The 243,793-nt window shown below is 37.7% G+C and overlaps 1 protein-coding gene across 4 annotated transcripts; it reads right to left on the bottom strand.

Annotated features, from left to right (window-relative positions):
• Nucleotides 1–4,036: 4,036 nt before the first annotated feature.
• tcf4 (transcription factor 4) lies at nt 4,037–187,648 on the bottom strand. Of its 4 annotated transcripts, none has more exons than XM_086096542.1 (21): nt 187,043–187,648; nt 186,841–186,932; nt 186,521–186,559; nt 184,309–184,381; nt 136,081–136,136; nt 134,470–134,545; nt 102,654–102,712; nt 89,032–89,158; nt 87,753–87,802; nt 40,636–40,741; nt 39,715–39,863; nt 39,333–39,483; nt 32,996–33,066; nt 32,761–32,839; nt 28,100–28,179; nt 27,628–27,837; nt 18,791–18,923; nt 15,671–15,824; nt 13,027–13,256; nt 11,453–11,628; nt 4,037–9,255 (listed from the first exon to the last, which is right to left on the bottom strand). In XM_086096542.1, the coding sequence occupies exons 2-20, from the start codon at nt 186,910–186,912 to the stop codon at nt 11,483–11,485; spliced, it is 2,061 nt and encodes a 686-aa protein (XP_085952668.1). In that variant the 5' UTR covers nt 186,913–186,932; nt 187,043–187,648; the 3' UTR covers nt 4,037–9,255; nt 11,453–11,482. The 4 variants fall into 4 exon arrangements, with proteins under 4 accessions (XP_085952668.1, XP_085952667.1, XP_085952669.1 ...); XM_086096541.1 differs by having other exon boundaries at nt 11,487–11,628; nt 187,043–187,647; XM_086096543.1 differs by lacking the exons at nt 32,761–32,839; nt 32,996–33,066 and having other exon boundaries at nt 11,487–11,628; nt 187,043–187,647.
• Between the last annotated feature and the right edge of the window lie 56,145 nt (nt 187,649–243,793).

The raw sequence follows: 243,793 nt of genomic DNA, 5'->3' as shown, positions 1-243,793 counted from the left end.
TCAGTCGTAGAAAAGATATGTTCTGTTACAGTAAACTGGCCTATACAAAAAGGGAAGTTGTCACATTTGAGTTGCACTCCCCAGTTCGGCATGGCTGGAGCTCGTCATCAGCAAAGCGTTCAGGAGTCATCTATTGTAAAAACTCAAGTCACCTCAACTGGCTGCTCTCCATGTGGACGAGAAGGATCCGACTTTGGCCCACCATGATGATCCTAAACATCCTCATCTGCAGGGGACACATTATGGAACCATCTTATACTGAGAAGCCCCTGTAACTTCTAATATGTTCAGTGTATTGAATGGCTAGTAAAGTGAAAATTCCTACAGATCAATTAAAAAATCATTAACAACTCATAAAGATAAGGGGACCACATTTAACTTAATATTTATGTGTTCTTCTTTCTAGTTTTACAGCATGTGTTGAGCAATTGATATTTTGTAACCAGTATAAGACAATAAAAGTGTGTCCTGTCGCATGCATCAAGACAGAACATACTGTAATTTAACCATGGTTGTTATGCCATAAAGCATTTCTTGCACAATAATCAATGGATGTGGAGTCTCACGTTGTACAAACTCCGGTCCTGGAGGGCCGCAGTCCTGCAGGTTTTGGATGATTCCGTTCTCCAACACAGCTGATAAATGATCAGCTTATCAGCAAGCTCTGCATAAGCCTGATAACGATCCTGCTGATTGGAATCAGCTTGTGTTAGAAGGGGGAACCTCCAAAACCTGCAGCACAGCGGCCCTCGAGGACTGGAGTTTGACACCTATGTTCTAGTTGAATATGTGTGAAATGTTGCCCACTTGGCATCCATTGCCGCTTGGTCATTCTGGAAGGGGTAATTCTCCGCATTCTACTATTTTCTAAATAGTAGAATGGCCGTCTTACCGCTTATTGAAAAGTATTTTAACTTTGGATTGTTGCAATTTGATTTGCGAGGATAATTTTGATTTGAAAAAGCGATTTAATGTCATTTGACTAAGAAAACAAACTGCCTGCAGAGGCAATTGCTATATGAACAGAAATTGGATTTATTTGGTCGAAAATTTGATGAATGTCCTTACAAACAGCCAAGAGGCACTTGTACATTATTACATTATTAAAAATTAAAGAATCAAAATCACTTTTGTACACAAGTAGTTCTTAGGTCATCTGAATATTGTACATCATGCTAATAATGTAATAACTGTTCCGTAGAAAATTTAAATATGCGACTTGAGAGCTAAAATATGTCAGAAGACTAGCATATGGCTCGTTAGCTAGCACGGCGCTGTGGTGGTTTGATCTCAAGTTGAGTTAGCCTGCTAGCCAGTCTACACTCTATTACAGTTTTTCTCCATAGGTTTGGCACATTTCTTGAAACGGAGATGACATTTTCAAAACTGCAAGCTCATTTGGCCAAACAGACTTACATTTATGCCTATAACTAAAATTATATCTAGCGCACAGCGTAAATGAAGAACCACTACTGTACTACTACTGTAACACTTTCACTACACAGTAAATTCTGCTGAGTAAATTTGACTCTAGAGTGGGACCAAATAGACTCAGTTTTAGAGTAATATTTACACTTGGAAGAGAGTAAAATAAGGAATTGAAAAAAAAAGAAGAAGAATAAAAGTCACTCAAGAGTTGAGGAACGAACTCACGACCTTCAGCTTGGGAGACAGCCGATCGACGCCCTGAGCCACGCAGCTCCTGCTGTGTGCTAGTATATCACTTGTTTTTCACATTAGACTGAAAAACAACTAATCCAGTTCGATCAGCGAGATCGATTCATTTGGAAAAGGTGCTAAATGTGATGCAGATTGTGCTAACTGTGGGCAAAATGTACACAACCATTTGCACAGATCCACAGAGGCAATTGAGACATGTACAAAGACAAGGCAATTTGATGAAAGCAATGAGAAATGCCATTGAGTTGAGACCAATTGTAAGGTAGTTTTGGGATTTGTCCATGGTATTTTGAAAATATCATTTCAGTTTCAAGAAATGTGCCAAACCTTTAGAGAAAAACATTTAAATATTTTATAGAAACAGTAAGAACATTTTCATCAATAATTTCAGAGATTTGGGCAATTAGAGTGATGTTTTGCCTATTTGTATGTTTTTAACCCGTAGGTTTGCCCTCCTGTTACTCAGATTACTGGTTAGACATCACCCCGAGGAGGGTGGAGGGGGCTTTATGCCATTTATATGGATAATGATGCGAGCTGGTTAATGCCTAAAATATGTAGAACACAAAATAATATGTTTTATGACAGCCAGAATCGATTCTTACCACTTAGGAAGTGCTCACTGCAAAGCATTGTGGTCTTGGTTAGCCTCCATTTTGAACTATTCGTTTTCACTCTTTCACTGGGTTTACGCTTTTTGTCCGACATTCAGGGTCCATGGAAAAGATGGGGAATAATAACTTAGTTTTCATCATGTTATGGTTGGAACATCCAACCACACAACTTTTAGGCATGATTTTCTGAGAGCTTTGTATGCTCGTCACAGGCAAAACAATATAATACGCTGTTTGTTTTCACCAAGTAAGGCGCGTTGCGTTGCGGGTAGTATCAGAAATGCCTGGATGTTCGGAATTCTTCATAGGGTTGACTATTTCCTTTCCCGGTTGGGGGGTTTAGATCAGCTATGTCACTAATCTTTGTCAACTGTGTGCTTGGCTTATTTGATTCTTTTGTGGTTAAGGGCAATACAAATAAACTTGACTTGAGACAATCTGATATGTTTTGGGATCCTTTAAGAATGTACTGTAGCATGATCCAAACCAAAACAAACACTCAATCCATATGTTATTGAAATATGAAATGACAGCGGTGGATTTATTACTACGACACACGCACGCTACTGAATACGATCGGACTAGTGTTAATAAAGTTGTTGGATGGTGGTGTTGAATTTCTATTGAGGGGATGGCAGCTGAACCCTAAAGGAAACCACAGCTAAGCTAATGTAATGTTGTTGCAATGTTTATAGTGTATAAAAGTAAAAATATACCAGAATCTAATAAACCCTAGATTTTTTTTTCTGTTTTCTATCTTCAGTTACTATGAAGGCAGAAAAAGATACTCAAGACTTAATAGTTTGCATGTCATTTTTGTATGCTTTTAGATTATAAATTTTTTTCCATAGAAAAATGCATTTAAAAACGTAATTTGCATGGACCACTTTTAAAATGTGTGATCCACATATTACCATTTCTTATTTAAATGTTACTATAAATCATAATTAGTGGTGACAACAAAGGACAATTGTGGAGATTTTTGAATTCAACTCATTATTGCAGTAAAACTGGTACAGAGTAACAGATTACAAAGCTCTTGGCACAGTCACGGAAAAAGAGAAATGAGATGAGTATGTACAACAAGGAGGGAGAAGAAATAAAAACACATTGGCTAACAGGGTAACATAAAATGACGATAATGTGAAAGGATATGATCATAAAACAAATAGAAAACATGAAATTAAATGTTGCAAAAATAACATTACTTAAAAACACATTTATTTTACACTGACAGATTCAACCCTAGCGTTCAATCTAGGTCCGATTTAAAGCAGCATGGCCTTTTGACACAAAAGTCAATTGTAATGGCAAACATTGAAAACAAACTGAAACTGCCTTACACAACATCTGAAATATTTTTGGGGAAATAGCTGATACGATTGTTTGCTGACAATTTCTTCATTTGTATAAGAAAACTCCAATGCTATTATTATTATTTTTTTTTACAAAACTTGATTACGAATCGTGTTCTGCAGGACGTTCATTTACTTCTTGAAGAAATAAATGCACAGGAGTCAGAGCAGGCCCATAGCCACAAGAGTCATTTCAATATGTGGACTTTCTTTGGGTATATCTGGTAACATTTTGTCTCAACTTCAAGTAAATTAACATCAATTTCATTCAGTACACAGTCAAGGTTCTGCTGTGTCAAATATGTCAGTGGATAATCCAATTTTATAATGCGAATTTTTGCCCCCAACAACAGAACCGCGTACAACTGACAATGGAGAGTTGGCAAGTGGCTGTTGTAACCAGACAAATACTATTTTATTAAAAACAGCTTCATCATCAACATCATCATCATCATCGTCATCATCGTCACATCTCACAGGCAAGTCCTCACCCCACTGAAACCTCACAGAATTTGATTTGTGACTATTTACATGTATCTGCAAAAAATACAATTACAATGGACATATTATGAGGCATGGGGATTTGGACAAATACCAAACTGTATATCTGTTTTCATCTTATCAGCATCTGTCCTATGACTTTAAAAAAAAAAGTTTGGGAATTTCAGTTTTTTACAATGAATTCAATATGACATTTTTTTTTTTAAACATACACACTTTTTGAAATTAACCCCCGGAAAAAGAAGGAAAAAAAAAAACAATTTCTAAGAACACAAATAACAACATCTACATGTAAAAATATAACTTTTACATACACAATTTCAAAATATGGGTTCGGTTTGCCGTTTTGTTGCATACAATTTACAATGTCTGTGTGTCACTGCTATGATGGGTAGCAGTGAGTGTAGCTGTTGGACCTCCGGTGCCATTTTGTCCTGTGCGGGGCGCCATATTAGTCAGAGGCAGAGGTTGTCATGGCAACATAAGAAGAAATAACAAGAGTTCATTGATGATTTGTAACACTGGGGGCCTGACAGTTCAGTCTTTGGAAAATGAATTCCGCCCCAAGCAAACACTCTTTTGCAACAGAAAAAAACACAAAAAAATGGAAAATGTCACCCTCCTTATATATTGTATATATTTTTTGTACATTTATATATAAATTGATCTATTCAAATAGATTATTTTCCAGTTTCCGTGCCTTGCTGTTGATTGAGTCGGATTTTACCTTGCCAAAATTGACAAAACACTAATGATAGCAAATGGTGTTGATTTTTTATTTTTATTTCTATTTTCTTACATTTTCTGTAATAGACATGTAAACCAGAACATACAAATAAAAATGAACAAGAAAATTATTTTCCTTAAAAAAAATGAGAGGAGAAAAAAGCGCTTTACAACATACAACCACACACGTTGTACTGGAGACTACATTGGCTCAAGGAAAAGCCCATCAAATATTGATAAAAAGCTGATCAGCTATATTACAAGAAGAGACGCGTTCACCATGAGAATTGGGCTGGAATCGGGATAATGGATGTCTTCCAAGGGGCAGGGAGAACTGGGGCGAGGGTTTTGCTAAATCAAGTGTCAGAACACGCTCTAGTTACACATAATCATACAGTACATCAAATACACTTTATTTTTGTGGCTTTTTTTTAATCCAAAAAAATACTTTTTTTAATTTATTTTTTTCAAACTTTTTTTTAGTTTTTTTTAAATTCCCAGGTCTGGTACAAAAACCTGACTGCATAGAACCTAATGACCAACCACAAGTTTCCCTAAGCTTGCATCCTATGAAAGACCAGGTTCTCCTCTGGCAACTCCGATGATATGAACTCTAAAAAGGCACATTGGTAGAAGTGTGAATGTTCAAATTGCATCTCTGGGACCACTCTGGGGGTTAGGGCGGCGGCGGCGGGGTAGATCTCAATCTCCGGGCTCGTAAGGCTTGGATCAGCAGAAAGGACAGCACTGAGATTGAGAATCAAACATATTGGCTTTCAAAGATTTAAAACTGATGAAGGTGAAAGAGTTTTTGATTTGAAACAATATTGTAGTTAGCCTTGTCTATTACAAGAGGGTTGATCTCTGTTTGACATTCACTGCAACCTGATGCCATCAGGCACAGGCCATAAGTTTTTTTTTTTTTTTTTTAATGTAGTACAGTATTTCATAGTGATACTTCAAATCACTGCTCAGACAATGTTGATGAGTCTACGTGAAAGGAAATCACAGGACATGTCCGTATAAGAGTTTGACTGAAAAGTACAGTGGGCCCCAAACAGTTTGATGGTCTGAACTAAAAATATGGTCCAAAAATGGAAATGGAATCTAGAACCCGGGTGAGAACTGGAAACAGATGAAGAGACAACACCCTTTCCAGTTTGTATTTCAAAGAGGCAAAAGGTAATGATGATCAAACTACTGCCAATCAACCACAATCAAAAGCAAATGTGTCAAATCCAGGTGCAGAAAGTAAAAACGCTGCCACAGTTTGGCTTCAGCCACAGGTGCTTCTTAGGTTCTTACTTTCTGGACCTGCATTTGGCACCTCTGATCAAAAGCGGATGAACATCATCAAGTCAAAACGCCTTCAAAATCTGAAACAAAGCCAGGGTTGGATTTGAACATCGAAGGTCCACTGTATTGACCGACTGCACCTTCCTCAGTGGACTTCAGTGTGGCTCATGGGCAAACAATAGCAGATGTGCGGACAGATACGGCAACTGTGGATTGCACCCAATTTGAGATTGTTCTTTTCTGATGGGAATGCTTGACCAGAGATGAAACTAGCACCCAAAGATCTATAGACCAAAATACCATCAGGAGAAAAACCAAACATGAAGGTGATGCCAACTTAATAGCTACACAGTAAATTTTACTCTTAAGTTTAGAGTTGAAACTGGGTCTATTTGTTCCCACTCTAAATAGAGTAAAAATTACACTTGGAAGAGAGTAAAAATAAAATAAAATAACACGAGGGTTTAGGAACAAACTCACAACTCTCAGTTTGAGAGACTGACACTCTACCACCTGAGCAATGCCACTCCTACCGTTTGCTTATATCTAAGAGGAGACCAAAAACATTGAGCTGTGTGGCTCAGGGAGTAGATTGGCTGTCTCCTAACCTGAAGTTGTGGGTTTGTTCCTCAACCCTTGAGTGACTTTTTATCTCTACTCCCTTATACATTTGACTCTATTTAGAGTGGGACCAAATAGACTCAGTTTAGAGTAAAATTTACACTACAGAATTTACTGAGTACACTAACTAAACCAGAAAAAACTTTCAAATAAAACCCCCACTAATTTGAGGTTCTTGGAAATGTGAGAGGGTTTAGTTTTTGATGAGTGTTGGTTTCTATTATGAAGCAATCAACAAGGCATTGGAATTTATTCCCTCATGCTGTAGTCCCTAACTGATGATTGTTCGTTTGTCTCCATATGATCTGATATTCTCTTTGTCCATTGACACTCTTATGGAAGTTGGTCCATTTGACTCCTAGTCTGACTTCCTCAGCACTCCCTTGACTGGTGAATTTGTGGAATGTGCAGAATGCGTAATAAGATACATTTCAATACTCAGCCATATTCCATCTTGTTTTTTTCATCCTATTGCCCTTTTTTAATGCAAAGATATGCAGAAAGTTTTCAAAGAGGCCAGCTTTTGCATTCGCAAATATTGTTTTGTCTTTTTCCCCCCGCAATTTCCCAACTCCCAGTGATTGAAATACGCCAGCCAATCAGTAAATTTATTCATTTGCGTTCAAGTGCCCATTAGGTTTGAACGATGCCGTATTAAGACCACATGTATAAATATATACGTATTTTTTAGAGGGTGGGGGCAAAATTCAGAGAAAAAAATGAAATGGCAAGTTTGAGACTTTATAAAGTGGCAGATTTGTGAGATTTTTTTAAATTGCTTTAGCAGAGATGAACCATATCATGTTAAGCATTTGCACTTTGGAGCGTTGGGTACTGCCAGCGGTGAAGACGCCTCGCTTTGCGAAGGTACACAGTCTGAGGATCAAGCATTTAAGTTCATTTGTTAAAATGTATATTTACTTGTACATTTATGTTTCCAGAATTATATATTTACACATTCATACATTTTGGTATTTTTTTTTTAAAAATAAGTAGCTAAATTGATGTGTCGAATCTGCTGCTCTCCATCATTCACTTGCATTTACCTAAAGTATGCTAGCTTCTTATTGGTTAGTGTTAGTCAGCTGATAGGAGATCAGGAAGTATTGTCGCTCTAACTGCCGTTTAAATCCAGAATAAATTCGTCTCCATCCTGCCTTTTCATTTTATTAAAAGTGTCCCACTAACCACCAACGGATCCTCACATTAGACTATAGCTACGCTATATGTATTTGTTTTTTTCTCTCGTAAATTTGCCTTTTTTATTTTATTTAAATTTCCAAATTTGCCTTTATAAACTGCCAAATGTACATGTTTTTTTTCTTTCGTAAATTTGCAATTTTATAAATTCGCAAATTTGCCACTTTATAAAGTGGCAAATGTGCAAGTTTTTTTCTTGGAATATTACTCCCTCTAAAAATATATACATGGCCCTAATACACCGTCGTAGGTCTGCACTGGTTTTTACAGTATAATCTGGCTTTCCAATTTTGGCAATCTGGTTATTCTGATATGCTGACCAATACGGGGTTTACGCCGCCTCTCACCCAAAGTCAGCTGGAAGAGCATCATCCACAACCATCATGAGAATAAGCGCTATAGGAAAAGGATGGATGGTTATGATATGGTTATTTGCATGAAACATTTGTGAACATCGAGAGGGGAGGTTTCTTTTTAACGTCTTTTAGGTTAAAAAGTATTTTTACCATTGCCATCGCAAAGATTTTAGAATCCTAAAAAATGCCTTCTTTTTTTTTGTAGCCATACTTAATCTGTAAGAGTGTTTGTTTTATTTTGTTTGCGTTGTTTCTCCTTGTGAATCCGTCTGACTGTTTGACTGTTTTGCATCCAAGAGGACGTCAGGCACAGCTTCATCCACAGTGTGGCATTAGTTTGCCGTTCAGTCAGACACATGCTGAGGCTCTAAAAAATCTCTTCAAATACTTGATATGTTTCGTTTGCCTCCCCTACTCTCTATGCTCCTCACCGTATAAGTCCAGTTGTTTTTTGATATATTTATACATATACAGTACTACACATATCTTATTTACTGTAGAAGCCCAATGTTCTTAAAAGTGGGAATGGTGACAGTTGTAAAAGTAGAAGAATTTCTTAAATGATTGGTCAATCCATTGTTTTGTTTTCCCTTTGCAGTAACTTCATGACAAAATCTCCCTCAAAGTAGCCACGTTGCATCGGCCATTGGGCGTCTCCGCATTGTAGGAGTTCACAAAATCAACCCGCGACTGTGCACTTTGTTTTCTTGATAGAAGAAGGAGGCAAAGGTGAGGAGGAGGATTAGAAGACATGGGAGGAAACACTGAGGCCGATGTGATTGGTCCGGAGAATCTTGATTGGTCTGGCCGAAGCAACAGCGGGTTTGATTGACTTTCGGGCTGTCGTGGAAACACTGTCAGAGGAAGTGGTCACTCATCATTTTAATGAACTCTGGCACCTTGGACCTGGAGAGAGAGAAAGAAATACATACATACACACATCATCAAGAATGGAATTGGCAGTAAAGCCATTTGTTTTAATGAATAACAGCACTGTGTATTTGAAAAAATATATAAATATACAATATATATATATATGTAATAATAATATAAATAATAATAATAATGTATATTGTATATATATTTATATATACAATATACATTTATGTTTTTTTTAAATTCTAAAAGACTTTGCTGTTTCTGCTGTTTGAGTGTAAAAAAACAAAAACAAAAATTCTTACATGAGTTATGTTTTAATGTATGTGCATGTGTTTTATAGATTATTTATTGCAACTGTAAAAATGCTGCTTTTTAATATCCATCAGAAGATGACTAAAGTAATTGATTGATTGATTATACACTAATATTATTATTATTATTATTTTATACATGTTTATAAATATTTCAATGAAATTCTCTATTAAAAATATATATGGAGTGATCATCTCTCAAATATGTACGTTTGTGTATATATTAGGGGTGTCAGGCAATACATTTTTTAAATCGTAATTAATCACATGACTTCAATAGTTAACTCGCGATTAATTGCAAATGTTATATCTGATCTAAATGCACAAAAATGTACAATAAAATAGTTTTAAAAAATTAAAGTTTTCATACTCTTGTTAACATAAAAGTGGAAAAAATGTTAAACTAATAGAAATATGGCTGCATTTTTTTAGTCATTGATACATAATAATTCCTAAAATTGAGTTAAAATTAAAACGATGTACCATAAAAAAAAATATGTGTGTGAATATTGATTTGTGTTGAGGTAATTTTTCCGCCACTAGATGGCATAATTTCATTTGTAAAACGTTGGTAACAGCCCAGTGCATTTTCTTTTCATAGTAAGAGCTATATAATCTATAACATGAAGCAACTTGTGAAATTCTGCACATTTTTAAAATTGACCCCAGGCTCCACAAATTTTGACGTAGATGTGTCTGCTGCGTTGCGACTGGAATTTACCCAGGCGGTCATTAATCACGCGTAATATATATATATATATATATATATATATATATATATATATTCATATATATATATATTTATATATATATATACATATATATATATATTTATATATATATATACATATATATATATATTTATATATATATATACATATATATATATATATTTATATATATAGTGGCGTTAAAGGAACTTTAAATGAACTCAAAATAATGTAATCATTTTGACACCCCTAGTATATATGTTTATGTTTATGTACAGTATATGACATCAGAACATTGTATGTTATTGCTGTCATAGACTGAAGACTCCCTGTATCTGTTATGTGGGTGTGTTGGACAAATCAACTTTTTATTGGACAGGAAAAATATTTTTGCATTTACTTTGATTCATTAATGTAAGATTGAATACATATTTGTATGCATTTTAGTATGTGTTTGCTTCATATTACTCTATGGGGAGTGTTGTCCTCAGCAATATACAACTGGTGATTCTTGAAAGCTAAGACTTATTACCACTGATCGTACTTCTCAAGTGATCTCTCCACCTAATTTATGTGAATGTGTACTCTTTTTTTGATTATTGTAGTTGCAAATGTGTTGCACAGCCAAGAACAGAACTACAAATACAAAGTTTTTCTATAAAAAAAAAAAAGTAATAATAATGACAGAACATAAAGTCACACATCAAAATCACACTTACTGCCAATCTGTTGTTACAATGTACCCAAACTAGACCGAAACGAAACCTTGTCTGGTTTCTTTTGTCCAGCTGTTGTATCATCAGCTCTGTACACATTTACTTGTCAGGAACTGAACAACAAAAGTTAATTCAACCAAAAGGTGAAAATTTGGAGAATGGGCTTTGGACTGTTTGAATTTCATGCCATTTTCAAGACTGCTTTGGATAAGGAGATGGCATCATACTATAATTAGAAATTATAGTTACTATTAGAAATGTTCAATAATAGCATCTCTTGCTCACGTTTTTATTTATTTATTTGTTTTATTTATATCAAAACTACAAGCTGTTTAAAAGTCCAAAGACAAATATAAATATATATATAATATATATAATATATATATATAAATATATATAAATTATAATGTTTTTTAAATCAAGTATTCAATTTGGCTTTGAGTTAAAGGTACAACAGCAGATTAGTGAATAAGTGAAATCTTCTGACCATTTATTGAGGAGAAGATGTTGCTGCATTTTACATTTGTCCCAATGGGTTTGACCCATCGCCCATGGCGGCATGGTGTGCTGCAGCTAGCGAGAGGGGAGTCCCGTCCGATGCCACAGTGACCTTCTCCTCCTCGCGGCGCTTCAGGCAGGCCGCTTTCGGGTTCAAGTTTCTCTCTGTAAAGGACACAGAAACTGTCAGATGGATTACTTATGCTAAAACAATCACCTCCTGCCAGGAATTATCATATCAGTGGTGACCTTGAAGCCAAGAAGGAGAAACCTTGGCAAAAGGTGGCATTGCTGCCCTCTCCTGGCACACTGTGTATTACCAGCCCATATGTCATTGAGCTCTTCATCAGACACAGTATACTATGTAAATGGACTATGTACTGAAAAGCAGAATCTCCAAGTTACTTACTACCTTTGTGGCTAGGTTGGAATTATTTTATTTTTGCCCTTTTTTTTCCCTTTCCTTGAAAAAAATAATCCTTGGCAGATTTAATTGGGGGGAAAAATCCCTGGCAAATTTTGTAAAATATGAAAAAATAGCTCACAAAGAATTTACTGTTAAAAAAAAGCCTGATAAATGAATAAATGCACATCTCTATACACATGTCCATTCCAATAATTGTATTTATTTATTTCATTTAAAAAAAAAAAACGTTTTAATTAAATTTTTAATTTTAATTTTAATTTTAATTTTTTTTATTTTTTTTTATTACAGTATTTGAAATCAAAAAGCGAAACTCACACTGTTAAGTATGAGTTGTCAACTTGTCATCAGCTGGTCACCTTCAAGGACCACATTAGTAACCCTCAGGTCTGTTCTAAAAATAGCTAATTTAGTGTTAGTGGCTAGTGGAAATGGAATTGTGATTTCCTGGGAATGTTGCCAAAGTGACCAATTGAAAATGAAAAAATTAACAGAGATTTATAGAAAAAAGTGTTGCATATTGATATGTATTTTCCCCTAACTTGTTAAATTATTATTGCTAGTTACATGATCACTCTCACAGATGAACATTTATCTTTTTTTCTCACTTGCAGTTTTATTGATTTTCAAATAGTTGCACACCAACACAAACCTGTGAACCGTAACCAAACAGAAGCGATCAAAAAAGAAAGAACAAATATCAATCATTATTAATAATAAGATATACTGTAATGAAAGGTAATTGGTAGAAATGTGTTCAGTGTTCATCATATTCAAAAAGGTGTGCGACCCCTCCTGTGTACTCTATAGATTTACTACAGAATGAAATATTAATGGATTTTATTTTCTGTTATGTTAATGATTATAATTGACATTTAATGCAACCAAAAAAAATCACTATCCTGAAATTTTTGAATATTACCTATGAGTTGCCTATATGAAAAGTATCCTGTCTGCCAATGGCTCAAAATACTTTGTCAATGTGTGAGCTAATTAAATAAGGTTATTTTAAGAATGATGACTATAGCATTATTCCTTTATTATAAACAAAACGAATGAGAAAATAGTAAATACATTTGTTGTTACATTTGTAAATTAGTGTATATATTATGTGGTTGATTTTTGTGTATCCCACTGACCTCGGACTTGTTGCTCAAGACTGAGGATGACTGCAACGGCCTGGTGAAGGATTAGTAACTTGGTCTGCGGCTTATCGCTCTTTAAGTGCAACTGGACCATCCTGCCGAGCTCCTTGAACGCCTCGTTGATGTCGCGTACTCGCAAGCGCTCTCGCGCGTTGTTGGCCATTCTCCGTTCTCGCTCGCGCTCCATCTTCTGCTCTGGTGACAGGTCCTCGTCATCGTTGTTGCTATGGTGGCCAGTGGTGTTGGTGAGAAGGAGGTGGGGGTGCGGGAGTAAGATTTGAGGATGGAAGTTCAGTTTAAAGGTTTAAAGGTCATTTCTTTTCACTCAACAGTGAAGAGAAAATAGAGGTTGTGAAATCATCAGTATCATGACCGCCACCATCATGTACAAGTCTCTGGGTCGGGGATCCAAATGGTTCTGATTTCATTTTACCTCCAGGAGAAAAAAAATCACATTGAACACTTTATTACTGGAGGAGTGAAGGCTGCTGAGCTGCATCCAGGGTAGGAAACTGATATGGTGATATTGATTGTGATCCATCCATCTATTATCTGATATTATTGATAAATTAAAATACTACATTTGTTATCTAGTGCTATTCAAATAATTGGTGGTGAATTTCCGTGAAGTAGAGGTACCGTATTTTCACGACTATAAGGCACACTTCAAAGTCTTAAATTTTCTCAAAAATCGACGGTGCGCCTAATAGTGGTCTTGTGCGTGGTCCAAGGTCCAAAATCTGACTGACTGTGTGGGAGGACTTCCCGCGACACATTGCTTATATACAAGAAAGGCGGATCTGACTGAGGGCAGACATGAGAGCATGGAAGAGTCAACTTAGTTCTCCAGCCCCTCCTCCCAGCTTTACCAAGACTGTGAGGCAGCACCGTGCAAGTTACGCCACAATTTGTCAAAGGATCCTAAATGCTTGGGCGAAACGCAAAAGCCGGTATCATTTCCGAGGACAGGACGAGACTGACTCTAACAGTGAGACGGAGCCTGGCATGTTTGATGGAGAACTTGTCCAATTGTTTGTTTCGGATACAGACGATCATGAGGACTATGAGGGATTTGTGGATTAGGATTGATCAAAAGCAATGTGAATACAATGTTATATACTTCAAGTACAACTGAACTCACTGTTTTCATTGTTACTTCAACCAAACTCAGGTCTGCGGGGTAACGAGAAAAAAAATTGCTTATGTTGGGACAACTGACTTGCTAATAAGAATTAAAAGAAGATAAAAATCAAAAATATTAAAAAACGTATGCTATGCTTCTTTAACAATTTATTTGACATTTTGTTAATTTTTTTTTATAGATTGTGTTAAATGTAGTGCTTTTAGAATGGATTAATCTATTGATTAGTCAATCGATTAATCGACAAATCAGATTCATTTAAATTTTGCATTAAAGTGTACTGTATTACAAAAATGTTTCCCCCCAGATTACTGTTTATTAGCCAGTGATGGGTGTTTATTTTGTACTTTGCATTTGTATAGTGAAAAAATAACAATAATAAAAAAATAAAAAATAGGGATTGATGTTACCAGTTCGGGCATTGTTTTCTAAAGTAAAAACAGAATTTGCAAATGTCTTATTTTGATTAAAGACAGAAGATAATGAGTCTTCTTTAATGAAGGACTACAGAAATCAGTGAACAATTACTGTTGATATGCTAAAATCGGAGGATTTGGACAATTTTAAATAAAAAAATGGCTCGATTGAAACGATTACTCAATTATTAAAGTAGTTGTTGATTAATTTGATAATCGATTACTTGTCGATTAATGGATTCATTTCGACAGCTCTAGTTGAATGAAGGAAAACCCCGTTTTTATTTACGGTAGTCAAATATTACAAAGCTAGCAGCATAAATAAATAATTTAATGGAGTAATCACCAGGTAAATCTTGCAATGTATGAGTTATGGACCAAAATAAAAATCCACTATGGAGTGAATCCACAATATGTGAACCTCAAAGTAGCAAAGAAACACTGTATTGTACTTCGGATGGATTCATTATAAAAGTATTCAGTGGAGCACCTCGAATTGCGATCAAACATCGTTTGGTGCTGATTTCCAATGCCCTGAATGCAACGTAAGCACTTCTTTGAGAAAATTGATGGTGGGTTCTACTCTGCTGTGTGAGAAACAGTTAAAACCAGGCTCAAGACCATGGAGAGACCGACGGGATCAAACAAGAGCTTCTTGTCCACCGGAAAGCTCTGTTTTGTCTCAACAGTGCTGCTGTGCGTGGCTGCCAAAAGCACTGGCTTAACTCAAATCAATTAGCAGCGGCCATGTTTCCAAAAACAGAGCTGCCCGGTGGTTTTCGAGCAAAATGCCTCAGTATTAGCGCATTTATTTAGCTGCTTCTCATCACACTTGGTCACTTCATCAAAAGTCTGAAGGCTGGGTCCCAAAACCACTCACTAATCCAAGCCCTTCCTTGTTCAAGTCTTCTCTGAAAACCATATCACGTTTTCAGAAAATACATTACAAATATTTTACAAAAAAAGACATTTGCTAAATAATAGCGATTGTCCACTCAGGAGGTGATTTGGGAAACCAGCCTAATGAGAGTTTTGATAGAAGCGAACGTCTAAGAGGTTGGCGGGTTACCTAGATCTTGACCTATCAATTCCTTTGAGATCCTTGCTGTCAATGTCTTCGTTCTTGGGGTCCAAAGGCTTGGAGTCCTGCAAGAGGTTCTCATCGCCCTCATCCTCGGACTTGATCTCTGAGCTGATGGAGGAGGTGCTCTGGCCCTGAAGGCCTCCGGATAGAGCTGCACAAAAAAACAAAAAAACAAAAAACAAAGAGATCTTCCAATGAAAGGAATATAGAAAATGCCATACTGCCAAAAATAAATACATAAATAAATAAAATGCAGGAAAATACAGTTTGTAATAAGTCTTACTAAAAATGTTTTTATCATGTCAATCTACTTGTTTATGTTACAAAGTCATTTTCATAGATCAGGGTTTTTCCTGGCTCCAATTGAGGCAAAGGTGGTACCATCCTGACATAATGGGCGACGACCGATACCAGGTATCGGTGCCAATACAGTCTTATTTGAAGGTATTGGCACTCGCGGCGGTGACCGATACCATTATCGGCCGCCCTCCTGCAGCCGTTTTACGATCAGGAACTAGAAATTTGAAATTATATGAATTGCCATTAATTTCATGCAATGTTAAGGACAAGTTATATATTGGGGTATAAACGTGAGGTCTTTCTTTAAAATCATCTGTCATTTTTGGGTGGGGAATTTTATTTACTGGTGGTATCGGTATCTGGTATCAGTATCGGTGACTACTAAAGGGTTGAGTATCGGTCGGAAAAAAAGTGGTATCGAACCTTGACCATGCGCCATGACGTGCATGTATTCTGTAAATTAACTGACTCACGTTCATTTTTTTGCAGCCAACATATAATACTTCCATGTTACAATCATAATAGTAATAATAATAATAATAATTATAATAAGAATATGACTATTATCAGGTTAAAGCATTCATTCATTAAAACGGTTCTGCCGTAACATTTCACAAGTGGGAAGTATTGGCCACTGTTTTTTCCAGGATTCAAACGATGAATTTCCGTTGCATGATATGGCGATGTTCTAAAGCATAGCCTATCAAATGCACATAATCTTTGATATAAAGATGGAAAATTTATTCAAATCGATTCAAGAATTGCGCACTGTAATATTGCAATATATTGCCGAATCGATTTTGTTAAACACCCCTAGTGGATAGTTAATGTTGATGTACTGAAATCAGAGGATTTGGACAATTTTAAATTACAAAATGGCTCCAAACGATTACTCAATTATTAAAATAGTTGTCGATTAATTTGATAATCGATTACTTGTTGATTAATCGATGAATTTTGACAGCTCTATCACACACTATGATTTCTGATAGATTCGTATGATCTGAAACAGCCAAAGAAAGTTGGGATTTTTAAAGACACTAGAATTCAAATGAAAACGGCCATTACAGCAACTAACTAAAGTTTTATGTCGGGATGAAGTGGAAAATGTTGAACAAAAGGAGAGTATTGTGAAAGCCACAGTGCAATTTGATTGCATGCAAGCTGTAGTGCAAATGTAAATGCTGCTCTTGCCTCCTGTCAGTCTCTCTCAGTAGAACAGTTAAGTCTTTATTTGACGTCTGTATGGATCGGTAACTGGGCGGCTGCCAAATTCTCTGTCAACACAGAACACTCTCCTCTGTTCCCACACATACACCACCAACTGTCGGCCATTTTGAATCGCCGTCTGCCTGACTGGAGGCATTTTGTGTTCACTTTTGAGTGACAGCCTGTGTTTGGCTCGCATGTGGCCGTCAGTACAATTACTGTTAGTTTGTGGACAAATAGATGCATTTCAATGAGTTGAATGTGAAAGTGACTTTGTGCTGTCTGAATGTTTGAATGAACCCAGACATGGGAGGAGACTCGACACATTTGTCAATTTGGGGATGTGTGTTACATTTAATGAATGTTTTTTTTTGTTTCTGTTCTTGTCACAACTTTCTCATTTTCACTGGTTTTATATTATTGTCAAGAATTATGTGTAGACGTTTTTTTGATGATTGACATTTATAGTCCGTGCTTGAATGATTGTTAACAAAAAAAACTATATTATGTTGATAAAAACTTAAAAGAAATTGAAATTGTTACTGCTTTTTGTTTTTAATGGACCACTTGTCCTGCAAAACCCTAAACAAAAGCGCTCTTTGAATAGAAAATATATCCGAGCTGAAGTATCAATCAATAACAAAAGTCTTATTCATTTATATACATTTTGCATTAAATACTACATTTGAGTAAATCAACTATTTACATATGGAAATAATGTAAATAGTTAATTAGATTATCCAACCATTAATTTTGTCCTCTTTAGGACCACCTATCCCAGCTGACTTTGGGTGAGAGGCGGGGCACATCCTGGACTGGTCACCAGCCAATCACAATGTATTATCTCATGTAAAATAAATCAAATATAATAGACACATTATTAATCAGTGATTTTGAATTGATGCCTGCCGGAAGATGTCATAGTCCCTTTTTTTCCACAGCCTTGAACACCTCCATTACATCGTGTGTGTGTGTGTGTGTGTGTGTGTTAAAATGAGGCGCAATGTCTCTTTTTTTTCTGCTTGAGTGTGTGTTTCACTCTCTCTCACCTCATTACACACTTGGCTGTGGTTGCTGCTTGCTGAACTTTGCTGCCAGCAAACTCATTTGCAGCCTTTAAAAAGAGCTCAGAGCTAATTTGTTTCACATTGCGCTCATATACACTTCCCTCCTCCATATTCATAGCGTATATTTATTTAGTGTTTTAGTACTCAGTAAATGTGAGCTTTGCCAGCTGAGCTCTGACTTCACGTGTGTGTCTACTTTTGCCTGAAATGACCTAATCGCAAAGTCAGTTTTTATGTTTCTTCATGATTTATGAATGACTTATTCACCTCCACCCTGCAACCACAGAAATGCATAATATATACATTAATACAGTCTTTTTCCAATTTGAAGTTTAAGTATTTTTTAATTGACTTTCACAATTTTATTTTATTTTTCATTGTCATGGTCATTCATTGGACTTTTCACAATTATTTTATGGGCTATTGTTAATTTTGTAGTGTGCTGTTAAGATATCCTTTAAGAACACAAACAAACACATTTTCGGTACAGCAACACAAACGTTAATTAATTAGTATTCCCTTACAGGATGATGGTACTTACCACGGTAAGGGTCGGGTTGGCTGAGGTCTGGCGAGGTGGCGGACTGAGCAGGCAGCTGAGGCACCTGACCCGCCGCCATGGAGTGTCCGCCACGTAAAGCGCCCATACTGCCGTCTTCTCTGTGGGAGCTCACCTGGGAGACAAAGAGAAGGGAAATATGACGCTGCTGCTTGGCCAGATGAGAAATACGATTTTTAAAATAGTGATTTGTATTGGTTTTGTAAGTCTCACAAATAGATTGTATTGTATAGCTTGGTGAGTGCATTTTACTCATGGCAACACATTTTATTTTATGTATAGATAACATAATACTTAACCTCAGCCTCACTAGTTTACTTAACTTACTGGTGAATAAATAGTACGAGTAAGTTGTAAGTTTGCTTTGTGTTTAGGAATTTGCACATATTGGTAAGAGCTTAAAAATCTGCTTCGGTTCTTTGATTCCCAAGAGTTGCAGTTCCGTCTTTGGCCTATTGAGGGCATCATCTACCTTTCTAAGAGCTCAAACTTAAAAGGCGTGTTACTGTCCCATCGAATCTGCCCGTCATGACATGTATGTTTTGGACTTGTGTGTGTGGTCTCTTTTTGTGTTTGCAGGGGCATACAGTGAGTGGGGTGCATGTGTGTGCGTGTGTGTGCGTGTGTGTATGTGTGCGCACGCGTGCTTGGATGAATCCTATCCATCTGTCGGACACGCACGCACACGGCAACACAACAACTGACAATTATCTTAATGCCCATATGTTTGATTGTGGGATTTCTAATTCCCAGGGCAGCAAGCAGCTTCCAGCGGGGACTCACTGTTTTGGCAAGAGATCTGAGTTTGTGTGCGCACGCGCATGTGTGTAGTATGATGCCAGCTTCCCTGTCGGCATCTTTAAGAATGGTCTTACATCCTATGCTTTTAAAGATCTTTGTTGTACTTTCAGATCAACAAAAGAATTAAGAGTCATGAAGCATGGTGTACAGGACTGTAATGTATGCAGACGGCAGCTTGTCAGTGTCAGTTGTCGCTGATCTAGGCGTTGCAGAATTAAAGTATTTAAAACATACACAGTATGTATATGTATTTTTTATATGAGCAGGATAAATATTGTTAAGATGATGAGTTGTTTTCTGTCGAATGTGTTGTCTGAATTGTGACTTGTTTCCAATTAAACGTCAATTTACACTTGCTGTTTGCTGGAATTATTGAAAGTTAACATAGTTCTTTTTTTTTTCATATTTAAAAAAAATAAAAAAAGAACAGATCATAATTTCACTGAAATTCAAACACCGCATACAATAAATTCTCATCAAAACTAGTAGATTTTACTCTATTTAGAGTGGGACCAAATAGACTCCGTTTTAGAGTAATATTTACACTTGGAAGAGAGTAAAATAAATAATTGGAAAAATAAAAGTCACTCAAGGGTTGAGGAACGAACTCACGACCTTCAGCTTAGGAGACAGCCAATCTACTCCCTGAGCCACGCAGCTCCTGCTGTGTGTTAGTATATCGCTCATGTCAGCTGGAAACTTCCTAACTCCAAGAGACCATAAACATCGTTTTTGGTCTCATCTATGATATAAGCAAACAGTAGGAGGGGCATAAATTAGGTGGTAGAGTGTCAGTTTCCCAAGCTGAAGGTCGTGACTTTGTTCCTCAAATTTACGCTACAGAATTTACTGTGTATTTTTAACCAATTTAATTGCTAGTCAATCTGGTTATACTATGTTTTTACTTTAGTTAATGCAAAATGCTATTTTGATTGACAGTTCATCAGCGCTAAACAAGCGAGTGTACTCAAAATGATCCAATCTTTTTTGCTCAGTCCTGGCAGCTATTAGAAACTGGCTGTGCTGTTTGCCCTGCATTGTAACATGCAACTGTGTGTTTGACATACACACACATGACCCAAACAATGAGGTAGATGCCACGGACTTCCGGGTTTTACACATCATTGCCGTTTCCGGCCACTGTTGGCCGCGTTCCAACACTCGCACCCCCACCCCTGCGCCCCCCAACCGCGCCTCTCACTCATCGGCGGGAGGGCGTTTCGGCTATTTGAAATGCTTCAGACACTGAGACAGACACTACACACTCGGAAGCCTCGGGAACGCGCAACCGAGGGGCACAAAGGCGTAAGCGCAAGTACTGGGACGCGGCCCACACGTCGCAAACCGGAAACAAATACAAAGTTGATGGGTGAAAACCCGGAAGTCAAAACTCCCGCCTCCGTGGCATATGGTCCATTGTCTTGCTGACTGGACTAAGAAAAAAAATAACACCGGGACACCGGGACGTCAGGATGGTATTGTGTAAAAGTGGACTCAGGCCACGTCTTAAAACCCTCAATTAAACTTTGTAAAAATTGACATGAAAGCTGAATGCAAGGCTTTGCAGTGCACATCACCAGAGCAGAGTTTCACGTTTGACATCTCATCCTTCCTCTGCAATTTTAAAGGAAAGTTTGCTAGCTGTGGTTGATAGCTGTCGCTAATACTGCAACTTTTGGTGTGGTTATGCAATAGTGTGGTTTATTGTCGTCTTTGGGTTCATGTTTATATGCTCCAATAATAATAATAATAATAATAATAATAATAATAATAATAATAATAATAATAATAATAATAATAATAATAATAATAATAATAATAATTGAGCCAGACCCTTGCAGAATTATTGCAGAGGATAGGCTACCTTACAAAAATTCCCCCAAACATATTCATTTGCTGTGACTAATTTAGTGGCCAGCAGTTGAAGCCTAAAGGGGTTGCTGCAGATGTTATCCCAAGGGCAGACTTGGCTCATTGGGCAAACCAGCCACTGAGCGTAAAGAATGGAGTGGTGAAGGAGAAAATCAGATCATTTTGGGGGACATTTTTAAATAATTACAATATTAACACAAATATTCTTGCTATTTTCACCACGCAGACAGCAAGCAGAGCAGTTGCAACAGTATGCAACATCATGAATATATTTGTTTTTTGACATTAAGGCAGACGGTGTTTGAGGTTTTTGTTGGTGCATTGGTAGCATTGTAACCCAAGTGTGAATAAAGTTGTGCTGAATACAAATCCTGTCTGTTTGTTAATCCCGCAGGCTAACAACAACGTCTTGCCAACCACATGCCTACGTCCCCTCTCGCTGCATGCACAAAATGTTTCGTGTCACAAAATGTCGGCCCATGCGTCACTTGGCATGATGAGCATCATTCGTCGTTGCCGTATATTGTCCTCCATCTGTCCGTCCATACATCTGTGTGCTCCCTAATGTATGATTTGCCACTCCTCCTTCTCTCTGACTTTTCTTCCCTCAATCTCTGTCTTTCATCATTGCCTGGATTCCCAAATGTAAAATGGCAGCAGCGAGGAGAAAGAGAGGGTGGCGTACATTTTTAATGGAGGGCTTTTATATTTTAACGAGCCTTCCTTCTCTCTTCCTTAATTTAGTTCAATGAGGAAGGGAAGACGAGGAGACAGACGGCAGTGAAGAATATAAATAAATTACACAAACTGATCTGCTGCTTGAGTGGCGTGCACTGTTGCCGTGAATTGGAGCCACACCCTCAAACCTCATCATTCACCAGGTTCAAGGAAGATGATAATGATAATCCTGCAGAATGCAGATATCATTCAAACTTTTGTTAGCAACTCTTTTTTTTATCAGTGTCATTTAAGGAATTATTGCTTTTGTTGAAAAAAATATATATATTTATTATTATTTCCTTTAATTAATCAAGAGGCCACTCAGAGTGTGGTTGCGGGTTGCATGTGTCATCCGTGATCTAAAGTCTGATGAGTTTATGTATTAGCATTTTACATTAACTTCTCATTTACCATTACATTTACATTGAAATAAAATTGATAGTTTAATAGCTTTTATGATTATTCGGCATGAGCATAGTAATCAATCAAATGCTCATTCAGATTTTGCGTGGAATTGGTTGTTGAATAATCACATCTCAACATTAGAACTGAGGCAAAATGAAGTGCTGTTGAATCGAGATCAACAAGTTTACTGTCTAAAACGGTCAGTTAACTGTTATCTATCATATTAAAACATATATATTTAAACAAATATATTTTTCTTTATTATCACTTCAATGTTTTTGTCGATCACAGGTATTAAATCAAATGCCCATCCCCAATATTTTTGGTTAATATATCGGAAAACCTTACCAGGAAGATTTAAAACAAACAAACAAAAACATACTTGAGCAGTCACACATTGCAGAAATAAAAGCCGTCAGTGAATATTATATTAAATTTTTAATTATTATTATTATTATTATTATTTACAAATACATGTAAACTGTAGAACAATATAAATTGAAGGAAAGCACCTGCTAATGCTATATCTGCATGCAAACACATGCATACGTTTTATACAGTGTATAATATAATCACATATTGTTTACTTTTCTCACAAGCCTTTCTCATTTTTCACTTTTTCTTTGGGCACATATTGTATTACAAAATTATAGAGGTTGTTTAAGCTCTTTAATGTAATGATGTCACGGACTATAAAATCAAAAAGTCAAGTGACTAACACTTTCTTTTGTTTATAAATATTCATTACATACAAATACAAAGGGGCAATATTACCATACCACAGAGATGTGTACATTTACATGCAATGTTGTAGCAAAGTATTTCTATAAATTCAGTATTCAACTATCAAATGGATGTCAATGGTAGAAATAAGGTCTAAGAAAAAGCACAGTTGTACTCTGGATGAAGACAGATTTTATTTTGCATTTCATTTGCAAGCACAAATACTGAACCATAGGCGCATATAGCCCATTTTAGGGGTGTTGAATAGAATAGAATTACAATAGAATACAATTTATTGCCATTTGTACAGATTAAAAAAACGGGCTGAGAAAATAATTGATTAATATATTTTAGAATATCAAATAAAACGCTGGAGACACACAGATTTCTGACCCCAGTGTCACAACATCCCTGATTTAAAGGCCAAAAAAGAGTGAAATTCAAATTATGCCTCTAACCATGCACAAGACTTGTGAGTGCTGTTGTCTTTTACTTCTAGTAAATCTCGCAAGACTTTGAGCAAAGTACAACTTTTTAGCTTATTCTGTTTTTTGTTTTGTTTTTTTGGGCCGTGCTTGAAAAAGAATGTCGAGAAAAAGAGATGGGTATACAATAAATTAGTTATTCTAACTTCAGACTTTTGTCAGTGAGACCGAGCAGCCAACCTGTACATTTATGGGTGTTGGCTAGGTTTTAAGCTATGCTAATTATGAACATCTCACATGTGCTTTCAATCAGAATGAGATAAGAGCACATGTGGAAGCAATCATGCAGTTTAACAACGTGTCAAAAGACCAATGCATTCTTTAGTACCTTTAAGAATACATTTAAAGCAGTGAAGGAAGAACGGTGGTCATAATATTGTTCACATTACGCTGTAATTGGTCATAGGAATAATATTTTATTAATTAATATTGCATTTTGCTTTTCTATTGTTGGTTTGAAAAAGTTACAGCATTTTAAAATGGATGACAACAAACCAAATCTATGAGTAGTGTACTGTATATGTATGTCTAATGCAGTCTAATGTGTATGTACGCATGTAAGTTGAGTTCATGGCTAAGTATTTCTCTCTCTCTCTCCATTTCTCCTTCTCTCTCACCCACATCCGTCTGCCACCTGTTTTCCCAGAGTTATGACCTCAGTCTGCAGGCGTCTCTCCCAAACAAAGCCAAACTACATACAGCTGTGTGTGTGGGGGTGTGTGTGCGTGTGTGTGTACGTGTACGTGGGTGCATGTGAGTAAGGGAAAGAGAAAATAAAAAAAAATGGTGCCTTGAGATATGAGTTTAATTCATTCCGTGACAATGCTCAAAATCCAAAAAATCTTGTCTCTCAAATAATCTTTTCCCAATGAAACAAATGGAAATGCAATTATTCCATTCCAGCCTTCCCCCAGAATACCAATAAAAATTGTTGCAATTGTTATTTTAATGAGGGGAAAAAAGCATTCATTTAGCATATAGTTCTATACTATAGAAAAATGGAGTTTGAGTTAAATGAAATAAAAATAAACAGTTTTTCTCCCATTAAATCGATTAGTTGGCCACCTGGGGGCAGTATAAGACACAAATGGATATAATGGACATTGAGATGTCTCAGCTCCTCAGATCATCAGTTCAGCACTAATTGTTGTTCTTGGGAGAGGATTAAGAATATATGACTATAATTACTGTTGTATTGTGTTATGTGGTGACATCAGGTTCGTATTGAGCAGGTGCATCCAACCCGTCCGTTTACACTGCAGCCACATTGAAAAACATCCCACAGATTTGTATCCACATTTGGGAAGAAAAACTTCAACCTGATGATATCAGATATTACTTTTTGAAAATAACTTGTTTGTTTTTTCTTCTCCATTAAGTAGCACTACACATCATGTGATTCAGTTCCTGCGATTATGTTTGAATGAAGCAGGGAAAAGCAGTAAAAGGTAATCACGGCCGCATCCTGTCCCGACTCCAACAATGCGACTCACCGAGCGCTGACATAACACGCAATGACGTGTTCGGCAAAACCACACCCACTGTGAGAAGATTATCATGCGCAGACATCTGTGATGAGGAAACCAGGTGTTTGGGTGAGTCTCAAGCCAGAGATTTGTGCATCCTCATCATTTTAAAGCTGAACACATCTCTTTAACATTATGTGCACAACAGAAGCAATATGCTTACTAGTTGGAATAAAGACAGAGGTGACAAGAAAATGTGTTTGTCTGAGACAAAGATGCAGTACTGAGACCCAGGTGACACGCACACACAAGCACGCACGCACGCACGCACGCACACGCCTCTACAGCAGGTGTTCTCCATTAAGAGAAAACACTTGCAAGTAAATACTACCGCCTAGACCAGTGGGAGTGCGACAAAGCTGCTGAACTACTCCAGTGCATAGTGTTGCTAACGTCGCCGCAAGTTGAGCGTGTATTACAATATAGCATCAGTACCTCTGCCAAAGCTGAAAGACAAATTCCTCTATCATGTGGGCCTGCATTTCTTCTGCTCACCATCACCAGCTTTTGTGGAAATGTGTTGAGTTGTACATCATTACAAGCAAAATCAACAGCGGAGTGTTTGTGTTAACTCAAATGGACAGAAAGTTTTAGATAATAAGCACAGTAAGGAGGAGCACTGTGATATTGAAAATGTGTTTTATGTTTGAGGCTTGGACATTTCATTTCATCACAGTGATGTCTGCTATGACAGTTCAACTTTAGTTTGGCTACAATTGTCTAATTGTAGGGATGGGCAAGTGCCGATACGAGCTATTGGTATTGAGCCGATACCTGGCCTTATTTCAAAGTATCAAATTCACGAGGGCATCGTGAAGTAGAAATTACAATAATAGAAAAAAGCCATTAATTTCAAGCAATTTTAAGCAAAAATGCTACATTGGGACATATACCGTAAAATCCAGTGAATAAGACATTATTTTTTCTCATGTAAAATAAATAATACTATATATATATATATATATATATAAATTAAGTAGGCCTACCAGTGGTGAGGCCAACTTTGCAAATGCAGTTATACTTTAATATTGGTGCTTTGGTCGCTTTTATGTTGAAGTTATTCGCGGCAGCGTTTCGCGGCGTGACCGCTGACTTGGCTTTTTTTAGTCACTCTGGTTGCGGTGTCTTGCAAACTTTTGCCACCCACAGTCAACAAAACAACGTTTTCCTGAAATCAAGTTCCAAGACGCCAAAAAAAACTATTTATTTATGCTAACATTGTACTATACAGCGGCTGTTGACAGCATTAGCATCTCCAGCGTTGCAGCTAGTTGTTAGCTAGCCTTTAATGAAGCAAGAGAGCGATTCCCGAGAGATTACTTTTAATAGACAAACTCCGTTTACTCAATTTAACAGACAAACTCTGCCCGACACAGTTGCCGTTCCTACTGATCACTTTTTAATAAACCAGGCTTACTCAAATGTGCTGTTTAAGCCGGCAAAATCGCTACAGATGTCCTTTCATTACATCAACCAAAATCTATGGGGAGAGATTTATCTAAAATATCAGGGGGAAAAAATCTGAAAAATTAGGCAATATTAGCAGTAAACAACAAGCTTGTTTCACTTTTATTAGAAAATAAATGACAAGCCTTTTTGATATCCCTCAATGATCAATCAACTGTCAAAAAAACAAATCAATACATAACTGAAAAAGCTATAACCAATTCAAAGAAAATGTATGAAATTTTCTGATTCAGCAGCCCAGAATTACTCAAATAATTAAAATGTCCTTGGCACTACAAATAAATAAATACTTAACTAAGTAAATAAATAAATAAATGTTGGGCAGTATAATAAAGGATGCCAGCAAATCAGGGGACCGTCTTAATAATGTGTACAGAGAAAACAACAACCATTTAATGGTGATTTTTGGGGTGCGTATTATACATCGGATTTTATGGTAGGTCTTTCCTGTTATTGATTTTGTGGGAAATGTTTTAAAATGATTAGCGGTGTTTGCACTTGCTAACGGTATCAGTGACTACTCAATAGTTGAATACTCGTACTGGTATTGGTCTGAAAAAAAAAAAGTGGTATCGCAATGTGCACAAACAAAAATAGATCAACTTGCCCTGAATGAACATGTTCGGGCATCTGAGAGTGTTTATGCGTTTCGTAATGTTCCTCTCCTCCAAACCCTCCCACATCTCCTTATGTCACCCAGCTGTTTACTGTTTCAAGTCGACATAAAAGACAAAACTTGTACCCATGTTTTCTAGTCGAAAGTGAACTATTCGCCATCTTTGCACGTGATCAATATATAAAAAATATCATCGGGTCCTACCATGAGTGAGTGTCTGTTGCCTGGCAGCAGTCCAGTCCCGTAGCCGCTTCCCAGAGAGCCCATAGAGCCGTTGTGTGTGTGTGCAGCCCCAATTAGGTTGTGCATGTCACTGTGCCCGCTGGTCATGGCTGTTGATGGGCCGACAGCGTGGCTTCGCAGCACATGGATGGCATCGTCCAAACGCTCCAAACGGTCCTCGATGCGACTTTGCTGCAGGTTAACAACATAAGATGGGGGTTAGAAACCTTAAACATATACAGCTCTGTTTACCGAGGGACACTTTTCTCAACAATTTTCAAGTTATTAAGCTATTGTTAGCTTTGAGACCTTTTCCTATTCTCAGAATTGTGATGGGTGAAAAAGTTTCACTGTTGGAAGGCAAAGCTGCGAAAATACAATCAAGTGTGAAGTCAGACTCTTAAGAAACACCTCATATATACTTTAGACACTGTGGAGGTGTGGGTGTGCGTACCAGCGAGTGCAGTGGAGCCTCATAGTTTGGCGACGATGCTCCCTGTCCGCCATTCCTGGACCAGACAGCTGAACTGGCGGCTGGGAGAGAGAACCAGACATTATGAGGAGGGGAGGCCATCACAGCATCAAAATAAGGATTCACACGGAGATAATTGCAGTTAACTTCACAGTTTCATAATGCAGATGAGATATCATAGATACGGTATATACTAGCTAAAAATAATTAGCTGCATGACACTACGACAGAAGGATAATTATACAAAGAAGGCCAGGAGGACCATTCGTGGTTGTCAGTAAAATGTTGATCATATGTTTTGTTTGTTTGTATAGAACAAAGCGCTATGGGCATCATGTATTTCACGACTTGGCAGTGATCAGTTGGGGTTAAATTAATAGCTTGTATTACAAAATCATGAAGAGAAAAACATCACATTTTATGTAAGACCTTTTCTCGCCACAATAAAATAAAATAAATTAAATACCGTTGAAGAAGAAGAAGAAGAAAAAGAAGAACAGTACAAAGAAAAAGCTAGCAAAAATAGCATGTCATCTGCATTCAGTGATTTTAGTTGCTCAACTGACTAAGACTATTGACATGTTCATGTTTCTCAATGAGAATCATTGGTAGCTACTCAATATGCTCTAAAACATTTGAACATTGAAGATGTTTAACACACAAGCTCAGACTCCACTGGCTTACTCTCATTACTGTATTTTCTTTTCACATGGCAGCACATTTTTACGACAATTGTTGACAGTGTTGCAAGAATATAGTTTCTTCTTCTCATTCGGTGTCCAGCTCATTAGCCATTAGCCTTTTTATTTTTATTATTTTGTTTTTTTTAGGTATGGCCATTTAGACACTTACTGTCATGTTGATGTTAACTATAGTAGACACTACAATGTATAATAATTGACTGGTGAGCATTCATTTTGCTTTGATAGTAAACTAACGCCATTTTTTAAACATGTCCATCCAAGGGTGACCAGACGGTCACATTTAAACAGGTCAGTCCAGTTTTGAGCTTTGCGTCCCAGCCCCATTGTTTTATCCCACAATTATGCAGGTCCCATCCTGGCATCACATTTTATTTTATTTTAATTATAATTTTTTGTGGTGCAAGGCAATTGTTTGGGCAATGTGCATGTCAATCACACAATTGTCACAGTGCTGATATGATAAACCAATTAAAAAGGAATTTAACTGTTAAATCGCGAGCATGCATGTTTTCATCATACTGGAACTAGAACTACTTCCTGTTTCCGTGTCTAAAAATCATTAGGTGAGCTTTTCTGGTGGTAGGCTATATTTCCAATGTTACAATTTAGCTTCCAATAGTTGCCGGGACCAAGAAAAAAAACGGATAATGGTGAGTGCTTTGATAATTTACATCTGTTGAACTGTCAAACAAGATAGCATTTAGCATTAGCCTAAGCAATAACACGATCAGACTGATGAGAGATTAAATTTTTCATACATAGTTCCTAGTGAGAATTTATTGTAGATTTGATTTTCAGGAAAATTCTTCTTATTATTATTATTATTAATAATAATAATAATAATAATAATAATACATTGTATTTGTAATGCACTTTACATTTCCAATGAAGTGCTAAATTGTAGTGTCTCAGTTTTTAATTTTGAAAATCTGATGTAGATTATGGATGACATGTAGGAAGAAGAAAGGTTTGGTGTTGACAGACAAAGCATCTTTATACGCAAGAGGTCTCTAATCATTTCCACTTGTAATGTTGAAACATAAAAGACCCAGTGACAAAAAGGACAAAAACAAACCAACTCATCTTATTACATGCAAATAATATCTGATGTGTTTCTTTGAAAACAGTCGAAGTGTCTGTCTGATTAGCATGGGCCCTCAGCAAGAAAAACATGCTTTGGGGATCTAGTTTGTGTATTTTCCCTCTGAAAAGGTTTTATCCAAATCGACAGGTCTCATTAGCTGGTAGATTGAGATGAGAGACACTTGTTGAATTTACATTAACAAGAGGTTTTAAGGGGAGAAGCAAGCTTCAACAGCATCAAGGGTTGACAGTATTATTCTTTGGTTGGAGAAGCGCACAAATTAATTCGAAGGAGGGAACCAAATTAAATTGTGGAAGAACATTTGAATTGATGAGGACAATTTCAAGTCTTTAGTTTTTTAAAAGAGAGGAGAAATTGCAGTATCAGGACACAACACACACATGCAAACTCCACACAGTCAAAGTCAGCTGAGACTGGATCTAGCTCATCTGCTACCCTAATGAGGTCAAGCGCTGTAGAAAATTGATGGATGGATATATGTACTGTATCAGACAGCCTAAAAATAATTTTAGGTTTTAACGGTCCCAAAAAAAATCGATTTTGAGTGTACGAAACAATCATAAGGAGTCTCAATTTATCATCTGTAGGAATTGTCTTTGAAACTGCAGCAGTTTGACAAAAAAAAGCAACAATTTAATATATGCTAGCCTGCTGTCAACGTGCCTTTGAGCAAGGCCTTTTGCTAGTGAGTGGTTTGTAGCCTCTGCACAAATTTTGTCATCTCTATTTTCTTCTACAGTATTTTACTTGCTGTTTTCCTTTTGTCAATATTTGAGCAATGGCTCTGATTGATTTTACATCTTCTCTCGGCTCCATATTGATTGTTTTAAGATGTAGCTATCGGTTTTCCATGTTGATAACACATCTAACTAGTAAACACAAAGTTAAATCATCTCTATTTGGAAAACATACATCAAAAACTGCAATTCAACAAATGTAAAAGGCCCAAAATTCTTTCCAATTATTACTCCCTCCCTCCTCCCCTCCCTCCTCCCCTCCCTCAAACAAACGACTATGATGTAAACAAAAACTGGATATCATTCTTTCTTAGGTTATCTAATAGTTGAAGATTAAGCACTATGCATTTCTGAAATTGTAATATTAGTAATAGGGGCACATCTCAAATGTATCATTTTTCGGCAAGGGTTGAAAATCCCAGCAAACGTGTTTTGAATTTGATGTTGCAACCATTGACACACAATAAATCAGTATTGAGAAGAAACTGATGTGATGTAGGTACAACACTAAAACTAAGATACCACATATAACAGCAGAGGTATCCAAGCATGTTTGCTGTTGGAACACCGCATGACAGACAGGTGTATCAAGAAATGAAGTTTACTCAAGAGCCCTCAAAATGAAAACTCTGCCATTTCCCTTTTCTCAAATCTTTTACAGCACGTGTATCACTTCCTCGTATGTCTTAACTCTCAATCTTGGCTTTTTATCGCTGGATTCATCTCATTAGCCCATGTATCCCTTTTTGTTTGTTCTCCCTTTGCCTTTATTCAGATTACATGCTAATTTCTACATGCTAATGATTATACAATCACCTGGGTACATTCATGTGCAAATACAAATATCTATAATTGTTTTCAGTCCAACACTGTCAAACATCCTTGCAGCATTATTAGCCTTGGATATCAATTTGCATGTAGTTTGCGCTAATAGGTTTCAATTCTAATTTGTAAAAAGTAGAGCGACTTTGACATGATCATAAACACCAATTATGGTTATGCAAGCAGGAGCCCAACCAGCTATAATAGTGAAGCGGGGGGAGTGAGGGAGGAAGAGAGATGGGGAGGGGTGGGCTCAAGCTCACAGAGCCTGTAGGTTTGTGAACAATTTGTCCAAGTGGTGCTCGTAATTAGAGCTATCTGTCACAAGGCTTGGAGGAGGAATACAAAACCATGTATGTCACTGCCACAATTAGAGACAAATTCAACACAACTATTATTAGGAGTCATTTTTCACTTTAAGGAGCGGGAAGAAGAGAGGGGGAGAAAAGACACAAACAGGTAAGCATTGTGATCGTTTTATTTTATGCCAATCTCAATTGGATCTGATAGAACATTATTCGGGCTTTTAAACAATTTCAAGTCTATCACAGTCAAATCTAATGATATATTAAAAAAATAATAATAATAATATATCTATCTATATAGATATATATAGATATATATATTAGGGGTGTTACAAAAACTTGATTCGGCAATAAATCGCAATATTACAGCGCACAATTCTCGAATTGATTCGATATGCGGCCAAATCGATTTTTAAACATCAATTTTTTTATGGGAATATTCAACAAAACGTCTTACTTAGGGTTAGGATTCACACATTAAGCATGGAAGAATGTTATATTAATGGAACATTAAGCCTTAATACTTGATTTCAGTGCTGTTCAAACATGAAACAGACTGCAACCTGTTTGTTAAATTGAGTGGCTCAGTTATAAGCCTGAATTTTCAGATAAATAAATACATCTTCATACAAATGTTACAGTGTACATGTTAAGTTGACTGATTAGTATTTTCTAAATTTGAGTAAAAATAAATAAATCGCAATAATCAATTTATAGATTCGTATCTGGATTAATCGGTATTGAATCGAATCGTGACCTATGAATCGTGATACAAATTGAATCGCCAGGTACTAGGCAATTCACACCCCTAATATATATATGTATATATATATATATATGGAGAGAGAGAGAGAGAGAGAGAGAGAGAGAGAGAGAGAGAGAGACTGAATGCTGTTTCTCCCTTCTTTGGTTGTTTGTGTTGTGATGTCGTTGGTGTGTATTTGATGGATGTCAAACTTCATGTGTCTACCTGTGAGGGTGGGCGGGGAGCCCACTGGAGTCGAGGGATTGGACGAGTAGCTGTTGTTTGTGTGGTCTGGGGAGTAGATCTGAAGAAACAAAAATATACAAGAAAAGGGACTCAGGTGGCTTGTAAAACCTGGAAAGAATAATTAATTGTGATATATGTTTTTAATAATATTATAATGTTAATGAGAGACTAAACAGGTCTGTCATAGGCGTGTGTGTTTTTGTGCTGTACTTACCGATGCAAGTGCTTTTCCTAAGGCGTCTCCTGTCTGAGAGCTAGTGGATGCTGCACTCTGTGCTCGGTTAGCTGTGACACATACACATGCACGCAAACACGCACACATATGAACAGGGGAGGGAGAAGGATGTAGTCTTGCAAAAAGGGATGCTACTACATTCAAACTACAAATTCTTGCAACATTCCTTGTAGTACATGAAAAAGATACATTTGCAATTGACAGGACAGCAAAACCAGAAAGGTTGTTGTCATAAGAACTGAGTCTAATTTTGCACATAATCATGCACTGAATTTGGTCAAAACCTCATTTTTGAGTTTCCCTAAGACAAATTTATTGGAAAAAATGTGGATTGGTACGAAAGTGTGGTGTAAACAGTTTTAAATGTCGTTTGACCGTAATGCTAAGTCATTTCAAATGTATGGGTAAAATGTAGACTAAACGCTGAAAACATAACATTTTGTATGCGAAAGTAAATACCTTGTGTCATTATGGGAAAAAATGCTATGTTTTTAGTATCTGGCCTAAATTTTACCAATACGTTTGAACGATTTTATTAAAACATTCGAGCAACTTGATCAAAATGTTCGAATAACTTTACCAAAACATTTGAACAACTTTACCAAGACCTTCAAATGGCTTTATCGAAACATTTGAACGACTCTGTAGCAGGCCCAGTCAAAACTGTTTACTCCACATCGGCAGTCCCAAGCTTCGGTAGATTGGTAATTAGTAATCAAATCGAATTATGCTACACATCCAACAAAAGTGCACTTTCCAAACTTGAATCAACCACATTTGTGTGTCACACACAACATACAATTCGAATAATCAACCCTTGCCAATTTGCCATTCAACTATTTATTTATTTTTATTCTCAAAAACTTGGTTTAGGTATAATAGGTCGCTTGTTGTGGTTTTGGGGTACTTCCCTATCCAAAAGCCGCATGGGAAGTCAGTGAGTAAACCGGATGTAATAAAAGGTATGCAAAGGAGAAGGACTTAAAATATTAACATATCCCAACCGTAATTTTTGAGGAATGGTACTTTTTTTTAAAAATATATATACAACAGATCCTCAACATACGCATTAACAGTACAGTATGCGTGCTTCTGCAGTAAACAAGCTCCCCACAGTTTACAGTGAGAATTAACAAAAAATAGACCTTTAACTTGTTTTTTAAACGTTCTTTGAAATGAAACGTACAACATATAAAATGTATGAACAGAATGTTTGTTTTTTGACTATATATTGCTTGTCTGTACTATGTTATTAAAAAAACATACATAACATACACATCAAACAAGAAATGCGCTTGAATCTACTAAATAATATTAATAATGCATGTACAAGTCTGTGTATGGGTGAAGTGCAGACATATCATAAAACATATTAACAAAACAAATTGACTTAAGCACTACTTTACATCTTGTCTTTAATACAAATACTTCAAAATTGAGCTTTGTTGAAAAACAATCTTATGTCCATGACTTACTTACTCCACGAGGCTACTTTTTTCTTTACACACACACACACACACACACACGCCCACACACACACACACACGCACGCACGCACACCCACACGTTAGTAAGTTTCCCTCATTAGGAATTTAGGAAGTAGCAACATGATTGAGGAGCAAAAAAGCAGACGAGTAATGAAAATAATGCGTTGGTGTTGAGTGGTAGAAGGTAAAAAAAAAAACTTTTTCCATATCCTGGTGTAAGTAAGGAACACTTAATTTCACTCGACTGGACAGATATACTCCGTGAATGGACTGAGGAGGAGGAGGACGCGCTCCTGTTCGTCTGCAGGAGAGGAGGGGTCGAAGTGGATCAAACCATTTTCAATCTAATGGGGGGGTGTACTGTATTTTTGTTGCTTAAATGTGACTTTTAAACTCTATGGTTTATATATATTATAGCTATAAGTTTCTAGCTTGTGAAAAAGAACACACAGTAAAAAAAATAAATATATATATATATATATATACAGTATACTCTAAAATGTTGGGGGTGCTTTGGTTGCTATTGTACTGAAGCACCCCCCAAAATGGGCTAAATGCGAGTTGGGTAAGAGCCATTTTTTTTCTCTCCCAAGAGTAATGTTTTAAAAGTGAGTTTGAAATATTATTAAAACATTTGGGATCATATCTAAACAATCAATAAAGACAATTGTAAAATATTTTAGTGGGATAAATAGAACAGCTCTGAATTGATGAAAATCTAGGATGAAATCATGACACATCAGTTGTTACCTCACACATCGATACAGTCTCATCCGTGGAATATTTGTTTGTGGTTATTTATAAATGTGACCCACCCATTATTTTGGGCAAGGTTCGGTGAACATGGCCACTAGTTAAACCAGCACACCACTGCAGTAGTCTCTGCTGCTTGTGTACGTCATAGCATAACCCAGGACGAATGTACAAATTGTTTGTCTGCCATTTTTCCTATAAAATCAATCCACTAGAAATGTCAAATCAACTTGATATTTGCCTGTGTGTATATTCCTTCTGAGTATCTTTAAAGTAAGTATTTAATGTATCTGATCATTGGTAGTGCATTTGAGTCGAGATGCATATTGCAACGGCACAGACCCGAGACCCAAACATCGATAATTGGCAAACTTTTGCTGTTTGTGGAGGGGTCTCGGTCCCTAACCCTCGCAAATAGCGAGGATTTACTGTACAACCAAATCTGTTTCACACACTTGCAGTGTGCTGATGCCAAAGAGGAAGGATGTGACCTCAATGTACCAGATGAACTTCCACTCACAAACACACACACACACACACACACACACACACACACACACACACACACACACACACACACACACACACACACACACACACACACACACACACACACACACACACACACACACACACACACACACACACACACACACACACACACACACACACACACAGGCAGACAGAGTCTGACATGCTCACAACTCATATCTCCTGATAGCAGATCCCAGATGGAAAGTTTACGCTCATACACACAAGTTAGACATCGGCTCACACACAATCGCATAAAAAGAAAGAAAAAAAAATGCATATCATGGCAAACGAATGCATTAAAGAGATTGGCAGGACTGGATTTCCTTCAGTGGTTACAAACTAAGAGAAGACATATTAGGAGAGTGAGACAGGAAGAAAGAGCGAAAGGAAGCAGCATATGTTTTGGGGTTAAGCCTGTCTCACTCATGCCACACTACTGGCCTATTAAAGCATCCAAGAGATTACCACCGTAAACCTCACACATGAACTCCGATCTGGACTTGATGCAAAATCTAGAACATATGCAGGGGGACATCTTTTTTTCATAAGTGAGAGATCATAGCCACAAAGGAGGAGATGAAAATGGCATTTTTCTGTCTGCCTACCTGATCTCTTCAAAGAGAAACGGGAATTCGAACTCTATTTCCTGCCTGTATGTTTTATTTTATAATAAAATAACATAAATCCGTTTGACATGACATAATTGAATGATTTTGAAGTATCATAAATATTTTAACTCTCTGTGGCTTACTCTATGAAAAAACACTCCAAAAAAACAACAAGTTATCGTTCCCAACACAGGAATGATGTTCACATTTGACTTTTTAGCCAATGTTTTTAGGCCCTGTGACTACTAATATTTTATTCCGCTTAATTTCTGTGTGCATCATTTCTCTGTCTTTCCACATGTTTCCTTCCAAATCACTCACAGTGAGCTATGCATGTGTGTGCGTGCGTGCACACACGCAATAACTTTCTGGAATGTTGCAGATGTCTTTCCATGAAAACAAACTTTAAATCTGTTTCTTATTGCTTTCCTATTTGTTCTATTGGACTCAAAGCAATGGGCCCATATGGCATGTTGTGCATATACATGTGTGCATGTGTGTGTCGATGTCAAGGTGGAGACAAAATCGTATTTGCTGTTTCCTGAAACTCAATTGGCGTTTATGTGTCCATGTCATGATAAAAGCAATCCATGCAAATATTGATTTATTTTTCTATGTTTTTACTTACTAAATCTATGCTCCCAATGATTGTTATTGGAATGGGATATTTTCACATAACACTATGATAGCTCTTGTGGCCAATACAGTTCACCATTTGAACTGAAAATGTCAACGCCACAATCTTCAGTCATGATATGTGTATTGTCACATTGTCACATTTGTTTTTCTTTGTGCCACTGTCCGTCTCGTTTTATTGTGTCCACCTGTGCTTCTCAACCCGGTCCCTTATGTCATCCAATCAGCGCCCTTTGTCATGCGTGTCTTGTCCAGGTGTCTCTCGTTGTCTCGTCAATTTGTTTGTGTTCATGCTTCATTCGAGAAAGGTCGGAAGTCAGACATGGAACACTTAGAATCTCCCAGTTCCGTTTGAAGTGAATGTAGACAACAAAGATGGCTGATTACGATAAATTGTTTTGTTGTTCTGGTTAACACAGTCAGTCGAAATCACGTTGGGTTACGTAAAGTAACCTTTTTTCGAAAACTCAATTAGTGTTATAATAAATAAATAGATAAATCGGTTTATAATCGTGTAAATTATGCTTTGCCATTTACTGTCTTTGCCATTGTTGAATAACGTGAGATTTAAACCGGTCGCGGTCCTTTTTTTCCCGATTTCGCAACTCTGATTTTTGAGTTTAAAGGGGCGTTCCTGTGCATACTATCTGGTATGGAGTTGTAAAAGTCCGACTTCCCAGTTTCCTCAAATGCAGCATTAGTTCCCTGCTTTCATTCCGTCCTTGTCGTTTCATTGTCCTTGTCACGTCTGGTTTCTTGTGTGCTTGTTTATCGTTTTGTACCTAGTCATGTCAAGTCTTCGTCCTAGTGTAGTTACTTTTGTATCCTGTTTTTTCAGACTTTTGTTTATTCATTATTTTTATTATTCCAAGTACCTTGTTTGCCTTCTTGTTATTTTGAAATTAAAGTCATGGTCCGAAGTTTTTCCGTTGCTGTTTGTAAACACAACACTGTCAAAACTGATGCTCAAGGAAGCAGCCAACCAGGGACGAGCGTGAAAGCAACCCACCAATCAGGAACACACGTTCGTACAACCAAATCTGCATATGCAGACAAGACAAGACACAGGACTCAAACTCCTAATGCGTCCGAAAAAACAGTCCACCAATCAGGAGCGTACGTTCGCACAGCAACATTTGCGTATGCCACTGAGAGTCGCTTGCTGGACAGACCAAAACAAATCATTTGGACCATATCTTTAAATAGTTTTTTTTTTTTACTGAGTTAGCATCTCTGCTTTTGGGTCCACCACCAAAGCATAACATCTTCGATAAAAACTCAAGTTGAATTCAACAACATATTTTAAGTTTTGCTCTTGAGAAAACTGACTTTCCTGCATTTCACAATAAAGAAATCAGAGTTTACTAATTGGGCCTCATATTGTCTCCCAACTTAAAGATAGAAGAAAAAAAACAACTCGGCAAATGTTTTTCCTTCCTTTGTTAATTTTGTTGCCATGAATGTCATTACTTTATATTTTAAAGTACTTTCAACTTTATGTTTTAGTTGTTAACTTAAATACACAAAGAACAAAATGCTATATTTCCTGCTTAATAAATGCACCTGATGGGGTCTGCTTATTACATGTATTTGGTACTTCGTATATGTTATTTGTATGTAATTTGAACTTGCTTTGTTATTTTATGGGGACTACAGATGTACACTAGCATGGTGCAGCCATCTTTTTAATGTTACTGCACACAGTTATTTTAATAAACTAAACTCAAACTCATTAGCATATTGCTAACCTATAGCATCCACAAAGGAATTATATTGTTTTATCATTCATATCACTGAACATACAAAGAAACTTAGACCTGTAAGGGGAAGTCTACCCCCAAAAATAAATGTTCTATGCAGCCCCACTAGTGCAAATGTATGATCTTCTTATTAATATTGCATTTGTGGAATATGAGCCAAGCAGCAAAATACACTAGTTTTTGTCCATCTCAGGGGGTGGCCATTTTGCCATTTGTTGTCGACTGAAAATGACCTCAGAGTTGCTCAGGGCTCAGGTAACGAATGTCACATGACTGAACTCAGGAAGCAGAATACCGTGTTTAGACCCGTGGGGGAGCATAGAACATATTGTTGTCAAGGATTATTTTTTTTTTACTTCCTCTGATTTGTTTCTTTGGTGCTTTGAAGGAGGATTTACAAATAAGAAGTACATCTATGATGCTTAATTTGTTCAAGTCCTGAATAACACAGTATTTCAAAACCGATAAAGATTAAGCCACAATTCTGCAGTGTGAGCGATCACGTGCAAAGAAAATGAGCTCCAGCATTGGTTCTTACCCATAATGCTGTCTGTGCCGTTGGTAGGAGCGGTGGAGCAAGAGGCGGTGCTGTAGTGATTGGCCCCGCTCCCGCTGCCCGCTCCTCGGTGGAAGCTGGACATGGGCGGAAGGCTGGAGTTGATGTCTGCTGATGAATGTGCTGGGTAGCTCTGCGCAGAAACATCAAAAAGAAGGCACAGACTCATTTGAATGATTACATGTCAACAGATGTGCTTAGAGCAGGTATGTAAATATGAAGCAAATCGGCAATAGTTTTATGCATTTTTAAGGAAAAATTGGGATATATAGTGGTATCAAACATCCCTATGATAAAATCTGTGATGATTAGATTGGCATCTGAAAAACATGGTAGTTGGAAAGTCAATAAGATCTCGCCTCACCAGTCTATCATGAGGGTGAACCCCGCAGTAGGAGGAGCTCTGGGAGGGGCCATGGGCGGAGTTCGCCCCTCCCAACATGCTGCCGTGGTAACCCTGTTGGCTAATATTGCTGCTACTGCTGCTCCAGGGTTCGCCGCTGTGGTGACCATCTAATAATGAATCAAATAAAAGGGCAAGTGATATACTGTAATAATGGTGAGCTTCTTTTTGGTTTCAGATCAGTTAAAGTAACACATTAAATCATCTGTATACAGAGTGCACAAGAAAAGAAGAATTTGATTTAGGAATTGTTCTTAAATTTAATTGAAGTGTTGATAACAATGATGAACATATGTATTCATAATATAGTCGTAAAATGATATAGCGAGTATTCTGTGGAGTATTCTTCTCTACATTTGTTCTTAAGAATGGTTGTTGAATGAAGGTCACTGTCCCAGCAGATTACATACAATATAATAATCCCCTCCTCTATTTTGACAAAAAAAAAACTCTCCCCTTTCCTGGCCCTGAATGCAAAAAAAGGAATAATATAATTGACATTCTACACTTCTACAGCAGGCATGATGTGGTTTGACTCTTGTTCATTGATACCAAATATGTTTTGGCCACATAGCAAAATCTGCCCCTCACGCAATTTAACTATTTTGTGGAATTGTCGATAAACATATCAGTGAATCTAACCCCCTACTTTTCATCTTTTAGAAAAAAACAAAACAAAACAAATTGCATATATTTCTGGTTGACACAATACAAATACATATATTTAGTTTTACCTAGCACACAACTTCTCATCTAACATTTTCCATTCTTGTGGAGATGGCAAATTCAAGCACATTTCAAGTAAAAACAAAACAAAACCCAAACAACAATTGTATTTTTTTTAATATGACGCTCCATTTTTTTGTTCTACAGTGAGCGTACCTGGCATAAAGAATGAGCTTGGGAAACCAGCACTGGTTGGTTTGGAGTTGGGATAGCCCGGTGAATCCCTGTTGTAGTCGGCTGTGCTGGCAGATGGAGCGTATACCTGCAACAACAACACACAAACATCTTAGAAATAATCACTGTCACTCGGACAGTATGTCCTTTCTATTGGGTGACGCCACTTGATTGATGCTTGACTGGCACATCAATAAATACACTTGTTCCTAAAGGGGCGCTTAATGTTACACGTTTTCTAGGGCCTGAGCCTGAGATCTTTATCCAAAGTCTATCAAAGCAGCCATCCATCAATTTTCCACACCACTTATCTTGTTCAGCATTACGGAGAGAAGCCTAATGCCAAGTGACTTTAGGGTGAAAGGTGGATTACAACTTGGACTTGTCACAAGGCAATCACATGCCAGCACAAAGACGGGTGACCAATCACACACAGTGAGAAGTATAATTTCCCAATTTCAGAAACTGACTAGATAGGATAAAGTGCACCTTTTGCAGTTGTTCTTAATAGGGATAGGTAGCAGATGTGAATGCATAAATACATGCTGGGATGTAGTACGATACAACAGCTTTGATGTAATATTTTCTGACGCTATTTTCTTTTATGGAAGCATGGAACTGCCAATATGGAGTAAACAGTTCTGACTTGGCTAAGTCATTTAAACGTACCGCATGCAAAATTCATGGCTTTACAAAAAAAAACGTTTTTAGCATTTGGCCTACATTTGACCAATATGTTCAAATGACTTAACTATAACGTTCAAACATTCCATTGTGCTTTTTTTCCACATTAGGAAAGAAAAAGTGGTATTTACAAAGAATATTACATGTAAATATAGAGTAGTTATTATAATGATGAATGCAGGTAGTCTTCAAGTTACAAATGTTCGACTTACGAAGGTAAAATGCCGTTGTGTGCTTGCAAGTTCATTAACGTGCCACATAATACACTACGGTATTGTAGTTCCCCGTTCTGCCAATCTCCATGGAAACAACCTTTGCCATAATCAATAAGTTAGACAGTGGTGAGAAGATGGCTAATGTTGCACTTCCGTCTCAGTAGTCTCACTTGAACTCTCCACTCAATAATAACTCCGCCATCTACCTCTTCTTCCTCCACCACCATCTATGTAAGTGTTTTTGTTTTCATTTTTATTATGGTATAGTACAATGTATAAAAGAAACTTTAGAAATTATTTTTTAAATTAAATTTATGAATAGAGAGTACAATGTATGTTTGTACAGTATATGCTGTATATATTTAAATTAATTTATTATTATTACTTTTAGTTTTAATTTAATCAAATTTAATTTTAAAACAAAATTGAATGTGTCTCAACTTACAAACAGCCTCTCGGAACACATTGTGTTCTTAAGTTGAGGACTACCTGTTTATAATGATATCCAATTGTGTAATCGCAAAAATGCGTGTAACGGTTTCATTGCTCTATCAATACACATTTCAAATATACATGTATAAATAACATTATAGTGATGTAAATATTCTGTGGAGTCTTCTTGAGAAAATATACATTGGTGAATGCCTCATTCTTCTTGGAAAGCAAAAGCGGGACAAATGTTTATATCTGCGGAGCCTGTTGGACTGAACATTATTGTCTTGTGTTTAACTTATAGTTTGCCTCCAAATTCTTGTGAGAATAACCATTCACTTGACCTCGCTGACCTAGCCATTAGTTGTGACTAAAACGGTGTTTAACAAAGAGTCATAACACGTTTTCTGTCCTCCTCTTACTCGAGCCTGGTTTGATGTGCAAATGAGGAACAAAGCGGTGATTTTCTTCTCAGAGGGGGAGCAGCAGAAGCATGGCAGTCTTGCACCAAAAATTCAGTCAAATGTGAGACTCCATGCCGAGGTAGAGGCCTGTTATCACTCAAGGCAGGTGACGTTCTTCCCCACTAACACGGCGGCCACATGAGAAGACGAAGGGGGCTCCCTATTACATTCCTCTGCTTGTGCGTGTTTGCAAGTGCGTGCGTGTACGTATATAGCGTGCAAACACTCAGCCATGACACGGGCTCGTGCCGAATGACGCAAGACCTGGAACAACTGTTAGAAGTCTCCCCACCATCTCTCACAACACTTATTTCCTATAAAAGAAATACATGGTTGCTAATATTTGAACTTTTGAGTGCTTGCATGTGAATACAAAACAAATGGGCGACAGATGCAACAATGAAACACAGACAGATGACCTAAAGATGAAAAAACAAACACTTGGGGGCACTACAAAAGTGTCTTGCCTTCCGGAAAATGACTATTAAAAACAGCAGTCGCTTACAAATAAAACCAACCAATATCTTTTCATATTAAGAATCCGGCTTATTGTTCATGCTAAACGTCTTGCTTTTATTGCTGCAAGGGAGAACTGCTCTCATTTTATTTTAATTAGCTATGTGCACAATGTCTAAAGGACAAACGATCCGAATGGAGGCATACGACAGCCAGACGCGCACAGGTGTGTGAATGGATGAACACAAACGGCTCCATTGAGTTATTAATATGTGATTTCATTATGTGGTGCTGCGTCAGAAGCCTCTAGAGATGAAATTTGAAACATAAGCCCCTCTGATGGAAGCAAAGGAACAAAGTGAGGATTAGTACGACCCTGACACCTAATATAACAAGCTTTAATCATGGGTCAAGCATGGCCTTGACACATCGAGGTATTGCCAGCAAGCAAGGGAAAGAAAGGAATGTCAAAACGTTGCTTCCATTTCGGGTTTTAAAAATCGGAATAAACGCCTAAGAGATTGAAATAATAATAATAATAATAATAATAATAATAATAATAATAATAATAATAATAATAATAATAATAATAATAATAATAATAATAATAATAATAATAATAATTCAGTTGTGGATTTGATGTCACACGAGTTGAAAGCAAAAAAAAAAGGGTTCTGCTGTCGGCCAGGGTATGGGCGAGGGATCCTGGATGTAAAAGTAATGCTACATTCACACTGTAGATCAGATTTTTTTGCCCAAATGCGACCTGTATCAGATTTTTTTTTTTATGTCAGTCTGAAGAACTCAAATCCGACTTTTTTCATATCCTAACTGGGTCACTTTCATGTTTGGTCCTAGATCGGATACGTATCCGATTTCTTGCAATGCTACCTCAGTTTGAACCGCCAGGTCGCATATATCCGACCTCTACGTAATCAAAAGTCCAAAATGCGCTCCGCAAGAGTGGGGGTACTACTTGGGAGACGTACGTGAATCGGCAAAGTTGTTTTAAGTAACAGTTGTGACTATATTTGACTTTAATTTAACCTCACTTGAAACATGAAGCATTTATGGTGATATTAGTAATGTAACCACGCAGACGGCTCATTTATTACGCGCGGCAATGACGTGACATCATTGTTAGGAGAGGTTGGAGCGAGTAGTGACGGGAGTGTTAAGCAAAAGAGCCGAGTGCTGTTGCGTTATTGACATCAGCTTTCTTTGCCCTCAACTCTTCACTTTTAACATGCGGGATGGAAGTGAGCAGGAAATTCAACTCCCGTTCAGTGCGTCAAACAAAATAGCTTGGAAAAAAATGAGGAGCTCAAAAAGGCTCGCTTCATTTTCATAAAATATTACTTCTTCCTCCTCACGGATCACTCCTCTGTAATTATGAGATGGTAAAAATATGAGCCCCGACGACGGACTTATAAAAGTCCCTGGCCCTGACACGCTGGACCATATGTATTTACTTCCATAATCACAACGTTGTGAGTGACATTTTATCTTCTGCGCATGCGTGTCACTTTGCGGACACATTACGTTCACACAGCAGACAGACTGAGGTCGCAATTAAAAAATCAAATTTCACCCACAAATCGGAATTGAGCATTAAGACCTGCAGTGTGAAAGTTATTTTAAACTAAAGTAGTTTGACACGGCTGCGTTAGCGTGTCGGCTGCATACAGTCTTTGTACTCTCGGATGTTTTCAAGAAAGTGAATATGAGGCTTGGTAAAGCGCTTTGGACAATATATTGTGTAGATAAAGCGCTATGTAAGTATACTCCATTTACCAATAAGAGCAAATCAGGTACATTGTTTCAACTGCAGTGGACCTGAGAAAGTGAACCACATGTGTGAAGGCACCCTTAAGACAAAAGCCATTAAATCATCCTAAAAAAAATACATGGATAAAGAGTGCTGGGAGAGCTTCTGCTGAATTTTTCGTTTCCAACAATCAGGCACACACACACAAACGCAGGCACACACGTCTGTAGTTGAGATTAGAGCTGAACTTGGATCCCCTCAAACCCACTCCCCCTCTTCTCCTTTGAGAACTGAACGCTCTGATCATAAAACCACATTTATTGACATAAACGGCATTGGAAAAAAACACACACAGAGAGACATGTTTTTCCTGTGTTTAAAGAATTTGAATTTATGTCCCAGAGACATATTTTCCCATTGAATATGTTGTTTCAACTGGTGACGAAAGGATGTGATTTGTGTGTGTTGAGTTGGACATACAGAAACAGGTGCAGAGTTTGTTCAAGTATAAAGAATGCAAAGGGACCCAATAACAGGCTCTTTTCCAGCACACACAAACACACACACACACACACACACACACACACACACACACACACACACACACACACACACACACACACACATCACATCCGTATTAGTATTCCCACAGTAAGCTGATTCGATGCCAAGACAGAAAGCTCTTAATAGTGTTGTCACTTATTTCACAACTGCAAAACTTAAGACGTCAAGATTTTTTTTTATAAGAAATCTGAAACCTCATTGGTAGCCTGTCAAAACGACAATAATAGAAATGTAAATTTTTTTAACACCAACCATCACTCTTAAAGGCATAAATATTCTGTAACATGTTTTACATTCAAATTCAGTATGTCAAAATGTCAGAGAGCAAATGGTGAGTTCATGAATCCAGTGTGATGAGAGCACTTGAATTCTATTTAGTAAATTAGGGAACAAACAGCACATTAAAACTGCACAACATTTTTACAAGCAGTGACACATTTAAAAAAAAATGCATTTAACTACTTCTCTATACATTCTATATTTCACATTTTAAAAATCTTAGTTCAGTGGCACCAGTACCAAGGTTCTATTCAATTATAATTACAAAGTAATTCAAATCAACCAAAAGGTAAAACGTCAACAACAACAACAAAAAATAATTAAAATTAGTTTGAGTCCTGAAGGCAGAAACCAACCATTAGTCCATCCATTTTCTAACCCTTCAACCACCCCATAACATAAAAATCCAATTGCCTTCCTGAGAAGCTACACAGACTGTGACTATTTATTTATCTATTTAGTTTAGTTTTATTTAGCTATACAATACTTTTTTTTTTTTTACTTAAAGACACATTTAAAAAAAGCAAAAACTATTACTAAAACTAATAAAAACTCAACTAAAACAAATCATTTCTGAAAAACAAGCTCTGATAACTAATTAAAACAAACTATATTTAAAAAACAAACAACAAAAATAAATAAACACTAGCTATAATGAAAATAAAACAAAAAACTATTATGACACGGTTTCACACAATGACCTGAGAAAAGGCACACAAAAAATCAACTTCAATAAGCAATGTGAAAAAGGCGAATGAAAGCAGCAATTTGAACAAAAACTACAACCAACTGCTGATCCACCTGGACAAAGCAGTCTTTTCAATATGGCTGGCATTGGGCCATTGGTAAATCACAATTTGGCAAATTTATTATTTAAAAAAAATCTATACTTTTGATCAGTCCACACGTGGGTGTCATCTTTACGAATTATTGACCAATATAAAGTGTTGAAAATGGCTCGTTCTCTTTGATGACGCAATGTTAATGATTGAAAAAAACTGACGGCAACGATATGTGACATGTAGGAAGTGAAGACTCAACAAACAATATAATCGTAAAGTAAATGAAAACTTGGCTACAATAACATCTTGTTCCGCCATTGTAGTTACGACTGTGATGTCACAAACCCAGATGCTTGTCCTGCATTTGAACAGATTACCATTTTCAGCCTTTACTGTGCATGGAAAGTGTTGTTTTCAAAAAACAATCTCCAAAATGTTGTCTTCTGAATGTTCAGAATAACACTTGAATCATATTTTATTCTGTCACGTATAAACAACCTCTTAGAAACAGATCAAAGCAGTAATAGCCGCCGATAGCACTGTACCACAAACCAACCACTGTTGCTTTGACAGCCATATATTGTCCATAATGGACAACATGGACTCATGACAATAGTTCAACCTGTTGCAATCCATGACGAACCAGCAATACAAAGCCTAATAAAAGCCAGTGAAACCCGTGTTCACAGAACATCACAGATTGCATCAAAGCATCGCCCTAGGCAACGGCGGGAGAAAATAAAGACACATTCCACTGAAAACTGATTCCTCATGGGGCTCAGACACACACACCCCGCACACAAGCAGCAACCAGCTGTGTGCTCACTAATCTGAATCACAGGTAAAAGAAACAACAAAAAAAAAAAAACAGTTCCGAGTGATGCCGAAGAGTTTTCAGTACAGTGACTGTCGTGTTTGCATCTTCACAAATTACTATTTTGGTCCAGTTGTTGGAGTACTTTGGAATTATTTTACTGTAACATTAACAATAAATCATGAGACATCATTGGGAATCAGAAGATATGTGAAAAGACTCATGCTTTCCGTTATGTAAGACATCATAACTAACTGGATATGTAATGGAAATATGATCAGATATGAATATCACAGTACAGTATAAGGACTGGTGACACATTGTACATGATTCTTTTGACAGCGACGGCAATGCATTTTGTCCCACAGGGATGTCATTGAGGAAAATAAATAAATAAATAAATAAACTAAATAAATAAATAAACTAAATATTGACTTTTGTTTCTTGTTTGACATTTTCTTTCAGTATTATCTCCAAATGTGTGGAGGACCACTTTGGCCTCTTCTTCTACCTTTGTCTTTATCGATGACCGTATTTTCCGGACCATAAGTCGCTCCGAAGTATAAGTCGCACCAGGCCAAAAATGCATAATTAGGTAGAAAAAAAACATACATAAGTTGCACTGGAGTATAAGTCGCATTTTTTGCGGGTAATTTATTTTACAAACTACCAAAAATAGACCTTACGTCATCTTGGAAGACAAGTTATAACATTAATAAAAGAATAGAGAACAGGCTGACGAGGTGTAAGATACGCTAACACAATGAAGGTTCACTACTTACAGCTTGCGGTCTGCAGAATATGATTTTCTTTTGAGGGGCATTTGTGTTCAGTTGTTCTCAGTTGTCTTTGTCAGCTAACATTTACTGCTTACATTTTTAATTGTTAAGAAGTAGGAGATATCAGTGCTGAAGGTGAGAGTGCCCTCTTGTGGCCATCTGTGAAATGATATACCCATATATTTTTTTCATGTCTTAGCCACTCTGGAGTATAAGTCGCAGGAACAGCCAACTTATGGAAAAAAGTGTGACCTATATTACGGTAGTACTTGCCAAATAGTAGAACATGTTAAGAATGAAATATTAAGGTATTCATTAGGGGTGAGATGATTTGATACGGTTTTCGATATGTGGGGTGTAAAACAATTCAAGGACTGTTCAATAAGAAAGTTCAGCTCAGTGTGATTCCCGAATTCAATTCAATTCAGTTTGAAAATGTATGACGCAATGACTTTTTGGTCATCATTTTACATACTGTACATTTGAATGAATTAGTCTGTACTGTAAATGTACCATTTCCTAAATCTAAGATATATATCTCCAATAAAAGACAATTCAATAAATGTCTCGATATATTTCTAAGTGGAACAATTCCATTTTGTTCAATTCAATGTTGTTGCATCTTTTAAATCAAAAAGCAATTTTCTGGTTCAAAGCGTTTTTTGTTACACTTATAATCTGTTCAAACAGGACGAGTGCTGCTTTCTGGACTGCTGGGAATTTAAACATCGCTCACTTGGAACAAGTTTAGCATTTCAGCAGACAATAATGACAAAACTTGTCTCATGACCTCATAAGGACAATTATAGCATTGGAGATATTTGATTATGCTGAGAAAAAAATAGTAGATTGGCAGTAATACATTTCCATTTTATTGGTAGTGAGCTCTCACTTTACTTGTTCTTCTAAATCTTACCAAATTATTTGACACAGAGTTACATAATGTTCATTCACATAGTGATAAATACTGATATCCAGTAACAGATTATTAGGGATGCGTGATTTTATGACCGTTTGACAATCAGGAACTAGAAAAATTTAAAATTGCCATTAATTTCATGCAAATTTAAGGAGAAATGCAATATTGGGATATACAGGTCTTTCTTTTAAATTATTTCTGTTTTTTGGGGAGGAAATTATATGTATCAAAAGTACTAGTGGAATATGTATTTGGTATTGGTATCAGAGACTCATACTCATACTGGTATCGTTCTGAAAATAAAATAAAATAAAATAAAATAAATAAATAAAATACAAATTATATATATATATAATTTGTATTTATATATATATATATATATATATATATATATATATATATATATATATATATATATATATATATATATATATATATATATATATATATCGAACATTCTTTGATTGGCATTCCAGTGCATGTTGCCTAGTTGGAGGCCTGAACATTTTGATCTTTCATGTTTTCAGGAATGCAGCATTGTTATCAATTAAAAAAAATGTTTTTTCAAGTCTAGAAAATATTGCAAGTGCATGTTTGCACTGCCTTACATGATCTCATTCGTCAGCTTGTGCTTAAAACAACTCACATCTCTTTCTGAATTCAATCGTTCTGCTCTCTTTGGAGCTCAAATCTTGTTGTCTTAAACACAGGAAATAAACATAAAAAAAAATAACTTAGTTAAACATACATTACCACAGCCAGCACACTGCATGTAAATCAGACAGATTTTCCTTATAACCATCTCACTCGCTGACAAACAGACACACACTTACACACACATAGTTTACCACACTTCATTCAAAGCAGATGTGCTGGAATGTGAACACTCAAAGGAGCAGTCACGAAACCTCTTGACAGACACACACACACACACACACACACACACACACACACACACACACACACACACACACACACACACACACACGTACACAAACACAAAACAACACGCACACACACAGCCCGCTGCACCTGTGCCGATCCATTTTTTTCTCTTTGTTTCCCTCTCTGCATCCTCCTGCCTTCTCATTCCTAAATGGCTACGTTCGCTTTCATCCCTCACAAACATTTCAGCACCACAGGGTACAAACAGTGGCCGGTTCCAGACAGAAGTGTATTAGTTTAACGTACAATTGCTTGTATCATTTTTTTTCAGTTGTCTCGAGTATCTCGAGACACTGACCTGACCTATCTGTCTACCTGTCTGATTCAACCCCCCCCCCCCCCCCCCTGCCATAATTCTGCACTCAGATCCAGACCTGAGGCAGACGTGGTTAAGTGACTCAAACATGCCGCAGACAGATCAAACATATTTTAGGGGGGGCTTTCTGTTTTTTGGATGTATTTTTATAGAGGAGATCTGAGCCGTGGTCTCGGAGCCCTCTGAAGGTTAATTATGTCTCTGATTCAAAACACATGGAAGGAAAAATTGTGTGCATGCGCGTGTGCGTATGCGCACGTGTTTGTGAGAAAGCGGAAGGAAATCCCACCGAGCCGAGCCCTTTATTCTACCAACCTGCAATTGGGCTAATGTGAAGCAGATGTACGCACACACACACTCATTCATTTTGAGCATGGCTGCCTAATTGAGTCCATATGAAGAAGTCCAGAATGAGGAAGATTTTGGAAAGGAAAAAAAACAAAAACACAAAGCACAACAGCAGAGAAACATTAAAGAGCAATGAAATCAATTCAAAAAATCTTCAAATGTGAAAAAGGAGATATTAGTCAAATATTAGGTGACAGATAATTAAACAGGACAGGAAGCAATCAAATACATTGAGGGGTAAAGACGAAAAACACGCTCGTACACACACACACATCTGTAAAAAATACGTGTGAGTAATTGAAAACATGCGTAACCTTCTCACAAACACACACTTGCACGCGCACACACACACTCGTTCTATCCCCCTCTTCCTCTCTCCTCGTGGAGCTTTGGCTTCCTGTGGATTGATTAGAGCCCCCTATGTGAAGATAAGTGGACTCAGCATGTCTATGTATGTGTGTGTGTGTGCGTGTGTACGTGTGTGCTTTCTAAGCGTTCGGCACCTGTGACTGAAGGGGGGCGAGTTAGACAGAAAACAGTAGGGGGGCAACAGAGCAAGAGCAAAGGAGAAAGGTGTGATACGCAAGTGAGAGTGAGCTAAGGAAAGCTGACGACGTCACAATCTGTGTGTGTGTGTGTGTGTGTGTGTGTGTATGTGTGTATATATATATATATATATATATATATATATATATATATATATATATATATATATATATATATATATATATATATATATATATATATATATATATATATATATATATATATATTTATATAGTGCTGTCAAGTGATTGCATTATATATATATATAAAATAACAAATTACAAATATTTGATCGAGGCACATGCAGACAGATTGCGGCCGTCACATGTGCAGCCGACTATCCGCAAGTGCGATCTTGCAGTTTACCTGGATAAACGCACTTTACACGTGCCAATCTCATCTCTCGGGCCACAGCGACTCGATATCTGCTTTCGCAATGTCAAGCATATGTGTACTTACACCGCCTGATTTTAATGGGAAGGAGGGGAGCCACTTTGATTGGCCAGGAGTCGGCCGCATTCCATCTCACAATGCAAATGCTCCCATAAGTCCAATTCTACTAAAGTCTAGGAAAATATCAAAAGAAAGAAAACGCCACCAATGCGCACAGTTAAACAGCACTTTGCACGAGACTTCAGCTGGGCACAAAAATAGGGCCCTGTTTGCTATCTGGGTTTTTGTATGCGTTTTCTGCGGGTACTCCCGCATTCCAAAGAAATGCGTGTTAGGTTAGGTGTAATTTTAAGTCTGATGGACTGGAATCAGTCCAGGGTCTACTGTCATCTGGGATTTGGTTTCAGATCACCCGTGACCTAAAATGGATAAATGGAATTTACTTTACTCTTCTAACGTATTCGCAATTTTGACTCATTACCATTCTTAACATGTGACGTTACCTCATCCTTTTAATGGCTAATGAGAAATCACATGGCTCAACTTCCTTATGAGGCGAGCGGCAAACATTTTGACTTCAGGTCATTTTAGCAAATATTGGTTTTCACCCTAAAAAAGGCGAGTTTAAAATAACAAAACCAAATTTTACTTTCAGTGAAAATAGAAATACAAGCAAATTGCTTATTAAGGATCAGAGGTCTTAACCCGCTTCTCTTCACCTTCCCCACTCCTCTTCTTCTCTCTCGTGAGGCAGCAGACTGTTTATCTATTATTTAGTGGTGTTCTCCAGCACCACTAACCTATTTAGCAGCTCCTCTTCCATTCCCTCAAAAGTTATCTGAGTTCACTGTTGAGCTAAGAGTGTAAAGTGCAAAACCCAAAGCCCTTGCTAAGACAAAAGTATTATTTAAGATGAAACAAAGGTTAACTATAAAAGCCCTGCTAGGGTAGGGAATTTAATCCCAATGGAAACAGAAAGCAAAAAGTAGGAGCAGTTGTGGTGTTATATTTTAGCCCATAAATACAATTAAATGAATTCAAGATGGCGTTTTCTCTTGCCAACTTCCACAACATCAAAGATTCAGACAGTCAGTGACGTTGCAGCGTTTAAAATGACCACTAATTACACACATCAGCTCTGGGAGTGTGTGTGCTTTCAGCTGCTTTCTCTATATGTACTGTGGACGTGGATGATACTAATCTATGCTGATGGATGACTTTGTACTCAGAACCTGTTATTCCAAGAATTTCAAAAACTATAACACAGTATGGTTGTATAACACCGAAAAATATATGTATCTTTACAACACCATGTTTATAAACATGTATTTCCATTTGCTGCCCGAACTGTTCTCAAAGTAAATACTTCCACTTGAGACCACACCTCCTCCATTCACTTTATTTTGTGGGTGAGTGAAAACAAACAACGGAAGTGGAAAGGCTACCAATGACAACCTTGGATGAAGAACTTAATGATTTGAGTAGATGACTGAAATGAAATGTTGTTCTTTTCAGCATCAAGGCTGATTGATGCACGCAGATTAAGATTTGATGGCCTAATTAGATATTAAACTACACATGACAAATATTTCTATCCATCCTGATTGGATCCCAGGGAGCTGGAGACGATCCAGGTGACTTCAGGTGTAATGTGGACTACACACAGGGCACAGAGTGAGACAGAAATGGACCACAACATCATCAGAGACTCCAGATTAAAGTGAAAACTGAAATGTATTACATTGTTGACACTGAGCTTTGTAGAAGCAGATACAATGAAAACAGCATAGGCCCCAGAATTGAACCCTGTGGAACACCATACATTCCGTTATACATGTGCATTCATATTGCACATATTCATCCAACCATTTCTTTTTTTTTGCTCGACATAGGATGAAGGGATTACAATAACAAATAAATAACACGATGTACCATCACAACAGCCACAAGCAAACTACTTAACCAAGCGCACCAAATTCCCTGCAGCACGGACAGGCCAAGCAATGTAACGTGATCACCTGCAGCCAATGATGGTCAAGAGGTGCGTATTATCATGAATCATTTGAGTCGGATGTGTGTTTTGAACCCCCTGAGACACACTAAACCCCTGGGGTTCGATCAAACCCCGGTTAAGAACCACTGCTGCAGTATCTCTGAAATACATCCACCCATCCATCCATTTAGTTTGTGTGTGTGTGTGTGTGTGTGTGTGTGTGTGTGTGTGTGTGTGTGTGTGTGTGTGTGTGTGTGTGTGTGTGTGTGTGTGTGTGTGTGTGTGTGTGATATCATGGGCTTCCACATCATCTTTCTCAGGAAATTGAGAGGTCTGTTCTCAACACACACACACACGATTACAAAAGTGGGGAATATGGAGGCTCATAGCGAACATAATGTGACTTTATAATACCCCCCTGACACAGGAAATAGCCAGCGGTCTGGGAGCATGTGAGTGTGTGTGTTTGGGAGTGTGTGTTGACGTGAGTGTCTGAGGAGCCAAATACCCATCAGAGGAAGGAAATAACGAATCACACTGTGGCTTCTCAGAGCAGCAAAGGCTTCATTAACTGAACGAGCTCTCCCACAAACATGGCAAAGTTAAAGTTATCTGTATCGGACTGATAGCAGGCCTTATTTCAAGGTATCGGTAGTCGCGATGGTGTGAAGTTAGAAATTAGAAAAATAGAAACTTGCCATTAACTTCATACAATTTTATGGAAAACTGTGATATTGGGATAGACAAGTATTGCTTTAAAATGATTTTAAGTTTTATGTATCAAAAGTACTTTTGGTATCGGTACATGGTATCGGTTTAAAAACATGGCATCGAACATCCATATAAAAATCTATTCAATTTCATAATGGATTAATAGGTTAAATCCAATTTTAGCTGAGCTTCATCGTGCTGTTTTTGCTCCAAATAATAAATATGAACATGTGTATGTGTGTGTGACTGCTTTCCACATCTGTGTGTGCACAAGTGTGTGTCTCTGAATGCCTTCCCCATCTGTGCGGGTGAGTAACGAGGTGGTTTTGCATGTCTGCTGGCACACATGAGAACCTTGCTCAACGTGTGTGTGTGCGTGTGTTTTTTTTTTTACCTGTGTGTGTGAATGCTGCTTTTTGAGCCGGAGAACAAAAACCCTTCTCCACAGGTGACGGCTCTTTACAAGTCTCTTCCATACTCATTTTATTAGGCTCCCATTTTCCTTTCAACCACCAGGACTTTTTTTGGCAAAGAATTCACACAGACGTTTTTTTTCCACTTCTGTTTCACCAATTTCCTTTGATTTAATCACTGCCACATGCTGATGACTGCCAGCAACTGTTAGCAGGAAAATTGCTCAAAAGCACACTCAGACGCACAAAAAGTGAAGTCTACTATACTACATACTCAAGCGACACTACCTGCAAGTGGTTTTATCACTACAGTATTACTATGCTTGATACACACAGATGTGCATCGGGGCTAAAGGAAATGTGTGTTTGTGATGGAGGATCAAGAGTTCAACACGTGTGTGACTGCTCCTTTTAAAATAGCCAACAAGACATCTGGCCCGGTTTGAAGGAATTTTTTCCTCCTTTAGGATCTTGACCTCATAAATAGCCAAATTCAAGTAAGGAAAAGACAATTTGGCCTGGAGCAGACAAGACCACACAGGAAAATTGTGTTTGTGTGACAGTGAGAGAAAAAAAATCTGCAATTAGAAACATTTGAAGTGTGAGGGGTATGTGCTAACCACTTTATCACTGCTGTAAATTAATATTCAGCATAATGCTCAAGGTTACTTAGACATAAAAGCAAGGTAGAAGGTCAAACTTGTGACCATGCGATGAATAAAACTATGCTTCCTGCCTCCCTGACTACTCCGGTATTAAGGTCGAAACGAGACACAGAGATGCGGTGTATTATAGAAGTAACAACACAACATAAATAGCTGCTTTTAGGAGACATTTGCCATGTTAACAGTTACCGAGGCCAAACATGCTAGCAATTATTTTCTTAGGTTAACATACACAGGAAATCGAAAGAGAAACAAACAATGGTTTCTTGTATATTGACAATTTGTTGTATATTGATGGTGACAACTATCTGTACGTTTTTTTTAGTTTTTTTACGCTTTACAAAAAAATAAACATATTCGAAGATGAAAGAAGAAAGTAGAAGTCAGTGTGTGAAATACAAATAAATTAACTTTTCCTACAATGAGTGTCTATAATCCATTTTCTATAGTGCTTTTCCTCACAAGGTCATGCTGAAGTCTATGCCAGCTGACTTTAGGAGAGTGGTGGGGTACACCCTGAACGGGCTGCCGGCCAATTGCAGGGCACACAGAGACAAACAACCATCCACACCTAGGGACAACTTAGAGTGCTCAATGAACCAGACATGCATTTCTTTAGAATGTGGGAGGAGACCAGAGCATCCGGAGAAAAACCACACAGGCACGAGGAGAACATGCAAACTCCACCCCGGAAGACCGAAGCCCGGACTCGATCTCACGTCCGCAGCACTGGGAGGCGTATGAGCTAACAAGTCAACCACCACGCCGGCCTTGTTGTAAAGTCGTTCTGCAGCCGAGTGCATAAATGAATGCTAGCTGTAATGCCTGTTTACCGGAGAAATGCGATGTGAAGACAATGCAGACTGCCCTTGCGCTAAAATATCACTCTTGTCCTTGCTCCGGTGACAATACAAGGTTTGCATCTTCTCCTATATAGATACCCGCCAAAATCCAACAATCTTTACAATATTTACCTGTAATCCACATGTAAAATTTTACATGCCAAAACATAGATGCTGTAAAATTTACAGTATTTTAATTATACAGCAAATTACTGTACTTTGTTTTACCCATAATGCACTGCTGTATACAGTTAATACTGTACAAATAAAAAAACAACAATATGCTGTAATTTTTTACTGTAGATTTTACAGAAATTTGTTACAGTGTGTTCAGTATATAGCAGATATGAAAAGTCTGAACATCCCTGTGGTATAAAAAATGACACTCAGACAAATCATTTCGAACCTTTTTTTTTCATCACTAATGTCACTTATAACCTGTTAATAAGCTCAATAGTTTTTGGAAAATCTTATAAAGATGGGATTTAATAGTAAACAACCAAGGTATGTGGTTGCATAAATGTGTACACCTTCCAAAATTCATGAAAAGACAAGAAGACACTAGTCAGGGTGGCTGACAAGAGGGTGACAGCAATATTGAAGGAGCTACAGGAATTTCGGGCAAGTAATGGCTATTTAGTATATGTGACACCAATCTTCCATCTTCATCACATTTACGAGCTTTGTGGTTGGGTGGCAAGACGACATTTTTCAAAGAAAAACATACAAGCCATGTGCTACATTTTGCAAACCAGACATGAATTCTCACGTGGGAAAATGTATAGTCTGATAAAACAAAGATTAAACTTTCGGCCATAATTCCTAAAAGTATATTTCGTATATATTGGTAATAAACGTGGTCTTCAAGAGAAAACACGCAAAAACAGATTATAAACATTTATAAATGTGTCTAGATGTAAGTATCCGGACATACAACTTTCACGCGTACACATTTTCTTTACTTGGTGGCAATTGGCCTGAAAACAAAATCACAAAACCAGTTGCAAGGCACACAGCCAATGAGACCACTGCTCTCCCCAACAGTTTAAGCTGTCAGAAGCCTGTGGGAGGCAGTGTACACACAAACTCCTACATATGGACACACACGATGTCCTGTAGACTGTCAGTGAGCTATCAGTTTCTTTACTGACAGAATATAATTCGCTACAATAGTTGTCTTATTTTCTTGTAGCAAGACATTCTTCTTTCCGCATACCTTTAAAACATAGCATCATCGTTCTAAAATGGATGCCAAGGCATTTTAATACCATGTGTGAATGCCAGCTCCAAAAGTTTATGTAGTAGAACGTGACCGGTGTCACTGGAGCACCAGGTCGAAAGAACATCGTTGCCAAGGCAACGTGCTGGCAGGCAACTGAACGCAGCCAAATGCTAAGATGGCGGCCGCGACGTCAATTATTGAAGAGACTGCAGAAGGAGAGCAGTGAGCTGTACCCTGAGATGCTGGGTCACAGTGAACCTATTACCATAGTGACGCAGACTGGCAACATGTGCCCGGCTCAAATTCACCATGGCAACATGGCAACCATAGCATTCGCCACACATACCAGATGCCACACACATTAAGATGGCTGCCATATAAACTCCCGATCAAAAATAAATACATAAAAAAAAATAAAAAAAATCACAATCGTGTCTAGAGAAATGAAAGGTTGATTTGGACCAAAAGGAACAACTTGATCATTTCAAAAGCAGTCAGTTGTTCTAATGCTGTACTCAGCACATACTTTATATATATATATATATATATATATATATATATAGAGAGAGAGAGAGAGAGAGAGAGAGAGAGAGAGAGAGAGAGAGAGAGAAAGAGAGACTGCCCGACCGATAAGAGAGAGAGTGACAGAAAGTGAGATGGAAAGTGAGAGACTGAGAGAGAGCAAGAAAGAGGGAGAAAGATAAAGCGAGTGAGACAAAAAGAGAGAGAGACAGAGAGAGAGAGACATGAAAAGACAGACAAGAGTGAGAGCAATAAAGAGTAGTTCTGGGCGATATGGAAAAATTATATAAAATTATGAAATGCAAACAGAAGAGGCACATTGACATATTTTTCACAAATTGCATTCATAAAAAAAAATTCAGACAGAAATTAATACAAAAAAATACAAAATGATGAGCTCTAATGTGCAATGTAATTTTGAGAACATTTATTGTATAGATTTCAAAATCAAAACTCAGGACTGCATTGTGAAAACAACCTTTAGTGATGTTATATATATTCACTTTATTATATCCATTTCTGACTGGCTTATCAATATTAATAAACGTTTAATTCTCCTCCCGGCTGACGTATGTGACGCCGGAACACCGGAACAATCACATCACTTCCTGTTTACCAAAGTGTGTAGCATGAATTTGCTAATTGTGTAGCATTAATTTCTCTCTCCAGATACTCTTTAAATTGCCTGCTATATTGCTGTTCAAAGTTGGACATTCTCCATTTTCCAACAAGACTTTTGTGAAAAGCGTATTTGATCATCCAAACACATTAATGCCATGTCCACGATAACACTAGCCGGTTAGCATAGCAGCTAGCACAGCTTCTCCGTCTTTCTCGCTTGTTAACCACTCCTCGTAATGGCTTCGTGAGAATGTCGGTACTTGCAACTTTTATACGCCGCCATGGAGGCTATCATTACTACCGCTAGGAGCGAAAGCGCAACGTGTTTATGTGCCGTATTAGCCAGCCGAATGCTCGTTGCTATGCTAGTAGAACAGTTCTCATCTCGACTTGAGTACCTGCTTGCCGCTTGTAGGTAACGTAAGCATCCCAGCAAAGCTTTTGGGGCTGCCCCCGCCGTTCAATTTGGGGAAAAACTTAAAAATCTTTGTTTTAATGAGGCTAAAAATGCACGTCGTGTAGACACGCGGACTGCTATGCGAAAACCTCGTGTTAGCCGAAAGGAGCAAAGGAGTACCCAGCATTTTTTTTGGTGTCTTTTTTTCAGTTGTTAATAATTACGGGTTTGCTGTTATTTGCATTTACCCACCTTGTTTTCTATTAATTTTCATTGACTTTAAGTGGTTCAAATAATGTATGTATGGGTGGATGATAGTTGTCACCGTAAGCTTGTAATGTATGACCACACTATGTATCATCATGATTCACGGTTATGTGTTGTTCAGGCTGCCACCGACGGACAGCTGTGTGAAGTAAGCATGCAAATGAATGCTTTTGTCCGTCAAACAAGCGTTCTGTCACTAATTTTGTTTGCTGTAAATGACAAATGCTGATCGACACGATATTAAAAAAATGACACGATAAGAACTTTTTTAGCGTCTTCACGATAATATTGTCATATCGCCCAGCACTAATAGAGAGAGAGACATAGAGAGAGAGACAGAACGACAGACAAAAAGAGAGAAAAGGCGATCGAGATGAGAGAGAATGAGAGAGGAAGAGAGAGAGTGTGAAAAGGAAAGACAGAGAGACAGAAAGAGAGGAGGAGAGAGTACGAGTGAGACAGAGAGACAGATGAACTGATCGAGAGAGAGAGAGAGAGCGGGAGAGAGAGACATAAAGACAGAGAGAAAGAAAGAGTGATCGAGTGAAAGAGAATGAGTGAGAAAGACAGAAAGAAAGAGAGTGTGAGAAAGAAAGATGACAGAAAGATTGCAGGAGAAAGCGAGTGAGACAGAGAGACAGACAAACTGAACAAGAGAGAGAGCAAAAGAGAGAGACAGAGAGACAGATAAACTGAACGTGAGAGAGAGCGGGAGAGAGAGAAAAAAAGAGAGAGAGAACAACAGAGAGAGTGACAGAAAGAGAGAAAGAGCAATCGAGTGAGAGAGAATAAGTGAGAAAGACAGAAGGTGAGCAAGAGAGAGCGAGTGAGACAGACTGACCAAGCGAGAGAGAGTGAGAGAGAGAGACAGAGAGAGAGAGAATAAGTGAGAAAGACAGAAAGAGATCAAGAGAGAGCAAGTGAGACAGAGAGACGGACAGACTGACCAAGAGAGAGAGTGAGAGAGAGACAGAGAAAGACAGAAAGACAGAAGGAGAGAGAGTGTGAGAAAGAAAGACAACAGAAAGAGAGCAAGAGAGAGTGAGTGAGACAGAGAGACAGACAGACTGAACGAGAGAGAGAGAGAGAGAGAGAGAGAGAGAGAGAGAGAGAGAGAGAGAGAGAGAGAGAGAGAGAGAGAGAGAAAGAGAGAGGGGTGGGGGTTAAAGTGACATATCAGCATACATTAATACATTTAATCCTTCATCTCCATCATTTTGGCTTGTAGGGATTTTAACCTCTGACCTCGTCATGTTGAGAGAGCCTGTGCAGCGATTAGCTCATCCGGCTGCTGGCTTACATCACCGGATGTGTTCATACCACGTGCATGATTCATTTCAAAAGAACTGTTGCTCACTTTAATGGTGATGACAGACAGACAGACAGACAGACGAAAGCTCAAGACTGCTCATGCTGGCCAGGATTGGACTGGAGCGTTCATCAGTTGTGCCAAAAGCAATAAGAAAGGGGTATGGAATGTATTTGTGCACACTGAGGCCAAGACTGCACATGTGATACAAAACACTTGCTCTTAAACATCTTCTTCTTTTTTTTTTTTATTGTTTGTGAACGAATAACAGTAGATTTGTTGTTTCCGCAATGACCTAAAAAAACAACAACTTGAAAAAAAAAAGTCAAATTGTGAAATCTGGAATGGTGCTCTTGTGTTTTTTTTTTTACACAAGAATAAGAACATTGCTGCTATAGGTACATTTTTAGGTGTGCAGTTTACTGAATAAACACAATTTGTGCAAACCAATCTTATCTCTTGGACCCCAGCCGGTCAATTTCCGCCTCCGCAATGTGAAGCATGCGTGTGCTTCCATCCCCCTGATTTTAATGGGAATGATGGGAGCCGCTTTGATTGGCCCGGGAGTCAGCTGCGTTCCATCCCACAACGGCACATAATGGAACAAACGTTTTACGCCCATTTCAAACTGTGCATAGAGAGAAAATACCAAGACTGCACTTTGCACTAGACTTGCCATGGTCACGAAAATAGGGCCATTTTATTATTTAGAGCACGCAATACGCTAGTCTCTCATTTATCGACAGCGAGAAAGTGAGGACAGGCGCACAGGAATACATTAAAAATGCGGATTAATCAACTTTACTTTAACCTGATATATTGATCTGTATTTTCGCTGAAAGGCGTTTTGACCGGATGGAGCTAGCTCATGCATTTGACAGCGTAAACCGTCAATCAGTAGGAAAAAAAAGGAAAAAAATGCTATTTTCAGCTGCAGTGTGCTTAAACTGCCACTATGAAACCTTAATAGTTAACACATGGAAGCTCAATAGCTGCCAGCAACACAATCAGCACTACATTATTAGGCTAGAAAAACAAAGGAGCCCGATCAAAGAGCTGATTAGCGCAACACTTTGGAGTTGCAGCATTCTTCTTTATTTTCTCTCTCTTGATGTCGTTTTTGATTCAAACCACACACACGCAAACCTCGCGTGTAGAAAACACCTGTCTGACTGCATGCTAAAACGCATTTACATCGCCGTCCCATTTTACTACGTTACACTTTTGTTGTTTTTGTGTAAAGTGTGACAGCTGTCCGGTGATTATCTGTGAGACCACGCTTGCCACAGCATGACTGACCCATTAAACACACTCACAAACACAAAAACACACAGACGTATGCTGAACAAAACAATAAGCCGAGCGTTTTCCACGTCGGCAATAAATACTGGGAGTGTTTCATGTGTGCGTGCTTGTGTGTCGTTGTCCACCGAGTCCACGCTGTAAACAACACAAAAGAGAGGCGCATAGCTGCGCTTTGTTCTTCAGCCAAAAATGTTCATTTACTTAAGCTTGCTTTCCTGCAGCAAAGCTTGTGCTCAGTTCATATATGAGCATCGCGTCCACGCATGCTTCTCAGTTCAATGGCAGCATATTAAAGGATATTAAATACTTGAAAATTAGATATAAATATGATATTCAAGTATTAATGTTGTTAACATATAAAACATGACATGACACAGGAAAATTAGCAGTTGAGTTTCAATCACTGTTGATATTAATTTTGGATTGTAGACCATGTTTAACCAGCGTAAGGTTTTTGCATCAAAGTGCTTTAGTAACAAAATGGAATCATTGCAGAAAAATCTATTTAAAGGCCGATGTCGATCCTAATTTTGGGCAGAAAAAAATACTGATTACTGATTAATCGGATGGTTAATTAAAAAAATAAAATAATTCCTATTCCCTGCAAAAAGCTTTGTGTCAACTGTAAATACTTTAATAAGAAAAATAACTTTCCTTTTCGGTTCCCAGAATTCATTGCGTGGCAATGCATTTAATTAATGAAGTTAGAAGGACATTCATCCTTGTCATATGTATTTTACCAGTAGTCGAGTGTGTGCCATATTTAATACATTCATGTATGATTTACGTTGCACTAAGCTTTTATTTGATTTTACTTCTTTTTTTTTTTTTCATTTGTTCAAATTGTCATTTCCTTGCACAACTTGCATTACTCGCCTCACTGCTTAAAATGTAAGCTTTGTTTTGTTTTGAATGACAGGTCCATAGAATGACCTCATCAACAAATTCCGATATATATATTTAAGGACACAAGGTCATTGTATAGATTTATGCGTAATAAACAATGAAACAATGATTTGTGCACAACTGCTGTAAAACTGCATAAATTGGCTGATTATTTTGGCCGATTTAATCAGCCGGCCGATTAATCGGTCGAGGCCTAGTAAATATGGCTACTCCCTGCATATTCGTTAACAAAACAGTATTCAGGCAATTGGAGACATCATTGAGCAGGTAAATGCAGGTCTGATGACATCCACAGCGTTTGGCACAGGGCTTGTCACGTGCTGTTAAAAGTCCTTTTGTACCTTGACGGTCTGCAGTCAACCAAGCGCATAAATGAACCATCATCATCATCTGCTTCTGCTGTTGCCTGTCTCCGTCTGCCAGCTGACCTTGATTTTCAGAGGTTTGAGCGAGCTGGCAGGCGCTCACTCAGTCACTGGGTATCAAACCTGCCACTCGCTGAAAGAGAGTCTGTTCTCATTGGACAGCTGAAGGTGGAAATTCCCAGCTATCCCAAGAATGCTTCTCTATTCTGCTATGCGACTGTCATTCTCGCGCGTCGCATCCCTGCCTTAAAATGTGCGCAATGGCGGCTTGTCTGCTTGCTTGCGTGAGTGTGTGTGTGTGTGTGTGTGTGCTCGTGCACATGCTACACGTCGTTTGGCAGTAGTGACCTTACACATTAAAGGCACGGGTTTATAAAGACAGAGAGTGAAGTGTGCACAGTTGGCTCAAAAGTGCACAGAGCACTGAATGCATTTCATTTATTATCAGGCAACTACAAAAATACCATCGAAGAAGGCCCCATATGTCCTACTAATAATAATAATAATAACAATAATAGTTGTATTAATTTACCGGTTTTCAAGCAAATTAAAACAGAGAGAGAGAAACAGATTCAACAAGAAGCCTCATTATCGCTGACATCACAACCCAGTCTGACATTCATATTTGACAATTGCACGTCACTAATGATCTTCTAATGACCTTTTCTCAACATTAGTAATAATGAGACAAAATCACGAGAGAGGGAAGACATCTTTCAAAGAATAAATATTGAATAATCACCTGATCTGTTTGCTGAGTTATTTTAACTACAAAAAAAGTGATGTGAGAATAAAACAATTGTCACCTCAAGTATATATATTTTTAATATAAGCACATACACAAATACATACACTTAATACTTCGTGTGACTGTCTGTATCAGCACCATCAGTCAGATAATCTGATGCAGACGGATTACGGTCTAAACCAGGCAGTATATACACACACACACACATACACACCCCCCACACCCCCCACCCCCCCCACACACACACACACACTACGAAACAAACCCTAAAGACGTCAGAGAAAATCTAAATGACCCAACTGATACACCAAAGACTGAATTAACAACATACAGTACACTTTAAAATACACATTTGTTTTCATCCAGTCTTGTTTCTCTCTGGCAGCAAAGCAAGGTCAAAGCCCTTCAGTGCCCATTTATTCCTTTTTTTACCGTGCATATTTATGATGGTCTGTAAATACACACTCTATCAAAGATGAATTTTTAGCGCGGTACACACAGTACAAGGGAGGCAGAAGGAGTCAGAGGTCCGCACGCACACACACACACACACACACTTACAAATGTTTCTATTTATAAAGTCTGCACAACATGCTGTGCTCTATTTCCAGCGTACCACGCACACAGGATGTCCACAAACACAATGTACATGATGACCAGCACATGCGCGCACACACACACACACACACACACCCCCACACACACACACACACACACACACACACACACACACACACACACACACACACACACACACACACACACACACACACACACACACACACACACACGCACACACACACACACACACGCACACACATTCAATAATGTGAAGTCATTCAAACCCCAGAATAGGATAAGCGGGTATAGAAAAATGAATGGATTGATATAATTATCAATATAATTAGGGATGTTCAATACCATTCACGGGTAGGTCACCGATACCAAGTACTGATACCATGAGTAAATTGGATATGCACACATATACAAAAAAAACAATACAACAGATGATTTAAAAATAATCAATATATCCCAATAAAGCATTTCTCCTAAAAAAAAAATTGCATGAAATAATGGCAAATTCGGATTATCTTTTTTTACATTTGTTCAGAAAATATATATTTCATATAGAACACAATAACATGATTTTAAAATAAATTCTTACTAGGCATCTGTCCGATGTGTGTGCCTTATGTTCCTGATCTTAAAGAGAGCTCCTGATATTGGTATCAGCCTTCATTGCAATTTACATCCATAAATTGTAATATATATGCTTGAAGGCCCAAATGCAGTAACAATTTAAAATATTATTTTACTTTCAATGAATCTACCTAGCGAATAAATAGTAATTCCATCGCTATGGTTAGGCCTTGACCTCTGACCTTTTTTTGGAACCAGCACATTGGACTAAAGGATTAATAGGTAAAATTAGTAAACAAATACTTTTCCATTCAATTGATGTGAGTGATTTTGGTGCGGTTAGGTGATGTAGATAAATCCAGGAAAAATACATTTTAATTGAATTAATTTAAAAAATTGCCAAAAAGCAATGAATGCGGTAAGTAAACTTGAGGCACGCTTAACATGGCCAGTTTAAGTGTTAAAAGTGTTTTTGCTGCAGCAGCACAGTGACAGCAGACTGCAGGATTTTGGCAGGCAGCTACGGGACCCTCCTAATTAAAACTTCGTGAATATTCAAATGTGCTGTTAGCATAACAATAGCCGGCTGGCCAGCCCGCTTTTAAATGAGGCCTTTTGTTTTATCCGAGCTTGCTGTTGCCTCATTAAGCTGCTGGAGCTTAAGTTAGCGAGCTGACAGCCGCTAACCGAAGCGCAGGCAGGCAGGCAGGCAGGCAGGCAGGCAGGCCTCGGCCCTCACCCTCCTCTTCTCCTCCTGGCCTCTCCTCCCCCACGCGCACTCCCGAGCCAAAACCCCACTTCCAGCTTTTCAGTGTTTGGTCTCTGCGGGCCCGGCGGCACATCCGTCCGGGCATGTCTGTCCCCCGACAACTCACAACCCACTCCCTCCACACAGCCACACCGTGCCCAAAACTCAAACTCGGCCTTGCGAAAACCTCCAAATACAGGATACGAGAAGACAAACAACATTTGGTTATCACAGTGTTACTTTCTCTGATTCGGGTGTTTTTCTTTTTGCCAACAGACATGGAGTGTAAACAAGCTGTGATGCAGACAGCGAGAGTGAGACAGTGGAGGAGGGCAGGGGGGGTTGGGGGGTGGGGAGGCTTGCAGGGGGTGGATAGAAAGGAGCTTGGCACCGGATCAAGACCGTCGGCACAATGTGCCATCCTACAGCCAGCCACCAAACAAAGCGCTGCCACACCGAGCCCCGTGGCAGCGCTGAGCTGGAGAGCTCGGAACCCGAGAGAAGATAAAAAGGAGGCGAAAGGAGAAAGAGGGTATAAAAAGTGTGAGGCTTCGGGAACCCGTGGCCCGTAGTTGACTGAAAGAAGTGACAGAGGCCGAAGACCTGTCAGGCGTCAGGCATACACAGGCCGAGTGTCGGTGAGTGGTTTTACAAAAGGAGGCTTTGTGGAAGCGCACTGAAGTCACTCTCTCGACATGCTGGCAAATGAAAATAGTACAATAGCCCGACTGAATGAAATAAAACGCATGCAAAGCTGACATCAAGTATATTTGCTAGTAAAGAAAAAATATTAAATGTATTTGACACATTTTTGCTTTGCAGCACGCTGTAATGTAATCATTTGTTGGAAATGTAGTAATAACATTTGCACTTAACTAGATCAAAATGTAATCAATCCCAACATAGTCATAATTTCACCAATAATATTATTATTATTTTTTAATCCTGACTGATATTGCAGTAACATTTGGGATTTATTTTCTTTTCTTTTTTACTGATCATGTAAAACTTGACAGACACGGTACAATAATTTTCAGTCCAAAATTCTACATTTTGTGTTTTGAGAATCTAAAACTGTTATATACATTTACAGCAACAACAAAAAACTAAAAACTGGAGTGTTAAATTTCGGTGTTAAATAGTTCCGAGTTGATTTCAACCACCAAAGGGTATTTAGTTTGGTATTCTGTTTGATTTAAATGGAGGTCGGTGTTGGAGTTATTTGACATAGTTGATTTATTCAGTGTTAAACCAACCCCTGCAGAGAGTTAATCAAAGTAAGCTCCACCCACTGGATTAGAACTACTCTGCCACAAAGACTTCTGGGAGTGTTAAGTGTTACAGTTAAATGTACCTGTTCTTTTTTTATTGAATAATGTTTTGTTCATGTTTCATTCTTCAACAATCAACGATGTGTTAAATTCACTGTCACATCAGAGTTTTTGTGCTGTTATAGAAACGGCGCACAATTTAAAAAGGTATTACATTATTAGTAAAAAAAAAATATTATGTTATTAAGATCAGTCAAGATTTGTATTACATTATTATTGGGTTTTATTACATTTGCGGTCGAGTTAAGTGCATCTTATTGTTACATTTTCAAGCGTTATTACATATTCAGGAAATTATGACATTATAGGGTGCTACAATCTTACAACTGCTTTTTTTGTTTTTAATTAATATCATAATCATTTTTCTTTTTCGTCTGTGATAAGATGATGTCAATAAATTTCAACATGACAATTATCTATTGTGATGATTTTAATTTGTTTGAATTTGGAACATTTCACTTGTTTGGCAATGCATGGATTTTCTTTTATTCCTTTCAACATGAAAAGTGGCAGTCAAAAGTGCCACAAAACGCAGGCAGATCTGAGGAGAGCTAACACTTCCCTGACAGGTGAATCTGCAGAAAATTAGAACCTTCCATCTTAATTTACACCTCCCAACGCTGCTTCCTTCGAGAAAGCCGTGAAATTCATCTAGTTTCCCCTCAATTTGCGCCTCCCCCCTCCTCCCCACCCCATCCACTTACGTTTTACGGGTGAGGGTCAAGGAGGAGTCTGACAGGTTCACCAGAGTTTAAACACCTCATAACTTTTTTTAGGGGACTTTTTTTTTTAAACGGGTAATTTAAAATTAAAATATAGAAAACATTTTATATCTACGTGTATTTAATTGTATGCTAACACATATTCCACTGGCATCATTCTAATGGTCACACTTTATAAAAAAAATTTAAATTAAATAGGAATTGTGAAAATGTAGTATTTAACAAATGCATTTAAATACCATATTGATATTATTTTAATGCACAGAAATCTTCATTTCATCTTCATTGCCGATTTCAGGAAAATAATATAAAAATATACCAATCTTGAAACATTTTCTATTTTACACGCATGTCACTCCAGTTGACAATGCTCCTTTGCCTAATAAGACTTATCTATTTAGAAGTGCACATCCATTTAGATAATTTGAAATAAGTGATGAGGAGAGCGAGAGAGAAGCGAAATAAATCTGCGCGCTGGATTATTTCGGTTGAGATTTGCGACCTTGACGCAAAACTGCTAAATAATCAAGAGAAACGCACGCAACGCACAACAAACACACTGCATTTCGTGTCCCGTCCCCACATACCTTCTCTGTCACGCACACATGCGCGCGCACACACATTCACACGCACGCGCGCGCACTTGAACGCGTCCCAATCACGCAGAGAGGGCCAGCAAGAAGTGACTGTCGCACCTTGACGCGCTCGAAGTTGGAGCGTGAACTCAACACACTTCACGTTCACACCTCATTTTCCCTCCTTAGATGCTCACATGGAAGTAAAAAAAATAATAATAAGGAGAAGAGGGATGAGTCCTTACCGCTTTGCCGTTGTAGTAGTACATGAGTGAGCTGCCTGTCATCCCCGGGATGGTGTACGCACAATACATCGTTCCTATCCTCCGCAGAAACAAGAAAAGCTCGACTTCGCCCCCTTCTCTCAGCTCTTTCTTTCCGGTTTGCGTGCTGTCGATCTCTCTCTATTTTTTTGACTTGTCCTTGATCGCCTGCTGTCCTCGCGCCTTTCCAGCCGAGCCTCTTTTTTTCCCCCCGTGTCGCGCGCTAACTTTTCCTCGCCGTGTTGTTATGAAGTCAAACTCTTTCCCGCTCCGCTCGCGTGTCCCTGCCTGCGCGCTTTTTTTTCGCCCGACAATTCCTTCAGTTGCATTTTCCCATATGGCCGAGCCGAGGCGCGTGGAATATGCAAAGTGGGCAGGGAGAGAGAGCGCGGGGTGCCCCTCCCTCCTCTCTGCCGCCGCCACCACAACATCGGCTACACCGCCCCCCGTCCCCGTCCCCCTCCCCATCCGTGGCGCGCGCACACGGAAGTAAACGCGAGCGGGAGTAACGTGCACGCAGATGCTCGCGGACACGCGCGCAGTTGCCTCCACTCTTTCAACTTTCCACAGCGAAATCTGGAAAGCACCTCCTAGTCCCCCTCCACCTCGCCCCCACCCCACTCGCACGCCGCCGCCTTTGAAGTGGCCCGTTCACTTTTTCCACACTCCTCCAGCGTCTCCAATGCTCTCTTTTTTTCTCCTCCTTTTTTTCCCTGCACATCCATTTCTCTTCCCCTTCACCATAAAATCTCCACTTGTTTTCTCCTTTTTTTCTGTCTTTTTTTGTCCACACGCTTCCTCCATAAATCCACTTGACCTCCTCCTGTTTCACAATTTTATTTCACTTATTTCATTCCTTCTCCCCTCTGCTGTTTCCTCCTCAAATCCATCCTCATTACATTTTCCAAATAAGGAATAATAAGTTAAAGTTTATTGCATTTTTTGGGGTATTTGGATACACAATTTCCCATCAATTAGAAATATTATGTTGCCATTTATAATAATTAATATTACTTATTGGAATTGTGTCTCTCTTTCAATAAAAAATAGAACCACCACATTTAACCTTTTCTCCAACTGTTGGAGCTCTACTACAGAGATTTAAAGAATACAAATCTTGTACATTCTTACTGTAGCCTACATAATATGTCCTGTGGACTATAACTTCTACGTGAGCTTGTATCGTAAAATAAACATGAATCAATTTAATAGCATGCATCTCTGTGTTTCCATGTCTCATATTAGAATCTTTTTAATTGCTGTCAAGAGGATGTGTTATTTATTTTCTTTAATTACTGTAAAATACCATGAATAACAGTCATTATTTTGAAAACAAAACAAAACAACCAACAACTAACAACAAATAAGATCCTAAATCGAGGGGGATTTTATACAGGGAACTTGCATAAAAAGAAACACATATTTTCCACATGCAAACCAGTACCTAGGCATTAATTACCAAGAGCTTAAAAAACAAGAATCACTCATTTATACTTGTAGCACATTTCATACACAACGTAACTCAATTTGCTTCGCATACTGTAATTAAAAGTTCAACATATAAAGCAGTTATAGAGTTTAAAAGATTTAAAAGCAAACTAAAGTTGTTGTTTTTTTTAAATAGCTTACCAAAACTACTACACCAGCGTACAGTGCATCAACCTGATTTTTAAAAACTAGATTTTAAAAACACTTTGAAAGACTTTATTCATAGGTACGGGAAACTAGCATAGTTTTTATCCTGGATTTAAAAGCATTTACACTTTATTAGTATCTTTTGAATGTTCATTCATATTAGGGATGGGTGAGTACTGATACCAAGTATCGGTAACAAGTCGATATCAGGCCTTGTTTCAAGGTATCGGTACTCGAGATAGCAGCTGATACCAGTATTGGCTGCCCACTTGTCCTTTTACGATCAGGAACTCCAAATTAAAAGAATAGAATAACATGAATTTCATGCAATTTAATGAAAAATGCTCGGACTTTCTTTAAAATGATCCGCCATTGTTTTTTAGGTAACATTTTATGTATCAAAAGTACTAGACGTATCGGTACTTGGTATCAGCATTGTTGACTACTCAAGAGTTGAGTACTTGTACTGTTATTAGCCTAAAAAACATAAAACGAAACAAGCGGTATCAAACATCCCTCATTCATATAATTCACTCTGGTGATGGTATTACATAATTACACACAAGTAAAGAGAAAAAAACTGCATTTCAAGGGTGATTTATTTGTATTTTTTTGGTATTCTACACGGGTGCGTGTTATTCACAGCATTTTACAGCAACTGTCTGAAGTGCGAGCAGCGTGACTGCACAAAGACAACATGTCATTAGATGCAATTGACATTTGACAGTGGCCACAAAATGCAGTGCAACCTCCAAAGTTTATTCGGAGATTCAAAATTCCACCAGCGTTATGTTGTGACACTATACCTTCATTATGTGTCATTGAAAGAGAGTCTTTAACTGTCATTGTTTAATTTATATTTACACGTAGGATTGCTAAGCATGATGTAATGTTAATTAAAATCGTGTCTACCTTTAATAAATGTTTTATGTAGGCGACAGTTTGACCCTGGAAGTGATTATTATTTCTGATCAAATTTCCTAGTATCAAATTATGATCTATTATTGATGAGTGCCATAAAAATCTGTGGCTGGGTGACCCCTAAAATGTTGTTATGAAGGTGTTTGGTATGATTCCGTTGAGAAAATTAACTTTACTCATACTGCTATTGATTTGTAGCTTGTTTATCAATCTGACATACAGACGAGCTGTGAAGGGTCTGTCCTGTCTCGTTGAATATCAGCAGGCAGAAGTGGGATGTGATTAATAGGAAAAAGGTGCAGTTGTTGACTTTGGAGGAATTACTCACCAAAATATTTAAATGAATTCACTGTGAGGAAGAAATACTGAAAACCAAATTCGATAGTGCCATTGGGGATGAGAAACGCCATCTGTTTTTGTTTTATTTATTAAATGATTGTTTCCTGTTGTCTTCGTTTTTGGGCGCACAAAGATGATACATATAGGGATTGTTTTGCATAGTCTCTTATTTTACTTTAACAACTATGACAAACATTCCATGAAAAAGGGATATTTAGTTTAATTTCTACTGGTCGGATGTTTTTTGTGATAATTAAAGGGAGACTTACTTACTGACTGACTGACTTACTGACTGACTTACTTACTTACTTATTTGGGTTTTTGATTCTATGACACTGTTGGAAATTTTACTAAACTAGCTGGAGTGGCTAACAAGAGCGGCTAGCAAAAGCTAGCGAGAGAAAAGCAGAAGGAGAAAAGCTGCGGGAGTCTGAATGACGGGACTCAGCGATGGCCACCTGCAGGCCCCAGCTGCGAAAGGTAAGCGGCGGTCGACTCATTGGGTCAGACGCTAGTTGCAAGTATCACCAGAGGCTAATTACGTTTGCAAAGTTTTTCTCCTTCGGATATCCGTAGCAGAAACATGACAGCAAAACTTGTCAGTCTCCTGTAATATTTTGTTGCATATTATTGAAATTAATGGTGCATTTTTAAAATGAATGAATTATTAGTTCACCACTAGTTGGCGCTAAATAATACACACTGTCTCTTTAAAAAAGTTTTTGTGTGAAAAAAAAATTCACTTAAGCCCCAGGTATAATATTCAACCTCACCGGTTTGCGATTTTTATTTATTTATTTATTGTAAAAAAACTGAATTTTCCAGTAGTGTAATTTCTCTCATCACGTCCCAGCAAATATCTGTCATATCACTGTCATCAAAGTTCAGGGTTAGTACAGAATTTATTGTTTATTTTTTTCCACTCTTAATAATAGTTACACTAGTATGATAGTTAGGAATGCACAAAAAACAAATGTTTTATGATAGTTTAAGCCTGTTTTTGTGACAAAATTGTTTCTTATGGATTTTTTATTTAATTTAGTTTTTTTCAAAGACAACAAATTAGCATAGTTTCCACTTTGAAGCTTCTACTTGTCACACTGAAATATATATATATATATATATATATATATATATATAAAAAAAACCATATATATATATAAACAATTTTTAAAGCTCATTTGCTTATGGCATTTGTACACAACTCATAGTCACACCCTTTGTTAGTTTTTGAAATTCAGAATTGTTGTTTTATATCTGACATAAATTAATATGTAGTGAAAATTGTTATTCCTAGCCATAAATCACAGTTTAAAACACATTTTCTCCTCAATTTTGAATTGATGCAATTAACCATAGTTGCATGCACTTTCTCTTCCTACTCTTCATATTATTATCTTTTTCATGTCCAAACATTCCCAGTTTCCCTCCAAATTCCTCAGAGAAGCTCATAATGTGCATCCGATGCACTGATTTCACATTGAGCTTCAGGGCCTTGCTCCTATAAGAAAAGATGGCGTAAATTAAAGCAACAGATGCTTGCCACCTACAGTAAGCTATTAAGCTACCTACATGCATCAACTTGTAAAATCAATGTCTCCTACAGAGACACTTCACATGTTTTCATTCTAACATTTTGATAGAAATGTTCCCTTCGGAGGCCCGTGTAATCCAAATCCCATTATGTGGCACTGGATTAATATCAGTCACCTCCCAAGGTTACATAATGCTGATGGCATCACTTTGACATCACCCAATATGTGGCAAACGAGCCACATCAGAGACAGATTTTACATCGAAAATGAGTGGCTTCTGCCGACCGAAGACGTGAAGAGTAAAAACAAGGAAAAAAATGGTGGAAGTAAAAACTGGAGACAAACAGAAGACAGATGTACTTGCAGTCACCACAACAGACAAGCCTGCGTATTAGTCTCCCTAAATTTCATTTTAATATTATCATCAGTCATCCTATTAAAACAAATAGTAGACTCCAAAACAAGCTAGCAGACCTCCCAAACCTCATGCTCTCCTTCTCTGTCACTCACGCTCTCTATCGCTCCCCTCTCTTCCTTTGGCTTTAATTTGATTAAAAAGCGAGCTGCAGGAAGGGGAGGGAGGGCTGATGCACATCTAATAAGTGGACCATCTGTCTGCAGCACTGGCAGCCTCCCAGCATTGTACCCAACCAGTCTGAATGGGAAATGAAGAGAGGGAGGAATGAAGATCAAGGGGAAAAGTATAAAGAAACCAAATTTTAAAAAAGTGAACCAGTTGAGGGGAAATAGCAGAGGCACATTTTCAATTTGGGCTAACTGCTGCGTGGTCGACAAATCTGCACGAGCAACGACAAAGAGTGAAGAGGAGACGAACTAGGAGGGCAAAGACACAAAATGGGAGCAGGGAGAGGAGCAGAAAAGGAGGAGGAATGAGAGAGAGAGAGTGGAATAAAAAAAGCAAATGAAGGAGGAAGGAAGGAATGAAGTTAGAGAGGAGAAGATATAATAAGGAGGAAGAGATGGAGAAATTAAATTATTATAGAATAACGAACGGGGGGAAATGGAAGGGGACAAACGAGGAAGTAATTAGACCAAAAGGAAAAAATAAAATGATATGGTTGATGGAAAAGAGGAAGATTAGACAATAAAAGGAGAATGAAGTTGGAATGGCTTTGTGGCTTTGAAAGAGAAACAGACAGAACAGCCAGCGGCAAGTAAGCGGCCCTCAAACTCTTTCTTCTTGTCTGCTCACCATCTCTTCCAATGCTTACTCATCTTCCTGCTGTCACTCCCGCTGTATTGTCCCACCCTTCCCTTTCTGATCCCTCCTGTTTGCCGTTGTGATCTTCCTCAACATGCACCTGTATTTGCGCTTCTGCTTCCCCCTCACTCCCTTCCTGATCTGACACCCGAGCTTCCTCTCATAGGCTGTCCTCTTCACATCCCTTCCAATTCCAGCATCCTCCACTGTTACTCACTTGCTTTGCTATTGGTTCATTTTAGCTCCCTCTTCCGCCTCACACACACACACACACAGACAAAAACATTGAGCTTGACTGGCCTCGTTTATAGTGAAAGGAAGGAAGAGAAAGTTTGTCACACTGTAGACGTTTCTCTACTTTGTCATTTTTTTTTAACCTGACAGTTACTACCAAATAATCACAGCCAATTATATAGTGTTCTTGCAGCAGGCATGTGCACAGATATGGTGCGCTGGCACCAGCCCTTCTGCCCTGAATCAGAAACATCTAATTTAACTGGTGCCCACTTTTTTCATTCATCAATATTTCAAAATAAAATAACAAAATACAAAAATAAAAATACAAAAATAAAAATACAAAAAAAAATTTCAAAAATACAAAAATACAAAATACAAAAAATACTAAATATACAACAAATACAAAAATAAAATATACAAGATACAAAATACAAAATACAAAAAATTTAATAAAAAAATAAATAAATAATAAAAATTAGTAAAACACACACAAAAATTATAATAAAAAAAAAACATAAAAAATGAATAAAAAATAATAACAAATAATAAAAAATAATGAAAAATAATAACAAATAATAAAACAAATAATAATAATAATAATAATAAAAATGAATACAACACACACAAAAATTATAATAAAAAAATAAAAATAACAAAAAGGAATAAAAAATAATAAAAAATAATTAAAAATAATTAAAATAATTAAAAATAATTAAAAATAATTAAAAATAATTAAAAATAATTAAAAATAACAAAAATAATTAAAAATAATAAAAAATAATAATAAAAAATAAATAAATACATACATACATACTCTCTCCGGCATCAATTCCCGTCCCCCAAAGTGTTTTGATATCAGATGGATATTCATTTCAGTTTTTGTGATAGTGCACACAAGCCATTTGAACAAGGGTGTGTAGACTTTTATATACTCCCCTCACCTCCTTTGTAATGTACAGAAATTATTATAGAAGTTAAACACATCTTCTACTTCTCTTCTAATTGTGTGACTAATTTGACAATGGGTGCTTTTTCTTTCTTTTTTATAGGGGGGAGCTTAAAGGGATACTTGACTCATTGAGCCATTTTCAACAGTAATAAGATCAGATTTAGTCTATAATCAATGTGATAATTTGGTCATTTTTCATTTACAATTAATACCCATAAAAACACATTTTCCCACTTGCTGTCTGACAGCAAGTGGCAAAATTAGTTTTTAAATATATTAATTGTTCAAAACCTAATGAAGTTATCACATTATTTATAAAGAAAATAGTATCTTATTACTGTTAAAAATGGCTCAATGAGTCAAATATCATTTTAAGCACCTTCCCCCCAAAATGTCTATGCACATGCCTGATTAAGGATATGTTAATGATCCTGCTTTTTTTTTTTTCATAGGGTTATAGGGTATAGGGTTTTTATAGGTCTGTCTCAGTTTGCTTGACCATGCTATGCTGTCCTTTCTCCACTGTGCCCGTGCGCCAAGTTTCCACTTTGTTCTTTGTTTGGAATTGGACTGCAATTAGTAGCTCCACAAATATGTGATTACCTATCAGGCTCCAGCTTCCTTGTCATCATCATTGTGTTTAACTTGGCACACACTTGCGCCCACATCCTCGCACAACAGTGGAGAACTTAAGCGGGAACTTTATGACAGACTATCACGCTACCTTGTCATTTATGGTTTTACAATTAATAACTCAATTGAATAAATGCATGAATTTCAAAGCCTACTAGTGGCACACTTTCAATGTAATAATGTAGTGGGATGTTTGATACTACTTATTTTTCAGACCGATACCAGAATGAGTACTCATATAATCTTTGCACAATTGCAAACACGAGATAGAGGGCAGTAGGTGCCATTAAAGTCTTCTCTTGATCAGCTTTCACAACGAAATATACACAACATTCCTGGATCTACATTAAAATGTCTTCCTTGGTCAAATACTATGCCTCTTTACTTTGCCTTTGTTGCACACATACAACTTTGTGGAGCTAATAGGCTCACTCTAGCTGTCAGGTTGTCACAAGATATCCAACGCAGTATGTTAATGAGGTTCTCCCTGAAGCTATAAATAATCAGGAGTTGTTTAATTAAAGACACCTAAAAATACTAACAAGTGATTGTTAAGTAATTCATGTTGTATTTATTAGTAGGGAAATTGTGTGTATAATACAAATAAGTAATTGTCCATATTTTTCAGTCATGCTTGCATGTCATTGGATGACATTAATTGGTGGCAGAATAATGTCTGACATGGCACGTGAAATGAATTTGTTTACATACTGAACAAGATGAAAAGAATGAACAACTAAAAGAGGATTTATTTGCTTTTTCTCCCTCCACTTTAATCAGGCTTAAAAATAACGAATGGCCTCAGCTAATTTTCCTCGAAACATAAACTGAACCGAGTAGAAGAGAGTACACAAAGTGTTTGGAGAGGGCGGGTACGTGTGTCTGTGAAGTGAGTCTTTGAGAGTCTCAATAAAGTGCTTGTGTGCATGCGTGTGTGGCATCCGTCGGAAAAGTCAGTCAGCACAGAGCCGAGCGAGAGAGAGAGGCAAACGCACGCTGCTGCACGCTAATTATGTATGCATGATTTAATCTGCAACTCAATAATATGCAAATATATTCATATGTTAGTTTCTTAATTAAAAATGCAAAGCAGCCCTTATGGTGATTTTTCTGTGATTTTCCTTTCAGCCTAACAAACGGAACATTTTGAGAAATTCTACAAACTGGAGGGGAAATGCTATGGTGGGGTTAACAACAAGAAGGAAAAACCGAATGCAACTTCCTCTCGTGACTTGTTGAATGAAAAGAAACAACACCCGTGTTAATCACAGTGTATTCATGACAGAAAAGTGATTATTTTTTGTTTTCTAGCTTGTGACAAGAAACTTTTCTTGACTTGAAAACTCAAGCTGAAAGACAATAAAACAATTAGCACATACATTGTTTTTAGTTTTTAATCAGGATATGAATTTTGTGAATTGTAAAACTTTTGATATAATAGTTTTCTCAGTGTGTCTGCCTTACTTTTTGCTGACTATTCCTGCCATATGTCCTATCCTTTCTCTACTGTGTGGGGCAGCAAAGTCATCTGACCGAAGTTGACAAAGGAGTATTGCTTGTGTGATCGTCTACGTACCTGCTTGCAAATGAAAATGCTATTTCTCTTCTCTGCAATTGACTAGTTCACTGTGTACCCTGCCTCCAACTCAAATCGAGCTGGGATAGACTCCAGCTCACCTGTGACACCAATAAGGAAATGGATGGACAGATGTGAGTTTTATCATGAGATCATTGGTGTAGTGGTTCACACAGCTGACTTTCACTTCACCAGCACCATTGGCGTTACTTTGCTGTCTGAGGCCGTCCTAGCACGAAGGGAGTTTGCAAACTTGGATGCTGGACAAGAGAGTTACCCCTCCTATGTTAGCTTAGCGCCAGCTAGCTGCCACGACAGACATGACATGGATGAACGACACAGATGAATTTAAAACTTTACCAAAAGTGAAGAAAAAAACACCCGGGTTTACGAAGCAATATGCTGATGCCATATAACAAAGTTTGTGATCCATATTAACCTTAAAACATATTGCCATTGAGATTCCTGACTGTTATCTTTTTAGTTCTATGTGCAGTTTTTTAGTTTCCTCAACTGATGAAATTGAATTGGATTTTTAAGTCAACATTCACACTCATCTCACAAACACAAACATCTTACGTTTTTATGACCAGAGTACTTGACTAACAATTAAGATAATTTTTAACTTATTAATTGTGTCATTTTTCCACTTAGCAGATCGTCCAGTGCAGAAAGAAATACAACTACGCACTTTGCTTCGTGTACAGGTTTTCCTTTCACAGAGTTCAGCCACAACGGAACAAATTATTGAAGAAGAAGGTAATCTACAGAAGCAGTGTGGATTACAGCCACAAGAGGTGGCGTTGTTGTTTGTGTGTGAGATTTGAGACGATATTCAGATACCAGATGGAGGCTTTTTTGAAGTAACAGTAAGAAAGAGAACAAACATTGCTTTGATAAATCAAGACTGTCCAATTCGTGTGAGGTGAAGTATGGATCATAATATTTACCATCAAAGGAGATATATTGTGTTTTACCTCAATGTAAAACAGTTCCTTTATAGCTGTATCTCCATTACATTTTATTTTCCTCAAAATAAAAGCAGTATTTATACAATTACAATTAAGTACAATTTCTGTTTCTGAGTGTTTGGCTTGTGAGGCATAATTCTCATAACATCCCATCTCATGAGATCTCGTAATTCTCATGACATTTCATGAAATGTTCTTGCGAGAGGTTCCTTTACAGAAGATGGACACCCAGAGTTGTTTGCAAAACCTCCAAGATGTTGTTGCTTTGTGTGCAAAGCGCGTGGCTATTGGTCTTTTACTTCCTTTACGTCCCACGCACGTGACTGCGCGGGGTCACGTAGCTATAGAACAAATGCAAAAAAAATGTGTTTCACGACATTTTTGCAATATACTTGCTTATCTACACTTCTCAAAAACCATCTCATGAGAGAATATTTAAGAGGTGTCTCAAAATTTCTGTCTCAATTACCAGTTTGCGATTGCGCAATTTGCATTATTGCGCATTTCATTTCAGTACAAAGACACATCGCTAAACACAACTGCCACACCTACAACTTCAAGAAGAAATCAAATTAGTGTCATTTATTAGACGCTAATGCCGATATAATTCTAATTTAAACACATCACTCCTACACACAGACACACACACCTAAAGTGAGTGCCTAGAGAGATTGAATTGCATCGCCACTGTTGGAGGCACCATTTCATCACAGAAATACACTTGTCAATTACTCTAGCGCTGTGGCAGATGACATTGCCAAACACAAATGAACCCACCCCCAACCCACACACACACTTGCACCTCAAATGAACATTATTATACGAAAAGGTTCAGACACTCGAGAGAGGGACAATTATTTGTATACAATACATTAAAGAGCACATTTTTCCATCATATGTCCCCTTTAAAATGGTAATCCTCAAAGGACTAACTAGCAATCTGTTCTGATTTTTGCTAAAAGAAATCATAAAAAAAGAAATAATCCATTCCAGGGTCAAACTGTCACCATCATAAAAGTTTGATTAACTGGAAGGCTATTTGTAAGTAATTCGTGAACATTTGTGACTGTCAGGCATGTGTAAAATTAAGATAATCAATGTCAAAGTTGTAATGCTCTCGTGATTTATGTTGCAGATGTGGCACGCATCCCATTTAGTAATGGTCTGAACTAAAGTTACCTATTATTATATGGAAAAACATCTGTCCTTTCATTAAAAAAAAATACCAGTTGTCATTATTTAAGGTTGCTGGTGAGCTGGAGTCTATCCGAGCTAACTTTGGCCAGGAGGCGGGATACGCCTTCGACTGGTCGCCAGCCAAATCGCAGAGCACATAGAGCAGCAGCAATCATTCACACTCACATTTACACAGCCTTCGATGAATCTACCATGCATGTTTAATAAAATGTTGAAAAAAGTCAGTCATGCAATTGTCAGGGATGGTCTGCCTCTATTCAAGACACTCAGAAAGGTGATCTGTTGTTGCCATGGCACTGGAAGATTGGCTTTTTCTTATTAACATGTGTGCCATCACAATCATTTTGTGTGTGATTTTCAGATCAAACTGCCATTACTTTAGTGTCTCTTTTAGTTCAAAACAAAACAAAAAGCAATGTAAATACTGACTCAAAAAATTCTGTATAGAGACATAGCAAGCAGAAGTTGCAGCTGTAAACATCATCAACTGCTTAACAAGTGCCGCAAATGATCTCGTGTTTTTTTCCCCCTCGGATCACAAATTGTGGAAAACAGCTTTTGACAGCTTGTCATGTTAAGATCACAGAGCAATTAGCTGTCAGCGGGCAACACTCTCTGAACACTTTGCTGATGTTGAGCGCAAGCTAACTCTCACTGAGAAAACTGATCATCAGGATAATCAGCTGAGAGGAAAAAAACAAAGCTTTTACCTTTTGGGTAAAGATGATTTGTTGGCGATATGTTTACTAAATGGACAATAATAACAACCGTGATGTTGAGCAGCAGTTGTGTGCATATAGTGTACTTATGCTGCCTCATCCAGCCAAATGTGCTCAGGAATGCAGAGTGAAGGTTGACATGTGCGACAGGCCTTCATGCTGCATATGTGTGTGGGAGAGAGGCCTGTTTGGATGGCACAGGAACACAAATCTCCGCAGACTGAGAAGGTTTCATTCAAATCCAAAACACATTTTTAGTTAGGTGATTTCAACAACAAATTGTCAACCGGCCAAACATCAACTCAAACCACTTTGGCTGGCCACATTGGTAAAACATGCATCCGTCTTTTGCACTGCCCGAGGTTTTTTTTTTGTGTGTGTGTGTTTGTTTCCAATTTATCCTCCATGAGGACAATCCATGAGGCCTCATTTAGGACTAAAAAACACAGACTCTGCCTTTATTTATTTATTTTATGGTTGATTCCAGCAAATGGCCACAAACTACTGCTATTACATAACAACATGTCATGGGGCCGTGAAAGGTCAGAGAGCCTCAGGCTACTGGTCATGTTTTGTAATCCATCCTTGGCATATGCACTTAACCTTTACAAGACAAATACATCAGTAGTCCAATAGATAGTACAGCATTAATGGGGAACAACAAATAGAAAACAAAGCTATATGAAATGTTATGGGAAACTGACTTTTTAATATTTTGTATTGCTTGTATTCAAATTTAAATAAATATAAAGTATTTGGAGCGTGGCGATGAAGTTTGAGTGAAAATACATTGATGCTATATTTATAGGTGCTTGCATGCTCTTTGCAGTTTGCAGTCATTTGGGACGGAGTGGCAGGGGGCTTAACTACATACCACAGCCTTGCCCCTCGCTGTCATGGAAACAAAAGCCATACTCGGCATTGCCCTAGCAGTATAAGGGGCCAAGTGACCATGAGACAGAAACGCCCACATAAAACAAATTAATTTCTGCATGGGTCACAGACATGTTATTATTAAGACCCTGTAATTGACTGGCAACCTGCTTCTTGTTAGGCTCAAGATCACCTGTGATCTGGATGGACAGAGGGAATATGCTATTTTCATGTGATAGTGGCAAAGTCTATCAGGAATTAAGGTACAGTCATTGCATATAGCACTAACAATATATACATCTATATTGTGTTTTGGTATTTGTGGGGTTTAATCAACGGGTCCATTGATCTCAAAAAGGCGGTTCCAATGTGGTTGAACAAAATTAACATTTTGGGTTTCCGTACATAATTAATTTTTTTAACATGCTGTGAACATGTGAACTAGTTTAATGCATGATTCATTGTATCACACAATAAAAAAAAAAACGTAATAATTTAATGAGCTCTTTTTTAATTCTTAGAAAAAGTAAACAAAGCATTGTAAACTGACACCAATTTTTAATCAGTAGCCTAGTTGACTAATGGGATTTAGCATGACTCTGTAATGCCTCGGACCACCTGAAGGGGGCATGGTGGTTCACCAAACAACCTGTCCTGCGCACCCCCCCCCCCCCCCCATGCCCCTTACCCCTCCACCATCCCTCATCCACCCGTGGACTACTGGGGACCGCTGGCTGTCCTACTGTGCCTTCTGCAAGACCTGGTTTAATTTAATTAACGCTTTCAACTTTAAACAAATCCACAACTGACAGGGGAGTGGGGCTGGGGGTGGAGAGAGAGAGACAGAGAGAGAGAGAGAGAGAGAGAGAGAGAGAGAGAGAGAGAGAGAGAGAGAGAGAGAGAGAGAGAGAGAGAGAGAGAGAGAGAGAGAGAGAGAGAGAGAGAGAGAGAAATTTACTGTGGTCATTATATACAAGTGGACACTGCTTTCTGAGCAAAATAGAATATTTCATTAGACAACACAAATCACTAGATTCTGTCAATTAATGTATAATTTCCAAGGGGATAAAGGTTCAAATTAAAGACTGACTGATGATATAAGACACAGACCATCTAAGCCAACTCGACCATCTAAACTGTGATATAAATCAGAAGCATAAATCACTCATTTTGAATAGTGACCAAGGAGTTAGATAAAACAAAAGGCAAAAAGAGAGCATGGTGTGCCATGGGAAATTCCACCTAATTGATGACAGCAAATGAATTATTATCCGCAAATCATGTACCGTTGTCGAGTAACTAACTATTATAGGTGCGTTTCCATTACCCTCAGTTTTGTACAAAAGGCAAGTTGCACTAAAGCAAGCTGGTAATGGAAACACGTGATTTTCGAAAAAACTCTCAAATATTGCAAACAGTTTTTACGCTCTTATGAGGTTTTTGAGACAGGTCAAAATAGAAGTATTTCGCAAAAGTGTCATGGAAACACTTTTTGTGCATTCCCTGTAGTCATGTGACCCCTGCGTGGTCACGGAGGAAATTAAGTAGGAAGTACGGGGCCACTTGCTTTCGTGTTGGAACTGCCTCCCAAGGGGATAACTAGTCTTTATAAGCACAAAGCGATTTAGCAATAGATCCAAGGTCGTCTTTCCATGCATGCTGCATACCGTTGCATGAGAAATGGCCGTCCCCCCCGGCTAACGAGCAATTGAGCGACATACATCGCCGTTGAAACCCGTTCTATCCGTCCGCACCATAACACGAGTTATAAGGGCACACACAAATCACCAACACCAAATGCCCGAACCCGACCAATGAGGGGAGTGAGATGTTTTTAAAGTAATCTTAACAACTCCGGGCGTCCATCTTCCATAAATATCATGAGCACCTCCTGCAGAACTACAAGAGAGAGCTGTGCGATACTTGAGCTTTTGGTATCGATCTATACCAAATATCGTTGATACCGATAACGATACAAGTACTACTTAATATAATATTATGGTATTTTAAATAATTTGTCCTATTAAATATTTTTTTCATTTTTTTTCATTTTTTTTGTGTGCAAATTAGGCTTTCTTGTTAGGTTCTTAAACATGCCATAATATCCTCAATGGAAATATACATGGGCTGTTAATTAAATTTGCAATGTAGTAATAATCTTCATATTCTTAGTCTCTGTCACTCTTTTGCACTCAGAGAAATGCCAGCCACTGAAGTTCCTCTAGTCTAGTCACATTACATAAACAATACTTACATGTTGTGCTACACACTAGCTCAACTAGTTGTTGGAAAAGCGCAAACCAGGCATAATATTGTCATATTATGTCATTCACTGTAAAATTCATTATTTCTTCCCGCCAGTGAAGCCCACCGCTGTCATTGGCAGACCGGCACATGCGCGTGTGTTACAAAGGGATTGCGCGAGGGACCCATGAGAAACCAAAATAAATAAATACAGCACATGTAAAATATCGATACTAGCACTCTGGTATCCATCCGATACCGATATTCACATTAGTATTGATTCTATCGATACTTGGATCCAGTGCGGGAGCAGTGAGCTCTAGGTTTGGGTAGGCAGGCAGTCGCAAATTGAGACGCACACACCGATTACAAATTTGTGTGTCGGCAGGCGAGTGTACAACGTATCCTAGGGTGACCATATTTTCATTTCCAAAAAAAGAGCACCCTCAGCCTGACCTCGAGATACTTGATACTCAGACACAAAACTATTTTAACATAAGCCTCCTCTGTATGGGTAGAAACTAAAACAATAAAAAACATTACTCTCTTTTGAAGTTTTCCATTTTTTGCTCCGCAATCTTTTTATTTTTTACTTGGAGCGGGGTTCGTACCCATCGCCTCCGGTGCGGCAGCTTAACATTTGCCACTCAGCTAAGACATAGTGAAGTGGATATCTCCCTGTAAAACAGCCTAATTCCTCACAAAATCAAGCTAGCAATAGCAATGCCAAACATCATGTCAAGTGAAACAGCCAGTTAATCTTTGCACCACATAGGTAAACAAGATAGCCCTCAAAGTTAGCAACCACATTGCAGAACTTGTTGCTAATGCTGCATTCAAGGTGATTTTCTGACTTCCTACCAGGAAGTGAGCACGGGAACGCCCATTTGAACTCGTACAGCCGAGTTGCGGAGAGACAGACCGTGAATGGCAAAACATAATTTCTAATATTTTAAACAGATATTTATGCATTGTTACTTTAATTAGTTATTTGAAATAGGCTCACGTAACACAACGTGATTTGGAATGACTGCATTAACCAGAACAACAAACAATTTATCGCATTTGGCCATCTTTGTTGTTTACGTTTGCCTCAAACGCTTTGGGGTTCGAAACTCGGAGAATCCACGTGGGACGTATCCGACTTCCCACCTTCCTCGAATGCAGCATAAGTCAAAAAAGTCTCACAGTGTGGCTGAGATATTAATACTTCCCTTCAGCAAAGCCATTGTAAATGAGATGCTCGGACCTGAAGCCACTAACGAAATAGCCAAAGTCCTTCTTTCAGCACAATTTCTAGACGTATTGATGATCATTTATATATATATAAACATTAAAAAAATTAAAGAGTTGTTTCTATGGGTGGTGAAAAAAGTGTGCCTTGGCTCCAAAATGTTTGAGAAATGTCTGGTAACTATTACTAGGGTACGATGTAGGTAGCACCTACCTACATAGACCATAGGTTTATATCACATCTTTCATGTCTTTTATCATCTACAATGTTGTGACAGTATGTGCCTGTGGGTGTGCGTGTGTGTGTGCTTCTGGCAAAAATAAATAAATAATAATAATAATAATAATAATAATAAAACAATGAGTAAATAAAAGATAGAATTAAGTGAAAACAGTGGCATATAATGTACATGTTAATTGCTTCCTGTTTCATTTATTTTCTTTCCTATCACGAATATTTGCTGGCCTTTTGCGTGCTAATCTTTATGAGCGCTCAGTTTTGTCACTTTCCATTTTCAAACCTCTGAAACGGACCACCGTCAGAGGAGCACATCGAGAGAATTGTACAACATTCTAATGTTAGCCTAATTTCCTTTTGATTACAAAGACATCCCACGCTCTCCTCTCGTGTGTGATTTAATTGATGCTCAAAGTAAATCATTGACTCAGCAAACCAAATTTGACAAATAAGAATAAATGTGAAGCGTGGGGAGAAGAAGTGGAAAAATAAGAAACCTAAATAAATTCAAATTCAAAGACAACCTCCATTGATTGCCCACACAACCCACATGGCTTCTTTTTTTTTTTTTTGGAAGCATGTGCGATTGACAATAGGGAGAGTAGTGATTAAGGGCATTTGACATGCTTCCAAACCTGAAGAACATCTTTTAATTTAAGTGATGGCCACACAATAGTTTGACATTTTTGAAATATAACAAATTATGACCAATGCCACTTATATTGTAGGTTTCCGAAACAGACATTTTATGTAAATATTCCTTCAATGTACTTCATATGTAACAGAATGGAGTGAGTGTTTGCTGTTGGCTTACAGGTGGATGCAGAACATATTCTCTCACTTTACTCCTCAACTTGAAATCTTTTGTGTCCCAAAAATATTGCCACTTGTCAAAATACTAAACATTATTGTCTAAATGACAAAGCTGATGGAACAATTCATATTTAATTTACATTTATATTTACGCACTTTCACAGTTCACTGTATATTCACTACAGTATTTTATAACAAATATAAAATACAAAATAGTTGTATGACTGATTAAATTGTGGCCTTCAAACATCAGTCAAAAGTATCGACCAAATGGATAATGTTTGCCGATTATTTTTACCTTTATGTACTTCTAACCATTTACGGCAGTTGTGCACCTCGTTACACACAGATATCTATACCCTAAATACTAAATATAATAATCAAATTTACAATTTATTTTTTATTTTTTACAAGCAACACAGAGGTGGGCAATGCAAGTTGTCCAAGGAATTGAACTGGTTGTCATCATATTACACACAACCTAGAGTTATCGTTTGTTTAAAAGAATAAAATAAATAATAATAAAGTAAAAACAATTCAACATAAAAAAAACATAAATGTGTTAAATATGACTCATATTTATAAAATACTTGTAAAAACTGCCTGTCATGAAAGTATTTTGCATTACACCATGACTCTTCAGCATTAACGTCTTTCTTGACATTTGTAGATATTAGCATTACCAATTGTTTAGCTGTCTGTCATTATACGATAATGAGGTCAAGCAAATTACAAAAGAAAAAGGTGTTACAGCGTCACAGTTCAAACCTTAGCTCAAAAATCTATGGCCCACACAGGTTGAAGATCTTTCTTAAATTCTTCTTGTTAAAAAAAAAAAATCTAAATACTAACAACGATTTTCCAAAAGATTCCTGCTGTCCAGTCAAGGTAAGCACAGTTTTGTATGAAATCTTATCATATTACAAAACAAATAAACAGCGTGTTTCCTTACACAAAAGCCACCGAAAGCATCAATCTGTGAAACAATTTGCGCTTCCTCTCCTCTTAAACACACACACACGCACACACACAAGCGCACGCACACACAAGGATGATGATGTAGGCCCAGAGAGGAAAGAGCGGAGGAAGCGGGGACAAAGCAGGCCGAGGTCACAGAAAGCCGGACTCCTGCTGAGCCAAATAGGCAGCTGACACCATGCGCATTCAGCAGTCGTTAAGTGATGATTAATGAGGTCAGCGTTGAAGAATAAAAATAACTACGAGCGAGATTGATGGAGAAAACAAACAAAACCAGCAAAAATGATGGAATTAAAATTCGGAATGCGTTCAAATAAAAGCAAGTCATTTTTAGTAGTCACCAGCCCAAATAAAGAACAAGAACAAAAAAAATCTTGCAGCAGCTGCCTTTAGTTTTAGTAGCATATCTACCAGAAATCCATTCGACTTCACTCATTTCTTAGAGAATCCCTTTAATCAGATGATCTCATCATATCAAAAGTCAAGATGAATGTTTTACCTGCCTATGGCTACTTAGTGTATCTTCTTTTCACGATTACAAGATTATCGTTATACACGACCGTTATACAAGTGATTGTGAAACAAATAGTCCAAAACCAAAAACCCACAATGTTTTTTAAAAAATGCACTCAGCTAGCCTGTCAACTGATTAAAGCAGAAATCTTGTCAATATTATTTGAAGGTTAAAGTCAATGCTCATATCAATTGGACTTGAAGAACAAAGAGACAACAGCAGGACACCGTTTGCTAACATTGCAGTCATCTTGTAAAAATTAATGTGTTGTGATTACCAATTAAGGTTTTGTGCAATCAAATGTCTTTTTGTCCTTTATTTTTTTTTAATTTTTTAAACCAAACAATAATAAGGAGCCTTGTTTCGTTATTCAGTCATCAAATCAGGCCTGTGCAGCTCTCTGGCAAAAGCAGCTCAGCAATTATAAACCATAGCATCAGCAGCTACGTCTTTAATAACACAACCTTAAAGTAGCAATTATACTGAGGATTGTTATCACTTACTGAAGATGGCAAGCCTGGGGGGACCTTCCGTACTTTTTTGGGGTGTATTTCTGAAAGAAAAAAAAAACACAATAAAACCAATAATGAAGGTTTAACATGCCAGTTTCTTTTTAAAGGACAGTTCTTGTTTGTATGGAATCAATCTGGCGACAAGGAAAGAGCAAGGGCACTTGTAAAAACTGCCTGTCAATGTATTTACAAAGACTGCAAACAATGGGGAACATAATAAGATGCAGAAGAAGAAAAAAAGACTCGCTACAAGAAGATGGGCTAGTTTGCTTTCCCCTTTTGCTTTGATAAAGGAAAAGAGGTTATATTTATATTATTTTGGATTAGGACTGTATTTTCTATTCTTTCAAAGGGAGCAAAGGAGCAGTCCATTAACTGGGAAGGGGAAGACTTTGATGGGAAAAATGAAAGAACGTTTTTTTTGGAAATTGGCCCAGGATCATTTGTGTGCGCGCACGTGTGTGTGTGTGTGTGTGTTTTCTATGTCCTATCAAGGCAAACATTACCAAGGCTACACTTGAGCATTACTGTCCTGATGTTTTCTCTTTTTCAAACACACCTATAAACAGACACAGCAAGGTGGCCACACGTACACAAAATATCAACAGTTATTAATAAATAAATGGATACATGAATAAATAAAAGACAAACTTACATTGAAGCAGGTGGAAATGTTTTAACAGGTAATGTATACTGTATAATTAGATTTTTGATTATCTATTTCAATCTGCTTGCAGGTTTTTTTTCTTTACTATTCAGGAAAATTGTAGCAGATAAAATCAAATGAAGGGAAATGACCAAATAAAATAAAAAAAGAAGTCATGATTGTCTTGATTCTTTAAATGCTAACAGAAACTCCAACTGTGTTGATGTTCAATAGGTATTAGATTACAGATGAAATCATATTGAAGCATGCCCAGAAAAAAGAAAATAGATAATTCATTTGTTGTGATTATTTCGATCATGGGCCTTTAATTATTGCTTCAAATGTGTTTTCCTCATAAGAAATGGTCTTGTTTTGCACTTTTACAAGTCACTTAATAATAATAATAATAATAATAATATACACACTAAATATTTACTTTAGTAAAGAATGGACTAAATACTGTAACTGTACAATCAAATTTTTTTTTGAAAATGCCCTGGCTTCAATTCAATGATCTAAAATATGAGTGTTTAATTAATAAGCACCATAGTGATGGAATTTCCAAACACAATTATTTGTAACTATTTTGTGTACAACACTCTTCTATCAAAAGTGCCGTCTTACCCATGGAGTCCATATGTAGTGGTCTCCTGCGGGGGTTGGCGCTGTAGTGCTGGTAGTACTGACCGGGCGGCTTTGTGGGCGAAGTGGCACCAGGGCTCCCCAAACCCATCTCACCACCCAATATTGACTGGTCCACACGCATAGGGGGACACAAAGAGAGGGTGTGTTAATTCAACCATTTTGTATGCATAAAAAAGAAGAAGAAGTCCTCACAGGTATGAATATATTCCAGATTTCAACATAAATGCAAAGATAGATTGACTCACACAAGTTACAAGGCGGCATGAGATCATTCTACATTCCAGAATGAGAAATTGTAAATTTCTGACGTCTGACTAGGAAAAGTTCACTGGAGTTTTGAGTTGATAGTTCTCTATAAAGCAACATTGGGAAAAATAATGAAATCATCTTTATCTGTATCTATGGGTAATTCAAGATACCATAAATCTGTTTTGCATTGAAGGTCTGCGAGTGAATGTATTTGGCTTGTCTTTTCTTCTTTTTTTTAAGGCTACCGATTCAGCTAGCACACTTTGAGCTTGGAAGTTCCAAGTGGGGTGTTTCTATAATTGGACTGGTTGTTAGAGAGATCCTAATCTTAACTCTTCCCACTTTTAAGGTTCCCTTGAGCAAGGAATCAAAGCCACAAACTACTTTTGCCAATGCTGATATCGTGTCCTTGCCAGGATTTTCCTCTCAGGCAATAAAACTAAAACAACTGGGAAATAAATGAAACCAAACAGTCTCTATAATAATCTCCATTTTGAAAATAGTACTTCCATAACAAATACAACAACTAATAACAATAATAACAACAACAGCTACAAATGAAAAACTTTGTAAACTAACGAATAAACTATGAAATCCATAATAGTAGAATACATAGCTGGAAAGACAGATAAAGACAGTATAGATAACGATGGGAAAATATAGCATTGTGAAGCTATTTACAGTACCTCCGAGAATGCAACATCATGCTGCTCAGTGCGGGGACTCAGATTCTAACTTCTCCTCTGCGCAGCCTCATCCCTCCTCTAACTGTGACCCTGTTTCACAACTCAGACTTTCCAAACAGCTCTCACATTGTCGCTCTAATTAAGTTCAATCATTCCGCGGCAACAAGTGCCGGCCGCGCTGATCAGCAGAGGAGTGAAGGCACAAATAACAGACGAAAAGGAAAGATGGATGGGAAGGGTTTTTCTTTTTTTTTCTTTAAGAGAGGCATAAAAAGTTAGTGAGGAAGAAAGAGGTGAAAAAGAACTAACCCCCCTCCCTTCTTCTGTAAATAGACTCTTCCACTACTCTGTTAAATTGTAGGGTTTTTTTCCCCCCCCAGCTTTGTCGTCAAGTAATTAGCGTGCAGTGTATATAAAGCAGAGGGTGGAAAACTGTATTTGTGGGGTGGTAGTGGATGTTTTTCAGACTAATCTGAATTCTGATCAGCACGCCGGTCTTCTCTGTGGCTGAAAACAAGAGTTAGCTTGGCACTGGTGAGCCAAAAAAGGCTTTTCTCATGCTAAACAGGGTCTAAGTAGGCCAATTACAGGGCCAGCCTCGGCCTCAGTGCCATTCTCCCGCTTAAAACAAAAGGGTCCTTGTCTTAAATAAAGTCAGCCTTACACACAAGAAGGAGTCAGACACAAAGGCACACACACACACGCATGCTCACACACACACACACACACACCATCCCAGTCATCTTGCGCCGTGAGACCGTGTGTCATTTAAGGCTAAAAGGGGGTTCCCACTAAAACAAAAAGAGTCTCATTGATTGTGGTGCTTTTCTTTCTTTTCCTCCTCTTGTACTTGAGCACTGAGCCAGGCCAGACGGTCGCCCTGGCAACTAGACGAGCTGGAGGAGAGACAAAATGCCCATCTGTCTGTCTGACTGTCTCCCGATTTTACCTGCTTGTCTCAGTGTCCCTACTTGTGATATACTGTACTCGCGTCAATGACGTCACTGTGGATTCCAACCCAAGTCAATTTAACACAGCAACCTTGACATTCATTATGAGTCACACGTTATTATTTCCTTGTGCTCCAGCTACGAAAACAGAGCCACACTGCCCGTTAAATAATGATCTAGAATATATAATATATTACCCATATTGTGAGATCCGAAATACTAGTGGTCAGTCCACATGCGTGGGTGTTACTTTTACAACTTACAGTAGGTCAACAGCAAATTTTAATCAGATATTGCTTAATGCATCCCTAAATGTATCTTCAACACAGATTTTTTTAAAGTAATTATTTTATTTTATTTTATTTTTTTAACATATCAAGCTCGACCTATAAAGGATTTTACCATGTGTTGTAATTCATAGCTGTGATGATTCAGAAAAAAATGCCACCTGTTGCTGAACCTAACACCTAATTCATAAATGTTACTAACTATTAGGGATGCTCAATAGCACTTTTTTTTCCCAGACCGATACGATGTAGGAGTACTCAACTCTTGAATAGTCACCGATACAAAATACCGATACCACGAGTACATGAAATTCCCCCAAAAAGCAATGACAGAATTTTTTACATACAGGGTATCAGTACTTGTCCTTCCCTACTCAATAATTGCAATTTTTTATTGATGTGCTAAGGGAAAAAAAAAAGGGCAGACTCGGAAACAGCACAAAACATGCATCGAGAAAAGTGTACTTGCTTCTATAATAAAAAATAAATAAATTCAGTATAAATTTGTTGACCAGTGTTGAAAACGGTCTGCTCATTTGATGATGCAATGTTCAATTGCTGAACAAACATGCCGTTTTTGAGAGGAAGCCATTTTCAACACTTTAGATTGGTCAATCATTTGTGAATATAACACCTGCACGTGTGGAATGACCAATAGTACAGATTTTTGAAAAAAAATATTATTATTTTTTTTCAGAATTGTGACTTATGAGTTTTTCAGCCCGATGTTAACGATATATAGAGTAGTGCACGTTGGTGTATAATTGTACTTTATTGTACTGTTCACTTTATCACCAAGAAGGGAAAGTAGTAGTTTCTCCACCAGTAAACGCGGACTTAAAGGAACATCCCTGCCACACGTTTGGCCAAAGATAAAATTGAACCCAGTGCATGTAAACTGCACTTCACAGAAGTAACCCCGATTCATTTGTTCATGTAAATGTTGTCAGTTAAAAAAAAACATTTGAGCCGTCCTCTTGTTTGACATAAAGTGCTCCGAATTGTTTAACTGAGATTTGGGATGTGTATGCATGTGACACTCGCGCATATACGCATAATACCCGCACACAGTGGGGTCTGTTTCTTGCAGAGCTGACTGAGCTTTCCGTGGCCAGCTGCTCACAAAGAAGAAATGAACTAAGATAGATTACCAGAGAGTCTGGGAGGGAAACGCACAGACAGACGCACGGAGAGGGACACAGAGGAGTGTCTCTGTCATGACACTCATCAAGACATATGGCTGAATGCAACTCGCACAGTTCTGTGAATCTGACCTTTGGTGATTAGGCTTGTCATCTTGCTGAAGCAATGAGAATAGTTGTTTCGTTGCATTGTTGGCTGCGGTTCATGAAATAAAAACTTACAACAAGAAAGTAGCTGTGGAAGTCTGTTCAGTTTTGACAACAATGAAGTTCACTGGAATGAGACCATTAACTTGACAGTTTTACAATTTGACATTTGACCGACATTTAGCCATCAAATATGACTTCTCAGCATAAAATTGAGAGTTCAAACCATCAACACGTTTGGGAAGTTGGGATGCATGATAATTATCAACCAGATAATTATCGGGGCCATATTAGGATATATGATGTCATATCAATAAATCCAATAACGTTAAAAAAAATCCAAGAATGAAGCTGAAAATGTAATGAAGCAAACGTTGTGCGGGTCTTCTCAGTGAGCAAATCAAGCGCTCCTATCTACTGAATACCTGAACACTGTTTTAGAGGAAGAAATTTTGCATGCTATTTGCCTCAAATATCAAATTGAACACAAAGCTAATATGCTCGCATATAATGCGCTACCGGCATCGCTGTTTATAACATTTGCATAGTGTATTCTGTAAACTGTATAGTTTTACATTCTTCTCAATTTGTATTGGAGAGAGAGAGAGAGACAGAGAGAGAAAGAGTATGCCATTAATTACAAGGAAATGCTGGCGAGGCACAGGCACAGGCACACCTGTATGCCAGCTTTGCTCCAGCTGATACAGACAAGTGCGCGCACACACACACATACACGATCAAACGCTTGCATACATTCCTGAGGGATTCAAACCCTTAGGCATATCAGAGAAATTCAAACCAGCAGAAACCAACAACTCACCAGACTCAGGGCAAAGACACTTTAACCACAAATCACACCTAATTTGCCACAACCACAGTTAATGGAATGTTTAAGAGGTGATTAAAATTAATTGAATTAAATTGATTCAATGATAGCACAGTGGGGTAGCAGTTACCACGGATGCCTTACAGTCAAGTGGTCCCGAGTTTGATCCTCAGCTGAGGCCTTCCCGTGTGAAGTTTGTGCATTCTTCAGGTACTTCGCTTTTCCTCCATCATCCAAAAACATGCACGGAAGAGTAATTGAAGGCTCTAAATTGGTGGATAATAGGTGTGGATGTGAGTGTAAATGGTAGTTTGATGAGCAGGTGTACTTCGCCTCTTGTCCAAATTCAGCTTGGATAGGCTCCAGCTCACCTGTGACTTTAATGACAATAAGCCGTATAGAAAGTGGATGGATTTTAAAAACATAGATTATTATTATTATTATTATTATTAGGGGTTTGAATTGCCTAGTAGCTTGCGATTCAATCTGTATCACGATTCATAGGTCACGATTTGATTCGATACCGATTAATACCGATACAAATCTATAATTAAATTATTGTGATTTTTAACTTGTACATGTACACTGTAAGATTTGTATGAAAATGTACTTCAGGCTTATAAACTGTGGTCCACCGTATTTAACAAACAAACAAATACAATTTGAAGGCTTAATGTTCCATTAATATAACATTCTTCCATGCTTAAAGTGTGAACCCTAACTCTAATTAAGACATTTTGTTGAATATTTTCATAAAAAATTGATCTTTAAAAATTGATTCGGCTGCATATTGACTCGATACGAGAATTGTGCGCTGTAATATCGCAATATATTGCCGAATCGATTTTTTTAACACCCCTAATTATTATTATTATTATTATTATTATTATTATCATTAGGGGTTTGAATTGCCTAGTAGCTTGCGATTCGATCTGTATCACGATTCATAGGTCACGATTCGATTCGATACTGATTAATACCGATACAAATCTATAAGTCAATTATTGTAAAAAAAAAATTCTTCTCAAATTTAGAAAATACCAATCAATAAACTTGTTCATGTACACTGTAAGATTTGTATGAAAATGTACTTCAGGCTTATAAACTGTGGTCCATCGTACTTAACAAAGGCTTAATGTTCCATTAATATAACATTCTTCCATGCTTAAAGTGTGAACCCTAACTCTAATTAAGACATTTTGTTGAATATTTGCATCAAAAATTGATCTCTAAAAATCAATTTGGCTGCATATTGAATCGATACGAGAATTGTGCGCTGTAATATCGCGATATATTGCCGAATCGATTTTTTAACACCCCTACTTATTATTATTATTATTATTATTATTATTATTATTATTATTATTATTATTATTATTATTATTATTATTATTATTATTATTATTATTATTATTACTATTATTATTATTATTAAATTCAATTAGACGGAACAATTCACCAATGGTATTTCGTGGCTCATAACATGATGACACAATCTGGCACCAATCAACAGAGGGCACAATTGAGTCAGACCCGACTAATTTGCTGCCAAATTAGGCTGCCATTGATAACACATTGGAAGATATGTATTCATTTAATATTGCATGACTTTGTCTACCTGCTTCAACACAGACTGGCATAAAATGATTGGAGTTCCCTCAGTAAAGGAACTTAGCATGGTCTCAGCTGTTGGACGGATTTTAACTTGAGTGCTTTCAAGTTGACGTGTTCAACTTTTGTTAACAGTAACCTGTAGACTTAGTTACTTTTTTTTGTTAAAACTAAATAAACATGAAGAAGTTGAGCTTTAAGACTGACTTGCTGTATTTCTTTTCCAGAATTTAACTAACAAATAATCACCACCTCTTGGCTATCACGTAACTCAACCATTGATGTTGATTGGTTCAGTTTGCTCTCTCTATTGCTCGCTCGAAATAAAATTAAATAATAATTGAACAGCACCACATCGGCCCCAAAAGACACCATCCCACCGAGCATCTGCCCTGTACGCCAGATGGCCAGTCCAGCCCTGCTGTATAGCTACGAAGTTTAAGCAATTCGCCCAATACTTCCTGTGACCAAACCAAGGAAGACAGGTTGACACTAGTGCTTGGAATTAATCATAACCAAGGTAGATGATAAGCTCATTGCATCAGCGTCAATGCATGTGGCAGCCAAATGATGTTGCATACTGTAAGCAAACCTTCGTGTGTGAGGGGTTGACACAAAAGTGACAATTTGCTACATTCCCTACCCAACACACACACATGCGCACACGAATGCGCTCACACACAGACATCAGTTCAAAGCATTCTCCTTAATAAGCACTCAATGCTTGGCTTGACAAACACATAGCAATCATTTAAGAACACTTAGAGAGGAATCAGACACCACATTACACCTCACCATATCTGCCAGCTTTTTGCATGCAATTAGAACTAAAAGAGGAGGCGGGGCAGTGGGTAGTGGAGGCGACAATAAGGGTATTGAGGCAAAAAATTAAAAGTACTAACAGTGGTGAGGTGGGTAAAAGTATATTGACTAAGACTACAATTTTGTTTTCATAAAAGTAATTTGTTGCTTTGAATTATACGACGGCGTATTAGTGCCACGTATAAATATATATATTTTAGAGGGCGGGGGCAATATTCCGAGAAAAAACTCTTTATAGTGGCAGATTTGCGAGAAAAACACGTAGCGTAGCTATAGCCTAATCATGTGAGGATTCGTTGGTGGTTAATGGGACACTGTTTATAAAATGAAAAGGCAGGATGGAGACGGATTCATTCTTAAATTAAAACTTGACTCGTCATTTACCGCAGCCAGTGACAACACTTCCTGATCCCCTAACAGCTGACTAACACTAACCAATCAGATGCCAGCATACATAGGTAAATGCAAGTGAATGACGGAGAGCAGCAGATTCGACACATCAATTTACATACTTATCCAAAAAAAATACCAAAATGTATGAATGTGAAAATAAATGTAAAGGTAAATATACATTTTAACAAATTAACTTAAATGCTTGATCGTCCGGGTGTGGACCTTCGCAAAGCGAGGCGTCTTTGTTGCTGGCCAGTGGCCGTACAAAAAGGTTCAAAGAGCGAATGCTTAACATGATATGGTTAATCTATGCTAAAGCAATTACTATCTTCTTATTTGGAAACCCGACCGAAAAGTATTGGCACAAACAGTCGAGTAGTACGCTATGTGTATTTCTCGTAAGTTTTTGATTATTTTTCTCGCAAATCTGCATCTATATAAAGTGGCAAATTTGCGAAGTGAATTTGCGAGAAAAAAACTGGTCAATTTGCGAGTTTATAAAGTGGCAAATTTGCTAGTTTTTTTCCCGGAATATTGCTCCCGGCCTCTAAAAAATATATATTTATATGTGGCCTAATCACTTTGAATCTATCTCTGATCAAACTTTTTGTTCCATAATTTTTGTGGTCACATCTGATTGTGTGGGGTTTCCTGATGAAGATTTTAGTGCAAGCTGAAAAAATAGAGCTGAGCAGTGACGAGTTATAGAGTTTGAAGTCACTTGATTTTTTTTTTTAACAACTTTAAAAAGTTTGGATCGCTAACCCATTTTAGGCGAGTTCAAGGTTTGCTGGAGCCTGCGTACTGCTGCTTTATCTGTCCAGATAAGAATCCATCAGTCATGAATCAAGAGCAGTTTCACTGCAAAAACTAAAATTTTAACTGACACATAATTTCTTAAATGGAACCTAAATTTTCTTATTTTGCTCTGACAAGTTATTTTTTACTTAAAATAAAATTGTCAGACAGGATCATTCTGCTTATTTTTAAATACTTATTACTCAATTATCTTATTTGATCAAGCAGTCTTAGCTTTGAGTGTTAACAGCCAGTTTTAAGTACTGTGATGCTTAAAACACACAATTTCCATGATGACTAACCAACATCAAAGGCCCTGAACTGGGGTTTCATAAGTTGAATTTTCTCATTTTAAGATTTTGCATTATCTAGTAATAAGATAAGTAGTAAGATAAATGAAAAAAAATACAAGTGTGAAAACAATCAAACTAAATTGCAATATAGCACTTTATTGTAAGCAATTTTCTCTTGGTTTTGTTATATTTATGAGCTCATTTTTCCTCTTTCCAGCCAATATATTACCAGCTCAGTGGTCTAGTGGTTGAATGCCTATTTTTAGGCTTGGGGGTTGTGGGTTCGATCTCTGCCTGGATCATACCAAATACAATTAAAATGGGACCCGTTTCCTCCCTGTTTGACACTCCAGTTAAGTTGACCAAACACAAATGAGTACATATGAAATTTAAGAAAATCGTTTTCTACATTACAGCTTGAAAAAAGTCAATATTACTTGGTTTTAGTCTAAAAATACTATTTTCGAGACTTCTGTGGTTGATATGGGCCTAGTATTATTTTCTTATTTTTTCTAAATTTTGCAGGTATATTTAAGAAAAACGTTCTTGTTCCGTTGGCAAATAATTTTGCTTATTTGGAGTAATGATTTTTCTTATTTTACAATATTTTTTTCTTAAATTTTCGACTGTCCTTTTTGCAGTGCTCCTCTTGTGAAGGTGTTGGTGTCTGCAAAAATGTGCGTATACTTGCAGTGTGTCTTTTCATTTTTTAAATGTGTGTCTGTGTGTGAGTGAGATCTTTCGTATGGCCACGCTAGCTCAGTTATGTTCTGTGTCCGTTGCAGCTGTTCTATCTTGTACGCGTGTATACTCTTTGATGTTGTGTACATCACAGACCTTCACTGACAGAGACTGGGGGTCTCTCTGAGGTTTCATTTCATGTTAACCGGATCAAAACTTGTTACACGAAATGGTGATGTGATATTGATGTACTCTTTGTTTTGCTTGAATGGAGAAAAATATGTGACTTCATCAAGCAACAATGTAAGCATCAGTCAGATTAAGATCAAGTGAAAGAAAAAATGTAAAGAAAGAACAAACTTGATCTTGATGGTGCTTAATATAAACAAACATAAAACAGACGTCCTGTAGAAGTAAATACTTGCTTTGTTCCGAAGCCGTACAGCCACACAAACAAGGGCCTCTGAAAACTGTTTGACAATTTTTTTAGGGGGAGGGGCATGGGTTAGTTTGGGGCTCCTAGTTTTGGCAGAGGTTCAATTTCCCCAGCCCCCAATAATCATTTAAAACGAGAGGACTATTCTATGGGCCTGTCAGTGTCCCTGCACATAAAAAAAACAAAAACAAGCATACACAATGGCACAAAACCAGAGGGGAAAAAATGGCCTGACATCTCAGTGGAGACGAGAGCTTCCTGGAACTATGGGAAAGATGGAGCTTCACAATAAGATCCAAAGGAGCTTCCGAACATGAAGCAGAAGAATAACACTAAAATGAGTGCCTCGGAATCATAAATTAATCAAAGGGATACCTGGATGTTATTTTGGTTTTGCTGATGTGATTTTGCTTGTTTTATTTAATCACTCGGCTGTTCACGTTCCAATCTTTGAACATAAACTACAGAAAGATGTAACCTGATTAAATTCTGAATGTAACATTAGCACCCTTGTCAAGCAGAACGAGATGCTATTGTGTTCATTCGTACGTCACTTTTGCGGTGTGCGATGACTGCAAATGTCTGCTGGTATCTGACTGCAAATAAAGAAAAGTACCAGTCAAAAAATGTCTACTACTACTAAGGACCTAAGTACTTTGCCCTTAGCCAAAGGTAAACCATTTAAAAACAATATACATTTTTGTGCCTCTGAAGTCTTGTGTTGTGGTTGGATGGATATGTTCACATGAATTTGAATATGTGTATAGATGAATATACAGTGTATAAAGCTTGCTACAAAACAGAAATAAAGCTTTTGATCTTGAAAAGTTACAGAGCTCGGTAGGGGTCAGGTTGACAAAAACAAACATTGTAGACGTAAAATAACAAGTACAAAAAAAACGTTCACAATCTTCAACAAACACCGGAGCCAAGTGCGAAACTAAAAGCTAAATTAACCCAAAACTCAAATAGTACAAATCTATTTGACTGCAGATTAAACTGAAGTCATTTGAATCTGCCAGCTGTCACCATGTGAGCTCATCTTCTCCTCTAAATGTTATTTTACTGTTTTTTTCCCCTTCCCTTTATTACAGGGACAGAATTTTCACTAACAGCCAAGGATGAAGCCAAAGGATTTTGGACTTGAGCCCAGCATGTAAATTTATCTGCCATTTCCAAACAATTTCCATCAAGAGCCATTCAGACTGTGTGGCAAGATAATTTGACTGCAGCTCAGCAGGAAAATGGCCACTGATGCAGTGATGTTTGATTCATTTCATATTTGTATCCTTTACCATTTGTTGTAACCCCGCATCAAGACCGCAGCTGCATATAAGAGGAGGTTGTAAATAAAATATCTGACAATGTATAATGAATGGCGGAATTCATGGATGGATGCATTGAAGACGGGGTTAACCAATCCATCTATCTGTCTCATCAAAACAATCACACAGCATAACAGACTGCTGAACAATATATGACAAAAGATCAACAACTAAATAAAGCTATATTAACATTCAACACATTTCGCTGAATAAAGTTGTCAGCAGCGATATGTGGAAATGATTCCAGGATAAAAATTGGACACAAAGCTTGTTTGTTGTGTTATGTGTGTGCTTGTGTCTTTTCCTGAGCTTGTCAAGGCCACGCTGCGTCCTCGTGACACAAAGGGAAAGCTCAAACCAAAAGGCAGGAAGCTTTTCCTAACCCGACATCAGAAAACCCACACAGAAGCTTCAAAGACCACAATGGGAATTTACGGGGTGGGAGAAAAATGCATTTGTGGATGAATTGCGATTCAAATGTAGACAATTCCGATTAGGTTATGGATATCATTCGTTAAAAAATGTAAAGCTGGCAGACAGAAAAAAGTGGAACATGGAAGAAGAGAGGACTGTGCCATAGCATGCCTTATACAAAATGATATGCATTCAACAATATTGATACATACATATCTCGAAGAAGGGTCAAGTCACAACATGTCATCAGCAGCAGCATGCAAGCCACCGCCAACAACTTCTACCAAATGGGTATTAATAGCAACGCTTGGTCTCTATACTTCCTATACTTGTACAACTTTGTGTTAATAAAACAGGATATGATTGAGACATGTCACGGAAATAACTTGCTTCTTATCTCCTCTCAGTTGCACAACAAATATATGTTTGTGTCTATGAAACCCAACATGAGATTAAAATTACAATTGTTTTAAAATAAAAGTATAAATAACATGTAATATGAATGTATAAATTGTTTGTTTTTTAAATTTACAATAAAATACAATTAACTGCACAAAATGTAAAACATACACAATTATAATGAACCCAACTGAAAAAGTATCTGCACTTGTCAGAAAAAGGACAATGGTTGATTATTGAATCTGTCTTGCCTAATTTAAAACATGTTGTATGGCAGGAGTATGTTTCCCCCTTTGAAACATGTGGCAGCTGTGCTGTGGCACATTGGTGTGCCGTGAGAGACTATCAGGTGTGCCACAAGAAATTATCCACTTACCAATGACAACATCTCTAACCTTACACTTACATTCTTATCTATTCGTGTCAGCAGGTTGGTACTAGAGCATTATGTATTCTACTCTGAATTGCCCTCATCACAGAAATGTAGAAATGTTTACATGTATTTATTTCTACACTATGACATTTGGTTCAACCGGTAATAACATGCAATTATCTTTTGCCTTATCTAGATTTTGGCCTGATTTGCTGCCGCTTCACCTGTTTTTGTTTGGTGTTATTTCGTGAGATTTTGCTAATGTCAAATATGTACCTTTCCTCAATAAAGATTGGGAAACACAGATTTAACTTATGAAGGCGGCACTACAGGCTTTTGTATAATGGCACCCTTTCAAATGACTACCATGAATGCTTCCATTGTAGTTGATCACAATGGCATTTCTTCATTCATTAAATGATTGCAACGAAAAACTTTTTAGAGGAGTTTCATCATCGTGTTTAGATTCACTCTAAATTCAGGTTGTGTTTGAAGGCCGATTATGTCAGCACGTCTTCACATCCAAATCCAAATGTAGCCAAAGCTATCGGTAAATTGTCAATATCAAAACCAAAGTTTCTAGAGGAAAACCAATCTTTATCGTGTATGTTCAAAATTCAAGTAGCATCTGTTGTATTGGCACTGTTATACTATTATTGTACTTTCAACTATAAAACGCTCCATTGCAAATGAAAGGTGTAGTGACTAGAGACATCTGTATCTCTCAGTTACTGAGCGGTTAAATAAAACGATCTAATGTCCCTCAGGGATCAATGAAGCTTCATTCAAAGCACAAACCAGTGCTGAAAAGGGAGATATAATACATATTCATTACGCTTTCTAACATCTTTTCATTCCACTGACTTTCACAAGGACGTACATCCCTTTGATAAGCTTTAATTGATTAAACCCGCGACATCGGTCTCAGGCAACACAGCGGACAGCCTGACTATGATGGAACCTGTGTAACATCAAACTAGCATCTGTATATGATCCGAATTATCATCTTTTATTTCAGAATGAGGTTATTTTCTTTTTTTTTGGAGAGAGTCAATATTCCACATTACAATTCATTCACAGTTTCTCTAATGTCCGAACACTTTTGTTATCTTTCTCAACAAGAAAAAGAAAACAACTCAGCTGTAGTTATTTGCTGCTAAAAGGAAGATTGACATTGCTTTGCAGTTTATGTGAACTTTCAGTAAAAACTTTGGCATCATAATAATTGTATTCTTTACAATTCAAATTTGCATGCATAAAATAAAATGGTATTCATCAAAAAATACAATAATACTAATTAGACATGCTTCTGAGCATGATTTTTTGGGGGGACTTTTCCATGAAAAGTCTTGAATCACTTATTTTTGATGAAACTGTCTGCTAGCTATGCATATACAGGTATCGGTCTCGTATGTTTTCGGTTTTTTTGTGAGCTAATTGCATTTTAGTCTGCAGCGTTTTGTCTGTAATGTCTTGTTAGCCATTCCTTTAGATTTGTGTAGCCCTCATGTGTAGTGCCATTAATTATTTGTGATCCGGCTGTTCCTACTTTTATAGTTTGTCTTTGTCACTGACTTTTGGATCGCGCACTTCATTTTATTTTATTCCTTAGCAATGCTCTAAATGTTAGCTTTAGAGCTACACTTGCAAGTGTAATGACACCGATCACAATAAAATAAAAAATAAACATATACAATTTATACTATTAAATTTGGAATAAAATAGTAAACTCATTGCAGCACAAAATTGACATTTCAAGAACTACTGACCTGGTGGCAGTGCGGGTTTGATTCTCTGCCATACGAGTACGAACTTCTGTCTGTTTTACCTGCAGACAGAAGAAAAAAGAGAGTGTACAACGTTAGACGATGGCACATTGAAAATAATTTGGGGAAACAATATAGAGTCTTGCATGGGTTCAAATGATATATTTAGCACACACACATGTGAAGGAATGTTTTTCATATGAACCTAATAAATACAAAAATGCTAGATTGGTAGTATATTAAATATTCCTTTGTTCAATCTGTTTTGACAGTAATAGTCACTTTAAGACTCATTTTTGATCTGACTACAGGGGTAAAATCAGTCAAGAGTAGCTATTATTTATATTGTTATTATCTTAAAATGATTAAGCAATATCATTTGTAATGCAGCAATTCCAATGTGTAATCCATTTGTACAGTATGTCGGCTCCAAAAGCTTTGACCTCCCTCTTCTGAATTTTTTGTTGACATAAAAAATGACAACCACCTCTCCCTTGGCTCCTTAAACACACGCCAAGTACTGATCACACGTGACCGTTGGCAGGTACCCGACCACCATTTTTATACACAATTTGAATATGTGTGTCTGGGAAAACAGAGGCGTCTGAAAAATCGAGAGCATGTCCAGACCACCGCAGCGTTTTGACAAAAAAAGAAAAAAAGCAGCTAATTTCCCCTCAAGCTTCTGAACAGGCGTTCCTGCTCTCCTCGGAACTGCGGGACCACTTTAAGCCTATTTTTACCACGCAAACCTTTTTGGATAAAGCCTTAAATCTTCAGCCAGTCTAAATATCAAACCGCTGCTAGTGTATAATTACATTCTGTGGTTGGTGCAGGCATACGCGATGAAATGAAGGGGCTTTATAGCGAGCGTGTGTGGAGGAAAATGAAGCGTGTACATGGTGAAGGGTTTGAATCAGGCATGTATAGATGGGGCTGAATACACGCCAACATGGTAGTCGATGCAGAAGAGGTTGATAATTAGAGGCGTAGTAAGTGGGAATGTGGTTGACAGTGTGTGCGCGTGTGTGCATGTGTGTAGTTGTGCATGCGACTGATCCAGGGGCCTCAACTTCAGCTACCACTGATGCCAGCTGGACTGGTTTGGCACATATACAAAGACACCCCCCTTACCCACACACACTCCCACCACACACACGTACATGTACTGACAATCACTGGCACACAACAGACCCACGCATGTAAACGTGTGCTTATACAGTGTAACCTGAGATATATAAATATATATACATATATATATATATATATATATAGATATGATTTTTGTCAAATAGATATTTAACTCATTCACTCCCAGCCATTTTTACTGAAGCAACCCCCTTCGCTCCCGGCTGTTTTACTGGCTTTTGACTGATTTTGCAAAGCCCACAGAATATTGTGTTATATCTATTACTATAAAAACCTGCAACCTACCAAAAAAAAAAGATTAGTGTCTGTTCTTTCATCAGGAAAAAAAAAGGATATTTGTATTTGTTTCCGTCTTGTAGCAATTAGCATTAGAATATAGCTATGTTTCATCATTATTCACAAATCTGTGTAAACAGTGAGGGAAAGAGCTTTTTGCAACATGGCCCTGGTTGATCTCTTATACTCTGCTGCCACCTGCTGGCCGTTTTTGTAATAACTACCATTGCTCCACCTGTTCTCTGCAGTTCAGAGGCTGCTTCAAAGCCTTCTGTACGCTCTAACATAAAAAAACAACAACGTAAAAACGTATAAATACGTCTTTGGGAGCATGGTTATATTAAAAATAGAACGTATTTATAGATTTTTGGGTAACAAATTAGTAAAGGAATTACTGTGAGTTGTCTTTTTTGTCCATATTTTATTCTTGCCTGCAAAATGATTTTGTCTTCATTGTACTTACTACACAGATGACAAGTGAGTATAAATGAATAAATAAATAAATACATACATTAATAAATAAATACATAAATTAATTAATTAATTAATTAATTAATTAATTAACAACAAACAGATAATACAACAAAATGCATTCAGTTCGAGTGGCGTCAGTCTCAATCACTCTTCAGTACAACTAAAAGTCATTCCTGGGCTCCTTGAACTTGTAAAAAAAATTGTTTACAAGACATTTCTCAATTCATTCAGATTCCACACAGCCTTGTTTATATATATATATAAAAAAAATAGGTTAAACCTGAACAAAGGGTACAAAATCTCAGAATGTTCTTTGCCAATACAAGGTCTTTTTTGTGAATTTCATCTCGAAGTAATAATCTTTGACCACAAAAATACAAACATTTCCTGTACTGTCAAACCCTGGATGTCTTTCCCAAACACAAGCTCAGAAGAAGGACCTTGGACATTTAGATGCATCTTCATGACTCTCGAAGTCCAGCAACCAAACAAGTACTTCCTAACTAATATTTGCCCTAATTTTAAATGAACGATTAGTTAAAGTGAAATTGCTCAACAACTTGCCAAAATGTAGCACATAACAATTTAGAACATAAAGCATGAATGAATCTTTCAATGACAGACTCATCCATTATAGACTTGGCAGGAATTTTAAGAACACAACGCAGATTTAAACATGCTTTACTCAAAGATTCCTGAATAATTATGGAGGGGGAAAAGATTTACGAAGTGTGAGGTCCTAGAAACAATTAGGAAGTGCTTAACTGCCCATGTGTTTACTTATTCATCAGTCCCTATATTTTTCAAGCTATTGTGACACTTTCGAACCGGTCGACTCAAAATGCATTTTGCGGGTTAATTTGGGATTCGATGCTTTATAGTCCTGTCAGGGAGATGATAGCGCAAGGGAAATTGCTTTTATTAGGGCCTCCTTAAATGGCAAGACAACACTAGCTCTATATATATATAGAGAGATATACAATACATATACCATTTCTTCCAGTTTACAATTTGTTACTCAAATCCAAGTCTGACAAATTAAAATTACATTTGAAATGCATTTGATCAATATGTGTCAAACTTTTTATGCTTTCCACAATAAAAAGTGTAGTTGCTGTCCTGTGATAACACTACTGAAGGTCATTATGAAAAGAATGACAATCAGATCATAGCTGAAGTGAAAACAACATGTTACTAGTAGCCAAGCATAAATATATTTGTTTACTAGAAATTAGGGATGGGCGAGTGCCAATACGTATTGGTATCGGGCCGATTCCCGGCCCTATTTCAAGGTATCGGTACTCGCAAAGGCGGCTGATACCATTATCGGTGTATTGATACCAGTGCCGTTTTATGATCAGGAACTAGAAATTTGAAGAAGAAAAAAGTCGTATCGAACCTGTTATTTATAGTAGGATTTTAATGCCCAATTTCTAGACTGATAAAATCACAAATAGCAAACCTCTCTAATATCAAAATACCATATTCAAAGATCATTTATGAGCCTGACTTTGCTGACCTCTCCTCTTGCTCCAAGGAATCCAATGGTAACATTTGCCCCCACCCCAGTGACAAATCCAAACAAACTGGCTGTGTTGAGGACCCCCAAACAGAGCACTGCTTGTTAAGAGTGTGCTGGCTGCAAAGGTACAAAAGGTGGAGGAGGGGAGGTCAGTCCACTGGGCTGGATAATGCCCATAGAGAAGTCAGCGAGCAAAGAGGACCAAATCCCCGCTAATCCACAATGCCGGGAGACACATAAGGGAACTTATGTGTCTCCCGGCAAGTTGAGAGGAACCATGATACTCAGCCAGACTATGAGCTAACACCACACGCTCTCTGAACAGGCCTGCCATTGCTACGTTGCTTTTAAAAATGTGCCACGTCCTAAATATAGAACCACAACAAGCACATCAAGCATAGATATAAAACAATTGTATCTAATATATAAAGAATTTGGCATAAATTCATAGAGGTTTCAAACACTTTGAATGAAACGGAATACTTTTATTAGATGTGTGTGTTAATGTTTTTTTTTTTTTTTTGCCTTTTGGACCTCAGACCATAGTTAACTGAAAACTATAATATACTACTACTAATAATAATAATAATAATAATAATAAATAAATAAAGCATCTGCTTTTTAAAATCTCAATAAAAAAACAATATATTTGTTAAACAAAATAAAAAATAAAATCAATTTCAGTTTCACCTACTCATATTGTTAATATATTCATTAACTGACAATTAAGATGTATTTTCCTCAAAGAGTTTATTTGTCAGTTCCATTCTTGTAGTCACTTTTAGTTGTGTTTCGATTGCAGTACACACAGACTTTTTTTATCTGGTAGATATAGTTTTATTTTGAAATAGTCATTTTTGTACAGAGAACAGGTATTGGTACCGGGCCAATAACAGGCTTTATTTCAGGGTATTGTTACTAATGATCAGGAACATGTGTTCTATACAAAATATGTATTTTATGAACAAATTGAAAACATAAAAAAAACAACAACATAAAATTTCCATTCATTTCATGCAGTTTTTAAGGAAAAATGCTATATTGGGATTTATATAGGTCTTTTTCACTGTCATTGTTTTTTAGAAAATGTTATGTATCAAAAGTTCTATAGGTATCAGTACTTGGCATCAATATTGGTGACTACTGAAGAGTTGAGTACTTGTACTGGTATCGGTCTAAAAAAAAAGTGGTATCGAACATCCGTATTAGTAACTGTTACTATAAATAGGGCTACGCAAGAACCAATACCAGGTCTCAGTATTGGCCGATACCAAACCTTATTTCAAGGTATCAGTACTTGCGAGGGCAGCTGATACTGGTATCTTGTAGCTGTATAAATTTGAAATTAGAAGAATTAAAAATGTTATGCAATTTAAGGAAAAATGCTATATAGGAATGCATAGCATCGCTGCCATGTGAAAGACACTTATGTCCATTTTTGTCTTAAAAAAAAAATATATATATATTTTTAAATTTTTATGTTTTTGGGATGAAACTGAATGCAGAATTTCCCCAAAATATAAAACAAAAAAATTGAGAGAAAAAATGGACATAGGCCTACGAGTTTTTCACATAGCAGTAATGATAGGTATTTGTTGTCAAAGTTTTAATTGGGGTGGGGAATTTTTGAAAATGTTCTGTATCACTAGTACTTGTCGGTACTTGATATCAGTATCGGTGATTACTCAAGAGATGAGTTCTCTTAAAAAAAGTGGCATCAAACATCTCTAACTATAAATATAATCTTCATTTCAGTAGGAAAAAATAGGCAATATTTTTCATAAGTGTTGAAACCACTGCTCTGTATTTTGCTCAACACTTCCTACTTTTATTTCAGATTTTTTTTTAAATTTCACAACAACGAACAAACTTATTACTGTACTGTAGCCCCGTTTCCTGTCTATCCTGTTTGACATCTATTGTCTGTTGGCATTCATTGCTCTTAATCAGAATGAAGAAAAAGATGCTGCAGGATGGAGTTGCTCACAGAATCAATGCCAATGTCTAGACTCTTTCTTTCCGAGCATGAGAGATACGTCAAGTCTTTGTTGGCGTGAAAGGAATCATTTAGAAGACATGATCTCCTTTGACATGCATATAATGAGTCGATTTGAATAAACAATATGACTAATAGTGTGATTTGCCGAGGATGGTGCGATGACGGCAAAGAAATAAAAGGGGTAGAGGAGAGAAGGGTGGTAAAGGGGGAAGGAAGATGGCTAGAAGAAGGGTTTAACTCCCTCTTCCTGTGTGCTTGTGTGTGTGTGTTCGGTGTGTGCGTGCATGTGTGTGTGTGTGTTATGGGGGAGGGTGTGATGGTTGCTCTGCGCAGACATGAATCATTCTGAGCGATTCAAGCGTTTCCATGACATCGCTGGGCACCGGTCCAGAAGTTTCCACAAAGTCTAAAAGGTAGTGTCACACTCACTGATACACACACACACACACACACTCTCTCAAATGTGTATCACATACAACCAGACAACCAAAAACTCTTCTAGCGTTGAAATTGAAATTCAATATATGTATTCCCACGTAAAGCATAATATTCATTTGGAATCAATGTTAATTTAACAGACGACGGCCGATGAGTAACCCTCGTCGAACAGACCCCCCCAATACTCCCAGCAGGCATTTTTCTCTTGGCACTGGAGCGAGTGAATACATCAAACAACAGATGAACGTATACGAGCGTCGAGATTGACTCAAGAGACGCCGCATCCAGCTCACATCTGTCCGTCTCTACCTTCAGCCTTACCGCGCAGCACGAGACAGCTGATATGGCCACAGTATTATTTCGGACGATGTCATTGATCTATCCAATCATCCATTTCCTGTTGAGGGTCTCGGGGAACAGGAGACTATCCGAGCTGAATGCCAAAAGGCCGGCTACACCGTGGACCGGTGGCCAGTCAATCAGAGGGGAGATATAAGCTACATTTATATGGCTTACACAATTGATACAAAAAAAATAAAATAATAATTATTAATTAAAATAATAATAATAATAATAAAAAAATTGTGTCCGAAATTTTCCAGCCGCCGTAGCACTTGTTCTCTGTGTGTGTGAGAGAGGCCCAAAGGCCAGTCCCCCTGTCCTCGGTGCCAAAAAGTCCTCATTATCCAAACCCCATCCGAACACGTACATCAACCCCTCCTCCACCGGGCAACAATGGATAAACAGCACAAACAACAAATGAGGCCGCACTACGGCAACTTTCAACTATTTTCAAATTAATACACCTAAGTAGCATTGTGTATTTTAAGAATGACGAAAAACACTAGTACAAATCCTCATGATTTTTTTTTATACAAAGAAAATGAAAAATAAAATGATTTATGACTAACTTTTTCTCTCGATTTGAATTACATATGACCTGACATTAAAATTCTTTAGTGAAAATTATGTGAAAGCAAAGCGTAATTATGTACAACGGGTATAAATGTGTCGCTGTGTGTTGCTCTCAGACAAAACAGGGCTGCTGAAATGCGGCAGGCACTGCAGATTTTTGTTGGCGGGCTGACAGTGGCGCGTCGGTGCCAAGCCCCGGCGGCGGAAACGACTAAAAGACGCATAAGGCTGGCATTAGAGCCCCAAATCTTCTCCCCCCTCCACCCTTACATCGCTTCTTCCCTTTTCTCCTTCTCTATTCTCGATCCATGGCATGGCATTTACTTTGGTTGGGGCCTGACTCCGTTTGGCATCACTCATAGTCGTCGGTGAATTTATCAATCTGTCTTTGGTTTGCTCTGATCTTTTGGGAGGTGGGAAATAAACATGGCACCTGAAACTCTGCAGGAGGTTTAGGAAGACTATTGTGTTGCTATGCTTCTTTTTGGTTTGTTTTTGTTTTTTTCTATATCACCTTGCTTTTGGTCTACGCTACCTCCGAGTCCTCCTTTCATAATTGTTGCTGAATGAAAATTTCAAAGGATTCCAGGTTGTATATTTTCCTCACAATAATCATTGTCTTTGTGTTGAGGATTTTGGGCAGCACTTCCACCCAAACCTTGGCCACAATAGCATCTGGAGTTAACATCCACGAGGCACTAAGCTTTTGTTTCTCCAAAAACAAACAAAGAAAATAACATACTCTAATTATGCTCGCAAGACAATGAAACACGCACACACAAAAGAACAAAATCTGCCGTAAAAAACATTCAGGATTACCTACAACTAAATGTATGCGTGTGTTTGGAGTTCTTCTATCAATGATGAGACAATATTTAGTAAAGAAAAAGGATGCTAAATTATGTTCTGGTATTGTGTGGCAGACAGATGACAACTGCTAATGCTGAATTGAAAAGGCTCTTAGAGATGGATTTAACACGTTTCCTCTTGTCTTCGGGCTTGCGACGGATGGGAAATGACGCAGGCAGACAAAGGGAGAGGTAGCAACAAGAGGAAAGGTGTGAAATTTTGAATTAGCAGCACAATATGGTAAGTATTAAAGTGCGTCACAATGAGCAGCGCAGACGACACAGCATAAGGCGGCACACTCACACAGTCTGACTAAATAAATACGCATGCTTGTGACCTAGAAGCTTTTCATGTCACTAACAGGAGGCCCAAAACACGACAAGAGCGTGTTAGACATTAAAAACAAATTCCCTTCTCATTTCCCAAATTGTCCTTCTTGCATAAACCAATGTGACAGGAATTAACATCCGTTTCTTTGCTTAGTGTGCACAAACAATAGGGATGATTTTTTTTTTACATTTTCATTATGTTAAATGTAATTTCTGTTTCGGTTGACATACATGTGGTGCTTTTTTGAGACACAAATGTTCCACGTCTTCAAACTGGACTTTTACTCCTGTAAATGTATTTATGGATTACACACACAAATAAATCTTGTTTCCTCCATCATTTACATCATTAACATGTAAAGACGTATTTCTACTGCCAATAAAAGTTGTTGATGGTTCCTGACAAACAGATTATAAAAAAAAAAATCAACTTGGAGCTGACATTGTTTAATTGTCAGATGAACTTGTACCCATCTGTCCACTTATGGGTGTGTGTTGCTCGTTAAATGAGGTGTGGTCAGGTGCATTGCGGGCTCATTCTTCTCATAATGCAAGTCAAAGCCTTTAATGCCAGCCGTACAGTACTAAGGTGAATGACACAGTGCATTTACTGTTAATTAAAGGGCACCTTATTAAGACGACGAGATGGAGCTGCTCAATGAGCATACTGGTACACTATTTTGTTAACAAGGTAGCATAATGACTTCAGCCAGAACTCATCTGCAGCGTGCGCGCACACACACACACACACACACACGCACGCACGCACGCACAGTTCAATGTCGTACTGTTTAAAACAAAAATTTGGATCATTGAGTCATTATGAAGCACAACAATAGCTATGCGGGTATTTCTGTATGAGCAAGGTAACGTCGAGCTGACTTTTCTGTTTCCCTACAACCTGAATATAATCATGCCGGTGATTTAAAGCAGAGGCAGAGAGTAACGTGGTAGTCAATATTGCTCATAATGTACTCACTACTGTGCCTGTTGACCTCATGGTGTTAAAATTAAAAAAAACAATTCTATTTTTTACAAAGCACTTTAAAACAAACATCGGTGCATATTAAGTGCTGTACACGGAGTAAAAAAAACAGTCATGCAATAAAGACAGGTCAAACGAAATATCAAATTAAGAAATATCATAAGTAGGTAAGTAAATAAGTAAATTAAATAACTAATAATAAATTAACACACAAGATAAATTAATAAGTATCATAAGTGGGTAAGTAAATAAATACATAAAATGAATGTCTATTTTTAAATTGTAAATTTTTTATTTGAATCTCATGCATACGCAGTCAATCAATAATGCCAAAAAGTGCCCCATTGATTACTGAATGTGTCTCGTGATTCTGCTTTTTAGGTCGAAGAGGAAATTGTAACTACTGTATATTCTTCCTTCCTCATGCAACCTGTTTCACTTTATGGGAAGACATGAGGAGGAGGGGAGATCCATTCGAGATGGATGACAGGGCAGGTGTTGTCAGACTAGAGGGTCAAAGGTCAAAGAATACTAGGGTCCAGCATCACACACTGTCATACCTGTTGTGTCGAAACACGTGTCCTTCTCTTCTGTTGTACGGTAATTCATTCTCCCTGCACTGAAAATGTTTCTTCTCAAGCTCAATGATTATTTTTCCTGGCTTTTGTCTGTTTAGCCGCATCCTTTTGTAGTAGAAATCTTAAGATAATTGTTTTTTTAATTGTTTGAAACAGTTCAACAAAAACTGTTCCTTGGTTTGAAGTTCACATTTCGGTTCACATTTGAGAACATGCAAAACATAAAATGGCTCGTCTATTGTGCAAACAGGAACAATAATTATTTAACTCATTCACTGGCATTCAAATAAATTCATAAAAAAAAAGATTATTAAAAATTAGGGGCAAGAGGCAATTAAATGTTTTTAATTGTAATTAATCACATGACTTCACTAGTTAACTCACGATTAATCACAAATTCTATATGTTCTAATTGTACAATAACAAATTCTAGGTTTTCATACTCTTGTTAACAAGAGTGGGAAAAAAATGTTAAACTGATAGAAATAGCTAATTTTTTACGTTTATAGCCGTCAACGGCAATGAATAAAAAAAAAGAAAGAAAGAAAATATTACTAAAAATTCGGGGCATCAGGCGATTAAAGTTTTTAATCGTAATTAATCGCATTACTTCACTAGTTAACTCGCGATTAATCACACATTTTATGTACAAAACTAAATGTACATTTAAAAAATCTAGATTTTCAACAAAAGTGGAAAAAAATGTTAAACCAATACAAATAGTTAAAATACATTTTTGACGTTTATAGCCGTCAATGGCAGTTAATGAGTTAATAATTAATTAAATAATTAAATATAAAAACATGTACACTGTTGGCAGTAAATTCTCCAATAAATTAACAATTCTCAAAAACATAAAATAATAAAGTTATAATATTAATATGTGACAGTGAGAGTATATCTTATTTGTTCTTTGTTTTTACTAGAAAGTGCGACATCAGTAATTTGTCTTTTTTTTTTACTTCACTTAATAGTGGCCAAAAGTGAATGCTGCTGAAATTGGAATTTCACTGCGCTAGTTTGTGTGCGTGCGTGCGCATGCATGACTGATATTTATATTTGTGTGATACCATTACAAATGAGTTAACACATACAGCATGACGTGAAGTCAAAAGAATATTGCTAGTTTCGAGAGGCTGAGCTGCACTGTTTTTGTTTAGAGTATTAGGCTACGTTCATACTGCAGGTCTTAATGCTCAATTCCAATTTTTTTGGAGTAAGCGTTCACATTACCTATTAATTGCGACCTCACTCTGTCTGCTGTGTGAACGTAATGTGTCCGCAAAGTGACCCGCGTGCGCAGAAAAAGATACAAAGTCACTCACAACGCTGTGTTTGCGGAAGTAAATACGTACGGTCCAGCTGTCAGGGCCACGGACTTTTATAAGTCCGTCGTCGGGGCTCATATTTTTACCATATTATATCTACGAAGGAGTAACGCAGGAGTAGAAATAATATTTTGTGAAAATGAGGCGCCTCATCTCTCGGGCACCTCCCCCTTTTTTCTAGCCGTGTGGCAAGTGAGCTTAGGCCATTAAACTTCATGTTGCTTAATATGCTTCAAATGTTTCTAAACAAAAAAAGAAAAAAACACATTATGATCATTTGTACAATTACATGTGAACCTGATTGTTAGATTGGATTGTTTGCTAATTATATTTTAGGCGAGTAATGGATTGTGGAATATACTAGTTAATGTTATAAGATTAACAATCATACAAGTCACTAAAGGGATATGATGAAAAATAAATAAATACAAATTTAGCAATAGTCAAACTAACATATGAACTAACGTGGAAATAACTTTGCCTGCTCCTGTAAACTTTGTATGTACACATAATTGTTTCACTTGGGAAAATAATTATCTGTGCATGTATTCGAAAAATGTATAATTCCTCTTGGACAGTGTCAGTGTATTATAAGTCTTCTTTTTTTTTTAACAGTGATCCACTGTACAACCAAACTTTCCACTACAACTTACCGCCGTATTTTCTCTACTTCCACCCCCTGTTGTGTTTGGCCTGACTCCCAACTTAAAACCTGTATTTAGACTAATGTGACAACGCATGAACACCTGCATGGCCGTCACTTGAGTGGCACAGCATCTGACCACCACATCACTGATATGCTTTGTGTGATTTCCGAATGACCACCTGACTGCACATAATGACATATCTGCTCCCACACACTTCTCGGGAGATGATGATCAGAGCGGCCTCATTCCAGCAGGACAGACTTGCCTGACGTGGTTCGACAAGGGAAATGAGAAGGGTGGGAATACATAGACAGCAGGAGAATTGTCAAGAATGGAAGGAGGTGGACAGAAGTCACCGAGCATGTTTTCAAATGCGACAAAAAAAAAAGATGGCCGTCACCTGCTTTCAACAAGATGCACACATGGAGACAAGTGTCAGGTAAACAAGACGTGCGGCCCAACAATGATTTTCCAGCTGTCACTTTGTACTGTACTAATGTATTTGTGCTTTTCATATCTTCCATTGAGGCTGGTACAGTGAAGCACGTGCTAAATCGATCACTGTCTACCCCAATGTCAAGGATTTAACCGATTTACGTGTTTCCATGTTCTCCTCATGTAGGCCTACATGACTTTCTGGTTTTGTCCCATGCACATACCAAAGCTATAAATGTTAGTTTAATTGAAGACTCTAAATTAGCCAATTAGTTTCCATGTTAAATGGTTGGTTGTCTATATGTGCACTTTGCTTGACTATAGCGACCAGTTCAGGGTCAACTGGGATAGGCTTATGTTATGACCCTAATCAGGATAAGTGCTAAAAGATATCAAACCTTTGTGATGTCAAAGCTGAACTTCTTACAGGTCCAAGAGGTCACATTTAGATGTTAACTAAACCATGTCCTTCCAACATGAGTTAACATTAGAATGAACAATTTGGGGAAAACATGTTTTATTGTAAATTTAGATATAAATTTACATATAAAATGTGCAATTAATTTGCAATTAATTGTGAGTTAATTATTGAAGTCATGCAATTAATTATGATTAATTAGCATATTAGAGCTTTACTAATTGTTGAAGAAATCCACTATAGGTTTAAACACAAACCAAGCTGTGAAATTAACCATTTTACTTTCTCACAGAGGGAGAAATATTGTCATTAGTCTTGTAGTAGCTCAGGGAGTCCCCCTGATCGCGTCACACTGCTTTCTCAACCTATACAGACATAAATTGGGAATTAAAGCGGTCACCCACAGTCCCATTCAGACTGTGCCAACAACTGCCATGGCACTGCCCTGGATGCATGGGAACCATTTTACTCCCCGTCTGCTACCATGGAAACTAACGGTCGGGACATAAAGGCAGTGATTCCGAGTGAAACATGGCATGCAACTAAGTCAGTACGATCGCTCTGTTGAGTTTTCTTTTCTCGTTGCTCAGACAATTTCTATATAAGTTGTTGAACTTGAAATGGCATGAACAAAATGTATATCACCAAGATTTTATGATACAGTCAGAAAGCAGCAAAACCAACAAACTCAGGTAAAGATTGATAATTGAAAATATCCATCCATCCATTTTTTTTTTTTTTTTTACCATTCTGTTCAGGGAGATGGGGAGCTGGAGCACATTTCAGCTGACTTTGGGCACTAATAGACCAACAACACTCTCACAATGACATTATCACTAAATGGGAACTGGACTGGCGGCGCCAAAGTCAGTCAAGTTAATGATTAAAACATATTATGAAAAGGGAGAAATGTAAGATGGGTCAAATAGAAAAATCTAATAGAAGAGAGCACAGTAAACATTGTTTTTGACATGTCAAATTAAAAATCAAACAGATGAAATTTGGAAGAAACTTGGCTTGACTTTGGTGCCTCAGTCTTTTCATTTAGAAAGTTGAGTCAGATTTTTTTCTTTTAATTGTTTTTGTTTATTCACATCTTCTGGCACTCCGAACACATATTCTATAATTATCGTGTGTGTGTGTGTGTGTGCATGTGTGGAGAAGGGGGCGGCGTGTGTGTGTATGTGTGTGTGTGGGGCAGATGATTGGTTGTAACAGCTGGAGAGAAAAAGGAGAACACAGCTGCAGCGAGAGAAGAGAAGACGGCGAGAGGAGGACAACATAACAGTGGACACTGGAAAGACTGAGTGGATCGAAGAAAAAAAAGGCTTTAAAAAAGAAATGCAAAGCAAGACGCGGGTCAAATTGCATGGAATGACCACCATGACAGTGTCAATGTCTATAAGTTACTTGGGTGTGACAAGTCATTTTCGAAATACGCTGCTTTTTGGACCAAAACACAATGCATATTTTCGACATGCCAAAGAAATTAGAATGTACATGACATCACTCCAGAAAAACGCAGAGCATTTCACACACTTTTTTTTTAGCCTGTGTAATGTTTAAAAATCCTGTGCCATGCCACACATATTTACTTTCCCATTTTTTCCCTATATAATTAGCCTGGATGTTGGTTGGAAACTGTAACCATAAAAGTGTAAAATTGAATTGAAAAATTAATTATATAATGGTTTAAAATTGACAGAAAGCTGCCACTGTTTACAATTAACATGATAATGATTTATGATGTTTTAAATTTGTTAAACATAAACAAGAGAACTTCAGACATTTTACAACTTGCATGTATAAATAATAAAAATAAATAAATAAATAATATGCTTAATGATGTTTACAGGAGGATTAAATTCAAGAATTATAACTGTAATTCAACAAAAGTTGTCTCTGCCAAATCTAATATTGGGGTTTCGGAACTGAGCGATAAAAGAAAAAAGCGTCACATACCGTCCACTTGTTCTTTTTTTTTCCACTTATAAAAAAAAATAGTGACCACCCCGCCACAAAACCCCCCGCCCCCGCCCCTGCCCCTATACTAACTGCCTACGAGCTGTATAAATCTAATCTGTATGTATGCCGGATACAGTAGTCTGATCGGCTATCCACTTATATATTCAGATCAGTGCATTAACTAGGGTCAAGCTAACGAAAGGGTAATGTTTATTTAGCTTTACTGTACCTTACCTCGATAAATTGTTTCAGATTGGACGTGGAATTCTTGCAGGCGGCTAGCTTGTGGACTTTAGCCTTGCACAGAACACAATGCATTACAGCGGGTGAAAATATTCGAAATGAAACGTCCTTTGGTCAAGTTACGCGCCTTTCCCATTGTCATTTGTACAAAAAATCGGAAATTGGAAAATTAGTCATTATCAGTTTATTCATTTTGGTGCATTTTTTTTTTTTTTGAAAAACGAATGAACGTAAAATACACAGATTCATATATTAATATACAGATCTATACATATATGGACTTCTGTGTTCTTCACAGTCTCTTATCGAAAAAACATTTTAACATATTTCTAAACAGAAAATAAAGGCCACAAAACTCTCCAACATCCTATTAAATATTTAAATATGCAAATGTAGTGACCACCCAGAAGTGAGCACCACATGAAGAGAGACGAGTGAGTGACACACAGCGTGTGTGAGGGAATTTTTGGGTTGATTTTGCTTCATGATTCCTCATTCCACAGTCGAGAGCATCAGTAGCCATCATATAATACACACACACACCCCCGCACACACACAGTATGTTGAGGCAGCAAGCAGCAAGCTAGCGCTTAAAGCAAAACTGGGCTTCCATGGCCATCCATTATCAGTGACAAGCTAAATGTACCATGGTACACCATATGGTACTGAGAGAGAGAGAGAGAGAGAGAGACAGACAGACAGACAGACAGAGACAGAGAGAGAGAGAGAGAGAGAGAGAGAGAGAGAGAGAGAGAGACTGACTAAGTGAACTGTGGACAGTGAGTTCAAGATGAGCTGAAGTAAACAGAGGCAAAAAGAAAATGAGAGTATTACGTACCTTAATTCTAGGGATGTTTGAAACCACTTTTGTCCTGATACCACTAGTAATTTTGATACATAACATTTCTCCCCAAATACAATGACATATAATTGTAAATAGAGACCTATATATCCAATGTAGCATTTTCCTTAAAACTGCATTAAATTGAAGGCAATTTTCTGTTCTTCAAATTTCAAATTTCTAGTATCTGACCGAAAAACGGCCACAAGAACTTCAACGTCGCGAGTACGATACCTTGAAATAAGATATGATACCGATATCTCATATCGGTACTCGACCATTCTTAATTCAATTCAAGCAAAATACTAGCTTTGACCAGGATACTTGTTTGCTTTAAAAATCGAACATATACTGGTATCCTCAAATCCTTATTTTCTGAAAAAAATATATATATATTTGAACATTAAAGGAAAAAAAAATGTTTTTTTTTGGGGGGGGGGTGCATTTCTGTGTTAATGAGAGACTCCTCAATTAGTGCGGGTAACAGGCTACTAAAAGATAGCTAGCATTGTAAATATGATTGTACATGCATGAGGTGTTGATTGAGATGTGTAAGTGGTATAATGAAAAAAAATGAAGAAAAAAACGTTACTTTGTCGCAACAGTGTATCATTGGTGGTGATTGGTGAATAAGTACATGTACATGGTGTATTAATTGGTGTGTACACTTACATTGTTTTTAATGCATTGCTTATGCATTTCTTGACACGTCAGGAAAGAAAGAAAGAAAGAAAGAAAGAAAGAAAGAAAGAAAGAAAGAAAGAAAGAAAGAAAGAAAGAAAAAAAGAAAGAAAGAAAGAAAGAAAGAAAGAAAGAAAGAAAGAAAGAAAAAACAAAAAAAGAAAGTGAAGTACTGCCATCTTGTCTTCCTAAGTTTGGAGTAAGGCTGCCACCTGGCAAACCTCACCAGTCAGTACCGATCACTGAATTTAAACCATGGACAGAATAAACAGAATGGCGCAATATGCAGCAAAACCTAAAATGTAGTTTTTTTTGTTTTCTTTTCTTTTTTTTCAACTTTGCAAACACACACACACACACACACGTTTGTTTTTTTATCTTTGTGGGGTCATCTCATTGACATAATGCATTTCTTAGCCCCTTCCCTTAACCCCAACCATAACTCAATTCAAACCTAAACTCTAAAACCAAGTCTTGACCCTCAAAAAGAGGTCTAAACTTGTGGGGCCCAGCAAAATGGCCCCACATGGACGGGTGGGCCCCGCAACTCTGTGAAATCCCGTAACGTTGGCCCCATTATGTAACACACACACACACGGTTGTTAAGGCTGTTACCTAAAAGCCTCCAGCAGGAAACATCTGTGCAGACAAAACAGACACATTCAGTTTAGAGAAAACCACAAACAGGACAACTTTAAGCACACACAAACATGCGCACGCGCACACATACACACACACACACACGGTTATCTCAGGATATTTACATCCAGAGGTATTCAAATTGAATTCATTGATATGATACTGAAGTTACAATACAATTTGAACATAAACGTACTTAAAGGGGAAGTCAACTACGACAACAATCTGTATCCCCAACCTTTTAGGAAAATGTCAATCCATCTCAGGGCTCAGGTAACGACTATCACAGCTCACCTGTTTTCTGAGTTGGATCATGTGACATTCGCAAGCTGAGCCATGATTGGTTGTTACCTAAGTCCTGAGCAACTGTGATGTCATTTTCAGTCGACAGCAAGTAGCAAAATGGTCGAACCCTAAGATGTATAAAAACAAATACAATATTAATCACAACGCCATGTTTAGACTAGTAGGGCTGAATATAACTTTATTTTTAATGTCTGACTTCCCGTTTAACAATATAGACAGAGAGTCAAATGTTGTCACCATGGTAAACTTGAATTTCTACAAAATAAGAAACAGCAAAACATAGTGGCGAATAACAATCTATCATTTGTTATTATTTCTAAAATTAAATGAATAGAGCAGAAGGTGACTTCACAATTGAAGAGGAAGTAAAGAAAATGACATGAGGGGAAGATGATGAAGTGATAGAAGTGAAACGCCAGAGCGAAGGCGATTGTTTGGAAGTCTGAAAAAAGAAGGAAAGTGTGGGTGACAAAGGAAGGAAGGAAGGAATGAAGTAATGATATGAGGATAGACGGCTCGATGCGAGGGAACAAAGCCAACAGGAGGAAATGAATGAGCACAAGTATAGGAAGGACCAAAACAAAAGACAGGAAGAATGGTTTCATGTCCAAAAGTGTTATAAAAAAAGACTTCAATTGAGATCAATCCAACATCCCCCTCCCCACCCCGTGGAAACATACACGCACAAACATACACATACATGCAGGCAGTGCATTTTCACTTCCAAGTACAGTATTACGTTCATAAGATCAAATGGTTAGAAAATTTGGGATAGCACAGCGTACGCTCATACACACTCACGCACACACAGCGCAGTTAGTTTCATTACAAAGACTGAGCCCGTGCCATTCTGCTGCAAAGGAGGCAATGCCACATTGGCAAGGCCCAGGGGGCAACTGCTATCTCGTGCCAACACTTCACACACGCGCACACACACACGCGCGCAACACAACACATCAGTATTCCAACACTGTTGCAGCGGCGACTCCTCCGCCGGCTTAGTGTGACTTGATGTTCAGTGTGGCACATTGCACTTTCAAAACCACTATTAGGATGTTTATACTTCACACAACTCCTCATTTTAAACACACAGGGAAAACGTATTTGAATATTTTTCACAAATGTAAATTACGGGATGAGCTTCTAATCTTTGTGTTGACTTTCACATTTTGCTTGAGGAAAAAGGCGCACGGAACACGAAGCTCTATCAACATTTCACTAAATGTCACTAAATGACAGTAATTATTATTACAATCATTACTGTGCACATCATTAGGGTTGTCTGCGTTCTGCATTCATTTTTTTGTGATTGCTCCTATGCTAAGCAGACATTACGAGGAGGTTGAAGGCCACAATGAAACAGCACTTTACTGAGATTATCCGGCTTTAACCTGAACAAACCCAAAACCGTGTAATCTGTACACTTTTATTCTTCCTATGGATTAATACGATGACTCCACAATCCCCACCTCTTGTTTTATCTACTTAAATGAAAGTCTCCACATTTTAAATAGACTATGTGTCTTCAGAAATAATGACAATTTTTTTTCTTTGGATTTCGATGATAACGACACTCCCAACTCATTTGAATGTATATTAGTGTCATGTATGTCACTTTCTTTCTTTTTTCTTTAAGACTATTGCTAATCAATCATAAAGACATGATCGCATCCGTTAGAGTCTCTTAATGGTTGTTTGACAAAGGAGACAGGCTGAAGATGATAGCAAGCTGCTACTGAGTGAGGTGTCACCATTAGCAGCGTTCAGGTGACGGACCACAGATACCAACCACACTGTTATCTGTCAGCATCATGTACAAGAACCACACGCATTGAAACACTCACACAAAAACACACGCACAGTGCTTGTTGTGTTTTACACGTACAATATAACGGGAACAATTCATAAGGGTTAAGTCCAATCATTTTATATACATTTATATATTATACATATTATTTTCTGTCATGCTTGAAAAGTAAGACAACAGACAGATTATTTAGGTCACTTTTTTTTAATGAATTCATTTTGAAAAATAAAATTGAGGTGCAATAGAAAATAGATTGAATAATATAGACTTCCAATAAAAATTAAAATTAAAAAACACTAAATTTGAATAGATAGTGCACTGGAATGCAGGTCTTTATTTGTCATTTTGTATTTGTTGCATATCACGCATGCAATCAATTTTCAAAATTAGAGTAGCCTGGTCCAAACAGACTAAGCAAAAAACTATATCTAGCTCATCTTGTTTAGAAGTTTAAAGTCATACTCTGTGCAGTGTTTAACACACGGAAAGTCTACGGCTCGCCACACCTGCCCTAAATTAACAGCGCTCATGTTTTATGTTTTTTTTTTTTTTAATAATGATGATAAAAATCCTAATAATAATACAATTGTTTGGTTGTTCTTTAAAATAAATTATGCTAATGCTAAAACCTGATTAATGATGATTGCATTGAAATTAATTGACTTTTTTATATAGCGTTTTATCTACACTTTGTAGATGTAAAAAAATGTATTCCTGTTTTATAAAAAACTGAAAAAATAATTAAAGTGTACTATTATTGATTAAAATGTCAATTTGTTATTTACACTTATCCCAATTATATTTACTTGCGTTCCTGAAAAAAGAAAAAAAAATTGTGCTTGAATTGAAGTGCTGCTCGATTAATGTGTGACTTTTCAGAGATGCCCAACTGAGCGGCTTCAACGCTCAAATGGTGAAACTTCAAAAGTTCACTCAAAATGAAAGAGTCCACATTAAAGCACTCCATAATGTTGGAAGGTTTATGAGACAAACAGGTGGCGGTGGTCTAATAAAGTTGTCAAACACTGTCTATTTAAATACTATAAATACTATAAATGAGAAATGCAAGAAACATACAGTGCATACAGTGCGTAGAATTTGCTAGCAAAGCCCTACTGGGTTGACTCAAATTATTGACAATACTTTCTATGTGCTGTCTTAACACACATTTAGAAATAAAATATATTACAAAAAATATATAACATTGTAATGCATACTATAACATTACTATTAATTTTTAAAGTGCATAATATCCTAGTGACCTTGCAGTGATGTGGAACAGTGCAGCGTTATACTGAGGTGTTCCTAATGTAATGACCTTCTCATGCAACCAAAAATGTGTGCTGTTGATAGAACAACGCAGTTCTCAAGTTCCTGTTTGGGGTTTGATTCCCTTTGTAATTTACGTGTGTTAGGTCGATTGAAGATTAAATTGTCCTTCGGTGTGAATGTGAGCGTGAATGGTTGTTTGGCTGTATGTGAACTGTGATTGGCTGGCAATCAGTCCAGGGTAAACCCCGCCTTTCATCAACAGTCAGCTGGGATGGACTCCAGCACAAGCGGTATAGAAAATGGATGGATGCATATATGCTATAGTGGAAAAATATGAATACATGTAATTATGATAGAGTGCAAGAATTAGTGTTAAATAAACACTCTCTTAATAGTTCTACAAAAATTGTGCATGTTTAGTTAATGTGCAATAGTGTGATTATAGCAGCTGAGTGTATACAATTATCATGCGATCTTTCACAATGTGCCTTTTCTATGAATTTTTGTTTTCTTTTGTTTTTTGTCCATATATGTCCGTCTCTGCCTCTATAGTTGCTTCTCTATTTATCCGTTACTTTCTCACTGCCTGTCTTCCTTTCATCTCGCGCCATCTGCCTTCCTCGTTCTCCATTTTATTCTCTTCTTCTCCTCTCTCTCTTTCTGCCGGACTGTCTCACTCTCTACTTGTCTCACTCTCTCAATATGACTCCCCAGCCCCTCCCTCTTATCTCCCTAAAAACTTGGCAGTGATCCCCGTCGTGTTTTTCTCCACTCCTCGTTTGGGGGATTGCGAATGAATGCGATCCAATCTAGGCCTCAGCTAAGAGACATGAATTTTCATTAATTACAACCTTGTCAGCAAAAGCATTATGGGATCTGAATATGAAAATGCTAATGAGTGGAGCTCATTTGCATTTTTTTCTTTGTTGGAATGTCATTAATTATTACGTTTTATGATGATGAATGCAGCTGTCGATGGCTAGCCCTCCATGGCTAATTAGCTATCAGAAAATGCTCTGATCAAAAAAATGGATACGGACCCTGAAGTACTTTTAATGTATATCTTCTCATCACTTGGCTTATAAACTTATTGTCTAGGTTTTTAACGTGCAACTCAAGATTTTAAACTGTAAGCAGCCTGTTACATTCTGGGGCTTGACTTCTTATTGTCCACTTGTACTTTTCAAAATGTGTTTCCTTACAAACTTTTGTTTTAGGATATGAACATTGGCTATAATACATTACACAACTGTACTCATAATTCATCATTCTGTTTACATGTTAAAGAAAATGGAGTCATACCTTTATCCCTAAGTCATGACTGATTGTTTTAAGACATGAGTTTAATTCATTTCCCCCCCTGCACACAAATGCCGGCAGATCCTGATTTCCATATCAAGGCAAGGCTTTGCTGTGCATTTGCCGATTTGGCAGTCTGGTCAAGCTAATTGCAGCATTATCAATATCTTGGAGATGCAGCTGGTGGAGTGACAATTTGGTGGCAGAAAGTCATACTTTAAGAATAGTCAGAAATGTGTGATTTATGTGACACATTTCATTTAATCTTAACATTCATAACTTGAGTCTATAATGAACTTAACGCATTTGTTTTTGGACTGTGGTGGGAAGTAAGCAAAGAGCATGTACATTAATCATAGAAATTCTGCAACAAGATTCAAACCCAGAACATTTTACTCTGAGACAGATGTGTATCTTACATCCCTCTTAGACATGAATAAATCTGAGGTTTACCAATGTCAGTCTTCGAAGTTTGTAGGTTTTTGAACCCAACAACAACTAAAATGATTTAAAAAAAAATACACATATGTAACATATAGCTACTAAATGCTTATTCTCAATCAATGGTTGTGCAAGATGATCAGGTGTTGCACAATTAACTGATCTGCCTTGCTCAACACATATCGTGGTCCCGAGGTAAAGCCAATCTGACAAAATGCCGACGATGCGGTATGATCCTGTCAAACAAAAAAATGTGTGGTTCTGTTGGGAAAACTAAAGCAGCAGGTACTGTGGATTTTAAATATAAAGGTCCTTTAATATTACCCAAATACTGTACATTTCTTCTATCTGTTTCATCTCATACCATTTCTGCTGCTCTCTATTGTTTAAAAAGTGCATCACGAAATCCTCCTTTCCAAAAAAAACCCCACTAACGAACACCCCCCTTCTCCCGGCTTAATGAATGCCAGGCTTAATTAGAGCACCATGATGTCAGAGCATTAATTATCAGTTGGCTTCATTTCAGGAAATAAACACTGTCTTCCTTTTTGATTTTCACTGCCTTTCTCCATTTCCCCCTGCACTATTCTTTTTCTCCTCTCATCTATCCGACCTCGTTTTATTCCCCTCATCAGATTAAAATTTCTGTCACTTGCATTTAACTTAGAGTGGGAAAGCATTTCATATTTTTGGACACGCTCTTAAATCTGATATATGAATGTGACTCATGGCAATTCGATGTGAGAGGTCATTCATTTACAGAATGTGACTTTTGCAAAGTTTAAGCAGCTGAAAGATACAGTATGTGTACACAAGACGTATACTTTATACAATTGTGGTGGCCAACAAAGTATAAATCAAGGCTGTTGCAGATCACCACTACAACAATAAGTAAAGTATCCACATTTTCGGCAAGTGCTTTATGACGCAAAGCCTTGAAAAAATACACGGACTGCGAAGGACCGTCTGCACTGACCTGCTTTCAGTCAGTGCTCACTCAGTCCGTGTATTTATTCGAGGCTTCGTGGAGACGACCGACCGGCATCCAGCAATTATTTTCCGTCATTCGTCAATGGGGAAAATGAGCGCACACGCTGACGACTAATATTGCATATAATGGTCGGAAAATGGTTTACGTTGCATTCAAAGGAGTACTTTCTCTTTTAAGTCTTTCAGATTTACAGATCCCATGTCGGCTGTACAACATGTATGTACTGTATGTATAAGTCATTTTTTCCCTCTCAGGTCTCAATTTGAGTTGTGCAATTTATTCTTTCAAGGGGACAGCACATCTGATGATTGACCGAATGACATCTGTTTTAGTGGAGGCCACTATTTTCAGGGAATATCATTGCCACCGTCACGTTAAATAAGTAGATTCCTTTCTTCTTTTTTAAAAAAAATACATATTTCTTTTGTGTTTCTGAGGTCCCCGACTTTGAACCTTAAGGGATTAACATCCATTTAGCAAAACTAACATTAGTGAGATGTTTACATTTCATGTGAGAATGATTTATACTAAAGGTGTTGGACAATCCTCCCTTTATGAGATTGGCTGTGTGAATGTGTCATTTGTACAGAGAGCACCAGAAAACAAAAAAAAAACACACACAATGCAAACACATCTGTGAGAAAAGGATTTCAGGCACGAAAGAAAGGGCATTTTCCTTTGAGGCGCCCAATGTAAATGTAGCCTCTTCTCTGCTCACATGATGAAATAAAGTTCATCTTTGGCCTTTGAGAGCCATGCTTATTCGTGAAGCTCTCTTTCTCTCTCACTCTCTCTCTCTCTCTCTCTCTCTCTCTCTCTGTCGCTCCTTCGCCTGCTCACGCTCACAATAAACATACTGTTTCAGGCTGCACATCTCTATATTTCTCTGTCACCTCTTACACACAAACAAGCACTTTCTCTCTGCCACACACACATCGACGTACACACACACACACATACTGTAGCGTGGCTGGCCAGATGGGACTCTTCCACATGACCAGGCCGATCAATCAACACTGAAGGGCCCAGGTGCTACTACGCACCATTTCACAGTCTGTCACACAGACACACACACACACACACACACACACACACACACACACACACACACACACACACACACACACACACACACACACACACACAGATTCACACACACGGTGTACACTCACATAACAGCACAGACATGCATAGATAAAGATAAAGGACACGTATACACACATGAAGGCAGCTAAAACTCACACCCATAAACACACAGTGTAACATGTATGACCCAAGTTTAGTCTCTGGGGAGCCTCATCTGGATGGGTGACAGACAGAAAGACAGACAGGGAGACAGACTATGTAAATATAAAAGACTTACTTTCATTAGGTCCAATTTGCTCTCTAAAAAGCATGTGATGTTGGTCACTGTTGCTGTGCTGAAATAATGATTGTATTCACCAGAGTGGGCTTGTGGCTGACATGGCTGTGGGGGTCACCCACCATTTTAAAAATGTCTGCTTGGACTCCCAGTTATATCTCAAATGTATGAAAGCATCTTTGATGATGGTACTGAACTTTCCCAGTTTCTCTTTACTTTGTCTTCTCATCAAAAGTGGCATTTTAAGAAGCCATATTCATCTTGAATAAAAACATTAGTAAGACACTTGTTGGCTTAGGAAATCCCACAGGCACCAACGCTGTGGGGTTAAGGCCTTGGGCCTTAAATAAAATGTAAACATGGATTTACATCCGTGTGACACCGGGGGGGGGGGGGGGGGGGGGGGGGGGGTTGTAAATGTCACATAATTTATCAAGATGGATTTAATTGGTCTATTTAACAGTAGTTGTGATTGTTTGATTGTTGTTCATCCATCCATCCATTTCATATACCACTTCTCTTCATTGGAGTTGTGGGTAGGTAGGTCACAGCTGACTTTGAGTAGGAGAAGGGCCCATCTTGGTCTGGTTGTTAGTCAATCACAGGGCACCATGAAAAATATTCAAAATAAAAGCACTTCTCAATACTCAAATGAGCTCTTCCGCTGTTTGATTTTTCACTCTCTTCAAAAAGAGGTCATTAAGTCTGAGAGTTCCACAAGAAAAGAAAAACAGTTCTTCCTCAAATACTGCAGGACCGATTCCCCCTTGGGTCAGGAACTGTGAAGTGCGTCCCAATGAACTGATGTTTTCACATAGTGTTTTACATTTCCGCCCTCCACCCTGTTGCCTTGAGGAGACCTATGATTAGGATGTCAGATCCAATTACACTGACAATTTCCATGTGAGACACAGCCCCTTCCTAATACACAACAGTGACGTTTATGGAGCCTCTATGTCCAAAATAGAATGTGAGTGAGACCATGATTGCTTCGTTTCAGTCAGAGACAATCATAACTGAATCGATTAATCAGCGATGCAAGTAAGCAACACGTAAAACAACCACTTTTCTCAGTAGCAACTTAGTCATCTAAAACATTACTAGTTACAAACCGAGAATCAGATTTAAATTATGTATTCTGGTCATTGTGCGTTACGATTGTGGTGAGGATGATTTGAGGCTTTTCAGTTTGCTGAAGCAGAATGAAATACAATAAATAAAAATAAACAAAGAAATAAAGATTAATGCGGAAAACAAATACAACCCAAAAGGACAGGTAAGTCTTCTTCTTAATGCCACAGAAAACAATTTAAAAAAAAATAAACAGGTGCTATTTTCCAGGGACCTCCTTAGCTTGAAAGATGTCACAGTGGAGTTGAAAAGAGAGGTAGCAGTTTGAGATGGATAAGTTACAACATTGGGAGTGATTCAGTTATTTACGTTACAGAGCTTTAGTATTTCACATTATACCAAAGATGGACATCTTTTCCTGGAGTGTGTGTCTATGAGAAGTATATTCATGTCCATTCCCATTCCGTGCATGTACAATTGTTAAGATATTTCTGTACCTGATCTACCTTTATGTGCACTAAATTAGCATGCTATGCTAAATTTGGTGCTATGTTTTTTTTAGCGAGTGCTACAACATCTGTTAGTAGGGCTTATTGTGTTTTTGTGTCCACCTTTGTGTCTGTTGTATGTATTCTAATGTTCCTAATGCAGTTGGTGAGTTTTACTAATATAGAAACTTGTCATCTTACTTAATTACTTTTAAAATCAAGTAATTTGTAAATTCATTACTTTTAAAATGAAGTAATCAGTAAAGTAAGATAAATGTCTTACTTGACTTAGGTCAAACTGATTTGTTGCTTAAATAGGGTGCTGTAGAAATTATTATTTCAATAATATGTTTACAAAAAAAGTACTGAAACAGTGAACAGTTGGACATTTGTAGTGAAAAGTTTAGCTAAGGTTAAATTCAATTCAAATTAAGGTAATTTATGCTTGTTTGTGTCCTTTTTTTTTTTGTTGTTGTTTTTTTTTGCTTGTTTGTTTTTGGGCTAATTCCAACCTTCAAATTCCATTACCACAACCCCACCCCCAATTGTATTACTCTTCAACAGTGTATTCATTTTGCGTTCAATTCCTCATATTAATTTTTCTCTGTTTAACATTTCCACACTGACCTCCTTTCAACCATTCTGAGCACAAAGACCCAGACTCAGCAGGGAACGACAGGAGTGTGACCTTGGCACCATACCCAGCTGAGGTAAGGTGTGCCTGAGGTAGAGATGGAGACAGTTGAGCCAGTTTTGCATGAAACATAGGGACACCATTGGAATCAAATAGAAGGAGGCGGAAGCAGAGTTTGAGTGAAAAGAAATGCTAAATGAGATAGAGGGCAAATAAAGGGAGAGAGAGGGAGAGAGAGAGAGAGAGAGAGAGAGATAGAGAGAGAGAGAGAGAGAGAGAGAGACTTCTATATATAAAGTATCCAGATGTGACCTCTGCAGAGGGGGTCCGGCCTCATGGCTCAACACTCATTAATAAGGTCACACAGAGGTGAGACAGGCGGCTGACTCACTGCATTTCAACATAACAATGCGGGGAAGAGGATGGAGTCAACATCAACAAGCGGGCTTTCAATACATTGCCCTTTCAGGCTGCTTCACATTGTTGTCTGTATTCATGATACTTGACCTTTAAGAAATTTTAGGGTCATCTCTGAGATGCATTCGACAGAAGTGTCAGACAAAATAGAAGAATGTGAAAACCAGAAATGTATATTATGCTAGAATAGAAGACGTTCATAAGAGAAATATTCTAACAGCGCAATCATCAAGAAGCACTTTAGACATAATTCGACTGATATGTTCTTAGATTTACTCTGAATCTTGAATGTTTACGTGAGTGTGACATTTTCATTGAGTTTAAATTGATTAGTCATGCCGAGAGAGTGAAACGTTTCGATGCAAGGTTAGCATAGCAACAGAGCTAACCCAATATAAAGGATGCCAGCTTCCGCTGTGAGAGTGTACATTAGTAAAATGTCACTCCTTGAAGCCTTCACAGAGGGTGCTGGCCGCTGACTTGACGGGTGATGTGGCGGCAGTGTGGCTTTGCAGCAAGAGTAGTCGAGGCTCGGACAGTGCACGAGCCTCCTCTTTTATTCAAATACTGAACCCACACATCAAAATACCATTATAAAAACTATAGTGTCAGCCAGTACGATGGGCATTTTTATACAATGCTATTTATTGTATGATAATACAACGGTGCCTCTCATGGATGATGCTGCAGTGGGGCGAGATGGCTCGCCAATGATTTTGAAAATACATATTAGACTAATATAATAATTTCATTGCTGGTTAGAAATGAGATTAGAGTGGTAGAAAGTGAAAAATAATGTTCTCGTAGCCTAATTAATTTGATAATTAATTTGAGTAATTTCTCCAAGACCGTTGACAAAACTGTTAAGGGTGGTGCTTTTCGATACTCCAGTTCTTAATAATTCAACCCCGGAGCCAGTTTAGTTTAGTATTGAGACTCAGTTACTCATCAGGACTCAAAACGGACATCAATTTAAAAACAAAATAAAAAGTTTGTATTGGGACGGTCGTATGACTACATTTCCATGTAGAGAGGAAACTTCAAACCACATTCATTGATTAACTTATACCATTAAATTGCGTTGTGAAAATCCTCACAAAGTTTGCGGGTTTGTCTTTGGCTGAGAGGCAGCGATACAATGAACTGGTAGCCAGCGGAATGCACATCACATACTATGGACAAATACATAAGCATTCATTGCAAGCATATGTATGTTTTTGGAGTGTGGAATAAAGCTTGATTAATTGACAAATCCAGTGTGTACTGTGCAGTTTGTTTTTTCGCCCAAATTGAGATGAGATAGGTGCAGTTTCCTTCGTAGGATGGATTATTATTCCCATCTCTACATAATATGCCCATATGCAAGTTTTTATGATGATGTACTATCAAATTGACTATCAATTTAGTTTTTACTGTTCAATACAGAATTATAGAGAGAAATTAAATAAAGTCTCCATAACTGTAAAGATAGCCGTGTGGAGTCACAGTTCGAGCCCTGCCACATACAAAGCCATGTGAGAGGATTTTCACATTTTAATAAAAAATGAAATCTTCCAAATATGTGTTTCCCACAGAACTGTATCTAAGATGAAACCACCAAGTTTACAAAGTTTTTGGCAGTTAGTGGGTGGGTTGCACCTGTTGTGGAGCTAGTTGACATATAGAGTACTCAAATATGAGGTCAAACCCACATACACACAGGAACATGAAGTGCATCCACAATTCAAATAACAAAAAATGCACCAACATAGATAGATCCACATATGTCCACACACTCATGTGACAAATAACTAAATAAGTCAACTGGTCCATGCATCCATGCAAAGACCCGTCCACAACTGCAAAATAACATTCTACAGACAAGTGTATGTCATAGGCCTACAGTAAACACAACAAAACCTGTGAGTTCCCACAAACTGCTCACAATAACCAATGTAACTGTCTTCACAAAAACACACACACAATAATAATGAAAAATATAAAAACATTCATACACAATGTTTCATCACAAAACATTTATGTAGTTGTATGAGTTGATGCATTTCCAGTTTCCACTCGTTTTTTGTGCTAGATCACTAGAGGTTGCTCTCTCTCTCTGTGTGTGTGTGTGTGTGGGGGGGGGGGTTGTTGTAAAGCATCAGATTAATCTAGTAGGGTCGCTGAGATGACACTAATCCCTTCGTTGATTATCTAGAGCATAACATCACTCTAATCTGATGGGGGGGGGGGTTAAGAAAGATAGACAAGGTTAGAGTGGGTAAAGCAAAGAAATAACAAGAGGTAGAGTCTGACAACACATACAGGTTGGCTTGGTTAAATTCTGCAGCATTTCTCTCCTCTTTTAGAAATATCAATTTGAGCTAAATAGGACCAAGAACACCATCCAACAATTTAGCCATAATCAAAAAAGAAAAAAGGAAAAAAAAAGAAAGAAAAAAATAATAATCCAAAAACATGACTGTACTAGTTGTCTTTCTTCACAGGTTTCCCTCTACTTTCAAAATGCTATATTGTTTAAAAAGAACCAAGAGATACAAACACACTGTTTAAAAAAGAAAATAAAAAAAGATTCCTTTCATTACAGTTGGCTTTCCAACATAGCAAAACAGGGTTTCTACCACCATACTTCCAAAATAATTTTGTAGTTACAAACCGTCACTTGGCCATTTCTCCGCTTTGCGTTACGAGCCAACATTTGAGTTACAAGTCAACTTCACCGCTCGAGTGACAAGGGGGTAAAAAAAGAAAGAACAGCAAATGCACTTTAATGGCCTCAATGTGGGAAAGGAGAGTCATAGCTAGCAATGCACTTGCAGCTGTTTACTGACCGGTCAAAATAGTCAAACATACAAAATGAAAGCACTCACAAGGAGGAGACGCTAACACTGAAATAACAAGCCAACATGACTTTGTTTAGTGCCAGACATCATTCCCTAAGCCACACCCCTTAAAGGCACACAAATACTAGTGTGTCTGTGTGACTGTGAGCTCAATCACTCTTGGAAATAAAATCAGTTTGTTGCTTTATATTCTCTTTTATTATGTTCAATTGTATTTGTGCACAATTATAGTGTGTTATTTTCCTTCAGTAAAAAAAACATGTCACAAAAATGTTTGATCATCTTAAGGGGTGCTGAAACAGATTGATGTCATTTCAATTATAAAATATTTATGAAATGTAGCTACGCGCTTTGTCACAGAATTGAACTCCAAACTCAAACTCCCGTTTTGAACACGCTTGTGTCTTTCATGGCAGGCTGATAGAAATGCAAAAATCTGACAAAAGCTCTGAGGTCTGGTTATTGACAGTGAGACAACGTAGATGGCTTTGGGTGTCCATTCAGTTAGAGAGTGACAGAAAAGCCAACAGACTCTGAATACTATCTGATATTACAATGAAGTTATTCTGTTGAAGCAGAGAACAGTCACAAGTGGAAAGTGAGGAGAATGTTTTCTATGCAATGTTGGAATAGTGTGTGTGTGCGTGTGTGTGTGTACATGTGTACGTGTGTATGGGTGTGTGTGTTTTCTATATCTGTGGCTGTCTCTGTCTCTTAGTGTTATCATTATCAAAGTAAATTGAGGTTCCCGTGCGCGAGATGAAGAATACAATATTTCCATTTCTAACCCGTGCTCCTCCTCGCTGCAGCTACATAGTATAATCACAACACTGTCAAAACACATCGCACACACAATGGATCATTTCAGTAAACCTAAAAGTTTATATTTTGTGGTTGTATAGGCCTTCTTGGCCATGCATTCACGGTATACTAAAATATTCCAAGAATGATCAGTTTTCATCCTTAGATTTTTTTTAATTGTATTTTGTTTTAGTCACTAAAATGAGTAAATGAGTAATACAGCCATGAAATATTCAATTTGTGATTACTAGCTAAAAAAATTTATCAAATAATATTAATAATAGTGCATCACAATGAGAGAAAAGTCTAAATTCTCTATTATCTGGTTGAGGGCCTATTACAGAACTGCCAATAAAAGTGTTTGTATGCTCGTTGACTGCAAACGAAATGCTGATCATTGGCCCAAAACAAAATGTGTCCATGATAAGAAAGGCAAATAATAACTCTATTGTTGACATATAGATCATAAACAATTCACATCATTGTCATGTTTCAAGATCATTACTTTCTGAGTTATATCAAATTACGTTATGTATGCATAAATATTCGCAACTTTAGGTATGATTCAATATACAGTATGTGTGAATGTTTGTTTGAGTATAAGGTAACCACATTATAAGATAAGAAACAGCTCTCAGTATGATTCAGTGCAGTTCTACACCATTGTAAACTTCAGCGACAATAACAAGCATATATCTCTTCGAGAACTGAGTACAACTACATTTTTAAAGGCAGGATTTATGATACAGTTGTAGAGTCTGTTCTTATTACATTGTAGGGGTGTGCCTAATGTTGTGGCCAGTGTTAACACAGCACATGGTATGTTAAAATTATAAATGCTGTTGTTGCACAAGCGCATTGTTCTTTCAATGACTATAACATATTGGCACACAAACACCTGTTTACTATTTCTCTTATCCAAATGTGACAATTTTCAACACAGGACAATATACCATAACCAAGACATAAGCGCACAAGAGCTATGGCAGAAATGGGTGGCTGAGATCTGACATCTTCCATATTTTATGAATCCAGTCAAAGGTAATTAAGCTCAAAGTGTGAGAGCGATCGTCAAGGAGAAAGAGAAGGCGGGAAAGAGAGGCAGATTATCTGTGTCAGTGGCCATTTGCTCACAACTGGCGCCAAATCGGAGAGAGGGCCAGAGGCATGGTGCATCATGGGTAAATGAGCACACATTGCACGGCGTTTTCCACACGCCGAGGCCGAAGGGGGGTGCGAGGCAGGAGTCGGAGTTGTGAGAAAGTGAGTTGACTCCTCCGCTTTACATGAAATCACATTCACTGTCAAAGTTTACTGATCGAAAGCAAAAAAAAGACGGACAATTTAAATAGGAATACCCAGTGAGTAAGCCACTTACCTGTTAGCCTGGAGTTAGCGTAAGGTGGTGAGAGGCCGTCATGTGATGTAATGTACTGAGATCCTTCTGCATAGCTCTGGATAAAGAGAAAAATAAAATAAATACTTTAAGTGAAAACTACATTGATACAAAACAAGAGAGATATAAAACTACTGTATAACTTGTTACATCAAATATTTGTGTTTTAACGAATGGATAAATGTATGTTGGGAAATTCAGCGGATTGCACATATGTCTTTTGCAACAACATATTTTGCAGCTTTTGGAATTTTGGTCCATGACTTTATGTCTGGATCAAACTATCTGTTCTATTTCATCCTACAGGTGTTTGATGGGCGGTCATGGTCAGGGCCAGGGATCGCAAGTCCTCCCACACCGAACTCATCCAACCATATCTGCATGGCCCCTGCTATGTGCACTGGGGCACATCTGGCAGGAAAAGAAAATTGTCTTTCTAAAACTATTCCCACAAGGTTTGAAGCACACCATGTCCAAAATCACTTGTAAGTGAAGAGGTAAGATTCAGGAGGATTTTTTTTCCAACCCAGAGAATTCTTAGCAAAAAAAAGAACGCTGATAAAAAAAAAAAAAGGGGGGGGGGGAATACTTTGAAAAAAAGAAGAAATATGTTGAAATTGTGAATTGCGAGTATGCAGGGGTCGACTGTAGTTTTAAGTTGTAATATCACCATCCACCACTAGATGGCAGAGATGGTTTAGTTCCAAGTCTTATACTGCCCTATACAACAACATGAGTCGGCCTGACTTTTTTTCTTCTTTTTTTTTTTTACAGATTTGATATGATATGCAGGAAAAACATAGTAAACAATAAACATAAACATTTTGAGATAATGAATTTTTAATAAGTGTACAAAATTAGTTCTTGCACTTAAAGTTGGTTTGCTGATCAGCAGTTTTGTACCAGACTTGAATGGACATTTTTATGGAAGAGGGGGTGGGTGCTGGGGGTACATTTATGTCGTTATTTTGTTGTTGGGTTAGGACAGGGATAGGCAAGTTTGGTCCTAGAGAGCCGCAGTCCTGCATGTTTTCGGTGTCTCCTCCCTCCAACCCATGTGTTTCAAATCATCAGCTCATCATTACGTTCTGCAGGAGCCTCTCAGCTGTGTTCGAGGAGGGAGACATCAAAAACATGCAGGACTAGAGCTCTCTAGGACCGAACTTGCCTAACCCTGGGTTAGGATAATATGGCTCGTTATACATGCATTGAAAAATGTATTATGAACTATTAAATATATTAAGAGCCTGTATTTCATATATTTTATGCATACTTAAAATTTTATTTGTGTCATACGTCAGCTTAGAAAATGCATGGTCCTGAGTAAGATTGATGAAAAATTGTGGCCTTCCCTCCAGCATTTAAGTTGCCTATCCCTGGAATAGATTAACCATATAATTGAAAAAGTGTCTCAATTAGTTTGCCCATTAAATCTAAACTGTTTCCAAAATCTAAATTTTTCTTTATTTGTTTTTAATTGTGTTCTTAACGGTAGCACTATTTTATAATACACAGCAGGCAAAGTGTAAAGTGTTGTGCTGACAATGGCCAAATTAATTTGTTATCAGTAAATCAGTTTCTTTTTTGTTTTACCTTCGAAGAACGACTTCCACTCGCCCATGACCCCGCACTTGTTCTCTCCTCCATATCTGCAGAATAGTGAAAGAGAAAGAGTGGACCCAAGTTTAATTAATAAGTATTGAACAACAGAAAATACCCCCCCCCCCCCCCAAAAAAAATCTTACATTGGGCAGCTGGGTAGACTATTGGTTAACATTTTTGCCTGCTGTTCTGGTGCATGGATAGAAAAATGCATTTACAAACTGGTGCTTTTTTTTCTTCCTTACAAATTGAAATCAGGAATTGCTCAAATATTATATAACATTTTTAATCAGACGATAAAATGAGAAAAATCCCCAGAGCATTTGGTTGTTGTTGCTCATTCACACAAATGGTCATCTGTACATTAATTCCATATAATCAATATACCTCAATGACTTTTATCCTAAACACTCAACAACATTGTGTATGCCATGTGTGTAGATTCTGTGTACAGACTAAGAGTGTAATCAACTACATCAGAGTAAATCATCATCTCTCCTTTCTCCATGTCATTAAACATTATTGATTATGATTGCAGAGCCTTTAATGTCTCTATGAAATGTAATGGACCTTTAAGCCTCGCACAGACCACTAATCCCCGTTGCCATCACACTGCATTGCAAAGGTCAGTCTCTTGCCTGAGAGGTCACAGGTTTGATTCCCTGCCACAAGCGTATAATGCTGGAGTATGATGCTGGACTTTCAGGCAAACAACCTTGGAAAACTAAAGTGTCCTTCTTCATTATAAACACTTGATTTGGGAGTTTGATTCTTTCTATATTGCTCTGACAATGTGTAACTAACACAAAGCATTAACTTCCATACATACAAACTTAATAATACATGTTAATATATTTCTGGTTAAACTAAACGGAGTAGTTTGAAGTTTTTTGTTATACAGGCCCTTTATTTGAGGATTGTACATAATGTTGTCACAATACATTTGTCAGTCACATTGACAATATTTCAGAAACACAACATTATCAATGTATCTATTTTCCATGCCACTTGTCCTCATTGGGGTCACAGGTGAGCTGGAGCAGCTATATTTGGGCAAGAGGCAAGGCACACCCCAGATTGGTCACCAATCAATTAAAAGTAATTATTATTTATTATATATATTATATATTTAATATATATATTTATATTTTTATTAATTATTAATACATTATATATCAAAATACAGTTTTAGCCAGTCTATATGTGTGTACAAGTCTATTCGTTTATCTTTTTAATTCAGATCGATAGATCGACATATCCGCGTGTCTAAACCAATACAACGCATAATTTGGATGATGTCAATACTTCTGGTTCATGATCGGATCTTAACTAACCAATCACAATCGCAAGTTGATTTGCATTATGTTCATGTTAAAAATGTTGCAAGCTTGGTGAGTTAACAACATGTTACAGCCATATTATCCTGGTGTCTACTATAAAAACTAAAAACATGAGACAACCCCCCCCCCCCCAAATGCCCATGTTGTTCTTATGTGGGTAAAGAGTCCAAATCAGCACAAAAAAAATAAAAATAAATTTTGCCTAGCAGAAAAAAATGCAGGTTTGAAGGGGCTACATTATCACTTCTAAAACAATCCTAGGAAATTACAATTTCCCATCACCGATGTGCTACTATTAGAACAGGCCCTCCCCTGGCCTCCATGTTTGTAATAAATAGTTTAGACAAGCAACTGTTTACACAAATTCAAGCCTACATAATAATTTTGATTCTTCAATGATATTGAGATGCATGCTTTTCAAATATGTTAACAAGCCATTGTACCCGGAAAAAGATTTGATACAGATTAATCCCGATACGAATCTATAAATGGATTATTGCGATTTTTTTAAAACTCAAATTTAGAAAATACTAATCAGTAAACTTGTACATGTACACTGTAAGATTTGTATGAAAATGTATTTATTTATCTGAAAATTCAGGCTTATAACTGAGCGACTGCATTTAACAGGTTGCAGTCTGTTTCATGTTTGAACAGCACTGAAAAAAAATATTAAGGCTTAATGTTCCATATATAACATTCTTCCATGCTTAATGTGTTAATCCTAACCTTAAATTAGACGTTTTGTTGAATATTCCCATAAAAAATGTATCTTTAAACATCGATTCGGCCTCATATCCAATCGATTCAAGAATTGCGCGCTGTAATATCGCGATATATTGCCGAATCGATTTTTTTCTAACACCCCTAATATATATATATATATATATATATATATATATATATATGTAAACTGACAGATAATGAGTGTGTATCGGTAACTCACCAAATGTCTAAACAGAGCATAAGCAAAATAGATTTGACAGGTTGAGAGTTGGGAGGTGGTGGATTTAGAAGTAGGAGTGATGTTGAAGAGGATGTGGAAGTTTACAATTAGCGAGAGCGTCATTCAGTAGGGCAAATCGAGAGGATGGGAAAGCAGATTGAAGCAGAAGGCGGAGTGCAAAAGAGGTGGCAGAAAGTGTGCAGAAGTTAAAAGACGCGGAGGAAGAGGCGGTAAGAAGGAGGCGTCCATGTGTCCTGCACCTGATAAGGCCTCCGATTGAGGGCTATAAATTACACTCGCGAGAGGGAGCGGGGGGGGTTGGGTTTGGCTGGGAGGACACACAAATTGCAAAATACAAATGGACAATCCTACTCCCCTCTTGCAAACGCTAACACACGCATGCGCGTGCGAACACACACACACACACACACGTGCGCACATTGTAGGTGATCTATCATCAGTTAATGAATTTAGACTGACAGACAGCTCCATGTCTCACACAATGATCATATTAAGACCTGCCTGACGCAAAACAGACCCCTATTAATGCTGTTAGCAATGTGTGTGCGTGTATGTGTATTGTGTGTTACTGCCGAGGAAACACAAATACTGGCCTTTACTTCAACCATTGCACTCTATGTCATTATTGACAACAAAAAAGGTTAATGTATGACTGTTTAATAATTACTTTGTGATGAGTTTGGGGGTTGTAGATGGCGGGCTTGGCGGGATTGGTGGCTCGGGATAAGTGTTACATGTCATGTGACATACTGTACAGTATGTCAAGATTGATTACCAAACAAGCATGTATGGTCTGAGATCATATTCTCATTTGAACGGGAGCCCCTGTGGTGCCAGGTTATGATTTATTTTTTGCTAATCTGTACCCACAGTTTACTCAACTGTACCCAGAGTTTAGCAATCTGTACTCACAGTTTAGTAATCTGTACGCATAGTTTACTGAACTGTTCCCACAGTTTACTAAACTTTAGTAATCTGTTCCCACAGTTTACTAATCTGTTCCCACGGTTTAGTAAACTGTACCCACAGTTTAGCAATCTGTACCCACAGTTTAGTAAACTGTGCATACATATATACACATCTGTAACGGTGCCCGAGTTCGACTCCCGGTATGGGAATTATGTTTTTTGTTTGTTATCTAAGGCATTTGCGATGAATAATGAAGCCTCTGTCGACTATGCTGGCCATTAGTCACCATTTTATATGGCTGCGTTAATGTAATCATCACATACTGTGACTTTCAAAGTGTGGTCCTAAGAAGTAAAAAGTACAATTCATTCATTCATATCCATTTAAGATTTTAATACTTTTGCGTTTAATCAGTTTATTTTGTGTGCAATACATTTGAATTGAAAGAGGGTCTCTTTATTTATCTATATATTCGAGTGTTCTTCTTTGTTTCTTATTGACGTGCTAAACTGTGGGTACAGATTGCTAAATTGTAGGAACGGATTACTAAATTTAGTTACAGATTAGTAAACTGTTGGAACAGATTACTAAACTGTGAGAACAGATTAGTAAACTGAGGGTACAGATTACTAAATTGTGGGAACAGATTACTAAACTTTAGTTACAGATTAGTAAACTGTGGGAACCGATTACTAAACCGTGGGAACAGATTAGTAAACTGAGGGTACAGATTACTAAACCGTGGGTACAGATTGCTAAACTGGGAACAGATTAGTAAACTGTGGGAGATAAACAAAACAAATTATTTTTCATACCCTGGCACCAGAGGGGCTTCATACATTTGAGCTCAGATTATCCAAAGTATAAAAAGTAATGAATCACACCCTCAGTGATGCCATCTAGGTGTCTTTACCTGGTCGACACTGCACAATTAAGGGAGAATCATAATTGACAGTTCACTTTTATTTAAAACACACGTTAACAATCGTCTCTCAAAATTTAAAACCAGATGAGGCTCTCTTTACTGGTAGAAATCCTCTTTAACACATTCTGTTAAACGTTCTCATTAAAATCTCTCTCCTCTGAATCTTACAATATAGAGCTGTAGTATAAAGATCTTGTACAAAACTATTATCCACCAGATAGACATCATATACAATGTTGTCATCCGCTTTGTCACAACAGTTCCCTTTAACACCTACCAGTGTTAACTGGACTCCCTGGTTAATTGGCCTTTTCTTCACTTTCAAAATCCAATTCACTGGTTTCCAATCATCAATAAAACACTCATTCCCTGCTCACCATTCATACCAGCACACTCAACTGCAGTTTATTAACCTCTTCTTTACCAACGTACACATCACTTTTGGTCAATTATCTTTTCAATTTCTGCCTCAAACAACTGGAACACCCTACAACCATCAATATAATTTAAATCATTTAACTCATATTACCATTGAAAAAGTAAGTGAGAGAAACTGTACATAACCGCTGCACCTGTTTTAAGCTTGCATGGTTTGAGCCTTTTAAAGGGATACTTGACTATTGGGCCATTTTCAACAGTAAGAAGATAATATTTTGTCTGTAATTAACGTGATAACTTCATTATTTTTCATGAACAACTAATATTTTTAGAAACAAATTTCACCTCAATCATGGCTCAGTTGGCTGACCAAACTCAGAAAACAGTTGAGCCGTGATTGGTCATTACCTATATTTCCTTAGCACATGTGATGTCATCTTCAGTCGACAGCAAGTGGGAAAATTTGTTTTTAAAGGTATTAATTGTACATGAAAAATAATGAAGTTATCAAATGATGTAACTACATTATATGTCTGATGCCTCTTGGCAAGGTCAGCGTTGCAACTCAAAATCTGTTGTACGTTGCCTCACCTAGACAAATAAAGGTAAGACAATAAATAAATAAATAAACAAATAAATAAATACATAAATAAATAAATAAATAAGCACAATTACAAAGTACACTCTATGAGGTAAGGTAATTATGACATGGTGACTAATGACATGGTATTATTAGATTTAATTAATTATTTGATTCATTTGTTAATTACAGCTCATTGATAAGCACACTTACACTACTTCCTAAATAATGTATACACCGCCCGAAAATGCGTAGAGGAACAATCCCTTAATTAACTAACTTCGGCAGTTGTCAAAACAACATTAAGCACTTCTTTCCAGTTCAGATCAAAATGTCTTTGCTGTTAACATGATGTCTGCAAAAGCTAGCAAAGATGACCATATCTGATTTCCATAGTATTTGCAGGGTAACATCTAAAAAGTGCCTTAAAAATGTACAAAGGTTTCAAGCCAGCAACAAGTTAATAATCTAGCTAGTTCCGGTCCAAACTATCATGTCATCAGTTGTCATAGTTGTCGCAGTGCATACAAGTCCGCCAACGATTGTTTTAATTTTTTTGTTTGGTCACGTGACATTCCGCATAAGGCCCATTAATCTAAAGAGATCTTATACACATCTGTCTCACAGTTCTGTGGTTCTATGTTTGATAATCAGATCCTGTGTGGACTACATTTTCTCCCTGTGCTTGCATGGGTCGTCTATGGGTACTGCAGCTTTCCCTAACAATAAAAAAATAAATAACAACGTAAATAAAAATAAATAAAAAATAAATAAATAAATAAATAAAATAAAATTAGAAAATTAAAAAAAAAAAAAAAAAGGATGGATCACCTATTGCACCTGATGTATACTGATGACATGCTGACGAAAGGTATTTTTTGACAGGTAAAACAAATCAAGTGTACGATGCGTGTGTGTTTGACTGCACCTGTGTAAGATGTATAGCTCCACTGTTCTCATTTGTTCTCTGTAAGTAATTATAGGCCAGGCCTATCCTCCACCACCCACGCATACTACCTATAGTCATTGAGTGACAATCCTAAAGACACATTCTTGACTATTCAAATGAAATCACGTGATGCTAAATCCAGATATTCCCGTTAGACCAAATGTTCTTCACAAATGAAATGTTTCTGAAATCTCATAGTTTTTTTCAAGTCATTCATCATTTTTATGGCCTGCCTCAATCATGTTATTTTCAATGATTCATTTCCATAATAATAATAATAATAATAATAATAATAATAATAATAATAATAATAATAATAATAATAATAATAATAATAATAATAATAATAATAATAAAGTATTTTGTTCAGGTAGGATCAAGTCACATATGTGCAAGTCACAAGCAAATCAAGTCATAAACTTCAAATTTCAAGCAAATCACAAGTTACTAGAAGAAAGAAAAAAAGTAAAGTCCAGCCGCCACCAAATTTTAAGTCACTACTTGTTTCAATCAAGTCATAAGTCAAGTCATACAATCCTGCAAAATCACAAATGAAGATAGTAAACAAACAACTTCAGAGTATGAAAAAAAAAATTATGCATACCTACATTATTTAAAATAACGCATGTTATTTTATTTATCTAATCTTTGCTAACATTTGTTTGTTTATAGCTACCAATGTATCCAGCACTGTTACTGTGATGACGAATATGGAGTTGTTGTTGTTGTTGTTTTTAATATTGTGTGCTTCATAGGTTGTCGCTTTATGTAGTTCAGTCAAGTTGATGTGCATTAGTTTATGCGCACCCTGCCACATCAAATATGGCGGACGCGCTGATGACCAAAATGTCTATCAGTTTAATATCTTCTCAAGTAAACACATTAAGAAGACAAAAAAGTTTAGTCAATATTTTACCAACTATTAATGAGCTAAACTGCCAAGCTAGCATAGCTATCTCAGCTTCACATGAGGTTACCTGAGTTGGAAAGATGAAGGTAAACATGGTAGATGTTGTGTTTCTTATCTTCAAGTTGCAGACTTTGCATGCTGCTATTGTCTTTTTTCCCAGTTTCATCAAAAAGATAATCCTTGAATCCAAACATATTGATCTTTGGAGCGTCCTCCATGACACTTTGCTCAATGAGGCAGCCTCAACCCTCTTTAGCCAATTAAGGCATAGTACTGGTGGCAGTCAATGCCAGTGTTGCCATATAGGTGGCACGCACATCACCCCAAAAAAAATTTATTTTAAAATCAAACGACACAATCTTTTAAAAAGTAGATTTACAAATGTTAACAAAAATGTTATGAATTTCCAGTCAAAGTGAAGCCTAAATGGAGTCTTTCAGAAGTTTTTGTGGTAAGTCATTAAATAAGTCCAAGTGATATAACTACAAGTCATACAACTGCGAATGAAAGAGACAATTTCATTGAATTGTGAATGTAACAGAAGCCTCTTGTACTTACACTGAACCCCATTCACATTATTATCTTGGGTTATCACATACACTCACACAAGTGCTAACACACAAGGAGATGAGACGGTAAGAATTAAGCGTCAGATTACGTTTTTGAATCTTCTTCTTTAAAGCTGCTTAAACTGTCTGACACCCACAATCCCACTCTTAGTGTGCGTGTGTGTGTGTCAGTGTGTGCGTGCCCCCAAAAAAATGAAGTGATGTAATAATGCTCAATTCAGAATGTCATTCTTTGCCTTATCTTTGCAAACTCTAACAATTATATTCTCCCTCATTTTGTAGAACTAATCTGCATTCTCTGCCGCTTCTCTCTTTTTCTTTTTTTCTTATTTTCTTTGAGTGAGATTTTTCTATTAAGCAAGTACAGCGTGACTATCATCTTGTCTCCTCAAAATACAGTAAACATGTGAGATGAAATGGACACAAATGTAAATGTCATTAAAGACAAAGTCCATTTTTAACTGAATACGGCCAATAAAATACATTTTATTCATGTCTCCAAAAGTGTGCTTCTGGGTTGTGTCGCCATGTTTGTTTATCTCTGAGTGTGTATTTCCAAAGGGTTGCGTGCAAGGTGGACAGACTCATACACAGGCATACGTGTGTATATATAACAGTGCTGTCGAAGTTAAAGTGTGAACTCATTGATTAATCACAAAAAAATATCACATTAATAATGTATTCATGCAGGTTGATCGCATTATTAATTTTGACCGCAGATTATCCTTTAGGTTGAAAGCGGATGGTTACGTTAAAGGTAGCATAGGTTGTGTTTGAGCAAAAAAAGGTTGAGTTTAGTAACCTTTTGAAACCCAAATACAGTAATGCCAATATTTGCGTTTTGAAGGAGTTATTGACTGCATGTAAAGGTAGTCAGTGCTTTACTGTACTTTTACAAATCTCTCACATATGCACTATTTAACCACACTATTGCCAACTAAGCTGCTATACTTGTCACCAGGACTAAACGACTAAAAACATTTTTGTAAAATTTTTCTCACGTATTATTATAACCTTGCTCTCACAAGATGTATTCTCGCGGCATTTGTGAGTTCACAAACTCCGGAGAATCCATCTTGGACCGCTCCCATTGATTTCCACCGATACGACCAATCACAGAGTGACATTGTATTTGGGGGCGGGATATGCAGCTGTGACGAAAACAAGAAGCGCGGAAGCCGTGGGAAGAAACAAACCAAACATGGCGACACCGGTGGACAAATGTGTGGACGCTCCAATTAATTCTATTCTCACTGAATTAGTCTCTTGTATCCGCATATCAACATTGCAAAACCGACAACATAAACTCAACGCCATGACATCAGCTAGTCACAACAGTCGCATGTCGGTGACGAGATTTTCATCCTTTGCCGTGATTGGTCGAAACAAAATTTAAGTAGACGTGCACATGATTCTGCTTCGTCCAATCAGCTCGAAGTGTTGTACAGCATGCCCCGCCTTTCCCGAACAAATCAACGCGGAGCAGTCCCAGACTGATATTGTGGAGAACTCCCTCGAGTGAAGCACAAATCAATCTGGCTATTGCCAGGCTAGTATCATTATTGTATATACAAATAATAATAATAATAATAACTTTAAGGGTTTGCTTCGTGATCTCAATTTGTTCTCTTTTCCAAAGCCATTTGGACATTTTGACATTTATTCTGGTGTTTCATAGTTTATTTCTTCATTTGTTTTTACTTTTTGCTGAGGAGGGCACAGTTAAAAAATTGCATCAATGTTACTGATTTTGGTATGCAAAAATATTCCATGTTTATGAAGAAAATGTATCAGTTATCTTTGCCGACGTATCCTCTTTTTTCCTCTCTGTACTACTTGCTGCAGTTCTGTTATTTTATTGATCACACTGATCATTCAGTATTCTGTATGGGCATTTAAAAGTAAATGATATTGATTTTGCTTTATTTCAACTATGCATTTTTGTTCTCTTGTCTTCCCCCAACACAGGCTATGACTACTACCATATCTGCTACTACAACAACTATACTTGTACAACAAATCTTGACAATAATACTACTTCTAATAACAGCAGCAACAATAACATCTGCACATAAAACAATTTACCACTCAATCAAAACTGAGCATGTTTGTCTTTGCAAATGTTTTTAAAGGAGGACTCATAAGAAGAGTAAACCCCTTTTAAGGAGTGCATAATACGTATATCAAATAGGATATCAAAGTTGATCCCAGAAGAGTATTCATGTGATTCATTTTGGACCACAAACATGTTTTGTGAAGCAAAATATGTAGTTATATAAGAATTTCAGAAGGAAATTGGGGTTCAAGAGGTTAAAGACCGTAAATGCATTAACGCTTCTGTCTGATGCACATTCAATGTGTTACTATGCCTATTGATTTTCTGCACACATACAATCATGCACAACCACACACAAAAATACACACGCGCACACAAACGCTCATACACGCACACACACACACGCACAGGGGCCAGTGTTTCCTGTCATTAGGCAGCAGAGCTGTTCTATAATTAGAACATCTGGACCCAAGTGCCAATGGCCTCACACGCACACACACGCACACACAGACAGAGAAACACGCACACAACCTGCACGTTATCGTTTTTTTTTAACGTGCCATTTTATGTTGCTTGTTTTCTCGCTTTTTTGTTTAGAAAAAAAGCACATTAAAGTAGCAAAACAAACAACAGCTTGGAGAGCTAATGGCACACTAAATGAATAGAGAGAGGATCTTGTGAAGTAATAGAGGGAAAGAGAGAATGGCAGGGAGTGACAGAAAAAGTAGAGAAAAAAAGATTAGCAAGTTCAAACATGACTTTCTTGAATCAGCAGAGTATTTTTTTTTTAAATACTCATAGCCTACAGATGCCTTTCCAAAAAGTGAGATTAATATTGATAATAGCAGGGCCCTTCCCTTTATATATTTTCCCCTCTCTGCAGTGGAAGAAGAATAAGAAGCCCAGCCGATTCCTTTGACAACCCCCCCTCGTCTCTCCACACAAGCTCATGTGAAGCCGAGCCAACTGTGGCTTAGATCTCTACACACCATTACCACCGGAGGAACAAAAGGAAATTAAAAAAAAGAAGCAAGATTGTCGGAGGCTAAAAAGCAGCAGAGTTAGCAAACTTTTAAAAGTAGTGAGAACAATGCACATGAAAGCACGGAGCAAAAGTAGTGCCTAAGAGCAAGTTATATGCAGAAAAAAATACATGATCACAAGTGAGAAAATACAAATCATTTGCATGGGTATGTTCAGAAACAAAGAAGTGTTGTGGGATGCTGGTCACCCTCCAGTATATTCAGATTTTGAAAAAAAAAAATTCAAACTGTCCCATCGCAAAGCCGATTGGGAAAATTGTTAAGATACTTAACTGTTCACACAAAAAAGTGTCCAAATAAATCCAGTCCTGGTTATATTAAGATGTAAAAACACTTAAATCCAAATGTACTTAAGGTTTGCACAAACATACAGCAGCGTAAGGTTTTCACAGTGCTGAAATGACGAATCACAAGAAGGAGTCATGCCATATGTCCTCTGATGAGGGCTGGTGATTCAAAAGGGGCTTCGACTGTATGTGTGGGAAAGCGAGAATCGGATCAAAATGTTTGCACTCGGATCAGAATGAAGTCTAATGTGTAGAACTTTATGAAGTGTGAATGTGTCTTTTGGGAACAAGCAGTTTGTTAACACGGAAGTCGATTCCTTCAACCATAAGTGGATATGAGTGTATGTGAACGGTTAGACAGCTAATGAACTGTAAATATTCGTCGTTAGCCTCTCTCTTGCACGTCATACATGGCAAAAAAATGAAAGCCGTTTGTCCCAGACAGAACATTTCCCCAGCTAGTTAGCTTAGCATTGGGACTCTGCTGATGCCTGCTGGTGTGGAGGATCTATTTTGTATGACATCAAGATAACCAACGTGGATCCTACCTTTTGGGATCCTGGTTAAGTAAAGACATTTTCAACTAAAAAGCAAAACTTTTGGGAGTTAAACCAGTGGCAGGCAGTCATCATCTGTACTTTCAAGTTCCATATTTTAAGTTTACAAATAAGTTAACGTGAGACTTTGTAAAGCTATTTGAACACCCACCATGATGCAGAAACAGTGGTATATAAGTGCACTCCATTTACCTTCATCAAGTTGGATTTTCATCTGTCGCAGGATGTGAATCAATTTGAATACCACTTCATTATGTTATTAAAAATGGTGAGTGGAGCTCTACCTCTGACAAAACTCTTTTCAGTTCTACATTTCCTTGTGTTGGGATTATTTTAGCATTATGATGTGGCAAGCACCAATTGCTACATCATAATGCAGAGACGTTTTTCCAGGTTGGCTGTCTCAAGTGTATTTTTTATTTTTCTTTGCACAGGATCGGCAAATATATCAAATTCTCCAAACTCTGGAATAGTTAAATAAAAAAATATATATATATTTTTTAAAAGCTTTTATGTCGTAGCTTGTGTAGTAACTTCATTTTGGGCTTGCCATCCACTCCCAAAATTTTTATGTTGTATAATCTGAAAGTGCAAAAACTCTTTTGAATATGGCACAGTAAAGGAACACACGTTTTAGCGCCCACTGTTTGGGATCCTTTGGTAAATCAGGCTCTCAGTTTTTACTTGTGTCATTCACAAGTGTCATTCCGTAACTCTCACTAGTGCAGTGGTGTCAAAGTCCGGTCCTCGGGGGCCTGAGTCCTGCATGTTTTAGAGGTTTCCCACGTTAACACAGCTGATTCATATTTAAGCTCATCAGCAAGCTCTGCAGGAGCCTGATAATGATCCTGATCATTGAATGTGGTGTGTTGGAGTAGAGAAACCTCGAAAACATGCAGGACTCTGACACCTGTGCACTCGTGCAATGCACAACAGAATAAAGGCCTATATGATAAAGTAAGAGTGACTAGACAAACAAAGAGTGATTAATATGGCACCATATTAACTGCATAACAACTGCAAACATTATCGGCACAATTGACATAGTAACTGCATAAGCTACTTATAACATCAACATCATAAAACGATGACCCCATGACCTAACTCAATGACCCAACCCAAAATACAGTCATAACACTTCTCTTCTCTCAATTCTCACTTCTCTATGCCTAAAGAGGCATATTTTTCTGTAAAAATATGGTTAAATCACAGTTGGGTCCATCGGGAATTATGAATGTCTGCTGTTCTCCCATCCCAATTATCAATTCACAGTGAGGGACACAACAGCAGCGACAACTGTTCAGTATCTTCCATGACATGCTTTTTGAAAGAAACTCATCCGGTAAGCTCTCAAATCCTAGATGAGCATTCAGCCAAAGGGGCCCTAATTACATTATTACTGTCTCACGTTAAGTGTATGTGAATATAAATTTTGTTCATTTAGAACATCACCAATTTAATAATTGATACATTAATTTGTAATGTTGAGTTCGAAGATGCTTGGACTTAAGTAATCAGTTAAACCCATCAATTAATGATCTAATTAGGCATCAGAAAGACAGACAAGTGAGAAACGGAGAACAGAGAGAGAGAGAGAGAGAGAGAGAGAGAGAGAGAGAGATAGAGAGAGAGAGACTGAATGCTGTTTCTCCGGTCTCTAGGTAGACTTGAGTTTGACAATTCAATTAAGGCTTCTTTCTCTCTGAGGAGTTTTTTGTATATGTTGGTTTTGTAAAACTCTATCTCACGGACACCTGCCAGCTCCGTAGTACTGCAAACAGAAGGATAAGTAAGGCTTAATCATAGCACGAGAGAGCAGGAGAGACATTTCCACAAACTGGAGAAAGTCCAAGGGTTGGATGAGAAGCTGTTAAAATGGTCTTTCAACAAGTGCAGAAAGTAAAACGGCAAACAGTTGGGCTGCGTTAAACAAGCTCAGAAATTCGTACCTTGACATCTGCTTTTAATTACCAGGGAAAATAGGAAACAACCTACCTCTTCCCCCCCCCCCCCCCCCTTCGCTCTTGTCCTTTACTATCCTCAAATGTCTAGAATGGTAAAACTAAATTTCTTTGAAAACTACATGTGTTTTTTTTTTTTTTATATATTTGCGAACTTTGTGATGAAGAGTCCTTGTGGAAATGAAGGATAATTTGGTTTGAATGTGACTGAAAAGAAGAAGATTGCTCCAGTCAAGGTGTAAACAAGGTAGTTCAAACTAGATTGCTGACAGTCAACAAAGAAGGTGGTCATGGCTTGAAGAAACCCACTAATCCCTAAATTAACATTTATCCCAAACCAATTATCTGCAGCTGAAACTAAATACAAACAAGTCACTAACTTTTCATCACTCTTCATTTTCTTGAGTAAAAATAAATCAATATATCAATGTGTAGTTGCAAGCAAGATGAATCTATATTGAAAAATGCATTTTAGATTGAATATGCACTAATCAGTCATTCCCAACCAGAGCGCAGTGACATCAGTGATGCTGTGCATAATTATACAATTTGAAAGTCTCAGTTATTGATGTTTGTTCATCTCCAGGTATCAATGCCAGAATCACATACTGTACTACATGCTCTTCCATTACATAGCAGAAAGCAAAATGAAGCTGTGTATCCACCTGTCGCCATTCATACAACAGAACAAGTCATGACTAAATCAGCTTTGTGTTCCACGAAACAGGCTCAGATTTCACAATGAGGCGCAGTGGCACGCCTGCTCCTCCTTAATCAAACCTCAAAACTACCTCATTTCAGGTTGCCTTACGCATCCCATCCCTCTTTTTACCTTCTCTTGCTCTTTGACCTCTCGTCACATGTAAACATTAAGGTAAAACAGACCCTAATTTGTTTTTGCGGGCAGGTAAAGGTGAACCTACACAGTTTTGAACATAAACACGCTAAAGCGCACAAGCAAATATGTTTAACATACGCTGTAAATAAAACTGTCTACATCAGTGACAGCCTGCATTATATCAAAACCCCCAAACAACCACTATCATCATCACTCATCATGAGAGACAACAGACTGCCTCCCACTTTTAGAGCCAGCCTTGGGTAAACACAATTTCCCTTTAGAGGGGAGCGCAAACGGCCCATATGGAAGAAGCAACTTGGAAATAGCTTTGATGAGAGAGAAAAAAAAAAAAGGCCATGTCAAATCTCAGATGTTAGTCACTAAGAGTGTGGTGGTTTACTCCCCTGATGTCCATGCAGGCCGTGTGGGTTCAATTCCTCCTCAGTGATGGTCTGTGTGGATTTTTGTCATCTCTGCACGTGCGCTGAAATTGACTGGTGACCAGTCCAGGTGTAGGGTTTGCTAAGTAACATGGAATAGGCCCTCACCTACACTCTAAAACCAGGTCAAAAATGGACCGATCCTCTACTTGGGTCTACTTGACCCAACTTTGAGTCAAGAAATGGGTCAGATCCTTTACTTGGGTCAAAAAAATTGGGTCATTTTTGTATAAAACAACCCAGAAAGTTGGGAAAAATTGACCCATAAAGTGGAACACACCATTTCGTGTTACTTTTGACCCAACTGTTTTTAGAGTGTAAAATGGACATGTGGTATAGAAAATGTTTGGATGGATATCAGGTGCATAGTTGACATTCGAACAGTACACAAGTTATCTCAAATATATTATGTCCAAATTAATTGCTACTTTCCAAGCTCTTTCATAATCTATGTTATTTCAAGTCCCTGTTTAAATCGAATTAGAATGTCTAAATAAGCATGCTTCAAATGTGTGTTTTCATTAAATCCACTTGCCAGTTCAGTAGTGAGTGTTTCTGTACTGCATGGGTCATTTCACAATCTACTGCTGCATCTACGACATGTCGCGGTGGTTGCACGAGAAACAAACAAAGTGTTCCTAATGACTTCCCCCTTCGACTAAAAACAAGAAGTTTCAGACTCCGGCATTCTAAAGGTGAGGGTAAATGTAATGCTGCACGACTGATGGGATCAATAGGCAATCATTGAGGTGTACATCATACCACACATTCATTCACATGCACCTGTGCAGGAAAGGGAGCACAGACATGAGTTGGTTTGAGTAGGCGACAAGGAAGTGAGAATGGGGCTCAGGTGAATTCCATCATCTTGCGCCCAACCTGCTAATAATAGATCACCGAAACCATCACAGCATTAACAGCCATTTACTGAGAAATCAGTCACACAGTCACTCGAAAAAGAAACAAGATTCAGCTTCCTCCCACTGAGTGTCTCGTGCTTTCCTACAGTACGTGTAAAGTGTCTTTCAGCATCTAGAAAGGTGCTATATACATTTGACATGTTGTTATTATTATCGTTATTATTTTTAGGATTATTAGTTGCTCAGTTTAAAAAAATAAATGGAGCTACATTAATTATCTTTGCCAAGTAGGATATAATACGTTTTGCAGTTTTCGTCTGGTTCTCAAAGAAGGATCTAATGTTATTTGATCAGCATTCTTTGTTTAATATTGTTTCCCTCAAGCCTACAGGATGGACACAATCAAGGAAAAGAAAACAACACACATATCCAGCTCCGTAGTACTGAAGTACTGAAAATGATGATTTAACACGAGAAAACAAATCTAACTCCAGCTTCTTCATCGCTGACACCAATTAATTGCTTTCTAATAGCACTCAATGACAAATGCGAGACGAAAATGTATTGTGTCCCGTTCTTCCAAGTTCAGTCTGCAGTTACTCGTTTGCATGCACAAGTCAAGGACTGGCTTGGAGTCAAGGTTGATGACTTCTGCTGAGGCCAGAATTCCAGATTAACATCATTTTTAAAGTAAAGACATCATGCCTTTTCAAATCTATAAACATGTTTCTTCTACTACCGTGCACCCCGAATACTCGAGGCTCGGTACCCACAATTTCACCTAGTCACAATTTTTTTAAATTTTTTTGTCAATAAAAAAGAAGAAGTGTTTTTTGTTTTGTGAAGAAAGTGTATATTGGATGTTTGCCAGCAATTTTTTTGTAGGATTTTCTAATTTTACCCAAAAAAACTTTTTACTCCCCTAAATGTATATCAATGGGTGTCAATTATATGCGGCTTTTCACTATTTGCAGGCTATTTGCCTATCCATGTGAATTACGGGGTTCTACTGTGTAGCTTTAAGTTGTTATATTACCATTCACTACTAGATGGCTGACATTGCTCAAATGTGTTTGCGCGGGTTATGTGATTAGGCGTAATATTTTTTTGCGGATTTGGAATGACATGCTGGACAAACAAAATACCTAAATAGTATTAAAAAGTTGAGTGAGTTCATTTTTGTTAGACGTTAGTTCTTGCACTTAATATTGGTTTGTTGTTCTGTCATTTTGTGCCATCTTTAAATGTTAATTTTTTATGCACGAGAGCCCTTTGCACTAAGGGAGAAAAAAACATCAGTTGTCTTTTATACATGCATTGTGAAATATAAGATAAATGAAATACAGTATCTCAGTAGTACTGATGAAAAGTTGTGCGCCCCAACCCACCCTCCCCATTATATAAATTATCCATCCTTGATATACTGTATGTGCAGCCGTATTACATTTATTCTGGATCCTACAAAAGATTGTGTATGTCGATGAAACCGTACCTCTTTTAGCTCCTAAGAGCCTAGAATTTAACTGAATTTAAAACACATCTGACTGGGTCTCAGTACACATTCTCATTCATGTTTAGTTCCAGGTTGGTCTGATAATCTCAATTAATAGTATAACACATAACATCCTCGTGGATATATACTTTTTTTAATCAAGGGGAAAAAGAAGAAGGCAATAAACAAAATCATTTTAAGCAAGTGATATTACTATTTTTATTTTTGTACAGATTAAGTCAGTTTAAATATGAAATCCATGTTTTATCCCCTGATGTAGTTGTTACCAAGAGCGTCCGTTATTACAGACTGGGAAGAGGTTCATCGTGGGATATTGCCACCTGGATGGCACCTCCTTTTCTGGAAACAAGGAGTGAGAAGCCGCTAACGAGTTAGCATGTCTGCATGGGTGCAAGGTTGTAGGGACTCACACACACACACGTACACACACACACACATGCAGTTTGACAGTCACTGACAAACAACCCTCTTGACACACACACAGGCCAAAACAGCCAAACACACCCACACAAAGTCAGTGCCACAACATATACGCACAAAGCAACAAATAGCGACACACACAGATATAACGCCTGCAGACATTTTCTCAGTTTTTCCGGACTTGTTGATTTAGTTTTTTTTTTTTTTTTTTTTTTTCAGAAGATGGTCTTAACATTGATAAAGGCCACAACTCAAGTGCTGCATTCAAGGATTAAGATGAATTAGTTTGGTATGATTGCCAACCGACAAAAAACCCTTAAAGCCCTCAAAACCCTTAAAGCAAAAATAACACAATTGTACCTGCTGGTGAGGCTCCTAAAATTCAAAAATCACGCTCAGACCTGTCACTCTTCACAAAACCCTGCAAACCTCCTCATGTTACAAATTCCTCCATGACAGACTACAAACGAGTGTTCTTTTAAAAGAGAAGCGACTGAAAAAAATAAATGGCTCGCCGGTCCGTTGAAAATGCTGTCAAACTCCAGGTCCTTTCAAGTTAATGTGCAGTTGACTTTAATATATTTTAGAGTGCCGCTGTGAACTACGAAATATGTCATCTTTGCCTGTGAAGATTTACGACAAAAAAGGTGGTTTAAACTATTGCAGCTGTACCACAACTCCCTACGCCCAATTCACACTGACTGCAGAACGGGCGCGGCGCGTTTTCTGTACGGCCACCGCAAGGAAAGCATTTGAGTCTGCGTGTCAATTCACATCAGCTGCAGTACGGTGCGTATGCGGGGCGGAAGGGATGCGGCGCTGCGGAAGGTTTCCGCAAGCGTTCTATTTTACACGACCCGGACAGGAAGTCGAGTGTTGGCATCAAGGTAGATCCGGTATATTTCAAAATGAAACCATTTTTTAAATTAACTGATTAGAAAAAGAGGGGAGTGTGCAGTGGATACAATCTTTTGAAGACGTCCTCATAACATTAAATGTCGAAAAAGTTGACAAATAACAGGTGCTCTTTAAATTTGCTGGGCAAATTAAGCGATTAATCGCGATTAATCAAAAATTTAAGATGTAATTAATCTGATTAAAAATGTAATCGTTTGACAGCTCTATTATAAATATTAGATACTCAATTGGCATGTTGTAGGTCACCTACCTAAGAGAGAAGATTACAAGCAACAGTATACGCACAGAAATATCAGAAATTAACATTATTATCTTAGAAATGAATAATTAGCTTTTTCATTTGAAATATTTGTGTTAACTAGCCATTGGTGCACACTTTGGTGTAATCTATAAAGGCGTTGAGTTCCTAATTAGGACTATCAGGATATCTGCTTTAATTAAAATTTAGGATGAACAAGTACGATACCAGGTATCGCATCGGGTTGATAACCAGCCATATTTCACAGTATCAGTACTCGTGACGCTGCCATGTAAAATCAGGAAGAAGAAATAAGAAGACAAGAAAATTGCCATTATGTAATACAATTTTAAGAAAGATGCTGATTGGGGATATATAGGTCTTTTTTGGAAAAGATGTGTCATAGTTCTTTTTAGAAAGTGTTATGTATAAAAAATCCTAGTGGTATCGGTACTTTGTATTAGAATCGGTTACGACTCAGGAGGTGAGTACTCAAACTGAAAAAAAGTATTATCGAACATCCCTAAAATGCTGAAAAGAAATTACATCGATTCCAAATTAATCTTTCATTTTCTTAGTTCTAGCCACCTGCTGGCAAACAGTCCATGGTGTACCCGTATAACTCCAGCATACCCGCAACCCTAATGAGGATAAGGGTTAAAGAAAATGGATGGATTTCGAGCCACCTTCCACCAGCCACTCTTTTCCCAAATCACCCACTCTATTTGCTGCAAATGCATGTAATGTCTAATACCATTAGAGAGCAATTAGATTTAAACACGGCCGAGATCCATTACAGACAATCTGACCTTTAAATATTTCACGATAATACTGTTTTAATGTGTGAATTTGAATGGTGAGGCAGACAGGTGATGTTCTGTGCCGACTTTATCAGCTTCACACCATTTCCAATGTTCCTCCCTCCAACAGACAAAGTTCTTCCCTTGTATTCTTTATTTACTTTTTCATCTTCCTCGCTGCACTCTTCCTTCCTTTTGTCCTTGCCTCCCTCCCTCTCCTCGCCATTCCTTCTCTCATCACCTCAAGAAGACGAGGTTGCAGCTGGTGTAAACTCGAACTTGAAAATAATGACAGGCACCTGCCCACACTATCCCCATTGCTTCAAGTGCATTATGTGTGCGTAGAGGCAAACAGCAGAACGAAACCTCTGACAGATCTCAAAACAAAGTTGTTTCCCCGTTTGCTCAGCAAGTGCCGTAAAAGCCACCAAAAGATCCCGTGGGACTTCTCGAAAACCAACTGTCGCTGAACAGTATCGAGTTCACAAGCACTTTTATGTCAGCCGCAATGTTTGTTTTTTCTAATTGCTTACAAGAAATACTCCTCTTCAGCAGGGAAGGACTAGTGATTATAAGGATGTTATTTAATGGAAAGTAAATGATTTTGCTTGTGTATTTAAAAAAATAAAATAATGGCATCTTGAAGCAAGTGTGACAAAATGGAGAACAGTACCCTAATTGGCAGTTACCAGCAGAAGCATTATTGATTCAGGCTCAACCATTTTGAAGCCATCGATGAGAAGTTGATTCACATCCACAAAGACTTCCACTGTGGCACAACTTCTTTCCGTAGCAGTCTTTTACTCAACACAATGGAAATAAGTGTACAAAGCAAGCATGGAGATTATCACTTGAAAACAAACCATTAATAATAATGAGCCTGATTGTTAAAAGCGATTAAGTCCGACAAAGGCAGAGAAGTACCAGAAAGCATGTCATGTCTTAAGGGCATGTTCCAAGGCTATCACATGCCACAAAAAGACAGACCATTCAATTGAATTTATATAGCAATTCATTAGTATATTATGTGAATGGAGATAGAACCCGCTCCCTCCTTTTTGGCAGCACAGAGCTTTAAGAGTGAGCTAATGTTCTGGGCCGCCGACACAGCTCAGGGCCTTATTTGAATGCACAGGAAGTGATGTACGTAAAATGCCGACCTACTTTTTCTTCTTTTTTTTTTTAAACTAAAACTTTTTAAATATATAACAATAAAAACACGCACACACAAAACCCACCTTTCTTATTTCCCTACACCCCTTGCAATCGTCTTGGGAGCAGTCTGCACTCTACCAGTCGTGGAAACTCTGCCTCCCATTTGCCGCACAATGAAAAGCGGACAAAAAAAGTGGACATGTCTGGGCAAAAGAAGACATTTGGACACCCTAAGCTAGCAAACATGTTTTAGGAATACGGAAACCAGAGTACCATGAGAAAAACTGAACCCACGCTATCTGCACAGGGGTCAAAAAAGTCAATCACTGACCATTCAGTGACAATTCAGTTGAATAATACTAACTTTGACAATCCATTTATGCATTATAGTCACCATGAAAATGAATTTGAGTTTGAAAATGCTTTGTAAATACAACTTTGATTTGTTTTTAGGGAACTGTTATAAATTGAGAGGACATTTAATTTGGTCTGAGTTTATTCCCCCAGAAGCAGTACAAAATAGAAGATAAAACGTGATGGTCCCAGAGGAGTGATACATTAGGACAAAAACACATCAACACTTTGGTCGGTTTGAATCACGCAAAAACAAACTGTTCAGCAGAGTGAGAATGCAGCTTGTTAAGAAAACAGGTAAACATCTTCAGTAATAATTCGCTACAGTTTGTTTGCCATCAGGCCAATTTGCGTTGCTCCAAACCCAAAGCCCCCCATCCCACCACAGATGAGAATCATAAAGTGTGTCTGAAAACACCAGCAATCCAATTAATTCACTCTCACAAACGTTTCTCCATTCCATCAAAGCCTTCTGTTATTTCTAATATTATGAAATATTGTGCATAAATAATCCCAACAACATTGCTTTTTATTGTGAGTTTGCAGCTAAAGTCCGACTAAAGGACCTGGTCTACAAGTGACCATCCATCTTGTATTTTGTTCATTGTGGTGGGAAAGTTGAATCTCTCTTAGCTCATTTTGGGAGTCAATCACAGGCCACATAAAGACACGATAGTCACTCACACTTACATTGCCACATGTGTACCGTGTCGTTCTAGAACCAATGCTGGTTGCATGAAAGATAACCACTACATGGGACACAATTAATAACCAGTAATGTTCACAAGTAAAGCACATTTTAGCAATGCATACACAAGCGTCGTAATGCTTGACTACTACTATCTGCTATATCTTATTTTTTCATTATCTATCTTTCCTGATTGGGCGCATGGATCTTTGCCCAAAGCATAGCACGCCATTGTCAAACCCATTCATTGTGTATGTGGTGAGGAGCTGGGACCGAGGAATGGAGTGTTGCTGGACGACTTCTGTCACGACAGCAAGGCACCTCGATTTGGAAAATGTTCTATTCAGGAGCGGTAGCGGCATGACATCATACAAGTGCCTCCAATTGGAGAGGAGCTTGCACAGTGAAATACTGTTATTTTGGTGGGCTTATTTACTAGTAACGGCATTATAAAATCTCCTCCTCCTTCTTAAAATGAGCAAAGTCAGGGTTTTCTTTGGCAACAATGAAAGGTACATTTTGCCGGTCGAACCTGTCGCAAAAATCTCCTTTTTTACTTTCTGGTAGGCTGTTACGTCAGCACTTCCAGTAATTTTGCTTTGCCGTATGACTTTTTCACACTGAGTGAGTGCAGCGTAGAAAAGGGCTTTATAGTGAAATGTGTGATGTCCATTTACAATTCAATTTACTATGCCAAACAATGTTCCTGGCTCTATAAGTGTTACAAGCAACTTTATACTTTATACAACTACAAGTTCCCTTGGTTTAAGCACTCAAAAATGCAAGAGTTACGTTCACACTCGCTAAGCATCAATCACATCAATGAGGAATATTAAATTGAACACGCACACAAACGCACAAATAGAGGCCTCCAGAGGTTTGAGTGACCAGATGTTAGAAGGACAGAGTGTGTCACTTGACTAAGAACAGGCGTCACTGGTGTGTGTGAGTGTGTGTGTAGCGAGTCAAAAGCTGCAGCACTCCATAACTTCATTGATCTCAAGAAAACACACCCACCCACCATATGCACGCTGGCAAACACTAAAGTGAAGGCTTCCCCTTTGAAAACCACATAATACATGTCAGGGCACGCAGTAAGTGGAGCGCTGCTACTCTATCCAAACACATTAACATGTGTGTGTGTGTGTGTGCGCGTGTGTGTGTCATAGGGTAATTCCCATTTCACACATTCACTTCATTCAATTATGTTGAAGTTATTTTCCCATCACATTGCTTTACACAGTTTGCACATATTAAAACTATTGTTTTACGAACGCCTTTGACTTTCTGCGACATTAATCTTGTTTTTCTATAATAAGCTCCTCTTATTTCTTCCTTTAATGGTTGAAGCAACACGTGAGCCTGGGAAGAACCATCTAAGACTTTACGGGGTATCACTTTTTTATTCCGATTCGCGGCTTCTCCGTGAGCGCAAGTAGCTACTTGCAATGTCCGCCAGCCAACATCTCCATCCTCCCTGTTGACGAATATTTTCCCAGGCCCAATTTCGTTCCCAGTCCATCACTGGCACGGCGGGGTGAGCTGTGGCTTATTTGCATGAGACAGGGCCACCCCCTCAACAAGACTTAACAATGTTCTGTACTTCTTGATCCTTGTGATTGTTTAATGAAAGCTTATCATAGACATATTCGTTAAGTTACTGTTTTGAACAATTTAATAGATTGCCCTCTGTAGTGAGTGAAACGTGTATCTGAGTGCATGTGTGTGCGTTTGTGTGGATTTATGGCTGTCAGACTGTATGACTGAAGTCATTTTATTAACGGAGAACAGAACTTGCTGCTTCGCATTTCACATTGTTACCATTCAAAGACTCTTAATATGTTGTACACACTGCAACAAACACACAGTGCGTGTACAAGAATGTGCAACCGACCTTGGAGAACAATAACTGAATTCATGTGAGATCACCACATACATGCACCAACATGCCAATTATATGAATAATAGTACAAACAGCGTATTGCTGTATACCAGGTCCGAGGGCTATGTGTGGCCACAACCACACCCTGAATGGCCTCGATAAGTATTTCCCCCCCCCAAAAAAATGTGTGTGTGTGTTTTTTTTAATTATGAAAATATTTTCTCTAGTACAGTGGACCCCTGCATACGCACGGTTCAGCACTCACAGATTCTCCGATTTGTTGCAGGTTATTAATGTTGTTAATGTGTTTTTATTTTAATTTAATTTTGGTAGTCCGTTTTTTTTGTATATATATATATATATATATATATATATATATTAGGGGTGTGAATTGCCTAGTACCTGGCGATTAAATTTGTATCACGATTCATAGGTCACGATTCGATTCGATACCGATTAATCCCGATACAAATCTATAAATTGATTATTGCGGAAAAAAAAATTACTCAAATTTAGAAGATACTAATCAGTAAACTTGTACATGTACACTGTAAAACCTGTATGAAAATGTATTTATTCATCTGAAAATTCTGCCTTACAACTGAGCCACTGCATTTAACAAACAGGTTGCAGTCTGTTTCATGTTTGAACAGCACTGAAATCAAATATTAAGGCTTAATGTTCCATTAATATAACATTCTTCCATGCTTAATGTGTGAATCCTAACCCTAAGTAAGACGTTTTGTTGAATATTCCCATAAAAAAATGATGTTTAAAAATCGATTCGGCCGCATATCGAATCGATTCGAGAATTGCGCGCTGTAATATCGCGAAATATTGCCGAATCGATTTTTTCTAACACCCCTAATATATATATATATATATATATATATATATATATATATATATATATATATGGTTATATTCCTAATCCATTCCATTTCAATGTGAATCAATTACTTCACTCTTCGCAGGTCGAAGCGTATTTTGTAGTAACTGGTTAGGAAGTATGTGGTCCTGGTCGTTGATGAAAAATGGTGGCCCCCTCCACCCTTTACATGGCCCATCCCTGCTGTAATACTGTATAGTAAGTATTCCCAGAAACCAAGCAGCCAGTAAAGCTAACAAGAACTTTGACGGAAACCCGTCAAAGGGAAAATCCCTGACACGGCAAATATGGATTTTCTTGGGCCATTTTCCCATCTAAATATGAACCAAATCAATGCGGTCTTTAGAAATTAAACACTAACTTAGTCACTTAACTGATGCACATGGTTGCTGCAGGACATGTGCTGAACAACCAGAGACCATTTAGTTGAAAAACTGCTTTAAAAATGATTCCTTTTGCTGTGCATTCTAAAACATGACAGTGACTTTGAGTTTGTGTTTAGTTTTCAAGCTTTTGGTTGAGTTACAGCTGTCTGCTTTCCAACCCTTGTGAAAAAATATGGCTGTATGAAACAGCTGGTTACTCTCCATTGCTTATGTGATGAATCAAAATCAGGCACGAGCCAGCTGGATGGAGACTGAAAAAGTCTCATTCAAGACCTGTGGCAAGCAGAGAATACCAGATCACAGCAACATCTGTGTTTGTCTGTCTGTAATTAACAATAAAAATTGGTTAATATTAACACAGAGTCAGTGATACAGGTTGTTGACCAGGAAAAACTCTTGATTGTTTGATCATTATATCTATTGAAATATTACAGCAATCTTTCTAATCGGAGTAGTCATGCTTCAGAACTTGCCACCATTTTTCAGTGGTCTTGAACATGCTATGTAGCATGTGAAAATTAAAAATGTCACATATGGTCTATTGCAGGGGTGGGCACATTCGGTCCTCGAGGGCCGGAGTCCTGCAGGTCTTGGATGTTTCCCTTCTCCAACACAGCTGATATATGATCAGCTCATTAACAAGCTCTGCATAAGCCTGGTAACGATCCTGTTGATTGGAATCAGCTGCGTTGCAGCAGGGAAACCTCCAAAACCTGCAGGACGCCGGCCCTTGAGGACCAAGTTTGCCCACCACTGGTCTATTGTATGTAAATATGTGATAGTCATGGCAAGTGGTCAAGGGGGGAAAAGCCCAGAATCCACCTGTGACATCAAATGTTCATCACTAAATCAGGAAGAACTGTGTAAAAAAAGATCACCAAATGAGATTAACCACTTCAAATACTAGTCAACCAACAACAATATTTCTGCGTTCTTGCTAAGAAATATGAGCAACAATATACAAAAACAACCAAAAAACCTACACTTTATACCCACAACTCTGTACAGGAAAAGCAGTTAGCGATAGATGTGGCATTGATACACTGCTAACGTTTTAGGGGTTACATTTCCATAATTACTTACTTACATTACTTTTTTTGTACAAGGAACAATAGCATGACTTAGTTGTGTAATTTCCTTTAGAATAATAAAAAAAAAAGAACTGGTTCATAGTCATTGCATCTTTGGAAAAAGTGACAGAAAACAGATTTTTGAAGCGCTAATGTAAGCGATATTCATGTTCATCTCTCATGGCTGTTACAGAAAGAGAAAGCAGGAAGATTCCCTTCTCATTACTCCTATTGACAGTTTTCAGATGATTCAGAAGACTGTCAATAATCCAGACAATAGCATCTTATAAAGAAAAGCAATATCAATATCCATATATATATTTAAAAGCGAAAAAATGGATATTTCTGTATTTACAGTAGGTTAGTGTTTTCTATTTCATACACAAGGATATATGCATCTCATCGCTAACCCTGACAGCTTTCAGATGATTCTGGTGGACAGGAATGAATCCAAAAGCGTAAGGAAACGAGCAAGCAAAATTGCCACATTTATTACCAGAACAGATGGCACCATCCTGGTGCATCTCTTCAGGACAGACAAAAACCCACATTGCAGAATAAACCGCGGATTTCTACATCCACCGGACTACTACTACTGATTCTCCTCAAAGACACAGTAGGCGAGGCTATACTGAAGATATTATCATGACTTGACCAGTCAGTCAGTAGGTCTACAAAATGAATGCCAGAGCAGTGTGAATTTTTTTGTTTTTTCTGTCTTTTTTTTCCCCCCTCCATTCACAGTTCTATCTGTCACTGCCCCGCACTGACTGTAATGACAAAAAGTGCAACTAAATGTGTCTCTTTAGTGTTGTTGGTAACTAACAAAATACATAGGCAAACAAGCAACTCACTCAAAACATATTTGTACCTGGCATTGGTTATAAAAAAAAAAAGAAAACGTTATGTGTTTATCATTTTTTCCTGAGTTCTACCAAGCTTCCTCCCACAAAACATTCATGATAGATTATAGGTAATTGAAAATGCTAAATTGTAACCTAAAGACTCAAAATAGTTTCATTGTCTGTGCGCACGTAAGTGTAAATGGTTGACTTGTCATATTTGTGCCCTGTGACTGCACATAGAGCATCATTTTGAATAGGCGCCATCTCACCTGCCAACCAATGAAGAGAAACATTGGATGGATAGAAGAGTTTAAAATGGTCCAGTGGCAAGCAGGGTTGGGAGGGTTACTTTTAAAATGTAATCTGTTACAGTTACAAGTTACCTGCTATTTTTTTTTAGTTAGTAACGTAATCCAAGTACCGTAATATTAAAATAATGTAACTGGATTACTTTTGGACTACTCCAATATTGAGTATGGTCATGAAGACAAAATAAAAATAAATATCACCACAATATATATTCTATGCAATGTGCCCCTGCTATTTGCGGGTGATAGGCACCGGGCAGCCTACAAATAGCAAAAATCCTTTGATTGATTGATTGAAGGCCATAAGCTGTTATCGAACTGTCACTGAAAGCAACCACACCTCACAGTTTGATAGATAGATAGATAGATAGATAGATAGATAGATAGATAGATAGATAGATAGATAGATAGATAGATAGATAGATAGATAGATAGATAGATAGATAGATAGATAGATAGATAGATAGATAGATAGATAGATAGATAGATAGATAGATAGATAGATAGATAGATAGATAGATAGATAGATAGATAGATAGATAGATAGATAGATAGATGGATAGATAGATAGATAGATAGATAGATTAGCCGTGTATATGTTGTGCATGATGTTTAAGTAGTGAATTGGTGGGAGGAAGATTTGTTTGGAAGTTGTAACTCACATTATGGTTGTAGGCTAGCGGGCTAGCTAGCAATAAGCTACAGCGCGTAGCATGCCGCTAAACTCTTAGCTCAAACTTTCACTCTGAGTAAGTTCCAGTGAATACCGGTTGCCATTATCTCCCCCCTGTCCATGAAGCTTTTTCAAACTGCCCGCGTGTGGAGGACACGACTACTCAGTGTGTTCGTTCGTTCCCACCTCCCCGACATGTAGCAACGGTCCCACTCGCGCGGGCGTGGACGCGCTCTCTCTTGCTCTGTCGCTCTGTCCCTCTCTCTCTCTCTCTCTTGCTCTGTCCTTCTCTCTCTCTTTCTCTCTCTCTCTCTGTCTCTCTCTCGCTCTCTCTCTCTCGCCCTATTTCGCACTCTCTCTCTTTGTAGAAATTGTAATCTCTCAAAGTAATCCCCATTTTTAATAGATGTACCTGTGATCTGATTACATGTTTTTTCCTATAACTGTAATGTAATACAGTTACTTTTGTTGGTAATCTGATTACGTAACGGTAGTACATTCGTATTCCGTTACTCCCCAAGCCTGGTGGCAAGTATGTTGAACTATGTGCCTTTTAATTACCTTTAATGTGTTTTGTCTCCAGTAAAGTCCTATCACTGGCATACTTTGACTTTAGAACTAGAATTCCAAATACTGTATCATCAAACTTATTAAAGACAGAAGAGTTCTTGCTCACATAAAAAAAATAACTTATTGAATGTTCATGATAAGGAGACTTTTTCTGCATTCATATATTTTTTCACACTGAATACTTCAACATACATGCGGAGCTCCAAATTAGAACGAGCTGTGTAAATGTGGACCTGGGCTGGGTCTGCAGCCCTGTGAGTCTGGGCCACAGTAGGGACGGAGAACAGTCACTACTTGTTTTATTGCCTCATGATGAACACCTGCAACGACTGAGGGGGAGGAGAAAAAAAAAGGTCGAGGGCAGACAAAAGGCTCACATCTGTGTGTGTGAGAGAGTGAGGTACTATGGGAATGCCTGTGTGTGTGTGTGCGTGTGTGTGTGTAGGTCTCAGGTTACATTCTTGTGGACAGGCTGCCAAATGAGACCGTCTGCGCACATGCTGCCCAGCCTCTGACATAAACACGCCTTCATATGATGGTAACTATGTTAGTAAATATCCTATGCGAGTAACTGCATCAGCTCTTTCTTGCATAATTTAGATTTTATGAGTTGCTGTTAGTTTAGGTAAATCTGTGATCGGTCTATCTTTTCAGAAATGAAAAGCACATACAGTATGGCTCGTAGATACAGTACTGTAATAGGTGCACTCCTCAATTCAATAGATCTGCTTCAAGGCCATTCAAATTGCCTTTTCACTGGAGCTGTGGTTGAAAATCATATAAAGGCTGTCCATGATTTAAACCTTTTTAAAAATGTTTTTGGATACTCAATTCAAACCCTATTGCAATGCAGACCACTGAAGTCACAATTTGTCTACCATCTCCCTTGGCTTCTCTTATTTTAGCTAACTTTACGACTTATCTCTCAAATAGGAATTAGTAGCTTTAAATTAGTAGAATAAGAGAGGTGAAAGATCTAGTGTAAAAAGGCAAGAAAAGTGTATACAAATAATAACTGCTAATGATCTTAAAATATTTTGCACCTGTCATTCCTTTTGAACTAAATCTGGTATCCTTTACTTTTGTAATACTTTTTGTATTTATGTTGAATTCAAAACTTAGGGTCTATCCCATAGACCAAAAGAATCCATCTCTACAGGTTAAACACCCATTCAGGAAACAGTTTATTGAGGAAACGGAGAGTGGAGCGCCTGTTTTCCTGAAAATACAGCTGTGCCCTCCAGAAAAGATTTATTGCTGCTACCTTCAGACTTCTGCTTTTGAAACTAAAAGGCATACGAAAATGATTCACTTAGGACAAGAAGCTACGCTAAATCGCCGGTGACTATTCAAACACACTTATTTTGCAGAAGGTGGACCTTAACACAAACAGGTGCTGAAGTGAATGACCCTTAATGCAGTTTTGCACCAAAATGAGCTCCGAGGACAAAATGTTCCTGTAGCTCATTGTTTTGGAATCACACTGCAGCCTAGTTCCGGAATATTTATGTAAATCAGGCTGACACGGAAGACGTAACTGCACACCAACAATGGAGGTGGCAGTAGATAAAAGACTTCTCCCCAATTTGTTGTGACTGATCTCCTGACCTCCAACCATTCTATCATCTTCTGAAGCCAACCTTACTTCCCATGTGAGCTGATGGGAGCAAATTCTTTTACACTGGCAATTGAACCTTGAAAAGACTTTCAGACAGAACAGAAGCCAATTATTGTAACGCAGTAAAGCTCGTGTTTTTAGCGTAACATTGTCATCAATCAAATTGTCAGACTGTCTTATGCACATCAACATCTAACCACCATTCGAGGGTACAAAATCTAAGGGTGTTTTCCAAAAGTTTTGTTTAGTTTGGCTGAACTGATCTCTGGTTCATGCAACCCCTTGGTGTGGTTTGTTTGGGCAGGTGTGAACACAGCATTTGAACTTGGGTGCAGACCTCTTGAAGAAATGGTCTTGAAGTCGACAGATTATTTGTTTGTTGTGTGATGTGATTTGGCCTCGGTCTGACCAAATGTACAAATGCTCAGAACATAGTCGGAAATAACTGAATGGGGAGCACATATATTTTATGTTTTTATGTCATTTGTAGATAACCAATCTAATTTGTTTCTCTGTCCGCAAACCTTTATTTATTCATTTTTTAAAGATGTTACTGGTGGTGTTTTGGAAAGGAGTTTGCCACGAATGTGCATGAATGTTAACCCACTAAATCATAACTCAGGACTAGCTATGCAAGCTAGCCATCACTTCATACACATAGCCTACAGAGATGTGGGGAGTGGCCACATGAGAAGTACCAGCTGGTTTTAGTGCATTCTGTGACTATGCTGGCCAGTTTTGACTCAAAATATTTTGCAGTCTGTACAAAAATACTACAAACACTTCAAATAGTAATTAAACATTGGATTCAGTACTGTCAGCTTTTGAATCAAGTACAACCCGCATATTTTAGAATAGTGTCAGGTGTCAGATATGAGATTTGAAAAAAAAAGAAAAAATCAACAGGTCCAGGTAATAAATGTTTCTTTGTTGTTGTTTTTGTTTTTTTGTTGTTGTTTTTTCTGGAGAGCTCAGTATTGTTCATTTGGTAATTTTACCGATTTGACATGTCATCATCATTGCTCTTTTTTTAATTTTATTTTTTTAATTTTATTTTTATTTTTAATAAATTTTTATTTTGTATGTGGGTGAGAATGTGTATGTGCATGTGCGTGCGTGTGAGTGTCTATTCATTAGTTCACCTAAAACCTATTAAAAAATCCCATACCGTTCACCTAAACCGAACACTTCAGAATCCAGCCAGAGTCGTGAGGTCGTCAGGAGACCCGAGGAAGGACCAAAGAAAAGAAAGGAAAGTGAAATCCAGCACCGACCAGACACCACCCACCACCCAACGGGCCACCAACCAGAGTCCTTCACCAACCCCAGAAACATCTAAATTCCAACAAATCAAGAGACCAAAGGAGAGACTGAGGAAAGGAAGGAAGGACAGACGAAGCAGAGTGAGATCCACAGACACCAGCCTCCACCGATTCAACGACCAGAGGAAGAAGCAGATTGTGTCTGAGTTTCGATAGATGCTGGTGTGGTGGATCTGGCATGAATGAAAATCTCCACCAAAGAGCGGAGCCGTCGACCCCTGCCAGGACAGAGCAAGCGCAACACCTCAGGGCCCCCCAGGCCACGGCAGCGCCAAGTGTTTCTTTGTAATGGAATTGCAGCATCAGATATGATAAATCAACAATAAAATCTTAATGTGTCAGGAAGAAGATCAAGTTTAAGTTAATGGTAATTGCACCATTGGACTGTTGGAAAACATTTGTCAATTTAATGTAGTTATACTAATCGGCCATTAGAAAACACAGCATCAGTAAACAACAGCGGCAAATAACTGCTGTGGAGTAGCTGTTTAGCTTTATAGTTAGCTAAATATAGCTTTGTATAAACCTCATTAACAACTTTCAAATGAAAATGAAATATAAATGTTATGCTTTGACATATGCAATGTTAACCATACGTGAATATATCAAAACAAATGGGGAAAAAAAACACTTACACATGTAGAACCCAACAACAAATACACTGATTAACTAGAAGGTTGACTAATACATGCTAACTGAATAGCGGCAGCATTTAGCGTGAGGCAGTTTTGTCCAAAGTTGTTCTTCTTGGGAAGCTTTGTTTTGTTTTGTTTGAGTCTGTGTTGTCTGATAATCTATAGTATACTTCCTTGATTACCGATGATGTTTTGCTTTAAGTCCAATGGTGCAATTCCATAACAGTGATGACTTTTTTTTCATATGAATTTTAAGGTGATGTCTGATACCTGACACTGTAGTTACGTCAACTTGAGACACCTGTCTGAGACCTGTCTACGAAAACTGAGGATGTCCTCAAACGTAGACAGTAACCGAGTTGTTTTTTTATTTATAGCTTTTTACCAGCGGTGGGCACATCAATTAATTTTGAGCGTCCGTCATTCATCAGTCGTCAGCAGTCGGGACATCTTTCTGTCATTGTCAATCCATCAATATTTCACGCCGAACCAAACTGTAATCATCAACCCATCAACGTTATTTTAAAATTACAGCCGTTATTTTCGGACGATAGTAAATTTAATGGGCACAGTCCGTCAACTTTATTGTAACCACTTCCGTCATGCTAAATTACATTTTGTCACCAATATTTTCCGCTTTACATTGTTTGTTAGCTTTCTTTTCCTCAATAATGTCGCCACATTTGGTATGTGCACACCATTGCCGGGAATAATGCAACGCATGCCAACAGGCTCAATATTCCCCTTTTTAGGACCCTTTAGAAGTCCAACAACCTGCCTGATACAAAATGGGGCACCGAAGGACCCCTTAGCTGAACTAACAACATACCTGAGCACTAAATTACTGCTTACATAAATGTAGCAATAACAAATAATTTACAACAGGAGGAAAACTTTATTATCACGGTCTGTTGTCACCCGAGGTCTACAACACAGCCAGCTATCAGTATTGGGACAGAGGCAGAAGAAAGAAGGCTTGGAGGATGGTTGTTAACTCGTAAATGTATATTTACTTGTTTACTGTGGGAGAAAAAGAGTGGCTCAGCCGGAGTTACAGGAAAGAAATAGAATTACTCTGTGCCCGTCAGTGTTTCCGTAATTTGTCATTTGTCAGCGGAACAAAGTGACGTCATAGGAAGACCATATTTGGCTATAGGGGGCGGGGTCAAAACAGGACATGTTGGGACATTTTCTCAGCCACCGGGAGTATGACATCAGAGGAAGTTCATATTTGGGCATATGGGGCGGGACCGGAAGTGAAGGGGCGGGGCAGGTAGTGACATCAAACCTGTCCAAAAGTTTGACGAGAAGTGGATTGTAATACTCTCTGACGTGTGAAGGTTCGTTGGTACTGACCTAGTGATTGAGGATTACTTTGACGAACGAAAAACCACTTCCGGCAATGGTTAGTCTGTCAATTTTTCAAAGTTTCCTGTCATTAGTTGATCGTTAACAAATAGGCGTCCACCATTGACGGATTGACGGTCTTTCCATCAATTATTGACTGAATGCCCGCCTCTACTTTTTACTAACACTTTTGTAGTGTAATGCAAGATCATGAAGCAAAACTACGTAAGACATTTGATTCATGTTTATAAGAAGTAGGTGTTATATTCTTTTGAATGGTTTTTATTTGGCTTAAAGTCTCTAAAGTAAATCTTTAAGATCTACACCCCTGGCTTTGAGTAATGCAGCAGCAGGAAAACAACTTCATTATGCTGCATTTATTGGATAATTGGTTCTTCGAATGTCTGCAAGCTGCCAAGCGATGGCCATCCAACAGACAGCCGGCAAGAAAAGCGGGAGAAAAAATGAAAGCCTAGAAAACCCCTGACAATAAAATTATGCCTTCTTAAATATGCTTTTAACCAAAGGCAAAAACACACACAGGTGATGTTTCAGCTTCACGTTATAGCCAATACAAAACTACACTAAACTGAAATTGTCAAAAATTTAAATGGGCGCTCCCGTTAACATAAAGTCAACATATAATAGTGTTTAAAGATGCACTGTTACTTTGTTTTAATCAAGTTCATTACTGCACTGTAAGACTTTATTTGCAGCAACCAGGTAAATTGGCCAACTATGACTCATGTTGATTTTCATGTGGAATATCACTGGTGGATTTATTTGTACAAAACTACAATTTTTTTTCACAGAGAGCAAATTTATGGTTGTAATGGTGAAGAGGCGAAAGCGGGACAAATGTTTATAGTGAGGAGTTCTTGCTATTCAGAGCCCTGAGAGAATGGAATGTAGCGGGAAGATCAATGTGTCTCTCTCGATGACACACACACACACACACACGCACACACACAAACACACACACATGCGCAGATGTTCAGAAGCTATGAGGAAGTAAACCTTGGGTTTCTTCAGGACATTATGAACTTGTCACTTGCACGCACACATACACGTTCAGTAAAGATGTGAACAGAAACCCGGGTTTAAGCTACAGAAATAAAAATATTTACTTTCTAAACTTCTCTCTCACTTCCTTATAAGTACTATTCCATTATCAGGGAAGGAAAACCAAATTAACACACACCCAAAGGCATACATTATGGAAAATGTGTCTTTTTTTTTTTTCTTTTCTCTTCTATTTGTCCGCAGAAGAAGAAGAATGCAACACACACAACCATAAAATGTATACACATATGTATATACTCTGGTTTCCTCCATTTTATGCTTCTTTTCACGCACACACACACACGCACAATACACACTGTCTGGCCCATCACAAGACCAGATGGCACTAGGGGTGTTCCAGACAATTTACAATCTTTGTGAGCGTGCATGTATGTCAGTAAGTGTGCGTGTGTGTGAGAGAGATTTTCCAAGCAACCCCCTCACCCTCTTTGCCACACACACACACACACACACCCCCACACACACACACACACGGGGAATTGGCAGTGCCACTCTGGTGCCAGCGCTGCCAAAGCCTGAGACTGAAACAAAAGCTGGGACAAACCATTGTGCGGTTTTCTTGCTCCATCCCACCTCTCACTCTCAACCAGATGGTTTCATCTGCTAGTCTCTGTAGTGTGAAGGTTCACTGTTTCTCTGGCAAGTCAGCGTACATCACATTAGTACATTTAACACACCCAATTAACAGATTCTCGATGCAACACACACTCTTAAATAAGAATATTTGCTTCGCGGCTGACATTGAAATGAAATGTAGTTGATTTCATCTTCAATTTTTCGAGGTCATGGGTGAGCTGCTGCCAGCCAATCACGGAGCAAACATTTCAATTTACAAATATTTTGATAGGATTTGTAAAATGTAGGTGAGTAAAATATAACATCTGTGCAAATTAAAAATATCAAAGTCCAATCACATCTGCCCTTGTGGTGGACAGCATGTGATTTCTTCATTCACTTCATTTCATCCTGTTTTTTCCACATTTTTCCCGGCAATAAAATGGTGAATGCTGCACAGTAATTAACCCGATGAATGTTAGCACCTGCTCTGGTTTCATGCACTTTCGTCAAATTTGGGCGCCTCTTGATACTTTTAATCACAATTAATTTAAAAAAAAAGGATAAAGACAAAGAAAAGACAATAAAGCAAAATGCTGTTTTGTTTATGGATTTGGGAGTCAGCAGATGGCATTTGATATGCATGTATTTAATAGGGATAGACCAATTACCAGCCAGGCCGATTATTGGCGCCGATATTCAGCATTTTCACGAATATCAGCATCAGCCTTCTAAAAAATATATACATATATGAAGGCTAATGGTAGATCAATTTAAAGCTGTGTTGCGCCTCTGGGATGGCAGAACTCCTTGTGTTGTCATCCCTCTCAGTGTGAATGAGCTCCCCTTGGGTGTTTTTCCTCACATGGTTTCTCTGTGCACCGCCACGTTCTTTTTAAACATACTTCTTCAGAATGTGTGTGTGTAATGTGTGTGAGAGCAGATGTGCTTGAATTGAACCTTTTAGATATTTTCAAATTTTGGAAAACTTTGTTTACTATATAAAACAATAAAGAGTTATTTACCTGTTTAAATTTTCATTCAACTTTTTAATACATGCGGATGATTCTGGGAGCTCCCTAAACTTTTAGTTAAAAATTTTAAAACACAGCTGCCTATTGTATAAGATTTAAAAAAAGAAAAGAAAAACTACATTATGCTAATTTTAATATTTGTAATATGAGCTTTAAGAAATTTATGCAAAGTTAGTTTGTATTTATTGGTGAATTTTACATGTCCTGGGTTGGTTAGCCTTCTACTTATTGGGTGTCCACATTTGCGGACAAACAACCATTCACAGTTACATCAATAGAACTTTTCGTCCCTTCCATTGGTCAAACCTTCATATTTTGGGAATGTTTGAGGAAGTACAATCGATCAGTTGACTTTTGAGAAGAGATGTCCATAAGTATTTCTATAGACAGCAAACTAGTTCAGATTGCAACAATTGTGAATTAACGGGCTGCAGCCAAGTCTGTACAGTACTTCATTATCCCTAAATTGCTTCCAGATACAATTAATAAACAATTAAATCCACGCAGCCAACATCATTCTTTATCAATTAATCAATTATTATGCACATCGCTAGTTTCTCCGGATGTGGTTTAGATAAAATTGAACCAAGGTAGCCCCAGGAGGAATAACAGTTGAAGGCTTCCCTTGAGAGGGAGGATGTTTGTACGCTTCTGTGCATGGGCTTTACCAAGCGACACAAACTTGTTTTCAACTCACACTGTGAAGTTTCATCCATTGGCTGCAAATATTTTGGAACAAAAACAGACGTCATGTTATGTTGCTTTGTTGAGCCCGCTGATAAAAGACAATTGTACTTGGAAATGCAATTTAAAGCGGTTTCGTTTTGTCTTTCTTTGTCTGTGTCCATGTTTCAGTTTTTAGTTCTGTCTATTTGTATTTTTGAAATGATTATTTTAGGGCACCAATTCGAAACTAACGCATGCATCACAAAGGCAAACAATCATCTCTGAGATCAGCTGTTCTAAGGTCAAGAAGGAAGTGCAGAATAATAAGAGCGGGAAGAAACAGTTGCTGTTGATGGCAGGAAGGAATGTTAAGTAAATATGAATAAAAACCAAAACATCACATGATTACAGGATGTTTTGCACAGAAAATATCCCAAAATGTGCTTTCTAAATTTAGAAGGAAAAAAAACACTACAAACATTAGAAGGACAAGTGTAAGTCAGCAACAGTTTGGTAAGCAAAAGAAAAGAAAAAGACGGGTTCAAGGAGGGAAAAAAGTATTGAGTTGGATGAGAAGGAGTTAAAAATTGCTATCACAAAGAAGATAAAGATTAAAAACAAGTTAGATAAAGAGGGTTTTGAGGAATTCTTAAAGAATGAAACAGTAGAACTGTTACAATGAAGAGGTGGGGAATTACATTATTGACATACACTTTTTTTTTCCATTTTCAGAAAATGCAAATATCAATGCCGTCCAATTCCCTGAAAAAAGCTTTAAGCCTATTAATGGAAATAATACTATTCCCCGTCCGTACATTGAGTACGTTAAAACGGCACTGTTCTTTTTGGACTTGTTTCCTGGTCTATTGTGCTATTAATAGACCTAGCCGTATGTATCCTAATAGAGCATTTTCCTTAAAATTGCATGAAATTAATGTCAATTTTCTTTTCTTCTAATTCGAGTTTGTGTATGACGCGAGTACAGATAATCTTGAAATAAGGCCGGCTATCTGCCTGATACCAATATCTGGTATTAGTTTCGCCCAATCCGACTCATTACAAAATAGTTTTTTGGAAATCAATTCACCTTTATGCACAAACTTACAAAAGCAACCGATTACGACCAGTAACATGGCACTGTTCATTTTGGACTTGTTTCTTATTCTATTGTGCTATAAAAATGCTGTATGGCGTTGTCAGTCAAGTTTTTTGGACATTAAGTGGACGTTTTTTTCCGCAAAGCAGCCAACCTTACGACGTGAATAGAACAAAAAATATTGAGAGTTTCGTTCTAATATGTTCACATTATGATGCATGTCCATTTACGTTTTGATTCATCAGTTTTCATACATTATGCCACTGTAATGGACCAGTTCACCCTTGTTGGCCGCGTTCATCGATCACGTCCACAAAAATGATTTTTTTTTTTCCTCTAAGGAAAAATATGAAAACTGAGATGGTTAGGAGTGCCATCTAAATGATGGCAATATTTGGCTATGCCATACAGCATTTTTATAGCACGATGGACAAGGAAACAAGTCCAAAATGAACAACCAGTTTTGCGTGCGGTAACACGGTACACTGTGTCCAGGTTACTCAGCCCAATATGGCTATTGGCAACAATAAGTCTGAAATGCTAATACAATATGAACAATTCCAAAGTTGGTTATGTTAAATTTTGAAGATTGAAAAGTTCTCTCCAACTGTATCTCTATACTGTCAGTGAGCATTTGCTAGGTTGAAATCATAAACATTTAACATGATTGGAGTGTGTCTGACAGAGCAGAAACTCCACACTCCAACCCAGAAAGTGACGAAATTAAATGTGAAGTATGTTACACGTAAACAAGACATATTTACCCTAAATCGTATGGACATCTATGCACTCCATTTCTCTGCCTGTCTTGCATCTCAAATCACTCTCCACAGTTAATGACGGGCTTGCGTATAAATCCGACAGATTACCTGCTGCAGGTGTCCAACAGATGCCTCTAAAATAGGCACTTGTGACTCCAGAAAAAAAAAAAAAATTCTGATGAAGACCAGCAATTAAACGCTGACAGTTTGTCAGACTGGAGACGTTTACTCGTCTTATTACAAAGCGTATCAGAAGGCAACAAACACTCAAAAACTGACGGTTGACACATATATGATAGGACACACAAAAGTGACAAGTGAATGCTATCTAACTGAGTCACAGACCAAAATGAGTCAAAAAAAAAGAAGCTCTCTCTTACTCTATAGCCGAGCCCAACTAGTCTTAGCTGTGCCTTTAGGGAAAACATATGGAGTGCCGACTCGGTACTAAGTCGGCTTGCCGAAGCAATAGCGACGTCAGTCTCCTGAGCGTTGTCAAAATAAATAAATAAATAAATAAATATCCCTGCCAAGTTCTAACAGACGAGAACATTGAAATCACTCCCATTATTAGCAGAGTCATTATTAGCATTTGAAAAACAAATGGAGCTCATAATATTTGCCATTATAGCTAAAAACGGCTATTAATTCTTAATCCGTACCTCAATTAAGAGCCTGGCTGGGTGTTTTTGCCAAGGAGACAAGACAATTTAAAAGCCTCAGAGGCAGAGCGAGAAGGTAGGAGGGTGAGGTATTGAGCAACCGGCTTCTGCTCACCACCTCTATTTTGAAAGCCATCATCCAGGATGAGTTTGAGTGACGGGTGGAACGGAGGCTGATTTGACTGAATAAAGACAAGAGGGTGGCGGTGGGGGCGTTGTTCACCACGTTAAGGCGCATTATCCGTTTCCGTACAAGTGTATCAAATCAAACGTGAGAGGAGATATTATTAAAGCAAACCCCTTTTTATTCCGCTCAGCTGTAAACTGTGACTGAATAAGCTATACCAATTAGAGGAACAAAAATCCAACATTCCGATGTGGTTGTGTATGTGGCTGCCCAAATTTCTCGGCAGATGTGTGAAGAAGCAAACACTGCTGCAGGGGGTGATTTCTAAATTAATTTTCCCCATAAGATAAAACAGAAACAGAATGAATCTGTTCTACGAGTTGAACTTTCGCCACGACGACTGGTACTGCTCAAAGTCGATTCCTGCAGCTGACTTTGGACGAAAGGCGGGATATTCCCTGGGCTGCTCGCCAGTCAATCACAGGGCAAATATAGACAAAACAACCATTCACACTCACATTTACACCAAAGGGCAGTTGAGAGTATTTTTTATGGATTGGATTGTGGGAGGAAAAGCGACAAATCTAGAGGAAATACACACACATGGGAAAAACAGAATCATCTGCACGTCCTTGATTCAAGCTTGTGGGAGGTTTTGTTGAGTGCAACTTTTATTGTGATATAAGCAATATAATATGATAGCAATTTAGTGAGTTCCAATACTTTCTCGGTTATTGATAAGCGATGGGCAATATTGACGGGAGATCTGTCAATCCATCAGTGACGGACGCACGTTTTGTTGACGTGATGTCATTGGTTGTTACCTGAGCCCCGAGCAACTGTGATGCGTCAAGCGATTACAATTTTTAAATGTAATTAATTGTATGACTTCAATAGTTAACTCACAATTAATATTTTTTTAATATATCTGTTCTAAATGTACAATATATTTTTTTAGGTTTTCATACTCTTGTTAACAAAAGTGGAAAAAAAGTTAAGCTAGTAGAAATTGTTTAAATGATTTTTTGACGTCTATAGCCGTCAATGGCAGTGAATGAGTTAATCATATCATACCGTGTTTGGACTAAGAAAGCTGCACACACAAATTATTGTAAAGATTGATTTTGAATTATTTTATGTTAAGTTTTGTCTTCATCTTTACCTCCTTCCTTTGTACCAATACATAGACAACGCGCACATATACATAGACATCATTTTGTGAGATATCACACTCACACACCTCAGTCCCCTTCCAACACCGTTGACAGGGAAACAAACAGCACATCTGAGGGGTTCGAACGGTGGTGTAGGGTGGAAAGGGGGAAGGGGGGTACACCAAAAGCAGCCAAGACCTGAAATAGACGAGTGGCGCTGCTGACAAGCACAGTAGAGCTGCTCTCTGAACGGCTTCATCCAGGAGGAGATTAGAAACACACACAGAGTTTGATGTGTGCATTATCTTTCCAGGGATGATCCCAAAATAAACAACAACGAGGCAAAATCTCCCAATAATTAAAACGGTTAATCCACTTCCTGCTTGCTGATGACCGTGGGCTGAGCATGTCATGTGGGACTCTTGCACCGTTTATGTTTCTACGCTTTTGTGTATAAAGGTGAATTGATTTCCAAAAATATGAGGATTTAGCATCCACTAAGCCATCAGAAACACAAACAAATATTTATAGTTTTGTGGAAGTGTGAAAAATACATCTTTAACAGATCTGATCATGTAAATTTGTTTGACATGTTTACTCGCGCATATTTTGTTTTACAGTATATGCTTTGTCTTCCAGTGTTGCTGTTCAGATTGTTTACATTACATTTGTGACACCTCCACATATATACATACATAGGATTTATTTTTATTTTTTTACGTTAGTGTTATTAACAAGTTATTGTATTAACAACTTAGAAATGAGTAGGTATGGGCGAATACCAATACCAGGTAACGTTACCCGGCCTAGTTTCAAGGTTATTGGTAATCGCGATTTGTGGCCGTTTTACAATCACAAACTATTATTTAATAAATTTAATTAGAAATTAGAAGAACAGAAAATAGGGATTCATTTTATGCAATTTTAAGCAAAAAAAAAAAAAAAAAAAATAGTATATTGGAATATATAAGTCTTTCTTTGAAATTATAGGTAGTTGTTTTTTCCTGGAATTTGTATGTATCAAAAGTACTTGTGATATCCGTACTTGGTAGCGGTAGACTTGAGTACTCGTATCGGTTTGAAAAAAAAGTGGTCTCGAACATCCCTACTAATAAGTACCTAAAGTATTAGTAATGAGTTAAATAACTCAATAAATATTGGCTGAACACAGGCGTCTGATATATTTGATGCAGATGCTATGATTGATATTCTTTTTTCCTTTTCATTCCTTCTCAGAAGAAACAAAACCATACACATGCCCCAAAAGCTCTCCGCAACACTCCTATCAACACAAGCTAAACGTATCTCATACATGACATACAACTATTTTAGTACAGTCGAGATGTACCACTTCAAAATACTTCCTTTATGCTAATTACTACGTTCCTATTAACCAGGGCTTTGGTATCATATCAGAAAGAACTTATAGCTTTTAGTTCAGCATGAATTATGTGGTCCTCGGGGTCTTATTTTCATTTAATTATTTATTTTATTATTTTTTTATTATTTTAGTGTATTCTTTTTTCTTTTACCTATTGTATTTTTTATTGTTGTTATTGTATTTATTATTGTATTATTTTGTATTGTATTATTGTATTGATTGTTTTTATTTTTATAGTTTATAGTAAACATTTGTTTATAAAATATGCAATAGAAATAAAGTGGATTGGAAAATGCAAATAGGTGTGTTTTTCAGCAATTGGCTTTCCACAAAACTAAAAAGCTTTAGGGTTCGCTGTAGTAAACTTTTTGTAATTTTTTTAGTTTCCACATGTAGAATTTTTGTTGTATTTCAATCCAACAGATACATTCCAAGATTAGCAGAACCAAAATATGTTTCATGTGATGATTTAGCCTAATGCTAGGAGGTCAAACTGCTGAGCAGTCCATATTTAACAGTATATTTTTTCTAACTTGCCCAAAATCGAAACCAAAGTCATGACTGCTGAGCAGAACTAAACAATGTGAGGACCGGGTTCAGTGTCAGCATGTCCGAGCCTCTGGCCTCATCCCTTCCTTTGGAAACTGCTGCTCTCATGGCTGTGTGGGTCTATAGAGTTCTAATTAGCTGCATTCACAAACAGCGCCGGGCTCATCAAAATGCCGAGGCCTGCAGAAAGCCACAGCAGGGGTGAGCAAAATGTGTGTGCGTGATGAATCTTGTACATGTGGGTGGAAAAACGTGATTTTGTTTGTGTAGCTTTAAGTTTGTGTGACAGCGCTGTGTGTTTTGGGCATGAAAATAATTCCAAAGTGAGGATACACAACGGAGCAGCAAACCAACATCCAATAAAAATGCAACCAAAACTGGGTACTCCCCCCCCCAAACTCACAACATTTGCTGTATTGCTTCACATTTGCATGCGCGGCACGGGAGTAAACCACATCATGGCACAAAAAACAAGCAGTAAACAAAGAGGACGTCTGCGCCGCGCTGTTTTTAGGAAACTAACAGAACGGCTGACGAAGATGAGCAGGATCAACGGAAATGATCTGAGAGTTTCTCTGCAAAAACCCTGCAGGAAAGGTTTCAACCAAAACCGACTTCTTCTGCTTGGATGATCGTGGATTCTGTTATAATCTCAATATGGCACAGGGTGTATAGTTATACTACTTGTGTATTCCGCTAATTAAGCTGGTCGAGATAATACTGTATGTCATTGTGAAGGTTATATGGAGTTCAATATTTCCCTATTCTGTAAGGCAACAACAGGCTGACTCCCCCAAATAACCATATTCAAGTGTCCTTGAACCCCTAAATGCTCCCGAAGCTCCTGACCACATGTTTATGAAAATCTATTGTTAAGCCGCCATCTCGCTATCATCCAACCCATCATACGTTCTCAAGCAATACTGTGCTTGTTTAAGCTTTGTGCAAGTGTTGTTACAACAACTAACTTCAAGAATGCAAAGTCATTTTATAGCAGTACAGGTGAATAATTGCCAACAATACTATTATTTGTGAAAATTATTCGTGAATAACTATTTAATGGCATTGGAGTCCAGCATTTCTGCACAAATGCTTCATTGTTTACCAATGAGCCTCATTAGTCTCCTTAGTCTTGATGCTTGCTTTCCTGTCCTCCCTGAGCTACACAAGAATTTTCCCCAAAAAATGCTATGCACTCATCTTTATTACAATAAAACTTAATCAAATAAGTATAAATGAAGCCACTAGCGCGATTATGTAATTATTATTAAAAAAAATTTGCTCTCTACGATTAAGCAACATATCCATATCCCTTAGGATCCATAACTGATCTCAGTTTTTCTTTAACCTATAACATTTTTGAGCTATAAGATGCCCGTATTTTTGAGAACAAAAATAAAATAAAGAAATAAAGAAATAAACGTGTATGTATACAGGCCTGGACTGGCCATCTGGCATACATGGCAGATGCCGGTGGGCCAGTGTCTTTTGGGGCTGATGCAGTGATATTTAATTAGTATTTTGGGGCATTTTATCCCAATAGATTACATTTACAACATACTGTAGACAGCAAACTGAGCCAGCGGTGAACCAGTAGTAGTCAGATTTGTAAAGTGTGAATACAACATTTCTAAGACATTTCTTCCAGTCAGTGTCAGTTATATCCATTATTTTCACACCAAAACAAACAGGAAACTTGGCTGGGAAGTCATTGCACACACCACAGTCATGGTTTCATGAAATAAAATGCACACATATCCAGTGTTGAGAATTGTGAAGAAATAAGAAATGTTTGTGTCATTGTGTCATGTTTACACAGTAAATTTGACTCTATTTAGAGTGGGACCGAATAGACTAAGTTTTAGAGTAGGCTCATATTTACACTTGGAAGAGAGTAAAATAAAATAAAAAATAAAAAATTTTAAGTCACTCAAGGGTTGAGGAAAAAACTCACAAGCTTCAGCCTGGGAGACTGCCACACTACCACCTGAGCTATGCCTGTCCTCCTGTTTGCTTATCTCCAATAGGAGACCAAAAACATAATTTTTGGTCTCTTGGACTTAGAAAGATTCCATCTGACACAAGCAATATACTAACACATAGCAGGAGCTGTGTGGCTCGGGGAGTAGATCGGCTGTCTCCCAAGCTGAAGGTCGTGAGTTTGTTTCTCAACCCTTGAGTGACTTTTATTTTATTTTTTCAATTTATTGATTTTTTCTCTTTTCCCAAGTGTAAATATTACTCTAAAACTGAAATTTACAGAATTTACTGTGTAGGTGCACATGCATCGGTTTCGGTTATAGTTTCAGGGCTGATTTTTGGTGCCAGTCCAACCCTGTATGTACGTAAATTAAACAGTTACAAGCTTTGACAACTAACATCTTAAAATGAAATCGAACTTAAAACGGCATGTGCGTGGTTACATGGAGAGCAAAGTCAGCAGTAATCCTCTTAATTCTTACTATGCTAGCTAGATATTGAGAGTACACACCTGTTCGCACCTTTCACCGTCTCTATCTATTGTGACTGCACAAAAAAAGTTGCCATGCAGCTGTACATGAAGCCAATCGTAATCAGCTCTTCTTACTACAGTCTAACTACAGCTATTCAATGGAGTTGTGCTTAATCTGGAAGTTAAACTGTGGATAAAAACATTGACGTGCTATTTAAAAAAAAAAAGATTTTTTTTTTTTTTTCAAATTGATCTCCAGTATAATCTTTGGGTCTCCCTAAAATCTTTGACAATTTAAATAAATGAAATGAACAGCCATTAAATATGGAACAAAAGTTAATAAGACTTGAGCATCATTACCAACTGGATTATGCAAACTTCTGAAGAGTAGGAATTACTCCAATTTATGAAACAAATTGTGACTTCACACTTAATAATTGACGATAAGAATCAATGCACAAATACAGTAAACACAAGTAATCTGACGACAATGTCACATTTATTTTATGACTTACATGTGACACCGTGAGTCTCTGATTCTTGTGTCTTCTCTGTACGTGCAACATGAGCAAAAGTTCTTGTACACGCATACATGTGTGATTTATCAGTGCGCATAAAACATATCTGATTCATCAATGGAAACATTGTCTGTAGCCCTAATTTGCTAAAACTGCCTTCAGGAATTCGCACATGGATGTTAGCATGCTGTGTTGCCGTAATGTAGCCACGTGCAAATGAACTGGGAATTCCCATGCTTTAAGAGCTCACACAATGTTAGCAATCATGATGCAAATGGAGATTAAAAAATACATTAAAAAATAAAATTGTAGCGTCGGTTTGATTTTGCATACTTAGGTACTATGGGTTTTTGTAATCCCTTGTTTTTTTACATCTACTCGGTTTTCAAAACGTAACCTATGCACCAATTTCCTGGAATTGAGCATGCGACCAAGTATCATCTCATCTTTTCTGTGTGACAGGGGTTCAGTGACTCCCAGGCTGAATCTTGTGTTAGTAAAATTCAAATGGAAGTATCTAACAAGAGTCTTCAATAAAGTTTTTTTTTTAAGTTAAATATTCATTCGTATTTACTACTAACCATAGTCATTCTCTGCAATGTCTTTTTTGTTAATACGTTTAGATGCCTGGAACAGATTACATTATTTCTTATCGGGTAAATATCGCTTCAGTTTTCATACATTTCTATTAAATTATTTGCAAAAACTGTGCTTCCACTGTAATCATGTATAATCACTACAATACAGGCATCAGTGACATCCATTTCAGGTTTATGGGTCAGCTGGAGCCTATGCCAGCTAGCTTCATGCTAACAAGCAGCTGTTCAGGACGTGTCGTCGGACGTGTACAAGAACCACTACTAACTGCACTTTTATTGTACTGATCTCAGCATCTGAACTGTTAAAAGCAAGCTTAACAGAACACGTAGCCCTTCCTGAATTAGTAAATGAGCGGTTCTAATCTATACTATGTTATTGTTTGTTGTCTGCTACTAGTAGAGTGACTGCATGTATAAGCAAGTGGCTCAGTGTGAACTGTGAATTGCTGGCACACGTAAGCAGGATCAAAATAAATGTTGACCGCTACAGTGTACGTGGCTGACCTACTGCATGGTAACAAAATGTATGAATGGAAGACACATTAAGGAAGTAACTCACTCGCTCACTCACTCTCTAAAAGCCAAATAGGATTAAGTGAATAAATTACACACTCTGCTGGTATTATCTCATTAATGTCAATCACACACACGTTTCATGACAAACGCACCAAGTTACAACCTGACTGTAAATCGAAACACACCTCGTAATCAACTGTCCGGCTCAACGTTCCAAGTGAGCATGTTTCACTACTGTTTGACAACACAAGGTCCACACTGTATAGAACCGCAGTGAGCTAATCCCCATGGTACAGTCACAGGCAGGAAAGAGTGACATCACCAAATCAGAAAAACAGGAAGTTGCTCTCAGGAATGAACATGAATATCTGAAAACAAAAGTTATCCTCCAAATTGTAAAAAAAAGAAGAAGAAAAAGAAGAAAAAAGAAAAAGACTATAAATGTCTTGTTTTTAATATGACAATATTTACATTATTATGTAGCATACTAATTACCTAGAGGTTTTGGAAGAACCTACAAACAAAACATAACTCAGTACTTCATTAGGTACACGCTATAATGACATCTAATACTGGTTATTATTACCAACAACCTCACGATACAATATGTATGGTCATGCAAATGAATCCCGATACATGGTATTCAAGGCAATATGAATCCCGATATTTTACATTATTTTACTTTATGGGTGTCAGGCGATAAAAAAATTAAATCGTAATTAATCGCATGACTTCAATAGTTAACTCATGATTAATCGTACATTTAATGTCTGTTCTAAATGTACAATAAAATGTACAATATGTTTAAAAGTTTTCATACTCGTGTTAACATAAAAGTGAAAAAAATGTTTAATACTGCTGCATCTTTTAGTCATTGAAACAGTAATTTCATAATAATTCATAAATGGAGTTAAAATCAAAAAGATGTACTGTAAAAAAATGAGTGTGGTATTGATTTGTGTTGAGGTAATTTTTCTGCCACTAGATGGCATAATTGCATTTGTAAGACGTTGGTGACAGCTCAGTGCATTTTCTATTCATATTATGAGCTATTCAATCTTTAACATGAATATAACTTGTGAAATTCTGCAAATTTTTTAAATTTTAATATACAACTGGACCCCATTCTCCACAAATATATGCATTATTATTACATTTATTACTGTTAATTTTTGATGTGAACGTGTCTGCTGTGTTGCAACTGGAATTCCCCAGGTGGGCTTTCCAAGTAAGGGGCGGTCATTATAATTGCGCAATAAATAAAAAAAATGGTGGCATTAAAGGAACTTTAAATTAACTCAAAATGAACGCACTAATCTTGACACCTCTACTTCACATACTTTTTTGTCCCCAAGATCAACTTTCAGAGACGCGCCGGAAAACTTTTGGAATGAATATGCAATATTGATTTTGACGCCTCCGTAACGATATATGTGTGCATCGATATATTCCTGTGTTGAATTTGAGCCTAGTCCTATATATATTTTTTTTTTTAATAATGCAGTATAAAGCCAGTCCTTTTTCACAATTGTCACCAAAATCCATTCATCCATTCTTATTGTTATATTAATACTGCTAATCTTATATTGTATCTAATCAGATTATGCAATTAACCACAAGTTGTAGCTGCTCAATTCGGCGAGTGAATCGGTTATAATAGCCACGTGAGCTTATTTGATATATAACATTGAAAAGTATGAAGTTTAACGGAGAAATTTTAAAACACCAAACTACAAATACAACAGCCTCCATCGCGCCGACCAAACAAAAGTGTGTGGTTACCCACACAGAGCAGGTGCATGGGAGGATCTCAAATTGAGACAACATAAAGCTCATTGAAAAAAAAGAAGAAAGCTGACGTACTTGAGCCGGAGAAATGTCCACTCCCCTGGGAGTTCGGTCCATTCTTTCCACTGCTAACAGGAGGGGAAAACATCTACAAGACAAATAGAGCACGCATTACCTTCAAAAGCACAGACACAGGCAGCAATAAGAGCACACAAAAATGACTGCGGCTACATATGAAAAGCTTCATTCCAATACACCAGGGAGACATTTGGCTGGGAAATAGTGCCGCAAGAAGTGTATCACTCCTTGCCTCAAATGTAAAGGTGACATCTGCTTTACAAAAAGCATTTATCTTTTTTTTCCCAACAAGAGCTGAATTGTCTTCATGTTTAGGACTGTAACATATGAGTACCCGACTTTTCTGTTGGAAAACTTTGAACATGTTCATTTACAGTTGAGCATCATTTTTTCTTCTGTGATTTTATATCCGAATATTTAATTACGTTTCAAAACACTGTATTTAGGAATGAAGCTCATCATAGTGATCACATATCGAACTGAAACAATCATTGTGATGTCTACATGCATCGTGATGCTGAAATTGACTACTGCTATATTAGAAGCAGTCTCACCAGTGACAATGAGGCTGCAAAATATCACAGATCATGAAAAGTTAGATTTTATATCTCTGTGGAGCAGCAGGCCGAAGTGAGCACTAATTGAGTGACAAACTTTCACATGCAAATAACATAATTTCATTATTATTATTTCTATCAATTGAAAGTTATAAAATGAACATTGACATCATTATGCCTCATATTGAGCCTGAGATGTTTGTGATGGATGCTTCTTTTTTTTTCCGACAGAATTGACATTATATTTTATTAGTAATTGTTAAAGGAAAGCACTTTTTCAGTAGTCGGTCCAATGGTGGGCGTTCACGGACCTGCCATTGCATAAATTTATCTTTGGCCTGCTTTAATGGTAGGAGGAGACACGCTGATGGGTTCACCGCTCGATTTGGTCAAACGTTTGTTTATTCATAAATTTGGAATGAGTCAAACACAAGGAGAAATAAATCAATATGACTTTTCATTTGGTATTTGAATGTAATGGAGAGAGGCCTTAAAATGTGTGTGTAGTTCATTTGTAGTTCAGTTTTCACATATAAAATGATAAAAAAGCATTTTAAAGCACAAATGTAAGATTCCTTCTATTGTCCTTGTGTATATTTTTGTTTGACAATATTGTTGTTCAGGACTAAAGTTTTGAATTTTTAATAATAATGATAAGAATATAATCACTTGTACTAAGTTTTGATTCATCACTTAATACTCAGATTATTTATCTGACACTTTCTGAATATGTTATTGTACAACATATATACAGTATAAAGTATAGTGATATATGGAAACATATATTTAAAAACTATTCATCAATTATTGGTTGTAAATTTCTTAGTGCTTACATTTCAAAAACTTCACAGTAGCACAATACACAAAAAAATTAGATCCACAGCCTCTGTATAAAGTCATAGTGGTTATTAAACATTGACAATAATGTGGTTCAGAGTGTGTGTTACATGTGACGGCTCTGAAACTGAAATAAAGACAAAGAGATCAAATTCAGCCGTAATAGTTTTTAAGCATGAATATTCCTTAGGGTAATTATATGAACCTGTTTAACTGGTTTAATAAGGTAAGCTATGGAAATGTGTGTATTTGCATATTTATAATCATTAAGGGGTAATATTTAGTTTTTTTTTCTTTTGTTTAAGGATTTCCTGGCATGCAGCACCACTACCCTTTTTTGCACTTTCTAATCTGACATATCTTCCTTTCATACAGGATTAATGGGAGTCCGTTTATTCTTCCTCATTGAGGGCTGTATCTATTTTCCTCCTCCTCATCCCCCTCCTCCTCTTGTGACCAAACTTGCTCCCAGAGGGAGGTAGAGGCACAGAAAACATGGCCGAGAGCATGGAACACTATTTCCTGTCCCTCAAGTTCACACCACAGTCATTTATTAAAGGGGAATTGGGAAAAAAATTATTGTGCTACATTTAAAACGGGATTATGTCTTTGCGTTGAAAGCTGCACGGACGGGACACGTGCAACACGCAGGCTCATGCTGAAAGAGTCTCTCTCTCTTTTTTGCTTGGAACTATTCTGTATAGGCCTAAACTGTGCATGGTACACTCATTGTAATTGGAAATTAAATAGCTTTTTTTCATGGGCAAAAGGCTACACAAAAAGGGGGAAGAAGGACTTAAAATGAGATATACTACCATAGATGATGGGAACATTTTCAAATCGCTGTTTCGCATCTATAAGACAACAAAATTACCAATGCAGCATCAAAAATATCTACACACACAAACACAATGAAATCACAAATATGCTCTCACTTTTCTTTTAGCTTACTTTAAATAAACACACACTTTGTCTTGCAGTTAATGTCAAAATAAAGATATGCAGGTTATGCGCCGTGCAACTCATTAATTAAACATGTAAACTGTGAAAGCCTAACAGGACGTGCTTATTTACTTCCAGGCTCTCCTATCATCACACTCATTTGTACCAAATAAAAATAAATACAATATCTTACCGCGCTAAAATCCAGTAAGTCACTCAGTTCCTTGTCTGTGCCCAAAGCTGCCATCCGCTGTTGATGATGCATTTTAGCAAAATCACACGGACCTACAACATGGAAACAAATGGAGAAATAGATGGACAGAGGAGGTAGACGTAGACAGATGGATAGAAGTGTATCTGGATGGCGATGTAGATGAGGAGAGCGGAGGAAAGACCTCTTTCGCTTTTTTACGCGCAGCTCCGCTCCGCTCCGGGTCTTCGCTCGCCACAGCCAAAATAAATCCAGTAAAACAAGCTCAAAGCTTCGATCAACACGTCTAATTTCCTCTCATCCTCAGCAGGGAAGAAAGCTCACAAGCGCGTTCCTGGTTTAAAGTCGCTGGACTAAAAAAAAAAAAAAAAAAAAAAGAAGAAGTGACAGAAAGGACTGTTTTGTTTGGTGTGTGTGTTTTTCCTCTCGCCCTCCAGCCAAAAGAAGTCCGAGCTCTCCGCGCCAAGACGCAGTTCGTCCGACTGTCAGCCTCAAACAATCATACAAAGCAAAAATATTCATTCATTAAGGGCTCAAAACACCTTAGCAAGCCTGTCAGAGAAGAAGCAAACCTCCGAGGAGATTACTACTTTCCACTCTGTGTGTGCGCATGCGAGTCAAGAGGAAGAGAACTGTGGAGGCAGATTGGAAGACTCCGGGCGGAGCGTGCGCTTCTTGTGGCCGGGTGAGGGCTCCCTCCGCTCGGCTGCGGGTTCTGAAGATGCCCGGGCGCTCAGCACGGTTCCCATGCGCGTGTGGCTTGTGAAGTCGCGGTCGGTTTGATTCATGTGGTGGTGCGGCCACCTAGCTTACATCCTCGTCTAACACCATCGCGTCGAAATACTGCTGCCACCGTACGCGCTGACAATCTGCAAGGGAAAGAAAGACAACAACAAAGTCTTGTTTGCTGTGTAATTTTACACGAAAAAAGGACAGCCACGTTTGGTTCCTTGAGATAGGATGAAATGACTTCACCTCTAACTTGTATTTTAATTTTATTTTATTTTATTTTATTAGGGTAGTGTAAAATAAAAATAAAAATAAAAAAACGAGTAAGATAACAACATTTGTTTTTACTCTTATATACGCAATTTTAATTTTAAATATTTTCCATGCAACATATTCTCCTCAATTGAGTATACATGGCAGTGAAATCAGGGGCCACAACCTGTCCAATCATTTTCCTCCAAGGATGCAATCGCCACTTCAAAATGTTAACTATTTTAACAAAGCTTTAAAATCAGTCTATCAAGAAATGAAATATTGTTTTCATATAGACCACACTGCTACATCACAGCTTTCAGTTAATAGGGGAAATATTTTGGGGAATTTGTAAGCATTTTGTGGTTTTACGGTCATCCCTCCCCTACAGTGAGCAGCAGCCGAAAACTGGATCCACATTTACAACTGAAATAAGAGCAATTTGCATTAAACTAACAATTTTAGCACAGATTTGTTAGTGTCATTAATGTGATATTTTCACAAAATGGATGTTGGTACAAAGCACAAAAGCGAGGCAAAACTGAAATATCTTTATTCACCAGGGCGCTATCAAGAGTGATTTTGTTACTATTTTAGTTGTTTATTATTTTTTGTCATCTTCATATATCTGGAAAAGCTCCCGATGAGACCAGTTTGCATATTTGTCAAGGGCATAGCACCCCATTTGACGAAGCCCCTCCCCTCTTTTTTAAAAGCAGCGCGGGATGTGTGAAATTTTATTTTTAGCATATGCCGTAGGCCACTTAAAATGGACGGCAGTTGCAAACGGCCCACAGGCCATAGTTTGGGCATCCCTGCAGGTAAAGGGAACATTCAAGAACTAGGCTGCAACAATCTGTCCGTTTACATACATTATATCATTTCAAGACCCCAAAAAGGTTGCGCAACGTTACTTGACAAAGTCTTTGCATTTGTAAAGGTTATAGTGTCTATAAGTAATATTTTGTGACTCAGAATTGTTAAAATAATACAAAAAAATTTGCTAGACCCTGGATACCTTTAATTTGTAAGTTACAATAAAAAAAAATATATATATATATATAAAAAACACAAAAGAAAAGCAAAATGCTTCAGTGGGTGAACAACAAGAAAATTAAGCAAAAAATGGAATAAAACTGAAATCTTGGCTATGATCATATTGCAGGTCAAATCCAATTTTGTGTCCATTTCTGCATGTATCTCTTTTTTTTTGCGCACAATGCGAACAGAGCAATTTCAATATTTCCAAATTCGACCCATCACTCTTCTGTGATGCCGTATGAAAATGTTCCGACCTATTCATCAAAAAGTGAAAAACATCACTACAATGTTCGATAAAACAAATGGCGTGATAAAAATGGCGATAGGAGGAGCAGAAACCAATCAGTGGTGAAAAGATGATGCTCTGGAACTGAAAAATATTTCGAGGGAATGGTTTGTTCAAACATCAAATCATTGAAGTTGCCATAAATGCGTCAGAAAAGAGACCTATGGCAGGGCCAAGGCCACCTTTACTTCCATAAACACTGTGAATGAACAATGTGTTGCGTAAACATGCGTGTTACTTGACAGCCGCATTTGGTCCATAGAAGTCACATTTATTTTGTAATGTGAACATTTATAAAAACAGATTTAGGAAAAAGATTTAATAAAAAAATGCTCCACAATTTGAACATAGCTTAAAGTTGAACAAAATGGTGTCTATTGTGAAAAGTGGTCAATATGTTTTGCTATTCTACAAGCTTTATTGAGAAAACAAATTTCTTGCGCTGTATCACCATGAACTATAATGAATTTTGTGGAATCTTCAGAATATTTTAATGGCAAATATTTGACCCACAGAAAGGTCATACTGAAACATTTGCTATGGAAAACGTAATTACAAATCGTTCTAGCCTCCAGGAATGTATTATGTTGTACAAATTATGTAAACCAATATAAACAATACTGCTTGTGAGATGTGGCCCAACAGTGGATGGACAATTGGGATTTTCACAGTGATCTACCATGGCGCTTAGTTTTACGTTTCTTTTTTTGTTTTTTTTTGTTATTGTTGTTGTTTTTAAATAAACCTTTATTCCTTTAGTTTTGTCTAACCAAAAATAATTATTAGACTTTAACTCATTCAATGCCAATGTCGGCCATAGACGTCAAAGATCAATTTTAACTGGGCTAACGGTGAATGAGTTAATAATAACGGGAAAAACTAAAGAAAACTTCCCATTCATGTCTTCAAAATGGTAAGAATGGTGACACAAAAACAAATCTTGGTGGACTGTAGAAGGTGGGAGGTGAAGAGGTGTAGTCACACCAGCCTGGTCACCAACAGCCTGCAGGTAGAAAGTGACTGACCTATTTCCACAAATTACTCTCTGCGTGTGCAAGTTTCTCTGACAGAAAAAAAATGGCCAGCATAGACACACACAGTCGTATTTGTTATCACGTGAAGAGGATGCACTTTTACCCTTAAACTGTCCACCATCTTACAACATCATCAACATTGTACGAGACAATACAAACGGTGTTGCAGTGACGTCAGATAGCTCAAATGATAGTTAGCTTAACTTAAATATCATCAATTTACATTTGTGCATTTTCTGCATTATCAATTTGACATAATGTCCCTTATAGGCATAATATCTCATTCATTCATCCATTGTCAAAGTAACTATTTATATATTTATATATAATATATATTGTGAGGTTTCTGGAGAAAATGTCTCTTTCATTTGATACATTTTGGCAAATAGGCTTTTGTGTTGCGTTGCATAGCATAGTGATGTTAAGTCATGCTGGGTGACAATGTGCAGAGGCGGGTAGTAATGAGTTACATTTGCTCCGTTACATTTACTTGAGTAGCTTTTTGAAAAAAATTACTCCTAAGAGTAGTTTTACCACACAATACTTTTTACTTTTACTTGAGTAGATGTGTGAAGAAGGAACGCTACTCTTACTCCGCTATATTGGGCTACACGAGAGTCGTTACCCGCCGCCCCATTTATACATTAGATTTGCCGTATTTACACGTAAGCGGTGTGCTTGTCTGACTGTGTAGGAGCATTTCCACGGACACATTGCTTAACCTATACACAGGAAATGCGGCCCTGGTGTCAGACTGGCAGGCACGAGAACCCAAAAGACTCACATTATCTTTCAGTTGAGTCTTTCGGGTTCTCACGCCTGCTAGTCCAAAAAAAAATGAAGTAAAGTAAAAAAAAAAGAAAAAAAAAGAAAAAAAAAGAAGAAGTGGACGCTATGTGCTGCTTTGAAGACCCCCTTTTTTATCGCTCAGTTCCCAATATTAGATTTGGCAGAGGCATCTTTTGTTAAATTACAAAAATATATACAAGTTTCCTCCTGTAAACATCATTAAGCATATACTTTTTTACACAGAATTACGTGCGCCTTTTAGTCGTGAAAATACGTTTCTCAGTACTTGAGTATTCTTTTCAGCGAATACTTTTTTACTTGTACTTGAGTGATTTTTTTTATCACTACTTTTTACTTTTACTTGAGTACAATTTTTGGCTGCACTACCCACCTCTGACAATATAACACCCAAGCGTACCATTGTCCAGGCTTTGTTTTCTATGGCTACGGTCCCAGCACACTTCCCCGTGGAAACACCACGAAAACCAAGTGCAGTGTGAAAAGGCCTTAACACTTCAGAACAACTATGCTCTCAACATTTTGGTGTCACTAAATCGTAATGCACCCTCTGACCAAGAAAGCCCTTGAGATAATCACACCGTATGTTATGCACGTGGACAAAATTGTTGGTTGAATTAAAAAAATCATAATAACAATGCTCATAAAATAAAAATAACCACCAAAAATCAGAAATCACAAAAATGTGGTTCAGCATTTAAAAAAACACACTCATAAAACAAGCTTGGACACACAGGATGATACCATAACTTATTGCAGTTGAATCAGGTTTGAAGGGTGTTAGCCAGACGAGTTTTAGCTCCCTCCACAGATGTTCAATAGAATTTAGATCAAGTCTCAGAAGGCCATTTCAGAATAGACCAATGTTTTGCATTTCACCATTCGCGGGTGTTTTTAGCTGTTTTCTTTTGTGCGCGTGTGTGTGTTGTTTATTTTATTTGTTATCTTTATTGGTGGGGGGGGGGGGGGGGGTATTATCCTGTTGCAAGATCCTGAAAGACCAGTGACTGAGACCAAGCTTTTTGACACACGTCTTTTTCTCTACACCTTAAATCTTGAGATTTCAGTGTAGCCTGCACAGATTCAAGACACCCTGTGCGAGATGTTGTTTCAGAAGTCAAACAAATCACAGGGTGACAAATAGTTACAATGCTGCATAATGATCGAGGCTTGATTACCCTTCCCAAATCCCAAATTTGCAAATGAAATGATGACAGTTCATTGGTCAATTTTGTGTTTCACTTTTCACAATAGAGGCACACACAGCCAGCCGTGGTTATCTTGGCCCTCGTCCTTGTTTGTTATATTGTTTCCATTTGTCAGTAAAGACAAATTGTATACTCTGAAAATGAGGCGCAGCTGCACAATACAAATAATTCTACTTATAATGCATTAAAGAACACTGAAAGAATATAAGACAACTGATAATGAGGAGCAGCGCATAAACTCGTTTTTGTTGGTATTGATTTATTATACATGCACAATTGTTCTATTACAATTCAATGTGTCAAATCCCCATCAATGTAAACCATTAATTCTGCTCATTTGATTCCACTATCACTGGTGATGTGGACTCTGCAAAATAAAATAACATTTCACTTAACCACTCATTGCTTCTATTCATTATCAACGTGTGAACAGGGTGAAGAGTTATATAACATGAAAACAATGTATCCTGGTTTAGTCTGTGTGCCACGTTAACCTTGACAAAGAACAGGAACAAACAGTTATGGTCTGACACAGAACAAAGTATGTCTGTCACATCTGGGTCACAGCTGAGCAGCTGAAAATCATCCTTAATAGAAGTTACTGTATAGCAAAATGAGCTGGAGAAAAGTGGTCTAGCGGAGTTCTAGTGTTGTTCCTGATATCGAAAAGATGAGTTTTGTCATTAATTAAGTACGTAGTTTGATCGTTTACGAAATCAAGCAACTAATCTATTTCTAGATGAGCAACGGCTTTTTTGTTTTGGTCTCACATGAAGTGGATTTACAAAGTCTACGCACCAATGTTTAAATGCCACCGAATAATGCTGAGACTACACTATCATCACATTTGTTTGTTTGTTTTGTGGTCATTTTTGTTCAAACTTCACCACCAAAAGCATGGGACTTGTTCTGGAATGCTTCCTTTGCTAGCGTTTTACCGCATACTTTTTTGGAACGCATGACGCTCATTCATGCGTTCGCGCACACTGGAGAGGAGGAGGTGTGTCACTTGTTGAACAAGTACTGTACAGCACTTTTATTTAATGAGTCGACAAAAGAGAGCACCGCCGAGTACTTCCACTTCTTTCCTCCCGGTACTATAAAGCCGGAGCAGTATTTTCTCCAGTAGCGCCATTCTTGAGGTACGCGTTTAGCACTTTTCCTTTATTTTAAAAATATAAAAAAAAATAATAATAATCTGGAGAGCTCAGTTTATTCGGTAATTTTACTGATTTGACATGTCATCATCATTGCTCTCTTTTTTGTTTTTTTATTTATATTTTTTTAATACATTTTTATTTTGCATGTGCGTGTGTGCATGCGTGTGAGTGTGTATGCATTAGTTCACCTAAAACCTATTAAAAAATCCCATACCATTCACCTAAACCGAACACTTCAGAATCCAGCCAGAGTCGTGAGGCCGTCAGGAGACCCGAGGAAGGACCAAAGAAAAGAAAGGAAAGTGAAATCCAGCACCGATCAGACACCACCCACCACCCACCGGGTCTCCAACCAGAGTCCTTCACCAACCCCAGAAACATCTAAATTCCAACAAATCAGGGAGACCTCAAGAGAGCACTTTTGCTTTTTTAGCGGCAATCCGGCAGCCGGTGGTTGCGCTAAATAGCTTTGGCTAATGGAGGCTAAACATTATTGCTACATCGGTACAGTTCATCCATCCATTTTCTTAACCGCTTATTCCTCACAAGGGTCGCGTGGGTGCTGGAGCCTATCCCAGCTGGCTTCGGGCAGTAGGCGATGTACACCCTGAACTGGTTGCCAGTCAATCTAGGGCAAACACAGACGAAACAACCATTAACACTCACAATCACACCTAGGGACAATTTAGAGTACTCAATTAACCTGCCATGCATGTCTTTGGAATGCGGGAAGAAAACCGGAGTACCCGGAGAAAACCCACACAGGAGAACATGCAAACTAAACACAGCAAGGCCGAAGCCTGGACTCGATATCACATTCTCTGCACTGGGAGGTGGACGTGCTAAACAGTCATCCAACTGGTACAGTTCAACAGCAAGTAAATAGGCTCCACTTACCAGAACTTGTATGCTACTTCCTTGCTCACCATTCGGTCCCGGCTGACCGCGTTGTTGCGCTCCGGGTAACAACAGACAGGACGCTGTGTGTGACGTAGCCCGTACTCGAAGCCAATTGTCTGCCGCGAGGCGAAATGCGAATGCAAGTTCAAATTTTTCAACTTTGGCGAATATGCCAGTGTGCGAATTTTCCTCCGTCCCGCCCCACGCACGTTCATTGACTACAATGCAAACGCGTATAGGAAACTGGTGGTGTCCAGTACCTCAGGAGTACCAGAAATTAAACATTGCCACAATTCAAACTCTGACTGCATAGCATTCTCAGCACATAAAAAAGAAAAAAAAACATTTTGGACATGCTCCTGGTGGTAGAAGCCATGTCCAGCAAAAGAAAAAAAAAACATGTGGGAAGCTGGTGCAGCTGTTTGCTTCAACCACTGGGCCCTAGCGATGCACGCCAGAATAAAATAGTACAAAAACAATTTGTGGTTTTTCAGTAGTTAGCTGACTCTAACATTATAAAAGGCCATGCTGCATTGTAAAAATCAGACCACCGGCTACCACAATCAGCCCCCCGACAGCCGTATTTGAAGTCCTCAACTCTTGATTCCAAAGTGTGCGGTGTAAATAAAAGTGCCACAGTAATAGAGAGAGTGAAAACTATCGCTGCCTCAAGATTCCTATTTAAATATAATGTTTTAGAAAATTGGATTGAATGATAGTGAACTACATATACAGAAACATACACTCACATTTCTATGCAGGGAGGTTTTACAAGCACACAATATATATGCAACTGCACATGCATATTAATCCCTCTCTCTCTTACACACACACACACACACGCGCACCCCCCCCACACGCACGCACCCCTACACACACACACACAGCCCCTCTGCAGTCACTAACAGTGTGTTTTTGCCAAACACCTGTGTAATCGTACAGCTGTGGAGAATGCTGGGAAAGGACCGGGGGAACTGAACACCGCACGACTAATACCCTTTGATTCCACCCGGATCACCGTGTGTGCGTAAGTGTGTGGGTGTGTATTTGTGAATACGCTTGTGTGTGTGTGTGTGTGTGTGTGTGTGTGTGTGTGTGTGTGTGTGTCCACGAGTGTGTACAAGTATGAGCGGTTCTGGAGATGGGTGAGAGACAGACAGCAAAGAGTTGATGAGTTGTTGGCTCAATTTGTGTGTGCGTGTGTGCATGTATGTTTTTGTGTTGTGTGAACATGCTTGTGTATGAGTCCCCAGTATCAGAATTCTGGAACATTCCTCTATCCTCCATCCACAGCTGAACTCATCAAGCCCCCCTCTTTCTAAAAACACTCAGACTCTGCATCACAAACGGAGAATGAGCTGTAACAGTTGTATTCAAAACATTTCAGGATTTATTGTCCATACGATATATACGTACATTTTTAGATACCTATGCTACACACATTTTCAGTGGTGCCAAGCAAGAGAGGGAGTGATAGAATACATTTTGATGTTATATTAAAATTTTAAATAAATGGAAACATGCTCTCAACATGCGCGGATCTCTCCAAGGCACATATTTATAATAATAGCGTTTGCTGTGGCAGTGTTAAAGCAACTGTAAGATAGGTAATATTAAGGAGTCGGACAGCGTTGGGCCGACGGCATGTGCCGTCTGATCAGTGTATAAATTACTGTCGTAAAGTCGGGGGGTCAGCAAATTCGACATTGAATCGGCGTCGGGGCATTTGATCACTGTGATTAGCTGTTAGCTAGCGAATCAGCGCACGGGGCAAGAAGAGGAAGTGATGAACGCAGATAGTACTGATGGAAAGACTGCACCTTTTTTTCCGCTCATTTTGGGACCGGCATTGTATGATATTGTAACGAACTAAGTGTGTTGTGTGTTCTGGTGTTGCCATTTCTGTTTAGCACTCTTATGTCCGACTGTTAGTAAACGCAACACAGGTCTCGCGGGAGGGAAGGGACGTTACGTGCGTTTGTAATTGGTAAAAGTAACCGGTATGCTTTGTTTACATTTTTATATCCCGTCCCCGTAAAGAGGTTTCCGGTTGCCTTTAGGAATAATGACTACAGCCACCAGGTATGGAGGGGAAAGTACGTAATAGTCGGGGTCCGTGCGGTGTGTATTTTGGTAATTTTTCATTTGGAAGTATGGAGTACCGAACCCCCTGATACGTGCTGTTCGCCGAGGCCTATAGGGGTTCCAGATTGGTGGCCTTAGTACTGTATCTTTTTGCAGATGATATAGTACTGTTGGCTTCATCAAACCGTCATCTCCATCTCTCAGTGTAGCGGTTCACTAGAGTGGTGTGAAGCAGTTGAATGAAAAGCAAAAAGCAAATCTCAGACTATGGTCCTCAGTCGGAAAAAGGGCGGCATGCCCTGTCCAGGTGTGGGATGAGAACCGGCCCCATATCCGGGTTTTTCCTCTCTCCCATTGAGGCAGAGGTGTTACCATCCTGACTATGGGCGACCACTGATACCAGGTATCTGTATTGGTGCCAATATCAGTCTTATTTTAAGGTATCGGTATTTGCGGCAATGACGATACAATTATACCATTACCAATGCTTCATCTGCAGTTAAAATATGTTGCTGCCGAACTCAAGCAACACAGCTGGAGCACTGTGTTGAGCGATATCAGTCTGTCAGGCTGGAAGTGGCAAGCAAATTAGGTGGAGGTGGCCACCTCTGAATTTTGTACATAGGAAAAACCCTGCAAGTGGAGTGATTCAAGTATCATGGGGTCTTGTTAACGAGTGAGGGAAGAATGGAACGGGATATCGATAGGCGCACTAGTGCAGCGACTGCAATAATGCAGACTTTGTATTGGTCCATTGCGTTGACGAAGAAATTGAGCTGAAAAACATATATCTTGATTTACCAGTCGATCAATGATAATTCCCTCAAATATGTTCACAATCTGTGGGATGTGAACAAAAGAACAAGATACAACCTTTGGTGCATTTTTTGTCACAATTGTTATGGTGCTCACAGCAAGTTAGTGTGTATGGTAGCTGTTTCATTGCGTTCAGTCATGGTGTGTTTCGGTGTGACTGTTCACAGGCCCATTGCGACACGGTACGTTGCGCTCTACTATTATGGACCACAATGGAAATAAGCCTATGGCTTTATTGTGTTTTTAACCCTTTGGCAGCAGTTATGTCGTTTATTAGTAAACATGCTTCGTTTGTTGTCGATAAATATTTCAATCAATCAATTATTCAGCCTAGCTTCATTCGATTCTGCCACAAATGTCAATAGCTGCCTGACGAGTTTCAGGTTTTCAGTCTCATGAAAGGTGGGCTCATCACTGGACCAACAGTAAGTGTATATGACGCAGTCTTACAATTGTCTCACAGCATGAGACAGATCTGGCCTTTAAAAGTGTCAAGACCTCGATACACCAGTCCGACATCGGAAGTTTGAAAGTGTCCTGGCAACGGTATGCACCATCTGGTTAATGTATAAATGACCGTCGTAACGTCGGATCTCTGGGGGGAGTTTTTGGCGGATTCAACATGTCGAACATGTCGTGTCATCTGATCACTCTGATTGGCTGTTATTTAGTGAATCAGTGCATGTTGCAGGAACAGAATGTGACGAAGGCGGTTAAACAGAGAGCGATGTAAAGCCTTTACAATTTTGCTCATTTTTCACATTATCACCCTTCGCATCTGGACCTAATTATAAGAACATCAAGATGAATTAGTCACTGTGGTATAAGAGAGACCGGCATTGTATTACATGTTAAGAGCCTGAGGGTGTGCTTACTTTGTTTACGTTTTTATATCTTGCCCTATAAGAGACTTCCGGTTGCCTTTTTCTCACAATGAGGAATAGTGACTACCACCGCTGATGATATGGAGGGGACGAGTTCTCACTCATACGCGGAAGGTTCTTAATATTTCTGTCAGTTTTTCGACGTGACATACCGGCGGTCATGCCGATGCCACAGGTGGTAAACGTCTGTCACATTTGGCTGACGTCGTATTGTGCATCGAGGCCTCCAGTCTCACCCTGGCAAGCAAAATGCTGACAAATGATTATAATTCCTGACCCTAAGGGTTCTTTTTGACAAAGTCATTATAAACCTGTTTTTATGGAACGTTTTGTTTAAATGTCGAAGATGTATTGTACTGTATATGCTGGAGATCCTCACAGTTAATTGTCTTAATGTGTGATCACATTAAAACAGTTTTGCCCAATGTATTAGCAATTACAATGTGAATAATAGTAAATCATTTACAATGCGCCCTGTAATTGACTGACAACGAGGCCAAGGGGTATGCGGCCTCTTGTTGCTCCAGCTCAGCCAAAAAGCACAAGGAGTTAAAAAAAAAACAATTTAGAAAATAATTTCATGATGTTGCACTACCACATGCTAACTAGACCTAATTTTTCAGTCAATATTTGGCGACGACTTAAGTATATATATTATTTGTTTTATGAAGCGACATAAGGAATATTGGAATTTTTCTCATACAGTATCAAAATTTTTCTTGAACTTATATGACATGGAATTGTTTGACAAATGTTTTATTGAAATTTAAATTGCTTGGGAATAAGAATGTGCCTGCCAAGCAGACAGTGTAGTGGTTTACACAGGTGTCGGCAGTGTATATTATGGGTGTGTGTTTGGGAGAGGGAATGGGAGAAAAAGGGAGCAAGAAGGACAGAGCGGAGGCTTCAAAGAAGCAGCTATGGTCAAGTCGTGACCACTGCCCTCTGTTTGTAGGGTAAAAAATATATATAATAAGTCATCTAGTGTTTCACACAGTTGTATGATACTTGTCATTAATATGAAATGAAGTGTATTTGTTTATTTATTTGTACTTTCCTTTCAATGAGAGTTGAGAAAGTTAAAATCATACTCAAATTTAATCACAACAAGAATGTGTGTCTTCTAGTGTGGCATCAGTTGAACATGAATGAGTAATTAAGACTTTTGAAGAATGTCTGGTTGATATGTTTACAGTATACAGTACAGTTGTTCATATGAAGATCAGATTCTTGAGGTAGGTTGGGGAAATATTAAATGCGAATTTATCTTTTCAGTTGCTTTTTTTTATGCAGTTTGTCTGGCGTGATTTGTGACACTCCCATTTCATACATTCCTGCTTTATTATTTAATGCTGCCATTCAGAAAAAAACACGTTTTCGGAGGTCACTTCAGTCAGACACTTGGAGTGTTGGTGATTTAATAATAATGTTTCCTCTGTCCAGTTGCAGTCAATGCCACGAGCCTGAATATGTTAAGTGGAGGTAGCAATACCTTTATTAATTACACATTTGCTGTACTTCGACATACCAGTTAGGCCTGTGGCTCATCTTCATCATCTGTCATTGCTCACCACCTTTATTCATCATCATCATCATCATCATCATCATCCTTATAACCAATAACTTCAGAGTTTCATTGTAACACAAAGTCATTCTCCTAATCACCATTCTCCTGACCATCTTTATGATAATGTTATTATCAGTTTCTCCAGCTTTGCTGTCATCACTGACTTTGTTATTGTTGTGATCCCCATCCGCCATGAGCTCCCACCTCTGAATGTAAACATCTTTGGGTATATCTTCATTATCATTGTGATCATCTTCATCATCATCTCAGTGTTCATTTGTTGTCATGGCGATCACTATCTTTTGTATCCACTCTGATAACGATCAGCCACATTTTCACCAATATCACACCCAAATGATCAGCAGTCATCATCGTCTCATTAGGATTCATAATTACCTTTGTTATCATCATCACTATATTTGTACATTCTCCAGTGGAAAAAAAATAATGTTGAATTTGTTGCTCCGCTTTTTCTCAGTATTTTGAAAAAGCATGCTTGCCTACCCCATCCATTATGTCTGCTGAGTCCACTCTAATAATGATGAAATGGGCAAATAAAATACTGAAAATGCTATTTAACCCAAAGAACAGTTGACTATTTTTACCTCCTTTTTGATTTATTTACCTCAAATGTAGGTTGCTGTGTTCGGCTGCAACTTCTGCTGACTGGACGAGGAGCTGTGGAAGTAACGAGACTGCATTCAGGTTAACGCTAAGGAGATTGTGTGTATGCAAGACCGTGTCAAACTTAACAACAATTAAATAGTTGAATTGATACGTCTCATGGACAGCAAGGTGGCTGTCTGGTTAGCAGCACATGTAGCTAGTCTTGTTTTATTGTGGAGCTAGCCGCTTAGGATGGGGTGAATTATCTGCAGGTCAAACAAATAGGTTTGGATAATTCCTCCCAGACATAACTCCTAATTGATCATTATTATCTTTATCAAGTAAGAATTTTTGATCCCACTCTTTTCTGAGTATATGTGGATAAGTAGTATTTGTGGCTATTAAATGTAAATATGTTTTATTTTAGAGCGATGTGGTGTTGCCAAGTCAGCAATTGCAAAGGTGAGCGGGAGAGTTAAGAGATATTCTGTGAGAAAGAGAGCGAGGTGAGAGTGGAGGAAGGAATCACGATCTATAGGGAGAGAAAGTGAAATGGGGGAGGCCTTAACCTGACATTGGTTGGATTCCACGACACTCAATACAATGTAAATTGACTCACCTCAACAACGCATATGTAGATGTTTCACTGCACATTACTGACACATAATGAAGTAGTCTAAAATGTAACGTTAAGGGTTAAATAAAGACATAATTGACTAACACTTAAAAAAAATATATATATATATCCATTTTAAAATAATAAATACGATGGTGCCCTGGTTGCCAGTGTGCCCATATTTGGAAATGCTGACGTAGCAGCCCACCAAAAAGTTCCAACAAGACCGCATTGAGGTATTTTTCAAGCTGAGCACGGAGCAGTGTCTTATTAAGCACATCACTTGTATGCCATGGCTTGTGTGTCCCAAAGCTCGGGATCCCGCCCGAGGTACCGCATTCATGTTAACATTGAGACTTTTTCCATTGTCTTCATGCTCTCACCTATAAATAAGTCAGACAAAATAGCACTAAATTGCTCCACCATCCGTTGTCCCATGGAAGGCGCTTCTCTGACATCGTGGCATGACAATATTTTTTAATTCAAGGAGATGTCCACTTGCCACATCAAACTGACCAGCAACGGTCCATTCTGTGGTCCCCACCCCTTACTACATACACAATGAACGGGTTTGATGAGTGCACTGCAACCTGGTAAATGCAGTGTAGCAAGTGCTTTATAGTAGCAAAAAGGTAACTACTGTATTGCATTCTGCTGAATTTTGTTGGTCGTCCACAGTTGGACACAGACAGAACATATTCATTTGAAGCTAATCTCTCTCATAAACTAACAGCCATCTTCGTCATGATTTGATGATTTTGGCAGCCATGAGTATGATCACCTTCTGTGTGTTGATATTTCAACAAAAGGTCATTGACTACTGAAAAGCTTAGCTCCCTAAATTTAATCAGATCTATGTGTGTGCATGTGTGTGTTAGTGTGTCCGTCTGTCTGTCATTGAGCAGATTGAAATATAATCTGCTGTTGATCCCCTTTTCTGACCATGCGTTCCCACATTCCATAATACTTAATTACATTTACTTAAAAAAATAATAATAATAAAACAATAATCAGTATTTATACTTTATCATTTGATCTTGTTTTCCAATGTAGTGATTCCATTTTGTATGTAGCTGAGTTCTGATGTGTGAAAAAACAGTGCTGTAAAATTAATTTTGGAATGTTAATGAGATCACAGCATGACTGGATGATGAAATGTGACCAATAATCTTGTTCAGATAACCTTTAAGTGTCCAAAGAGCTCTTTCAGAATGGTTTAAAAATAGGTTTATTTTTCATTTGAATATTTCATTTCATTTCAATCATTTATTTCATTCATTTGTAAAAGAAAAAAAATGACAATATAAGACAATATTCTTCATCGTTGAATGAAAAGGAGCACAAAGAAGACAAGTCTTATTGTCTCTGCCCTGTTTCTCCCCAGAGTAAATACAAGTGTATAACATACCTTGCTTGAGCGTGCTTGTGAAACATTTTCTTCTTCTTCTAAACTACAAAAGGAACAACTGACCTCAAAGTCCGGCAGGCTTGATTTTTAAATATTTCTGTCCCCAATTCCCCTCCCCATACACCCCTCACTGCTCTAGAACTTTCCTTGATGGCAACTAATGGTTTTAATAATGTCTGTTTGTATGAGTTAGTGTACAAGACACCAAAGTGATACAGAAATGCACACATACACACGGACACACACACGCACACCCCACACACACATATGCAGGCCTTTGAACAACCAGATGTTGCTGAGCTGCAGGTTGGAAACATCAGTGAACTAAAAACAGAGTAAGAAGTGGGCCGAGTCTGTGGCTAAACCAGAAACTGTAATGGAATGCAGATTTCTTCAAACTGCTGCAACTTCACACACGCGCGGGCACACTCGCACTCTGAAGCAAGACAACAATTTTGTCAATGTCGAAAATGAGCTGATATGGTGGCAGCGCCGTGTAATAGTGGTTAACACATTTACATCACCTGTCAAGCAGTTCTGGGTTCAAATCTTGACTCAAGGGGCAGGCTTCAGCCATGGGGGCTTCACATGTGAACTTAAGTCACATCCCATTCTTAATCTTTAGGGTTCAATATGACGTTTGTCCACCATTTTGCAGCTATAACACTTTTTCAAGAGTGTGTTCATGGGAACCATGGTGCCAGAAGTGCATTGTGAAGTCACACGTTGATGTTGGCCTGGCTATATTAGTCACTGCTCAAATACAGGTCAGGACTCTCATCCATGCTTTTGTAGAAACAAACAAACACTCACCATTTTGACATCTGGACTACTATTTGCTGTTTCAACATGTGTGGCTAATGTTAATTTCCTGTTCCGTGTAACATTTATCCTTTACCAGAAATGTAACTCATTCAGCCATAAATAAAAAAAAAATAAAAAAAAGATGATTAAAAATTAGGGGCAAGAGGCGATTACAATTTTTAATTGTAATTAATCGCATGACTTCACTAGTTAACTCACAATTAATCACAAATTTTATATCGGTTCTAAATGTACAATTAAAAAATTCTAGGATTTCATACTCTTGTTAACAAAAGTGGGGAAAAATGTTAAAGTAATAGAAATATTTCAAATAACATTTTGACTTTTATAGCCGTCAATGTCAGTGAATGAATAAAAAAAAAAGATAAAAAATTTGGGGTGTCAGGCGATTAAAGTTTGTAATCGTAATTAATCGCATGACTTCACGAGTTAACTCACGATTAATCACAAATTTCATATCTGTTCTAAATGTACAATTAAAAAAGTATAGGTTTTCATAGTCTTGTTACCAAAAGTGGAAACAAATGTTTACCTAATAGAAATAGTTCAAATGAATTTTTGACGTTTACAGCCGTCAATGGCAGTGAATGAGTTAAAGAGGAAGTCAACCACAAATTTTCTTTACAAATTTATTTTCTATTCAGCCCCACTAGTCTAAACACAGTATTCTAATTAATATTGTGTTTTTGGAATATGAGTTAAGCAGAGCAAATCCAATCTCTGGGGGCCAATTACGACTTACCTGTTTTCTCAAGCAATTCTTTGTTACCTGAGCCATGAGCAACTGTGAAGTCATGTTACATGTGTCAAAATGGCCTGAAATGGATAAAAAAAATTTTTTAAAAGGGCTGGCATTATGCTCCTTAATTTATATTCCACTAACACAATGTTAATCAGAATGCTGTGTTAAGATTACTGGCTGCACATATAAAATATAATTGTATACACAATTTTTGGGTTGATTTCTCCTATAACCCATTAAGGCCGGGAGCGCATGCACGCGTTTCTACCGTTTGATCCGGGAGCGCTCCAGCACTCTTCTTCCTTTAAAGCTGGGAGAACGGTTACGTCATTTTGTTTTGTTTTGACCAATTCTTGGTCTTTTAGCCGAAGAAATGCATCAGAATATACACGCAAGGGTGACCGTGGGCCACGTAGCATGTCCTGGAATTTCATTTGAGCTTCGATGGAGGACGCAGATTTGCGGGAGTTGTGAAAAAAAAAGACCCGATTGACGACGGCACGGGAGGAATTTGAATAAGAGTAACGGGTCGACAGCGACATACTGTTAAGAAATATGTTTGTAGACAGAGGATGTTAAAAATGTAAACGGCTTTGTAACGGAATGGACGACGAATAATTACCATTCGATCCCCGAAGGTTATTACATTTAAAAAAAAAATCAAGGAAAACTACAGGTTTTCGTGGGTGACTCTAAAGTCACCCATAGGTTTTACAGGCATGTTTTGGCAGGTGCTTTAGGCCTTAATGGGTTAAAAGAGATATATAGTATCAACAAAAATTAGTACCAGTTAAGACAGACCAAGCTGACAGAAAAATTGAAGATAGTATCATTTAACAGTAAATGCATTATTGTTAAAGTATCATTGGTACAGGATTAACTTCTTACTTATAATCGCTTTTTAGGTAATTCTAGGGGCTGAGATTTTGGGATAGTGACCTCCCGGCGAGGCAATCAAAATGTTTTGTACATGTTAACATAATTTAATTCTCACATTTATGAAAGCGAAGCATAAGCCTTTTGGGAAAGTCTATGACTTAACCATCAAATGTGATAAACTAGGTTGTTTAAATGTTAAGCTAAAGCTAAAGAGGAGTGTATTGAATTTACAAAACAAACTATTGTATTTGTAAGGTATTGTAACCCTATTAACTCATTCACTACCAGCCATTTTCACTGAAGCAACCCCCTATTCTCCCGGCTGTTGTACTGGATTTTGACAGATTTTGCAAGGCTTACAGAATATTGTGTTCTATTGCTATAAAAACAAAAGAAGTTTGGAGTCTCTTCTTTCATCAGGAAAAAAGTACATTTGTATCTGTTTCCGTTTTGCAGCAATTAGCATTAGAATATAGCTAAGGTTCATCATTATCCACAAATCTTTTTAAAACACTTGGGGGGGGGGAAGCTTTTTTGCTATATGGCCCTGGCTGATCTCTTATACTCTGCTGCTATCTGCTGGCCATTTTTTGTAATAACTACCATTGCGTTAAGCGTCCTCTTCAGGTCTGAGGCTGCATTAAAGCCTTCTATATGCTCTAGCATAAAAAAAAAAAATTTAAATGTATGAATACATTTTTGGGACCATGGCAATATTTAAAATAGAACGTTTTATACGCTTTTGGGAGCAAATTAGTTCATACCTGGGGTAAAACAACTCATTTAGATACAACAGCATCACTGCATACACATTAACAAAAGCATAATGCAAAGGTTGGTTGGGACACAAATTTCCCCTCAACTGTTTTGATTAGTAAACGTGGGAAACGGACGTTACACTTTACACTTAATATGGTAACAAATGACTCTCTCGCTGCTTGAATGTGTGCCCACTTAAGTAATATTTGGTCTGTTTTTATTATGTTCCTCCCTAAGGACAAAAACCTGTTCAAAAGACAACATGGCAAATCGAAGGATTGCACAATTAATGCTCCTATATTTGACCCCAAACATTTTGCTCCAAAATATAATCAATGTCCAAAATGTTATGACCTGATGCATATTTGTTTTTGTTTTTAACCACTGTAGTATACAGTATAGCGTTATGCCATGGAGAAATTTACAGTATCTCATAATTTCCTGAAATGCGTGTGGTTCACCTGTAAATCGGAATTCAAACACTTTGAGCAGGTGATAGAATCTTTTTCATAACTTGTTATCATTTCCCGCGGCATGCGGCTGCACATCTTAGCGGGAAACTCTGTAGAGCTGATAGGGAATGTGTGAAGACAAGAGGAGGAAGCCTGGAAGCAAAGAGAGACTCCCTTTGGGTACATTTTCACCTTTGGCAAAGGAGGAGGGTGAGAAAAGAGGAAGAGAATGAGAGCGAAAAGGAGTGTCTGATGATAATAAAGAAGGAACAGTTTAAAAACCTGTGATGTGAGCTGCTGGTTGGCGCTCAACCACTGATTGTATTTTTTTAATTTGCCTCCCAACTTTCATGTTGTTGTGAAAGTGTCAATGGACCACAGTGCTCTTCTGACTGGCAAAGTGCTTATAAGACTTGAAAAAGGCGATGGCACCTTTAAATACATAAACACATTTTTCTCAACAAGCATCTGGCTGTGAATTACTTTTATATTTATGGTATCGACAAATGTGTGACATGTTCTAGCTCACACATGCATGTGTGTCTCTTTAGCACATACGGTATATTTGTTTCTGGGTGGTAATAATAGTGCTTGTGCATGAAAGTTTTTTTTTTTGAAGTTTTCTCTCCCAATTGAGTCAAAATATTAGTTCAGTTGAAACTGAAGTTCTGAGGGTAAAACCATGATCAAAAGTTGGACACTATCAGTCAGTTGTGTCACTCATACTATTTCTCACAATAGTTTTTATGTTTATAAGTTTTTTTCCCCATATCATAAAATATTATATGAGATATTAACCCTATAAAGCTTGAACCATTAAATATATGAGAGAAAATTCTGATTATTTGTAAATAGAGTATTTGAAAGAAAATGTATTCGGTTCATTAGCAAATTAAAAAAAAAAATCTACATAGTCAAAAAGAAAAAAGTCCATACATAAATATACAACCGAAAGGGGGCAGGCAGAAGCAAAAGCTTTTCATTTTGTTTCGTTAGTATTTATTGGTCCTTTTAAACTTTTTTTTTTTCAAAATCAACTTCCACATAAGACTTTTTATTTATGTTATATTTGATACATCCGCACACAATGCTTTAAATTTGTACATTTCTAACTGTTAAAAAACTACAATAATAAACGGATATATCAAAATATTAGTATTTCCAAAAATCAGAAAGACCACTTCCCACTATTAACTCAATCATTGCCATTGACGGCTATAGATGTCAAGATTTTATTTATTGTACATTTAGAACAGATATAAAATTTGCGATTATTATGTGAGTTAACTAGTGAAGTCATGTGATTAATTACGATAAAAAAATGTAATTGCCTGACGCCCCTAATTTTTAATAATCTTTTTTTTTTAAGTCGCGACAGACGATTAAAATTTGTAATTGTAATTAATTGTATGACTTAAATAGTTAACTCGCGATTAATATTTTTTTTAGATCTGTTCTAAATGTACAATATTTTTTTCTCTAGGTTTTCATACTCTTGGTAACAAAAGTGAGAGAAAAAAGTTAAACTAGTAGAAATAGTTTAAATGAATTTTTGACGTCTATAGCCGTCAATGGCAGTGAATGAGTTCATAAGTATAGGTGTCTCCTTTCTCAATTGAGATGATTTTGCAAGGTTGCCGGGAAAGCCAAAAAACATATTATACTCATGAAAAAGAGGGCTGAAAATGTTTTGTATTTAATGATGCGTTTGGTGTTATAGGGTTAAACTGTGTTGTATTCTGTTGCAGAGATTTTAGCAGTAGGGTCATTCCATGCCGAATCACTTAGTGGGTTTAACCAAGGAGATTTTGATTTTAATGAAAATGAATGTACTAGTTGATAATGCAATCTCCATTTTTAATACAATGAGAGCAGGTATTTGGGGGTTATTTCACCAAAATGGGGTGTTGCCTCTTTTGTTTGATACCTCATATCTGAGGAACTACTGGGTCGATCTTCATTAAACAGGTCTTGTTGGAAAAGGGAATTCGACAAGCATTCCAAATCTGCAATTATTTAGAGGATTGGTGCATAGTTTAGTAGTAACCTTATGACCTATAATTTGACCTTGCAATTGACTTTGAGGATCACATGACCTTAATATTTTTCATGAAATGTAATCTCTCACATGTTCTCCTAAAAACATAAAAGTGGCATATATATATATATATATATATTTTTTTTTAGGCACAATAAAGTCAAATTCACTATTTATCAAATCAAACACAATGAAACAACCTACTGTGCCACAATATTCAGAGGCTGTTTGAAATCAGAGACAGTGACTATGATGATACTGTTGGCATATCTATGCACGTATAACTGTTTATGTGTAAGTTTGTGTTTGTTCGTTTTTTCTTTCGTAAGGGGGTAGGATTCGATAAGTTTGTTACTTCTTCCAACTCCCTTTTGAACATGTAAGCTGTGCTTAATGATGATTATGTATGTAAAAAATACTTTACTATTACTATTTACTTCTTTTTTTTTTTATTGCAATATTTCTGTTGCTGGTTTATATGTTTAATAAACAAACAAACTCATGTTGAAGGTGTTCCAGTACAGAAAGAAAAAATGGTTACTGAAATAAAGTTGAGTGACAAAAACAGAATAACTTGAAATTATTAAAAAATAATTTGAAAATCAGTCATTGGTTTATTTTTGTGGCCCAAAAGAATTATAAATGGAAAAGATAGAATGATCATAATGAAACTTGCCTGGACAAAAATAATGGTATCCACTGTCAACAAGTATTTTGGTGAACTCCTTAGTTGTGTCTTGATTTGAAGGGTAAAGTGAAAAAAATGAATGCTATGTTTATTTGTAAAGCCAAAAACTGAACACAGTGAACATAAGAATCAAGATAAAAGAACGTATGATTTGCATATTTCATTTTTCCACAAAAAAATAGAGAGAGCGTTTTAGTACACTAAATACACGGCACAGTTGGTACGATAGTGATAGTGTGTGTATGTGAGTGTGTGTGCGTGCGTGCATGCATCTGTGTGTTGGTGTGTATGGGTAATTTCCCCTTTGACGTCAGTATTAGCTATGAAGCCTCTCATCCTACACTTCGCCTGTATTATATATAGATCTCATATGGTATCCACGTCATCATCATCGCACAAATCTTTTTGAGAACTTAAGCCCTGTGATTCAACATCTCACTTGCGGTAAACCTTTTTTCAGCAAACAAATTTAGGGTGAGGCAGCACGGTGGTTGAGTGGTTTGCACATCTGCCTCACAGTTCTGAGGTTTCAATCTGGGCTGCACACTTCCTGTGTGTGGGGATTGCATGCTCTCCCCGTGTTTACTTGAAGACTCAAAATTGTTGGTAGGTGTGCGTGAATTGTTGTTTGTCTGTATGTGTCTTGCGATTGGCTGGCGACCAGTCTAGGCTGGCCGATAGTCAGCTGGGATAGACCTCAACTCGCCCACGATATTACCACAAGCAAAATAGGAAATGATTTATGGTGAAAGTAAAATTCGTCAACATTTTTATTTTATTTATTTATTTATTTATTTTTAAATATATTTTTAAATTTTTATTTTTTTATTTTTTTATTTTTTTTTATTACTGTTAAAGTAACACCAATTATACCAATTAAACACTCAAAATTTAGCTTGGCATTGCCTTTTGTACATCACGGCTGTTTGGTACTGTTCATAATAACTCCCAAATAAAGGTCATTACCCGCCAAAGATCAAAAAGTGAAACTATGCATGCTAAAAAAAAAATCAGGGTTGTGAGAGTATCCGGTCCATGAAACAGCTACAGAAAGAGAGCACTTCCTACTGGGTAGTGACCAGATGGGGACATAAAAGTTGGTGCGTGATTGTGTATGTGTCACTAGTTACTGTTTCCATGTCTTTTTGATGGAATGGACGCTTTGAAAAGAATTCAAATGGGAGAAAGAGGAGTCGATGATGACGGTATTACGATGAAGCTCTTTACTCTATGTGTGCGTACGTGCGAGTGTGTGTGTGTGTGTGTGTGTCTGCGAATATGTGTGGAGGTGATGTCAGGTACGCAGGTGGGTGGCAGGGGGAATGGGTAAAAAAGGTCTCTAAAATAAACACAGCTGATATCAGTCGATTTTGGATTTTGGTGGGGCATTTGCTTATCTGTCAGGATTTGGGCTTTGAAAGTGGAGGGTCACGTTTTGAGTCCCACTGCGGACAAATACAAAATGGCAAATAGATGTTGGAACGATCCATGTCTGCTTACCGACTACTGTCGAGGTGCCTTTGAACATAAGCACCAAACCCTTACATAAGAGGTGTAGCACTGTATCTCTTCTTGTTTGGCTGCGTGTGTGTGATCTTGTTCTCTTTGTAGCCAACACAAATATATCATATGTAATAGTGTGGGATAAATATTTTTTATAATTTATAATTAATATAATAAATGTAAAAACGAAAATAAAATTGTTCATTCAAGGCAAAAATAAAGAAATAAATGTGTTTTATTTGATGACAAAATCCATAACAAAGGTGGTAGACCCTTGTAGAGGTCTACTCTAAAAAATAAAAAAAAACAATAACGTAATTTCTTGAGAATAATGTTTTATTTAGTTAAAAAAAAAACATAAATCAAGATTGTGTTATACGTATTTATAGAAAAAAAAATCATTGTATAAATGTTGAAGACAGTCAAATTAAGCCTATATTACACTGATGGGCGAACGTTTGCAATGCTAACCAATGTTGATTTCACGTCAAGGTTCGTCAGGATTTTTTTAAGGTTGCAACATTTCCTAAACATTCTCTAAACAGTTTTAATGGTTCTCTAATAGTCTTAAAGTTTTTTCTTGTCACAATTAAATTATGAACATTTTCAAAATGGCGGCACGGTGGCTGACTGGTTAGCACATCCGCCTCTCAGTGCAGAGGACGTGAGATAGAGTCCGGGCTTCGGCCTTCCTGGGTGGAGTTTGCATGTTCTCCCTGTGCTTGCGTGGATTTTCTCCGGGTACTCCGGTTTCCTCCCACATTCCAAAGACATGCATGTCAGGTTAATTGAACTCTCCAAGTTGTCCATAGGTGTGATTGTGAGTGTGGATGGTTGTTCGTCTCTGTGTGCCCTGCGATTGGCTGGCAACCAGTTCACGGTGTACCCCGCCTACTGCCCGAAGCCAGCTGGGATAGGCTCCAGCGCCCCCCGCGACCCTTGTGAGGAAAAGCGGTTAAGAAAATGGATGCATGGATGGATGGACATTTTCAAAATAGGTAATTTTTTGGAACAGCAATATATGTTAATTTAAAACTTTGTTGATGGTATGAATGACAAAGAGCTTTTTTTGTCTATTTCATACAAAACAGATGTAATTTAAAAAAAATTGTAATGTATCGTTTTTTTTATTTCTTATGTTTCTTCTTTGTTTTTCTTCTTTTGGTTCTGCTCTTTTTTTCTTATTTTATAACCGCAATGTTCATATTGTGAGGTGGTTTATAGCTCCTATAGATTTCAGAATAAATGAACAAATATTTGCCATTAAAATGTACTTTCAAATGTTATGTGCTTATGAATTGACGGCCAGAGGACTACGTGCCTATGTTAATGTGTGGTTTTGTAAGGACAAACAGTGCCCCCTTGGGATGAGTCTACTTCTGGTTGACGCTTCCGGATTTGTCTTCTTTTTCACCCTCTCTCTCCTTCACCTTCTGTTTGCCCTATCGAGATCCTTCCGCCTCCAACCTTCCACGTAAATGAGTGAAACAGTGAGAGTGAAACATTATTTCATCTAATATTTAATTATTTAAAATGATTCAGTGAGATGTTCCAGTCACATGGTAATAAATTTTAACTTTTAATACAAACAATAATTTGAGATGTTTTCTTTTTTTCTTTTTTTTTTTTACATATATTGTAAAATAAGAAAATAAGAATGAAATAGTGCAGTTTACCAACAACAGTAATTGAAATATGTTTTAGGGACTAACTGTAATCCACCAAATATGCAGACGAAGAAGTGAGCAAACTGAGTGCAAATGATGGTAATTGTTTTGACTGAACTACACATGGAACATGAACAATTACAAGCAGATTTTGGGCAATGACTAGGAAAGGCATCAAAAGGGGAGAAAAGGAAGGTGCAGCTAAAGAGGAGTGACTCCCCTCCACTAATCCCTGCTCTTCCACGTCCTCTTGCCTTTAAATATATTCCACTGGCATGCATGTACATTTTTATTTTTGTTGTGTAGCCGCTGCTTTTTTGGCTGCGGGCCCCATCTGTCGGCCAGCTGCTAAATGTTTGTAAGGAAGTGTGTGTGCATGAGTGAATGCGTGTGTGTGTTTGTGTATGTGTGAGGTTAAGAAATGAAAACACACAAACTAATGCAAGGAGATTAAATGCTATTGGATGGGAATGTTTGTTGGTTTATGAATATGCATAATAAGGGAGAGAGTTTTAAAGGATGCAAAAAGGAGAGAGCAGAAAGAGTTGGCAGGAGGTAGAGGAAGCGAGAAAAATTAGTAAACGAGAAGGACAAAGTAAAAAAGGTTTAACAGAGGGAAGATGATTTAAACATAGATGGAACCAGAAGAACCATCTCAAGATGTATTGAGGAACAGCATAGAAGACACTTCAGTGAGGGAAAAGGAGAAAAAAAATGGTGGACATCTATCTATCTATTCACAATGATGCCAGAGAGGGCACATGTGACCTCAGGGAACATGCTTCTTCTATTTTTTTTTGCCATTCTAAAATAAAGTGTAATTGCACATCCACAACAGTAGGTGGCAGTGGTGCACAGTGTCAGAAAGTGTACATTTACATACTGTACAGCTAGGGCTGTTTGAAAGCGCTTACATGAATCAAGATGACTTGATTTGCTCATCTCCTCTATAGTAGTGTACTTGCAACAATTTTAAAGACAAATGATACATGGCTTGGAGTTGTGGGGGGGCACGAAATATTTTCCTAAAGGGAAAGGGAAAGAGACTTAGGATAAGAGGCAGCAGTTTTTACCATACAGCCTCTTGCAAAATAATAATAATAATAATAATAATAATTAAATGTTGAAACAGGAAAATGCCTGCAACCAAAGAGAGGGTTGGAGGAAAAAGTGTAGCTGAAAAATAAAAAAATAAAATAAAATAAATTGGAGATATTGAAGGACGAATGAATTGATGGACGGATAGTGAACAACGAATTAATGAATGAGTGGAAAGCTTGACATATTGCATAAATGGATGGATGGTGGTTGGATGTTGAATGGACAGATGCTCTGTCCAAATGAACAGTCTTTGGACGAATCCACAAAGGATGATGATGCTAAACGAGTAGCATCCATTCATCAATTTCCTACTGTTGATCATGTTAGGGGTGAACTGGAAGCTAATTGTAGCAAATTTTGGGGAAACAACGGTAATGAATATTTACAAATATATTGTATATTTTAGTGACATTGTGTGTATGTGGATCAGTTTAGGCTCTGTTATAGCATTGGGACGTCCATTAAAGTAGGTCACTCTCAAAGATAATCACACAAACGCACCGTCCTTTCTCTCTCTCTCAGTGGGTTGATAAATCTGTTGGGGGTGATTCTTTCTTTCATTTGTTTGTTCCTTTGTTGTTGCTGTAGACATTCGTGGACAGGGTATGTGCGTGTGTGCGGGGTCCTATTTACGGGGACAAAGCCCTCAGTGACCCAATAAAGATACGGAAATACGGAGTGTTGCATTGTTAGTGGCTCTGCTACTTTCATCTGCACATTCTGTTTAGCTCAGCCAATAGAAACAGCTCTGCTATACTATCTCACAATTTATATACTGTATTTCTAAATTATCCGCAACATAAAATAAGCAAAAATATATTTGTGCGTCTTCATACCGAATTAGACAGATGATGTCCATTTTGAGGGTTTTGTGCAGTTTTGTCCACATGCAATGCAATGTGATTTATGTAATGCAAAGATGTTGGAAATACATGGTCAATTGGTAGGATGTGAATTTTCACAATTATCCCCGCATTAAGCAAATTTCAACATACAGTAACGCAGTTCACCACCAAGCTCTGACGTATCAAAGGAGCAATATTACACGCAGATGTTTCTCTCAAATTCCCTTTGTATGTTTCCTCATTGGAAACAGTTTTTTTGAATTCTGGACTTTCAGGCTTGCTTTCATTTCTGATCTCCCACGAGAGTTGCTTAAATGAATGAAGTCAGAAATCAATCAGCATTGCCAGTTTATCTGCTAAAATGGATAACCCTATGGGTGCACTGATTTGGCACTACTACTACAGTCATTTTATTCCAGTTTCCTTGCTTTTATCCTGCTTCCCTTTCACTTAATTCAAATCCCCTGACAAGCAGGGGGCCGCCCTAATTGAAGGAATATTAGAAACTATTATTCCTAATTAAACATCACAGTACACGCTGTCAGAGCAGGACAGGCAGAGAGATTTAAGATGTGCTAAACCTCTGGCACACTAACAAAGTCTTTTGGCAGAGGGAGATGAGGGATTCTTCCATTTTGCCAAGCAGACGCATAGGCACATCGATCTCTGCCAGGTTTCAACTGTAAAAGGTGTGACTGCGTGCATTTGTGTGTCTGAGTGAATTTAGTTGCGAAAACACTCACACGCGCAAACGTGTTTTTCTTCACTGTGTCTTCCTGATTAAAAATAAAAAAGTAAACTTTTACTATTATTATACTGGATTGAACATTTACCACGCATGCAGTGAAACTTCGAAAGTCTTTTGTGCGACTCGAGTTCGAATCAACTCAACTTTTCACAATGGTCATCAAAAATCTAAATAGAATTTAACAGCTGTTTATCATAAGACACACCATCTTTTTTAATCAACCTAATCTTCAGTAAAGTTATGAGAGAGCATGCCTAGCAGGAGTCTAACCCGTATCTTGAAATGCATACTGTATACAGTGCATTCATATTCTAAATGGGAGCAGCATAATGGAGTAGTGGTTAGCACGTCCTTGGTTCAACTCTCTGCTTTCTATGTGGACCTTACGGTAGATGTTCTTCCTGTGTATTAATTGGTTTTCTCCAGACTTCCTCCCACAATACAGAAACATGAATGTTAAATGAATGATTAATTGAAGATGATGATGAACAAGCTGACAAGACAAGAAGGCACACCTGGATAACACGAGTGACCGGAGGGAGCCGGAATGAACAACAGGTAGATCAAATAAAATAAAAGATCGAATCAAAGCAAAGTCAACAAAAACACTGATGATAACAAATAACAATTGTGGAGATACACTAATATTATATCTACCAGTTTGCGTCATTGCTAATTTCACCCTCATTTAATGACACATTAAAAAAAAGTTCATTACAGCAGATTTGGATATGGGAATTTACAAAGAAAAGTTAGACGTGTAATCGCTCATGAACTCCAACTTGAATACAGCAGGCTAAAACTGCTTTTCCCAGAGTGTGATGTAACGCTATGCCTTTTCTGTGCAATAACTACACTGACACCGTTGTTGCTCCACGTCGTCCCTCTGTCGCAGCATGATGCCCCCTTGGTGTCTTCAAGTTGGTGTTTACTGGTGCTTTATAGCCTTCTACCTTCTGTCAGACACATTAAACACATACTGGATCATCCCACATAGCGGCAATAATACACCATAACCCACTGCTACACATTGTACATATCAAATTAGAAGTGGGCTTCATTGTTAGTCAACGCTATTGTAACTTCTGCCCATGCCGGGCAAAAATGCACAATAACAACAACAATGGAAACTATTGCATAGGATTATCAGAAAATATTGCTGCCTAAATCACATAGTTACTGGTTCACGTTCACACTAAAGTTGGAAACAACTTCATGTGAAACGCACCTTTTCACCCCCAAGCTGTCAATTTAATCGAGCTTATCATTTTTTTTCTCCCTTTGCTAGCTGTCATTTAAAAATAGATATGTACCAATTAACAGTGATCAGCAGTATGGCTCACAAGCAGCAGGAGACCTCCAGAAAAGACAGCGAGGAGCCTCAGTGCAAAGACACATTCCTTCTCACTCCTCTGCCAGATGTGTGAAAAGAACTTGATATCAACCCGGTGGTTCAAGGTGAAGGCTGAACAGTGTTTGGTAAGAGCAAGCAACTGACCTTGGACCTCAGTTATTACAAACATTTGCCCTTGTACAGCAATCAAATCTGATTGTGCCAATGATACAGAGAAAAACAAAAATACAGGAGAGGACAAAGGAATTATTTATGTACTACCAGCATACACTGTAAAAAAAAAAAAAAAAAAAAAAATCTTAAAAAAAAAACTAAATTTCTGGCAGCTGGGGTAATAATAATTCTTACTTACTTCTCATAAAAATAATTTTTTTGCCATAATTAAAAAACAATTTGCAGTTTTCAACAAGATTTTGCCTTATTTTCAGGTTGTTTTTAATGTTTAGTTAGAAACATTTTCACATTTTAAAACAATAAATTAGCTAAAAATATAGTAGGTAAACGTTGTATTACGAATAGTAATGCTTAAAATTACAGAACTATGCTGTTATTAGTTGTTTTTAATTACAACTAATTAAATATATATTATATAAATAGATGATTTATAATAATTTGTGTTTGATGTAATATAACAGCATATGACAAACAGCTTTACAGTTTGACTACTATTTCACCTTCGGATAACATAGCATCAGGAATTCAGAATCCTGCTCAAGGATACTTTGACAGTTTGACAAATGGGATCAAACCCACAACTTCAGGGATACTAGTCAACTACTCTATCACTGAGCCACGTAACCTGACCACACATGAAATGTATACTTAGTTGGTAGTTCTTCTCCAAAGTAGAGGCAGCATCCGTAAGTCCAATTCTCACCCAGTCAAGTTTTCCACTTTCCCTATACCTCATTAGATGTCCTTTCAAAATAAATGTTAATATAATGTCAACAAATGTTACCATCTAGGACATTACATTAATTGTAGTTATTTTCTAAATAACTAATAAACAAATAAAGACATTTAAAAAAACATTACTCAATTAACAAATAATTTAATAATAATTTAATTTCTCAGTCATTTTAAATGTTCCCTCACTCCTTTTAAAGTTTTAAAGTTGCATTTGACAGTTTATTCCCTTGAATAACAAACAAATATTTGCGCAATTAGGATTCATTTTTAAACATATTTTAACAATAAATATATGTATTTCTGATGTGTTTTTTGGGTAAAAGAATGGAAATATTGTGTGTTTTCACAGTTACAGTGATTTCGTGTTAGTTTACATTCAGTAAAGAAGATCACAGTATATTTTTGAAAATTACATGATATTTTTGAAAATGTAGGAAAAATCTAAAATAAAACAAACATCAAAATTCTGTTATTTTAGGATTTTTTTTTTTTTTTTTTTGCAATGTAGACTGTGGTGTTCCTCGGGGTTAAATTTTATGTTTGTCACTTTTTAATTTGTACATGCTGCCGTCAGGAGACACGGAATGGATCGGTGTGGGTCTGGGGAGTAGGTGGCTGTCAAGAAAGTGGGAGTGGAGCATTGGCAGGGATGGCGTTTGGGGCTCTTAGGGTTTTTTTTGTCAGGTGTTTTTGGTAGATTTTTTATTGCAAAATCGTTTTTTAGAACTGTATAGCAGTTTGTATGATAAGGGGATAAACACATGTAATTGAGTTAAGTTGCCTTTATAACACTACTGATATTTCGGTCAGATAATAAGTACGAATCAACGTAAAAGTTTGCAATGGGTTTTGGGTTGTAGTACAACTTTATAAGAGCATGTCCATATGCAATGTTTGCAAAATTGACTGCAGCGACAACAAAGTTGAGCATTTGGCTTTCACACTTTTAAAATGTAATTAACGCTTGCTTAAACTCAATTTGCTGTTTTCTTTTTTTTCTCTCACTTAGTTGAACACATTTAAACAGAAACTTCTCATATGGATCTGCAATTTGTCTCAATTTTACACCCACCAAAAACATTACCTCTGCTCCCTTTTACTTACTCTCTCACATGCACGCACATGCACACACGCACATGCTCACACATTTGAAGTGACCCCTCTCGCCAACGAGCCAATTATCCAGTCTGCTTTTTCAACAGTATGTTGTATTAGTGGTGGGCTGTGTGTTTAAACAGAACTAATAGTTGGAAGGTTAATTAATGATGCAGCAGTAAGCAGTCTGGAGTAATCAGTGGTCGCAATGACCTAAGGCTGCAATTATTCACTGTATTAGTAAAATGGAGAAAGCCTCCAAAATTCATTTTTAGTTTTCAATTACAGCAGCATTAACCACTTAGTTGGGCTACATACTAGGAAATTGAATATGCTCTCTTATGCTCATCTTCTCTTTTAAATTCCAATTTCTCTTACTCAAAAGGAATATTATCAATCAACAAAATCATCTCTAATTTTGTATGAACTGGACATTACAATAGGTGGGTTTCTATTCACCTATTTTTATTCAAATTTTCAAGAATTGCGAGAGAAAAAAACTGAATGAAAACGGCAGAAATTCGAAAAAAGGCCCAAAATTCGCGAAAAAAGTTTTTACGCTTGGAGGGGGTGGTTTTTGAAGCGTGTCGAAAAAAGGAAAATGCGCATTTTGGCGATGGAAACAGGTTTTGCAAATAAGCGACTACAAGACCGGATATACGTCCCACGTTTTGACCGATATGATGTCACACGCACGTTTGTAGTCACAATAAATGGCGGATGATAAAGTAAGATATGTTTGGGGAGATGAAGAAACACGATTCTTTTTATAATTAATTAAAGAAAAAAAACATTTATGCAATTTTAGATGGCTTTATTAACATCAGCTCTCAATGTAACGACACACTTCACTTCCGTTCAGTCCGTCAAAACCAACATTCCCACCTGGAACTCCCCATTGTCCCACATTTCCGTCACTACAACGTCATCTCGCGGCGCATATTCGCAAAAGGTGAGCGGATGGAAACGGGCATAAGTCGCATGTCCGTTTTGCGCATTTTCACAAAATTTGCATAAAAATTTCAAAACATTTGGATGGAAACCTGACTAATGTTGTGTCTGAAATACACATCGGGCACCATCTGCATGATCTCAACCTCCTGCTCTTAATGCAGTGTCACCACTGTGGGAATGCAAAATTTAATGCATATGTAGAAATTTCACACTGAAATTGAAACAATTAACAGAGAAATTGTCACTACATCAGCCCGTCATTGACGGATGCCCACCTTTCGGCAAGTGTTTTATGATGCAAAGCCTCATAAAAACACACCCACTGAGAAGGGTTGTCTGTACTGACCCCGATCGACGGACGTGAACCTGCTTCAGTCAGTGCTCAGTCCATGTATTTCATGTCCATGTAACATTTAAAGGGGAAGTCAACCTTAAACATTTCTTGACAATAATATGTTATATGTGACCTCACTAGTCCAAACATGACATTCTGATTAATATTACATTTGTGCAATATGAGTTATGAAGCAAAATCCAGCCATTTCTATCCATTTCACGGAGCTGCCATTTCGCCACTTGCTGTCGTGTGAAAATGACATCGCAGTTGCTCAGATCTCAGGTAACAACCAATCACATCTCAGCTTCAGAAAACAGGTGAGCTGTGATTGGTCGTTGCCTGAGCAACTGAGAAGTCATCTTCAGTCGACAGTAAGCGACAAAATGGCCGCTCCCTGAGATGGATAAAAAAAGAATGGATTTTGCTTCATAACTCATAATCCACAAATGTAATGTGACTGGGATGTCAATTTTACTCGAGAAGTGGCAAAATGGCTGCCTTCTGATATTGATGAAAACGTCTGGATTTTGCTGCTTAACTCGTATTCCACTAACACAATATTAACCAGAATACCGTATTTAGACTCGTGGGGCTGTTTGGAACATATTATTGTCAAAACTTGTTTTTGGTTGACTTCCGCTTTAAGGTCGTGATAAAATGAAATTCCTTCAGGTGTGCCACAAGATTTTAATGTTGCTGTTGCATCTCACAGTGTTCACTTATTAACTCCATAAATTAGAATGAAATGAATAGTTAAATATGAAAATATGACAGGGATGTGCGTTTGACGTTTGCTCACATTGACAAGAGACATCTGCTCTGGCCTGTGGAGAGCACAAGCTCTGTATGTGTGTGTGTCTGTGTTTTCATTGGGATTGTTGCACAGAAAACTTCTCATTTACATGCATTGCTGAGAAATTAAAAGACAGCCTTGCATGTGTGTACTGTGCGTGCGTGGCGTGCGTATTGCGGCTTCTGTCACAGGATAGGATGAAAGGATGAGGAAGTCTCGGGAGTAAATGGATGAGCAGCCAGCAGCTGATGGTATGAGAGGGACAAAGCTCAACTCGCTGCACTCAGCAGCAGCAGCAGCAGCAGCAGCAGCACGGGTCTGATTAAAAAACACATTCTTTGGTCTAATATTTTAATGAAATATTAACGCCACTAAGTGTAATTAAAATGAAAATGAGAGCCAGAGTGGACATTTGCGGCCCTGTTGAGATAACCTAATGAGGATAGCATATCACAAAATGAATAACAATGTATGAGATTAGCAGTGCTGTCAAACACACAGTCACATTCTGAGTGAGCATGTACAAAATATTCACAAAGGTTCCAAAACTTAAACATTTATTACAGTCTCTACATTAACCAATTTTATGCGGAGAAACATTACCTGTAGGCTAGCTGAGGTGACTCCAGACAGAGACAGACAACTATTCACATTAACCTCCACACTGTCACTGAGTCAGAACTAAGACCATGCAGTCTGCTCGAAAGTCAGGAGAATGAACCACAACTGTCAGGGTCTGCTGCAAACCAAGATTTTACTTCTTTTTGTCTATGTGCATGGAAAATAATGATACTTTGAAACGAATTTAAAGAATATACTCAAATTACCCTTTAATTCAAAACCTTGAATTTTGATTTGATCCCATTTAAAAGTTTTACTATTGGCTTTGCCCAAAATTGTTAATAACACAAAGTAAAAATATATTATAAAGACCACAGACTCTGTTGACAATTGTTTGTTCCATGACTTCTTTCTCACTTCCAATTTTTCCCTTTTTTCTTTACCTCCTACCTGCATGTAAATCTTTTTCCATCCTGGCTCACTCGACCCAATTTAAAAACCTTGAAAATCTTTCATTTGAAGCAGAAATGCTACTTAAATTAAAGTATTGCTTTTGTTTTGGTTTGAGGAGTGAAGTTGCTTTCTGTTAAAGGGGAAGTCAACCTTAAACATTTCTTGACAATAATATGTTAGAACTTATATGTGACCTCACTAGTCTAAACTTTGATGAATGTTTCATTTGTGGAATATGTGTTATGCAGCAAAATCCATTTTCATCCATCTCAGGAGGCGGCCATTTTGCCATTTGCTGTCGACTGAAAATGACATCAACATTACTCAGGGCTCAGACAACGACCAATCACAGCTCACCTGTTTTCTGAAGCTGAGCTGTGGTTGGTTGAAAAATGAGGCCCTGTTCACACAGAAGCAAAGCCAGCTTCGTTCCTCAAAAAAAATCTTGTAAACGTTTCAAGACATGACTACTAAATGATGAAATTAACTAACATCAAGCATTGACAAATGAATTAAAAAGCATGCTCAGTCATTTTTAACCCATTTAATGGTGCAACTTAGGTCAATGAAACAGTCGCACACGCATGCGCACACATATATTCTTGGTGGAGGTAACAATCAAAAGGAGAATTAAGCTGTTGCATGGGCCTGGTTTTACAACATTATCACAATGAAAGACTGACAATGTTGTCCTTTCAATTACCATTAGTTATCTGTGGCTTTCTGCTTCTTGTCTTTTGATTGTTCTGTAATCATCATTATCATGTATATGCTGATTAGTCATATTAGCAATTAATTTTATCTCTCTAGTATTGTAACAACTTGTCCTAAGCCCCTCCTGAGTATAATTTTATCGGTGTTAAGTCATTTACTGTCTTCGCTTGTAATTATTATGTCAGTGGCTAACAAATGAATGAATGAAGGCGCCACTGATACGTCTAATTATGAACCATGCTGAACTGACCACTGGACAGATTTAAGCAGCTCAGCTCTGTAAATAAAGCTCACAATTGTCAAGGTCACGGCGGTTAGGAACAACACATTTTCAAATTAAAGTCTTGTTTTTTTTGTGTGTTTTTTTAAAATGCTTCAATTGGGTAAAGGCTGTAAGAGGAAACCCCAGGACAAGAAATTGTTTCATTTGTGTCCAAATGAAGCTGAGGTGTTTGTTTTTTTCTTTTTGCCTCCAACTAACTACTTACAAATCATCCACCTTGTTTGTCCTGGTAAAGAAGAATGTAAATGTTTCTTTCTTTCTTTTTATTGGTGGGAACAGCCGATTCCGCCTGGCGACTGGCTGGTGATGGATGATGATTGGCTGGCCGGATCAGGGTCTTCTGTGTATTTCTATACATCATCTCTCTCCCTCTCTGCCCCTGACGATCTGCACCTGTGTCGCCTTGGTTTCCCCGAAAATACCTCTGATTAATGTCCAGAGCCGGAGGGGGGGAGCAGAGCGGGGAGAAGCGGTGGTATTAATTACACCAAGCACAACACGCCATCCCTGTCATATGAGCAGGTAGAGAGATGCAACGAGAAGTACGGTTCCCCCAAAAATATTTGGGAAAGCTGTTGTGATGTGACCAAAAATGTTAAATTTAAATGGAAACAAACAGGATAAAGAATATTGAATCTAAGTTGTTGTTTTTTAAGCCAGAAGGGAAATAATGTGGTTTGAGATGTGAGAGAAAGAAAGATAGCAAAATAGATTAGATTAATATAACATTTTGTAATAAAAAAAAAACACACAGCTATAATGTTGATATATGATGCTACTTGCAATCACGCTTGTTTTTCCTACCTGCTAATAATAAAAGCTGCTGCTTCTGCTCATATAAATCAGCCTTATTGTAAATCCACATGCGCAAGCTGTGCGTTGGGAAAATTCTAGTGTAGCATTTGTTTTTGCCTAATTTGATAACACAAGCACACATGTACTGTAAGATCACCAAGCAAAAGATGAAGACACCGGATTTCATTCCCGTGCAATAAATATTAGACCAATTTGAAAAGCATTTATTGTGTTATAGATTCAGGATTCGTATGACAATGAAATACACTAACTAGCAAAAAGTAACCTTGTCAATTTAGCATGCAATGGTTGACGCATGGACTGCCCAATGGCGTTGTATTTCATCCCTGCTGACCCTGTGCCTTTTTGATTGTGTGGCATAAGGAACCAAAAACTGCTGCCGTTTGCATTGAGTCACATGTAGAGAAGCAAAGCACCAGGAAGGTAAGAATTCCGATTAAGCTGTCAGAAATTAGTACAATAAAACATTTTAGATCAAAAGAAGACATCGTATTGAAAAAGGTGGATGGATGGATGAAAACGAAAAGGTAAAGCCGTATCGCATACGGCTTAAATGATTAGGAATGCAAATATAGAGACGCATAAAAGTCTTGCACGAAGGCATGCTGCACCTAGCAGCCACAGATGACAGGAAAGGCACAACAAATATTTTTCAGATGCATTATTTAAAAATGCAAATAGATGCAATTACACTCGTCTTGTTTATCAGCAGTTATTAGCAGTAGTTTGGCGTCGCCACTCAGAAGAGCAGCCATATTTCAAAGTGTTTGCCGCTGGCCTCTTGCTACGCAGATAACGGCTTCTCCCTTGCAGATGTAATTACAAAACCATTGCTAGAAAACAGCGCTACTATTAAGAATATACCCCTCGCTACTACCACGCCATCAGTGACGTACACAGATATACATTATACACATTGTGTAGCTAGAAACATGACAGTGCACAACAGTGTGTAACAGGGCCATAAGAGTGCATCAATGCCTTGAAATAAAGCTTGGTATCAGCCCGATACCGATACTTGGCATCAAGAGTCGGCCACCCAAAATGTTGAAAGAGTCATAACAAAAAACAAATCTGTCTGGACCTGTAAAAAAAAAAAAAAAAAGAAGCTTTATAAGCCTTATAATTAAAGCAACACTTATCAACACTATCAAAATGATTACATGTTTATTTCCCTGCAGCGCATTCTGAAAAGAATAATACACCACTACTCTGACTACTCTGCTGTATGATGGCGTTTTAAGTTTAACTTCCATTACAACGTGAATGTAGTATTTCATTGCATGAATTAAATTCTAGAAATACAGTCAATTAGATTAGAAAAAACAACAACAAAATGAAACATGCATAATAGGCCTCTAATTTCAGATCTCTCCATGGAAATAAAATTATAGTATGAAGTATAACCTTCAGCACAGCCTCATACGAAAATTGAAAATGTTTCAGGCAGCCACAAAGGCGGTGCTAAAAAGCCACAGGTTGCCGACCCCTGCACTAAATATATCAACATGCACAATTCAAGACTGGTCTTGCAAGCATACTCATTTTGCTCACAACCAAAACAACAAAATGATATAACTTAAAATGGATCCTACAATATTCTGAATTCTCATAGTATGAGCTCATTGTCATTGCTACATTAAAATATATGTTGATCCTCCAACACCTGTGTACCCGTCAGTCTGTCTGTATGTAATTGTGACAAACACATCCCAAACTTGAAAGATGGCATCTGCCTGCACATACTGAACATATCAGCATCCCTCCCACACACACACACACGCACACACACACACACACACACACCTGCATGTTAAAATGCATATGCAGCACGTGAACATATGTACAGTACATACCAGGCATATGAGAGCACACATGCATGTATGGTGCATATTGCATATGGACAAACAAAAGGAACCACATGCTCCTTCCAGGGAGAAATTACAGTGCAGATGTGTGTGTTGAATGCACAGGATGTGACTCCATACATGAGTGGTTGTCATGGCGTTTGGATGGCAGATGGATGACTGTGGTCTAGGCTTCATTCCAGAAGTTAACACACACACACACACACACACACATGCACGCAGACACACACACAGCTTCAGACACTCTTCATTTGCTAATAATTGTATTTTAATTCCATTTGGCGGCGAGCACCACAAGGCTTCAAACAATGGCAATAATTAGTCTATCAGCGAAAAGGTAAGACAAAAGTGTGGATCTACAAGATAGATAGATAGATAGACAGACAGACAGACAGACAGAAATATATAGCTAAAATAGCAATCTATAGGTAAAATAGCTATAGCTATTGAAATAGTCTATCTCTCTATCTATCATTTCAATTCAATTCAATCAAATTCAATGCAATTCCCATCTTTCTGGCCAACATAAATTTGTGCCAGATATTGATGATATCTATTGTGACATATGTCTATTCCTTTAAAAAAATAAAAATAAAAATAAACATAACAAAAACAGTGTTTGTTCAAACAATTAGTCAAAATTCTGAATATATAACCCAAAGGACACCAGGTTCGCTGTGCAGTCGTTCGAATAATCATTTTTGTGATCCAATTTTCATTCAGTAAATAAAATAATTTTTTGGGCTCAAAAGAAGTGACACTTATTCAAGATACTGTATAAGGCAGTTATTGTTGATTTGCATATATAGTGCCTGACACCAAATAAATCCAATTGTTCCTAACTTCTACTTTAATTAAGTTATAAAGAGCCCAGCAGGTTTCTTTCAAAATGTCAAAATGGCCTGAACCTGAAAGTCAAATGTAGCTTTGAGCAGATCTTTTTTTTTCTATTTCTTTCCAAGTATTTTCCCACAATAAAACAAACCATTAGCAAAAACCTGCCCCGTAAAAGTCCAAACTAATTAGAGTTTAGACAATGAATTGGGCTCCTCTTTATTCGGCTCAGTCACTGATGATTTGTTCAACGTTTTGGCTAAAGTTAACATACTGGGTAGTTCAAGCATAATGAAGTACAGTACTGCCAAAGCCCAATGCATGTTTCTGCTTTCTATACATATTGCTCATATGTGCATCTGTATGCAAATATGTGTGTGCTGATGTTGTTCTAGGATTGGCTGCCACATTTGACTGCTCCTCTGTGATTGGTGAGCATCTTCTCTTCTCTAAATTGATGACGTGTGCAGAAAAATCAAACATAAATGTGCTTCACCATTTTTTTTTTTTTAATAATAATATATTTTGGCTCCATATATAACACAGAAAAGAAAACACAAACATCCTTTTGAACAAATCGATGAATAACTGAAAAAAAAGGAATACGCTGAAGCACCAGGCTTATTATTGCCTATGGTGTACAGTCCCATTCTAGGTGACTAAATAAATAAAAACTACACTCACATTATAATTCCAAAATGTTTACGTTATCAATGGCACCATAAGCATGAATTGTTTTACATTTTAAATGTTTCTTAAACCTCAACAGAGAAGTACACAACTTCAACCCATCAATCAAGTCATACATAAATAAACCCTGAAATTATAGCCTTCTTCTACTTCAAAGAAATTCTGAACAGGTAGGATATCGTTTAATACACAAAAATGTATTTCCAGTGTCTTCAAATACATGATATCCATATAATTTTAATTTCCAGATCTTATAATGATTAGTTGATTCTCGGTAGCCAAACTGATTATTCTAATCTATTTTTTCTGTCATTTCATAATTGGATCTATATTTGTTTTATATACATTTCCTCAAACTTCAGCACAGAAGAACATTGGAGAAACACAAGAGAAGAGTATTTCAATTAAGTTTTATATCACAGTTGAGTGGCACACCACCAAACAGCTTTTTTTTTTACTCATTGAATGAAAACTTATGACAATCAAGCCATTTTTAACATGATCAATTCCCTGTTTAAAGTTTTAATTAGTTGTTTCATGTTATACCCTGAACAAAAGTGAAAGTGAAAAATTAATTTCAATCAATTTCAGTATAAATAGCTTAAGTCCCAATACCGAACCCTGTGGAATACCATAGGTTAAACTTCTCAGGTGTGATTCAGTATTATTTATTTTTACATATTGAAACCTATGGTTAACTAACTGTTTAACAATTTAGGTGCAACACCCCTCATGCCATGTTGTTCACATTTCTACATGAGTAAAGAGTAACCAATGGAATCAATGCTTTACATGACAAGTCTATAAATACATCCAGAGCATGTTTTTTTTTTAATCTATTGCTGTAGCTTTATTTTTGACAAATTCCATCACTGCCAAAGCTGTTGATCGCTTGTTTCTGAAGCCATACTGGAAGACATTTAATAAATCGTATTTTTCAACAAGTCGTCTTTCTACACACACACACAAAAGTATTTTTGAAAATTAAGGTAACAAGGCAGCATGTCTATAATTTGTCACAATATGGTTTTCCCTATTTACCAATTCACCAATTTGTTTACAAAAAAAAAAAAAGCGTTGTCTTTGTGTGAGTACAGTACAGTATGTGTATATTCGTATACAAGTGTGGGATTGTGGTAGGGAGTCCTTTCACAGCAGTCGGGCCAGATGTTTGTAGTGAACACCCCCCTCCGTGTGGTTTTGCTCCTCTCCCCTTGCTCATACATAACCTCATCACTTCATCTCTCCTGTGATTCATTTGGATTTTTATTCTCGCTCATTCCTGTTTCGAGTTTTCATGTTCTGCCCGTGCTGGCGCGGGTTTTCCTTTCTGTAATTTGGCTTCCTCCCACATTCTAAAAACGCGCATGTTCAATTAATTGAAGACTCTAATTTGCCCTTAGATGTGAATGTGAGTGTGAATCATCATTTTCATAGATAGCCCTGCAATTGACTGGCAAAAAACAGCTGGGATAGGCTTGACCTCACCCGTGGCCCCGATAATTATAAGCGGTATCGAAAATGAATAGATGGACGCACAATAACAAACATTAAATGTACACAAGAAGGAGGAATATCAATGATTCATTAAACGGGAAGTCAACCCAAAAATGTTCTTTACAATAATATGTTCTATGCAGCCCCACTAGTTAAAACACGGTATTCTGATTAATATTGTGTTTGTGAAATATGATTAAAGCAACAAAATCAATCCATTTTTATCTATCTCAGGCGGCGGCATTTTGACACTTACTGACGACTGAAAAAGGCATCATAGTTGCTCAGGTAACGACCAATCCAACTTACGAATGACACGTGACCAAAATCAGAAAACAGGTGCTGACCAAAATCAGAAAACAGGTGGTCGTGAGCAACTGCAATGTCATTTTCAGTCAACAGCAAATGGCCAAATGGCCGCCCCCTGAGATGGATAAAAATGGCTGGATTTTGCTGCTTCCAAAAATGCAGTATTTATTAGAAAGTTTCGACTAGTGGGGGCACACACAACATATTGATATTGTTAAGAATTTTGGGGGGGTTGACTTCCCCTTTAAAGTCCTGATAACACAAATTTATGATGAATAAATAAAATTCTTAATTTTCGTAAGCATCATTTTGTGACTCCAGCAAGTAAAACACATGACTAAAACATTGACACAAAACATTCTGTATCACTGGAATCAGAAAATCCGGGTACAATTCAGTGAATATTGGAAATTATAACACAGCAAGAGTGAAAACATTTTGCATAGTGGGTGGTACGCTGAAAGCTACTTTCCCATGTGAAAATGACAACACACGTGTTATTTTGAATGAAACACTTGTAGTACCATATCAATCGGTTTAATCTTATTAACGTGTTCTTTGAAAATGAACAATGTTTTACTTAACTTATTATCCAAGTGTTTGGATGATGACTGGAGAGGAAATTTAGGAGCAGACAGAATGAAAGACAGTGAGACTCAGACAGACAGAGGTCACAAGGGGTCAGAGGGAAATCTGAACCATCAGGTCTGCACTCCTTACAATTCATCCTAAAATATTTACTGGTTGTCATGACGACTGGTTGTCCCAACACCGTAACATTTGGATTTCCCCATCTGGAAAAATTGGGCTGTGATGAATACGCGTATCAGATTCACATCCGACTGCTGGTGACGCAACTTTTTTTTTTTTTCGTTTTTCCTTTTGTCTGTAGCGGAAACGTTGATCTTTCAAAGGAGCATGGCGAGATCATGTCTGAATGAATGTTTGCCGTCAAGTTGCATGATTTATAGAGCCTATTAAACTTTCAGAACCTGCAGTATTAAAACAACGGGATCGAAGATAATACATGACAATGTACTTTTGATTAAACATGGTAACGGATAACAGAATACTTAACATTAACATTTTCCAATTTATTAATCATTTTCTTGTTTTTAAATTTCTTTACATGATTTATTTTATTTTTATTTGTTAGTTAATTAGTCAGTCAGGATGAAGATATGGATGTAGAATTTTTGTTAAAACGGTAGTGTCGGCATCAGGGTACATCCGGTAGGAAGGGCCAAATATGATGCTCAATAATCCCACACAATATTTAGCATTAAAAAACAGCCATGGCAGGTAATGAGTAAATTAAACACATAATTTAGTATTAGAAGATTAGTATTATTTTTCCACATGCGACATTATGCATTTTCTGGTTCCATCTCTTAAATGTGCCTTTTATTTATTGTGCGCCTGTGGTCTGTGTCTCAGAGTGGAGAATGAATTCTCACATATCGATGGAGAGGTGCCAAAGGTTATGCCATGTTTTGAAAGCAGTCAGCTAACTTAACACCGTTTTTGTTTTTTTCTCAAATTCCTTATCTTTATCTCACTCCATTCTCATTGGTTCTCTGTGCTGTCTGTTTTGAAAATAAACGAAATTTGGGAAATAAATGGTTTGAATCTCCATTGGAACATCTCCTTTCGTAGTTCACCCTGTGCTTGTATGGATTTTCTCCAGATGCTTAGGTTTATTCCCACACCTCACTCATGTGAGTGTGAATGTCTGACATCTGAGAACCAGTCTACTACATAACTTGCCTCTCCCCTAGTTTCTGTCCTGTCCAGTCCTTTTGTTCAGACAGCCCTGTTATGTGTTATTGTCAGGGTCATGTCTTTACTTGTGCCTGTTTCAAGTGAGCTTCTGTCAAAGAAAACTTACAAGCTGTTCCTGCTTTGCTATATTGGGACCATCTGCTGTCTGCACTTTACAACACAAACTTTCACTTTCACTTGCACAGAATGCATTAAACCATACATATTTGTCAGTGACGTGCGGTCAGGGCAGGAAAGGTAGGCAGTGCCTGCCCCAGGCTGAAAAGAAAGTTTAAACCTTTTTCTTTCATTTCAGAAAGCCTAGTAAGGGACAGAGAATTATTCATACTTTTCACAAAGAATGGTACAAAATGACTTTGTGGATGTGCTTCGATTAACTGGCTGTTTAACTTTATATGATGTTTGGCATTGCTATTGCTAGCTTGATTTTGTGAGAAATTAGGCTGTTTTACAGGTAGATATCCACTTTATTACTTTCTTTCCGGGCATCTGGGCGGGTTTGAAATTGTCCGTTTTTCATTGTGCGGCAAATGGGTGGCGGAATGCACTGCAACGTTTACCGTGGATGTCAGACTGCTCACTGGCTGTGACGATGGCCCAGAACTTTAGCTTAGGCCGTGTACACACGTAGCAGGGTATAAAAAAATAGTGTCCATACCACCACGTTTGTAGAAAAGAAAACATCCATAGCTAACCGCATTAATGCGTTTTTAAGTACGTTCATAACAATTCCAGCCCTTAAGGTGGCAACAGTTCCCCAAATCCTATTATCTATCTGTCACTGATATTTGTTGCAGTGATGATTTTTTCCTTCTTCTGTATACGTATTAGAGACTGCAGTCCCAGTTGGTAGATTTGGTAACCAGAATTTCAAAATTAAAAACCACAGTTTCACTGAAAATCAAATCCACAAATAAATTATCAACAGGAACTATTTAGAACACATTTAATTGCTTGTCAGTCTGGTGACTGGTGGTTTCATTATCGCTTTAGCTAATGCTAAATGCTATCTTGGTTGACAGTTTAACAGCGCTAAACAAGTAAAAGCACTCTCCATTATCGAACTTGTTTAGTAGATCCCTGCAGCGATGAAGCTGGCTGTGCCATTTACCTCGCACCGGTCGTTGGAAATATGTCGCCAGAAAAGCTCAGCTTGCATTGGGTCTGACGGCAACCGCAGCAATACGCTAGGACTACATTTCCCATGATTCTTAGCGGAAAGTAATTCTAATTCCAGTATTACAAAAACACAGCTGTCAGCTAGATGTAGTCAGATTAGTTGTATGAATTGCTATGACAACGGTGTGATTGACATACACATGGCCTGAACAAATGGCATGCTGACTGGACTAAAAAAAAAAAAAGAAAGAAAAAAACGGGACGTGATGAGACCTGCATAAATAGTGGGACAAAATGATGAGACTGGTGAAATCCGCCGGCACTCGGGAAACAAGACTCAAACGGGACTATCCTGGGTCAAATGGGATGTCTGGTCAGCCTACCAATTGGACACTTTTCAAAGCGCTCTTGGACCACAAATTGTGTCTTGCTTATCAAACCAGCAGCCATGAATGGGGAGCAAATAACACATTCATCCATCCAATTTCTCTATCAATGATCCTGTTTCAGTATCACAGGTAAACTGAGGTCTATCCCAGGCATATTAGATACACTCACTCTAGGTTTGTCACAAGTCAATCACAGAGACTTAACAATCAAATTCTGTCTATACTGTCTTTCAAATGATTGTTCTAGGAGTCATCTTTAGAGAAGATTCTGTTTTCTTCCCCCATCCATTTCCATTTACTGTTTCCTTCTGTGGAAACATTTCTTGCTCAGCCCTTTTCTCATCTTCCCAATTCTCCATCATTCCATATGGGATGTCAGTGTGTTATTGACAGCTGCAGGCCAAAATGGTAAATGATCTTTCACTTGAATAGCGCCTTTTTACTTTAGGTACTTAAAGCACTTTAACCCTGTTTCCTCATTTTACCAACTGATGATGTAACATCAAGAACAACTTGGGGTTCAGTATCTTGCTCAAGGTCACTTTGACGTGGGATCGAACCCACAACCACTAGGTTGGAGGATGACCATGCTACCACTGAGCCGTGCCACCCAAGGTCATTATTGCAGCAGGTATAGACACATACCTAATGTTATACAAAAGTGAAGTCTTAGAATGTGAGAATGTTGCGATGCACACTTCTTGAACCTCTGTGATTTCAAACAGGTAGAGATTAATGCTTCTACCTGCCACTAGAGACTACTGCGCAAATGCATATTATCAAGCCACATGAAGGGAAACCACTCTCCAAATCGCCATATATGCTGACATCAGCATTTCCATTGTGTGATTAATGCTAAATATGCAGCTCTTAATTGCATTGTTCAAAAACAATTAGCCAGCGTTTGTCTTGTGGTCTGAACAAATGTCTTGCTTCAAAGAACAAGGCCTTGTCCAGTCCGGCAAAATTGTTAATTGTGCTGCTTTTTCATGAAACACAATTTTAAGCAAATTGAAAGAAAAATAAATAAATAAATAAAATTAACAATAATTTATTAACTAATTAAAAGATTTCATGAATTTAAAAGCTGACAAAAATTAAATCAAATTTGCAAAATGTGAAAAACTGGATAATTCTAAGGGCCCGTGACGTGACTGACAGGCGCCCGAGAAAATATTATTTTCAATATGCGACCTTCAAACGTGTAATACAAACATGAGCTTTACGAGTGTAAGATATTTAATGGTCAGCAAGATTTCAATTGCATTTACACTAACATGACCCATATCCAAACTGGGTCGTTTAGAGCACCATTTCAGAATTGTGCCATTTGACCAATATCGTGTAACGCCTGCCAAATCTACTATGCATAAACAATCTGTTGGCGAAAGAGGCCTCATTGTTTTTAGTGATGCAAACCTGCAGTCTTCCATCTGAACACAAGTTAATGGCTGCTTTGCGTGGTCACCGCTGTCCTACTTTAAGGTCTTTTAGCTTCACTGGGCCACCCACCACTCACACACTATCCTGAGTGGTCCACCTTAACAACACTCTGCCTGGCACTCACACAAGCTTTGTTTACTGACAGGATTTGGCAGTCAGCCATCTTGTTTTTGCACATTTACATAAACACCAAATGGTGCCTGTTTCCTTTGTGTGTGCATGTGTGTGCCTCCTTCGCCACTGTTGATGAAAATCGGAGGCAGTTCGAGATTCATTAAAGTGCAGTGGCTCCCTCGGTTTCCTGCAAAAGACTTGACACAAATGCTCACAAGCTGAAAGTTCATTTCCCCATACCTTAATTTAGTTGATTACTAAATTATGCAATGACCCAGCCAACGACATCTAAAGGGGGGGAGGGGAAATAGGGGAGTGGGGGGATTTTCCGCTGCCAGGGATTTTTCTAGAATTGCCCTGTTTTTAGAAATACTTCCTGCTCACCATCACCCCAGGGTAAACATGTGTGCCAGGCAAAATAGCAGAAAATACTGTATATTTTTATTGCGCCCCTTCCTGACAAATGGAGAACTGCATAGCTATCAACAGTAGGACAGTGACAGAAACAATTTATTTACACTCACCAGTGACAACATTTGCATACACCCACACACTTTAATGAGATCTAATACAAGAACACCATCAACCATTCATCTGCACAATTTTGACTAACTCTTTCTCAGATGGGTTCATTCAACTATAGTAGTTTATGTATCTTGAGGTGCAGATAACATTTTGGACATGTAAAGTGCATGTCAGAGGCTTACCTCACATTAGCCAGATGCATCATTGCGTCACCTCATGTTAAATGGGGCCCCCACAGAGGAATGGGGTTCCACCCTATGGAGGATGAATTTTTTTAACTTGTGACTGCCCCCTCTGGCCTCAAGCTTAACTGCAGACTCTCGTTAAAAAGTCACGGCTCTTTGTATTCATCTGGGCATTGGTGGAGCAGCATGATGTAGAAAAAGCTTTAATATTAACATTTTAAACTCCAAAATACATCTTTAAGCTAACGCATATTTTTCATTGTTACTGGACTGGACTGGACTGCTTTTTATATAGTGCTTTAACTACAACATATACATTTTTCATTCATAGTTACATATAATACGTGATGTTGCGACACCATTCACTATATATTATCGCTATTTTGCATTTTTAAAGTAGTACTTATGAAAAACTAATCCGCTACGGAAAAAAATTGTCAATTTATGTTGAGCGATTATGATTTTATAATACTTTTTATGAATATTTTTGCATTAAGTATGGTATCGGCCATTTTGGACAGTCACGTGATCATCGTGACGTATCGCATGCGTAAAATACACATTGAATGACATGGCTGCCAATGACTACAAAGAGACTCTCGAGGAATTATTGTGTCCCACGGCAGACATCATAAATGGAATTACACCCTATAGCAAAGAAGCACTTCTTCAAAAGCAGTACAGCCATGGAGGACTTGCCAATTTGTGTCAAACCAAAAGCGGGCATGAAACTGGCCGGCTGATAGCGAGTCGAAGTTGGGGACTGTTTGCAAGTTGCGTGTTACAGAGGCTCAAATTACTAGTCAAGTCACCATTGCTCACGACCAATCAAAACTCACCTGTTTTCTGAAGCTCAGTCCTGATTAGTCATTACCTGAACCCTGAGTAACTGTGATGTCATTTTGTGTCGACAGCATGTGGCAAAATGGCCGCCTTCTGAGCTGGAGAATAATGCTTGGATTTTTCTGCTTTACACACACACAAGTACAATATTAATCAGAATGCCGTGTTTACACTAGTGGTGACCCATACATCATATTATTGTAAAGAAAATTTGGGGGTTGACTTTCCCTTTATAAAGCACAAAAAAATTATTTGTGTTTATTAATTTTAGTTGTTTCATCCACAACTGTATCTACTTTGCTTGTGACTAATGTTGATGTGTGTTTTTTTTTTAAATGAAGATAGAGAAAATTAATATGCAAAATATTTATTATTTCCCTTTTGCTTCCCTCCTTGGGTCCTAGCTCCTTTCTTGCGTCCTCACTTTCCACTGGGATGGAGACTGTCCCTTCAGGCTGTAATTAGGCAGCTCAGCCTCTCCGCGTTCAGTCATGGCTGGCTCATTGTACACATCGATTCCTTTGCAACGCTTAATTGGCTGAACATTGTTTAGCTCTCTTCGTCATTCCGCCTTCTCTCTTCTTTCTATATCACTATTATTACTATAACTCTCATCCATCTCTATTCACGTCTGCACTGACAAAACGTATTTATTTCATTACTTTTTTAAGCATGTTTTTGTCATGACTAGCTTTGGCTATCTCTCTATCGCTGCAATTTTAAATTTGTCTGTCTATTTTTCTGCCTGTTAGTTTCTCCCTTCCATTTTCTCCTCTCATTTGGCCACGCTCCAGATCCAGCAGGGCTTTAGCCCGTGGTCTTAATTGTCAGGACGAGGGTAGATCCTGTATGAGACGGCCATATGGTGCCTGGCTACCAGGCTAAACTCCTCGGGCATTTTAAGGTTACTTCAATCCAAAGAGTTTGTTCTTTCTGTGGTGAACTGTTTTCTACATCACGAATTATGACTCGGCACGGCAGACTCACTCAGGTTCACTTAAGTGTTTAATATTTAAAAGATCATAAAAATACACAAAATTCAATACCAATGAGAACTGCTTTTCCTTTAATAACACAGCACATACACTAAATCACAAAAATTTATTCATCAACATGGTGGCACGAAGTAGTGATTAGCACATTCCAACCACCTGGGCAATCAGGGGCATCAGCCTTCCTGTGTGAACTTTGCATGTTCTACCTGTGCTTGTGTGGGTTCTTCACACTTTTCCAAAACATGTATGTTGAGTTCATTGAAGACTCTAAATTGAATATGAGTGTGAATTGTTTTTTCCCCCACACGTTCCTTCTCATTTTCTGGCCTATAAAATGTCCTGCATCATCTACCATGGAATTATAATTTTTTAAGTCCTGAATATTCATGCTAAACCAAAGGTATCAAACATACCAACGGACCATTATCGGTCCGTTAAGGGGTCTAATTTGGCCCAGGTGGACACAAACTGCAGTCTTTTATTAAAATTAACAGTTTATGCTAATTTGGTCCACTAGAGGGCGCACTGACGACCACATAAATGACATTCTGGCTGTTACTCAGGATTTGACAAAAAAAATTGGGGATAATAAAAAATAAAATAAAAAGAAGACATTTTAGATTTATCAAAAACTATATAAGATAATTACAAATGGGAATATTTTCAGAATATAGTTGTCATTATTATAATAATAATAATTACTATGTTAAATGGACTGCTTTGTATGTAGCTCTTTAACGACCCCATATGTTGCCCAAAGCGCCTTACAATTCCTCACATTCACCTACACTATTGGTCGACTGCTGCCACGCAGGGCGTTGCCATATCCACTGAGAGCAAATTGGGGTTCAGTGTCTTGCTCAAGGACACTTTGACATGGTCACCAAGGGGTGAGGATTGAACACAAAACCTCACGGATGGGAGACGACCACTCTACCACTGAGCCATGCCGCCCTAATGTATTATTATTATTATTATTATTATTATTATTATTATTATTATTATTATTATTATTATTATTATTATTATTATTATTATTATTATTATACAGTTTATTAAAAAGGAAATAATTTGACCTGTCGTTATTTACAGCCTATTTGGCCATGGGCTGGTCTATTTGGCAACAGAAATTAAACAACAATTTTGTCAACCATGCTAGACTCCGATCTTTTTATTTTTCTCAACAAAAAAAAAAGATCTATTTTTTGGTTCTGGTAAGAAAACGTGATTCATTAATGTCACACTACTTATAAAAGAGCCTAAGTTAGGACGTAAAACAGAAAAATAATGTTTGTTTGTGTGTTAGTAACTTATGTACTTACTTACTTTGTATTTCTCAATAATTATTATCTAGTCATTTACACCTTGACAGTAATATTACACATATTAACTGTAATATTAGTAGATACCTTCTTTAATTGCAATCAGTGTTGTTGCCAATGTGTGGACAAAAAAAATAGAACATGAATTAACTTCTGAACTTAGCTAAACTTTTCTCAAAGGTTTGTTTAAATGTGTGCGTATGGATCCCGTGGTTGACATATGCAGGTGATCTCCTCCATATGCTAATGGGCAGTAGATCAGCCCTGCTTACTATCCATGTCAACCTAATATCCATATAACACACACGAACTCACCAGCACATTACCTGCAGGTGTCATGTCCGTAATATCTACTAGACACGTGCAAACGTGCGTGTGCATGTGTGTGCGCGCATGTGTGGTGTAGACAAAACACAGGTCCCACTGGGAACTTTGGATCCAGCTGCTGACTTCAGAACAAATGGCATCTGCTTCCTGCACGTACCACCTCCCTACCACCACCAAGAGTATATACAACCACGTAAGCACATGCTTTGGCGGTGCCACACACACAGAATGTATGACAGATGTAGTGTGGGCCTGAGACACATGCTCGCCCTCCTCCAGCTCAGGTAGTGAGAGAGCAAGGACGTCACTTGTGGAGAAAGTACACAAACTCATCCATTAGTAAAGAAGACATACACACAGAGCATTATTTATGTAGATATGATATTAGTAGGTCGCGTTTGTGTATTAAGTAGAGCTTTTGACTTTTTGAAGTTTATTTTCTCCATGTGAATACTGAAACTTTCCTTCCCTCCAGCCAAGAAACATTTGACTACTTACTGCACCGTTTAACGTTCTCACATTCAACTTGCTTTCAATGGACTGCATTAGGCATATGGAACAAGAAGGTGTGTTTAAAGTAGTACAATGTTCCTGAAACAATGTATGTGTATCCAACATAAAAATACGTCAGCAAAAGAGGATGGCTTGTCCTCCTTTACTGAGTCCTTATTTGACTTTAGCTACTTCATCCAAAAAGTTCCTTTTTTTTACATCCAACTACAAGTTTTCCCCTTTCAAAGTAATCCCCCGAACACACTTTCCAAGGCCCCTCAGTCATGTCTTAATACACTCCTGGAAGGATTCTTCCGGGATATTACTCAAAGCTTTTTTGGTTGTGGGCTCAGGACCCTTTTTTTTTTGTCACTCATGTAATAATTTACTGTAAAATACAGTGAATAACACATGTATAATATGCCCCCCACAAAATCACCCTTACAAATAATTTTTCTCTCTGTACTTCTGTATAATACGTTCTTCTCATTTGGTTTATCAGAGTAGATAATATGAATGAATAAAGATTCAAAACATACCAATCAAGTGTAAATGCTTTTAAATACAGGTCAAAAATGCCCTTTTCACATACCTATGATTAAGGTCTTTCAAAGTATTTTTAAAATCATGTTTTCTAAAATCTTGTTCTTCCACTGCACACTCTTTTGCTAATTTTAGTAAGCTTTTTTTCTTTATTTCTTTACATTGCTTTCAAATCTCTAACTCCGTTAGTAACTGCTTTTTAAATGTACTTGTAATTCCAGTATATGAAGCATATTGACTTATGCTGTGTATGAAATGTGCTATAAAGCAGTGATTTATTTTTATTAAAAACAGTTAATAAACGTTAACATTTTTGTTTCCTGTTAAGCGAACTGTATAATACCTTGAATCATTTTTGGTGGAATTGATGTGTCCAAAGGTCTAATGTAACAGTATGTTTTGTACAAATTTATATGCCATGCAATGGAGTAGCAGAGTGTAAGGGTTTGGTTTCACGAGTTCTCTTATGTAACATGATGTGGAATTCTTATATTTGAGGTAATCCCTCATAAATAATGAGAGCATTTAATGCTGATGATGGATGTCTTGAAGATATTTCTTTTAATTTTTTAATGTAAAATTAGATCATATTTATCATGCTATTATGAAGGGTGTCAACTATATGATGACAATTGACCAGTCATACAAGTGCTTTCACAGGGATCAACAATGTGGCGCCCACCACTCCCAAGGGCCAAATAAGTAGCCAGTGGGCCGGTTCTTAAAATAGCTCACAAGTGATGGAATATTATTGTCATGAACACAATTTGTGTATTCTAATAGATTAATACTTAAAGGTGATATGAGCAAATTTGTTACTTCAGAAGTGTGTTCACAAGAAGCTCACCAGTGATGGGACATTGTGATTTCCAAGGAAAGTTATAGAAGTGATCATTTGAAAAAAAAAAATGCAGAGATTTATAGAAATACGGTGTTTCCCATTGGTATTCATCTTTTGCCTACCTTGTTAAATAATTTTTGATATTTGTCAGAAATGATCAACATAATCAGTGCCCTTACATAAATGAATATCATAAATTATTAATAACCCCATTTAAACTTAATTTGAGGCCATCATAAGTGTGTACGCAAGAAGTAACTCTCAGTTTCAAAAAGGTTGGTGCGTTATTCTCGTGTAGGATCTGCATTTTCCATGTGTGTGTGAGCAGAGGGGGGCAGGAAGGAGGCCGGTCAGTGGATCAGAGTGGCAGGTGCAAGGATCGTGGCGGAGCCCCCAGGCCAACCACGGGGCTTGAACGCTCACCGCAGTGTTTAATCACCCGGCAAAATGCTTCTGACATGCTGAAGAGGAAAAGAGGAGCTTCATGTTTCTGCATCCTTCACTGAGCATGTGTGTGTGTGTGTGCGTGGGGGTGTGTGCGTGCGTGTGTGCGTGCGTGTGTGTGTGTGTGTGTGCGTGCGTGCGCGCGTGTGAGGACGTAAGAAAGGAGATTGGATTAAGGCAGGCAAATAGCATATATCATATATAATAGTGTGCGTATACTGTATATACATATACAGCCTATTATAGTACTATACAGCTATGCATACATTTATACTGTACTGCAGTCAGTAAACAGTCTATTACTTATATTATACTACAAGTATATAATTTATGCAGTATGCTAGTAGTATACTATTTCTTGTGTATATTATTAAAAAAGCACACCCAAAAACTCACATTCTGATTTATTGATTAAAATGTAGATTGTGACTCCATGCAAAGTGAACAACCAAGTATACAAAATGTAAAACTCTAGAGTTTGGGCAACATTGTGACATGACTCGTACTCGGGAAAATTAATGGAAATTAATGAATGAGCTAAAGAGATCAGATACAGTAAATGAAATATTAGCTAGTGAGCTAACTAGCTAGCTAAGTAGCTAGTGTTAGAGTAGAGAATATTTATATTCTACTCTTTGCGTGTTCAATTAACTGAATGGTGAGATTCTGGTGAAGAAGTCCCTTTGCAAAGGTATCAAAAGCTTTTGATGACAACAATTGAACTCACTCAAACAGTGGTCTGTTCAGATTGTGTCCTCTACTCCGGCACATCATTATTTATTGAAAAGTGGGTGAATACGAAAAGTCTCCTCCCATCAGCCCACAGTACATTTGTTTACAACTCAGTGAATACAAGAAAATCCCTCTCTCCTCCCTCAGCAAGTTCAGCAAGTTCCCATAGGTATAAATCAGATTAGAGAAAAACAATAATAAATCAGCCTGTCTCTTCCGACCGAGACCGGTACCAGACTACACTCCCTTCAAGATAGCAAATGGAAGAAACCCGTTGCCCTTCTTCTGAGAGTGAGACAGATAAGAATACAATTCTATTCATTGAGCCATACTGCTATAACTAAATCCAAAACGGCTAAAATATAAATTTAAACTGAAAAACAATGTTAATAACTTAATAACAGAGTGTTGGGGTGGATGGTGTAACCTGAATAGCACTACCTTGAGTGTTAAATTGACCACACCCTCATTTCCAGCGAAGGAGAAACATTCCAATTTTCCTGCGCGTTGTCAACATTTCAATAGCGATACATCCAGTTGTTATTGTTGGGGTGGTGTGGCTCAGTGGTAGAGTGGTCGTCTCCCATCCGTGAGGTTGTGGCTTTGATCTTCACTCCTGGTGACCATGTCGAAGTGTTGAAGAGCATGACACTGAACCCCGATTTGCTTCCAGTGGATTGTCTTGCAAACCTGAGAGTGTGGGTTCAATCCCAGGCCAGTGTGTCTAATGCTACATTCACACCAACAGCGTTAGAGGTGTTTCCGCCGGGGCGATTGCATTGTAGTTAATGGACTTTGTGTGGGCGGGCGGCGCGCTTGGCACGTTTCCGGCGAATATTTCGCTACTTCGCCCATTTTGTTGGCATTGGCTGAATTCAACTTTTAGCGCCATCACGTCAGCGACAGCCAATCGGTTTCAAAATAGTCACATCACCAAATATGTTACGTAGCAGACATAAGACAGGAAGTGGTTGCAAAACACCCATATTGTGTGCAGAACGTGTAGCATAGCAATGGAGGACAGCTTGATCGGCGCGGTTTGCAGGCACCCAGAGCTGTATGACATTGCAAGCTACATGTACCGGGACCTGGCCAAAAAGGAAGATTGCTTGGAGGAAGATAAGCATGGCAGTTGGCGGAGATTTTTTAAAGTGTGAAGCAAGCTAGCAATGCTACAATCAAGTTAGCGCCAGCAACCGAAGCGGAAATCCCTCCTCTTCCTCTGTTGCGGCGCGGCGCGAAACAAATCCCATTGGGGAACCCCACGAACAAACACACGCGGGACCATCGTCGCGTCGCGATATGTTCGGTTCGGTGTGTACGTAGCATAAGTCAAAGTATCCTTGAGCGAGATACTGAACCCCCAGGTGCTTCTGATGCCGTATCATCAGTAGTCAAAATGTAAAACACTTGTGAGGGCCTTGTAAGGAGGAAAAACGCTATATAAAGTAGTACCAGAGTAAAGTGTAGTTTGAGTAAATTTTTTAACACTGACACTAGTGTAAAGTACTTTCAACACTACTCAGTGTTTACCAGTGTAGATTGTAACACTATACAGTCTTGGAGTAACACTGGAGCAAAAAAGTTTGGATAATGGTGAGTGCATTGATTGTTTAGTGCTCAACCAAGATAGTATTTAGCATTAGCGATTGTAGCGACTGCACATCCCAGTCCTTTCGCTCGTTGAGCAAGGTTCTGGAAACCCTATCTGTGGATGGTTTGACAAACAATGACTTCTCACTTACAGAAGGGATTGCGAGCATGTGTTGAGCTAAGTCAAAGTCTAAGTCAAAAATGCCAGGGCTTATTTTTTTGCGTCAGTCCATCCTTGATCGAGAAGACCCTGCAACTTGCCAAGATCAGCAAAGTTTTTAAGGAACTTGGAATTTTCAAAGCCACTGGCAAGCTACAACCAACAGATGAAGATTTACCTGTCCTGATCACTTTTCGTGTTTGCCACGGGGGGAAGAAAATATTTTGGCGCGATGGAGAATCATGGGCAGTAAAAACACACCCATTTCATCACCTTGCACTGTACAAAGGATGGCTGCTAGAAATGTTTAAGGGCTGAGCTAGAAGCTATTCAAACCAGGGACTCGAAAAATAATAAAATCTATGTTTACAACCGCTTTATGGCCAGATAAAGGAAAATACAATCTGAATAGTGTGAACCTGAAGTCAATAAAAGTTGTATTCAACGCAAGTTGAGTGAGTGGTACTCTTATTTTATTTGCTCTGTGTGTGTCGGAAAAGAGGCCTGTGGGTGGGCTTTCGCCGGCCCCATCACTGTGGGCCCCAAACTGGAGGACAGAAAACTTCTTTAAAAAGAGAACAAAGTAATCATAATGAATTAAAAAAAAAAAAAAAGAAAAGGGACATTTCTCTATGGGGGATAAAGTCGTCACATTGCTAGTGGTTTCATTTGCCGCAAGGCATCATAATGAAAGACCACAGCCACCATGCACCAATGATGTGCTTCACTCGTGATAAAATGGTCACTTTGTTAAGGGTTTAATTTGATCCGGGGCTACAGAATGACTACAGCCACTAATTATGCTCTTCATGCCAAGTCAATGATGAAGCCCTGGTCAGTGAGCTGGTTAAAATAGTCCTCAGTGTGTGTGCGTGAGTGTGCATGCAAAACCACTCCAAGTGAAAGTGGCCCTCTGAGGTTCAAATTTACATAATGATCCCATGTCAATTTGATGTACCCGTTTGAGTCTAACCTCTTCTTTGTATTTTTAAATCTTTATTTATGCAGCCTTTTTTCTTTTTTTTTTGATAGTGGAAAGAATCCAAAACGCAACTCTCTGCTTGGTTGAGCGTTCAACTCCCAATGGGGCCACACTTGCTAAAATGAGTACTAACTGTATCCAGGTAAATGGAACAAAATGCTACTGATATTTAATCATAATTAAGCAAGTGTGATCTATAACAAAAAGAAACGCTTCAAAAGGGGAGAAAAAACACCCGCAAGGGTAGAAACGAGCTCAAGTATTTATTTTAGTCAAAATGAGGCTTCATCTAAGACATTTATAGTTATTACTGGATAAACATAAAGTCTTAAGTATCATTATCATGTAATGGGCTGCGCTGAAGCAGCTATGAATCATTCTCATTGCAGTTTTTTCCAGTTGGAAATTATATATATGACTCTATATATGATTAAATAATTGTCTATTATTTAATGATGTCACATTTAATAATTAAGGTAGACGTGATTTATAGGGCTTCAAATGATTTTGTTAAGGAGGTAATGTGTAAAATAAATAAATAATAAAATGTCCTCTATATTACATTTTTTCCCCCTGTATTTCATCCTTTTCAATTTTGTTCATGTAGTGTAGTCAGTGAATGTATTTAGCATGCATACAGGATGTACTAACTTCCTGCCGAAAATGCATTTGATCACCACTTTAGTTTATTCATCTACTGTATACATTCGTGCCTTGGTTTTTTGCTTCCATACACTCTCAGTCAAATCCATTTACATTTTTCACTTCTGATCTGTGCAGGTGTCTTCCATGAATATCAAATTCACCTCAAAGAGAATAATGCACCTCCTGTGGCACTCACATACAAACATGCGCGTTCAGAAAAGCTGTGTTGTCAGTCTAGGAGTGATTCATGTCACGTGAGCACATCTGTCACAAACCTGTATATTGTCACCTTTTTTGGGGGGGGGATAAATGATGGGAGGGGACATTAAATGCTAATTTTTCATTT

Source organism: Leptonotus elevatus, chromosome 15, assembly GCF_054856555.1.
Source record: "Leptonotus elevatus isolate MCC_2025b chromosome 15, RoL_Lele_1.0, whole genome shotgun sequence".
Taxonomy (NCBI): domain Eukaryota; kingdom Metazoa; phylum Chordata; class Actinopteri; order Syngnathiformes; family Syngnathidae; genus Leptonotus; species Leptonotus elevatus.
Note: the sequence above shows the minus strand (reverse complement) of the source record. Positions and strands in the feature narration are given on the sequence as shown.

Excerpts from the sequence above, each read along its gene's own strand:
- tcf4 (XM_086096541.1), bottom strand. The coding sequence starts at position 186,912 with ATGCATCATCAACAGCGGATGGCAGCTTTGGGCACAGACAAGGAACTG. Across the intron at positions 32,840-32,995 it reads TAGGAAAAGCACTTGCATCG|ATCTACTCCCCAGACCACAC; the intron begins GTAAGTACAGCA and ends TTGTTTCTTCAG. Across the intron at positions 11,629-13,026 it reads TCTTGAGCAACAAGTCCGAG|AGAGAAACTTGAACCCGAAA; the intron begins GTCAGTGGGATA and ends TGTCCTTTACAG.